This window comes from Symphalangus syndactylus, chromosome 5 (assembly GCF_028878055.3).
Source record: "Symphalangus syndactylus isolate Jambi chromosome 5, NHGRI_mSymSyn1-v2.1_pri, whole genome shotgun sequence".
Classification (NCBI taxonomy): Eukaryota; Metazoa; Chordata; class Mammalia; order Primates; family Hylobatidae; genus Symphalangus; species Symphalangus syndactylus.
The window spans coordinates 50,055,893-50,344,250 of record NC_072427.2 but is presented as its reverse complement, the minus strand read 5'-3'; the positions used below and the strand labels follow the sequence as shown (position 1 = coordinate 50,344,250).

The 288,358-nt window shown below is 39.8% G+C and overlaps 1 protein-coding gene and 1 long non-coding RNA gene across 5 annotated transcripts; both read right to left on the bottom strand.

The window, feature by feature from the left end:
* Nucleotides 1–89,069: 89,069 nt before the first annotated feature.
* LOC129482508 (uncharacterized) lies at nucleotides 89,070–275,667 on the bottom strand. 4 transcript variants are annotated; one of them, XR_008657742.2, is made up of 5 exons: nucleotides 274,807–275,667; nucleotides 272,358–272,512; nucleotides 262,107–262,278; nucleotides 224,982–225,119; nucleotides 89,070–89,191 (listed from the first exon to the last, which is right to left on the bottom strand). It is a non-coding gene; the product is annotated as an uncharacterized lncRNA (long non-coding RNA). The 4 variants fall into 4 exon arrangements; XR_008657741.2 differs by lacking the exon at nucleotides 89,070–89,191 and adding an exon at nucleotides 94,748–94,992; XR_008657740.2 differs by lacking the exon at nucleotides 89,070–89,191 and adding an exon at nucleotides 153,092–155,266.
* Nucleotides 160,669–168,452, bottom strand: NPAP1 (nuclear pore associated protein 1). Its single transcript, XM_055278408.2, has one exon. It carries the CDS (start codon nucleotides 168,421–168,423, stop codon nucleotides 164,923–164,925), a length of 3,501 nt encoding a protein of 1,166 aa, XP_055134383.1. The 5' UTR covers nucleotides 168,424–168,452; the 3' UTR covers nucleotides 160,669–164,922.
* Nucleotides 275,668–288,358: the final 12,691 nt, after the last annotated feature.

Sequence of the window (288,358 nt, the reverse complement as noted above, 5' to 3'; positions counted from 1 at the left end):
TATCAGCCTCTCAGACTTTGGACACATAAGTTGCCTCAGGCAGCCACCAAATATACCTCTTTATTTTATTTTATTTTATTTTATTTTATTTTATTTTATTTTATTTTATTTTTTTGAGATGGAGTTTCACTTTTGTTGCCCAGGCTAGAGTGCAATGGTGCGATCTCGGCTCATTGCAACCTCTGCCTCCTGGGTTCAAGCAATTCTCCTGTCTCAGCCTCCGGAATAGCTGGGATTACAGGCGCATGCCACCATGTCCGGCTAATTTTTTAATTTTTAGTAGAGATGGGGTTTCATCACATTGGTCAGGCTGGTCTCGAACTCCTGACCTCAGGTGATCCACCCGCCTTGGCCTCTCAAACTGCTGGGATTACAGGCATGAGCCACTGTGCCCGGCCTATATCCCTCTTTTAAATGGCAATCCTTACTTGATATTGGGTACTGTTTTGGACTGGGCACCTCGTGGCCAGAATGCCAGATGAAACTCTACAACCTGAACTGCCATTTCTCTCTGGATGGCTCACAAGCTCAACCAATACAATTAGACAGGCTCAATAGACTTCAATTATCAAATGGAAGTGGTGCATTCAAGTCAGGCCCAGCTGGGACCACATGTGACCAGCAGGCTCCATGAACAAATGGCTAGCTAATTAGAAGACACTAAGAGAACCACTGGGTGTGCTTTGGCTCCTCCCATGGCTGCCTGGAGCCTAAGGCTCCAAGACAAGCCTGCTGATGGTGTGGCATGGTTTACTGATGGCTCAGTGAAACAACAGAGCAGAGGGGTCTGTTAGGCTGTGGTTGTCATCATCGTTTGTCAGAATAAACCTCGGCAATTTGCCCAGTGGACCAAACAACACGCATTTGTGATGACCATGCAGGCCACCCCTACCACCAGGTCTTCTTGCATTTCACCAATGTGTGGGCCTTTGCTAACAGCCTACATACCTCGTCAGGGAATGGCAATTGAGTGACTAGAATATTTAAAGAGCCTCTGTGTGGGGACAAAGACTATCAAAACAGCTTGCTACTTGGAAAGGACAAAAAGTATGCACTCTTGTGGATGCTGATACTACCATTGCTGTTATTGAGGAGAACTTATGTCATGAACACGCCAGAGGACCTCAGTCTCACCAAGAAGCATCCTTCACTACACGACCAGCAAAACAATGGCCATGCTCTCATGGAATATGATGGGTTTTGTGTGCACCCTGTCACCTGCAAGCCAGTGGAGCTACTGAACAATGGAACAGCCAAAGCAACTGAAGACAGGACATCAAGAAGGCCTGCTCATGAGGTGGTACTTCTATCTAGTAGTATGAACACTAAACACTACACTCCAACGCATGGGAAATGGGGCACTGCAGCACATATTGGGAAACACTGAGCTTGATGTGGATGGAGGTGGACCAGGCAGCTGGCTAATTAGGCTATTCCTGTGAAATTCCAACCTCAATGTTCCCTACCATTCTTTTTCCTTTTCTCTTCAAAGTGCATGTTCGTGGGGGTGGTTTGTGGTTCAGGCCACCATAAAACCCCAGAAAGGGCCCCCTAACTCTAATTTTATGGCAGTGTTAACCAAGGTGACCCCCACTTTCTATGGGATCTCACAGTGTTGGGGGACAGGATCAGGGAGGACCAGGGTGCTAGGAACCCTCTAGTGGTGCTGGAAACATCTGATACTTCCAGTGGGGTAGCTTATGTTATCAGGCACATCAAGTTTGTATAGGACATGACCTCCCTTGCTGGACTGGATGACTGAAATCAACTTGTTTAGGTCTATAACAAGTGCTTTGAGTGCCAGCAGAAGTAGTAACCTCAGTACAGGGACAGACAAACTGGCTACACCAGCTCAGCCCAATCCTTAGCTGATAGATAGGGAAGATCTGAGACCCAGGGAGGGGCAGTTGGGAACGAATCTCGTAATCCATTCTTTCTTTTTTTTTTGAGACGGAGTCTTGCTCTGTCGCCCAGGCTGGAGTGCAGTGAGTGGCGCAATCTCGGCTCACTGCAAGCTCCGCCTCCCGGGTTCACGCCATTCTCCTGCCTCAGCCTCTCCGAGTAGCTGGGACTACAGGCGCCCGCCACCACGCCTGGCTAATTTTATTTTGTATTTTTAGTAGAGATGGAGTTTCACCATGGTCTCGATTTCCTGACCTCGTGATCTGCCCACCTTGGCCTCCCAAAGTGCTGGGATTACAAGTGTGAGCCACCGCGCCCGGCTAGTAATCCATTCTTTCTACAGGGTCATGGCAGCAGAGGCCAGGAAGTCTAAAGCCTTTGTTAGGATCTCCCAAGCTGTGGCCACTGTGGGAAACCTTGATTATGGTGGTAATTTCATGACAGTATGTATTTGTTGAAACTCTATAAACTGTGTACTGGAAAAGGATGGATATCACCTCCAGAAACCCAATTTTAAAAATTAAAGAGTTGGGGCTGGGCGTGGTGACTCACGCCTGTAATCCCAGCACTTTGGGAGGCCGAGGCGGGTGGATCACGAGGTCAGGAGATCGAGACCATTCTGGCTAACATGGTGAAACCCCGCCTCTACTAAAAATACAAAAAACTTACCTGGGCGTGGTGGTGGGTGCCTGTAGTCCCAGCTACTCGGGAGGCTGAGGCTGGAGAATCACTTGAACCAGGGAGGTGGAGCTTGCAGCAAGCCGAGATTACACCACTATACTCCAGCCTAGGTGACAGAGCAAGACTCCATCTCAAAAAAAAAAAAAAAAAAAAAAAAAATCAAAGAGTTGGCCGGGCACAGTGGCTCATGCCTGTAATCTCAGCACTTTGGGAGGCCAAGGCAGGCAGATCTTCTGAGGTCAGGAGTTCAAGACAAGCCTGGCCAACATGGTGAAACCCCGTCTCTACTAAAAATACAAAAATTAGGCAGGCATTGTGGCGCATGCCTATAATCCCAGCTACTTGGAAGGCTGAGGCTGGAGAATCACTTGAACTAGGAGGCAGAGGTTGCAGTGAGCCAAGATCGTACCACTGCATTCTGGCCTGGGCGACAGAGTGAGACTCCATCTCAAAAAAAAAAAAAAATTAAAGAGTTATTGCATAAAAATCCTTTTAATCTTTCTTTCTTTAAATCAGTAGACCCCCCCAAACTGGGCATGGTGGCTCACGCCTGTAATCCCAGCACTTTGGGTGGCCGAGGCGGGCGGATAACAAAGTCAGGAGATCGAGACCATACTGGCTAACACGGTGAAACCCCATCTCTACCAAAAATACAAAAAATTAGCCAGGTGTGGTGGTGGGCGCCTATAGTCCCAGCTACTGGGGAAGCTGAGGCAGGAGAATGGCGTGAACATGGGAGGCGGAGCTTGCAGTGAGCCGAGATCGCAGCCACTGCACTCCAGCCTGGGCGACACAGCGAGACTCCGTCTCAAAAAAAAAAAAAAAATCTGTAGCCCCCCAAGTTGCAATATATGATTAGTGTTTTTCCACGGGATTTTTCCATTTACTCGTTCTGCATAAATATAAAATGGTTAAGAGTCCTGCCTATAGGTAGGTTCAGACTTATTGCTTGCCCGAACTCCCACTCACAGCTGTACAAGGAGTTCATTCTTTTCGCCAGAGTTACCTTTGGACATCTTTACCTCTCGGTAGTCCTTTGCTTCCTTCTATTGCTTGAAATCTCTATTCATGCTTGTTGTGGCTAAGATTTATACATTGAAGCTACTGGAGTACAGGAAATACTACCCCAATGTATGGCACCCTGGCACACTGAGGATTTTAAGCTGGAGGAGACAGAAAACTCCAGAGGGAGAAAGGTTTGAATGACCTGCTCCCACCTCTTCTCTCCTGAAGACCCTCATGTGACAGGTATTCTGCCCTATGCCCAAAGGGAAGGAATATCAAACTTGGAGGCCAAGAAGAACCTGAACAGTCAGGCCTTGGTAAGTTCCTCCCAGTTTATTACCATTAGATCATACCCTTTTGTCCTCCAGTCATACTTCTAAATGACTGTCCATAAAAATGCACAGTTCTCCCTAGATGTTTGAGTTTTCATTTCCGTAGTCTCCTGTGTCACATAAAACTTACATTAAATGCATTTGTGGCTGGGCATGGTGGATCATGCCTGTAATCCCAGCACTCTGGGAAGCCGAGGAGGGCGGATCACCTGAGATCAGGAGTTTGAGACCAGCCTGGCCAACATGGCAGGAGACCAAGGCAGGAGAATCGCTTGAACCCGGGACGCAGAGGTTGTGGTTAGCAGAGATCGCACCACTGTACTCCAGCCTGGGCAACAGAAGTGAGGCTCCGTCTCAAAAAAAAATTGCATTTGTATACTTTTCTTTTGTTAATCTGGATTTTATTATGAGGACTCAGCCATGAACCTTGCAACAGGTGAAGGAAAGGTATTATTTTTCTCCCCTGCAAAGCCCTAACCCCCAGTGTCTCAGAATGTGACTGTTTGGACATAGGGCCTTCAAGGAGGTGATTAAGGTAAATGAGGTCATTAAGGTGGGCCGAATCCAATCTGCCTGGTGTCCCTATAAGAATAGAATGCTTGGATGAGAGAACCAGGGATGTGCAAGCACAGGGGAAGGAAGAGGTGAGAGCACAGAGAGAAGGTGGCTATCTGCCAGCCACGTAGAGAGGTCACAAAGATTACAACCTTGCCAAACTTTCCCTTGAAGTTACAGCCTCCAGAATGCTAACTTCTGTTGCTTAAGCCACCCAGTCTCTGGCACTTTGTTATGGTAGCTGTAGCATATTAAGACAATGCTCAAGGAATCAACTCACTCATCTCACTTCAGAAACTGATCCCTTTGGGAGTCCGAAGAGGGAAGTTTGCTTGAGCCCAGGAGTTCGAGACAAGTCTGGGCAAGACCCTGTCTCTCTTGAAAAAAAAAAAAAAAAAAAGAAAAAAAAGAAAAAAGAAATTGACTTCCTGACCACTCAGGTTGTTTTTAAATATACTTTCTCTCTGGATTAGTAACATACTCCGTGCTTAGGTTCTGGACCTTTCTTCCCTATGGTAAGTTTAAAAAGTTGTACATTTTGGTCAGTGGTTCTGCTCTCATTTCATAGTCTTCATTTTAAATGACCCAATAATTACCAAACAAACAGAAAGAATGTATGCATTCATTATGGGCATGAGAGGGAGAAACACAATAGACAACTCTGATGGGGAATGATCTGAATTTTAGTATTGCTAAACACATCAGGATGCTCCTCCTATGGAAGCAGGTTCCAGTGAATGGCAATACTGCCACAGGCAGGCCAGAAACAGCAGAAATGTGGGAAATAGCAGACTCATAAGTAAGTAAAACATCTAAAATGATAAGCTGTGATTTGCTTCTACAAAATTAAGGTAATTTTAAATTCTTAGGCATTTGATTAAAGTTTGGACAAAATTGGACAAAATGTGACAATGCACATTTGCTACATACTAAAGTAATGTAGTCACATATAAGAAGAAAAACAGCATGCCTATATATGTTACTTGTATTTTTTTAGAAAACTAAAACAAAATTTTATTTGATGCTTTGAATACAAATAACTTATTTTCATATATATCTCTATATGTTTTATATATAGTATATATATGCTATATATATTATATGCATTTCTTTCTTTTTTTTTTTTTTTTCAGATGGAGTCTCGCTCTGTCGCCCAGGCTGGAGTGCAGTGGCACTCTCGGCTCACTTCAACCTCCACCTACCAGATTCAAGCAATTCTCCTGCCTCAGCCTCCTGAGTAGCTGGGATTACAGGAGTTCAGCTCCAAGAGATTATCTGGAGGACTTAATTTGCATTAAACAACAACCTCTCTTCCTGTGTAGCTCTGCACCTCACCTTCCCCTAATGTCTGCTTCCTGCCTCCTGGGTCGGTTCATTCTCCTTGACGGTCTATTGCCTCTTAAAATAATAGTCTACGTTACACATTGCCTCCTTCCTCTATGAAAACAGATATATAAATGTATGTACCTCACTGGGTCATCATTCTTTTGTGGTTCCCTCCCTATGCAATTTAAAATAAAATTTTACATACCTTTTCTTCTATTAATCTTCCTTTTGCCAGTTGATTTTTCAGTGAACCTTCAGAGGACAAAGGGGAACTTTTTTCTTTGCCCTTATAGTTTAATCCGTGCATTAGTTTAACACCTACATATTCTCACCAGTGAGGTCAGAGGAATTATCTATCCTAGGCTCTGAAAACACAGAATTGAAAAATTTTCTGTCTGCAAAGGGCTTACATTTTAGTACTAGCATTCTAGGTGCTATAAGTAAAAATCAGGTAAACAATCTGTTCCATTCTAATCAAGTATCTACTGTTAGCAGGAGACATGGACATAAGCTTTCAAAAAGCTGCTCTGTGACCACCTAACACCATAGCAACCCAGGAACCAAGCTCCAGGCATCATTCTTATCATTTCCACTCTGTTTCCATCATCTTTTTTTTTTTTTTTTTTTTTTTTTTGAGACAGAGTCTCGCTCTGTCACCCAGCCTGGACTGCAGTGGCACAATCTTGGCTCACTGCAAGCTCCACCTCCTGGGTTCACGCCATTCTCCTGCCTCAGCCTCCCGAGTAGCTGGGACTTACAGGCACCTGCCACCACGCCTAGCTAATTTTTTTGTATTTTTAGTTAAGACGGTGTTTCACCGTGTTAGGCAGGATGGTCTCGATCTCCTGACCTCGTGATCTGCCCGCCTCGGCCTCCCAAAGTGCTGGGATTACAGGCATGAGCCACCGTGCCCGGCCTCCATCATCTTTTGAGTTGCTACATTCGTCATCTGTACAGCTGCAGCAAGTCTGCTTATATTTTTCATCTAACTGCCAGCTTGCTCCACCAAGTTGAACTGACCTTGGACTCTTAGTTCAAGATGGCATGGACCCAAAGAGCGACCAGTAGCAAGGCTTATTGTGAAGAGCAAAAAGACAAACCTTCCATGGCGTGGAAAGGGACCCCAGCGGGTTGCAGCTGCTGGGCGGGTGGCCAGTTTTAATTCCTTTATTGTCCCCACCCATGTTCCATTTCTGTCCTATCAGAGTGCCCTTTTTTCAATCCTTCCCTCATTTGGCTACTTTTAGAATCCTGCTGATTGGTGCATTTTACAGAGCGCTGATTAGTGCATTTTAAAATCCTCTGTAAGACAGGACAGTTCCCCAAGTCCCCACTAGACCCAGGAAGTCCAGCTGGCCTCACCTCTCACAACCATATCAGTAATCACTTTGAGTAGCAATGGTTGAAATGCACCAATTAAAGACACATTGTCAGAGTAGATCTGAAAACAAGACCCCATTATATATTGTATATTGGAAATCTGTATAAATATGAAGACATACATAGACAATTGCAAATTTAAATCAATGAGATATCATCTCACACTTGTTAGAATGGCTATTTTAAAAGACAAAAGTTAGTGTTGATAAAGATGGGGAGAAAAGGGAACACTTGCATACTGTCGGTGGGAATGTAAATTAGTACAATATAGTAATTATGGAAAAAAGTATGAAGGATCCTAAAAAAAAAACCAATAGAATTACCCTTTGATCGAGCAGTCTTATTACTGGGTATATATCTGAAGGTAATAAAATCTGCCTTGGGAGATTTCATGACTATCCAGTGTGTTGGATAGATATCTGCACTCCCACGTTCATTCCAGAATTAGTCACAATAGCCAAATATGGGATCAACCTAAGTGCCCATCAACAGATGAATGGAAAAAAGAATGCAGTGTATATGCAAAACAGGATATTATCAGCCTTAAAAAGGGAGAAATACTGTCATTGGAGGCAGAATGAATGTATCTGCATGACAATATGTTAAATGAAATAAGCCAGGAAGAGAAAGACAAATACCACATGAACCCATGTGTAAGCGGAATCTAAAAAAGCTCACTTATATAAATACAAAGTAGTATGGTGAGTACTAGGGCCTAAGGGTGGTTGGGGATGAGGTTGGGTAGATGATTGTGAATGGGTACAAAATTTCAGTTAGATAGGAAGAAAAACATCAAGAGATTGTACAACATGGTAACTATAGTTAACAATAAATTGCATTATGAAAAATGAAGAAGAGTGGATGTGAAGTGTTCTTGCCACAAAAAATAACTGTGTGAGGTAACACATATGTTCTTAGCAAAATTTATCACTTCATGATATATATTATTCTTTAAACATCATGTTTGAAGATGATGTGAAGATTTTACATAGTAAATACCCCAAATTTTGTCAATTAATAAAAGACATATAAAAGTAAATGAATGAAACAAAATGTACCTTGCTAACAGTAACCAGAAGAAAGCAGGCATAGCTTTACTAGCTTCAGAAAGAATGTAACATAAGTACAGGAAAATTATCAGGGATAAAGACCTTATGTGATAATAAAAGGATCAATTTTCCAAGAAAATATAATGATCCTTAATATGTATGCATGTAACAACAGAGCAACAAAGCATCAATCTACGTGAAGCAGAAACTGTTAAAACCACAATAAGAAATAGATGAATCCACTATTATTGTTGGAGACTTTCAACACTCCTCCATCAGAAATAGACAGATCCACCAAGCAGAAAAAATCAGTAAGGACATAGTTGAACTCAACAGTATCATCAATCAATTGGATATAATTGACATCTACAGACTACTTTATCCAACAACGGGCAGAATACATATTGAACTCAAGCCCACAGGACCACTCATCGAGATGCACCACATTCTCCTCCATAAAACACACCTGGAACCATTTAAAAGAATCAGAATAATACAATGTATGCACTCAAACCACAACAGAATTAAGCTAGAAATCAATTTTTAAAAACTGGTGAATTGCAAAATACATGGAGATTAAATAATTCATTTCCAAATAATACGTGGGTTAAAGAAATCTCAAGAGAAAATTTAAAAAAAAATTTGAACTAAATTGAAAGGAAAACACACCTCATCAAAATTTGTCAGCTACAACAGGGAAGCTTAGAGGAAAATTACAGCATTGAGTGTGTATATATTAGAAAAGTTGAAACCCAAAATTCAAACATCTAAATTTTTACTGTAAAAGGAAGCAGAGCAATTGAATCCAAAGTAAGTGGGAGAAAATATATCATATTGGAAACACGGCAAAAACAAAGTAAAAGGTAAAGCACCTGGAATTTTCAAGTGAATATCGATAGTTTCATATTTTCCAGGACATACAAGTCCAAAGTTAAGTAGGATAACATAACAGTCCCAACAGGACTGTTGCTTATGATCATGGAGAGGTGACCCCCACTGAATTCAGGCGAACAAATCTTCAGAAATGATCAACCAAAGGCATGTAAAGCAAGGTAATTTCATTTGGCTACTAAGTCAGGAAATGCATTAACCATGAATAATCCACCAAAAATAAACATTAAGTATTCCTAGGTATACAAGGCATGGTTACATGTGGTAGAAAGAATAAAGTCAAAATACATGCTATGCTCTGAAAAACATGAGAAAATTGTGGGGTTTGTACGCGAACATCAACATGTAAGCGGTCATGCACATACACTGACAAACGTGTGTATCCTCAGAGAATAATTTCATAAACACCCACTGCTACCACCTCTGAAGTCCCCTGCCCGCCTTGCCCATGTGGCTTGCCTGGGGTCCCTTCTCTGTGCAGCTGCAAACTCACCTCATTTGCAGTTTGCTGTTAGGATGCTCTCACCCTGTGGTGTATCTTTCGTCAGGTGGTGGTGAGCTGGCCACTGTGAATTTTCAGATCCACGGATCCCACTTACATCTGCAAAATGACAGATGGGAAAGAAAGTTCTTTGCACCTTTTCACTCTCTTTTGTCCTCAGCACCAACACCTCCTGGCAATGCTAATGGTCCTGCACAGTGGACCGGGGCCACCCTCACCTGTTCTGACTGGTTCCTGAATCAAAAGACCTCATGGATTGGGGATAACATTTCATAAAAGAACTGAGACATTCAAATCCCTCCCCACAGAATGCAGTCCTCAGAGAGCGGCCCCTGCATCACTTTCTGAGCTGCCCGGCACCCTCACCCCCACGCCCAGTCCCTCCATGGTCTGCCCTTCCTGCTCCTGCCTCCTCATGTATTACTCATCCCAGCGGTCCTTCCAATCCACTGCCCTCTTCTCATGCCCTGGCCTGTGCCACAGACACACTGTTTCCTCCTCCCTTTCCCTGCCCTGTTTGCTGGACTCACTGCTCCTCACTCTCCAGAATCTCCTCCAATGCTCCTCCTTCTGGAGGCCTCCCTCGCCCATCCCAGTCCAGGCCTGAAACTTGCCCTCTGGGCTCCCAAGGGCAGCTCTTCCACTTGCAGTTTAGTTTCTGTTGAGTTTTCTGAATCCCCATTGGCCTTTAACATCTGAGAATTCGGAAACTTTGTCTATGTTGCTTCCCTGTGAGCCCCACACATATAGTGAACAAAGAGCAACACAGAATATCTTCCTTTATGTTGAATTTCACAAAGAAATTAATGAATCTCTCAAACTCCTCACCTACCTTCTTGTCTGCTTCCCAAGAAACTAAAAACTTTCTTTCAATCTGAAGAGAGTTTGCGCTTGAAGATGAACATGTTTCTTTTTTTCCCTTTCTCATCTCAGGACAACATGTGACTCCCCTCAGCCTCTTCTCCAGCCTCCCCATCCTTAGTCCATTGCGTAGCCCCTCTTCTGGGCCACGCTGCTCTATCATCTGCACCTATTCTTTCTATCTGGACAGTTTTGCCCTTTTAAACCAACAATTTTTTTTCTTGATTTCCAAGATTCAGCTACATTAGTATGGCTTCCTTGCTAAATATTTTCAAACACTTATTTAGTTATTTACTTTTTTAGAGATGGAGCCTGGCTGTATTTCTCAGGCTGCAGTGCAATGGATATTCATAGTTGTGATCACAGAGCATAGCAGCCTCCAATTCCTGGGCTCAAGCAATAAAATGCTTATTACTTATTCTCTTTCTAAATTTTTAGTGTATGTTTATTTTTCTTTCTTTTTTCTTTCTTGTTTTTTTTGAGATGGAGTCTCACTCTGTTGCCCAGGCTGGAGTGCAGTGGTGTGATCTCGGCTCACTGCAAGCTCCGCCTCCTGGGTTCAAGCCACATATGTTTATTTTTCAAATTTTATCACAATAGCTGTTACCCTGGTGGCATCAATGACATGGTGTTATTGAGGGCACATGCGTGATCTTGTAATAAAATCTTCTGTTGTCACCTTCAGGTAAGATCACCTGCATTCAATACTTACAGAATGGATGTCAACGGGAAGGTGCAAATCACACTGACAATGATGCAGCCTCTTTTATTAAGAAATGTTTCATTGCCATTACTCTTTATGCCACAGAGGATTATGTGAAGACATCCATTTCTCTGGATTAAAATCTTGTTTAGAGCTATCATAATCAAAATTTTAAGATTTTTGTAATTTCATTTATGAATTAATCTCAATATTGTGTTAAATTTTATGTGAGTAAAACTTGTGATTTTATAATTCTAGAAGGGCTTTTTCCATAAATATAAAATATGCTGTTATGTGTATAGGGTCATGTACCACATAAAGGCCATTTTGGTCAACAACAGACAGTACGCATGTTGCTGGTCCCATAAGATTGCAATGGAGTTGAAAATTTATCTTATCTTGTGACATTGTAGCAATCATAATGTCATTATTACTTCAGGGTTTTTTTTTTTTTTTGAGATGGAGTCTCACTTTGTCACCCAGCCTGGAGTGCAGTGGTGCAGTCTTGGCTCACTGTAACTTCTGCCTCCTGGGTTCAAGTGATTCTCCTGCCTCAGCCTCCTGAGTAGCTGGGATTACAGGCACTGCTTACAGTTCAGTAAAGGTTTGTAGCCTAGAAGCAACATGCTTTACCATATAGCCTAGCCTACTCTCAACATTGTTCTCATGACAAAATTGCCTAAAAATGCACATCTTAGACTGTATCTGTCATTAATCAATGCATGACTGTAGTTTAATTGACAGAGATATTACCTTTTAGATCCACCTTAAATGTTTGATTCGTTGACATGCAGTGGCTGACACCCACTGAGACTCCTACTTATACTCATGCATAGACTAACTCTGACCTTCCCTTTGACCTTCCCTCTTCAATCATAGGTTTTTCTTTATGAGTTTCATTCACATTGTTCCTTTGTATTGCCAACTAGAAGCAAACAACCAGAGACACAGTAATCGTCAAGTAATTTCAGAAGGTATGAATCCAAATACTGTTGAAAAACTAACAGGGTTTGTACATGCCTTAACCAATGTAAAAACCAAGAATGGGTAAATTACATGGAACGATGGTTGGCAAGACACACACAGTACATCAGGCAATGAGCACAGTGATACCTGAGGGATGTGAGGCAGCCATGCAAGCCCACTATTTCCTCATGTTATTGCTTGAAGAGAGTTCTCTGTTGTGGAGTAGCAAGGACTTTTGGAGAGTTTTGTGTTGAGATGAAACTGAGGGTCTGAAAGAACAAGTTTGCCCAATTCCATCAAGACCTCCAAGTACAGTGTTAACAGTGGGAGAGAGTAATCATGACAGCTCCCAGTCAGAAAGGTTTGACTTATGCCAGCCATTTTCTACAGAGACATGGATCACAGAACTATAGTAGCAGTCCAGGAGAAAAAGGGAAAGACACATCGAGAAGACATTTGAATGAAGTTGGCCTTCAACGCTTTCATCTTATTCATGATGCTAAAAGACATGGCCCTTTACATGACACGGCCATCTTGCAACAATCCCAAGGATAAAGGCAGCCCAATAGAGAGGAAAGAAATATGTGTAAGTAGGTTGAACCACTCCCCCTTGACCCAAACCTGAATTTCCTATGATTTGTTGGTATATGTGTCTGATAAACCTGTATTGTGTAATAAAAGCACTCCCTGAGGTATGACTTCAGATTTCTCAACTTTATAATTGTGAGAAAGCAATACACATTGTACTTCGAGTACCCATACAACCATTCTGTTTTTCATTTTCATTGCAGTATTCAATAAGTTACATGAGATATTTAACACTTTATTATAAAATATGGTTTCTGTTAGATGATTTTGTACAAATGTAGGCAAATATAAGTGTTCTGAGCACTCAAGACAGGCTAGACTAAGGTATGATGTTCAGTAAGGTAGGAATGTTAAACACATTTTGACTGGTATTTTCAATTTATGATATTTCAATTTATGGTGATATTTTCAATTTACGAAACCATTTTCAATATGGTTTATTGGGAAGTAGCCCCAACTTAAGTTGAGGAGGATCTGTAATTTCAATGGAGCTTTCCATTTATCAGAACAGAACACAACTCAACAGAACAGAACACAACTCTCATCAATGAAGAATAAGCCAGTAAATCTTATCTCCTCTATTTGTTTCCCCAGAAAACTTCCAGTTTCTTTCAGATTTGGGAATCATCTTTCCCTTGTCCTTCATTACATAAATACCATTATCTATCTAGTTTGCAATGACTATTAGGTTCTTCTAAATTTGTGGTGAAATTTAAGGTTAATGGCATGAGGTCATAATACAATAAAAGAATGAAGATGAGGGTTACTTAAAAAAATTAACCAAGATCTACTCTTAAAATTTTCTGTATAGAGTATTGAAACCCCGATTGCCTGACTGCAGCATTGACTGGCAAACGAAGCTCTATCAATAATTTGGAATAAAAATATCCATAAACTATCAATGCTCTTGGTCCATTGCTTTTTCACATCTCATGTATCTTAAATAAGTGCCCCCCGGAATCGCTTTTAGACCATAAGATTGAGGATTTCATTACTTGTATAACAGCCATTTGCTATTGAATCTCATAGATCCACCCTGCAGGAATGTGTCCTTCATTAGAGAATGTGTTTCTCTCAATTCAATCCTGTTGGCATTTGCACAATTCATATTGCAGAACCTAAACAATTCCTAGCCTGCTTTTTGGACCCCTAAGTTGTTTCTTCAAGAGGAAGTCAATGTTTAACCTAGGGTGAGGAATCCTATCTTTACTTGCCATCTAGTCACATACAAACGATATATGAGGAGTGTCAAAGGTTCAGCCTAAAACAATGGACATTAATGGAGCATGTAAAACCTAAAAAGTAGGTAAACTATTGACGGAGTCAATAAAAATGAACATACAAAAATTTAAAAAGTAGTTTGCTCGTTGATATAGAAGAAATAAAGATTGTAATTCCCTTTCTACAAGATGATACTATTAAAATATATGCGCTTGAAGATGTATGACATTTCCTGAGTGGCATTTTTATTTCAGTGCAAACTAATCACTCATCAAGGAGTAAGAAAATAATACATCTCTATATTATGGATTTGCTGTAGGAAGGCAAGTCAAGCAGCCATTTACAAAACCAAAGTGAAAATACTCAAATATGCAAGCCAATGTCTATAACTTTTGGGTAAGGAGAAAAACAAACAATATGACGATACTCATTTGCACGATAGCAAAGTAGCTGTCTCTGCATTCAAAATGGGAGTCTCAGTGTTCTGTCTACACAAATTAATTCCTTGTGCACCTTCCACAATAAGAACAAACTAAGCCATGTAATTTAAACTATCATAGCTTCTTTAAGCCTGCGATTGTAAGTGAATTTTGTCCTGTGGCTCTCAGGAAAGTCTCTGTCCCTCTCCTTTTCAACCAGTAGTATTTCAAGGCAAATTTCTGGAAAACACTAAAACAGAGAATATGTAACATTTCTCTTTGCTAATAAAGTGCTATTTTCATTTAATTACTAAAGAAAGATGATTGAACAGATGAAAATAATTAAATATGCATTTCGAAAAATGATTATGATAGCATTTTAAAATACAGGAATGAAAGGCATTAATACACAATACAAAATATGAATTGGTTTTAAATGATGTTTATGTGTTAAAAAAAAAGACAACCGCATGCAAGTTTTAAAGATATCTGCACCCCACCTCCAAAAAAGCAATATGAAATGTTACCAGGAAGGTGTCATTGATCAGCGAACACAGTTATTGTAGAGAAAAGCCTTTCTTACGCAAAAGGGCCGCATTCCTCAAATAGCCCCAGAGGGAGGGCAGGGGGCAGCTGACCTTGCCCCTGCAAACCCCACAGAAGGCTCTGCGCTCAGCTACAGTGGCTGTGGCCAGCCCTTGGTGGGCGTGGTCTGCAGCAGGAGGACCGCATTCGAGGTCGGCAGCAGGAGGACAACTGCGCTTGCGCAGGAGGCACCCAGGGATGACTGACAGGTCTCTGCCACCTCTGGCTGTTGCTGGAGGAGTACAAAGTACCCCAGGTTCCAAAAACCAGGCAACCATAATGAGGAGCCTTGACATCTAATTTATTTCACTGGGACTGTACTAAACAAATAAAGCGGGGAGCAGTGTTCGGGGATTGTCTCAGATTCATGAGAACATTAGAGACATAAGCAACAACAGCAATGTTCTAAAGTTCTAAATCCTTTTATTTCAAGGTACAGCTGGGAATATTGGTGTAGGAGCAAAGTATCCAGGATTTACTCGCCTCTTTCTTCCTTTTAGAACACCACAGTAGATAAGCTAAAGGGCTGAGGATAGAAAATTCTTGTATTAAATGAAGACTCTTAGTAATTAAGACCATGTAATATTTGCACAGATAGAAAGGGGAACCAATGAAATAAAAGAAAGCTGAAAACAGACAAAAGAATATAAATGCAAATAATTAATAAGAGCAATTATTGGTAGAAAGATGGCTTTTACAATCAATGTTCTAGGAAATTAATATTCATTGGGGAAGTTAAATGTACCTTTAACTTCACATTACACTTAAAATTAATTGCAGGTGCATCATAGACCCAAATATAAATACCTTTTAATACAGTATTCACAACCTATGTTAGGAAAATATCTTCATGACTATAGGCTAGCATAAGATTTATTAAGTTAGACTTACAATGTATTCACAATTTAACAGAAAAACATTTTCTAACATAGTTTATGGGAGCAAGGACTATGGAGACAGATTGGAGCAGGTTCTATTCCTTTTTTTGCAGGGCTTTAGCTCAAATTCAGAACTTGTACTTAGGAGTGGTAATAGAACCCATCTTTGGATATTTTGGGAGAAATGAATGAACTAATGATACATAACGCCTGTAGATAAATATCAGGTCTATAGTAATCACAACATCAGTATGCTAATATTGACAGTGTTTTCCAAGTAATTTAAATGTATTTTTTGTATCAATTGTAAAATACAATTATTTTATGCCACAGTAAAGGAATAAAATCACTGACAAGATATGGTACAAATACGTCCTATGCCTTAAAATTTTTACCTCACAATTAGTGATAATAACTCTTTTCAATGTATATAAATGTGGATATTTGTTTTATATCACTCCTATTCAATGAAATGCAAATATAAGCAAATCACGTTAAAAAAAGGTATTGCTGCTCAGCGCAGTGGCTCACGCCTGTAATCCTAGCACTTTGGGAGGATCACTTGAGGTCAGGAGTTCGAGATCAGCCTGGCCAACATGGTGAAACCACATTTCTGCCATGCGCGGTGGCTCACACCTGTAATCCCAGCACTTTGGGAGGCTGAGGCAGGAGGATCACGAGGTCAGGAGATCGAGACCATACTGGCTAACACGGTGAAACCCTGTCTCTACTAAAAATACAAAAAATTAGCCAAGTGTGGTGGTAGGCACCTCTAGTCCCAGCTACTTGGGAGGCTGAGGCAAGAGAATGGCATGAACCTGGGAGGCGGAGCTTGCAGTGAGCCAAGATTGTGCCACTGCACTCCAGCCTCGGCAACAGAGTAAGAGTTCATCTCAAATAAAAAAAAAAAATCTCTACTAAAAATACAAAAATTAGCTGAGTGTGGTAGTGTGTGCCTGTAATCCCAGCTACTTGGGAGGCTGAGGCAGGAGAATTGCTTGAACCTGGGATATGGAAGTTGCAGTGGGCCGAGATTGTGCCACTGCACTCCAGCTTGGGTGACAGAGCAAGACTGTCTCAAAAAGAAAAATAAAGGTATTGATAAATTTCTCTCGTCCAGTTGTACCTCTTCTGAGTCACTATTCATCTTTCTTATGATTTTCTCCTCATTATCATCCTGTCTGTTAACCAGAAGCTTTGGTGATATTTCATTTCTTGTGAGATTCCTATGCAACACTCTGTGAGATTATCTTTCCAACCTGCTGACAGCTCCTCTGCAAGTTTAATGTTGATGATATTAAAAGAAGGTGTCAATGGAAGGTTTCTAGGACAGGTTCATGTGCATTCATATAAAGACAACCACAAAAAGTCTGCATTTTGACCAATAGTGTTTTGCACTATCAATTTTAAGAAGCATTTTGTCTTAGTTCATTTGTATCGCTAGGAAGGAATACTCGAGTCTGGATAATTTATAAAGAAAAGAAATTTAGCTCACAGTTCTATGGACTGTACAAGAAGCATGGCACCAACACTTTCTTCTGACTGGGGTCTCAAGCTGGTTCTACTCATGACAGAAAGAAAAGGGGAGCTTGTGTGTGCAGAGATCACATGGTGAGAGACGAAGCAAGAGAGGGGGCAAATGCTGGGCTCTTTTCAACAACCAGCTCTCCTCGAAATTAGCAGAGTAAGTACTCACTCATTGCCATGAGAACAACACCAAGCCATTCTTGAGGGATTTCCCCCAAAACTCAAGCACCTCCTATCAGACCCTACTTCCAACATTGGGGATCAAATTATAACAGGAGGTCTGGGGGGCAAAAGATCTAAACTATAGTACATATGTGTTTGAAAGATGTGAAAATATGTACTCTAGCAATAATGGAACACACTATATTTTTTCTGTGACTGCTCACTTCACAGTGTGATATCATAGTGCCTTGTCTGTTGAATTCTGGTCTATTATTATTTAAGAGATAGGGTCTTGCTGTATTACCTTGGCTGGAATGTAGTGGTGTGATCATATCTCACAGCAGCTTCCAATGCCTGGTCTCAAGGGATCCTTTTGCTTTAGCCTCGTGAGCAGCTGGGACTACAGGCATGTGCCACCATGCCCAGCCACTTTGAAAAAAAAAGTTTTTTTTGTAGAGTTGGGGTCTTGCTGTGTTGCCTAGGCTGGTCTTGAACTCCTGACAATCCTCCCACCTCAGCTTTCCAAATTCCTCCGATTATAGGCATGAGTCACCATGCCTAGCTAAGGAGATTTTTTTCTTTTTCTTTCTTTTTTTTTTTTTTTTTGAGATGAAATTTTGCTCTTGTTGCCCAGGCTGGAGTGCAATGACATGATCTTGGCTCAGGCTCACCGCAACCTCCACCTCCTGGGTTCAAGTGATTCTCCTGCCTCAGCCTCCCGAGTAGCTGGGATTATAGGCGCACACCACCACGCCTGGCTAATTTTTGTATTTTTAGGAGAGACGGGGTTTCACTGTTGGTCAGGCTGGTCTGATCTGCCTGCCTAGGCCTCCCAAAGTGCTGGGATTACAGGCATGAGCCACCGTGTCTGGCTCAAGAAGACTTTTTCAAACATAATTTTATATAAATTAGCCCACTTCAATTACCTTCTACCTAGCTATAATATATGAGATTATTAGAGTACTATTGTAATTTCTACTTTATATGATTTTAATTTTATAATGTTATAGTTTTATGTTGCCTCAGCATGTATTTTGAATTATGTTTATCTTGGTCACACCAGAAGCAGGACTTAACACATTTGACACATTTTCTGGTTCTCCAATCCCTCCCACTTTCTCTACGCAGTTGTTCTAGATGTCTACTTTAAACAACCACTCCTTATGAGCTAGCTAGATGAGGCATCTGACTTTGCCCCCTGACCATCCATACCTCATGTCAGCTGTGCGAATATGCCACAGTGACCACCTCTTTGTCACTGTGTGACTCTATAGGATTCATGCTTGCTTCCTGTAAACCCAGCAGTGAGAACCCCCTGTGAGAAGGTTGCTTGAATAACACACTGGACCCCAATAAAGGCCTCAACTATGGGCCCCTCCCTCAGCCGTGTGAGTGTGTGTCCAGAATGGCTCCCCCTTTGGCCATCTGAGGCATTCTGCTCTGCTGTCTCCGGGATCTGTAAGTAATACACTGAATCTGTTATTTCATGTGTTTTGTTGAGTTGACTCCTCTATGTCTCATCTGACTAATATACCTGAACTTTTTTTCAAGTCAGGACTTGAACTTTTTTTCTAGAGACTGGTTATTTTAGTAGAAGTAAACCAGATGCAGTTCAGAGCCACAGTTTGTTTTCCAGTATAAACACGTTTTCTGTGAGAGGAACCCCTGGTCATGGGTCACACACTTATGTATTTGGCTATCTAACAGAATAAACAGAGGCACATTTTAAACACCTGTGACTGAATTCTATCAATTCTCATTGGGCTAGGTTAGCATTACATTGTCCAGAGGAATACCTGAAGAGTAAACTAGAAATAAGAAAAATATAGCATATTAATACATTATCTTTGTATTAAACTACAGAGATAATTTTATAAGTGATGGTTCAGGAAATATATTAAGGGGGAAGGTAGAAATGGCAAAGAGGTAGTTCAATGTTTGTGCTGGAGTTGTAGTATTCTGTAGAGTTAGAAAAAAATGTAATTGAGAATTTCTGCCCTAATATTAGAAATAAGAGCAATTTTCCCTGTAATCTGCCTTATAAATCCAGTGCTTCAATCCAGAACAACTGTGTATCTAATTTTCTCTCATTCTACTTTCTAATTCTGTGGATGGTGATCATACAAACCCCTTTTGATAAGTCACTGCAGAGGAAGATGCTTCACGGTTTTCATAAAATGTTTTGTTCTGCTTACCTGTTACTGTGGTCAACCCTACTTGTGTGTACCTGAAAAATGGAGTGGGTTTTGGTTATTTTATTTTATTTTATTTATTTTTTGAGACAGAATTTCACTCTTGTTGCCCAGGCTGGAGGGCAATGATGTGATCTCGGCTCACTGCAATCTCTGCCTCCCGAGTTCAAGTCACTCTCTTGCCTCAGCCTCCTGAGTAGCTGGGATTACAGGCATGTGCCACCACGCCTGGCTAATTTTGTATTTTTAGTAGAGATGGGGTTTCTCCATGTTGGTCAGGCCGGCCTCAAACTCCCAACCTCAGGTGATCCGCCCGCTTGGCCTCCCAAACTGCTGGGATTACAGGCGTGAGACACTGTGCCCGGCCTGAGTTTTGGTATTCTTTGATGAATATGTTGAATAAAGAAGAACACATATAATTTAGAATTTAGAATGCTGTTTGTATTTGAAAATAGACTTTCAGTTTCCAGGAAGGCTCAATAAAATTAACACCAATTTCTGATGTAATATATGTTAGTCACGCATTCTTCGAATTCTAATTTCTTCTGTTCAGGCTTGAGTGTGGAGAAGGTGTTGGGTTCTGGCCTCACCATGTGCTCTGTATTTGGGATGTTTGCAATGGCATCTTTCTGAGAATTCTGGTAGAGTCCAACTTCAGTGAAACCTGGTTATAGGTTGCTTAGTAGGTTTTGGGAAACCATGTCTTCCATTCCATGAGAGAGTAGTGTTTGGGAACTCGGTGCTCAGCACAGTGTCCTCTGTGCCTGTGACATCATGTTAGCACAGTCCTATATGTATCACCAGTCTTCTCCTGCTCTGCGCACTTGGAGCTCATTGACCCTCTTGTCATGCGAGGTGGGTCCCTCTTGTCCATATGTACTTATGTCTCTTTGATGGCTTGCCATTCTCTTCCCCCAGCTTTTAGGAAGAATTTTGTGATCTATATGCTATTCCCAGTATAAATCATGATAGACTGTAATGTATGCATTGAAATGAAGATGAAAAGTGAATTTGGCCGGGCGCGGTGGCTCACGCTTGTAATCCCAGCACTTTGGGAGGCCGAGGCGGGCGGATCACGAGGTCAGGAGATCGAGACCAGGTGAAACCCCATCTCTACTAAAAATACAAAAAATTAGCCGGGCGTGGTGGCGGGCGCCTGTAGTCCCAGCTACTCAGGGAGGCTGAGGCAGGAGAATGGCGTGAACCTGGGAGGCGGAGCTTGCAGTGAGCCGAGATCCTGCCACTGCACTCCACCCTGGGCGACAGAGCAAGACTCCATCTCAAAAAAAAAAAAAAAAAAAAAGAAAAGTGAATTTGACAAGACATTTCTCTGGCCGGGCCCGGTGGCTCACGCTTGTAATCCCAGCACTTTGGGAGGCCAAGGTGGGTGGATCACAAGGTCAGGAGATCGAGACCACGGTGAAACCCCGTCTCTACTAAAAATAAAAAAAATTAGCCGGGCATGGTGGCGGGCGCCTGTAGTCCCAGCTACTCGGAGAGCCTGAGGCAGGAGAATGGCGTGAACCCGGGAGGTGGAGCTTGCAGTGAGCCGAAATTGCGCCACTGCACTCCAGCCTGGGCGACAGAGTGAGACTCCGTCTCAAAAAAAAAAGACATTTCTCTGTTAGCAGAACTCCCATTATAATAAAATAAATGGAAGAAAAATCCATGTTTTAAGATGACAAATTTAAATGAGCCTGCTTTTTTTATGCAATGAAGTAGAACTCAGAGAAGTGCAAAGTTTTCTTTTCTTTCTTTCTTTTTTTTTTTTTTTGAGACGGGGTCTTGCTCTGTCTCCAGGCTGGAGTTTGGTGGCACGATCTCGGCTCACTGCAACCTCTGACTCCCTGTTTCAGGCTATTCTCCAGCCTCAGCCTCCTGAGTAGCTGGGATTACAGGCACACGCCACCACACCCAGCTAATTTTTGTATATTTAGTAGAGACGGGGTTTCACCGTGTTGGCCAGGATTGTCTCTATCTCCTGACATTGTGATCCGCCCGCCTCGGCCTCCCAAAGTGCTGGGATTACAGGCGTGAGCCACCCCGCCCAGCCAAAGTTTTCTTAATTTGCAAGTGCACAAAATAACAGCCCTTAAATTAACTGTTCTTTTAATCTCAGAAGTGAGAAATGTGGTCAGATCAACTGTATCTCTCACTTCAGACCTCCAAACCTGCAGAAGCCAGTTTTCTCACTGAAGCTATGAATGTTGTGTGGAGGATGATAATGATCTGAAAAAGAAAAAAAATTCCGGACTTTGTGGATGTCTGTGTGAGTGCAGTATGCATTCTCATGTCACTGTAGGCTTTGTAGACATGGTTCTTGGACAAAACCCTTGTGCTACGGTCTGTGAATAGGGAGCTGTGTGGGGAATGAGTGGACAGTCCTGCCTGCTGTGGGGATTCTTTGTTTAGCCAGCAGATATGCAGAGTCACCATTCAGCCTGTGTCTATCTCGTGTATCACTGCAGGAATGTTGAAGATGTGTTGTATCGGGTTGTTGTACTGGGTTGTTGTCTTTTTTCTACTAGACTTTCTTCACCTGTGCACAACACATTCTGAATCAGTTACTAGCCTGCACCTGCCAAAAATCAAAAGGTTAATCTTAACCTTAAGCAGTTTGGTGTAAATAGGGAGTGGCTTTAACCAACAGGTTTATAAACATTTTTTTTTTACACAGCTCACCTATGACCATGACAATATCTATTCTGTGGCTTTTGGGCTTGCAATGGGCAATAAAATTCCACAGTGTGATTTTCAACAGAATACATGGTCAATTCCTGATGGAGTCTGTAGGGTCAGTAGAATGAAAAGAGCTTAATTATCACACGATGCCCTCAGAAACTTGAAGGTACAGTTGTCATTTGAAAACTTAAATGAGTAATTCCTGTATAAGGAAATGCTATCTGTATTAGGCCATTTGCATTGTTATAAAAAATACCTGAGGCTGGATAATTCATAAAGAAAAGAGGTTTAACTGGTTCCCCATTCTGTAGGGCTGTATAAGCATGGCACCAACATCTGCTTGGCTTCTGGGGAGGCGCAGGAAGCTTATACTCATGGGGGAAGGTGAAGCAGAAGCAGGTGTTTCTTATAGCAAAAGCAGAAGGAAGGAAGAGAAGAAGGGTAGGTCCAGGACTTTTAAGCAGCCAGATCTTGGGTGAACTAACTAACTCAGCGAAAACTCACTTATCATCAAGGGATGGTGCTAAAGAATCATGAGGGATCACCTCCCACCAGGCCCCACCTCCAACACTGGGAATCACATTTCAACTTGAGATTTGGAGAGGACAAACATCCAAACCATATCACTCTCCTAGATGAAGAAATATGGTTTATGTTCCCTGTCATTGATATTTCTCATTCTTGGTTTTGAGTGTCCACAGGTCATATCATCCAAAATGGCTTTAGTGGGATCCTACAGATAACACTGCCATAGGATGTTTGAATATGGGCTTTCTGTGATATGTGAGACACAGGAACCTATCTTTTAAGAAGTGGTTACTGACACTCAAAGTGGTGACTGAAGAAAAAGAGTACAAAAAGAGAAAAAGGGGAAGAAGGCAAAGGAGAAGGGTCCCTGGAGCTTGATGGTGTCTTTCTTAAGTAGGTGTCCAGGAGTTTAGAAACGTGAATAAATAAGGAAGCTGCTTTTTCACACACACCCATGTGTCCATTCATCACCTGAGCCAAAGGTCATTTGTTTTTGTCTGTGTTTGGATTGTTTCTTTTTTCTGTACCAAAATAATACTTTTTAAACAACACTTTAATTACAAAATAATTTAAGAATATATAAGAATCCCAGACTTCTCAATAACAGGACTACAAACAACAACATAAAAAATAAGCAAGGGGGCTGGGTACGGTGGCTCAAGTCTGTAATCCCAACACTTTGGAAGGCTGAGGCAGGCAGATCATCTGAGGTCAGGAGTTCAAGACCAGCCTGGCCAACATGGAGAAACCCTGCCTCTAATAAAAATACAGCTGGACATGGTGGCACGTGCCTGTAGTCCCAGCTACTCAGGAAGCTGAGGCAGAAGAATCACTTGAACACGGAAGGCGGAGGTTGCAGTGAGCCGAGATTGCACCACTGCACTCCAGCCTAGGCAACAGAGCCAGACTCTGTCTCAAAAAGAAAAAAAAAACTGAGCAAAGGGCTAGGTGTAGTGATTCACCCTTATTATCCCAGCACTTTGAGAGGCTTGGGACGGTGGATCGCTTGAGCCCAAGAATTCAAGACCTGCCTGAGCAACATAGCAAGACCCCATCTCTACAACAAATACAAAAATTAGCTGGGCATAGTGGTACTCACCTGCAGTCCAGCTACTCAGGAGGCTGAGGTGAGACGATTGCTTGATCCCAGGAGGTTGAGGCTGGTGAACCATAATCGTGCCACGGCACTCCAGCCTGGACAACAGAACGAGACCCAGTATTAAAAAAAAATAGGCAAAGGACCTAAACAAACATTTCCCTAATGAAGGCATAAAAATGGCCAAACAATATATGAAAAACTGCTCAACATTTTTAATAACTGGATAAGTGCAAATTAAAATTACAATAAGTATCATTTCACACCTGATACATGGGCTATTGTCAGAAAGATGAAACATAACAAGTGTTGGCGAGGGTGTGGAGAAAGGCAACCATTTTGCTCTGTTGGTGATATTGCAAAATAGTGCAGCTGTTTTGGAAGAAAACATGGAGGTTCCTGAAAACACTAAAAATAGTATTATCATACGATGAAGCAATTCAATGTCTTGGTATGTGCCAAAATGAATTGAAATCAGTGTGTTGAAGAGTCCTTTCCACTTCCCTGTCTATTCCAGCATTAGTGACTGTTGCCAGCTTATGGAAACTCCTAAAGTGACTATCAATGGGATGAATGTTTTTAAAAATGTGGCATATATACACAATGGAATACTATTTGGTTTACAAAAACAAACAAAAATCTGTCATTTGCAACAACAAGGATGAACCTAGAGAACATTATGCTGAGGAAACAAGCCAAGAACAGAGTGACAAATACTATATGATCTCACTTATATGTGGAATCTGAACAGTCCTCTACTCTTGACTAGGGACAGCACATGTGGCTTGCTTTGAAACAGCAGATACTGCAAAGGTAATGGGTTGTCACTTGGCTGACTGTAAGACATGCTTGTGATTTCTGTTTTACTAGCAAATTTTATCCCTTGATGGCTTTGATGCAGTGTTTGGCCATGTGGGGAAATGCCAACATGGGAAGGAATTGAATGTAGGCTGGATCCAATGACCAGAAAGGATCTAAGGCTCTTGATTCAATAACCATTCCTAGAATTTGCAATATTATTTACAACTAACCCAAGCCTCTTTCAAATAACACTGTATTGCTATACAGGGAGTGTGAGTACTGTATAATAACAAAAGAATACTAATTTATCCCTCCCAGATCTTACATTATTTCTAACAAAAGAATACTAATTTATCCCTCCCAGATCTTGTGTTACTGCTATCATTGTAACACTTTATACTCTGAGACACATGAAAAAATTATCCGGTTTGCAGTGAAATATCAAGGAACAGGTAAGAGGATGTGCAGAAATAGAAGTATGAACCTGTGTATGTCCTGGGGAAAACATCCACTGAACCAAGGCCTAGTCCCTCTGTGGCCTGCTCTTCCTGCTCCAGGACTTTTCACATATTATTATTTCTAGTGGACCTTTAAATCCCCTGCTCTCTTTTCATGTCTTTGTCTGTGCCACAGACACACTGTTTCCTCTTTCCTTTCCCTCCCCTGTTTGCTGGACTCACTGCTCCTCATCCTCCAGAATCTCCTCCAATGACCCTCCTGCTGGAAGCCTCTCTTGCCCATCCCATTCCAGGTCTGATGCCTGCCTTCTCAGTTCCCAATGGCAACTCTTCCACCTGCAATTTAGTTTCCGTTGAGTTCTCTGAATCTCCACTGAACTGATATATCAAAGAAGAGGAAATCTTTGTCTATGTTGTTTCCCCGTGAGCCCCACACATGTAATGGACAAAGAGCAACATAAAAGATTTTCCTTTATGTTGATTTTCCCAAAGAAATTAATGAATCTCTCAAACTCTTCACCTATATTCTTGTCTGCTTCCCAAGAAACTTTCTTTCAATCTGAAGAGAGTTTGAGCTTGAAAATGAACCTGTTTCTTGTGCTCTTCTCTGTTCTCAGGACAGGATGTGAGCCCTGACTCCCCTCAGCCTCTTCTCCAGCCTCCTCATCCTCAATCCACTGTAGAGTCCCTCCCATGGGCCATGCTGTTTCTATCCTATCTGCCCCTTTCTGTCCTTCTGAATTGCATTGCCCTCTTGGACCAGTGAAAATCTTGTTATTTTCCAAATTTCAGCTCTATTAATAGGGCTCCCTTGATAAATATTTCAAAATCTCTATTGGTTACACTATTTCATCAATTTGATTTTTTTTCAAGTTTTACCACAATTGCATTAATCTGGTAGAAGCCATGACATGCTTTTCATTTTCCATACATGGATGAACTAGTCCTGAAATCTGCTGTCACCTTCAGGTAGGATCACCTGCACCAACACTTGTAGAATGTGTATGAACAGGAAAGATGGAAATTACACAGGGAATAGTACAGCCTCTTTTATGAAGAAATGTTTTATTGCCATCAGTCTTCATGACACAGAGGGGATATAAAGATTTCCATGACTCTGGGTCAGTATTTGATTTAGAATATATAGACTCAGATGATCAAGATATTTGTGAATTATTTATATATTACTTCCAATATTGCTTTCATTTTATGTGAATAAATCTTGTGCCTGCATAATTATATGAGAGCTTTGTTGTAATCATAAAATAAGGCCAAGAAGTGTATAATAGATTCATTGTCAGAGATATTATCCTTTCTTTTAGATCCTCAAGTCTTTGAGTTATTGACATAGAGTGGAGACTTTGGCAGACACTGTGTGGGTAGACCATTTCTTCCCTTCTCTTTACAGTTCCAAATACCTGTTTACTTTTCTGTCTTTCTCTGTGAGTTTGAATTACATTGTTACTTACTCACTTTAATATTACAACTTGAAGGTACAGTAATAATTTAGCAATTGCAGGAGGAATGAATCAAGATATGGAAACACTAATAGAAATTTGATATGCCTCACCACATGCAAAAAGAAAAAAAAATCAACACAATATATTAAACAATGATTTGGAAGACATTGTACATGAAAGGATGAAGAGCAGTGATAGCTGAGAGATGTTGAACCCTCATATTGCTCCAGCTTTGTGCTTCCAGGGGATTTTCAGTCTACGGGTGGCAATAACCTTGGCTGACTTTCTGAGTTAAGAAGATGGAACGGCGATTCTGGAAGAACACTTTGACCCAATTTTATCAAGCTATTCTCCACATCCAGTGCTAAGTATGGGGAGAGAGTAAACATGCCCACTTCCATGCATTTAGGTTTGCCACGTGCCACCCTTATTCTATGGAGACATGGTCACAGAACTATGGGAACAGTTCGGAAGAAAAACCCAGTACCATATATACCCAAAGGACTATAAATCATGCTGCTATAAAGACACATGCACACGTATGTTTATTGCAGCACTATTCACAATAGCAAAGACTTGGAACCAACCCAAATGTCCAACAACGATAGACTGGATTAAGAAAATGTGGCACATATACACCATGGAATACTATGTAGCCATAAAAAATGATGAGTTCATGTCGTTTGTAGGGACATGGATGAAACTGGAAAACATCATTCTCAGTAAACTATCGCAAGGACAAAAAACCAAACACCGCATGTTCTCACTCATAGGTGGGAATTGAACAATGAGACCTCATGGACACAGGAAGGAGAACATCACACTCCGGGGACTGTTGTGGGGTGGGGGGAGGGGAGAGGGACAGCATTAGGCGATACACCTAATGCTAAATGACGAGTTAATGGGTGCAGCAAACCAACATGGCACATGGATACATATGTAACAAACCTGCACATTGTGCACATGTACCCTAAAACCTAAAGTAATAAAATAAAAAAAAAAGAAAATCAACTTTATTCTGATATTTTCTAAACTCAGGAATTAAATAAAGCCTAAGCTCATTGTAGAAAAAAAATCCCAGTACCAGGAGAAGCCATTTAGTGAACCTGGCCTTCAATCCTTTCGATTTATCCCTGTCTGCAAAACAAACAAACAAACAAACTCCAAAACAAAAACAGAGGCCTGTATATGATAAGGCCATTTTGCAAGAAGTCCAGGGATGAATGCACTCTTTGTTTCTGAGCCAAAGTCTAGCTCTGTTGCCCAGGCTAGAGTGCAGTGGTGCAATCTCGGCTCACTGCAACCACTACCTCCTTGGTTCAAGCGATTTTTCTACCTCAGTCTCTTGAGGGCTGGGATTACAGGCATGTGCCAACATGCCCAGCTAATTTTTGTATTTTTAGTAGAGACAGGGTTTCATCATATTGGCCAGGCTGGTCTTGAACTCCTGACCTTGTGATCTGCCCTCCTCAGCCTTGCAAAGTGCTGGGATTACAGGCGTGAGCCACCACATCTGGCAAATTTTTTATATTTTTGGTAGAGATGGGGTTTCACCATGTTGACTAGACTGGTTTTGAACTCCTGACCTCAAGTGATTGGCCACCTCAGCCTCACAAAATGCTAGGATTACAGGCATGAGCCACTATGCCCCGTTCAAACGGACACTTTTTAGAGATGAATAAAATTATGCACATAAGTAGGCTTAACTGCCACATGTGGAACTACCCCTTTTTCCTATGGTATTTTGTATGTGTGAGTGATAGATTTACAGCATTGTAGAATAATTCAAGTAGAAGCTTTTACTTATAGTGCAAATAACAATTATCATCAAGAGGAGAAATCAGTAAGGCTAATCACCTCTATTTCTTTCTCCAGAACACCTCCTTTAAATCAGGAGAATCCTGATTTAAATTTGGGAATCATCTTCTCTTTACATTTCACAACATAATTCCACAGTCTATGTTGTTTGCATGGAGTATACAGTTGCTCTTCATGTACAGTGAAATTATGAATAATGGTGTCAACCATTTTCTAATGGTTCTAATACAAAATAGAGTGAAGATGAATGCTTGGCTTTTTATTTAGGTTTTCTTTTTAACCAAAATCTGGCCTTGACATTATCTTGAAACATACAGCATTGACTCCCAGAGCTCCTGACTGTAGACTTACCTGGTGAAACAAATGTGCATCTATTAATCTGAACTAAAACTACCTATGAAGTGTCAATGTTCTTGGTCTGTTGGTTGCTAACATTTCAGGAATCTTTAACAAATCCCCTCCCCAATAGTTTCTAGACCATTAGATTGAGGATTTTTAAAAATCTGTATTTTAATTTTAAGGGTACATGTATAGGTTTGTTATATTGGTAAACTGCATGTCACAGGTGTTCTGTGTACAGACTATTTTGTCACTCAGGTAAGAAACATGCTACACGATTGGTAGTTTTTTGATCATCACCATCCTCCTACCCTCCACGCTCAGGTAAGAACTCATGTCTGTTGTTTCTTTCTTTGTGTCCATCTTCACTCAATATTTGGCTCCCACTTGTAAGTGAGAACATGCAGTATTTGTTTCTCTGTTTCTGTGTCACTCTGCTTGGGATAATGGCCTCTGGCCCCATCCATGTTGCTGCAAAGGACACGATCTCATTCTTTTTTTATGGCTGCATAGTATTCCATGGTATATATGTAGCACATTTTCTTCATCCAGTCTACTGTTGATGGGCATTTAGGTTGATTCCATGTCTTTGCTACTGTGAATAGTGCTGTGATAAACATATGCGTGCATGTGTCTTTATGGCAGAAACATTTGTGTTCCTTTGGGTAGATAACAAATAATGGGATTGCTGAGTTGAATGGCAATTCTGTTTTAAGTTCTTTGAGAAATCACCAAACTGCTTCCCATGCTGGCTGAAGTAATTTACATTCCCACCAGCTGTGCCAGAGAGGTTTATGTGTTCCTGGACCACTAGCCACAATACTTCAATAGGTGGTGCCAGCCAAAGGGCTTTTCGGGATGGTGGCAGTGGAATGTGTTCATTTGCACATGCCAGCAGCAGTGGCAGTGTGGTGGGGTGCATTCATGTTGGCTGGGGTGCAGTATCATCAGAGTGCTGCTTCAGTGTTCTTGCTCACACTCATGCCAGTAGAAGTGGGGCACCATGTCGCACTGCTGGCAGGCACAGGGCTGCCAGCTTCTGAGTGTGTGTTTGCAGTGGTGGCGGTTTTTGGCATCTGTACATGTGTTCGTGCTAGTGGTGGCACAGAGAGAGGCACCAGGCCCTGGTGTTCATATGTGTGTTCACAATGGTGGCAATGTTGGCACAGGGGGGATGGGGTTGCTGGTCTCCATGTGCTCATTTGTGTCTGCAATGGCAGTGTGGTGGGAGGGATGGTGGATTGGGCTCCACTTACACTGGCAGCATTTGCACAGTGGGTTGCACCTGCACACGCATACTGGATGGGTAGGGGAGGTGAGGTCTGTGTGCACATGCCCACAAAGCAGTAGGGTTATGGCCATGGGCAATTGAGTCCTGTCAAAGTGGCACGAGGGAGGCTGCAGTAGAGGGAGAGTGCTGGTGACTGGCATGCATTGGTGGGGGCCGCTCTGCTGGAGCTCTCTAATAGGCATAGTCTGCTGATGAAGGAGTAGGCCCCCCAGGAAGCACCCCAGTTGGGCATCTGAGGCTGCACTGCAAGTGGGCATGGCCAGCCTGGGGACCTGGGGGAGGCCAGCAGACAGACAGGGAGCCCAGATCAGACTGGCCCTGCCTCATGAGCAAGACCACCCTGCTCCATCCAGGTCCAACAGTCTCCTTAAGGCTAAAGTCTCCTAGAGCAGCATGGTGAGGCTTCTGGGATTGGCATCCCTGGCCATGCTCCACTGCAGATATTCCCTTATCAAAGCCTCTGGGCTCCACACAGGCTGGAGTCCTGCCCCTCCGACCTCTCTAAGACACTTTCTCTGCTAGCTCCAGTGTTCATGGGGGTCGTGGGGTCTCCAGCTGCCAGGATTCCAGAGGCCCATGGTGAAAGTGCCTTGCTCCTTGCCTGTTCAACTCACCCCTTCCCCAAGAGTTGAGTTATTGGGAGTCAGAAACGAGTCCCAGGGCATGGCAGCCCTGTGTGAGATTCCCAGCTTCCTTTCCCTTCAGCCCAGCAACTGTTTTCTCCCTCTGTTCACTCTCAATGCCTTCTCTCTGAAGATCTGCTCAGAGTGTGCCAGTATTCCTGATGTCCTTATCTCTCAGAGGCAGAAGTTTCTCCTGGCGCGTCTAGTCAGCCATCTTGAATTCAACTACGGAATTTCTTTACTTGCATAGTAAATAGATGCTACTACTGAGTCTGAGACCCACCTTGTGGGAATGGTCCTTTCACTAGTGAATGTTTTCCTTTCCACATAATTTGCTGTCATTAGTGCCCTCCATGTTGTAAACTTTAAATTAAGGAAACCTACTCTTAATTGTTAAGAGTCCTGAACTGTTTCTGTCCTCTTCTTACTTTTGTGTTTCTTATTGGTTACCGGTGGGAAAATTCCTATTTAATGCATGTCAAGGAATCCCATCTTCACTATCCAGGACATTCAGCAAATCTATTCACATACAAATTATGTCAGAAGAGTGTCAAAAGTTTAGCCTAAAATAATAAACATCAACAGACCAGTTAAATAATCGAAGGATGGGAAAATTATTGACTGAGCCAATGCAAACAAAAATCTAAAAAGCTCATAAGCATGAAAACCTTTAAAAATGTTTTGCTAGGAGATAACCAAAAAATAAGTAAAGACGGCAATTCCCTTTCTACAAGACTTTGTGCTTCCTGGAGATGTATGTACAGATTTCTTGAGTTACATTTATTATTTTACTGAAAACTGTAAACAGTTTTAGTAGTAACTCATGGAATTGCAAGAAAACTATAGATATTTATATTATGGTCCATGTGTACAAGGAAATTACATGTATATATTTACAACAAGTTAGAAGGAATCAAAGACTTCAGCTACATCTATAGCTTTTGGATAAAGAGTAACAGTATGATATTTATGCTTGCTCAGTGACAAAGTGGCTGTTCTCTGCATTCGGAATGGAAGATTCAGTATTCTGCCTGTATAAACTAATGCCTTGTGCATCTTCCGCAATTAGAACAAACTAAGCCATATAATGAAAACAATCATAGCTCCTTTTTCAGCATTTAATTCTGAACAAATTTTGTCTTGTGGCTGTGAGAAAAGTCTCTGTTCTCCTTTTCAACCAGAGGTACTTCAGTGGAAATTCCTGGAAAACACGAAAAAAGGGTGTGTAGCATCCGCTTTTCCTAATAAGTCATATTCCTATTCTATTTAGGAAAATTTTATGACTGAAAAGATGAAAATAATTGAAAAGGTTTTATGAAAAATGGGTATAAGTGCATTATTAAACACAATAATGAGATTAATACACAAGACACAAATATGAATTTGGTTGCAGAAATTATGTGACCAAAACAAATAAAAGTTAATACAAAGTGTTGAAAACTGTGTGCCAAAGCAAAAGCAAGAACAAACATTATCAGACAAGGTCTGAAGGGTAATTATCCTTGGTCAGCAAGCTCAGTCATTGTTGAACAAACTCATTCTTTATTAAAAACGAATGAATACCCAAAGAGATCACTTAGGGAGTGTTGGGAGCAGCTGGTTTTGCCCATGCAGGCCTCACAGAGAGCCCTCAGCTCAGCTTTGCCTGCCACAGCCAGGACTTTGATGGGTCATGGTCCAGAGGAGTAAGACCAAGTCCACTGAGGCTCATCCGCATGAGTGGGATGCACTCAGGGATGACTCTCCAAGTTCCTGCCAATGTTTCTAAGGATAGAGAAAGCCCAGAGTGGTGGAAGAGAAGGCACAAAATCACATAAAATTCACTGATTTTGTACTAAAAAATAAAGTGGTAGTGAAGTTGGTTGGGGTTGTCTGAGAGTCACAAAGACATTAGAGACATTAGTGTCAACAGTAATGTTCTGAAGTCTTAAACTCTATTGAAAAAAAGGAAAAACAAACTACACCTGGTATTTTTGGTTAGGGTGCAAGGAATGCAGGATTCTACTCTTTCATTTTTTCATTCTAGAACAGCGCAGTGATGAAGAGAATGGGGTCCGGAGGGAAAATTCTTGTGTAAAATGAAGTCTCTCAGTAACTGAGTTACTTTGGTATTTGCAGAAAAATAGAGAAATAAACAAATGAAAAAAGCAAGCTCAAAAAAGGACAAAAGAATACGTAAGAAAATAGTGTAAAGAAAGATAAATAGGGAATATTGATTTTTCAATATATGTTCCAAAAAAGTAAATATCCATAGGATAAAATAAAATAGACATTTGATCTCACATTTCAAAATTAATCAATTCCAGATGGATCACTGACCTAGATATATATAGTTTTTGAGACAGTCTCGCTCTGTCACCCAAACTGACATGCAGTGGTATAATCTCAGCTCACTGCAACCTCTGCCTCCCGGGATCAAATGATTCTCCTGCCTCAGCCTCTTGAGTATCTGGTATTACAGGTGCACGCCACCATGCCCGACTAATTTTTGTATTTTTAGTAGAGATGGGTTTCACCATGTTGGTCAGGCTGGTCTCAAACTCCTGACCTTCTGATTTGCCCACCTTGGCCTCCCAAGGTGCTGGAATTATAGGCGTGAGCCACCGTGCCTGGCTGGACCTAGATTTTTTTTTTTTGAAAAATTAATACAGTATTTAGGACCTAATTTAGGAGAATAGCTTCATGACCATGGGGTATATAAGATTTCTGCAACTAGATCTAGAAGGTACTTATCACAAAATATAACATAGCTAATGTGAGCAAGGACTCTGGAGACAGACCCAGTCAAGCTCCAGCATCTCCTATTTTTTTCCTGAAGTGCTTTAGCTAAGATTCAGAACTGGAGCGTGGAAGTGATAATATTGCCTACCTCTTGGGATGCTGTGAGGTTTAAAGGAACTAGTAATACATAGAGCACATAGACTAATGCAGGTCTATACTAACAACTAAATTAGAATTTGCTAATACTGATAGCTTTTCCTAAGTAATTACAAGATGCATCATTGGTAAAATGCACCATTATTTTTTTGCCACAAAAAATAAAACCACTGAAAAACTGTGACACAAATATTTATTATCACTTAGAATTTTATATTATTATTGATTACAATTTTATTGAACTTAAATAAATGTGGAAAAGGGCATCCCTGTGGGTGGGAATGCAAATTAGTGCAGCCATTGTGGAAAAAAATGTAAGTTTCAAAAAACTAAAAATAGAACTACCATATTATCCAGCTATTCCACTTCTGGGAATATATACACAGGAAGTGAATTCAACATGTTATTTGTCTTATATCACTCCTATGAGTACATGAGATGAAAAATTAAAACAAGATACATTAACAAAGATAATCCTAAAATAGCTCTCATGAGATCAAACTCTTCTGAATCACTTCTCAACTCACCTTTTTCATGACTTTCCTCAAATTATCATCACCTGTGCTTATCATAAGTTTTGGCTTTGCCTCATATCTTTAGAGAGTTCTATATTATTCTCTGTGAGATTATATTTGTAACCTACTGACAGCTACTCTGAAAGTTTTGATGATAATGATATTACCAGAGGGTGGCAATAATAGGTTTCTAGACCAACTTCATGCCTGTGCACAAGATGGCAACCATATCGTGCTGTCTGGCCAGTCTTTTTCTTACAATATCCATATTAAAACACAACCCTTTGAAAAATGTGGAAATGTGCACTTTAACATTAATGGAATACACCTTTTCCCACTGTGACCATCCATTTATCAGTGTTAAATCAGGGTGACTCTTCAGCTATATTCTGATTGGTTATTGATGAAATAAGCTTAAGCATATTTTCACGTAAGTTGACCAACTCCATTTTTCTTCTACCTACCTATTACAGATATTAGACTTACTAGTGGACTACTGGAATTCTTATTTTAAGTGTGAAGAGGTAATTTTGTAAACTGTAGCTTAAGAAACCCATCGAGGAACTGGCTGGGTGCAGTGGCATACATCTGTGGTCCCAACTACTTGGGAGGCTGAGGCGTAAGGTCACCTGAGCTCGGGAAGTCAAGGCTGCAGTGAACCGTAATTGTGCCACTGAATTCCAGCCTGGGTGACAGAGTGAGACCCTGACTCAAAAAAGACAAGAAAAGAAAAGAAAAATCAATTGAGAAGGAAATATAAATTCAAAATTTACTTGAAGTTTGCGCTGCAGCAGTAGCACTCTACAGACTTGGAAAAAGGTGTGTCTTGAGAATTTCTGCCATAGAAATATGAGCAATACTCCCTGTAAGCTACATTCCACCCTCAATTCTTTAATCCTTAATCTTTGTATATCTATCTCCTTCTTTCCCATTGATCTTTTTAATCATGTGGATGGTGATTATACAAATCACTTCATGATAAGTCACTGCAGAAGTAGATTCGTTACGTTTTTCATAAAATATTTTGCTCTGCTTCCTTGCTACTCTGGTCAACTCTGTTTTTGGATACTGATATTGAAATGGGTTTTGGTGTCCCCTCTTGTATATATTGGGTGAGGGAAAAACACATACAATTTTTGATTAAGGATGTTGAATGAATTTACAGCTAGCCTTTCTGTCTCCAGGAAGGCACAATTAAATGGTCAAGAAGCCCTGATCTCAATGTATGAGCCATCCATCCACTGGAATTTGTCTTCTGTTTAAGCTACAGTGTGAAGACAGGGTGGTGGATTCTTGCCTAATGTGGTTCAAGACTTTGGAACATTAGCAATGTTATCTTTCAAGACTTCTGATGGCAAGACCAAGTGTTTGTGAAATCTGATGGTTTATTAAATTGCAGAAAATAATATCTTCCATGCTATTAGAGAGCAACGTTTAGGGACTCGGTGCTCAGCACTGTGTCCTCTGTGCCTGTGACATCGCGTTAGCACAGTCCTCTATGTATCAACAGTCCTCTCCTACATTGAGCACTTGGAGCTCATTGACTCTCTTGTCATTTGAGATGGCTCCCTCCTTGTCCTCATCTATGGCTTATTACAATTACTCTTCCCTTTACTATTATTTTTCCGGAAGATGAGGAATTTAAAAGAGTTTGTTTTTCCTCAAGGAGTGAAATGTGAGCTTGGGGAAGTGAGAAGCTTTCTTGCCTTACAAAAGCCAAAATAAAAAGTACCCAAGAATATGCTACTCTGATGACAGAAGTGAGAAACATGGTCCAGGTCAGCTGTATCTGTCACCCCAGGTCTCAAGATCCCAGGAGCTGTTCTCTCACATAAGCTTTAAACCAGGTAGACAGAATATACTCCAAGATTACAGACCATAAAAGAAGAGTCTTTGCTGTGTGGATGTCTATGAGAGAGCAGTTTGCAGCTCCACAGCTTTGTAGGTGCTGTAGGCATGGCTCCTGGAACCTCTGCTGCTGCTCAGCAGAGTGTTGTGGTTGTGATATGGAAATCTCTCTCTCTGTGTTTCTGTAGTAACTGGCAAGCTGTTCTTAAATTTAAATAAAAATCCATGAGATCCAGAACAGCCAAAATAATCTTGAAAAAAAAAAGTTGGATTATCAGATTTCAATACCTAATGCAAAGTGACAAACTAGTAATAATCAAAGGATTTTGGTACTAGTATATGTGATGGCAGTGGCTGCCACTGTGGGGAAGCCAGCTGCCGGTGGGGAGGTGCCACTGGGGCTGTATGCTCCACGGAGCTGGCAGAAACCCCGCACCCTACCAAGTTGGCAGGGTGAGAACCCTGTGCTCCCAGGCGCAGCTGCAGCCACCCAGCTGCAGCTCTGAACTTTTTGACAAAAAGTCAAATATCCAAATTAAAAATGGGTATATCGTTTGGATAAGCATTTCTCTAAATATGGGCATCCCTGTGCTCTCAAGCGTCTGTAAAGCTCTCCTGAAGTGCCTGCTCCTGCTCTTCCCCACTCCTGGTGCCAGCTCTGATTTTGGAAGAAAATTGAAGCCAAGCCCAGGAGTTATCACTGCCATGTGAAGCCAGCTAGACTTCTAGGTCTGGTGGCGACTTGGAGAACTTTTCTGTCTTACGAGAGGATTGTAAAATGCACCAATCAGCACTCCGTAGCTAGCTAGAGGTTTGTAAAATGTACCAATCAGCATTCTGTAAAATGGACCAATCAGTGCTCTGTAAAATGGACCAATCAGCACTCTGTAAAATGGACCAATCAGCACTCTGTAAAATGGACCAATCAGCAGGATGTGGGTGGGGACTACTAAGGGAATAAAAGCTGGCCACCCCATCCGTCGCAGCCTATAGTAGCGATTGGTTTGGGCTGGTGTCCTGGAAGCTTTGTTCTTGTGCTGTTCACTTTTAGGGTGTGTGCCATCTCTAAGAGCTGTAACAGTTACTGCAAAGGTCCCTGGCTTCTTGAAGTTAGGAAGACCACGGACGTAGTGGAAGGAATCAACTGCAGACACGTCACCACGTGATTGGGTGTATGTGCGTGTTTGAGGTGACTTTGCCACACCGTCACCTTTTGTTGCTTTGGCTCCGTTTGAAACTTTGGGCACCAAGCAGCTGAGGGAGGGAAGAGGGGGATTGCTGAAGGGAGTTTGGCATGAACCACAGCGGTGGTGTGGAGGGTGGATGCGGGGGGGGGGGGAGGAGGAAGACGGGTTGCTGGAGGGAAAAGGGTGGGTTGCTGTTTACACTTCACTTTAAAGCGAGGGGCTGACCTGGGTTTTATATGAAACTGCACTTTGAAGCCCTGGATGATCTGAAGGGTCGGGTACAGCTTGCCCGTGGTGGGCAGATTTTGCAGCCAGGTGCGAGAACTTACGTTTGTGTGAGCTTGCCAATGAAACACAGCCGAGCAATCAGCATGTACTTTCACTCCTTGAGGACCATAAAGACACGGCACTTAGCGAGACTGTAAGAGATGTGGGGATGACCTGCCTACGGAAAGGCGCTGTCCTTGCTGTACATCTGCTTGGAACAGCTCTGCTGTTCAATTACCCTCTTCTTTTCTTGGCTTATCTGCTAGGAACAGCTCTGCTGCTCAGTTACGCTGTTCTTCACCTGGCTCACTCTCCCATGGTTTGTGTACCTCATTCATTCCTAGTGTCTCAAGTTTCCAGAGGCGATAACTTTTCACTAATCCAGATGCAGCTGCTCACAGCAGAAGGCACGTGTTGTACCTTGCGTCTAGCCGCAGCTTTGCACAGAGCTGGCGCCCGCGCTGGTACCTGGAGCTGCCTGTCCCTCTGCAGCAGCCGCCATGTTTGGCTGTGCACAATGGCCAGACTGCACTTGCTCACGCACACACTTCTCTCCATTCTGTGCCTGGCTGACCCTTGCCAGGTTTGGGATCTGGGCTGGTAGCATGAGCTAAGCTCAGCCTGTACAGCTAAGTGGGAGGAATTAGTCCAGCAGGAGCAAGCAATACTCAAGAAGAAGGTGCTGCTGGCCATAGAGGTTTCTGGCTGGTGAAATGACACCACAAGAATCCTGTGGCATAAGGAATGTCATACAAATCAATGAAATAGAATAGAAATGTCCAAAAATTAACCCTGACGTTTATCGTTACAAGTTGCCAAGGCAACTAATTGGTGGAAACTATTTTTTCAACAAATTTTGCAGGGACAAGCTAATATCCACATTTAAATTGGACTGCTCCCTCATGCCGTATACATGACTTACTGAAAATACACATCTAAACGCAGGCTCTAAAACTACAAAACCTGTAGAAGATAACATGGAAATATATTTTTATGACCAAGGTTAAACAGTGGTTTCTAAGATACCATTTTTGATGTTACCATCAAAAGATAAAAGTGACAGAAAAAACAGATAAGTTGGTTTTCATCACAGTTAAGAGTTGTGATTCTACAAACACTATCAAAAAGTTAAAAGACAAAGAATGGGAAAAAATATTTGCAAGTTATATAGCTGATCAGTGTCGGTTGTACAGAATATAGAAATGATTCTCACAATTCCAAACAAAGGTCAAATATCCAAATTAAAAATGGGTATACTGTTTGGATAAGCATTTCTCTAAGCAATACACATGCCCAATGAACACATGAAAAGTTGATTAATGCCATTAGTTCTTAGGGAAAAAGTCAACATAAGATACACTTTATGGCCAGGCATGATGGCTCACGCCTGTAATCCCAGCACTTTGGAGGGCGAGGTGGGCGGATCATCTAAGGTCAGAAGTTCAAGAACAGCCTGGCCCACACAGTGAGACCCTGTCTCCACAAAAATTCAAAAATTACCCGGGCATGATGGTGGGTGCCTGTAATCCCAGCTACTCGGGAGGCTGAGGCGGGAGAATCGCTTGAATCCGGGAGGTGGAGGTTGTAGTGAGGTGAGATCACACCACTGCACTCCAGCCTGGGCAACAGAGTGAGACTGTGTCTCACACACAAAAAAAAGCGCTTTACAAAATTAAAGCATATTTTAAAGTGAAGAAAGCCACTTTGAAAAGACTGCAGAGTATGTAACTCCATAATATGATACTCTGGAAAAGAGAAAACAATGGAGATAGTAAATGGATTAGTGCTTACTAGGAGCTTTCTAAGCAGGAAGAAGGCTCAATATGTGAAGTACATGGAATATTTTTAGAGCAGTGAAGACATTCTGCATGATCCTGTAACGCTGCATGCATCATACTGTTTTTGAAACCCTACAGAATTTTATAAGTCAAAGAGTGGACCTATATATATGAAAATTTAAAAAAACATTATTTTTAGGTTGGGGGAATCCCATGAGGAAATGCAGGCAAAATAAGAAAAATGCATTACAAATGTATGAAAATAATCCCATTGACGGCATGAGGGAAAAAGGAGCTGATCTAAACAACTTAGGAAATAAATGGAGATTCTGAGTCTAATGGCCAAAGGAGTTGTCTCTCAGCAGTGTGTTTTAATTGGTAATGTTGTTTCCTATGGGAGTATAGATTAACAATTCTGAAGCCACCGTGCATGTATTATGGGACTTGATTGTTACATAAAGGAGGCCAACTTTCTCTAGAGTAGGAGATTACACATAAGTGGTGGGAATGGGTAGAGAGATTCATGTGTTGCAGGATGAAATCGTGGTGCTAGAGCTATCAGTAGGAATTCATGTTTAACTTTATGTAGATATATGTATGGGAAAATGTAGAAATATTTACACAGATGTTTATATAGGCAGGTTTGTGTACACATGTACATTTCTTTTTTGTGTCAGCTGACAAGGCTTTGAATCTACAGACACTCCAGTAGCAATGAGTACACTTGGTGGGCAGATCATTTCTAATTCCACTTTCCAATGAAATAAACTAGGATGCTTTGAAGAAATGGTGGATACTAGGCTTTGTCAGGGAGTGATCAAAATTTTGCCTGGAGTACCTTCTACTGCCTGAAAGTACGAAAACGTGAAACTGCAGCACAATCAACCAAACAAACTAAAACCAAAATGATGTTGGCAATTTTAAATGATACAGTAGCCAACGGAAAGACCTTCTGATGGTCAAGAATGGATCAATTTGAGCAATAATACACATGAGTATAAGTAAAGTATAAAATAAATATTCATAATTTCATATAATATTCCCTATGGTATGGATACATTATTGAATTAATATGTGATAAATAGTGAAGAATCGACAAATTGTACATGGTGAAGAATTCCCAACAATTTTTTAAGATACTCCGTTCATAAGGAAGTGGAACATGAATCCTAGTTGTTACTATGTGCTACGTATAGTGATTTATTTTCAAAAATGTAAAAATAAAGGGGGAAAATAATTTTACAGTGGGAAAATCTGACTACAACTGCTTGCCAAGGGGAACAAAATTACTACCAACAGTGATAAAGCATGTTGATAGTGTGTACCCTCGACATGATATGATGAGAATGACATTTACCTTCCGTGTTCTTCCTCCCTTAAACCCAGAAATCCAGTAAAATCATGAGGAAAACATCAGAGAAATCCCTAATTAGGGATGCCAGTGTCCTCAACAACAAGGAAAGTAGGGGAAAGTCACAGGCATAGGAGCCCAAGGAGTCACATGACATCTCAATGTGATGTGGGGTCCTGGATGGGATTCTGAAATGGAACATGGACATTAAGTGAAAGCTAAGGCATCTAAATAAAATGTGCATGTGGGCTGGGTGCAGTGGCTCATGCCTGTAATCCCAACATTTTGGGAGGCCAAGGCAGGTGGATCACCTGAGGTCAGTAGTTCGAGACCAGCCTGGCCAACGTGGTGAAACCACATTTCTACTAAAAATACAAAAATTAGCAGGGCATGGTGGTACACGCCTGTAGTCTCAGCTACTTGGGAGGCTGAGGCAGGAGAATCGCTTGAACCCAGAGGGGCAGAGGTTGCAGTGAACCAAGACTGCACCACTGCTTTCCAGGCTGGGTAACAGGGTGAGACTCTGCCTCAATAAATAAATAAATAAATAAATAAATAAATAAATAAATAAATAAATAAATAAAATATGTATGTTAGATAAGGATAATGTATAATATTTGTTCATTAATTACTACTATTGTCCCACACTAATAATAAAAATAGTTAACTAAGAGTTTAATAAGGGAAATTGTACTACATTGGCAAGTGTTGTGTGAATATAAATTATTCTAAAAAAGTTTACTTTTTTCTTAAGTCTTTGCCCAACTTAATGAACAAAATATCAATATTGTTGATGCCTCATTGATATAGGAACAGCACTGGGTTGTGGCAAGAGGATGAAAAACCAAAATAACAGCTAAAACATGAACGAGGAGAATAAACCAGAGGGAAACCCCAAAATAAGGGAGAGAAAATGGCCAAAATCCTTGTCAGGGTGACATATCCATGACCCTTCCCAGCAAACTCAAGTAAGCAATAAATGGTACAGTAAATGGGGATCCCTGAAATCCCCTCCCTTTCCAGAATACCTAATGATTAGTTCACCCCCTAGTTAAAGAAACAGGCATAAAATAGGAGGGCTGAGTGGTTATATGAAAAAGAAGAAAATATCAAGCAGTAATTTCACATAACTTCAAGAAAGGAGCTTTAAAATGAGCTACAAGGACAAGGACAAGCTTGAGCTGATAAGACTTTAATGGGCTAAGTTCGCTGAGACTGGCTGGGTCCAACGTGCTATTGGGTTTGACCCATGCCCTACCCCAGACCTAATGAGACATACTAAATCAAACACCCACCAGTGTCATGACATTTCACTTGTATATAAGCATTCATATGTACACACACACACACACACACACACACGACATGTACCTAGTAATACATCATCAAATACATTGTTGCTGTCATTTCTTTCATCAAACTGTTATGTTAGATTTTACTAGGAATATAAAAGTTTTTCTTCCCTAGGGCAACCACTAAAAAAGTAAAAAAAAATGTTAAAGAAGACAAAATGGAATCATATACAATTCTCAATTTAAACCACAAAAGGCAGAAAATGGGTGGAAGACAAAAATAGTACCAAAGAACAAGGGCAACAAATGGAAAACAGTAACAAATATGGTAGATACCAATCCAACTATATCAGTAATCACTTTGAGTACCAATGGTAAAAATAAAACAATTAAAATACACAGATTGTCAGCCAGGAGCAGTCGCTCATGTCTATGATCCCAGCATTCTGGGAGGCCAAAGTACTGTCACCTGAGGTCGGGAGTTTGAGACCAGCCTGGCCAGCATGGTGAAACCCTGTCTCTCCTAAAAATATGAAAATTAGCCAGAAGTGGTGGTGCACACTTGTAATCCCAGTGAATTGGGAGGCTAAGATGTGAGACTTGCTTGAACCCAGGAAGCAGAGACTGCAGTGAACTGAGATCCTATCATTCCACTCCACCCTGTGTGATAGAGTGAGACTGTCTCAAAAATAAAATAAAATAAAATAAAATAAAATAAAATAAAATAAAATAAAATAAAATACACAGATTGTCAAAGTGAATAAAAAAAGACCCAGCCGTATGTTTTATATAGGAAACCCATTTAAATAAAACCCATTACAAATAAAAGAAAATTCAAATTAAAGCCATAGTGAGCTATCACCTCACATCTCTGAGATAATAGGTGAGGTAATGCACATAGTAACTAGCTAGAATTATCCCACGACATATATAATACTTCAGACATAATGTTGTATACAGTAAATACATACAATTATATCTGTCAATTAAAAAATGTGAAGACACACCTAAATTAAAAGTATATGAATGACACAAAATATGCCATGCTAACAGTCGTTTGAGACCAGCCTGGCCAACATGGTGAATTCCTATCTTTACTAAAAATACAAAAATTTGCTGGGCATGGTGGTACATGCCTGTAGTCCCAGCTACTTGGGAGGCTGAGGCAGGAGAATCACTTGAACCCAGAGGGGCGGAGAAAGCATGAATAAAAAGAAAGCATGAATAGCTATATTAATTTCTGAAAGGGTGGACTATTAGGCCAGGAAAATTATCAGGAATAAAGAAGAACATTACATAATGATAAAGAGGTCAATTATTCAACAAGGTATAACCATCCCTAACAAATATATAAGTCACAAAAGAGCATCAATCTATGTAGGGAAGAAACTATTAAAACTACAAGAAGAAATAGACAAATCCACCATTACTGTTGGAAACTTCAGCACTCCTCTATCAGAAATAGGTCCAGCAGGCCGGGCGAGGTGGCTCATGCTTGTAATCCCAGCACTTTGGGAGGCCGAGGCGGGCGGATCACGAGGTCAGGAGATCGAGACCACGGTGAAACCCCGTCTCTACTAAAAATACAAAAAAATTAGCCGGGCGTGGTGGCGGGCGCCTGTAGTCCCAGCTACTTGGAGAGGCTGAGGCAGGAGAATGGCGTGAACCCAGGAGGCGGAGCTTGCAGTGAGCCGAGATTGCACCACTGCACTCCAGCCTGGGCGACAGAGTGAGACTCCGTCTCAAAAAAAAAAAAAAGAAATAGGTCCAGCAGGCAGAATCAGTAGGATTTGGCTGAATTCAGCAGCACCATCAACAGACTGGGGTACAGTTGACATCTACAGACTACTTTACCCAACGATGGGTGTATTAGTTCATTTTCATGCTGCTGATGAAGACATACTCGAGACAGGGAAGAAAAAGGGGTTTAATTGGACTTATGGTTTCACATGGCTGAAGAGGCCTCAGAATCATGGTGGGAGGCAAAAGGCACATCTTACATGGTGGCAGTAAGAGAAAATGAGGAAGAAGCAAAAGCGGAAACCCATGATAAACCCATCAGATTTCGTGAGACTTATTCATTATCATGAGAATAGCACAGGAAAGACTGGCCCCCATGATTCAGTTACCTCTCCCTGGGTCCCTTCCACAACACATGGGGATTCTGGGAGATGCAATTCAAGTTGAGATTTGGGTGGGGACACAGCCAAACCATATCAATGGCAGAACACACAATCTTCTCAAGCCCACATGAACCACTCATCAAAAGAGAGACCACATTCTCCTCCATAAAACACACCTTAACAAATGTAAAAGAATAGGAATCATATAATGTATAAACTCAGGTCAAAATAGAATTAAAATTGAAGTTAATAAAGGGATGATAACTGGTAAAATACATAGATATTCAATAACACAGTTCTAACTATCACATGGGTCAAAGAAGGAATCTCAAGAGAAATTTAAAAATATATTTTGAACTAAATTTAAAGGAAAACACAACTTATCAAAATCCATGGGGTGCAATCAGGGAGCTTGGAGGGATATTACAGCCTCAAATATATATATTAGAAAAGAAGAAATCTGGCCAGACACGGTGGCTCACACCTGTAATCCCAGCACTTTGGGAGGCCGAGGCCGGTGGATCACAAGGTCAGGAGTTTGAGACCAGCCTGACCAGCATGGTGAAACCCCATCTGTACTAAAAATACAAAAATTAGCCGGGCATGGTGGCGTGCGCCTGTAATCCCAGCTACTCAGGAGGCTGAGGTGGGAGAATCGCTTGACCCTGGGAGTTGGAGTTTGCAGTGAGCTGAGATCGCAACACTGCACTCCAGCCTGGGCTGCAGAATGAGACTCCGTCTCAAAAAAAAAAAAAAAAAAAAAAAAAAAAAAAAAAATATATATATATATATATATATATATATATATATATATAAATTAGTCATCAAAATTTTCACCTTAGAAAGCTTTAAAGAAAAGTGTACCAAGTTAAATCCAAAGTAAACGGAAGAAAAATATAATATGCCAATATAGAGAAAACGAAAGTAAAGATAAAGCCCACTGGAATTTTTAAATGACTAGTGACGGTTTAATAGTTTATGGAGAATAAACGTGTCGAATGTTACCTAAGAAAATGCAATACCCCAAACTGAACACTTGCTTAGGGTCATGCAGAGGTGATCCACTCTGAAATTAGGAGACACGAATCTATGATCAACCTAAGCATGCAAAGCGGGGCAAATTAATTTGGTTCCAAAGTTGGGAAATACATTAATTACGAATAACCCACCAAAAATAAGTTGAAGTGAGTATTGCTATGTATACAAAGTAAAGGGTGTGAAAAGAGAGTCAAAATACATGTGACACTCCAAGAAACATGAAAAAATCATGAGATTTTGTAGGAAAATATTGAAGAACATGTGAGGGGACATGCAGGCACCGATCGATGGGTGAACATGTGCATGTCCTTGGAGAAAGTCCCATAAAGGCCTGCCCACCCCACCCACCTTCTCTGCATTTCCCCTCCTGCAGTGCCTGTGTTCCTTGCATTGGGTTTCTTCTGGGGCCGGGTGTGGACCCCCTTATTTCCAGCTGCCTGTGATGTACTTTCATACTCACTGACTGACCCAGAGGAACATCCAGTCTTGCAAACTTCGTTCATGATAAGTGCCCTATACAGGTGTACAATTTAAAAAATATATAGTTTTTCTTTTTTTTGAGACGGAGTTTTGCTCTTGTTGCCCAGGCTGGAGTGCAATGGCGCGATCTCTGCTCACCGCAACCTCCGCCTCCCAGGTTCAAGTGATTCTCCTGCCTCATCCTCCCGAGTAGCTGGGATTACAGGCATGCGTCACCATGCCCAGCTAATTTTGTATTTTTAGGGGAGATGGGGTTTCTCCATGTTGGTCAGGCTGGTCTTGAACTCCTGACCTCAGGTGATCCCCCCGGCCTTGGCCTCCCAAAGTGCTGGAATTACAGGCATGAGCCACTGCGCCTGGCCCTAAAAATGATTTTGTATTGTATTTTTTGCTGTGACTTTTCTAACATCTAGGTAGGTTTAGATATACAAATACTTATTTTGTTCGCGCTGCATACAGTATTAAGTATAGCAACATGTTACATACGTTTGTAGTCTGTGAGCAATAGGCTATACCATATAGCCTAAGTGTGTAGTAGATGGCGCAACCTACTACAATTTGCGTAAGTACACTGTGATAGTCCCAGAATGACAAAACTGCCTAACAAACATTTATAAGAATGTATAATGTATCCTCTTTATCAAGTGAAACATGACTGTAGTTTAATCGACAGGGACATTACCCTTTCTTTTAGATGCATCTTAAATATTTCATTCATTGACACACAGTGGCTGACACCCATTGAGACTCTTGCTGATACTGTGCAAGACCAGTCTGACCTCCTCTCCCTTTAGTGTCACAAATGCCAGTTCAATTATCTTTATCTGAGCATTTCACTTTCATTATCTTTTCATCTTGGCAACTTGAAGCAAATAGTCAGGGATACAGTAATCACTGAGTAATTGCAGAAGGCAGGAATCTTTTTTTTTTTTTTTTGAGACAGAGTCTCACTCTGTCGCTAGGCTGGAGTGCAGTGGCACAATCTTGGCTCACTGCAATCTCCGCCACCTGGGCTCAAGCAATTCTCCTACCTCAGCCTCCTTAGTAGCTGTGATTACAAGCGCGTGCCACCATGCCCAGCTAATTTTTGTATTTTTAGTAGAGATGGGGTTTCACCATGTTGGCCAGGATGGTCTCGATATCCTGACCTCGTCATCTGCCTGCCTTGGCCTCCAAAAGTGCTGGGATTATAGGTGTGAGCCACCGAGCCAGGCCTGGAATCAAAATAGTATAGTAAAATTCATAGGGTTTAATACGCCTTAACAAATGCAAAAAAAGTGGACAAATTATGTGAACAATGGTTTGTGAGACACTGTGCATGAAACAACGAAGGACAGTGATACCTGTGGGATATGAAATAGTGACATGAGACCTACTATTGCCTCAAGGTACTTCTTCAAGATAATTTCCTGCTGTAATGTGGCAAGGATGTTTGGAGACTTTTTGTGTTGATACGATTAAACTGAGGGTCTGGAAAAACAAGTTTGCCTAATTTCACTGTGGTAGCAGCCCACAAGAAAAAAACAAAGACACTTGAAAATACATTTGAATACACCTGGTCTTCCACCTGTTCATCTTATTAATGTCTGCAGAAAGAGGCATTCACATGACACAACCATCTTGCAACAAGCCCATATGAAAAGTGAAACATTAGAATTGAAGGAAATGTGTATAAATAGGTTGAACCAACACATCTGGACCCAAATCTACATTTCTTACCATATGTTGTCATTTGTGGCTGACAAAGTTTACATTTTTTAAAATGAATGCTCTCTGGCTTGCAATGGTTCGATTTAAGATATTTTGACTGTAGGACGGCAGAAAACCAATACACCTTCTATGGAAACCGTATTTCAATTACCCACGTAACCATTCTGTTTTTCACAGATTTATTCACTAAATTACATGAACTATTTAACGCTTTCTTATATAATTGGTTTCATATAAGACAATTTTGACCAACTATAGGCTAATGTAAGTGTTCTGAATACGTTAAGGTAGGCTAGGCTAAGCTATGATGTTAGGTTAGTGAGGTGATTTAAATGCATTTTCGACTTATGATATTTTCAACTTTTGATGGGTTTATGCATATGTCATCCCAAAGCAAGTTCAGAGAGCATCTAAAATTTAAAGGGAGTTTTCTTTTTTGTGGGGAATAGGGGTCTCACTCTGTCACCCAGGCTGGAGTGCTGTGGCGCAATCATAGCTCACTGTAGCCTTGAAATCATGGGCTCAAGTCATCCTCCTTCCTCACCCTCCCGAGTAGCCAGGACTATATGTTTGTGCCACGATGCCTAGCTAATTTTTAATTTTTTTCTGTAGGGATAAGGTCTCACTATATTGCCCAAGCTGGTCTTGGACTTCTGGCCTCCAGTGATCTACCTGCCTCGGTCTCCCAAACTGCTAGGATTAGACGGGAGAGCCATTGTGCTTGGCCGAGTTTTCTATTTATAAGAACAGAACAAATTTCTCATGCAAACAAGGAAAAACTGTTATGTCTTATCTCCTCTATTTGTTTCCCTAGAAAACTTCCAGTTTCTTTCCAATTTAAGAATCATCTTGTGCCTGTCCTTCACTGCATAAATACCACAGTCTATACAATTTGCATGGAGCACTGGGTTACTCTTCATTTGCAAGGAAATTAAGGTTAGGGGTGTCAGGTTATCAAATAGAGTAAAGGTGAAGGGTACTGTAGATAAAACTAAAGTCTTCCCTTAAAATTCTCTGTATAGAAGACTGAAACTATAGTCCCTGCAACATTGCCTGGCAAATAAATGTCTGTCTATTAATTCAGAATACAAATATCCATAGTGTATCAATACTCTTAGTCTCTTGGTTTCTGACATCTCATAAATCTCAAACAATTGCCCACCCTAATCATTTTAAGATCATTAGATTGAGTCTTTCTTTACTTGTATAGCAGCCATTTGCTACTGAGTCTTGGAGACTCACCCTGCAGGAATGCATCCTTCACTAGAAAATGTGTTCCTCTCAATACAATCCTGTTGGTATTTGCACAGTCCACATTTCAGGTGCTAAAGAAATCCCAGATTGCTTTCTGGAGCCCTGAATTGTTTCTTCAGATGGAAATCCCTGTTTAATCTAGGTTGAGGAATCCCATATTCACTACCCAGGACACTCAGCCATTGATTCACTCAGAGGAGTATCAAAGGTTCAGCTTAAAACAATAAACAACAACATAGAAGTGAAATAGAAAGGTGGGTAAAATATTGATTGAATCAAGGAAAATAAAAATGTAAAAACCTTAAAGCATGAAAACCTTTTAAAAATATTTTGCTAGTTGATAACAGAAAATCAATAAAGTTTGTAATTCTCTTCCTGCAAGACCATAGTATTAAACTATATGCAGGCTGGAGATGGATGACAGCACCACCTGAGTGGTATTTTTATTTCAAGGCAAACCAGAAACATTTTTTGGTAATCTCTCATCAAAGAGTAGGAAGAGGATACATATCTATATTATGGGTTATCTGTACAAAGACACGTATTCACAAAAACAAGTTGGAAGGCATCAAAGAAAGACTTAGCCAATGTCTATAGCATTTGTGTAAGACAAAAAGCAAACAATATGAGGACATTCTAACTTTCAGAGCAGCAAAGTGGCTTACACTGCATTCAGAATAATAATCTCAGTGTTCTGTATACACAAATTAATTCCTTGTGTACCTTTCATAATTAGAACTAAGCCATATAATGAAAACAATCACAGCTCTTTTTAAGCATGTGATTCTGAGCAAATTTTGACTTGTGATTTTCAGAAAAGTCTCTAGCCCTCTCCTTTTCAACCAGAGGTATTTCAGAGCAAATTTCTGTGGAACACTAAAATAAATAACGTGTAACATTTGTCTTTCCTATTAAAAGTGATATTTCCATTCAATTGGTAAAATGATACTTGAAAAGATGAAAATAATTAAAAGTATATAAAAAAGTTATGAATACATTTTTAAATAAAGGAAAGGTATGAATAGAGAATGCAAAAATGTTAACTTGCTTTTAGATGATGTTTATGTGAGATTAAAAAAAGAAAACTGCAAACAAATGTTAAAGGTATTTTTATGCCAAAACAAACAAACCCAAAACAAAAACAAGACTAAATATTACCAGGAAAGCTTGAAGTTGTAAAACGTGTCCTTCATCAGCAAGCTGAATGAATGTCTGGACTCTAGAGACAAACACAATCAACCTCAAGGTACTTCTTTTCCTGTAGGGCTTTAGCTCAGATTCAGTATCATGGGAGGGGTAATAGGCCTAACTCTTAAGATGTTGTGAGAATTGAATGAACTAATGATACATAACACTTGTAGACTAATGGCTGGTCAATATGCCAACCACAAAGTCAGTATTGCTAATACTGACAGTGTTTTCTATGTAAGTGAAAGTTGTATCATTTGCATCAATTGTGAAATGCACCATTATTTTTTGTCACAATGAAAGAATAAAACCATTGACAAACTGTGACACAAATACTTCTTATGGCTTAGAATATTTACCTCATAATTATTGATGATATCTCTTTTCAACTTATACTAATGTGGATATTTGTGTTATATCACTATTATTCAGGGAGATGAAAAATTATGCAAAATACATTAAGAAAAGTATTATTAACTTTCTTCCATTTGGATCAAACTCTTCTGAGTCACTTTTAATCTCATCTTGCCTGACTTTCCGTCCTTATTTTCTGTGCTAATCAGAAGCATCTGGTGATGCTGCATTCCTTGTGAGGTTCCTATGATACTCTTTGTGAGATTATCTTTCTAATCTACTGCTACTCTGCAAGTTTTGATGTTGATGATATTATTGGAAGCTGTCAAGGAAGCTTTTTAGACCAGATTCAGGTGACACATAAAAAGACAATCACATAAAGTTTGTGTCCTGGCCAGCAGTGTTGTGATACTATGAACTTTTAGATGGATCTCTATTTGTAAGGTGTGAAAATGTGCATTTTAGCATTAATGGATATACTATTTCTCTCTGTGACTGCTCATTTCTCAGTGGAATATTGTGGTTGTTGATCTGCTGTAGTTTGTTCTTTTATTGAGGAAACATGCTCAAATATATTTTCATATAAATTAACCAAGTCCTTTTACCTTCTGCATGGCTCTTAGGGAGTTAATAGTGGATTACTGGAATTCCTATTTTATATGTTGCAAATTCTGATAATTTTACTTTGCCTCAGCATCTATTTTGTATAACACTTAACTTGCATATACCAGAAGCAGGACTCAGTCTCCTTGACACAGTTTCAAGTTCCTCAATTCCTCCCAGTTCCTGAAAGTTGTTGATACAGTTACATTGACTTGTCCCACAGAGTACACCTACTCCACGTGAACTGAGCAGACATGCTGCAGTAGCTCCCTGTCAGTCATAGTGTGACTCTGTGGAACTCATGCTTGTTTCCTGCAAACCCAGAAATTAGAACTTCCCATGAGAAACCTGCACGTGTAATGCAGTGAATCCCAATAAAGCCTTCAGCAACTGAGCTTCCCTCTGACTCTCTCTCTTTGCTCCCTGCTGGCTTGTTGTGAGTGTGTGTCCAGGAAGGCTCCTCCCTTCTCATTGGTCACGTGAGGCATGCTGACCTCTTCTCTCTGGGATGTGTAAGGAATGCACTGCTCGTGCTATTTCATGTGTTTTGCTGAGTTGCCTCCTCTATGTCTTACCTGACGAACACACTTGAACCTAAGTGTTTTCCCAGCCAAAGCTCCCTGACAGTATGGCAGCTTTGGCATGGGTAAACCATACACAGATCACACAAGAACCACGAGGGAATCTTCCAATATAATCAAGTTCCTGTGATAGGGACACCTGGTCACAGGTCAGATACTTATGCATTTGGCCATCTATGAGGATAAAGGAGTATCCTGTGAAAAGTACATAGTAGACATCCATGACCAAATTGTATTAAGTCTCCTTTGGGCAGGGCTGGAGTTTATAGACACTGTCCAGAGGAATACCTTAAGATCAAACTAGAAATAACAAAAATACAAAATATGTGGAGAAATAATTTTATAAGATACAATTCAGAAAAACTATTGAGAAGGAAGACAGGTATGGCATAGAGGTAGCTGAATGTTTGCACTAGACTGGCTGCTTTCTACAGACTTAGAAAAAGCTGTACTTGAGAATTTCTCCCCTTATCTTACAAATATGAACAACAGTCTCTGTAGGCTGCATTCCACATCCAGTTCTTTAATCCAGAACAATTGAGTATTCATTTTTTTCCTCCACTCCTCTTTCTAATCTCATGGATAGTGATCATGGAAATCACTCTTGATCAGTCACTGCAGAAGTAGATGTTTTGTGGCTTTCATAAAATGTGTTCTTTGGATTACTTGTTACTCTGGTCAACTCTGCTGTTAGCTACTTAAAAAAATGGAATGGGTTTTTGTGTTTCTTCATGAATATATTAAGTGAAGAAGAAATGTATTTTATAATTTTGGATGTTGACTGTGTTTGCAACCAGACTTTCAGGTTGTAGAGGTTCATTTAAGTTAATAGCATGTTCGGATGTCATACATATAAGCTATGTATTCATTGCACTGTAACTTCTATTCAGACTATTGTGTGGAAACAGGGTGTTGGGTTCTTGCCTCATAACGTGCTCTTATTTGGGAAGTTTAAATGTTTTCATTGACATCTTTCTGAGAAATCTGCTGGGCAGTCTAATCTCAGTGAAACCAGCTTACAAGTTGTTTAGGAAGTGATGCTTTCATAGTAATATTTGGGGTTTTGCTGCTCAGCACTGTGTCCTCTGTGCCTGTAATATCATGTTAGCACCATTTTGAGTCTCTCACCATGAGGCGTTAGTGCTCATCAATGTGCTTGCCATTTTTCAGTGGGTCACTCCTTGTGCACATCTGTTGTGTATCCTTAATGGACTGCCATTCTGACTTTTTTTGGTCAGTGTCAGCAGAGATTGACTCAATCTATCAGGTATAGAAAGTTATTTTTTTTTTTCACAGCCCACCTATGACCATGAAGATATCTATTCTGTGGCTGTTGGAATTGTTATCCGGCACTATAATGTGATACTCTAACTTGTATTAACCTGAATCACTCCCTCTTAGTTGAGAAAGTGGAGGGACTCCTTTTGGCTCCTTCATTTGCAAGACAACAAGGGCTCCTTACCCACCCACTTCCTCAAGGACTTAACTTCTGCAAGCTGACTTCCAGCACATCAAAGAATGCAAATAACTGATAAGATTCTATGGCAAGCTAGGTCCGCAGTTCCCTGGAATTTGTCCAGATGATAGCACCCTAAGCCCCCGTGTTCCTGTCTGGTTGGTAGCCCAGTGTCTATCACCTTGTGATGGATTTAAAGCCCCTGCACCTGGAACTGTTTGCTTTTCTGTAACCATTTGTCTTTTCAACATTTTTGCCCGTTTTACTTCTGTAAGATTGTTACAGTTAAGCTCCCCACTCTCCTTTCTAAATCAAAGTATAAAAGAAAATCAAGCCCCTTCTTCGGGGCCGAGAGAATTTCAAGCATTAGCTGTCTCTCGGTCGCTGGCTAATAAAGGACTGTTGAATTCATCTCAAAGTGTGGCATTTCTCTCTAACTCGCTCGGTTACAACAATAATTCTACAACGAAATCCCAGCAGAACACATGCTCCCAATAAATTCATGATGGAGTCTATAGAATAAAATAACTTCATTATCACAGGGTTCTCTCAAAGTCTTGAAAGTATAGTTGTCATGTGAAAATTTAAAGAAGGATTCCTTGCACATGGAAACGCTCTCCTAAATGCAGAAATATGACTTATGTTCCTTGTCATTGGTATCTCTCAATCTTTCCTTCTAATGTCCTGAATCCCTGCCTTCCAAAAAGGCTTTAGTGGGATCTTGTAGATAAACTATCTGACAACTTCTAAAAATGGGGTTTTCTGTGATATGTGAGACACAGGGACCTTTCTTTGAAGAAGTGATTACTGACACTCAAAGTGGTGACTACGTAATGGGAAGCCAGTGGGAAAAAAGAAAGAGGAGAAAAGTTCCTGGAGCTTGATGGTGTCTTTCTGAAGCAGATGCACCTGAATTTAGAATTGTGAATAGATAAGGAAGCTGCTTTCCTGTTCTCTCCCTATGTATATGACCATCACCCAATGAATCATCATCACCTGATGGAGGTTCTTTGTTTATGTCTGTGTAGTTTTTTTTGGTACCAAAATAACACTTTTAAAATAAGATTTTAATTGTGAAATATTTAAAAAATATACAAGACTCAAACTACTCTGTTGGGAACAGGCCCCCAAATCTGGCCATAAACTGGTCCCAAAACTGGCCATAAACAAAATCTCTGCAGCACTGTGACATGTTTGTGATGGCCATGATGCCCACGCTGAAGGTTGTGGGTTTACCAGGATGAGGGCAAGGAACACCTGGTCCGCCCAGGGCGGAAAACCACTTAAAGGTGTTCCTAAACCACAAACAATGGCATGAGTGATCTGTGCCTTAAGGACATGTTCCTGCTGCAGATAACTAGCCAGACCCATCCCTTCATTTTGGCCCATCCCTTTGTTTCCCATAAGGAATACTTTTAGTAAATCTATAATCTATAGAAACAATGCTTATCACTGTCTTTCTGTCAATAAATATGTGGGTAAATCTCTGTTCAGGCTCTCAGCTCTGAAGGCTGTGAGACCCCTGATTTCCCACTCCACACCCTATACTTCTCTGTGTGTGTCTTTAATTCCTCTAGCGCTGCAGGGTTATGGTCTCCATGACCGAGCTGGTCTCAGCACTACTTAATTACAACAGTATAAGTAACAACATAAAAAATGGGCAAAGGACTTCAGAATAAGACATACAAATGTCCAACAGACATATGAAAAAATTCTTCAACATCTGTAATCATCAGAGAAGTGTAAATTAAAATCCTAATGAGATATTGGCTCACACCTGCTACTTCGGCTATTGTCAGGATGATGAAATATAACAAATGTTGGTGAGGAAATGAAAAAAGACAACCTTTGTACATTGTAGGTGGGAATGTCAATTAGTACAGATATTTTAGAAAACACTATGGAAGTGTCACAAGAAATTAAAAATAGAATTACTGTATGATAGTGCAATCTCTCTCCAAGGTATATGCCAAAAAAAATTGGAATCACTATGTTGAAGAGATGTCTGTACTCTCATGTTCATTTCAGCATTATTTACATTAGCCAAGATTTGGAAACAATTTAAGAGCTCATTAATGGATAAATGGATTAACAAAAATGTGGTACATATACACAATGTGATACCATTCAGCCTTAAAAATATAGGAAATTCTGTCATTTGCAACAACTTGGATGAACCTACAGTACATTATGCTAGGTAAAATAGGCTAGGCACAGAGGGACGAATACCATATGATCTCAATTATATGTGGAATCTTAGAAGTCAAACTCATAGAAGTGGAGAATGATATGGTGGTTACCAGAGGTTTTTATGAAGGGGTGGTTGGGGAAGGAGAGACTTTGGTTAAAGGGTATGAAGTTTCTATTAGACAGGAGGAATAATGTCTGGTGATTTATTTCATAGCATGGTGAGTATAGATAATAAGAATATGTTGTATATTTCCCAAAATAGCTAAAGGAGATGATTTTAAATGTTCCCACCACAAAGAAATAATAAATATTTGAGGTAATGGATATGATGATCAGCCTAATTTGACCATTCCACAATGTATACATATAACAAAACACCACAATTAACCCCATGAATAAGAGTACATACAGTTATTATCTGACAATTAAAAACAATAAATAATTTTAGATTTACTGAAGGGTATAAGGAGAATATAAAGAGTTTTATATACCATTCAGCTTCTTGCAATCTTAACATCTTAAATAGCCATAACATATTTGTGAAAACAAATAAAATTGAATGTGGTAAAAACCATTAACTGAAATACAGACTGTCTTTATACTTTACCTGATTTTACATTAATGTCACTTTTTCTGTCAATGATTCAATCCAGATGCCACACTACATTAACTGTCAGGTTTATTGCTGTATAACTCATTTATACGGCAAAGTGCCTCAAAACCACACACATACACTGCTCACTGTTTCTTTGGGGCATGAATCCTGGTGTAGATGATATCTAGGCTGAAGTCTCAGCTGAAGGTTCAGCTGGGGAGGAATCATCTTCCAAGCTCACAGATTGTTGTTAGGATTCAATTACATGCCCAGGGTGAGATTACTTCATTAGTAAATTATACCAAAACTTTAAAGAATTTATAACAATCCTTCACTAACTCCTCTTCCAAGAGAAGAAGAAAACAAACAAAGGAACGAAAACCAAAAAGGAAAAAGAGAGCACTTCCCAATGCATTTTATGAAGTCAGTTAACCTGATACTACAACTGGAAAAAGACACTGTAAGAAAGGAAAATTAGAGACCAACATGCCTTATAAATACGAGAATCCTCAAGGAAAACTATCAGAACACAAGAGCACCATAGACAAAGGAAATACGCTATGACCAAGGGTATTTATTCCAGCATTGCAAGTTTGGATAAATATATAAAAACAATTAGTAAAATATACTATCTAAATAGTATAAAGAGTAAAAACACATGATCATCTCTTAAGAGGAAGAATAAGCATTTGACTAATTAAAATCCCATTTATGATTTGAGCATTTATGAAAACATTGAGCAAATGAAGCATAGAAGGGAACTTTGCCTAAAAAGAGCATCAATTAAAAATTCACATAGCAACATACAATGTCATGAGAGCCTCAGTAATTTCTCCAGGATTAGAAATAAGACACTGAGGTTCACTCTTGCCACTTCTGTTCAACAGAGTATTGGAGGATGTAGCCAGGACAATTAGGCTACAAAAAATGTGAGACATCCACAATAGAAAGGAAGAAGTTAAACCATCTTTGTTTGCAAATAACATAATCCTGTGTATAGAAAATCCTAATGAATTCAGTAAAGTAAGATTAGAATCTAAAAACAAGTTCAGTAACTTTGCAGTATACAAAGATGGCTCAGGCCTGTAATCCCAGCACTTTGGGAGGCCGAGGCAGGTGGATCGCCTGAGGTCAGGAGTTTCAAGACCAGCCTGGCCAACATGGTGAAACCCTGTCTCTACTAAAAATAGAAAAATTAGCTGGGCATGGTAGTGGGCACCTGTAATCCCAGCTACTCAGGAGGCTGAGGCAAGTGAATCACTTGAACCTAGGAGGTGGAGGTTGCAGTGAGCCAAGATCATGCCATTGCACTCCAGCCTGAGTGACAGAGTGACATACCATCTGAAAAAAAAAAAAAAAAATCAATGCTATTTCTGGCCGGGCATGATGGCTCACACCTGTAGTTCTGGTACTTTGGGAGGCTAAGGCAGGAGGATTGATTGAGGCCAGGAATTCAAGATAAGCCTGGGCAACCTCATGAGACCTTGTCTCTATAAAAAAATTCAAAAAATTAGCTGGGCTTGGTGGCATGCACCTGTAGCCCCACCTACTCAGGAGGCTGAGGCAGGGGAATCACTTGAGCCCGAGAGCAGGAGCCTGCAGTGAGCTGTGACCAGCAATTCTATTTCTATATACTAAAAATTAATCTAAAAATGAAAGTCAGAGACCGGTCAGGGTGGCTCACACCTGTAATCACAGCACTTTGGGAGGCCAAGTCGGGCAGATTGCCTGAGGTCAGGAGTTCGATACCAGCCTGGCCAATATGGTGAAAACTTGTTTCTACTAAAAATACAAAACTTAGCTGGGCATGGTGGCAGGTGCCTATAATCCCAGCTACTCGGGAAGCCGAGGCAAGAAAATCACTTGAAACTGGGAGACATTGGGAGGTTGCAGTGAGCCAAGATTGTGCCATTGTACTCCAGCCTGGGTGACAAGAGCGAGACTTCATCCCAGAAAAAAAAAAATGAAAGTCAGAAAACTATTCCTATGTAAAAAGCTTCAAGGTGGAGATATACTTAGGAATAATTTAATGAAATCTGTGTAACATATGTACATGGAAACTACAAATGTATTGAAAGATACTGAAGATGTCCTAAAAAATGTAAAAACAAAAATCCCATGATCAATGATTAGAAAACAATATTGTAAAGACGGCAATACTTTCCAAATGGATTTATGGATTTAATACAATCCATAGTAAAATACTGCTTCTTTAAAATAGGCAGTTATTGACAAGCTACTTCTAAATTTCATATGAAAATGCAATTGCTCCAGAATAGCCAAAACTAACCCAAGAGAATACAGTTGGAGTACTTGACTCATATTTCTTGACTTCGAAACTTATTACATACTGATGGTAATCAAGACATTGTGGTACTGGTATAAGTTTAGCCACATGTGTTATTGGATAGAATTGAGGTTTCACAAAATTACCTTTATATTTATGGTTTAATTGATTTTAAAGATTGTTAAAGCATATCAATATGGAAAAATATTTCTTCCAATAAATGTTGCTGGCAGAAGCGGATATCCACTTGCAGGCTGGATTCCTCCCTCACATCATATAAACAATTGGCTTAAAGTGGATCATAGGCCTAAATGTAAGAGTTAAAATGACAAAATCTATGAAAGTGAATGTATGAATTAGTTTTCACAGCCTTAGGTTAAACAATAGAGTCTAAGATATTTCATCAAAATACAAGAAACAGAAGCAAAAAAAAAAAAACCCCATACATTGAACGTCAACAAAACTTAAAACTTTTCTTATTCAAGGTACACAATCAGGATAACCCAAACAATGGGAAAAAATGTTTGCAAATCATATACTTGATAGGGGTCTATTAGCCACAATATGTAAAATGCTCTTACAACTAAAAAATAAAAAGAAAAATACCCTAATAAGCGGCAAAATTTTTGTGTGACTAGACATTTTCCCAAAGAAGTTATACAAATGTACAATGCTCAACAAATTTAGTCCTTAATAAAACGCAGATCAAACTCATTGTGAGATACTTCACTGCTTCACTAATCTTAAAGGCATATTTATAAGAAAATGAAGGTAGTTTGAGTCACTATGTACTGTTCAATATAATTTATATGACATTGCGGAAAGTTGAAATTATACTACAATGATTAGAGGCTACTAGGAGCTTGTGAGAGGAAGGTTGGAAAGGAAAATTACAGATTTCGTTCCAGCAGTGAAATTATTCTGTGTGCTACTAAAATAGTCAGTTAATGCTACTATTTGTAAAATTCTACAGAACTTTATATCACAAAGAGTGAATAAAAATGTATACAAATTATAACATTATTGAAAGGGGCCATTCCATTGAAAAATGCAGGTAAAATAATATAATTGCACATTTTAATTTATAAGGTTCCTTCCTATGGGAGTATAAATGACCAACTCTGATACTAGTCTGCATATATTTTGGGACTCAACGTTTTCATAAAGGGGGCCAATTTTCTCATCGTTAGAATGAGAGGTTACATGCAAGTAGTAAAAATAAGTAGATTCATTCATGTGGTACATGATTAGAATACATAATGCTGGAGACATTAGTGGGAATACAGGTTTAAATTTATATAGATATACATAGACAAATGTAGATATATTTTTACATATGTGTTTTTGTGGAGTTAATATGCAGATATATTCCTGTCAGCTGGCAAAGCCCAGAATCAACAGATCACCTAGTAGCAATGAGTGCACCCGCTGCCCAGATCATTGTTTCTAATACTAGACACCAATAAAAAGAAAAATTCCTTGAAGAAATTACAAACATTAGGCTTGGGTAGGGAATCAACACAATTAACCTTGAGCACTTTATAGTGCCAGAAGGTAATAAAATGCTAAACAATACACAACCAACAAAGCAGTCAAACAAACAAACAAACAAAAACAAAATCAAACTGCAACAACGTAGGTATATCAAAATGGTATAGGAATCATCTGAAAGACCTTACATGGCAAACTCTAGAACAATTTGAGGAACAAAATCAATAAACTCGTAATTATAGTGTGAAGTAAATATTTGTGATTTCATATATTTTATATGATATATTAAATGATGAATATAAATAATGCATGGAGCAGAATAGAGAAATTGTCCATTGTAAAGAAATACAAATGGCATTGTAGAAGCTCTGCCTAGCAGGAGGTGGAGCATGTTTTTCCAATTCTTAAATATGTGCTGGGCACAGTGACTTCTTTTTAAAAAGGTCAACATGGAAAGGGGAACAAAAATTACCTTACTATTCACCAATATAAAGAACTAAGATTTTTTGAAGAAATGGAGATCCCTGACCTAAATTATCTCATGGAAATTATCAAGTTAATGTCAACAGTAATAAGCATGTTGATAGTGTGTACCCTTGATATGATGTGATGAGAATGGCATATTCCGTCTGTAATCTTCTTCCCTGAAACCGACAACTCCAGTCAAAACATCAGAAAAATATCAGTGAAATCCCACATGAGGGATGTCAATGACTTCAAAAGCAAGAAAGATCTAAGAAACTGTCAAAGCAAAAGGAGTCTACGAATACATGATATCCTGGATGAAATCCTAGAACATAAAATGGACAATAAAAGAAAACTAAGAAATCTGAACAAAAGTGTGATGTTATTGAATTATATAACACTGGTTTAATTTTGAGAAATATGCAACACTAATTTAAGAGATTAATAAGCAAACTGTGTTTGGGGTATATATAAATCACCTGCACTGTCTCTGAAAGTGCTCTGTAAATATAAAAGCATTTAAAAATATGTAATAGAAAAAATAATATTTTTTAAAAGTCACTTCCTAGTTTAATAAACAGAACATTACCTATATTGCCCCATGTGTGCAATTCTCCAGTTCAATCCACTTCCTAACCCCATGAAGTTTACCAGTATTCTGAGTTTACTAATTGACATTTCCCTTTTTTGCTTATTTTTCTAAGTTTGCATTTCTTTTTTCTTTTTTGAGATACCATCTCTCAGCCTGGCCAACATGGTGAAACCCCATCTCCACTAAAAATACAAAAATTAGCCGGGCAGTAGTGGCACATTCCTGTAATCACAGCTACTTGGGAGGCTGAGGCAGGAGAATCACTTGAAACCAGGAGGCGGAGGTTGTGGTGAGCCAAGATCACGCCACTGCACTCCAGTCTGGGTGACAGAGTGAGACCCTGTTCCCCCACCTCCCCAAAATGAGAGAGATGATCTCATTCTGTTTTCCAGGCTGTAGTGCAAAGGCATGAAGACGGTTCACCACAGCCTTGACTTCCTAGGCTCAAGCAATCCTCCTGCCTCAGCCTCCTGGGTAGCTGGGACTACAGGCAAGTGCCATGAACCCTGGCTAATTTTAAAAATTTATTGTAGAGATGGGGGTCTCACCATGTTGCCCAGCCTGATCTTGAACTCCTGGGCTTAAGCAATTCTCCTGCCTCAGCCTGCCAAAGGATTGGGATTACAGGCATGAACCACTGTGCCTAGCCTTACCTTACTTAATAGTATATTGTACAGTTTTTCTTGTCATCAAATTTAGACATGTTTAATTTACCCATGTCCTCAGTCTAATCATAAGAAGACATGAGACAAATCCATATTGTGGGACACCCCACAAAATTCCTGATCAAAAGGGTCAAAGTCATGCAAAATAGACTGAGAAACTACTGCAGATTGGAAAAGACTCGACGTGACAGGTAGACCATAAGATGGTGCTCAATGAACCCTACCTGTTGTTTTACAAAACCCTGTAGTATAATCTGCCACACCTGACAGTGGATAGGATATGGGACGTGCTTGAAACACAGACTATTACAAAGGTGATGGGACGTTACTTGAGTGAAATAATACAAATTTCTTCCTCCCAGCCCTTGCATATTTTTCTGGAATTGTAACGCATGTTATGCTCTGAGACACCAAAAACAATCATGAGGTTTGTAGGAGAATATCAAAGAAGATAAAGAGACATGTAGACTAGGCTCAGCTGTGTGAACAAGTATATGTTCATGGAGAAACATCTCCACTGGATTAACACCCAGTCCCACAGTGCTCTTTCCTTTTTACTCCTATAATTTACAAACAGTAGCTCCCAGAATTCCTTGAAATCCACTGCCCCATTCCCATGCCCTGGCCTGTGCCATGGACACACTTTTTCCTCTTCTAATTCCCCTCCTCTGTTTGGTCAAAAACCTTTCCTCAATCTTCAGAATCTCCTCCAATGTTCCTCATCCTAGAGGCCTTCCTTGTCCATCCCATTACAGGTCTCATGCCTGTCCTCTCAGTTCCCAAGGGCACGCTCCCACTTATAGTTTGGATTTTGTTAAGTTTTCTGAATTCCCACTGGACTGAAATTAGAGGACATAAATTTTAAAAATATTTTCCCCTGTGAGCCCACACATGTAGTGGCCAAAAAGCAACACAGATTATTTTAATATTGAATTTTATATATGAGTGAATCTCTCAAACTCTTTACTGTGTTGTCTTTTCCCCAATTAACTCTACCTTTCAATCTGAAGAGGATTTGAACTTGAAAATGAACATTTCTTTTTGCTCCTTTCTGTTCTCAGAACAGGTGAAAACCCTGCCATCCCCCTGACTCTTCTTGTCTCCCCATTCTCAAGCCATTGTAGAGACCCTCTTATGGATCACGCTACTTCTACCTCATATGCTCCTTTCCTCTCCTGGAAGTTTTGCCCCTTTGATCAAGGAAGATGTTCTTGTTCTGTAAGATGCAGCTCTACTAATATGGCTCCCTTAATAAATATTTCCATATCATTCCTATCATATTTCACTTTTTTGTATTATTTTCTGTCAAATGTTATAATTCCATTAGCCTTCTTGCAGCCATGACATAGTTTTCATTGTCTGCACATGGATGAACTTGTTTTGAAACCTTCTGCTATTTCCTTCTGTAATGTCACCCGCAGCAAAACATGCAGAAGGGTGTCAGCAGGACAGGTTGAAATCAGAGTACTGCAGCCTCATTTGCTAAGGAATGCCTCATTGCCATCTCTCTTCATGGCACAGACGGTGGAAGACATCCACGACTCTGATTCAAAATCCAATTCAGATCAGAATTAGAGTTTCAAAATATTGTGAGTTCATTTATGAATTACTTTCATTTTTACTTTCAAGTTCATATGTACAAAATCAGACTATTATACGTATAGCAGTTTGAGAAATATGTATTTCCATTTAGATCCACCTTAAATCTTTGTTTCATTGACTTCCAGTAGGTAGCCCTCATTTAGACTCCTACAGGTACTGTACAGGCCAATTCTAACCTCTGGTTCTGAGAACTCACAACTATATCCAGGTCCTGGTACCAGAATGGCGATCAACTCTGCAGTAACGGGAGATGAAGGGGAGCTGGAAACGGGTGTCTACAGTGTGCCGTTCATGGGATACTTCTTTTACGTGGCCAATGCCCTAAGCCATAACTGTCTGACCCATAACCAAGTGTCTGACTAACAGGAAATGTGTTTATAACGGCAGACACCCTTGTGGCTCTTGTGTGACCTATGACCTGTTTCTTCCTAGGTGACCATCTCTCTGGCACTGGGAACCAGATCTTGTGTTCTCCCAGTGTCCTAGGAAAAATCAGGCCTTGGGTAACCCCCGGTTCTTTAAATGGAAGGCACAAATTTAATAAACTGATTAGTAAAAGAATTTTGGGATTGAATGATCAGTTGTAAAGTGATGGATAGAGTGATGAAGTAAGGGAAGTCAGGATACAGAGAAAAGCATATAGCTGAAAAACTTCTTTCAATCTTGTACAACTTTTCGTTAAAATAAAAAATGGTATTTTATAATGGATACAGAGGCATTGGGGGAAAGTTTGACCTTGAAGCCCCCACAATACCTCTCATATAACAGGTGCTTAGTTGGAAAAGATAAAAGAGTCAATCGAGAATCTTAGGGAAAATACAAACATGATTAAAGAAGTATCCCTTAAAAATGACAGTAATTTCAGGATTATTGAAAAATAATTCAAAAAGATGGGACAATAAATTTCAGCCATTGAGACAAAAAAAAGAAAAATAATTCAATTTTTCAGACGAATGCAAAAAAAGAGAAATGAAAATTACTAATATTTAAAAGGGTATGAAATCATGGTCTGTGCAACGTTTATGAAAAGACAGTGTTGCATAAACCCTAAGATATTTTTCTGCGAAAAAGAAACAAAACTCAGGTTAAAACAAAGTTAATACGGCCGGGCGCGGTGGCTCACGCCTGTAATCCCAGCACTTCGGGAAGCCGAGGCCAGCGGATCGCGAGGTCAGCAGATCTAGCCCATCCTGGCTAACATGGTGAAACCCCGTCTCTATTAAAAATAAAAAAATTAGCCGGGCGTGATGTCGGGCGCCTGCAGTCCCAGCTACTAGGGAGACAGGCAGAAGAATGGCGTGAACCTGGGAGGCAGAGCTTGCAGTGAGCCGAGATCGCACCACTGCACTCCAGCCTGGGAGACAGAGCGAGACTCCGTCTTGAAAAAAAAAAAAAAAGAAAAGAAAAAACCAAAAACGAACAAAGTTTATACAGGAGCAAGAACCAAAACAATGATAGGAAGCCTAAAAAGGAAAATGTTTACGGGTAAAACGCAGGTTAAAGTTTTTCTGCGGCGCAAAAGGCGGATAGGAAACTCCGGGCAGACGCCATAAGCTGAAAAGACTCGCCCGGAAACGGAAACAGAAACGGTGAGGGGAGACCAGCGTCGTCCACGGCGCTCAGTGGATCGGCTCCTGCCGGCCACCGTCTTCCCCCTCTGTCACGTGACCTTCCCACAGCGCACTGCGGGCTGTTTCGCTGCGCCGGACAATGGCGCATTTCCTGCCGGCATCCTTGTGAGGTCGGAGTAGCTAGGCTCTGCGGCACCGCTCGCTCCGGCGAAGGGTCGGGACGCCGGCCCCGCCACGTATACTTGAGCGAATATGTCCGACATCTATGTCACATTAGAAAACGTTGAAAGAATAACCCGTTAAGGCTGTAGTCTAAGAAATTACATTCATCTTATGAACTGTAGTGCTACCAAAGAGGAGCGTGATGTATATGGAAACACACGGTTCCAGGTTTAATGTGACACTGCCAAATCAGCTGAACTCGTTTTACAGTCACATCCGAAGTATGATTCCGTGCATAGTAACACACTCCTATACATCCATGTTTGTAAATGAAATCAATTAGCGTAATGGGATTCACTTCGACCTTTTAAACCTTGCGTTAAATGACAGGAAAAGTGGTCTTGGGCCAGGATTCCCTGAGTCTTTACTGGGAATGGTTACCAACTGCATTTCACCCCTAACCCCTGCAGCAATTATGAATTATGTTTCAGTTTTTAAACGAATATAAGAAAAATCCTACTCAAATGAACACAGCAGTTCCTCAATGCTGGACCGCCATCTGTTTTGTGGTTTTTTTCCCTCTCCTGAATTTATTAAGGCTGCCATCCAACCCCCCTTTCTATTGCCATCAGCCCCCCTTTCTGTTGATGCTAGATGGCGCTGTGAGCACAGGGGTCCCTCATGCCCCAAAACTGTAGTATAGTAGGTACTTCAGCAATGCAAGTAAGGCGTGAATGCAACCTATGCTTGGTACTAAAATTCGTTTTCTAGGTGGAAAGTTCCTTTTCTGATTTCGTATTTTTCACGGGGAGGTCCAACTCAGTCAAGAGAAGCTTCTACCTTGAGAATACTAAAATTTTGTGTGGACTCTTTTCCTGGACTTTAGGTTGTCTATTTTCATCACCTGTAACTTTTTCTTTGCCAGTGCAGGGGCTGAGCCTCAACCCCACATAATTTCTTAAAAATCTAGCCCTGACATAGGTTTGTAACTTCCTTCATGTGTACTGAAATTGCTATTCTCCTTGTGATGCCTCAAAGATTTTGACTTGTATACATGTCGTGGTTTCTACATGAATAATCATTCTTTTGTCTTTCCCAGCTTAAATTTGCATCGTTTTTCAGCTACTTATTCATGTTTTCAATCTTAAATTACTTCCTGCAGGATACCTGCAGTGATCATTTAAATTAGGGTTGTATGCACATGCATTTTATGGATTTCCACATAACTATGCAGCCTCTCTAATCTGATTTTTATTGCCTATATATTCGAATATCAGCTTGACTGATGTCTCAAACATAGGAGAAATGTATGTTTGTTGTTCATTTGTCCATGCCTCACATGTAGCAATATATATACCACATGTATCACTAGATTTTCTTAGTTTGCAAAAATGCATAGGTGAAAAGCAACTGTCTTCCCTTACAGCGATAATGAAAAATTGAGCATTGAAGTTAAATGTATTTACAGCAGTATAAAAATGATATTCTTAGAGATAAATCTGGCGAAATTTGTACTCTGGGAATTAGGAAACACTGATGAGATTAGTTTTAAAAGATCTAAATAAATACAGCGATACACTAATTTCATGAATTGGAAGGTCAATATTAAGAGAGCGATTCTTACGTTTTAATCTATGCATTCACTAAATCCTCAGTCAACATCCCATTATGATTTTTTTTGTAGAAATTCACAAATAGATTCTAAAATTTGTATTAGAAAGTAAAAGTAGAATAGCCAAACACATTAAGAAAAGGAGGAACAATGTTGGGGTACTCACATTACCTATTTCAAAATTTAATATAATGCAGTATTAGTACAGATAGTGTGCTTTGGTGTAAGGATATATATTTAGATAAATGAAACAGCTTAGCACCCAGAAATAGACCTACACATATGTGGTTGGTAGATTTTTGACGCATGTTCCAAAGAAATTTAATGGAGAAAGGACAGAGTTTGCAACAAATGATTCTTGAACAATTGAATATTCATATACCAAAAATCAAAATCAAAATGTTCACCCTTATTTTTTAGTATATATTAAAATTATTCAAAATTTATCACAGATTAAAATGTAAAACCTTAAGATAGAAAATTTCTAAAAAACAGCCAGGCACAGTGGGTCATGCCTGTAATCCTAGCACCTGGGAGGCCCAATGGGGTGGATAACTCGAGCCCAGGAGTTTGGGAGCAGCCTGGACAAGATGGTGAGATCTTGGCTGTATGAAAACACAAAAAAATTAGCCAGGCATGGTGGTGGCTGTAGTCTCAGCTACTTGAGAGTCTGAGATGGGAGGATCACTTGAGCCTGGAAGGTGGAAGTTGCAGTAAGCCAAGATAGTGCCACTAGACTCCAGCTTGGGTGACAGAGTGAGACCTTGTCTCAACCACACACACACACACACACACACACACGCACGCGTGTGTGAAAACATAGAGGTTAATCTTTGTGATCTTAGGTTAAGAAATAATTTGTATACAGGAAATAAATATTATAAAGCAGAAAAGGTAATGTGTTCAATTAAAAATTATTATAATTGTTGTCTTTGAATGTCACTTAAGAAAATGACAAGAGATGCCAGAGGCTCAGCATGAAATATTATTTTCAGTGTATAACTGTGATCAATCTTGTATAGAGAATTATACATGTAAGATTAAAGAATAAATTAATAAACATTATAAAATAAAATGGTAACCATTAATCAACAGATATGAATGGCAAATAAGTCCAAATTATGCTCAATACCAAAGTCATTAGAAAGATGTGAATTGAAATCACAATGACCATTTAGACTGTTTCTTCAAATATCCATGAAGTTATCCATATTGATAACATTTTATATCCATAAAAATAATGTGCAAATTGTGGTATTTTCATTCAAGAAAGAATAGGAAAGAGTACAAGTCAACATAAAAGAAAAACTACGGATACATGAAACAATATGATAAATCTCAAAAGTGTTATTCTGAGAAAAACCATACCTAAATTATTACATACAGAATGATTTCATTTATATGACATTCTAGAAAAGGCAAATCTATTGAGATCAAGATGATCAATAATTGCCAAGGCTATGTGTGGGAGGAGGATTACTACAATGGGGGACAATATAACTTTTTGAGGTTAAAATGTAATGCAGTTCTCTGGTTATCAGAGGGTAAATCAAATGGATTCTCCCCCTTTCTCACTTGCAATTCTCAAGAATAACTGTAGAATCAGCCCAGAATGTGATATCCTGAGATAGGGAGAGACAGTCCTGACCAACCTGGGCTTTGTTCCTGCCCCTTCTAGTGAATGTGACATCTTGAGTTGAGAAGGAACCTCCGGGTCAACACAGTTTGTTTATCATCTCACTTTAGAAACTGACCCCCTACCACTTAAGTTGTTCTTAAATACTTTTCCTCTGCATTAATAACGTACACTGAGCTTAGATTCCCCATTATAATTTTCGTTTGTACATCTTGCTGAGTGGTTCTTCTACAATTTAATAGTTTTCATTTTAAGGGTCAGTGATTTGCAAATAAAAAGAATGAATGTAAGCATTCATTGCAGAGATCACACAAATTTTGGGGGAAGAAACAACAGATAACAGACGGGGAGTGACTTGTATTTTTAGTATTCCTAAAAACCTATGAATGCTCCTCTTATGGGGACAGTTTTAGTGGATGGCAATACTGCCACAGGAAGGCCAGAAATAACAGTAACGGGGTAAATAGTAAACTCATAAGTAAAACATCTAGAATAATAAGCTGAATTTTGCTGCTTTGGAAATGAGATAATTTTAAACTCATTTATTTGATTAGACATTTGGGCAAAATATGACAATGCACATTTGCTAGAGTTAATAATTATATTCTGGCAAGCCTAAATTCATATGTCCACATATAAAATGAAATACAGAATTTTTATTTGATGCTTTGAATATAAATGACATATTTTGTTTCTTTTCTTTTTTTTCTTTCTTTTTTTTTTTTGACGGAGTCTAGCTCTGTCGCCCAGGCTGGAGTGCAGTGGTGCAGTCTCGGCTCACTGAAAGATCCGCCTCCCAGGTTCACGCCATTCTCCTGCCTCAGCCTCCTGAGTAGCTGGGACTACAGGCGCCCGCCACCATGCTCGGCTAAGTTTTTGTATTTTTAGTAGAGACGGGGTTTCACTGTGTTAGCCAGGATGGTCTCCATCTCCTGACCTCATGATCCACCTGCCTCAGCCTCCCAAAGTGCTGGGATTACAGGCGTGAGCCATAAATGACATATTTTCATACTGTACATGTGGTAAGCCACATCAAGTTGAAAATTCCGTTATTAAGGACAGATTTTCTGTCTGAGCTGTAAGCTCCATTTTTCATACACAAATCAGTGTATTTTGCTAGGGCTCAGAGAGTGATACCCCAAAGACTTCTGCTTTGACATGCTGAGAGGCCTTAGAAGCTGCCTCAGAATCAAGGTCCCTGTAATCCTGCCGTCTTCCTATCTCCAATCTGAAATTTCCTTATTTGACCAAGAAAGTTTCTTTTGGAAAGAAATGTAATTGTATTAAAACCCCTCCCTGGGGATCTCATCCAAGAACTAGGAAAGATCATTCAGCATAGAAAAGACAGGGAGTCCTAACCATGCCTAGACAGACTTATCATCTATTCTTTTGAGGGCAGCTCCAAGAGATTACCAGGAAGACATTATCTGCATAATAAAACAACCTTTGTTCCTGTGCAGCTCTGCCCCTCACCTTCCCCTAATGTCTACCTCCCACCTCCTGGGTCCATTTATCTTCTCTAATGACTGAATGCCCCTCAAAGTCTTGACTACATTCCCCATCTCCCTTCCCTTAAGAAAAGGGTATGTAAGTTTCTATAGTACACTGTGTAACACACTGGGTTACTGAGTAATCAGTCTGAGATTCACTGTGCTATTCATGTTAAAATAGAATTTTGTATGCCTTTTCTCCTATTAATCTGCCTTTTGCCAGCTGATTTTTCAGTGAACCTTCAGAGAGCAAAGGGAAAATTTTATCTTCTCTCCTATAGCTGCTCTGTCAAGAAACAAGCTGCAAAGTCAAGAAATGAGCTCCAGGCCCCACCCCAATAATTTCTGCACTCTGTTTTTAAATCATCTTTTGAGTTGTTCCTGAACCTAGACTCATAGTTTTGTTAATTTTATTATTATTATTATTATTATTATTGAGACAGCGTCTTGCTCTGTCGCCCAGGCTGGAGTACAGTGGCACCGTCTTGGCTCACTGTAACCTCTGCCTCCCAGGTTCATGCAATTCGCCTACCTAAGCTTCCCAAGTAGCTGTGATTGGAGGTGCACACTAGCATGTCCAGCTAATTTTTGTAATTTTAGTAGAGATGGGGTTTCACCATGTTGGCCAGGCTGGTCTAAAACTCCTGACCTCAAGTGATCCACCTGCCTCGGCCTCCCAAAATGCTGGGATTACAGGTGTGAGCCACCATGTCTGGTCAACTTTACATATATAAATAATACACACACACACACACACACACACACACACACACACACCTTAGTAGCAATTGAATATATATATGTATATTTGCTGTATGTACAATTTTTAAAATTTAAAAATGTTTTAAAAATGCAGTATATGTCTTAGGTAGCAATTTTGCATTTTTAAACATTTAAAAATTAAAAACATCACTTGTAAAATACATACAACATAACATCTATCATTTTCCTTTTTAAGATGGAGTCTCACTCTGTTGCCCAGGATGGAGTGCAGTGGTAGGATCATAGCTCAATGTAGCCCTGAACCCCCAGGCTCAAATGTGTTCTCTGGCCTCAGCTTCCAGAGTACCTGGGATTATAGGTCCAAGTGATTGTGCCTGGCTATTTTACAAATGTTTAAGTGTACAGTTCTATAGTATTAAGTACATTCAGACTTTTGTGTGATTAATTCCCAAATTCTTTTCATCTTGCAAAATTGACACTCTATACTCACTAGAGTAACTCCCCATTCCTCCCTCCTGTGCTCTGGGCAACCACCATATTACTTTCTGTCTCTATGAATTTGACTACTCTAGGTAGTTTGTATAAGTGGAATCATACAGAATTTGTCTTTTTGTGACTGGTTTAATTCACTTACCATAATATCCTCAAGGTTTATTCATTGAGCATTATCTATCAGAATGTCCTTCCTTATATGCCTGAATAGTAGTCCATTGTATGTAGACAGGTTAAGTACCCTAATCCAAAAAAGCAAAATTTGAAATGCTCAAAAATTTGATATTTTTTGAGTGCCAGCGTGATGCTCTAAGAAAATGCTCATCGGAGCATTTTGAATTTTCGATATTTAGGGATTAGGGATGTTCATCCTCTACATGTGATGCAAATATTCCAAAATCCAAAATCTAAAATATTCCTAGTCTCAAGCATTTTGGATACAGGATACTTAACTTGTACCACATTTTGTTAATCTATTCCTCTGTCAGTGGATACATGAATTGCTTCCACTTTTTGGCTAATGTGAATAATGCTGCTATAAACATGAGTGCACAAATATCTCTTCAAGACTCTGCTTTCAATTCTTTGAGGTATATGCCCAGAAATTAAATTTCTGGATTGTATGGTAATACAATTTTTAACTTATTAAGGAACTACCAAATGGCTTTCTCTAGAGGGTATACCATTTTGTCTTCCCACCGACAGTGTACAGGGATTCCAATTTCTCCACATCCTCACCAACAGTTTTTGTTTTCTGGATTTCACTGTTTTTTTTTTTTTGTATAGTAATCATCCAAATTGGTTTGAGGTGATATCTCACTGTGCATTTGATTTGCATTACCCTAATAACAATGATATTCAGCATCCTTCCACGTGCTTATTGGCCATGTATGTATCTTCTTTGGAGAAATGTCTATTAAAGTCCTTTTCCCATATTTTAAAATCAGTTTTTTTAATGTTGAGTTGTAGTTGTTTACATGTTCTGAATATGAACTCCTCATCAGATATAGGATTTGCAAATATTTTCTCCCATTCTGTAGATTGCCTTTTTAGTGTATGGACTGTGTTCTCTGATACACAGAAGGTTTTAATTTTGATGCACTTCAATTTATAAATTTTTACTTTTGTTTCCTATGCTTTTGGTGGCATATCCAGTAAATCACTGCTAAATCTGATATTATTAAACTTTTCACCTATGTTTTCTTCAAAGAGTTTTAGACTTTTAGCTCTTATATTTAGGTTTCCATCCATTTTGAATTTTTAAAATATACAGTATAAGGTAAGGCTCCAAATTCATTCTTTTGCATGGGGACATCCAATTTTCCCAACATTATTTGTTGAAAAAACGATCTTTCCTCAGTTGAATGGCCTTGACATCTTTACAAGAAATCCTTTGACTACATATGTGAAGGCTTATTTCTGGGCTCTCTGTTCTATTAGTCTATATACCTGTCTTTATGCCAGCACCTCACCATTTTGATTTCTGTAGCTTTGTAATAAGTTTTGAAATCAAGAAGTATGAGACCTTCAATATTGTTCTTTTTAAAGATTACTTTGATTATTCAGAGTCCATTGAGATTCTGTATGAATTTTAGGATCCAATGTAATCTTTGATAGTGACAGAGATTCACTTCTTGGTCAAACTCTAGCTAGGCTCTTCTGAGCCCTCTTCTGGACTAGACTTTAACTGTGACCTACAAATAAGAACTGCAGACTCCCAGTATAAATTATTTCATTCAACCTAACTGTGACCTACAAATAAGAACTGCAGACTCCCAGTATAAATTATTTCAGTCAACCCCTCTCCTACCACATTAAAAGACTTAGCCAAACACTAAAACAGTTTCTACTAGCACAAGGTCATTAACCGCAGTATGAGTCAAGGCTGCCAAAAAAATTTACTTTTTGTTCTAGTCAACACCTGAGAATAGGCCCCTGGCCACACTTTCTTAGAGCAATTATTAAAAAGCTTACCATTTTGAATCCTTCTTCTGTCCCTTTGAGATATATATGTTTCTCTTTCAACTCAAGAGAGCCTTTCTCAAAGACCTGAAAGTCATTGCTTTGAAATGTTATCATTGGGAAGGATAGGGCTTCTGTCTCCTATTCTCTGTGGAAAGATAGAATCCTAACCTCAATAACTGCCAGCTAGCAGACACAGCTGGCCTAAGCACAGTTATTCTTAACCAGCCTTTGTGGTTTTTCACTTTCCTGACTCTGTAACCACCTGAAGGGTTCTTGTGCCCGGTGAATAAAGATGGACCAAGGCATTGTAGTAGAGAAAGAGTTTAATAGACACAGGGCTGGCCACACCACATGGGAGGTAGGGTTAATACCCAAATCATCTCACCTGAATTGCATAGATTAGGGTTTTTTAAAGGCAGTTTGGGGGAAGGGGTGGGGGTGGTAGGTAACATGTGCTTGCTGCTGATTGGTTGGGGTGGAGATGAAATCAGTGGGGGTCGAGGCTGTTCTCCTGAGGGCCAAATCGCTTCTGGTGGGGCCTTAGGAGTGGGTGGGACTGGCAGTCCAGGTGGAACCATCAGGTTTAGGTGGAGCCATGGGTGTCAGACTTGTAAAAAACCTGGAAAGATATCTCAAAAGGCCAATCTACAATAGTGGTGTTATTTGCAGGAGTAATTGGGGAAGTTGCATGTCTTATAACCTCCGGATAACGTCTGCACCTTAGCAGGACCCAGATGCCTCTCCTCCCCACATCCTGATAAGCCCCCCATTAGCTTTACAAAAGCAGTTGAGTTTTAGGCAAGGCCTATTATCTTTTACACTGTAGCCTAAGTTTCTTACAAAGTTGGCTCAGCCCAACAGCCCAGAAATAATTAAGGGAAAGGCAAGATAGGGGGTGGGTTAGTTTAGCTTACTGTTACATTTTTTCTCACTGACATATTTGCAAAGGCAGTTTCAACTCTAGTAAGGCCCTGCTCATCCCTCTCCCCTACCCCACTCCCTCATTCTTCCTTTAAAAAGCCCACTTTCCATTGTGCAATTCAAAGTTGAGTTCAGTTTACTCTGGATCCTCCCTGCTATTACAATAGTCATTACGAATTAAAATCTGTCCTTACCACTTTAGTGTCTGGTTTTGTTTTCTTTAACAATACCACAGAACCTAAGTGTTCATCAATAGATGAATGGAAAAAGAAAATGTGGTACATATATACAATGGACTACTATTCAGCTATAAAAAATAATGAGATCCCATTATTTGCAACAACATGGATGGAGCTAAAGATAGTTATGTTAAGTGGAATAAGCCAGGCACAGAAAGGCAAACTTCGTATGTTCTTATTTGTAGAAGCTAAAAGCAAAACAACTGAACTTATGGACATAGAAAGTAGATGACTGGTTAGTTACCAGAGGCTGGGAAGGGCAGTGGGGGGCTAGAAAGGAGGTGGGATAATTAATAGGCACAGGAAATAGAAAGAATGAATAAGATCTAGTATTTGATAGCACAAAAGAATGAAAAAGGTCCAGTATTTGATAGCACAATAGGTGACTATAGTCAATAACAACTTAATTGTGCATGTAAAAATTACTAAAAGAATGTAATTGAATTATTTGTAATGCAAAGGATAAATGCTTGAGGGGATGGAAACCCCATTCTCCATGATGTGATTATTACACATTGCATGCCTGTACCAAAACATCTCATGTACCCCATAAATATATAAACCTACTATATACCCACAAAATTTAAAAATAAAAAAATTAAAAATCGGTAAATTGTGACATTTCTCCAAAGAAGCAATACAAACTCCAGTAATCATATGAAATGATTTTCAACACCATTTGTTCTTAAGGAAGTGCACATATAAATCACCATATACTTCAAAAAAATTAAAGGCATATTTTGAAATGATCAAGGCCAGTTTGGAAAGACTACAGACTATATAATTCCATTGATATGACACTTTGGAAAAGGTAAAACAACAGAGATATTAAACCGGTTAATGGTTGCTAGGTGCTTTTGAAGGAGGAAGGCTGAATATATAAAGTACATGGAACTTCTCTAGGGCAGTGAGACTCATCTGAAGGACACTGTAATGGTGGGTATATTGTACTGTTTCTGAAGCCCTATAGAACTTTATAACTCAAAGAGTGAACATAAATGTTTGAAAATTAAAAACCTAGTTAATATGTTGGAGGAGAAATGCAGACAAAATAAGATAAATGAATAACAAATGTATAAAATAAACTCACTGAAGGGAGATTATAAAGGTGGGGAAAGATGCTGACCTAAGTAACTTAGGAAATAAGTGGAAATTCTGAGCCTAAAAGCCAAAGGAGTGTCCATGAGCACTGTACTGTAGTTGGTAATGCTGTTCCACTAGGGGTATAGATTAACTATTCTGAAGCCACTGCACATGTAATTTGGAACTCAATTATTAAGTAAAGGAGGCCAAATTTCTCACTGTTAGAGTAAGAGATTACGAAGAAGTAGAGGGAATGGGGAGATTGACTCACGTGGTGCTGGATTAGACGCCGGTGGTGTTAGAGACATTAGGGGAATTCATATTTAACTTAATAAAGATACACATGAACACATGAGGAAATATTTATAGATACCTTTATATGTGTGTGTTAGTATACACAGATATATTTCTTTACTGTGTCAGCTAACAAGGCCCCCAATCAACAGATGCCCCTGTAGCGACTCTTTGAAGAAATGGTGGATACTTGGCTTGGGCATGAAATAAACACAATTTGCCTGGATCATCTGTAGTGCTTGAAAGTAAGAAAGTGTGAAATAACACACACAGCCAATGAAATAAACTAAATCAAGCCACAATGATGTGGGTATTTCAAAATGATACAGGAGCCAACTGAGAGACCTCTAGTGGCCAACACTGAAACAATTTGAGCAATAGAATAAATAAAGAATTATAAAACAGCGTAAATTAAATAGCCATAATTTCATACAATATTTTCCAGGATACAAATAAATAATTGGATAAATATGAAATAAATTATGGAAAACAGCCAAATTGCCCCGTTGAAGAAGCTTCAACGACATTTTCAGATACTCTTTTCATAAGAAGTTGAAGCATGAATACCCTCTATGTATAGTGCTATGTATAGTGACATATTTTTTTTTACTTTGATTTTAGGTTCAGGGATACATGTGCAGATGTGCTTTACCTGTAGATAAAATTTACCGATAGGTAAATTGCATGTCACCGGGGTTTGGTGTACAGATTATTTTGTCACTCAGGTAATAAACACATATCGTGATAGGTGGTTTTTTGATCCTCATCCGCCTCCCACCCTCTACCCTCAGGTAGACTCCAGTGTCTGTTGTCCCCTTCTTTGTGTCCATGTGGACTCAAAGTTTAGATGCTGATTATAAGTGAGAACATACTATATTTGCCCTCTCTCACCACTTGTATTCAACATAGTATTGAAAGTCCCAGCCAAAGCAATCAGGCAAAAGAAATAAAAGGCATCAAAAGAGGAAGAGAGGAAATCAAAGTGTCCTTGCTTGCAGACGATATGATTCTATACCTAGCAAACCCCGTAGTCTCTGCCCCAAATCTCCTTGATCTGATAAACAACTTCAGCAAAATTTCAGGATACAAAATCAAAGTACAAAATCAGTAGCATTTTTATACACCAACATCATTCAAGCTGAGAGCCAAATCAAGAATGCAATCCGACTCACAATAGCCACAAAAAGAATAAGCTGTATTCCTAGCTAACCAAGGAGGTGGAAGATCTCTACAACGAGAATTATTAGGTGAGTTCAAAAGTAATTGAGGTTTTTGCATTGTTGGAATTTGCCATTTGATGCTGGAATACATTCTTAAATTAATGTAGATGTGTTATACATCAATTTAATTGTTTTTGCTAATGACTTACTACTTGCTGTTTACTTTGTTTATTTTAGACTATGGAAATAATGTTTTGAACTCTTATTCGAGAGCAAAATGGGTTGTAAAGTAGCAGAGACAAATTGTAACATCAACAATGCATTTGGCCCAGGAACTGCTAACGAACGTACAGAGCAGTGGTGGTTCAAGAAGTTTGGCAAAAGAGATGAAAGACTTGAAGATGAGGAGTGTAGTGACCAGCCATCGGAAGCTGACAAGGACCATTTGAGAGCAATCATTGAAGCTGATCCTCTTACAACTACACAAAGTTGCTGAAGGACTCAACGTCGACCATTCTATGGTCATTCGGCATTTAGAAGCAAATTGGAAAGGTGAAAAAGCTTGATAAGTGGGTGCCTTATGAGTTAAGCAAAAATTTAAAAAAATCATCGTTTTGAAGTGTCACCTTCTCTTATTCTAAGCAACAACAATGAATGAATCTCGATGGGATTTTGACGTGGGGCGAAAGTGGATTTTGTACGACAACTGATGACTACCAGCTCGGTGGTTGAACTGAGAAGAAGCTCCAAAGCACTTTCCAAAGCCAAACTTGCACCAAAAAAGACGTCACAGTCACTGTTTGTGGTCTGCTGCTGGTCTGATCCACTACAGCTTTCTGAATCCCAGTGAAACCATTACATCTGAGAAGTATGCTCAGCAAATTGATGAGATGCACTGAAAACTGCAATGCCTGAAGCTGCCATTGTTCAACAGAAAGAGCCCAATTCTTCTCTTTGACAATGCCCACCAGACCACACATTGCACAACTAATGCTTCAAAAGTTGAACGAATTGGGCTACCATGAAGTTTTGCCTCATCAGCCATATTCACCTGACCTCTCACCAACCAACTACCATTTCTTCAAGCACCTTGACAACTTTTTGCAGAGAAAACACTTCCACAACCAACAGGATACAGAGAATGCTTTCCAATAGTTCATCAAATCCTGAAGCATGGCTTTTTACACTACAGGAATAAACAAACTTATTTCTCATTCAACAAAAATGTGTTGGCAGGGCGCAGTGGCTCACACCTGTAATCCCAGCACTTTGGGAGGCCAAGGAGGGGGCATCACCTGAGGTCAGGAGTTCAAGACCAGCCTGTCCAACATGGCGAAATCCCATCTCTACTAAAAATACAAAAATTAGCCGGGCATGGTGGCACACACCTGTGGTCCCAGCTACTCTGGAGTCTGAGGCAGGAGAATTGCTTGAACTCAGGAGGCGGAGGTTGCAGTGAGCCGAGATTGCACCACTGCACTCCAGCCTGGGTGAAAAAGCAAGACCTTGTCTCAAACAAACAAACAAAAAAAACGAGTGTTGATTGTAATGGTTCCTATTTTGATTAATAAAGATGTGCTTGAGCCTAGTTATAATGATTTACAATTCACAGTCTGAAACCACATTTACTTTGGCACCAACCTAATACAAAGCACTCCTCAAAGAAGTATAGTGACATGTTTTCAAAAAGGAAACTGGTGCAATGGGAAAAGAGAGTAATTTTACAGTGGAGTAATCTGACAAATCTCTCTTATCCAGGTGATAAAATTATTGTCAACACAGAAAAGGTGTGTTGATAATATCTACCTTTGATAAGATGTGATAAAAATGACAACTTCCTCCTCCCCCAAATCCATAATCCAGTAAAATCATGAGAAAAACATCAGAGAAATTCCAAATCAGGGACGTAATTATCATCAACATAAGGAAAATGAGCCTAATGAGACATGATATCTAAAAATGATGGGGTATCCTGGATGGGATCCTGGAACACAAAATATTTGTTAAGTAAAAGAGAAAATCTAAGTAAAATGTGGATGTTAATGAATGATAATGTCTATTATTGAATTATTAATTGTGACAAATATTCTCCACTGTCAGAGATAAAGAATGCAGTACATAATAATAAGGCATCAATTGTCCGAGAAGATGTAACAGTCCTGAACATGTGTGCATCTAACAACAAGGCATCAATCTATGTGAGGCAGAAACTTAAAACTACAAGGAGGAATAGATGAATTCACCTTGTAGTTGTAGACTTCACACTCCTCTTTCACAAATAGACAGATTCAGTAGGCAGAAAAAAAGCAGAATTCAGTTGAACACAGCAGCACAATCAATGAACTTCATATAATTGACGTCCACAGACTATCCAACAATGGCCAGAATGCAGAGTCTTCTGAAGCCCACGTGAATCACTCATTAAGACAGACAAAATTCTCCCCCATAAAACACACCTTAACAAATTTAAAAGAATGGGAATCCTTCAATGCATGCACTCAAACCACAACAGAATTAAGCTACAAATCAGTAAAAGAAAAATAAATGGTAAATTGCAAAATACATAGAGAGCAAAATAACGTACTTCTAAATAACACATGGGTCAAGGAAGAAATTTCAGGACAAATTTTAAAAACATTTTGAACTAAATTTAAAGGAAATAAAACCTATCAAATGCAATAGGGAATGCAATGTGGAAGGATAGAGAGAAATGGATAGCCTTAGTGTAATATGAGAAAAGAGGAATCTAAAAACTGATCATCTAAATTTCCACCTTAGGAATCAAAAGAAAAAAGTAGAGACAGTTAAGTCCAAAGCAAATAGAAGAAAAGATATCTTTTAAAGACCACAGGAAAAGAAGTAAAAGATAAAGCAACTGGAATTTTTAATTGAGTATTGATAGCCTAAAAGTTTCCAGAACATGTAAGTATCCAATGTTAACTAGGAAAATACAACACCCCAAACTTAACCCTTGCTTATAGGCATGCAGGGAGGACTCTGAAGACCTGAAGGGTGTATAAACCAGGGTAATTTCATTTGGTTACAAAGTTGGCACATTTTTTAACTATGAATAATTCACCAATAAGAAATTTAGGTATGTATACCTAGGTATACAAGGTATTGGGTACAAGGATAAAGACAAAATACATATTATGCTCTGAGAAACATGAGAAAATCATGAGGCTTCTAGGAGAATATCAAAGAACATGGAAGAGGTCATGCAGACACAGATCGGTGAACATGTGTTTATCCTTGGGGAAAAGCCCCTAAAAGGCCTACCCACTGCCACCCTCCACCATCTCTGCATGTTCCCAGTTTTCACAGTCTTTGGAGCTCTCATTGGGTCCCTTGTCTGTTCAGCTGCAGATCCCCCTATTCTACAGCTTCCTGTTAGAATATTTTCACCCATAATGTATTATGTATTGATAGCAGGTGGTGTTGAGTTGTACACTGCATTTTCTTTCTTTAAGTCTGAGTAGAAACATTTTAAAACCTAGGCAGGTGCAATGGCTTGTGCCTGTAATCCCAGCAATTTGGGAGGCCCAAGTGGGCAGATCACCTGAGGTCAGGAGTTCAAGACCAGCCTGGCCTACAAGGAGAAACCCTGTCTGTACTAAAAATACAAAAATTAAGTATCCTGGCGCATGCCTGTAATCTCAGCTACTCGAGAGGCTGAGGCAGGAGAATTGCTTGAACCCTGGAGGTGGAGGTTGCAGTGAGCCAAGATCGCACCACTGCACCCCAGCCTGGGCAATAGAGCGAGACTCTGTCTCTAAAACAAAAATAAACACAAAAACCTATTCTCTCAGAAGCCTGCTACCTGGAGGCTTCATCTGCATGATATCTCTGGTCTCCACAACCTCTTATCTTTTTTTTAATTTTTTTTATTTTTTTATTTTTTTATTTTATTTTTTTTTTATTATACTTTAGGGTTTTAGGGTACATGTGCACAATGTGCAGGTTTGTTACATATGTATCCATGTGCCATGTTGATTTCCTGCACCCATTAATTCGTCATTTAGCATTAGGTGTATCTCCTAATGCTGTCCCTCCCCCCTCCCCCCACCCCACAACAGTCCCCGGAGCGTGATGTTCCCCTTCCTGTGTCCATGAGTTCTCATTGTTCAATTCCCACCTATGAGTGAGAACATGCGGTGTTTGGTTTTTTGTCCTTGGGATAGTTTACTGAGAATGATGTTTTCCAGTTTCATCCATGTCCCTACAAAGGACATGAACTCATCATTTTTTATGGCTGCATAGTATTCCATGGTGTATATGTGCCACATTTTCTTAATCCAGTCTATCGTTGTTGGACAGTTGGGTTGGTTCCAACTCTTTGCTATTGTGAATAGTGCCGCAATAAACATACGTGTGCATGTGTCTTTATAGCAGCATGATTTATAGTCCTTTGGGTATATACCCAGTAATGGGATGGCTGGGTCAAATGGTATTTCTAGTTCTAGATCCCTGAGGAATCGCCACACTGACTTCCACAATGGTCCACAACCTCTTATCTTAACCGAGACATTCCTTTCTTTGATTCCAGGTCTTTAGACGAACTCAACCAATTGTCAATCAGAAAATGTTTAAGTTTACCTTCACCCCCCACCCCTCTTAGAATACCTGCCTTTCTGGACCAAACCAATATATTTCTTATATGTATTTGATATCTCATGCCTCCCTAAAATGTATAAAACCAAGCTGCACCCTAACTACCTTGGGTGCCTGTTCTCAGGACCTCCTGAGGGTTGTGTCCCAGGCCATATTTGGCCCAGAATAAATCTCTTCAAATATTTTACAGAGGTTGACTCTTTTCATTGACAATAAAACGATCAAATCGACAAATGACACATTTCTTAGAGCATATCCCCGTTCTAATGCTTGATTGTAGTAATTGACAGAGATATCCTTTCTTATAGTTCCATGTGAAGTATTTGATTCATTGACGTGCAGTGGCTGACTTCCATGGAGACTCCTACTGATACTGTGTATAGCCCAATTATGATCTTCCCTTTAATGTTACAAATGGAGTTTAATTATTGATTTTTCTCTGTGGGTTTCGCACACATTGTTCCTTTGTATTGCGAGCTAGAAGCAAACAGCTGGGAATGCAGTAATCACTGTGTAATTGTGGAAGGTATGAACCAAAACACTGTGGAAAAACAAATATGGTTTGGACATGCCTTAACAAATGTAAAAAAATGGACAGATTATATGGAACAATGGAAATTATATGGAACAATAAAAATTATATGGGGCAATGGTTTGCAAGACACTGTACATCAGTCAAGGATGGACAGTAATCCCTGAAAGACTTAAAACAATTTAGGAGCCCTAAGATTGTGTCAAGTTACAGCTTCAAGTTTCCTTCTGTAGTGTGGCAAGGACTTTTGAGACTTTTTGTGTTGAGAAGATGAAACTGAGGGTCTTGAAGAAGAGTTTTGCTCAGTTTCATCAAGCCATTATCCAAGCCCAGTGTTAAAAGTGGGAGAAAGGGATCATGCCAGCACCCATACAGAGAGGGTTGACTTGTGCTAGCATTTTATATATAGACATAGGTCACAGAACTATGGGAGCAGTCCGGGAGAAAAGGCACAGCCACTTGAAGAAGTCATTTTAATAAACTTGGCCTTCAATCCTTTCATCTTATCCCTAACTGTAAAAAGACAGAGGCTTTTACATGACACAGCCCATGTTGCAGCATTAGCCGATGATGAGCAGTGACCCATTAGAGATTAAAGAACTGCTTATGAGTAGGATGAACTACCACACCTAAACCAAAACCTGCATTTTCTACAATGTGTTGTTATGTGTGACTGATATACTGATTACATTTTGATGCTCTGTGACTTGGGATGTTTCACTTAAGATTTTTCAACTTTATGATAGTGGGAAAGTGACATGAATTCAGCAGAAAGTGTACTTCAAGTACCCATGAAACCATTGTGTTTTTCACTTTCAGTACAGTATTCAATAAATTGCATAAGCTATTCCACATTTTATTATAAAATAGGCTTTGTGTTAGATAACTTTGCCCAACTGGCTGCTACACAAGCAATGAAATCCTCAGTCTAGCGATCTAAAAAATATTTTTGGCAGGATTTCCAAAACATTTATGATCTGTGAGAATCCAAGATTCCAAGAGCATTGACACTTTATGGATATTTTTATTCCAAATGATAGATGAGTATTTGTTTGCGAGGTGATGCTGCAGTCAGGGGCTGTGGTCTTCTATACTCTATACAGAGAATTTCAAGGGCAGATATTCTTCAAAACAAAACAAAACAAAACAAAACAGTTCCCCTGATCTCCATCATCTTCGTTATTTTATTGTATTAGGATTTGGTACCACTAATCTTAATTTTCCTAAATATTGAAAGCCACCCAGTACTCCATGCAAACTATATAGCTGTGGTATGTATGTAGTGAAAGACAGTGGGGCAAAGTCCTTCCCAAATAAAAGAAATGAATATCCAGCTATGAAAAACTAGAAACATGCTGTTTGTGAAAACGCTTTGTGATGTGCAGTTTTATATCACAGAATGGAACCTGTGTTTTGATTCACCAGGTTCCAAACCTCTTTTTGTAGAATCTATGAAGTGACATTACTGAGGCCAAGGGACACAAATAAATGACCTAAAAATTATTGATTCTCCTTCTTTTGATGAGAAATGCATTATGCTCTTTTAAATAGAAACCTCCATTTAAATTACCGATGGTCCTCAATTTATGATGGGTTTACTTCCTGATAAACCCATCATAAGTTGAAAATAATTTAATTGGAAAATATATGTAATACACATAACTTACCAAACATAATAACTTAATCCAGCCTACCTTTAATATACTCAGAACTCAGAATTGTTTCTTGAGTCCTAAATTCCTGTTCAAATGTGCTTTAGGAATCCCACCCTCACTAGTTAGGACACTGAACCATCTATTCACATGCAAACTATGCCAGAGGAGTATAAAAGGTTTAGCCTAAAACAGTGGACGTTGACACAGCAGCTAGATAACTGAGGTGGGCATATTATTAACTGAGTCAAAAAAACATAAAATCTAAAAAAAACTCACACCTGTGATAACTTTTAAAAATATTTTGCTAGTTCACTGAAAACAGCAAATAAAGTTTTTAATTCTTTTTCTCCAAGGCCATATTATAAAAATATTTGCTGCCTGGAGATGTATGACATTTCCTGAATGACATTTTTATTTCAATGAAAACTAAAAACAATTTAATAATCACTCATCAAAGAGTAAAACAAAATACGTGTCTATATATTGGTTGTCTGGACAAAGACACATCATGCAGACATTTACAAAAAGAAGTTGGAAGGAATCAAAGATTCCAGACAATGTGTACAGCTTTTTGGTAAGAGTAAAAACAAACAATATGAGGACATTCTTACTTGCACAGTAACAAAGTGATTCTCTGCATTCACAATGGTATTTTCAGTGCTGCCTTTACACAAATTAACTCCTGTGACCTTTCACAATTAGAATAAACTAAGCCATATAGTGCAAACAATGAAAGATCATTTTAAGCATGTGATTCTCAGTAAATTTTGTCTTGTGGTCCTCACAAAAGCCTGTGTCCCTCTCCTTTTCAACGTGAGGTATTTCATAGCAAATTTCTAGAAAATACTAAAATGAAAATTGTGTAACATCTTTCTCAATAAAAGTGATATTTCTATTCAATTAGTAAAGAATGATGCGTGAAAAGATAACTGAAAATGTATTTTGAAAAGTGATTATGAATGCATTTTTATATACAGGAATGAAAAGCATTAATACACAATACAGAAATATGAATGGTCTTAGATGATGTTTATGTGGGGTAAAAAATGCATAAAAGTGTTAACTATATTTGCCAAAAAAAAGGCAAGAACAAATATTGCCAGGAAAGTCTGAAGCTGTTAAACGTCCTTGATTGGCAAGATGAAAGATGTAGAGAAATATCTTCATTATACAAACAAACTACATTCTTCAAACTAACCCAGGGGACAGCTGGCCTTGCCCCTGCAGACCCCACAGAAGGCTCTGAGCTCAGCTGCAGTGGCTGTGGCTCCACCCTTGGTGGGCGTGGTCTGCAGCAGGAGGACTGCATTCAAGGGGCAACTGTGCTTGCACAGGAGGCACACAGGGATGTCTGTAGGGGTTTCTGCCTCGTCTGGCTGTTGGGGGAGTAGAAAATCCCCAGGCTACAAAAGGTAGAGACCTGTAACAAAGCACATTGAGCTCTAATAAAATTCACCAAAAAAGTAGTAAGCAACTAATGTGGAGACTAATATTAGGAGGATTACCTAAGATTCACAAGGACATTGGAAGCTTAAGTATCATCAGTAATATTCCAATGTTCTAAACCCTCCTCTTTATTCAGAGTACAGCTGGGAATACAGGTATTTGTGCAAGGTATGCAGGTTTTTACCCTTCCCTTTCTTCCTTACAGAATAGACCAGTGAGTAAGATAACAGGCTATGGGTAATTTTTATGTTAAATGCATTCTCTTAGTAATTAAGAAAATGTGATATTTGCACAGAGATAAAGCAATGAAATAAGGAAAGTAGAGCTCAAAAACAGACAAAATCATACAAAAGAAAATAATTTATAAGCAAAATTAATGGGGTAAAGATGGCTTTTACAATCAATGATCCAGGAAATCAAATATTCATTGGGGAACATCAAATCCATCTTTAATTTTGTACTACATACAAAATCAGTTGCAGGTAGATAATAAACTCAAATATAAAAATAATTTACAGTATTTTTACCTGCTTTAGGAAAATAACTTTATGACTACGGGATAGGGTAAGATTCCTTAAATTAGTCATAGAAAGTATTTACCATGCACATTCTAACATAGAATGTGTATTTACCATGCACATTCTAACATAGAATGTGTATTTACCATGCACATTCTAACATAGAATGTGTATTTACCATGCACATTCTAACATAGAATGTGTATTTACCATGCACATTCTAACATAGCTGATGGGAGGAAGGACTGGATACGGACCAAGTCAAACTCAAGGTCCTCATTTTCCTTTCTTGTAGGACTTAGCTCAGATTCAGAAATTGAACATAGGAGTGAGAGTAGTGCCTACGATGTGAGACTTTGTGAGAACTGAATGATCAAATGATACATAACACCTATAGACTTATATCAACCACGAAGTGAGTATTTGTTAATATTGATATTGTTTTCTACAAAATAGAATATGGATCATTTCCATAATTGTAAAATGCATCATGATTTTATGTTACAATGAAGGAATAAAACCTTGACAAAGTATGACAAAATGCTTCTTATGACTTCAAATATTTAGCAAATATTGAAAATAATTCTTATTAATGTATATGTGTGTGGATGCTTGTCTTTTTTCGCTCCATTTATTTAATGAGATGAAATTATAAGCAAAATATATTAATAAAGGTACTGATAAATTTTTCCCACTCAGAACAAACTCTTCTGAATCCCTTTTAAACTCATCTCATCTATGATTTTTCCTTCATTATCATCATCTCTGCTAATCAGAAGCACTGGTGGTGCTGCATTTCTTGTGAGATTCCTTTGCTACACTCTGTGGGATTATCCTTCTAACCTACTGACAGCCGTCTGCCAGTTTCCATGTTGATGATATTAGTAGAAGGTGTCAATGAAAGGTTTTTTTTTTTTTTTTTTTTTTTTTTTGAGACAGAGACTTGCTCTGTTGCCCAGGCTGGAGTGCAGTGGTGCCATCTTGGCTCACTGCAAGCTCTGCCTCCCGAGTTCATGCCATTCTCCTGCCTCAGCCTCCTGAGTAGCTGGGACTACAGGCGCCTGCCACCACACCCAGCTAATTTTTTGTATTTTTTAGTAGAGACGGGGTTTCACCATGTTAGCCAGGATGGTCTTGATTTCTTGACCTCGTGATCTGCCCACCTCAGCCTCCCAAAGTGCTGGGATTACAGGCGTGAGCCACTGTGCCTGGCCAATGAAAGGTTTTTTAGACCCAGTTCATGTGTGTGCATATGAGGAGAACCACATATGACTATATTCTGGGCAACAGTGCTTTGACACTATCAATTTTTAGATGGAACTCTATTTGTAAGTTGTGAAAATACATCCTCTAGCATTAGTGGAATACATTATTTTTCTCTGTGGCTGCCTATTTCTCAGTGTTATATTGTGAAGTCTCATTGGCTGTATTCTGATTTGTTAGTGAGAAAACCTGTTGAAATATAGTTTCATATAAATTGGCAAACTTTATTTACCTTCTACCTAGTTATTATGTATATTAGATTATTTCAGTAATACTGTAATTTCTATTTTACATGTTGTTAATTTTTATAGTTATTTAATTCAAATTTCGGGGCTGGACTTTATAGACATTGTCCAGAGGAATACCTGAAGAGTAAACTAGAAATAACAAAAATTTAATTTATGTGTAAATGATATTCTAAATCTAAATTATTCATCCAGAAAAACTGAATATCCATTTTCCCCATTCCTCCTTTATGATCCCATGTATAGCGGTCATACAAATTGTTTTTGATCAGTTACTGCAGATGTAGCTGCTTTATGGTTTTCATAAAATCTTTTGACCTAAATGTAAGAGCTAATGTTACAGGATATTTGGGGTGTTGCTTTTCTGGCCAGGAACCTGTGGCTGGTGGCCAAAAACCTGTGGCTGGCATGAATGCTGGCTCTCTGTAAGGCTGTGGCTGGACCAGGTGCACCCCAAGCAGCTTCCAGCTGACACTGGGGAACGTGGTGGCACCTGGAAACTTGGAGATGTCAGGAATCACAGGGCCCCAAAGAGGGAGTCACAGCTCTGGTTCAAGGGGCTCTGAGGTCTGAGCTCCCTGAAGGGCTGCAGGTTTTTTCTCTTTCTCTTCACCAGCAATGTGGTGGGTAAGGGGCATGTTTCAGCCCTATTTGCCTTACAGCTGTTTTAGCTTTGCCATTTGGCAGGTCCTGAGTTCTAGTCCTGCAACAAGGAAGAATGAAATACACAGGGTGAGTGTGAGCAAGATGAAGAGGAGCATTATTGAGCAATAGAACAGCTCAGAGGAGCCCTACAGTGGGCAGCTCCTCTCTGTAGCCAGGGTGTCCCGATGAGTGTTCAGCTTCTAACAGAGAGGGTAACTCCTCCCTGCAAGCAGGTCGTTCCAGTAAATGTTCAGTTCTCAGGAGAGAGGGTAGCTCTCTGCAACTGGTCATCCCGTCCTCTGCTCTGCTCTGAGCCAGGGGCTTTTATGGGCCTCAGAGGGGAGGAAGTGCATGCTGATTGGTGCATGGGTGGCCATAGGTGGGCCTGGAAAAGGCAATACAAGTTCTAACCCTGGTCCATGGGTCTGGCATCAGCCTGGCCCCCAGCGTTCAGGCCCTCCCTGGCCTGAAAGTGGGGCCTCACTGGGGACCCGACCCCTTTCACCCAAGAGCCTGTCTGCCAGATGCCTCTGTCCATGGTGCCCAGGCTATTTGCACCAACGGGCACCTGCAGGCCAGTGCTGAGTCACCTTCAGTTCCCCCTCAGCTTCCCCCATGCTCTTTGGTGCCCAAAGTCTGGAGGGGGCTGAGGTGGAAAGGGGCTGATGTGTCAGCGCTGCCCCAGTGCCCCACACTGGCTGGGCTGTGGCAGTTCGTGGGCTTGGCCCCAACCTTTCTCAAAGACTGGAGTGGGCACCAAGAGTGGGGAGGGACCAGGCAGCAAGATCCGATACCCCTGAGCTTGCAGGGGTAAGGGGAGCCTGCCTGGGCCCCCAAGGGTGTAGACTGCAGAGATGCCCAGTCCTGTGCCTGGGAGGGCAGGGCTCCTGCCTGTTCTGTGGAGCATGCAGGATGCCCTGGCTGTGCCTCCTCAGAGCCTGGGGTGGGGGCCCCAGGTTCTCACTGGGACCCTCTTTGCATACCCTTTCATGCCTGACCGCGCTGCTCCCTGACCAGTGGGCAACTTGGCCCATCCCAATCATGGTGGCCCCCAGGGCTTCTCTGGGGACTCCTACTTGTTCCTGGCTCCTGCCAGCTCTGTGGAGCGCAGCGCCACCCCAGGCCCAGCTCTGCCTCCTCCTGTGCCCTCCCCACAGCATCCAGCATGATGACAGCAGCTGCTCCGGATGGCCCACTGCTGCCATCGCTAATACTATGAAACCCGTGATTGACAATATATGTATCAGCTTTTGTGGCCTTAGGTCAAATAATAGAGTCTAAGTTATTACACAAAATACAAGTGATAGAAGCAGAAAGAATAAATTGAACTTCAACAGAATTTAAAACTTTCACTATTCAAACTACACTATCAAGACCACCCAAACAATAGTGATAGCCACAGGAGGCAGACAAATTCCTAGGGAGACGGGGACGGGTTTTCTGGTGAAAACTGACCTTCAAGCCAAGGACAGTCTGAAGCCTGAAAACCAAACTATCAGTTCTGGAGAGAGTCCATGGACCAGAGTGAGAACTTCTATTCATGCTTGCCCACTCTTTCCTGATTGGTTTTTTGGAATAATGCCTTTTAACCAATCAAATGTTGCCTTTCCCAAGACTACCTACAGCCTGCACCTCCTCATTCCAAACCCATAAAAACTCCCGGACTTAGCCTCACAGTCAGCTACCCACTTTGGATCCTGTCTCGTTGTTGAGAGCTTTTCTGTTGTTCAATAAAATTATTCTCTGCCTTGTTCACTCTCCAGTGTCCACATTACTCATTCCTCCTGGTCATGGGACAAGAACCTGGAACTCACTGAATGGTGGGATTAAAATGAGCTGTAACACTTCCTTCTGCTCACCAAGCTGGAAATAACGGGAATAAAAGGGCTGGTAACATGCTCCTGCTGGTTGGACTATAGGAGAAAGAGAGCTGTAATATGCCGCAGCTCACTGAGCTATGAGCTACAGGAGTGAAGAGCTGCAACATTCCTGGGGGGCTCAGACCTCAGGGCTCCCCGAACAAGAGCTGTAACACCCCTTGGGGCTTTGCAACTGCTGTCACCTCCGTTTTCAGGTGCCACCGCATTCCCCTTGTCTGGATGCTGGCCCCCAACCAGAATTCACTTACAGCACTCCCAGTCCAGCTGCAGGCTGAGTGGGGAGCCACAGGGGGCGTGGGATCTTGGCTGGGGCGAGAGCAGAGCACAGCGTGCCGGGCTGAGTGGGCAGAACGAACCCAGTGGGTCTGAATGAGACCCGGGGCAGAGGTGGTGATGGCTGCAGAGATTCCCGGCTGCCAAAGCAGCACTGAAGGAATCCTGTAACAATAGGAGAAAATATTTACAAATCATGTAGCTGATAGGGTCTATTGTACGTAATCTGTAAAATATTCTTATAAGTCAAAGATATAAAGAAAAACATTCTAGTGAAAAGTGGACAAATTCTATGAATAGACATTTTTCCATAGAAGCTATAAAAATGTACAATGCAAAGATGCTCAGTATTAGTCCTTGATGAAATGCAAATCTAAACCGTCATGGTACCCATTTCACAAATCCTAATGGCATATTCATAAGAAAATGAAGGCAGTTTGTAAAACAGCATACAAAACAAGTGCCCATCTATTAATTTGGAGTAAAATTACCCATAAAGTGTCTCTGCTCTTTGTTGCTTCCTCACATGTCAGGAATCTTGAACAAATGACTGCCCCTTCCCCAGGATAGTTTTTGGACTGTTAGCTTGGCCATCTCAACACTTGCATAGCCAGCATGCACTGTTGTGTCTCATAGCCTCACCCTTTAGGAATGCTTGCTTCACAGGAGAATGCAGTCTTCAACATAATCAACCTAAGGTTCAACCTAGACTTCTACACTTCAGGCCTTAAAGAAAACCGACTCTATTTGTTGACCCTTGAATTAATTTCTGTCCTTTTCTGGCTTTTGTGTCTCTTGGTGGTTTCGGGTGAGAAAATCCTCGTTTAACTCAGGTTAAGTAACCCATGTTCATCAGCCAGAACACTCAGCCATCTATTTACATATAAAGTACATCCGAGGACGGTCAAAGTTTGAGCCTAAAACAATGGACATGAATGTACATTTAAACAATAGAAAATGGAGAAAATTATTGACTGAGTCAACAAAAATAAAATTCTAAAAACACAAGCATGAGAACTTTTAAAAATACTTTGCTAGGTGATAATAGAAGATAAATAAAGGTTTCAATTTTCTTTCCAAGAGACACTATTACAAAAATATATTTGGCCTGGATATGTATATACATGTTTCCTTAGTGGCATTTTTTATTTCATTGAAAGTAATCTTAGTAATCACTCATCAAATTACAAGAAAAGTATACATATCTATCTTATGGTTCACCTGTACAAAAATGTCATGTTTACATTTGCGAAGGTAAGGTGGAAGGAATTAAAGTCTCCTGCCAAAGTTTATAGCTTTTGGGTCAAGAAAAAAGCAAATAATGTGATGTTCATATTTGCACAGTAACATTGTGGCTGGACTTTGCTTAAAAAATGACAGTCTTAGTGTTTTATCTACACAAACCAATGCCTTTTTAAACTTTCACAATCACAACAGACTAAGTCATACAAACATTCACTGTTTTTATAAGCTTGAGGCTCTTAGCAAATTTTACCTTTTGGCTCTCAGAAAAGTCCAAGTAATTATCCTCTTCAACCATAGGTATTTTATAGAAAATTTCTGGAAAACACTATAACAGAGAGTATGTAACATCTGTCTTTCCTAATAAAAGTGATATTTTTCATTTTATTAGGAAATTGTGATGCTTGAAAAAATAATTAGTAAGATATTATGAAAAATGACTATGAATACTTTAGGGAATGTTAGGGAATGAAAGGCATTAAAATATAATATGAAAATATAAATTTTGTTTTAGATGATTTTTATATGACCAAAAAATAGAGAAATTTTATACCGAGTGTTAAAAATATTTGCCTGCAAAAGAAAAAGCAAGAACATATATTACCAGGCAAAGTGTGAAATGATAACAATGCTTGGTTAGCAATCTAAAGTGATCATTGAACCAACACGTTCTTTATAAGAAAGAATGTCTTTAGTCCCAGCTAAGTGGAAGTCTGTGGCAGGAATGCTGCTTGTGCCCAAGAGTTTGAGACCACCCTAGGCAACCTAACAAGATCCCTGTCTATTAAACAAATAAAAATGAATGTAATTTGCAAACTGACCACAGAAGGCTGGGAGCAGGAGGCATTCCCCATGCAGACTCCACAAAGAGCTGTCAGCTCGGCTGTGCCTGCTGCAGCCAAGCCATTGTTCGATGGAGTAGGACCAAGTCCACGGAGGCTTATCTGTGTGAATAGGATGCATCCAGGGATGCCTCTTCAAAAACCTGCCAAGGATGGCTTTTTCTGGGGCAGTAGAAAGTCCCTGAAGCTTCAGAAAGTAGGGATAAACAAAGAGGAGGCATAGCATCTAATAAAATTCACTAAAAATGTACTAATAAAGCAGGCGTGGCGTAGATTCACAAAGACGTTAGAGACATAAGCATCAAAAACAATGCTCTAAAGTTCTACACCCTCTTCTTTATTCAAAATACAGCTGGCAGTATTGGTAGGTGCAAGGCATGCGGGTTTTACTCTTCTCTTTATTACAGAATATTACAATGGTTAAGAGAATGGACCCTGGAGGAAAAATTCTTGTGTTATCTTAAGTCTCTTAGTAATTAAGTGTGGTTATTTGTACAGAGAAAGAAAAATAATCCAATGGAAGAAGAGCAGAGAGCACAGAAACAGACTAAAGCATATATGAGCAAGTAATTTATGAGAAAGACCAACAGGGAAAGTACACTTTTTCGATAAATGTTCTGGAAAATTTAACATCTATTGATGTTAAATAAAATGAGATGGAGAAATAAAGTAAGATGTTTGTTCTCATATTTCACAGAAAATCAATTTCAGTTTGATTATTGACATAAATACAATAAAAAATTAATACAAGATTTAGAACTTAACTTAGGAAAATAATGTCATGACCGTGGGGTAGGGTAAGTTCTTAAAATAGTTGTAGAAAGTATTTACCATTTAAGAGGAAAGATATTCTAACACAGTTGATGTGAGTGAGGACACTGGACCAGACTGAGTCAATCTCACAGTTCTTCTGTTCCTTTCATGGAGGGCATTAGCAGAAATTCAGAACTTGACCATGGGAGTGTTAATACACACCATGGAATACTATGCAGCCATAAAAAATGATGTGTTCATGTCCTTTGTAGGGACATGGATGAAGCTGGAAACCATCATTCTCAGCAAACTATCACAAGGACAAAAGACCAAACACTGCATGTTCTCACTCATAGGTGGGAATTGAACAATGGGAACACAAGGACACAGGAAGGGAAGTATCACACACCAGGGCCTGTTATGGGGTGGGGGGAGGGGGGAGGGATAGCATTAGGAGATATACCTAATGTTAAATGACAAGTTAATGGGTACAGCACACCAACATGGCACATGTATACACATGTTACAAACTTGCACGTTGTGCATATGTACCCTAAACGTATAATAAAAAAATTAAATAAAATAAAATGCACTTCACCCCCGCCAAAAAAAGCCTGCTTCTTGAGACACTGTGAGGGTTGAATGAACTAATAATACATACAGTGTGTAGAATAATAGCAGGTCTGCATTAACCACTAAGTCAGTATTCACTAATACTAACCAATTTTTTTAATGTAATTGCAACATGTATCATGTGCATCAATTGTAAAATGCACCATTACTTTATGTCACAATGAAATAAAACAATTGAGAAATGATCACATAGATATTTCTTAGCATTTAGAATATTTTTCTTATTATTTATGAAAAAGTTTCTTTCAACTTACATGAATGTGGAAAAGGTAACCATCGTACACTGTTGATGGAAATGTAAATTAGCACAGACATTATGGAAAATGGTATGGGAATTCCTCAAAAAACTAAAATATAACTACCATATGATCCCACTATCCTACTTCTGGGAATGTAGCAAAAGGCAAAGAATTCAGTATGCTGATATTTGCTTTATATCACTTCTATGATCACATGAGATGGAAAATGAAAGCAAATTACATTAACAAAAATGCTCCTAAAATGGCTCTCATCAGATGAAAGCCTTCTGAAACACTTTTTAACTCCTCTTTTCCTCGATTTTTCCCACGTTAGCATCTTTTGTGCTAATTGGAAACTTTGGTTGTGCCGCATTTCTTGGGAGAGTCCTATGCTACTCTCTGTGAGATTATCTTTCTTATCCAGTAACAGTCCCTCTGCAAGTTGTGTTGATGGTACTGCCAGAGGTGTTAATGGAAGGATTTCAGACCAAGTTTTTTTTTTTTTTGAAACAGAGTCTCGCTCTGTCACCCAGGCTGGAGTGCAGTGGCGCAATCTCGGCTCACTGCAAGCCCCGCCTCCCGGGTTCACGCCATTCTCCTGCCTCAGCCTTTCCGAGTAGCTGGGACTACAGGTGCCCGCCACCATGCCCGGCTAATGTTTTTGTATTTTTAGTAGAGACGGGGTTTCACCGTGGTCTCGATCTCCCGACCTCATGATCCGCCCGCCTCGTCCTCCCAAAGTGCTGAGATAACAAGCGTGAGCCACCGCGCCCGGCCTCAGACCAAGTTTTTGAATGTGTGCACAGTTTCAACCACATTATGGCTGCCTTCTGGTCAATAGTGTTTTTACAATATCAATATTAAGACATCTCTCTTTGAAAAAGTGAGAAAATGTGCACTGTAACATAAACAGAATACTCTATTTTTTTCTGTGACTGCCCATTTCTCAGTGGTAAATCATTGTCACGCATTTGCTGTATTATGGGCTATTACTGAGGAAATATGCTTCAATATGTTTTCATATAATTGAATAACTCCATTTATTTTTGGCATAGTTATTATAGATATTAGAGTTATTAGTGTACTACTGGAATTCTTATTCAAAGTTTGGAGAGGTAATTTTATAAACTGTGATTCAAGGAATCCATTGAGGTGGAAGAGAGAAATTGGAAAGGGTTACTTGAAAGTTTGTAGTGGAGCAGGAGTTTTCTAAAGACTTTTAGAAAAAGTAGTATCTTGAGGATTTCTGTCCTAAGCTTAAAAATATGGGCAATGTTTCTTGTAAGCTTCATTCCAAATTCAGTTCTTCAACCAATAATATTTTTAAATCTGTATTTTTCTTCTTTACCATTCATTCTTCTAATTGCATGGATGGTGATTTTACACATCCCTCTATGATTGGTCACTGCAGAAGTAGTTTCATTGTGATTTCCATAACATGTTTTCCAGCCGGGCGGGGTGGCTCACGCCTGCAATCCCAGCACTTTGGGAGGCCAAGGCGGGCAGATCACCTGAGGTCAGGAGTTCAAGACCAGCCTGGCCAACATGGCGAAACCGTGTCTCTACTAAAAATACAAAATTAGCCAGGTGTGGTGGCACACACCTGTAGTCCCAGCTACTCAAGAGGCTGAGGCAGGAGGATCATTTGAACCCAGGAGGCAAAGGTTGCAGTGAGCCGAGATTGCACCACTGCACTCCAGCCTGGATGACAGGGCAAGACTCTGTCTCAAAAAAAAAACAAAAACAAAACAAAAACAAAACAGGTTTTCCTTGCCCCCGCCGCCCCGACCCCTACAGTTTTGTATCTATCATCAGTCCTGTCTTAAGTCTGAGCACTTAGAGCTCTTTGACTCTCATTGTAATTGGCAAAACAGTCCAGCTGCTCGAAATAAGTCAAAATAATAATGAGTTATGACAAGAAAGAGTCATATTCCTTTATTATTGGTGCTGGCAAGGGGAAGAGCCGAGAGCCATTCCACTCTTCAATTTGTGGAGGGAATGCAGGGGTTTTAAAGAAAGGATTTGGAATGTAGGAGGTGCCATGGGGTGTCGATTTCTCTGGTTGTCCTCTTGAATTATTGTCCCATTTGGTGAAGGGGCTGGCACCATCGTGGATCCTGCCAGCTTATGAATTAGTTGTAGTCAATTTTGTAGTCACTCTTCAGCTGGGTGTGGGTTCTGTCTTTGAAGTAATCTTTTGTTGGAAAGAGAATTCTGAAGGTGCCTGGCCCCTCTCAGGATGTGACCCCTGAAGCTTCTAAGGAAATATACAACCAGATAAGAGAGCATGGCGTGTACTTAACAAGCATTTAGGTAAATAAGGTGCACAAGCATGGGAGTATAGTGTGGGGAAAATAGGGAGTGGAGGTTCACAGCACATTCTGAGGCTGTTTTCAAGACAAAAAACATATATGTAGTTTGTCTCAAAGTTATATATTAAGACTTGGAAGGGAAAGAGGAAGAGGAAAAGAAGAAAAAAAGTTTAAAAGCAGTTTGAGGCTCAGCTGTGAAGCTGCTTGGTTACATTATTTGTCAGTTTAAGATGGCTCCCTCCTTGTACATGTCTCCTGTGTCTCCTTCATGGCCTGCATCTCTGCCTTTTTATTTTCTTGAAGAGTTTGGAGAGGGATGGCATATAGGGTATACACCATAATGGACTATAAAATATGCACTGAAATAAAGAGCAAAATGGGATTTAACAAGTCAACTGTGCTCTTATAGGAACTTCTGTTATAATGAGCAGAATAACTGTCCATGAGGAATTTTAAGATGAGGAATTAAAATGATATGAGTAACTTAAATAATTATGTCTTTTCTCAAGGAGTGAACTATGAGGTTGGAGGAGTGGGAAAATATCTTGAATTGCAAATACTCAAATAACAGCACCTAAATAGCTGTTATCCAGGTCTCAGAAGTGAGAAATGTGGTCCAGGTCAGCTGTACCCTTATCAAAAGCCAAGTTGGCTTTTCAGTTGCTGTAATTCGCAAGCTAATGCTAAAATTAACATGGAAATGCAAGAGATATATAAAAGAGAAAGCAATCTTCAAAATGAAGAACAAAGTTGGTGTACTCAACTCCTCACTTCTTGATTTCGAGGCTTACTAAAATCTGATAGTAACCAAGACATTGTGGAGAGGGATGAAATACAGATTATACATCATAATGGACTATAAAATATGGTAAACTGATTTCATAAGGTTCCCAGGTCATTTCAATATGAAAAAAGTCTTTTTCAACCAGTGTTGCTGGCATTAGTGGATACTTAAATGAAAGTTGGACTCCTCTCTGAAGCCAGATGTCTGATTGATTCAATCTGGATCATATACCTAAATGTAAGTGATAAACAATGTTTTTAAGATTTGACACCAGAAGCACAAGGGAGAGAAGAAAAAATAGATATATTCATCCTAATTTTTTGTGATGAAAATTACACTATCAAAAGTAAAACAAAAACCACAAAAATGGAAGAAATTTTGTAATTCATTTAGCTGAGAAGGTTCTATTCTCCAGAATACATTAATAATCTCCAGAATACTTTAGGATGCCGAGGCAGGCAGATCTTTTGAGCCCAGGAGTTCAAGACCAGACTAGGCCACACAGCAAAACCCAGTCTCTACAAAAAAAAAAAAAAAAAAAATAGAAAAATTAGCCCGTGTGGTGGTGCGCACCTGTCCCAGCTATTCAGGAGGCTGAGGTGGGAGGATCACCTAAGCCAGGGGAGGTCGAGGCTGCAGTGAGCTGTGGTCATACCACTGCACTCCAGCCTGGGCAACATAGTAAGACCTTGTCTCAAAAAAAAATCAACTCAAGGAGGCAAACATACAAATTTAAAAAGGTCAAATTATTTGAATAACCATTTCTTATTGGATGAGCGTATGAAAGGTTGTTCAAAGCCTTTTGACATAAGGATTTCAAGAAATTTTGTAGGTAATCTGCCCAAAGAGGTGGAGGATGATTTTCTACTTTGTAGTTATGTGCTGTGAATAGTGACTTCTTTTTAAATGTACAGCATGTTAACTGTGAAATGAGAAACTTTACAGCAGAGAATATGATAAGAACTACGTCATCCAAGTGATCAAGGTAACATCAGCAGTGATAAACACTGTTGATAGTCCATCCCTTCAGGTGATGTGATGAGACTGACACTTTCCCACTGTGTTCTTGTTCTTCTTCCCCCAAACTCTTAAGTTCTATCTAATCAGGAGAAAAACATTAAAGAAATTCCAAATTAGGTGTGTCAATATTATTAAAAGTAAGGAAAGTCTGAGAAATTGTCACAGGCATAGGAGCCAAAGGAGACATGACATCTAATGTGAAAAGGTGCCCTGGGAGGCATCCTAGAATGGATAATAGACATTAAATGAAACCCAAGGACATCTGAATAAAGTGTGGATATTAGTGAGTGATAACATATAATATTTGTTTGTTAACTGTGACAAATATGCCCCACTAATATAAAAGGTTAATAATAAGGGAAATTGTTTGTGGGGCATATATACACTCTCTGTATGATCTTCACAACTGTTCTGTAAATCTAAAACTATTCTAGAGTAAAAGTTTATTCCTATGGTCACTGTGAAACTTCATAGAAACGTTATTAGCAATATTATTGATGTTCCCTGAGAGCATTCCCAAAATTTTATCCTCTTTCTTCCTTGCTGAAGGTAACTATTATTTTGAATTCTCTGTTTCTTTGGGAAGAAACCAAAAGTCTTTCTCTTTATTTCTCTAAGTTTGCATTTCAAATTAATATCTTGCTCAATTTTTTTGTCTTCAAACTTAGATCAATGCAAATGTTTAATGTAACCCTTATTTGCAGTCTAATCATGAGAAATCCTCAGACAAATCCATGTTTGAGGCAGCTTCAAAATGCCTGACTGGTATTTTTCTAAAGGGGTCAAGTTCATGAAAAATAAATGAAGACAGAAACGATTTCATATTGGAGAAGAACTGAGCTACAAGGTGGACTTTAGGATGCTTCCCAATGATCCCCACCTCTAGGTATACACACTATGTATGCTAACCTCCTCCCTGTGAGTGACGGTGGTCAGAAACTGTGATTGCTTTGAAACAACAGAATACTGTCAAGGTGGTGGCATATCACATTGGGCATCATGTTACATAAGATTGTGATGTTTATCTTGCTAGCAAACTCTTTCTTGATAAATTTAAAGAATCATTCTGCAATGTGGAAGAATTTTCCTGTGGGCAAGGCCGCTATGGGAAGAAACTAAAAGTCAACTTCTGGCCAATAGCCAGCAAGGAACTGAGGCTTTTGGTCCAACAGCCTGCCCTACAGTTTGCAGTTTACTTAAAAAGTAATCTGGAGGCCAGGTGTGGTGGCTCACAACTGTAATCCCAGCACTTTGGGAGGCTGAGGTTGGGAGATCACTTGAGGTCAGGAGTTCGAGACCAGCCTGGCCAACATGGTGAAACCCTGTCTCGACTAAAAATACAAAAAATAGCCGAGAGTGGTGGCGGGTGCCTGTAATCCCAGCTACTCGGGAGGCTGAGGCAGGAGAATCACTTGAACCCAGGAGGCGGAGGTTGCAGTGAGCTGAGATTGTGCCACTGTACTCCACCCTGGTCGACAGAGCAAGACTCTGTCTCAAGAAAAAAAAAAAAAGTAAACCAACCCCCTTTTAAAATAATACTAGAGATGTTCACAGGTAGTGTGAGTATCTTACTATAAAGAAAATTAATCTTATTTCTTCCCTTCTGTCCTTTATATTAATTCTGTCATTCATTTCACTTATATATACTCATATATGCATATATATAATATAAATAATTATAGATAATCTTGTATTATATATCTTGTATATGTTGTTGCTATTATTATTTTGATAAGCTATTATTGTGTTAGATCAATTAAGGATATGAAAAATAAAAGATTTTATTTACTAAAGCAACCACTAACAAAAGAAAAAAAAGAAGTAAGCATATATGCTAAGAAAGGAAAGAAAATAGATTATATAAAATGTTGAAATAAAATGATAAAAGGCAAAAAATAAGTGGAAGGCAAAAATAGGGACAAAGGCTAGGCTCTGAGGCTCATGCCTGTAATCCCAGTACTTTGCAAGGCTGAGGTGGGAGGATTACTTGAGGCCAGGCGTTCACAACTAGCCTGGAAAACATAGTAAGATCCCTTCTCTAAATATATACTTATATATGCGCCAGGTGTGGTGGCAGGCACCTATAGACCCAGGTACACACAAGAGGCTGAGGCAGGAGGATGGCTTGAGCCCAAGAGTTCCAGGCTGCAGGGAGCCATGATCTCACCACTGCACTCCAGCCTGGGTGACAGAGTGAGACCAAGTCTGTAATAACAACAACAACAATAATAATAATAATAAATGGGGACAAAAAACAAGAGCAACAAATAGAAAACAAATAACAAATATAGTAGATTTTGACTAAACTATATCACTAATTACTTTGAATGTCTAAATGCACCAATGAACAAGCAGATTGTCAGAGTGGATCAAAAAACAAGACCCAACCACTGTATATATTGCCTATAAGAAACTTACTTAAATATGAAGACAGGTATAAATTTTAAAAAAATGGCTGGAAATATATCATGCTAATACTAATTAAAGAAAGCAAGAGTAGCCAAATTAATTTTAGATAGAGAAGACATCAAAACAAGCAAAATTACCAGTAATAAAGAAGGGTATGCTATAAATATGAAGGGCTCAATTTTCCAAGATACAACAATCCTTAAGGTGTATGCACCTGACAACAAAGCCTCCAACTACGTGGGAGGAAACTGACAGAATTGCAGGAGAATGAGATGAGTCCACTATCATAATTGGACACCTCAACAGCTCTAGGAGAAATGTATGGATTCAATGGGCAGAAAATCAGTAAAACAAAGCTGATCTCAACAGCATTTTCAATCATTTGGGCATAATTTACATCTCTGGGCAACTTCATCCAACAATGGACAGAATACAAATTTTTTGCAAGCCCACATTGATGACTCAAGATAAACCACATTCTGGACTGTAAAACATATCTCAACAAATTTAAAAGACTAGAAATTATATCACATCTACCCTCAGACTACAATAGAATTAAGCTAGAAATAAATAACAAAATAATAACAAAACAATAACTGGAAAATCCCAAAATGCTTGGGGATGAAAGAATGTACTTCTAAATAAGATAGAGTTCAAAAAAATAATCTCAAGAGAGACAAAAAATGGAACCAAATGCAAATGAATACACAACTTATCAAAATATGTGGATTCAACGAAAACAGAGTTTGGAGGGAAATGCATAGTATTGAATGCATATATTAGAAGAGAAAAAATATAAATTCAATCACCTAAGTTTCCAGCTTAGGAAACTGGAAAAGGAAGAGCAAATTAAATCTAAAGTAAGCAGAAGGAAAGATATAATATTGCAAAGACAGTAGATGTGCCATAGAAAGAATGAAGTTAAAAAAAGTTACAGTCTGAGACAGAAAAGCATCTTAAGGTCTGTAGGAGAATAGTAAAACACATGGAGGAGGAACAGGCAGACCCAGATGGGGGAACATACGTAGGGCCTAGGAAAACATCCTGTAAAAGCGCCCCCACCAAGGCCCACCTTGCCTCACTGCCTCTTCAGCATGCCTTTTGCTTGCCACACTGCTCTCTCCCTTTGGGTCCCCTGTCTTGGGCAGCTGCAGATCCTGCTTATTTGCACTTCCTGGTAGGCAGCAATCAGCTTCAGATGTTTAGACACCACATGGCCATAAGCCTACTGCTTTGAGTTTTCTGATCCATGGATGCTACCTATATCTGCAAAATGACTACAGGGACAGTAACTGCACTAGGGGTGCAGTGGAAGGTTTGAGCAATGGACAAAATGACATAAACAGGATCATCCAAGGTCCCTGAGCCTGCTACTCCATGAGCATGGGGGTCCTCTCCACTCCTCTCCACCCTCGCTCCTCCTAAAACCTAATCCCACAGATGCCTTCCCAGTAGGCAGCGACCACTATCACTCCTGACTGTCCTCCTGCATGTAGATCTCATGGGCAGGGGTAACATTTAAACAAATAGGACCCAGACATTCAAATCCCTCCACGCAGAATGCATTCCTCAGGGAGCTGCCCCTGTATCACTTCCTGAGCGGCCTTCTCTCCCCTGCCCTGTACCACTGTGGTCTGCCTTTCCTGCTCCCACCTCCTCATATATCAGTGATCCCAGTGGTCCCTCCAATCCACTGCCTTCTCATGGCCTGACCTGTGCCACAGACATACTTTCTCCTCTTCTTTTCTCCCCTGTTTGCTAGACTCACTGCTCCTCACATCTCCTCCATGCTCCTCCTCCTGGAGGCCTCCCTTGTCCATCCCATCCCAGACCTAATGCCTGTCCCCTGAGTTCCCAGGGGCAGCTCTTCCATCTATGGTTTAGTTTTGGCTACATTATCTGAATCACTACTGGACCAAAATATGAGAGAAAATGGATATGTTGTCTATATTGTTCCCTTGAGAAATACACACATGTAGTGGACAAAGAGTAACACAGAAGATTTTTCTTTATGCTGAATTTCACAAATTAATGAGTTTTCCTTTATGTTGAATTTCACAAATTCTTCCTTTCATTTTCATGTGTATAAAACTTATGCCTTTATAATTCTAGAAAGCCTTTTCCAGCAAGTATAAAATAAGACTATTATAAGAGTTTAATTGAAAGATATATTTCCTTTTAGATCCATCTTAAATCTTTGATTCACTGACTTCCAGTGAATGACCTTCACCTAGACTCCTACAGACACTATGCATACACCATTTCTGACCTTCTATTCTGAGAGTCCCCAACTAAATTGGGGTTCCCATACCACAGCAGCTAACAACCCTGCCCTTACAGGAAATAAAGGGGATTTAGACATGGGCATTTACAATAAGCCTTTCACAGGATACTTCTTTACATGGCAGATGTCCTAATGCCTGTGCCTAATGCCTTGTTCGACCTGTGACCAGGTGTCCCTCCCATGGGAAACTTGCTTATTCCTGCAGACACCCTTGTGGCTCCTTCTGACTTGTGTCTAGTTTGTTCTTGCCTAAACAAGGTTCTGGTGCTGGCAGCCCAATCTTGTGTTCTCCTCAGCGTCCCAGAGAAAAATCTCCCTGAAATAGCCCCTGGTTCCTCCAAAGGAATGTGCAAATTCAATCCACTGACAAAATAGGAAACAAGTCCAAAGATTTTTACTTAAGAGATCTTGGGCAGGGAGGGCACCATGAGTCAGAAGGGCAGTCATCCATTCCAGGATGAAAGAGAGAGAGAGAGAGAGAGAGAGTATAAGAGAATGAGGAAGGAAGGGGGACAGAGAAAGCATGGTGACTAGCAGTCTATATAAGAGAATAGGGTGTGAGTCACTTTAAGTTCACAGGTAAATGCCTGAGAGATGCCTCTAAGTCCCTATCTCTGGCCATGGCTTAAGCCACTTAGGTGTGCTATTCTACTGCTAATGCCCAACTTTATGACCTTTTCTTTTTTTTTTATTATTATTATACTTTAGGTTTTAGGGTACATGTGCACAATGTGCAGGTTTGTTACATATGTATCCATGTGCCATGTTGATTTGCTGCACCCATTAACTCATCATTTAGCATTAGGTATGTCTCCTGATGCTGTCCCTCCCCCCTCCCCCCACCCCACCACAGTCCCTGGTGTGTGATGTTCCCCTTCCTGTGTCCATGTGTTCTCATTGTTCAATTCCCACCTATGAGTGAGAACATGTGGTGTTTGGTTTTTTGTCCTTGCGATACTTTACTGAGAATGATGTTTTCCAGTTTCATCCATGTCCCTACAAAGGACACGAACTCATCATTTTTTATGGCTGCATAGTATTCCATGGTGTATATGTGCCCCATTTTCTTAATCCAGTCTATCGTTGTTGGACATTTGGGTTGGTTCTTTGCTATTGTGAATACTGCTGCAATAAACATACGTGTGCATGTGTCTTTATAGCAGCATGATTTATAATCCTTTGGGTATATACCCAGTAATGGGATGGCTGGGTCAAATGGTATTTCTAGTTCTAGATCCCTAAGGAATCGCCACACTGACTTCCACAATGGTTGAACTAGTTTACAGTCCCACCAACAGTGTAAAAGTGTTCCTATTTCTCCACATCCTCTCCAGCACCTGTTGTTTCCTGACTTTTTAATGATGGCCATTCTAACTGGTGTGAGATGGTATCTCACTGTGGTTTTGATTTGCATTTCTCTGATGGCCAGTGATGATGAGCATTTTTTCATGTGTTTTTTGGCTGCATAAATGTCTTCTTTTGAGAAGTGTCTGTTCATGTCCTTCACTCACTTTTTGATGGGGTTGTTTTTTTCTTGTAAATTTGTTTGAGTTCACTTTATGAACTTTTCTGTGTGATTCTTGTTACCATTGACCACAGGATGCCTAGGTATTAGAGCTTGTGTATGCAGAGGTATTTTCTGAACAGTGGAAACATCAAAGGCCAACAGGGAAATCTGAGTCAGGCACTGAGTAAGGTATTTGATGAGCACGATGAAATGATAAGTGATATGAAAGCACGGCCCCAAATCCCATGCATAGCCATCCACTCCACTGTGTAGGGTGGAGCCATGTGAACAGATCAAACTCTTTACCCAGAGTCTTGGTGGGAATGTTGTTGTAAACCTGGGTAAAGTCATGAAATACCTACATCTGTTTAGTCATGGCTTTTAGATTAGCTGGTATTTGGCCAGGGTTATTTATGTACATGCAGTAGGTTATTCCCAAGATGGTACAGACTCCTCCCCTTAACCTATGGGCAGGAGGTGATCTATGATGAGGTGATTATTTGATACCATCTGGGACAGACTCCATTGATTCTTGCATCAAGGTGAGGCTGTGCAGTAACAGATGTGTGTGTTCTGCTAGTGCAGCTGACACATTTGTATTGGTCTGGATGATTTACTGTTGCATGGACAGATAAGTGGTGCTCACCACAGTCCCTGCTCGTGAAAGTAACAATCCCCTCCCCAAGAGTATGGGGGTAAAAACAGCTGCATTTGTCATAATGGGTGTGGCATGAACCAAGGTTGGAAGTATTGGCTAGTTAAGTGCACGGGAAGGCCCAGGATACTAAGACACATTTGAAATTACAGACTTGAGTCTGAGCTCCGTTGTCACCCTTGCATTGAGGAAAACGAAAGCAGGGCTGTGGGAATAAGTGGGTGTAATGAATTCCAAGTTCCACAGGATGAAAGTATATTTCTGTGGATGCATGAGGGAACCCTAAGATGTGTTTTATTACCCCTAGGCCTCAAGAGATGGTGGCTTCTGAGCCCCCAAGTGTCCTCAAGTTGCATTAAATCTGGGGCTGATATGTAAATATGTGAACTATGCTTGGGGATGTGGAGGGGCAAATAGCAACATGTGTGCTTTGGACATAGAGCAATTGGGCTGTAACTTGGGGTCATGTTTTAGGAGAGATGTCCATGGTGCCTATAGTTAAGCCACGTTGGGAAGAATAAGACTACATGCTAAGTAAGCCTGTAACTCAGGGAGGCGCTTTGGTGTGGTCTAATGGCAGGCCCAGCAATTCCATCTCCTGAGGTGTGTGGCCCCCACTTAGCCACCATGTGAAGATACAGGGACTATCAGGCTCCCAAGGAGAAGCAGAGGTAGAGGGGCCTGGGTAGTCTTCATCTCTGATGGTATGGATCACCAACATTTGGGGAGACCCCCTGGGATGTACTTAAGATTAATAGGGAAGGTGGTGAAGTAGGAGATGGAGAGGTTGGTGGGGCAGTGGGAGGAATAAATAACTGTTCCAAGAAAGGCACAATGGTTCCACCACAAGAACACACAGAACTCCGCTTAGTGGGGGAGTGTGGTTGCACAGGGGCTGGTTAGGTTAGTAGGGGATCCATGAGGCTGTGGGCAGGCACAGCTACCTTAGTCAGCCAAAGCTGGTTCACAGCAGTAAAGAGCAACCCAGCAGGTGTCAGGGAGCTGACTGGTAGAATCATAGTCAGTGATGTAAGCCAGGGGCCCTGAGGTAGGCAAAGCATTAGCTCAGCAAAATGCCACTCCAAGGGTCCTCACCAGGAAATTTAGGAAGGTAACTTTTGAGTTCTGTAGCCAAGTAGTAGGGGGATCTGTCAGTCGCCAGTTGTTTTGTCTTTCTGGAAACCTTTGTAGCTAAGTGTTATGCTGTACAGTGTCATCTCAGGCTGGAGTGATGTCATCTGGGATGTTGTTATCTCTGGTGGGGTGACCTGTAGTCCTCCCAGGTAGCAGCCCTATATGGGAAGGTGGGGACTTGGGGGTCTAGTGTGACCCAATATATTTGGAAAGCCCTGAGCAGGCTTTGCTCACCTTGTTGGGGTCAATGACTAGAATCACAGATTATAAGTAATTGCTGTGGGTCCTTAGGGTACATCGTGAAAGACTTGAGTGGCACTTCTTTTATGAAGTGTAGGCTGTTTCCATCCATGGCTAGTATAAATTGTAAGTGCATGCATGGTCTTGGGCAAAAGAGAGCATAGTGATTTGCTTTGGGCAGTTGAGTGTCTGACCTCAGGTGCGGATGGATAGTTCAGGGCTGCACAGCGTGACCATCCAGTTGGGGTTGAAGTGAGGTTATTAGCTGGGCATCATGCTGAGATGAGTCTCTAGGACTGTTTGCAGAGGTTGGGTCAGTGTTAAACACTGGTGCTTTTGGTTTCATTTAATTGGTTGTAATTGCCCGTCTGTATCCACTCCTAGTGGCACTGGAGATGCAGTACTTCTAGGACTGCCTTCCATCAAAGACTCTTTTCCCATCTTGCTGTAAAATTGCTCCCCAAGGCTGTTTGGTTCCAACGGCTCTCCACAGGGGCCTGACTGGAGTGTTCTTTTCAAATAGATACCCACTCAAGCTGATGTGAGCCTCAACATTTGTCATGTTTGGTTGAAACCATGGTTTACTGGAGGGTTTGGGCCTCTGGATTGTAAACCAATAAAAGCACCCAAGCCAGTAGTAATAAAACCAGCAATGAACAAAATAGTGTGCAGCTGCATCTTACAGGGTTGTGCTTTGGGTGGAAATTTAGGTTCATATGGGTCCCAAATCACATGAGCAGCTGCCTGGCCTATGGGATAATCTATATTTAGTGAGTCCCAGAAGGTTATGTATCCTCGATCTGGCTTCCAGCCTTTATGGAATGGGAATTAGATAAAAGTTATTATAAAGTAGATTAATGCCTGTGGCAAACTAGAGAATTCTAGGCATTTCTTTGTGGCATTGAAATTTGAAAAGGGCTTGTTTGATGACACCATTGTATTTCTCAATTAAATAAGTTATTTGGTAACTATAAGGGAACGAAAGTTCTATTGACAGCCTTTCTGAAGCGCCCAGCATGCTGTGTTCTAAGAATTGAAATGTGTGTTTTGGTTACTCTCAGTAACGTGACTCTGAAGGGAATAAGGAGTGTTTCAGAGTGGTCTCACATTGTGGCCTCAGTATATAGGTGGAGGTGTAATTTTGATTTATATTTTGGGTGTCTCTGAGGACACAGAGTCCTAGAGGTTTGTTTGTTTGTATTTTGCCTTCACAGGGACAACTTTCAGGCAATGACTACATAGTTTATAAAAATGTGAAGATGACATCATTGGTTGACGAGGGCATCCAGTGCTAAGATGGCTGCCTAAGCTCGGTCATGTACATCATTTCTTGGGTCCAGTTCTTTATCAGAGACATCCCAGATAAGAGATGGGCAGTATTCTAACAGCAAAACTTGGGTAAATTTTAATTGTTGGTGGTAGTAATGGTGGATGTTTGCCTGTTCACTTTCTTTAATTTGAAGGAGTAATTCTCCACTGAGCTCCACAGGATGGTCAGCGGTGCCATTCACATACTTTACCAACTCCCATTAATGTTCACTTAGGGAATCCCAGTGCACTTATCTGGTAGTCAAGGGGTCTGAGGGAGAGGTGACCACCTCTAGAGCCCTGGAATCTGGCAAGGGACTGAAGACAGGGGAAGCCACACCCTCCTGCAGGTGGCACTTATGGGAGGGCCCGGATTTGGCTTTCTCCTGTCTTAAAGAGGCCTCAGCAGCTGTGCTGAGCTTGAGCGGGTCTGTTTCTATCACCCAAAGCATAATGGGCAGTGGGTGTGGACTCCCAGGCCTGGGATCTGTGAGACCCTCTATTTCAGGAGAGCACAGCAGATGATGGGTCATGTTTTGTTTTAATGGGGTGTAGCACAAGGCCCAGCGGGGCAATTTCTTGCATCAGAAGCCTTGTAGCAACTAATGTTCTTTATGAGTGGTCCAAAGACTCCCGAAGGCATTTATAAAAGGTTGTCAAAGCCTCTATAGCAAGCTTGTTCGACCTGTGGCATGTGGGCCACATGTGGCCCAGGACGGCTTTGAATGTGGCTCAACATAAATTTGTAAACTTTCTTAAAGCATTATAACATTTTTTGCAATTTCTTTTCAGCTCATCAGCTATTGTTAGTGTTAGTGTATTTTATGTGTGGCCCAAGACAATTCTTCCAATGTGGCCTAGGGAAGCCAAAAGATTGGACACCCTGCTCTACGGTAAGTAATTTTTAAGAAATTTTGAGGGTACTAAAGATAATACATTTTATTACTTTTTCTTTTCCCCTATCCACCCATATCTAGGAGTTATAAATCCATAAAAGTAATCTAGGACTAGCATTATGTTTACTAAACTTGGAGTTTACTCACAAAGTTTCAAGTTCTGCCCTTTTTTTCTTGGACTTGTAGCCACCTAAAGGGGCAGTCTCTCTCTCTCTCTCTCTGCTAGGCCACCTGAGGCTAAGGTTCTCAGTTTCTACCTCTGTTTGATAAGAGGAAGAGGGAGGAGGAAAGGGGTCCAGTGCCTCTAGGCAGCAGCATCTCTCCTGGACAATCCCCACTGCAAAAAAAGCAGTCCTTTATCGATCTCTCTTTTTTTTCCTTTTGAGTAAAATCTTTGGAATGGCTTGTATTTCTATGTGACTAAAATGACTTTTTGTTCCTCTCTGTCTTCATATGTTTACCTGACAAGCTCCTGAGCACCTGGAAGTGTCAAGTAGCTTCTATTGTGAGCATGGGTCTCCCTTTTTGGTGCCCATTTCTTGGTCCTGCTGATTATCTTGGGTCATTTTGATTTGGTGGATAGTGACCAGGACACCTGGGGATGAGACTGCCTCCTCCCAGACTCATAAATGCTACCTCCCATTCCAGGGTGTCCCCACTGACCTCTGAGGGACCAGGGTCAACATGCAGCAGTGTGATCAATTAAAAAAAATCATTATTAGAGTTGGCTCCTGAGCTCCAGGCTGCAGCTCTAGAGCTTTGCACCTTGATTGGCAGCAGCATTGTATACAGCCCAGGCAGCTTCCTTGGGAGATTTGTATTTATCTAAGCCCTGTTTGACATCATCTACTGTCTATGGTGAGGCAAGGACTGGGTGAGCAGGGCATTTGTATTTGTCCATCAGAGCCTTAGGCACATTGTTCCAGGAATTTGACTCATGATACCCTATGGGATTGGGGTACGCGTGGCAACAGAAGCAAGGTGTGCGGCAACATAAGTGGGCTTGCCTGGCAGCATATCTCCCTGGTGATTCTGCCTCCTTCAGGACTCAGGGCTTGCTTTACCTACCCTTTTTGCTGTCACAGCTTCAGTCCTGACATTGACACAGTGGGCCCAGCAGCTGGCTTCTCTAACCAGCACTATCTAGGGGACTCTCCTAGGCTCCCAGGAGGTAGAGTCCATGCCTGGCTTTGTCCAAAGGGTGGAGGTGAGCACTACCACCCTCTTGAGTGCTCCTTGGCTGTGACTTTGTCTGTGTACTGTGCACCAGCCAATTAATAATGTTTAGACTTTCCCCCAGGGCGTCTCTATGAGAGACTATCAGGAAACACACCTGCCTTGCACTGGATACCACTGGTCAGACACCACAGACGAATCTGTTTCACAGTGTTGACAGTTTTGTGTGAGAACACAGCAACACTGGCAATAGCATTTATATACTACTGGCAAGCAGTGCTTGCTTCCCAAAGTGATAGGGCCACTGGGGAGAGGCAGTTACTGAGCCATTTGCAGCTCATAGGCATCATGGAGGTGTAGAACTGAGCCAACCATCCCATCCTCATTGACTATTGTTTTGATATGCCCCAGCTAAGCTGGGGTTCCAGTATCAGAGAGGCTAGCCACCCTGTCCTGACAGTACATAATGGGGAACTGGATGTGGGTGTTTATACTGTGTCTTTCACAGGCTACTTCTGTTACCTGGTAGACGTTCTAATGCCTAGCTGTAAGACCTGTGACCAGGTGTCCCTTACATGGAAAACATTGATACTGGCAGGCACCTTTGTGGCTCTTGTCTGACCTGTGTCCAGTTTATTCCTGCCTAACCATGGCTTTGACTTTGGGAGCTCGACCTGTGTTCTCCTTAGCGTCCTGGGGAAAACCTGGTCTAGGGTAGCCCCCAAAAGAAACAAGTTCAAAGATTTTTACTTACAGATCCTGCCAGGAAGGGCACAATAACTCAGGAGGGAAGTCCTCCATCCTAGGATCAGAGAGAGACAAATCGAGAAAGAAAGAAGAGAGAGGCAGCTGGGGTATATATTAGGAAATAATGTGTATGTTACTTTAAGTTCACGGGCAAATGCCTGAACGGCATGTTTAAAGAAAGCAGCAGGAAGGTGGGAACTCAGCCTGCTAGGTGACAGAGATGCCTCTAAGTTCTTATCTCTGGCCACTAGCTTTAGCCATTTGGGTGTGGTGTTCTACTTCTAATGCCCAGGCAGCAACCTTTGTTGTGTTTTTGCTATTACGCCTCCCTTTTAATGTTACATGGGTCAGTTAACTTGTCTCTTTCTGTGGGTTTGACTCACATCTTTTTTTACACATCTTAATATTGCCAAGTAGAAACATATAGTTGGGAGTATGCTTATGATGGATTAATTGCACAAATGAATCAAAATGTCATCGAAAAAGTAATAGGGACTGGATATTCCTTACACCATGTGAAAACAAAAAATTCACAGGTATAGGAATCCATGCAAATGCCTGAACATTAAAAAAAAAAAAAAGGACAGTTATCCCTGAGAGATGAGAAATAGTGATGTGAGTCCTACTGTAGCATTGGGTTATGGTTGAGTTTCCAGGCTGTGAGTGTGGCAAGGACCTTGGAAGACACTCGAGTTGAGAAGGTGGAACTGAGAGTCTGGAGAACAAGGTGGCTGAGTTTCATCAAGCCATTCTCCATGTCCAGTGCTAGGAAGGGGAAAGAGTATTCATGACAGCTCCCATGAGATAGAGTTGCTATGTGCCATCATCACTGATGTGGCACATGGATCAAAGAACTATGGAAACCATCCAGACACAAGAAGAAGCCATTTGAGTGAACTTAGCCTTCAACAATTTTGTCCTATTCTTGACTGCAAAAAGGGGACTTTATATGACACTGCCTTCTTGCATTTTCTTGCAAGCAGTATAATGAAGTTCATATCTGCACGGTGAAGAAGTGGCTGGTGTCTGCATTTCTTGCAAGCAGTACGATGAAGTTCATATTTGCACAGTAAAGAAGTGACTGGTGTCTGCATTTAGATGGTGTCTACATCTCAGTGTTCTGTCTATACAAATTAATGCCTTTGTGAATCTCTCAAAATTAGAACAAGCTAGGCCATACAATGAAAACATTCAGAGCTCTTTTAAAGCATCAGGCTGTGGATACATTTTGCCTTGTGACTGTTATACAAGTCTCTTCTCCTCTTCTTCACAACCAGAGATATTTCAGAGGATATTTATGGCAAATACAGAAAATGTTTACCATCTGTCTTCTCTAAAACAAGTGATATTCCCATTCAATTTAGGAAAGACTGGTGCTTGAAAAGATGAAAATAATTAAAAAGCAATTTTGAAAAGTTATTATGGTAGCATTATTAAATACATTTTATGGTAGCATTATTAAATACAAAAGGCATTAATATATGCCTTTTGGTATGGTAGCATTATTAAATACATTGATGGTAGCATTATTAAATACAGAAGGCATTAATATACAATACAAAAATAAAAAACTATTTGTAGATAAAGTTTATGTGGCCAAAAAAATTAATAAACAAATGTTAAAAATATTTTCAAATTAAAAAAAAAACAAAACAAGAACCAATATAATATTACAAGGTAAGGTGTGAAGCAGTAATGTGTCCTTGATCAGTAAGCAGAATGGTTTTGGAACAAACTTTTGCTTTATACCAAAGGGCTGACTTCCCCAACTGAACCCAAAGGGAGAGAAGGAAACAGCTGGACATGCAGACCCTACCTAGAGGGTCTGGGCTTAGCTGCACAGGCTGTGGCCCTGTCCTTGGCAGGCATTGTCTGGAGAAGGAAGATCTTGGCCATTGTGTTGTCTCTACTTGTCCAGGGGGATTCAAGGGTATCTTTCATGGTTCTTGCCATCCCTGGCTGTCACTGGGGAGCCTTTAGGAAATTCCCTAGGGCTCCAGAAAAGCAGAAAAGGAAAATGAAGACAGGTGAGGGTGACATCAAACAAAATTAACTGAGAATCTTCTAAAAAATAGGATGAGTGGTGTTGGAAGGATTGCCTAAGATTTACAAGGGCATTAGAGACATAAGTGTCAACAGCGATGTTCTAAAATCCTAAACCCTACTCTTTATTGGAGGCACAGCTGGGAATATTTGTGTAAGTACAAGACATGCAATTTTCACTCTTCTCTGTCTTCATTACAGAACAGCACAATGATTAAGAGATAGGGCTCTGGAGGGAAATACTTGTGTTAAGTGAAGTCTTTCATTAAGACAGCGGCATTTGCACAAAGAGAAATAAGTCAATGAAAAAGAGAAAAGAGAACTGAATAGAGGCATGTGCATATACAAACAAGTGAATTATATGTAAGACCAATTGGGGAAAATAACATTTTGAACAAATATTCTAGGAAATTAAATATCCATAGAGTGAAATTAAAATCTGACTTTTGATCTCACATTTCACAAAAATTCAATTCCAGGTGGATCGTTGACCTAAATGTAAAAGTAATTTGTTAAAGTTTTAGAGTTTAACTTAGAAAAGTAACTTCATGACCATGAGGTAGAGTAAGATTTCTGAAACTAGACCTAGAGAGTAATTACCATACAGGAGAAAAGATATTCTAACATAGTTGAAGTGAGCACCGACTCTGGAGATAGACTGAGTTAATCTCAAGCTTCTATTTCTTTCTTATAGAACTTTACCTCAGATTGGAACCGGACCATAGGAGTGGTAATAGTGCCTACCACTTGAGACTCAATGAAGCTTGAATGAACTAATAATATATAAAGCATGTAGACTAATAGCAGTTATATACTAACCATTAAGCCAATATTTGTTAATACTGAGTGTTGTCCAAGTAAATTGCAAGATATATCATTTGCATTAGTTGTAAGATGCACCATTACTTTATACATCACAATGAAAGAATAAAACCATTGAAAAAGTATAACACAAATATTCATCACTTATAATTTTGTCTTATTATTATTGAAAAAATTTATTTCAACTTTGTAAATGTGCAAAAGGCAACTTCCTTATACTGTTATAAGAAAGCAAATTCTTATAACAGCATGCAAATTAGTACAGCTATTATGAAAAACAGTATGAAGTTTCCTCCAAAAACTAAAAATGGAACTACTATAGGACCCAGCAGTCACATTTCTAGGTATGTATCCAAAGGAATTGAAATCAATAAGTGGATATTTGCCTTATGTCAGTTCTACAATTACAGGAGATGGAAAATATAAGCAAAGTACATTGACAAAAGTATTCCTAAAATTTTTCCCATTCAGATAAATGTCTTCTGAATCAACTTTGAAATCATCTTGGCCATGCTGTCTCCAACATTAACATCAGTTGTGCTAAGCTTGTTCTTGTAACAAACAAACAAACAAACAGAGAGGAGAACAATGCATTCTATGAGGCCAGTTTACTACCACTAGACACATATGTTACAAGAATAGAAAATCACAGGCAAGTAACTTTATGAATATTGTGGCATTAACCTAAAAAAATACTAGAAAACCAAACACAGCAACATAAAAACAGGATTATTCACTATAACCAAGTGTATTTATCCCAAGAATACAGTTTGGTTCCAAGCATAAAAAAAATTAAGGTAATGTGCTATATTATAGACTAAAGAACAAAAACCAGGTGATCAACTGAAAGGATGTGGAAGTAATAATTGACAATTTAAACCCATTAATGGAAAAAAAAAAAAACCTCAACAAATTTGAGATAGACATAAAATTTCTTAATTCAAATGGACATCCACAAAATACTCATATAACATATGCTATCATGAAAGCCTCAATATTTTCCACAAGATTAGAACAAAGATAAAGATTTCCTCTCTTGTCACTCCTATCCAACATTGTACTGGAGGATATATTCAGGGAAATTAGTCTAGAAAAAGAAATGGAAATTATCCAGATTGGAAAGAAATTCAATCTTTTTTTGCAAATGTTATGATCTTGTGTAGGAGAAAATCCTAAGGAAACTACTCAAATAAGACTAGAACCAGAAAACAAGTTCAGTAATGTTGCAGTATACAAGGTCAATAAAGAAATCAGTGGTACTTTTTTTTTTCATTATACTTTATTTTCTGGGATACATGTGCAGAATGTGCAGGTTTGTTACATAGGTATACACGTGCCATGGTGGTTTGCTGCACCCATCAACCTGTCATCTACATTAGGTATTTCTCCTAATGCTATCCCTCCCCTACCCCCCAAACCCCTGACAGGCCCCAGTGTGTGATGTTCCCCTCCCTGCATCCATGTGTTCTCAATATTCGACTCTCACTTATGAGTGAGAAAATGTGGTGTTTGGTTTTCCGTTCCTGTGTTAGTTCGCTGCAAATGATGGTTTCCAGCTTCATCCATGTCCCTGCAAAGCACATAAACTCATCCTTTTATATGGCTGTATAGTATTCCATGGTGTATATGTGCCACATTTTCTTCATCCAGTCTATCACTGATGGGCATTTGGGTTGTTTCCAAGTCTTTGCTATTACAGTGCTGCAATGAACATACGTGTGCAAGTGTCTTTATAGTGGAATGATTTATAATCTTTGAGTATATACCCAGTAATGGGATTGCTGGGTCAAATGGTATTTCTAGTTCTAGATCCTTGAGGAATCGCCACACTGTCTTCCACAATGGTTGAACTAATTTACACTCCCACAAAATGTGCAAAATCATTTCTGTTTCTCCACATCTTCTCCAGCATCGGTTGTTTCCTGACTTTTTAATGATCACTATTCTAACTGGCATGAGATGGTATCTCACTGTGGTTTTGATTTGCATTTCTGTAATGACCAGTGATCATGAGCTTTTTTTCATATGTTTATTGGCCACATAAATGTCTCCTTTAGATAAGTGTTTGTTCATATCCTTCGCCCGCTTTTTGATGTTTTTTTTTCTTGTAAATTTGTTTAAGTTCCTTGTAGATTTTGGATATTAGCCCTTTGTCAGATGGATAGATTGCAAAAATTTTCTCTCATTCTGTATGTTGCCTGTTCACTCTGATGATAGTTTCTTTTGCTGTGCAGAAGCTCTTTAGTTTAATCAGATCCCATTTGTCAATTTTTGCTTTTGTTGTCGTTGCTTTTGGTGTTTTAGTCATGAAGTCTTTGCCCATTCCTGTGTCCTGAATGGTATTGCCTAGGTTTTCCTCTAGGGTTTTATGGTTTTAGGTCTTACGATTAAGTCTTTATTCCATCTTGAGTTAAGTTTTGTATAAAGTGTAAGGAAGGGGTCCAGTTTCAGTTTTCTGCATATGGCTAGCCAGTTTTCCCAACACCACTTATTAAATAGGGAATCCTTTCCCTATTGCTTGTTTTTGTCAGGTTTGTCAAAGATCAGATGGTTGTAGATGTGTGGCATTCTTTCTGAGGCCTCAGTTTTGTTCCATTCGTTTATATATCTCTTTTGGTACCAGTAAATGGTATTTCTATATACTACAAATTAACAGTTTAGTAATGAAACTCAGAATAGAATTTCATTTAGAGTAGCATCAAAGAAGAATAAATTTAGGAATACATTTAACAAAATATGAGCAAGATATGTGCACTGGAAAGTACAAAGTATATTGAAAGAAATTAAAGAAATTTGTGTACATTAACCAATGTCTTTATCCCACACTCACACACTTCCTGGCCTCTTGTATCTATTATTTTATTCTCTACTTCCATGAGATCAACTTTTTTAGCTCCCAAATATGGATGAGAACATGTGATATTTGTCTTCTTGAAGTTCTAATGTTTGATAGCAGACTAGTGTGACTATAGTTAACTACAATATATTGTATATTTCAAAATAGCTAGAACAGAGGACTTGAAATGTTCCCAGGACATAGGAATGATAAATACTTGAGTTGATGGATACCCTAAATACCCTGACTGAATCATTACACATCTTATGCAGTAACAAAATATGACACGTACCAAATAAGTGCGTATTATGTATCAATAAAAAGTAATAAAAAAGTCCCAAATAAATTCCCAAAAATGTAAAAACAAATTCCCGAGATAATTGACCAGAAGACTCAATATTGTTAAGGTGACACTACTTTCCAAAGAAAGCTACAGATTCAATATATTTCCTGTAAAAATCCTAGCTTTTTCTTTTCATGATTTCAAGCAATTGGCAATGCAATTTTAAAATTCATATGGAGATGCAAGTGCTGCAAAACAGTCTTTAAAGAAAAAGTTGGATTACTCAACTCATATTTAATAATTTCAAAACTTCCTACAACCTTATATTAATCAGGACATTGCGGTACTGGTATAAGGATAAATATATAGGTCAGTGAAATAGAGTTTAGTGCCTAAAAATTAACCTTGGCATATATGGTCAATTGATTTTACAAGGTTGCCAATTCAACTCTATATGGAAAATATTTTTTCCAATAAATATTGCTGGGACAAGTGGATATTCACACCCAAGTTGGACTCCTCCCACACTATACACATGACTGACTCAAAATTGATCATAGACCTAAATATAACAGCTAAATTTACAAATCTCATGGAAGAGTATATAGGAATAAATCTTCATGGCCTTTGGTAAAAGAATGGTTTCTATGATATGACACCAAAATATAAATGAAAGAAGAAAAATATAAATGATAAATGAACTTCATCAAAATTATAATCTTTTGTGGCTCAAAGAACAGCATCAACATAAATGAAAGAATAGGAGACAATGTTTGCAAATCATATAGTTGATAGGGGCCTATTGCCCAGAATATGAAAAATATTCTTGCAACTCGAAAATATAAAAGGAAATGTTCTAATTAAAAGTGGGCAAATTGTGTGAACAGACATTTCTCCAAAAAAGCTATAGTTATGCCTAATAAGCACATGAAAAGATACTCAACACCTTTAGCCGTTAGTGAAATATAAATGCAAATCTCAGCCACCAAGAGCTATACTTCACAAATATTAAAGGCACATTCTTACGTGAAAAAAGGCACATTGTATAATTTCATTTATATGACACTGTGGAAAAGGTGAAATTACAGAAGAAAATAAAAAGATTAGTGGTAAGTAGGGGCTTGGGAGAGAGCAAGGTTGGAATAGATGAAATAGAAAACATTTATTTTGGGCAATGAAATTATTCTCTATGATACGGTAATGATATGTTGATACTTTTTTTAAATCATACTGAACTTTTCATTACAAATAGTAAATATAAATGCATGGAAACTAAACATCTATCTATCTATCTATCTATCTATCTATCTATCTATCTATTCAGAAGATGGGGATCCTAGAGAGGAATACAAAAAATTCCATAACTGTAAAATAAATGGATGGAATATCCTCACTGAGAAGAGTGGAGGAAAGGGAGAGTGAGGTACATGACTTAGAAAATAAGTGACTATATTAATTGTCAAAGGAGTTGTCCATAACTACTGTACTGTACTTGGTAAAGTTGTTTTCCATGGGGGTACAGATCAACTATTGTGAAACCACTATGCATGTATTTTGGTATTGGATAATTAAATAAATTAAGTCAAATTTCTCATTATTAGAGTGTGTGCTTATATACAAGTAGTTGAAATGGGGAAACTGATTCATGTTTTGCTGGATTAGATAATGTGGTACTGAGACATTAGTAGGGATTCAATTTAACTCTATATAGACATATATGGGCAAATGCAGTAACATGTATACATACGAGTATATGTGTGAGTTAGTATACACACATATTCCTTTGCTCTGTCAGCTGACATAGCCTAGAAACAACAGATTTCCAATACCAATGAGTGCACCTATTGCCCAGAACTTTGTTCCCTATACTATTAATTAATTAAAAGAATTAGGATTCCTTGAAGAAATTGCAACTATGAGGTTTGGGCAGAGAATCAACACAATTAACCCAGAGCATCTTGTAGTGCTAGAAAGAGAGAAGATGCTGGGCCAAGATGGCCAAGTAGAAACAGTTCTGGTCTGCAGCTTCCACTGAGACAAAGGCAAAAGGCAAGTGATTTCTGCATTTCCAACTGAGGTACCCAGATTTTCTCATTGTGACTGACTAGGCAGTTGGCATGATCCATGAAGAGCAAGGAAAAGCAGGGTGAGGTGATGATTCACCCAGGAGCCGGTTCACATGTGACCTCCTCTCCCAGCCAAGGGAGGCAGTGAAGGACAGTGCTGCCTGCCTGGGGTTCTACACTTTTCCCATGAATTTTTGCAATCTGTGGATCAGAAGATTCCCTTGTGTGCCTACATCACCAGGGCCTTGGGTCCCAAGCACAAAACTGGGCGGACCCATGGCAGCTGCACCATTCTGCAGCCACTGGGGCAGGCACTGAACTGCAGGAGTTTTTATATACTCTGTTGGCTCCTGGAACTCCAGCGTGGCCAGAGAGCCATCCATTCCCATGGAAAGGGGGCTGAAGCCAGGGAGCCAAGTGACCTCACTCAGTGGGTCCCACTCCTATGAAATCCTGCAAGATAAGACCCACTGGCTTGGAATCTCTGCTGGCCAGCACAACAGCCTGGGGTCTGCCTAAGATGGCTGAATTATGGGAAGGTGAGGGGCACCATTACTGTGGCTCTAGTCTGCAGTTTTCCCCCACCAGTGCTAGGGAGGCTGGGTGATTTGGACTGGGCAGTATTCCCCATGGCACAGCACAGGAGCTGTGGCCAATCGCGGCCAGACTGCTTCTGGTGGGACATGGATTCATCCCTCCTCACTGGGCCGGGCCTCCATGCAGGAATTCCAGCAATTCTAGCTAGGGGTTTACAGACAGAACTCTTACCTTCCTTGGACAGAGCACCTAGGGGGAGGGGTGGCCTCCATCTCAGGTTTAGTGGACTTAATCTTTCCTGCCTGCTCTCTCTGAAGATTCTAGGTGATCTTGAAGAGGGGGATGCCCCCAGCACAGAGCACCAGCTCTGCTGAGGGGCAGCCAAACTGCTCCCTAATCCCGTGCCTCCTGACTGGGTAGACCTCCCAACAGGGGTAGCCAGACACCACATACAGGAGAGTTCTGGCCGGCATCAGATCAGTGCCCTTCTGGTACAAAGCTTCTGAAGGAAGTAGCAGGCATTAATCTTTGTTGTTCTGTGGCCTCCACTGGTGAAACCCAGGTGAACAGGGTCTGAAATAGACCCCAAGCAAACTGCAGCAGACCCGCAGAAGAGGGATCAGACTGTTAGAAAGAAAAACAAACAAACAGAAAGCAACAACAACAACATCAACAAAAATGATCCCAGAAAAACCCCATCCAAAGGTCGACAGCCTCAAATATCAAAGATAGATAAATCCACTAAGATGAAGAAAAATCAATGCAAAGATGCTAAAGATTCCAAAATCCAGAGTGCCTCTTTTCCTCCAAATGATTGGAACACCTCTCCAGCAAGGGCATAGAACTGGGCTGAAGCTGAGATGGATGACTGACAGAAGGAGGCTCCAGAAAGTAAGCGATAACAAACTTTGCTGATCTAAAGGATTATGTTCTAACCCAATGCAAAGAAGGTAGCAACCTGAAAAACACAGCATGAGAACTTCATCAAGCAAACACAAGTATCAATAGCTGAATCGATCAAGTGGAAGAAAGTATATCAGAGCTTGAAGACTATGTTGCTGAAACAAGGCAGACAGACAAGATTAGAGAATAAAGAATTGAAAGGAATAAACAAAGGCTCCAAGAACTATGGGACTATATAAACAGACTGAATTTACAATTGATTAGAGTACCTGAAAGAGATGAAGAGAATAAAATCAAGTTGGAAAACACAATTCAGAATATCATCCAGAACTTCCACAACCTAGCAAGACAGGGTAACATTCAAATTCAGGAAATCCAGAGAACCCCAAGAAGATACTCCATGAGAAGACAAACCCCAAGACACGTAATCATCTGATTTTCTAAGGACAAAATGAAGGAAAAAATGTTAAGGGCAACCAGAGAGAAAGGCCAGGTCACCTCCAAAGGGAAACCCATCAGACTAACAGTAGACTTTTCATCAGAAACCTTACAAGCCAGAATAGATTGCGGCCAATATTCAACATTCTTAAAGACAAGAATTTCCAACCTAGAATTTCATATCTGGCCAAAATATGCTTCATAAGTGAAGGGGCAATAAAATCCTTTTCAGGCAAGCAAATGCTGATGAATTTCATTAACACCAGGCCTGCCTTGCAAAAGTTCCTGAAGGAAACACTAAACATGGAATGAAAAAGCCATTACAAGCCACTATGAAAACACTGATGTACACAGACCAATGACACTATGGAGCAACTACATTAACAAGTCTGCAAAATAACCAGCCAGTGTCAGGATGACAAGGTGAAATTCACACATAACAATAATAACCTTAAATGTAAATGGGCTAAATGCCACAATCAAAAAACACAGAATGGCAAGCTGGATAAAAAGACAAGACCCATTAGTGCACTGTATTCAAGAGACAGACACATCTCACCTGCAAAGAAAAACATTGGCTCAGAATAAAGGGATGGAGGAAAATTTACCAAGCAAATAGAAAGGAGAAAAAAAAGCAGGGGTTACAATCCTAGTTTCTGACAAAACAGACTTCAAACCAACAAAGGTCAAAAGAGACAAAGAAGTGCATTACATCATGGTAAAGTGTTCAACAAGAAGAGCTAACTATCCTAAATATATATGCACCAAATACAGGAGTATCCAGATTCATAAAACAAGTTCTTAGAGACCTACAAAAAGACTTAAGACTTCCACACAATAATAATGCCCTGCTGTCAGTATTAGATAGATCATTGAGTAAGAAAATCAACAAAAATATCTAGGACTTGAACTCAGCTCTAGACTAAGTGGATCTGAAAGATGTCTACAGAACTCTCCACCCCAAAATAGCATAATATACATTTTTCTCTGTGCCACCTGACAATTACTCTAAAATTGATCACATAATTGGAAGTAAAACACACTTCAGCAAATGCAACATAACTGAGGGCAGTCTCTCAGACTGCAGCACAATCCAATTAGAACTCAAGATTAAGAAACCTCCTCAAAACCACACAGCTACATGGAAATCAAACAACCTGCTTCTGAAAATGACTTCTGGGTAAATAACAAAATTAAGGTGAAATAAAAAAGTTCTTTAACATGAATGAGAACAAAGAGACAACATACCAGAATCTCTGGGATGCACCTAAAAGCAGTGTTAAGAAGGAAATTTATAATACAAAATGCCCACATCAAAAAGCTAGAAAGACCTCAAATTGACACCCTAACATAACAACTAAAATAATAAGAGAACCAAGAACAAATACACCCCAGAGCTAGCAGAAGACAGGAAATAACTAAGCTCAGAGAGGAACTAAAGTAGATGGAGTCATGAAAAACCCTTCAAAAAATCAATGAATCCAGGAGCTGTTTTTTGGGAAAAAATCAGCAAAACAGATAGACCACTAGCTAGACAAATAAAGAAGAAAAGAGAGAAAATTCAAATAAACACAATTAGAAATGATAAGGGGGATACCACCACTGACCCCACAGAAATACAAACCACCATCAGAGAACACTATAAACACCTCTGTGCAAATAAACTGCAAAATCTGGAAGAAATGGATAAATTCCTGGATGCATACAACCTCCCAAGGCTGAGCTAGGAAGAAGTTGAATCCCTGAATAGAATAATAACAAGTTCTGAAATTGAGGCTGTAATAAAATAAAATAAATAAAATAAAAACCAAAAAAAGCCCAGGGCCAGATGGTTTAACAACTGAAGACTACCAGAGGTACAAAGGAGAACTGGTACAATTCCTTCTAATATTATTCCAAAAAATTGACTCAGTATATGAGGCCAGCATCATCCTGATACGAAACCTGGCAGAGGCACAACAAAAAAAGAAAACTTTAGGCCAATATTCCTGATGAACATCAATGCAAAAAATTCAACATTCCTTCATGTTAAAAACTCTCAATGAACTAGGTATTGAAGGAACATATCTTAAAATAATAAGAGCCAGTTATGACAAACCCACAGTCAATATCATACTAAATGGGCAAAAGCTGGAAGCATTCCCCTTGAAAACTGGCACAAGAAAAGGAGGCCCTCTCTCACCACTCTTATTCAAGATAGTATTGGATGTTCTGGCCAAGGCAATCAGGCAATAGAAAGAAAGAAAGGATATTCAATTAGGAAGAGAGGAAGTCAAATTGTTTTTGTTTGCAGATGATGTGATTTATATCTAGAAAATCTCATCAACTCAGCCCAAAAGCTTCTCAAGCTGATAAGCAACTTCAGCAGTCTCAGGATATAAAATCAGTGTGCAGAAATAACAAGCATTCCTATACACCAACAACAGACAAGCAGAGAGCTAAATCATGAATGAACTCCTATTCACAATTACCACAGAGATAATAAAATACCTACAATACAGCTAACAATGGAGGTGAAGGACCTCTTCAAGGAGAACTACAAACTACTGCTCAAGGAAATCAGAGAGAATACAAACACATGGGCAAACATTCCATGCTCGTGGATAGGAAGAATCAATATTATAAAATGGCCATACGGCCTAAAGTAATTTATAGATTCAATTTTATTCCCACTAAACTACCGTTGACATTCTTCATAGAATTAGAAGAAACTCTTTTAGAGGAGGGTGGTTCCGAGATGGCTGAATAGGAACAGCTCCAGTCTACAGCTCCCAGCATGAGCGACGCAGAAGACGGGTGATTTCTGCATTTCCAACTGAGGTACCGGGTTCATCACATTGGGGCTTGTTGGACAGTGGGTGCAGGAGAGTGGGTGCAGCCCACTGAGCGTGAGTCAAAGCAGTGCAAGGCCTTACCTCACCTGGGAAGCACAAGGGGTCAGGGAATTCCCTTTCCTAGCCAAGGGAAGCTGTGACAGATGGCACCTGGAAAATCGGGTCACTCCCACCCTAATACTGTGCTTTTCCAGCGGTCTTAGCAAATGGCACACCAGGTGATCATATCCTGCGCCTGGCTCAGAGGGTCCCACGCCCATGGAGCCTCGCTCATTGCTAGCACAGCAGTCTGAGATCAAACTGCAGGTGGCAGCGAGGCTGGGGGAGGGGCGCCCACCATTGCTGAGGCTTGAGTAGGTAAACAAAGCAGCCAGGAAGCTCAAACTGGGTGGAGCCCACCACAGCTCAAGGAGGCATGCCTGCCTCTGTAGACTCCACCTCTGGGGACAGGGCATATTCAAAAAAAAAAAAAAGGCAGCAGAAACCTCTGCAGACTTAAATGTCCCTGTCTGACAGCTTTGAAGAGAGTAGTGGTTCTCCCAGCATGAAGTTTGAAATCTGCAAATGGACAGACTGCCTCCTCAAGTGGGTCCCTGACCCCCGAGTAGCCTAACTGGGAGGTACCCCCAGTAGGGGCAGACGGACACCTCACACAGCTGGGTACTCCTCTGAGATGAAGCTTCCAGAGGAATGATCAGGCAGCAACATTTGCTGTTCAGCAATGTTTGCTGTTCTGCAGCCTCTGCTGCTGATACCCAGGCAAACAGGGACTGGAGTGGACCTCCAGCAAACTCCAACAGACCTGCAGCTGAGGGTCCTGGCTGTTAGAAGGAAAACTAACAAACAGAAAGGACATCCACACCAAAACCCCATCAGTACGTCACCATCATCAAAGACCAAAGGTAGATAAAACCACAAAGATGGGGAAAACACAGAGCAGAAAAGCTGAAAATTCTAAAAATCAGAGCACCTCTCCCCCTTCAAAGGAACGTGGCTCCTCGCCAGCAACAGAACAAAGCTGGATGGTGAATGACTTTGACGAGTTGAGAGAAGAAGGCTTCAGATGATCAAACTTCTCCGAGCTAAAGGAGAAAGTTCGAACCCATCGCAAGGAAGCTAAAAACCTTGAAAAGAGATTAGACGAATGGCAAATTAGAATAACCAGTGTAGAGAAGTCCTTAAATGACCTGATGGAGCAGAAAACCATCGCACGAGAACTACATAACAAATGCACAAGCTTCAGTAGCTGATTCGATCAACTGGAAGAAAGGGTATCAGTGATTGAAGATCAACTGAATGAAATGAAGCGAGAAGAGAAGTTTAGAGAAAAAAGAGTAAAAAGAAATGAACAAAGCCTCCAAGAAACATGGGACTATGTGAAAAGACCAAATCTATGTCTGACTGGCATGCCTGAAAGTGACAGGGAGAATGGAACCAAGATGGAAAACACTCTTCAGGATATTATCCAGGAGAACTTCCCCAACTTAGCAAGGCAGGCCAACATTCAAATTCAGGAAATACAGAGAATGCCACAAAGGTATTCCTAGAGAAGAGCAACTCCAAGACACATAATTGTCAGATTCACCAAAGTTGAAATGAAGGAAAAAATGTTAAGGGCAGCCAGAGAGAAAGGTCGGGTTACCCACAAAGGGAAACCCATCAGACTAACAGTGGATCTCTCGGCAGAAACTCTACAAGCCAGAAGAGAGTGGGGGCCAATATTCAACATTCTTAAAGGAAAGAATTTTCAACCCAGAATTTCATATCCAGCCAAACTAAGCTTCATAAGTGAAGGAGAAATAAAATCCTTTACAGACAAGCAAATGCTGAGAGATTTTGTCACCACCAGGCCTGCCCTAAAAGAGCTCCTGAAGGAAGCACTAAACATGGAAAGGAACAACTGCTACCAGCCACTGCAAAAACATGCCAAATTGTAAAGACCATCGATGGTAGGAAGAAACTGCATCAACTAATGAGCAAAACAACCAGCTAACATCACAATGACAGGATCAAATTCACACATAACAATATTAACCTTAAATGTAAATGGGCTAAATGCTCCAATTAAAAGACACAGACTGGCAAATTGGATAGTCAAGACCCCTCAGTGTGCTGTATTCAGGAGACCCATCTCATGTGCAGAGACACACATAGGCTCAAAATAAAGGGATGGAGGAAGATCTACCAAGCAAATGGAAAACAAAAAAAGTCAGGGGTTGCAATCCTAGTCTCTGATAAAACAGACTTTAAATCAACCAAGATCAAAAGAGACAAAGAAGGCCATTATGTAATGGTAAACGGATCAATTCAACAAGAAGAGCTAACTATCCTAAATATATATGCACCCAATACAGGAGCACCCAGATTCATAAAGCAAGTCCTTAGAGACCTACAAAGAGAGTTAGACTCCCACACAATAGTAATGGGAGACTTCAACAGCCCGCTGTCAACATTAGACAGATCAACGAGACAGAAAATTAACAAGGATATCCAGGAATTGAACTCAGCTCTGCACCAAGGGGACCGAATAGACATCTACAGAAATCTTCACCCCACATCAACAGAATATACATTGTTCTCAGCACCACATCGCACTTATTCCAAAACTGACCACATCGTTGGAAGTAAAGCACTCCTCAGAAAATGTAAAAGAAAAGAAATTATAACAAACTGTCTCTCAGACCACAGTGCAATCAAACTAGAACTCAGGATTAAGAAACTCACTCAAAACCGCTCAACTACATGGAAACCGAACAACCTGCTCCTGAATGACTACTGGGTACATAACGAAATGAAGGCAGAAATAAAGATGTTCTTTGAATCCAATGAGAACAAAGACACAATATACCAGAATCTCTGGGACACATTTAAAGCAGTGTGTAGAGGGAAATTTATAACACTAAATGCCCACAAGAGAAAGCAGAAAATATTTAAAATTGACACCCTAATATCACAATTAAAAGAACTAGAGAAGCAAGAGCAAACACATTCAAAAGCTAGCAGAAGGAAGGAAATAACTAAGATCAGAGCAGAACTGAAGGAGATAGAGACACAAAAAAACCCTTCAAAAAACCAATGAATCCAGGAGCTGGTTTTTTGAAAAGATCAACAAAATTGATAGACTGCTAGCAAGACTACTAAAGAAGAAAAGAGAGAAGAATCAAATAGATGCAATAAAAAATGATAAAGGGGATATCACCACTGATCCCACAGAAATACAAACTACCATCAGAGAATACTACAAACACCTCTATGCAAATAAACTAGAAAATCTAGAAGAAATGGATAAATTCCTGGACACATACACTCTCCCAAGACCAAACTAGGAAGAAGTTGAATCCCTGAATAGACCAATAACAGGCTCTGAAATGGAGGCAATAATTAATAGCCTACCCACCAAAAAAAGTCCAGGACCAGAGGGATTCACAGCTGAATTCTACCAGAGGTACAAGGAAGAGCTGGTACCATTCCTTCAGAAACTATTCCAATCAATAGAAAAAGAGGGAATCCTCCCTAACTCATTTTATGAGGCCAGCATCAGCCTGATACCAAAGCCTGGCAGAGACACAACAAAAAAAGAGAATTTTAGAGCAATATCCCTGATGAACATCAATGCAAAAATCCTCAATAAAATACTGGCAAACCGAATCCAGCACATCAGAAAGCTTATCCACCATGACCAATGGGCTTCATCCCTGGGATGCAAGGCTGGTTCCACATACGCAAATCAATACATGTAATCCAGCATAGAAACAGAACCAAAGACAAAAACCACATGACTAGATCATCATCAATAAATGCAGAAAGGCCTTTGACAAAATTCAACAGCCCTTCATGCTAAAAACTCTCAATAAATTAGGTATCGATGGGATAAATAATAAGAGCTATTCATGACAAACCCACAGCCAATATCATACTGAATGGGCAAAAACTGGAAGCATTCCCTTTGAAAACTGGCACAAGACAGGGATGCCCTCTCTCACCACTCCTGTTCAACATAGTGTTGGAAGTTCTGACCAGGGCAATCAGGCAGTAGAAAGAAATAAAGGGTATTCAATTAGGAAAAGAGGAAGTCAAATTGTCCCTGTTTGCAGACGACATGATTATATATTTAGAAAACCCCATTGTCTTAGCCCAAAATCTCCTTAAGCTGATAAGCAACTTCAGCAAAGTCTCAGGATACAAAATCAGTGTGCAAAAATCACAAGCATTCTTATACACCAATAACAGAGAGCCAAAGCATGAGTGAACTCCCATTCACAATTGCTTCAAAGAGAATAAAATACCTAGGAATCCAACTTATAAGGGATGTGAAGGACCTCTTCAAGGAGAACTACAAACCACTGCTCAGTGAAATAAAAGAGGATACAAACAAATGGAAGAACATTCCATGGTCATGGATAGAAGAATCAATATCATGAAAATGGCCATACTGCCCAAGGTAATTTATAGATTCAATGCCATCCCCATCAAGCTACCAATGACTTTCTTCACAGAATTGGAAAAAACTACTTTAAAATCCATATGGAACCAAAAAAGAGCCTGCATTGCCAAGTCAATCCTAAGTGAAAAGAACAAAGCAGGAGGCATCACGCTACCTGGCTTCAAACTGTACTACAAGGCTACAGTAACCAAAACAGCATGGTACTGGTACCAAAACAGAGATATAGATCAATGGAACAGAACAGAGCCCTCAGAAATAATACCACACATCTACAACCATCTGATCTTTGACAAACCTGACAAAAACAAGCAATGGGGAAATGATTCCCTATTTAATAAATGATGCTGGGAAAACTGGCTAGCCATATGTAGAAAGCTGAAACTGGATCCCTTCCTTACACCTTATACAAAAATTAATTCAAGATGGATCAAAGACTTAAATGTTAGACCTAAAACCATAAAAACCCTAGAAGAAAACCTAGGCAATACCATTCAGGACATAGGCATGAGCAAGGACTTCATGTCTAAAACACCAAAATCAATGGCAACAAAAGCCAAAATTGACAAATGGGATCTAATTAAACTAAAGAGCTTCTGCACAGCAAAAGAAATTATCATCAGAGTGAACAGGCAACCTACAGAATTGGAGAAAATTTTTGCAATCTACTCATCTGACAAAGGGCTAATATCCAGAATCTACAATGAACTCAAATTTACAAGAAAAAAACAAACAACCCCGTCAAAAAGTGGGTGAAGGATATGAACAGACACTTCTCAAAAGGAGACATTTATGCAGCCAACAGACACAAGAAAAAATGCTCATCAACACTGGCCATCAGAGAAATGCAAATCAAAACCACAATGAGATACCATCTCCTGCCAGTTACAATGGCCATCATTAAAAAGTCAGGAAACAACAGGTGCTGGAGAGGATGTGGAGAAAGGGGAACACTTTTACACTGTTGGTGGGACTGTAAGCTAGTTCAACCATTGTGGAAGTCGGTGTGGCGATTCCTCAAGGATCTAGAACTAGAAATACCATTTGACCCAGCCATCCCATTACTGGGTATATACCCAAAGGATTATAAATCATGCTGCTATAAAGACACACGTTTATTATGGCACTATTCACAATAGCAAAGACTTGGAACCAACCCAAGTGTCCATCAATGATAGACTGGATTAAGAAAATGGGGCACATATACACCATGGAATACTATGCAGCCATAAAAAAGGATGAGTTTATGCCTTTTGTAGGGACATGGATGAAGCTGGAAACCATCATTCTCAGCAAACTATTGCAGGGATAAAAAATCAAACACTACATGTTCTCACTCATAGGTGGGAATTGAACAATGAGAACACTTGGACACAGAAAGGGGAACATTACACACTGGGGCCTGTCGTGGGGTGAGGGAAAGGGGGAGGGATAGCATTATGAGATATACCTAATGTAAATGACAAGTTAATGGGTGCAGCACACCAACATGGCACATGTATACATATGTAACAAACCTGCACGTTGTGCACATGTATCCTAGAACTTAAAGTATAATTAAAAAAAAAAGAATAAACTATTTTAAAATTCATATGGAACCAATGTAGCCACAGCAATCCAAAGCAAGGAAAACAAAGCTGGAAGCATCACACTACCTGGCTTCAAACTATACAACAAGTCTACAGTAACCAAAACAGCATAGTACTGGTACAAAAACAGTCACATAGACTAATGGAACAGAACCGAGAACTCGGAAATAAAACTGCACATCTACGACCGTCTGATCATTGACAAACCTCTGGTTCAAAAGTGGAAGAACAGAGACTTTTCTGAAAACCAACAAGACAAAACTGCTCAGAGTCTCATGCTTAAAATGAACTATGAATATTTCTATTGTAGATTAGTTTGTCCTAATTGTGAAAGGTTTAAAAAGACATTAATTTGTATAGACAGAACACCAACACTCTCACTCTGAATGCTGAGACTAACAACTACATTAATATGCAATAATGAATTTCAGCACATTGTCTGATTTTCCCTTACCCAAAGGTTATAGACATTGGCTGGAATCTACGATTCCTTCAACATAGTTTTGTAAATGTCTGCATGACATTTCCTTGCTCAAATGGTCCACGTTATACATCTATGTACATGTATTCTTGTCCTTGCCCCTGCAGAACCCTCAAGAGAGGCTCTGAGCTGAACAGGACCAGCTGTAGCCCCGCTCTTTGAGGTTGTGGTCTACAGAGGAAGGACGATGGCCACGGGGTCACCTGTGTTTGCCCAAGAGAAACCCAGATATGTCTGTACAGAGTTCTGGCACCGCTGAATGTTATGGATGGAGGGGAAGGTCCCTAAGTCTCCAGAAAACAGGGGAAAAAAAGAGGATGTGCGACATCGAATAAATTTCACTGAGAATGTATTTAAAAAATAAAGTGAGGGACATGTTGGGGATGCCTATGATTCACAAGGACTTTAGAGAAATAAGCAACAACAGTAATGTTTAAGGTTCTAAATCCCCTCTTTATTCAAGGTACAGCTGGGAATGTTGGTTGAGTGAAAGGCATGCAAGTTTTCCCACGTTCTTCATTATAGAACAGCATAGTGTTTAAGAGAATTGGCCCAGGCAGCCACAAAAAGTAAGGAGATTTTCCCAAGATCAAAGATCAAGAAACTTTGTATATTTTTCACTTCTCCCCCTTTCTTAGCCTTGCTACTTTCAAAACAACAATAACAATACAGCAAAACTCTCCCGTTTAACAATGGTCTCTCACCCATTTTTTCCCCATTTCTTGGTCATTTAGTCTGTGGCTCACTAAATATTTCTTGTCTCAATTTATCTTATTCTCTCTCTGATCCTCAAACATGGGCTTTCTTTCAGTGTCTTACTCTTACTAATCTTCTCCAATTTCTCAACAGGGCAAGCACTAATGTGGGATCTTTTGCACCAGTTTTCCAAACCCTGGCCACGTTAACTAGTTTGATTACTGGTTAACTAACATCTAGATAATATAAAAGAACCTGAAGTAATTTTAATTCTGGCTATTATCAGTAGCAACTCCACAAAATGGATGTTTAGCAGGGTATGGCATCCACAACCAATGAAACATTGTACTCTACTTCTTCATGTGGTGAGTTAATTAGGTGCAGATAAACCTCTGGAAGCTTAAGCACTGTCCTTTGCACGGGTAAAGTCACTAGAAGAGAAGTTTTCACTTTACATGGAAAACATACATAATGCTGAACTCTTTCTAGATGCCATACAAAGGCAATGTTGCAAACAATCCCTGTGGTTTGATCCACAGGTGTTATCCTCAAACCTCTCGTGAAGGTTTTATATGTTCCTGGCACTTACTCTTACGATACATGTACTTGACAAATCACCAGATGTTACAGCTGGGACAAAAACCAGCCCTGGGAAAACTGGAGTAGCTCAGCTGTCCCTCTAATTGAGCTGCCAAACACCAAATGTTACACACACACATATATAAATATACATATATATATACACATATACAAATACATATATATACATATACCTATACATATATATACACATATACATATACATATACATATACATATATATTCACATACACACACACCAAAAATCTGGGCTCATTGGTTGGCAGAAAATACTAAGCCTTACTGCTGCCAAAGCCAAACTGAAGGCCTCATATACTAGTTATTTTGTAAAGTGGTAAAGTGTTTTGCTCCTACAAACTGACCTGGATACATGAAAAATAGAGATGAGCAGATGCCAACATGACAGATGAGAAGATACAGTAAACCTTAACCAGGTGGGGTACGAGTTCTGCTCTGACATCATCCCTAAACAACACTGGTCTTTTTATATTAAGTGGTGACAAGATATGTAATGAGTTCCCATGTAGATGGTCAGGACCATATGGATGCTGATACCCGACACATTCTACAACCGGGCACTCTTAAGTGCCAGCAAAGTTACAAACTTGGGATCCTTTGTTCCTAAAGTAATGCCACAGAAACATGCTTGGCATGGCGTCATAGAAAATCCACTTGTAGCTTCACAATTCTAACTTCCTTTTTTCCTGCATTGTGAGCTGCCTTATTTTTATTAATTCATGTTTGATACACAATAATTGTAAACACCTATGGGGTAAAATGTGATGTTTAAATATATGTATAAATTGTGTAATGATCAATCTAGAGTAAGTATATCCATCACCTTAAACATGTATGTTTCTTTGTGATGAGAACATTCGAAAACTTCTCTTCTAGCTATTTCAAAATATATAATACATTTACATTTAACTGTAGTCATCCTACTATGCAACACACCACTGGAAATTATTCCTCCTATCTAACCAAAGCTTTGTACCCATTGACCAATTTCTTACCATCCTCAATTTCCTCTACCCTTTCCATCCTCTAGTAGCCACTATTCTACTCTCTACTTCTATGAGAATGATGTTTTAGAATTATCACATATGAAAGAGATCAGGCGATATTTTTCTTTCTGTGTCTAGCTTATTTCACTTTGCATAATGTCCTCCAACTTCATTCAAGTTGTTGTAAATGAAAAGATTTCATTCCTTTTTATGACTCAATAGTATTCAATTGTGTATATATAACACATTTTCTTTATCCATTCATCTGTTTGTAGACATTTAGGCTGATCCATCTCTTTGTTATTATGAATAAACACAGGAGTGTAATATTGCTTGGACATATTGGCTTTGCTTCCTTTGCATATAAATCATGTTGGATATCTACATGCAGAAGAATGAAATTAGACCCTTATCACTCACCATATACAAAAGCAATAAAAAAAGCCATAAAACAAATTGAAGACATAACAGTAAGACTCAAAACTATAGAAATACTTGGAGAAAACATGAATGGAAAACTTAATGACATTGGTAAGCTAATGTCATAGGTCATAAATAAGTTCTAAAAACCCTAGGCAAGAGTTTTTCAAACAAAACCTCAAATGCATGGGCAACAAAAGTGAATATAGACAAATGGGATTATATCACACTAAAAAGCCTCTGCACAGCAAAGGAAAAATCAACAGTGCAAAGAGACAATCTATAGAATGAGTGAATATTTTTGCTAACTATACATCTGATAAGGGGCTAATGTAAAAAATATATAAGGAACACAAACAGCTCAACAACAGCAAAAAATAAGCACATTTTAAAATGGACAAAATAACTTAATAGACATTTCTCAGAAGAAGACATACAAAAGGTCAACAGATATATAAAAAATTCTCAACTTCCCTAATTATCAGGGAAATACAAATTAAAACTACAATGAGATATCTCTTCCCTTCAGTCAGAATGGCAGCCATCAAAATATAAGAAAATTAGTCTGATGGGCTCCCTTTGTGGGTAACCCAACCTTTCTCTCCAGCTGCCCTTAACTTTTTTCCTTCATTTCAACCTTGGTGAATCTGACGATTATATGTCTTGGGGTTGCTCTTCTCGAGGAGTATCTTTGTGGTTTTCTCTGTATTTCCTGAATTTGAATGTTGCCCTGTCTTGCTAGGTAGGTGAAGTTCTCCTGGATAATATCCCGAAGAGTGTTTTCCAACTTTCATTCTCCCCGTTACTTTCAGGCACACCAAACGTAGGTTTGGTCTTTTCACATAGTCCCATATTTCTTGGCAGCTTTATTCATTCCTTTTAATTCTTTTTTCTCTAATCTTATCTTCACGCTTTATTTCATTAAGTTGATCTTCAATCTTTGATATCCTGTCTTCCGCTTGATCGATTTGGCTATTAATTCTTCTGTATGCTTCACGAAGTTCTTGTGCTGTGGTTTTCAGTTCCATCAGGTCATTTATGTTCTTCTCTAAACTGGTTATTCTAGTTAGCAATTCCTCTAACCTTTTTTTCAAGGTTCTTAGCTTCCTTGCATTGGGTTAGAACATGCTCCTTTAGCTTGGAAGAGTTCATTATTATCCACCTTCTGAAGCCTACTTCTGTCAATTCGTCAAACTCATTCTCCATCTAGTTTTGTTCCCTTGCTGGTGAGGAGTTGAGATCTTTTGGAGGAAAAGAAGGTTCTGGTTTTTGAAATTTCAGCCTTTTTGCACAGGTTTTTCCTCATCTTCATGGATTTATCTACCTTTGGTCTTTGATGTTGGTGACCTTCAGATGGGGTTTTTGTGTACGTCCTTTTTGTTGATGTTGATGCTATTCCTTTCTGTTTGTTAGTTTTCCTTCTAACAGTCAGGACCCTCTGCTGCAGGACTGCTGGAGTTTGCTGGAGGTCTACTCCAGACACTGTTTTGCTGGTCATCACCAGTGGAGCCTGCAGAACAGCAAAGATTGCTGCCAGTTCTCTCCTCGGAAGCTTTGTCCTAGAGGGGCATCTGCCAGATGCCAGTCAGAGCTTTCCTGTGTGAGGTTTCTGTTGACCGCTGCTGGGAGGTGTCTCCCATTCTGGAGGCACAGGGATCAGGGATCTACTTGAGGAGGCAGTCTGTCCCTTAGCAGAGCTCGAGAACTGTGCTGGGAGATCCACTGCTCTCTTCAGAGGCAGCAGGGGGGAACATTTAAGTCTGCTGAAGCTGTGACCACAGTGGCCCCTTCCCCCTGCAGCAACCCTACAAGCCAGAAGAGAGTGGGGGGCAATATTCAACATTCTTAAAGAATTTTCAACCCAGAATTTCATATCCAGCCAAATTAAGATTCATAAGTGAAGGAGAAAAAACATCCTTTACAGACAAGCAAATGCTGAGAGATTTTGTCACCACCAGGCCTGCCTTACAAGTGCCCCTGAAGGAAGCACTAAACATGGAAAGGAAACACTGGTACCAGCCAATGCAAAAACATGCCAAATTGTAAAGACCATCAATGCTATGAAGAAACTGCATCAATTAAGGGGAAAAAATAACAAGCTAACATCATAATGACAGGATGAAATTCACCTAACAATATTAACCTTAAATGTAAATGGGCTAAATGCCCCAATTAAAAGACACAGACTGGCAAATTGGATAAAGAGTCAAGACCCATCGCTGTGCTGTATTCAGAAGACCCATCTCACAAGCAAAGACACACATAGGCTCAAAATAAAGGGATGTAGGAAGATCTACCAAGCAAATGGAAAGCAAACAAAAGGAGGGGTTGCAATCATAGTCTCTGATAAAACAGACTTTAAACCAACAAAGATCAAAACAGACAAAGAAGGGCATTACATAATGGTGAAGGGATCAACTCAACAAGAAAAGCTAACCATCCTAAATATACATGCACCCAATACAGTAGCACCCAGATTCATAAAGCAAGTTCTTAGAGACCTATAAAGAGATCTAGACTCCCACACAATGATAGTGACAGACTTTAACATCCCACTGTCAATATTAGACAGATCAACAAGACAGAAGGTTAACAAGGATATTCAGGACTTGAATTCAGCTCTGGACCAGGCAGACCTAATAGACATCTACAGAACTCTCCACCCCAAATCAACAGAATCTACATTCCTCTTAGCACCACATCACACTTATTCTAAAATTGACCACATAATTGGAAGTAAAACACTCCTCAGCAAATGCAAAACAATAGAAATCACAACAGTCTCTCAGACCACAGTGCAATCAAATTAGAGCTCAGGATAAACTCACTCAAAACTGTACAACTATATGGAAACTGAACAACCTGCTCCTGAACGACTACTGGGTAAATAATGAAATCAAGGCAGAAATAAATAAGTTATTTGAAATCAATGAGAACAAAGACACAACATACCAGAATTTCTGGGACACAGCTAAAGCAGTGTTTAGAGGGAAATTTATAGTACTAAATTCCCACAGGAGAAAGTGAGAAAGATCTAAAATCGACACCCTAACATTACAATTAAAAGAACTAGAGAAGCAAGAGCAAACAAATTAAAAAGCTAGTAAAAGACAATAAATAACTAAGGTCAGAGCAGAATTGAAGGAGATAGAGACATGAAAAACCCTTAAAAAAATCAATGAATCCAGGAGGTAGTGTTTTGAAAAAATTAACAAAATAGATAGACCGCTAGCCAGACTAATAAAGAAGAAAAGAGAGAAGAATCAAACAGACACAATAAAAAATGATAAAGGGGATATCACCACTGATCCCACAGAAATACAAACTACCATCAGAGAATACTATAAACATCTCTACACAAATAAGCTAGAAAATCTAGAAGAAATGGATAAATTACTGGACACATACACCCCAACACCAAACCAGGAAGAAGTCAAATCCCTGAATAAACCAATAACAAGTTATAAAATTGAGGCAGTAATTAATAGCCTACCAACCAAAAAAAAGCCGCTGATCAGATGGATTCACAGCCAGTTCTACCAGAAGTACAAAGAGGAGCTGGTACCATTCCTTCTGAAACTATTCCAAACAACAGAAAAAGAGGCACTCCTCCCTAACTCATTTTATGAGGCCAGCATCATCCTGATACCAAAACCTGGCAGAGACACAACAAAAAAGAAAATTTCAGGCCAATATCATTGATGAACATTGATGCAAAAATCCTCCAAAAAATACTGACAAACCAAATCCAGCAGAATATCAAAAAGTTTATCCACCACAATCAAGTCTGCTTCATCCCTGGGACGCAAGGCTGGTTCAACATATACAAGTCAATAAATGTAATCCATCACATAAACTGAGCCAATGAAAAAAACATGATTATTTCAATAGATGCCGAAAAGGTCTTTGATGAAATTCAACAGCCCTTCATGCTTAAAACTCAATAAACTAGGGATTGATGGAACATATCTCAAAATAATAAGAGCTATTTATGACAAACCCACAGCCAATATCATACCGAATGGGCAAAAGCTAGAAGAATTCCCTTTGAAAACTGGCACAAGACAAGGATGCCCTCTCTCACTGCTACTATTCAACATAGTATTGGAAGTTCTGGCTAGGGCAATCAGACAAGAGAAAGTAATAAAGGGTATCAAAATAGGAAGAGAGGAAGTCAAATTGTCTCTGTTTGCAGGTGACATGACTGTATATTTAGAAAACCCCATCGTCTCAGCCCCAAATCTCCTTAAGCTGATAAGCAACTTCAGCAAAGTCTCAGGATACAAAATCAATGTGCAAAAACCACAAGAACTTTTATACACCAACAATAGACAGCCAAATCATGAGTGAACTCCCATTCACAATTGCTACAAAGAGAATAAAGTACTTACAAATACAATTTACAAGGGATGTGAAGGATCTCTTCAAGGAAAACTACAAACCACAGCTCAAGGAAATAAGAAATGACACAAATAAATGGAAAAACATTCCACGCTCATAGATAGGAAGAATCAATATCATGAAAATGGCTACACTGTCCAAAGTAATTTATACATCCAATGATATCCCCATCAAGCTACAATTGATTTTCTTCACAGAATTAGAAAAAACTACTTTAAATTTCATATGGAACTAAAAAAGAGCCCATAAAGCCCATAAAGCCTAAGCAAAAAGAACAAACCAGGAGGCATCACACTACCTGACTTCAAACTATACTACAAGGCTACAGTAACCAAAACAACATGGTACTGGTACCAAAACAGGTATCTAGATCAATGGAACAGAACAGAGGCCTCAGAAAGAATGCCACACATCTACAACCATCTGATCTTTGACAAACCTGACAAAAGCAAGCAATGGGGAAAAGATACCCTATTTAATAAATAGTGTTGGGAAAACTGGCTAGCCATATGCAGAAAGCTGAAACTGGATCCCTTCCTTACACCTTATACAAAAATTAATTCAAGATGGATTAAAGACTTAAATGTTAGACCTAAAACCATAAAAACCCTACAAGAAAACCTAGGCAATACCATTCAGGACATAGGCATGGGCAAAGACTTCATGAATAAAATGCCAAAAGCAATGGCAACAAAAGCCAAAATTGACAAATGGGATCCAATTAAACTAAAGACGTTCCTCACAGCAAAAGAAACTATCATCAGAGTGAACAAACAACATAAAGAATAGGAGAAAAATTTTGCAATCTATCCATCTGACGAAGAGCTAATATCCAGAATCTACAACGAACTTAAACAAATTTACAAGAAAAACACAAACAACCCCATCAAAAAGTGGGCGAAGGATATGAACAGACACTTCTCAAAAGAAGACATTTATGCGACCAAAAAACATATGAAAGAAAGCTCATCATCACTGGTCATTAGAGAAATGCAAATCACAACAACAATGAGATACCATCTCACACCAATTAGAATGGTGATCATTAAAAAGTCAGGAAACAACAGATGCTGGAGAGTACGTAGAGAAATAGGAATGATTTTACACTGTTGGTGGAAGTGTAAATCAGTTCAACCATTGTGGAAGACAATATGGCGATTCCTCAAGATCTAGAACCAGAAATCCCGTTTGACCCAGCAATCCCATTACTGGGTACACACCCAAAGGATTATAAAATATTCCACTATAAAGACACATGCACACGTATGTTTATTGCAGCACTGTTCACAATAGCAAAGACTTGGAACCAACCCAAATGCCCATCAATGACAGACTGGATAAAGAAAATGTGGCACATATACACCATGGAATACGATGCAACCATAAAAAAGGATGTGTTCATGTCCTTTGCAGGGACATGGATGAAGCTGGAAACCATCATTCTCAGCGAACTAACACAGGAACAGAAAACCAAACACCACATGTTCTCACTCATATGTGAGAATTGAACAATGCGAACACATGAACACAGGGAGGGGAACATCACACACCAGGGCCTGTCAGGGGGTGGACGGGGTAGGGGAGGGATAGCATTAGGAGAAATACCTAATGTAGATTACAGGTTGATGGGTGCAGCAAACCACCATGGCAAGTGTATGTCTATGTAACAAACCTGTACGTTCTGCACATGTATCCTAGAACTTAAAGTATAATAAAAAAGTTGAAAAAAAAATAGGTAATGCCATTAAAAAAATGTCTAGTGTGAAATAAATTTTCAATGAATGTACCCTATTATTTTTATTCTTTCCCATTTTTGTTTTCACTTTCTGGCATGTTGTTTCTCCCTCTTTGCAGTGTAAACTGCAATTCATCTTCAAGATCTAATCCATAACAAGTAGACACAATTGAATAAAAAAATAGAAACAGGCAAGGCACAGTGGCTCACGCCTGATATCCCAGTAGTTTGGGAGGCCGAGGCTGGTGGATCATGAGGTCAGGAGATCGAGACCATCCTGGCTAACACGGTGAAACCCCGTCTCTACTAAAAATACAAAAATTAGCTGGGCGTGGTGGCGGGCACCTGTAGCCCCAGCTACTGGGGAGGCTAAGGAAGGAGAATGGTGTGAACCCGGGAGGCGGAGCCTGCAGTGAGCCAAGATCGCACCACTGCACTCCAGCCTGGGTGACAGAGCGAGACTCCATCTCAAAAAAAAAAAAAATATATATATATATATAATATATTATATATAATATATAATATATTATATATAATATATATATTATATTTATATATACATATTATATATAATATATTATATATATACAATGTTTGAATAGACATTTTACCAAAGAAGATATATGAGGGGCTATACACTCATGAAAAGATACTCAACATCATTAGTCATTAGGGAAATGCAAATCAGAACCATGAGATACTACTTCATATCCACTAGGATGATTATAATCAGAGCCAGAATATAATAAATGTCTGGCTGAGGCATGAAGATCATTTGAGCACAGGAGTTCAAGGCCAGCCTAAGCAACATGATGAGATCCCCTCTACAAAATAAATAAATAAAATAAATATTTATTTAAAAAATAAGAAAATTACAAGTGTTGCCAATGATGTGAAGAAAAGGGAACCCTTACACACTACTGGTGGGAATGTAAATTAGTACAGCCATTATAGAAAGCAGTAAGGAAGTTCCCAAAAAAATTAAAAATAGAACTATTATATAATTCTAACTTCTCTTTAGTATTGAGATATCTTTTTCCTGGCTCTGTGACTTATAGGTTGGAAAATGCATTTATAAGTTTTTTCATAGTAATATAACAAGAATTTAATGTCACTATGCAATCATTGGAAGCACTCCAATCAGAAGTTAACAGTTTAGATTCACTCATACTTTAAAAAATTGTCACACTATGCACACTGAAGGCCCAACAAGGAGGAATTTGTGCAATCATTGGTGAAGAATGTTGCCTCTACCTAAAGCACATGAGACAAATAGTGTCTAATCTGCCCTTTTAAAAGACAAGATAATCTCTCTCCATCAGATAAATGAGCCTCAAAAATTTTATTTGACTGACTTATTTCCAAGGATGAGAGACTTGGTTAATGGGAAATGGTGCAATGTGCTTAGATTTGTTGGGTTTATTTATTTTTATTTTTGAGACAGAGTCTCGCTCTGTCACCCAGGCTGGAGTGTAGTGGTGTGGTCTCGGCTCACTGCAAGCTCCGCCTCCTGGGTTCATGCCATTCTCCTGCCTCAGCCTCCCAAGTAGCTGGGACTACAGGAGCCCGCCACCATGCCCGGCTAATTTTTTGTGTTTTTAGTAGAGACAGGGTTTCACCGTCTTAGCCAGGATGGTCTCGATCTCCTGACCTCGTGATCTGCCCGCCTCGGCCTCCCAAAGTGCTGAGATTACAAGCTTGAGCCACCACGCCTGGCCAGTTTTTTTTTTTTTCCTTGCTTATTTATTCTTATTTTAATCTATGTTATTTTCTACCTTCGTAAATCTCTTGCCACTCAGCTATTAACTTGGTTTTTCTCTCCAAAGCCACCAAATTAGGTATTTAATATGTGAAACTTCTAGAGAAGCTCCATATGGAAGACATGAAGGAGTTAAAAATATACCACTCAGGTATATTGACTATTTCGAATTATAGGCACTTGAAAAACAATAAGTACAAGAAGGTCATTCTGACCTATTATCTGTTTTTAAGAGCAAGAAATGTGAATGGTGCCCTCCCCACACTGGAAGAAAAGCAACAATCTTATCAAGATGAGAAGCCGAGACCAGAGGCCTCTGTATAGACCTTCTTAAAATAATTCTTATTACAATTCCTCCAGGTAAAGTATCCGGACACAGAGAATGTCTGAGGCTCAGGTCTCAACTAAGGTCCCAACTGAAGGCTTAACATGGGAAGGTTCCTTTTCCAAGATCATGTAATTGTTGGTAGGATTCAATTCCCTGCCTAGGTTGAGATGACTTTAGTGTTGAATTATTTTAAACCTTTAAAGATTACTACCAATCCTTTATTAACTTCTCAAAACAATCAAAACAGAAGCAAACAAATAAACAAAAAACAGAGAAGAGATCACTTTCAATGAATTCTCTGAGACCATTTTATCCAGATACCACAACTAGACAGACATTAGAAGAAAAGGAAATTACAGACAAATATACAAATATAGCTTATGAATATAGAAGCAAAATTCCTCAAGGAAGGACTTTCTTAGTGAACAAATCAGCAACATGTAGAAATGATTATACATTGTGATCAAGGGCATTTATCCCAAGAACTTTGGTTCAACATACAAAAATAATTAGTGTAATGCACTATATTAATAAAGAACAATAATCACACAGTCATCTCAAAAGATATGGAAAAAGCATTTGACAAATTTAAAACCCACTTATCATATAAACATTCAACAAATTAGAGATAGAAGGGAACTTTCTTTACCTAAAAAGGGCATCCACAAAAATTCTCATCACGTGTTATTATGAATAGTTCAGTAGTTTCCCCAAGATTGTAAACAAGACAATGATGTCTATTCTTGCCACTTATATTCAACATTATACTGGAGGTTGTAGTGAGGGCAATTAAGTCAGAAAAACACATGTAAAACACCCATATTGAAAAGAAAGAATTCAAATTATTTCTCTTCAAAAATAACATGGTCTTTTGTATATAATATCTAATGATATACTAAAACATTATTAGAATTAAAAAAATCAGCTTCAGCAAGGTTGCAGCATACAAGATCAATATACAAAAATTAATTGTATTTGTATACTGTAGCAATGAAGAATCTAAAGGTAAAACTCAAAAAACAATTCCATTTAAAATATCATCAAAATATACTTAGGAATAAATTTAACAAAATAACTGCAAGATATGTGCACTAAAAAAAGGCATTGAAAACATTTAAAGAAATTAAATAAGTGGAAAAATATTTGATGGTCATTGATCAGAAGGTTTAATAGTCTTAGGACAGCAATACATTCAAAATGGATCTACAGATTCAAGACAATCCCTATTGAAATCTTAGCTTTCTAGGCATCACATTACCCAACTTCAAACTATATTACAAGGCTACAGTAACCAAAATAGCATGGTACTGGTGCCAAAACAGACACATAGACCAATGGAACAGAATACAGAAACCATAAATAGAGCCACACACCTAAAGCCATCTGATCTTTGACAAAATTGATAAAAATAAGCAATGTGGGAAGGACTCCTTATTCAATAAATGGTGCTAGTAGTCATATGCAGAAGAATGAAATTGGACCCCTGTCTTTCACCATATTCAAAAAATGACTCAAGATGTATAAAATATTTAAATGGAAAACCTCAAACTACAAGAATCCTGGAAATCCAAAACAAAAACAAACAAATAAACAAAAGAACAGAGAAGCAATCCCTTCCAATGCATTTTCTGAGGCTGTTTTACCCAGATACCGCAACTAGACAGACATTAGAAGAAAATAAAATTACAGGCAAATATGACTAACGAATATAGAGGCAAAAGTCCTCAAGGAAACACTAGTAAACAAATCAGCAACATATATAAATGATTATACATTGTGATCAGGGTATTTATCCCAAGAAGTTTGGTTCTACATACAAAAGTAATTAGTGTAATGCATTAAGTTAATAAAAAACAACGACCACACCGTCAACCATCCAAAACCACCCTTTTGGACATCAGCCTTGAGAAAGAATTTATGACTAAGTCCTCAAAAGCAATTGCTACAAAAACAAAATTGACAAGTGAGACCTAATTAAACTAAAGAGCTTCTGCACAACAAAAAAACTATCAACAGAATAAATAGACAACCTACAGAATGGGAGACATATTCACAAAATATGTATCCAAAAAAGGCCTAATATTCAGAATGTATAAGGAACTTACACAATTCAACAAACAAAAAGAAAATAGCCCCATTAAGAAAGTGACCAAAAGACATTAGCAGACACATCTCACAAAAAAATATAAGCAGACAATAAACATATGAAAAAATGCTCAACATCACAAATCATCAGAGAAATGTAAATCAAACCCACAATGAAATACCATCTCACACCAGTCAGAATGGCTGTTAAAAAGTAAAAACAACAACAACAACAACAACAAAAACCCCAGATGATGGAAAGGCTGCAGAGAAAAGGGAACGCTTATCGGCTGTTGATGGAAATGTAAATTAGTTCAGCCACTTTGGAAAACAGTTTGGAATTTCCTAAAGAACTTAAGATGGAGCTACTATTTGACTCAGCAATCTCATTACTGAGTATATATCCAAAAGAAAATAAATTGTTCTACCAAAAAGACACCTGCCCTAGTATGTTCATTGCAACACAATTCACAATAGCAAAGATATGTAGTCAACCTAGGTGCCTACCAATGGTGGACTGAATTAAAAAAAAAAATTGGTCCATATATACCATGGACACAGCCATGAAAAAGAATAAAATCAAATCCTTTGCAGCAACATGATTGCAGCTGGAGGCCATTGTCCTAAATGAATTAACACAGGAACAGAAAACCAAATACTACATGTTGTCGCTTGTAAGCAGGAGCTAAACATTGACTACTTATTGAAATAAAATTGCCAACAATAGATACTGGTGTCTAGTAGAGTAAGGAGAGATGGGGATAGAGTTCACAAACTATCAGATACTGTGCTCACAATCAGAGTGATGGGATCATTTGTATCCCAAACCTCATCACACAATATTCCTATGTAACAAACCTGCATATGTACCCTCTGAATTTAAAATTAAAATTAAAATTATTAAAAAACTAAAGTATAATACCCACCAGGAAAAAAAAAAAGAAATCTTCCTTTGTAAAAATTTTTGGTAGTATTTGGCAAACCGTTTATAAAATTCCTATGGAAATGCAAGTGCTCCAGTACAGCCAACACAATCTTGAATAGGAGAACAAGTTTGGAGTCCTAGATTCATAATTCCTGATTTCAAAACTTACTACAAACTGATAGTAATCACAGCATTGTGTTACTGGCATAAGGATAGACTAATAGGTCAATGGAATAGAATTCAGTGTCCAACAATTAACCCATACATAAAAATATAAAATCAGTTGTAAGAGGTGAAAGTGCAAATCGCATAGAGGAGAACATAGAAATACATTTTGGTGCCTTAGGAAAACAATGGCTTGTAATACATCACACCAAAATACAAATGTCACATGTTAAAAAAGATAAAGTGAACTTCATCAGAATTAAATTTTGTGATTCGAATTCAAAGCATACCATCAAGAGTACACAAGCAATCAGAGGCAATGTTTGCAAAACATATAGCTGATAGAAGTCTATTGAATAGAAGATATAAAACATTCTTACAACTCAAAAATGAAAAATAAAATATCCTTTTTTTTTTTTTTCGAGGCAGAGTTTCACTCTTGTTGCCCAGGCTGGAGTGCAGTGGCGCAATCTTGGCTCACTGCAATCTCCGCCTCCCAGGTTCAAGTGATTCTCCTGCCTCAGCCTCTGGAGTAGCTAGCATTACAGGTGCCCCCACCATGCCTGGCTAATTTTTTGTATTTTTAGTAGAGACGGGGTTTCACCATGTTGGCCAGGCTGGTCTCCAACTCCTGACCTCAGGTGATCCACCCACCTTGGCCTCCCAAAGTGCTGGGATTACAGGCGTGAGCCACCACGCCTGGCTAAAAATAAAATATTATAATTAAAAGTGGGTAGACTGTGTGAACATATATTTTTACAAAACCTCTTTAGAAATGTCTAGTAAACACATAAAAATATGCTAATCATTTTTAGTCCTTAGTTAAATGCAAATCTACATCATCATGAGATACACTTCACAAATACTAAAGGCATATGCTTCAGTGGAACAAAGCTAGTTTGTAAAGACTACATAATGTATAAATCCATTTATATGACACTCTGGAAAGGTGGAATTATAGAGATAGATAACAGGTTCTTTCCTTTGCTCTTTCAGATGACAAAATCTAGAATTAATACACTTTTTTTGTAGCAATGAATACATCCACTGGCCAAATGGTTGCTTCTAATACAATTCATGAACAAGAGGAATTAGGACTTCATGCATAAATGGTATATACTAGGATTGGGCAGGAAACCAAGCAAATTAACCAGAAGTGCCTTGTAATGAAGAAAAATAAGAAAATGCTGAACAACATATCAAACCAATGAAACAGACAAACAACCAAACCATAATAATCTAGGTATTTCAAGATGGTACAGGAATCATATAAAAGACCTTCCAAGGACCAAAACTGGAATAATTTGAGCAAGAAAATGGGTAAATTAATGTAAGTATAGTTAAATCATGAGAAAAATATCAGAGAAATCCAAATTTAGGTATGTCAATTTCATAAAAAAGAGTCTCAGGATCTGTCAGCAAAATCCAACTTGTCCCAGCAACAGTTATATATATATATATATATATATATATATATATATAAATATTTCATCCTGAATCTTCTTGACAACCTTATAAAATTTGTTGACCATAACCTTTGGAGTCTAAGGGAGACATGATATCTAAATGTGATGTGGGAGCTTAGGTAGGATACTGAAACAGAAAAAGGACATTAAGTAAAAAGTAAGATAATCTGAATAAAGTTAGGAAGTTAATAAATAATAATGTGTACTAATGATTCATTAATTGTGATAAATATGCCACGTTAATGTATGAGGAAAATAATAAAGGAAATTGTATGTAGGGTATGTGTAAATACTGTGTACTATCTTTGCAACTGTTCTGTAAATCTAAAACTATTCTAAAATAGAAAAGTTTGCCTTTTTGTCAGTTACTGCCAAACTTAGTTAACAGAACATTATCAATATTGTTGATGCCCCATGTGTGCATATCCAAGTTGCATTTGTTTCCTCACCTGGTGAAGATTACTATTATTTTGAATTGTCTATTTGTCATTCCCTTATTTTTAATTATTTTTATCTTTTAGTTTATATTTCCAAATAGTATATTGCTTGGTATTTTGTCTTCAAACTTGGATAAATATAAGTGTCTAAATTAAGCCATAACCTTAGTCCAAGCATAATCTGATAGATCTGTATTGCTGGACATTCTACAAAATATCCAACCAGTTCTTTTCAAAAGCATCAACGTTATTTAAAATATGTGAAGTCTGAAAAAATGTTGCAGATTGGAGAAGACCTCATATGGCAGGCAGACTCTAGCATGGCACCCAATGATCCCAATTTATTGGTAAACACAACCTGTATTCTAATAGTCTCATCCTGAGTTTGGACAGACACTGTGAGTTGCTTGTGAACAGCAAAATATTGCAAAGGCGCTGGGATGTCACTTGGATTATTATATTACACAAGATTGTGATTTCTGTCTTGCTAGCAAACTCTCCTTTAGTGGCTTTGATGAGGCATTCTGCCATTGGGAGAAGCCAGCATGGGAAGGAACTGAATTCAGCCTCAGAACAATAGCCAGCAAGGAACTGAGGCTCCTGGACCAATAGCTTGACCAATACTTTGCAATATTACATTTAAAGCTATTCCAATTTCCCTTTCAAATAACAGTATATTGCTTCAGAGGTAGTGTCAACACTTTATGACAGAATACCCCAATTCTTTCCTTCCATTCTTGATATAATTTCTTTCATGAATTTCATTTAATATAAGCATACTTTTATAAATATTTATGTGTATGTGTTTATATATATAACATACATTAGTATACCTAATCAAATACATTGTTGCTATTGTTATTTTACCAAGCGTTATCTCTTAGAATAAACCTACTAAATAAAAAATAGTCCCTACGGTAATCACTAAAAACGTACAAAGAAGTATTACCGATATGCTAAGAAAAGAGAGATAATTGAATCATATAAAATGCTCAAATTAAACCATGAAAAGCAGAGAATGACTGGAAGAAAGACAAGGGCAATAACTAAAAGATGGTAGATATTAACCCAACTATATCAATAATGTCATTGAATGTCAGTTGTCAAAATACACCAATTAGGCTGGGCATGGTGACTCACGCCTATAATCCCAGCACTTTGCGAGGCCGAGATGGTCGGATCATGAGGTCAGGAGATTGAGACCATCCTGGCTAACACGGTGAAACCCTGTCTCTACTAAAAATACAAAAATTACCCAGGCGTGGTGGCAGGCGTCTGTAGTCCCAGCTACTCAGGAGGCTGAGAAAGGAGAACAGCCTGAACCCGGGAGGCGGAGCTTGCAGTGAGCAGATATCGCGCCACTGCACTCCAGCCTGGGTGACAGAGCAAGCCTCCATCTCAAAAAACAAAAACAAGGCCGGGTGTGGTGGCTCACGCCTGTAATCCCAGCACTTTGGGAGGCCGAGGTGGGCGGATCACCTGAGGTCGGGAGTTCGAGACCAGCCTGACCAACATGGAGAAACACCATCTCTACTAAAAATACAAAAAATTAGCCAGGCGTGGTGGCATATGCCTATAATCCCAGCTACTAGGGAGGCTGAGGCAGGAGAATCGCTTGAACCTGGGAGGCAGAGGTTGCGGTGAGCCGAGATCGTGCCATTGCACTCCAGCCTGGGCAACAAGAGTGAAACTCCTTCTCAAAAAAAAAAAAAAAAAAAAAAAAACCACCAATTAAAAGACACAGATTGTCAGAGTGGATTAAAAAAACACTAAAGTATAAGTTGTTTACAAGAAACTCAAAATATAAAGACATACAAATTAGAAGTAAAAGGATGAAACAAATATATCATGCTAGCATTAAAAGAAAGTACGTGTAACTGCATTAATTTTTGACAGCACAGACGTTGAAGCAAGTAAAATTATCAAGGATAAGCAAGGGCATTAGGTAATAATAAAAGGGTCAATTGTCCAAGAAGATTTAACAATCCTGAACACATATACAGGCGACAATAGAGTGTCAAGATATGTGAGGCAAAAAGTGAGAGAACTGTAAGAAGAAATAGATGAATTCATTATTGTTGTTGGAGAATTCAACACCTCTCTATCAGAAACAGAAACATTCAGCAGACACAAAATCAGTAAGGACATATTTGAACTCAACACTGTCACTCATTTGGATATAACTTATATCTATAGACCACTTAATTCAACAACAGGCAGAATATACATTCTCCTCTAGCCCACACAGAATCTTCCCCAAAATAAACATATTCTAGAACACAAAGCTCATCTTAAAATATTTAAGAGAATCAAAATTGTACAATATCTACTCTGACAACAATGAAATTAAACTAGATATCAATAACAGAAAGATAACTGGAAAATCCCAAAATACATGGAGCTTAAACATTATACTCTTAAACACAATGTGACCCAAAGAAGAAATCTCAAGAGAAATAAATACTTTTATAAAATAAATAAAAGTGAAAATACAGCTTACCAAAATTTGTGAGATGCAACGAAAGCAGAACTTAGAAGGGAATATATTTATTGTAAAGAAAGTAAAAACAAGATGAAAGATAAAGCAATTGGAATTTTGGAATAAATATTGATAGCTTAATAGTCTGCAGAACATAAAAGTATCCAAAATTAAGAAGGAAAACACAATATCCCAAACAAAACCCTCGCTTAAGAGCTGTAAGGAACATGGCTGTGCTTTGGTCAAGGATAGGCTGGCTGCGCAGCCGTGTGTGGGGGCCGCAGCACTAAGCAGATGAGACAGGCTGGACAGTGTGAGAAAGCTGTTAATGAGAGCTGCTACTGAATAAAATCATCTTTCACCTGCCTATGGCCCCCCGTGTTCTTTCTGCTCATCCACCCACTCCCTTAGGACCTCAGCATGGGCTGGAACCTGACCCCTGGCGTGACAATTGCCATAGTCATGAACCTGACAAGAGCAGACAGAGGTGACTCCCCCATGAAATGAGGAGATACTTCTTGTCAGAAATGATCAACCAAAAGCATACTAAAGTGGTGTGAAAGGAAAATAAATATTGGGACCCTAGAATCACTAAGCCAAGGGAAAAGTCAAGCAGGGAACGATGTCAGGCAAACTCGCCTCTCATTTTATTCCTAAATAAGATAGCTACAAAGCTAAAGCTACACATCCGCCTCACAATTTGCCCACAAGAACATTCCTTGTGGGCCTAAAGATTTTTACCCTAAAACAGTTCCGTTGAATTTCACCCTGGCAATGTAAACTGACAGCTTATCTTCACAGGTGTGGGACAGAAAGTCATCCTTCTGCTCACCTAAGACAAATGCATATCTGATTGCTTCCTCTGCCGTATTGTTTATGTAAAAATGCAGATTCACTGAGCCAGACTAAATTGTGTATTCAGTGAAAGGCTGATCGAGGACTCAAAAAAATGTAATCTTTTGTCTCTTATCTGCCTATGGTCTGGCTTCCAGACCTCTTACTTCGAGTTGTTCTGCCTTTCCTGACCCAACCAATGTACATCTTACACATATTAATTGATGCCTCATGACTCCCTAAAATGGATAAAAGCAAGCTGTGCCCCAAACATTTTGGGCACATGTTGTCAGGACCCCGAGGCTGTGTCACAAGCACATCCTTAACCTTGGCAAAATAATCTTTCTAAATTGGTTGAGATCTATCTCAGATATTTTGGGTTCACAGAGGGATGTTTGTTTGTTTACTAAGTGGGCAAATACCGTACATATAAATAATTCACCAAAGAAATTTAGGTCGGTAGCAATTGCTATGTATATAATTTAAAAGAGGCCCTATGATGGAAATAGTAAAGTCATATATGTTTTGCTGAGACACACGAGAATATCATGAGGTTTGCATGAGAATATCAAAGAACATGTAAGAGAAGATGGAGACATAGATGTGTGAACATGTGTATGTTAATGAAGAAACATATCCATTGTATCTATCCCCAGTCCCTCCATGGTCTGCCCTTCCTGCGCCTGTCCTCATATATTACCGATCCAAGTAGTCCTTCCAATCCACTGCCCCTTCTTATGGCTTGGCCTGTGCCACAGACACACTTTCTCCTCTTCTCTTTCCCTCCTGTTTGCTGGACTCACTGATCCTCACTTTCCAGAATCTCCTCCAATGTTCCTCCTCCTACAGGTCTCCTTTGTTCATCCCATTCCAGGTCTGATGCCTTTTCCCTGAGTTCTCAAGGGCAGCTCTTTCACCTATAGTGCATATTTCAGTTAAGTTTTTTCAATACCCACTGAACTGAAATACCAGAGAATATGAATACTTTGTCGATGTGGCTCACTTATGAACTCCACACAGGTAGTGGACAAAGAACAACAGAAAATTATCCTTTATACTGGATTTCACTAATGAATGAATCTCTCAAATTCCTGACCTATATTTTTCCCAATAAACTCCAACATTCTTTCAAACTGAAGGGGTTTTGAACTTGAACTTTTTTTTTTTTTTTTTTTTTACTTTCTTCTGTTCTGAGGACAGGATGTGAGCCCTGACTTTTCCCTCAGCCAGTCTCTTCTCCAGCTGCACCATTCTCAAACCACCATAGAGACCTGCTATGGACCATGCTAATTCTCAACAATTTGTACTTCTTATCCTTTTGGACAGGTTTGTCCTTGGAGATCAAGGAAAGTCTTCTTGTGCTCTAAGATTCAGTTTATCAATATGCTCTCTTGATAGGTATTTTTGTGTCTTTATCAGTTACCACATTTCACCTTAACTTTTAGTACTTTTTTCACATTTTATCATAATTATTATTACTCTGGTGGCAGCCATGGCATAGTTTTCAGTGTCTGCACATGGAACAATTTCCCCTGACATCTTAGGCTGTCATCTTCTAGAAAGTTCAGCTGCATAAATAAAGTTCACCTGCATTATAACTTGAAGAATGTGTGTTAATAGGAAAGGCAGAAATCACACAGGTAATGGTGCAGCCTCCTTTATAAAGTAATGTTTCATTGCTATAATTCTTCATACCAGTGGGTAATGTTATACCACCTATAACTCTGGATGAAAATATGATTCATAACAATCAGAATCTGAATACATTTATGGATTCATTTATGAGTTATTTAAATTTTGCTTTTTTATGTTAATAAAACTTTATAATTCTATAAAGGATTTTATTGTAATTATAAAATAATGCTATTGTATGTGTAATTGATTGGCAAAGATATTATCCTTTTCTTTAGATTTTTCTTAAAACATTCATTCATTGACATACAGTAGACAACCCCATGGAGAGTCTTAAGACTCAGTGCATTGGTTAATTCTGACCTTCCCTTTGGCAATACAATGGTAGTGCAGTTATCTCTCTTTATAAACTTCATTCACATTCTTCTTTTTTATTATACTTTAAGTTTTTGGGTACATGTGCACAATGTGCAGGTTAGTTACATATGTATACATGTGCCATGTTGGTGTGCTGCACCCATTAACTCGTCATTTAGCATTAGGTATATCTCCTAATGCTATCCCTCCCCCCTCCCCCCACCACATGACAGGCCCCGGTTTGTGATGTTCCCCTTCCTGTGTCCGTGCATTCTCCTTGTTCAATTCCCACTTATGAGTGAGAACATGCGGTGTTGGTTTTTTGTCCTTTCTATAGTTTGCTGAGAATGATGGTTTCCAGCTTCATCCATGTCCCTACAAAGGACATGAACTCATCCTTTTTATGGCTGCATAGTATTCCATGGTGTATATGTGCCACATTTTCTTAATCCAGTCTATCATTGTTGGACATTTGTATTGGTTCCAAGTCTTTGCTATTGTGAATAGTGCTGCAATAAACATACATGTGCATGTGTCTTTATAGCAGCATGATTTATAGTCCTTTGGGTATATACCCAGTAATGGGATGGCTGGGTCAAATGGTATTTCTAGTTATAGATCCCTCAGGAATCACCACACTGACTTCCACAATGGTTGAACTAGTTTACAGTCCCACCAACAGTGTAAAAGTGTTCCTACTTCTCCATATCCTCTCCAGAACCTGTTGTTTCCTGACTTTTTAATGATGGCCATTCTAACTGGTGTGAGATGGTATCTCATTGTGGTTTTGCTTTGCATTTCTCTGATAGCCAGTGATGATGAGCATTTTTTCACGTCTTTTGGTTGCATAAATGTCTTCTTTTGAGAAGTGTCTGTTCATATCCTTTGCCCACTTTTTGATGGGGTTGTTTCTTTTTTTCTTGTAAATTTGTTTGAGTTCATTGTAGATTCTGGATATTAGCCTTTTGTCAGAGGAGTAGATTGCAAAAATTTTCTCCCATTCTGTAGGTTGCCTGTTCACTCTGATGGTAGTTTCTTTTGCTATGCAGAAGCTCTTTAGTTTAATTTGATCCCATTTGTCAATTTTGGCTTTTGTTGCCATTGCTTTTGGTGTTTTAGACATGAAACCATATGATTATCTCAATAGATACAGAAAAGGCGTTTGATAAAATTCAACAACGCTTCACGCTAAAAACTCTCAATAAATTAGATATTGATGGGACGTATCTCAAAATAATAAGAGCTATCTATGACAAACCCACAGCCAATATCATACTGAATGGGCAAAAACTAGAAGCATTCCCTTTGAAAACTGGCACAAGACAGGGATGCCCTCTCTCACCACTCCTATTCAACATAGTGTAGGAAGTTCTGGCCAGGGCAATCAGGCAGGAGAAGGAAATAAAGGGTATTCAAGCAGGAAAAGAGGAAGTCAAATTGTCCCTGTTTGGAGATGACATGATTGTATATCTAGAAAACCCCAACGTCTCAGCCCAAAATCTCCTTAAGCTGATAGGCAACTTCAGCAAAGTCTCAGGATACAAAATGAGTGTGCAAAAGTCACAAGCATTCTTATACACCAATAACAGACTAACAGAGAGCCAAATCATGAGTGAACTCCCATTCACAATTGCTTCAAAGAGAATAAAATACCTAGGAATCCAACTTACAAGGGACATGAAGGACCTCTTCAAAGAGAATTACAAACCACTGCTCAATGAAATAAAAGAGGATGCAAACAAATGGAAGAACATTCCATGCTCATGGGTATGAAGAATTAATATCGTGAAAATGGCCATACTGCCCAAGGTAATTTATAGATTCAATGCCATCCCCATCAAGCTACCAATGACTTTCTTCACAGAATTGGAAAAAGCTACTTTAAAGTTCATATGCAACCAGAAAAGAACCCACATTGCCAAGTCAATCCTAAGCCAAAAGAACAAAGCTGGAGGCATCACGCTACCTGACTTCAAACTATACTACAAGGCTACAGTAACCAAAACAGCATGGTACTGGTACCAAAACAGAGATATAGACCAATGGAACAGAACAGAGCCCTCAGAAATAATGCCACATATCTACAACCATCTGATCTTTGACAAACCTGACAAAAACAAGAAATGGGGAAATGATTCCCTATTTAATAAATGGTGCTGGGAAAACTGGCTACCCATATGTAGAAAGCTGAAACTGGATCCCTTCCTTACACCTTATACAAAAATTAATTCAAGATGGATTAAGGACTTAAATGTTAGACCTGAAACCATAAAAACCCTAGAAGAAAACCTAGGTAATACCATTCAGGACATAGGCATGGGCACATTCTTCTTTATTAACCTTAATATTGCCAGCTAGAAGCAGATAGCCAAGCCAGAGGTACAGTAATGATTGAGTAATTGTTTAAGGAAGAAACCAAGGTGTTGTGAATAAAGCTATAGCATTGGGACATACCTTATCTCATGTAAACACATGCAAAAATGGAAAGATGATATGAGACAATGGTTTGCAGAAAACTGTACACAAGACAATGAAGGATAGAATGATACCTGAGTGATGTGAAACAATGATTGAGACCTAGTAAGGCTTCAGGTTACTGCTTTCAGAGAGTCCCAGGCTGTACTGTGGCAAGCACCTGGGAAAGCAGGAGAATGGAGAAGATGGACCCAGTATTCTGGAGAACAATTTGTCCCAATTTCATCAAGCCAATCTTCATATCCAGTGGTAAGAAGGAGACAGGGTTATCATGGCAGCATCCATGCAGGCAGAGATGCTATGTTCTGTCATTACTCTGTGGGATCATGGAACTACAGGAATAATACAGGAGAAAAGTGTGAATACACAAGGAGAAGTCATTGTTATAAGCCTGGCCTTCAACCCTTTCATCTAATTCCTGACTGCAAGAAAAACAGATGCTTTTGCATGACACAACTATCTTGCAACAGCCCAAGGATGAAGAGGTACTCTTTGTAGGTGATGTGAATTACCTTTATAAGTAAGTTGAACCACCCTATGTGGACCCTGAGCTTTCTTTTCTATTATTTCTTGTTACATGTGGCTAATAAACTAATTACATTATCAACTAATTAATGTAGACCTTTCTTTATGAAATAGCAGAACACAATTAACATCAGAAGAAGGAGAAACAAGTAACACTTATTGTCAGGCCTCTGAGCCTAAGCTAAGCCATCACATCCCGTGACCTGCACGTATGCTTCCAGATGGCCGGTTCCTGCCTTAACTGATGACATTCCACCACAAAAGAAGTGAAAATGGCCTGTTCCTGCCTTAACTGATGACATTCCACCACAAAAGAAGTGAAAATGGCCTGTTCCTGCCTTAACTGATGACATTACCTTGTGAAATTCCTTCTCCTGGCTCATCCTGGCTCGAAAACTCTCCCGCTGAGCACCTTGTGACCCCCACCCATGCCCACCAGAGAACAACCCCCCTTTTTCCTTTACCTACCCAAATCTTATAAAAGGGCCTCACCCCTATCTCCCTTTGCTGACTCTCTTTTCAGACTCGGCCCGCCTGCACCCAGGTGAAATAAACAGTCTTGTTGCTCACAGAGAGCCTGTTTGGTGGTCTCTTCGCACAGACGCGAGTGAAATTGGTGCTGTGACTTGGATCGGGGGACCTCCCTTGGGAGATCAATCCCCTGTCCTCCTGCTCTTTGTTCCGTGAGAAAGATCCACCTACAACCTCTGGTCCTCAGACCAACCAGCCCAAGGAACATCTCCCCATTTTTAAATCTGGTAAACAGCCTTTTTTACTCTCTTCTCCAACCTCTGTCACTATCCCTCAACCTCTTTCACCTTTGAATCTTGGCACCATACTTCAATCTCTCCCTTCTCTTAATTTCAGTTCCTTTCCTTTTCTGGTAGAGACGAAGGAGACGTGTTTTATCCGTGGACCCAAAACTCCGGTGCTGGTCACGGACTTGGGAAGACAGTCTTCCCTTGGTGTTTAATCATGTGGGGACACCTGTCTGATTATTCACCCACGTTTCAGAGGTGTCTGACCATATGGGGATGCCTGCCTTGGTCCTGTCACCCTTAGTGGCAAGTACTGCTTTTCTGGGGGGAAACAAACCCCCAACCTCTTCTCTCCATGTCTCTACCCCTTCTCCAGTTTCCTGGGGGTCAAGCACCCCCCATCCCTTCTCTCCATGTCTCTACCCTCTCTTTTCTCTGGACTTGCCTCCTTCACTATAGGCAACCTTCCACCCTCCATTCGTCCTTCTCCCTTAGCCTGTGTTCTCAAAGACTTAATACCTCTTCAACTCACACCTGACCTAAAATCTAAACACCTTTTCTTCTGCAATGCCGCTTGACCCCAATACAAACTCGACAGTGGTTCCAAATAGCCAGAAAATGGCACTTTCAATTTTTCCATCCTACAAGATCTAAATAATTCTTGTTGTAAAATAGGCAAACAGTCTGAGGTGCCTGACGTCCAGGCATTCTTTTACACATTGTTCCCTCCCCAGTCTGTTTCCAATGTGACTCATCCCAAATCCTCCTTCTTTTCCTCTCACCTGTCCCCTCAGTCCCAACCCCAAGCATTGCTGGGTCTTTCTAAACTTCCTTTTCTACAGACCCATCTGACCTCTCCCCTGCTCCCCAGGCTGCTCCTTGCTAGGCTGAGCTAGGTCCCAATTCTTCCTCAGCCTCCTCTCTTCCACCCTATAATCCTTTTATTACCTCCCCTCCTCACACCTGGTTCTGCTTACAATTTTGTTCTGTGACTAGCCCTCCCCCACCTGCCCAAGAAATTCCTCTTAAAAAGGTGGCTGGAGCTAAAGGCATAGTCAAGGTTAATGCTCCTTTTTCTTTATCAGACCTCTCCCAAATCAATTAGCGTTTAGGCTCTTTTTCATCAAATACGAAAAACCCAGCCCAGTTCATGGCTCATTTGGCAGCAACCCTGAGACACTTTACAGCCCTAGACCCTAAAAAGTCAAAAGGCCATCTTATTCTCAATATACATTACCCAATCTGCTCCCGACTTTAAATAAAGCTCCAAAAATTAAATTCCGGCCCTCAAACCCCACAACAGGACTTAATTAACCTCCCCTTCAAGGTGTACAACAATAGAAAAAAGTTGCAATTCCTTGCCTCCACTGTGAAACAAACCCCAGCCACATCTCAAGCACACAAGAACTTCCAAACGCCTCAACCACAGTGGCCAGACGTTCCTCCAGAACCTCGTCCCCCAGGAGCTTGCTACAAGTGCCAGAAATCTGGCCACTGAGCCAAGGAATGCCCACCACCCAGGATTCCTCCTAAGCCATGTCCCATCTATGCGGGACCCCACTGAAAATCGGACTGTTTAACTCACCTGGCAGCCACTCTCAGAGCCCCTGGAACTGTGGCCCAACGCTCTCCTGACTGACTCCTTCCCAGATCTTCTCAATTTAGCGGCTGAAGACTGATGCTGCCCGATCGCCTCGGAAGCCCCCTAGACAATCACGGACACCGAGCTTCAGGTAACTCTCACAGTGGAAGGTAAGTCCGTCTCCTTCTTAATCAATATGGAGGCTACCCACTACACATTACCTTCTTTTCAAGGGCCTGTTTCCCTTGCCTCCATAACTGTTGTGGGTATTGATGGCCAGGCTTCTAAACCTCTTAAAACTCCCCAACTCTGGTGCCAACTTAGACAATACTCTTTTAAGCACTCCTTTTAGTTATCCCCACCTGCCCAGTTCCCTTATTAGGCTGAGACATTTTAACTAAATTATCTGCTTCCCTGACTATTCCTAGGCTACAGCCACACCTCATTGCCAACTTTTCCCCCAGTTCAAAGCCTCCTTCTCATCCTCTTCTCATATCCCCGCACCTTAACACACAAGTATAGGATACCTCTACTCCCTCCTTGGCGACCGATCATGCACCCCTTACCATCTCATTAAAACCTAATCACCCTTACCCCGCTCAATGCCAATATCCCATCCCACAGCACGCTTTAAAAGGATTAAAGCCTGTTATCACTCCCTGTTACAGCATGGCCTTTTAAAGCCTACAAACTCTCCTTACAATTCCCCTATTTTACCTGTCCTAGAACCAGACAAGCCTTACAGGTTAGTTCAGGATCTGCGCCTTATCAACCAAATTGTTTTGCCTATCCACCCTGTGGTGCCAAACCCATATACTCTCCTATCCTTAATACCTCCCTCCACAACCCATTATTCTGTTCTGGATCTCAAACATGCTTTCTTTACTATCCCTTTGCACCCTTCATCCCAGCCTCTCTTCGCTTTCACTTAGACTGACCCTGACACCCATCAGGCTCAGCAAATTATCTGGGCTGTACTGCCACAAGGCTTCACAGATAGCCCTCATTACTTCAGTCAAACCCAAATATCATCCTCATCTGTTACCTATCTCGGCATAATTCTCACAAAAGCACACGTGCTCTCCCTGCTGATCGTGTCCAACTAATCTCCCAAACCTCAATCCCTTCTACAAAACAACAACTCCTTTCCTTCCTAGGCATGGTTAGTGCAGTCAGAATTCATACACAAGAGCCGGGACCACACCCAGTAGCCTTTCTGTCCAAACAACTTGACCTTACTGTTTTAGCCTAGCCCTCATGTCTGTGTGCAGTGGCTACCACTGCCTTAATACTTTTAGAGGCCTTCAGAATCACAAACTATGCTCAACTCACTCTCTACAGTTCTCATAACTTCCAAAATCTATTTTCTTCCTCACACCTGATGCGTATACTTTCTGCTGCCCTCCACTACCTCTCAGCAAGCCGAACTCGCTGCCTTAACTTGAGCCCTCCCTCTTGCAAAAGGACTACGCGTCAATATTTGTAGTGACTCTAAATATGCCTTCTATATCTTGCACCACCATGCTGTTATATGGGCTGAAAGAGATTTCCTCACTACGCAAGTGTCCTCCATCATTAATGCCTCTTTGATAAAAATGCTTCTCAAAGCCACTTTACTTCCAAAGGAAGCTGGAGTCATTCACTGCAAAGGCTATCAAAAGGCATCAGATCCCATTGCTCAGGACAATGCTTATGCTGATAAGAGAGCTAAAAAGCAGCTAGCGTTCCAACTTACATCCCTCACTTTCAGTTTTTCTCCTTCTCATCTGGCCACTCCCACCTACTCCCCTGCTGAAACTTCCACCTATCAATCTCTTCCCACACAAGGCAAATGGTTCTTAGACCAAGGAAAATAACTCCTTCCAGCCTCACAGGCCCATTCTCTTCTGTCATCATTTCATAACCTCGTCCATGTAGGTTACAAGCTGCTAGCCTGCCTCTTAGAACCTCTCATTTCCTTTGCATCATAGAAATCTATCCTCAAGGAAATCACTTCTCAGTGTTCCTTCTGCTATTCTACTACTCCTCAGGAATTTCTCAGGTCCCCTCCCTTCCCTATATATCAAGCTTGGGGATTTGCTCCTGCCCAGGACTGACAAATTGACTTTACTCACAGGCCTCGAGTCAGGAAACTAAAATACTTCTTGGTCTGGGTAGATACTTTCACTGGATAGGTAGAGGCCTTTCCTACAGGGTCTGAGAAGGCCACCATGGTCATTTCTTCCCTTCTGTCAGACATAATTCCTCAGTTTGGCCTTCCCACCTCTATATAGTCTGATAGCGGACCGGCCTTTATTAGTCAAATCACCCAACCAGTTTTTTAGGCTCTTGGTATTCAGTGAAACCTTTATATCCCTTACCATCCTCAATCTTCAGGAAAGGTAGAATGGACTAATGGTCTTTTAAAAACACACCTCACCAAGCTCAGCCACCAACTTAAAAATGACTGGACAATACTTTTACCACTTGTCATTCTCAGAATTCAGGCCTGTCCTCAGAATGCTACAGGGTACAGCCCATTTGAGCTCCTGTATAGACGTTCCTTTTTATTAGGTCCCGGTCTCATTGCAGACACCAGACCAACTTGGACTGTGCCCCAAAAAACTTGTCATCCCTACTATCTTCTGTCTAGTCATACTCCTATTCACTGTTCTCAACTATTCCTAAATGCCCCGGTCTTGTTTACACTGCCGGTAAACTGTTTCTGCAAGCCATCACAGCTGGTATTTCCTGGTGCTATCCCCAAACCGCCACTCTTAACTTTCTCTTAAAGTAAATAAATAATCTTTGCTGGCAGGGCTATGCTGAACCTCCTTAGGCACTCTCTAATTGGATGTCCTATAACCTCCCAATTCTTAGTCCTTTAATACCTGTTTTTCTCCTTGTCTTATTCCATTTAGTTTTTCAATTCATACAAAACCATATCCAGGCCGTCATCAATAATTCTATACTACAAATGTTTCTTCTAACAACCCCACAATATCACCCCTTACCACAAAATCTTCCTTCAGCTTAATCTCTCCCACTCTAGGTTCCCACGCCACCCCTAATCCCGCTCGAAGCTGCCCTGAGAAACATTGCCCATTATCTCTCCATACCCCCCAAAATTTTCGCCACCCCAACACTTTACCACTTTTTCATTTTATTTTTCTTATTAATACAAGAAGACAGGAATGTCAGGCCTCTAAGCCCAAGCTAAGCCATCATATCCCCCCTGACCTGCATGTACACATCCAGATGGCTGCTTCCTGCCTTAACTGATGACATTCCACCACAAAAGAAGTGAAAATGGCCTGTTCCTGCCTTAACTGATGACATTACCTTGTAAAATTCCTTCTCCTGGCTCATAAGCTGCCTTGCTGAGCACCTTGTGACCCCCACCCGTCCCTGCCAGAGAACAATCCCCCTTTTTCCTTTACCTACCCAAATCTTATAAAACGGCCCCACCCCTATCTCCATTCGCTGACCCTCTTTTCAGACTCAGCCCGCTGCACACAGGTGAAATAAAACAGCCTTGTTGCTCACACAAAGCCTGTTTGTTGGTCTCTTCACATGGACGCAAGTGAAACTTATCTCCTCTATTTTTTCCCCAGAATTCCTCCAGTTTCCTTTTATTTTGAGAATCGTCTTGCCTTTCTCTTTACAAAGCAAATGCTAGTCTATGTAGTTTGCATGAAGTATAGAGTTGCTCTCTATATGCAGTAAAATTATGGTTAATGGTGCCAGGATGTAATATAATAAAGTAAGGATGACAATTTTTTTTTTTTTTTTTGAGATGGAGTCTTGTTCTGTTGCCCTGGCTGGAGTGCAGTGGCTTGATTTTGGCTCACTGCAACCTCCACCTCCCAGGTTCAAGTGATTCTCATGCCTCAGCCTCTGGAGTAGCTGGGATTACAGGTGCATGCCACCACGGCCAGCTAATTTCTGTATTTTTAGTAGGGACAGGGTTTCGCCATGTTGGCCAGGCTGGTTTTGAACACCTGACCTCAGGTGATCTGCCCGCTTCGGCCTCCCAAAGTGCTGGGATTACAGGCATGAGACACTGTGCCCAGCCTGATAATCATTTTTAAACAACCAATGTCTGGTGTTAATATTCTCTGCATATAGTATTGAAGCCCAGAACCCTTGTAGCTTTAAGATGGCAAAACATGGCCATTTAGTAATTTGGAGTTGACACCCATAAAGTATCAATGTTTTTGGTCTGTTGATTGCTTACATCTCACATGTCTTGAACTAATGCCTCCCCTCACCAGAATATTTTTTAAACCATTAGATTAACAATGTAATTACCTGCATAGCAGACATATGCTAGGAAGTCTCAGAGACTCTCCCTGTAAGAATGCTTCATTCCCAAGAGAATGGGCTCCTCTCAACATTGTCATGTTCCCATTAGGGCCCTCCACATTGCATGCCCTATCTGCCTGTTGGAGTCCTGATTTATTCCTGTCTTCTCCTTGCTTTCATATCCTGGTGGTTTCAGTTAAGGAAACCTCTGTTTAACCCAGCCTGAGGAAACTCATTTTCACTAGCCAGTTAAAAAGTTGACCTAGTTTGCTTTTGGAACCACTTACTTCAATGCACCACCCAACTGACCCTTCTTTCTTTGCCCATAAACTTTCATTTGTCCTCCATCCTGTGAAACCTACTTCCAAGAAGTTCTCTGCTATCAGTCATTCACAGCTTAGTATGCATTTAAAGCAAAGGTACTATTTACCGAAGACAATTTTTTAGCAGAGATTTTGTTTGGCTTCTTTTTTTCTGGTCCCTCCCAAGCCCCATTTCATGCATTGGATAAATCCAGGATCTAGATCATGGCTGTAAAACTTAGCAAATGTTTTATTTTGTGAGCCTCAATTTTCCTATCTGGAAGGCACATCTGATGATGATACTCCTGTCCTGGGATTTCTGAGAGAGCCATTCCCAGCTCTGCCTCAGGTAAAGAATGAACTGTTTGGGAAGCCCTCACTGCATCACATAACCCTGAGATCACAGCAATGACTGGTTCAGGGAGGGCCTGGACAGGGTTCTCACAGTTGGGGGCAGTTTCTAGACCTCTAACGTGAAGATATTTAGAGCAAGAAAGACATGCATCTATGAGTTGGAAATTCTCAAATTTTCCACAGGCCATTTTCTAGTTCATGAGACATAGATGTAAGGAAAATACTCTGCTTATTACTAATTAGGGCTTTGCAACCACATCCTATACAATTTTTTTTTTATCTTATGAGATGAATGAGGACTTTGGTGAGCTCTCATGTAAGGCCTGAAGCAGTGTTTGGAAGAATAGGAAACATGGACTGTCTGCATCATACCTCCCTAGAGTGCTGCCTGAAATCCAGATTCCTGGCTCTACCATAGATTCAGGAAATTAGGATGATGCAGCCAGAATTAGACATTTTTAAAAAATTATTGATTAGTGAGCATTTCTGGGCTAAACTAATAGCAGTTTGGGTGGCCCCTTTAGGCCTCTTTCTTCTGAGACCATGTCCTTATGTTTGAAATGCTTGTTCCTCGGTGTCGTAAAGAAATAGCACTTGAACATAAATTTATTTAGTAAGGCCATTTTTACTTCCTGCAGAAAGGGTACACTCGCCAGCAGTTTTGCCACAAGAGTACACCAAACAAAGGAGACAGGGTCATTTATAACCTGACGCGTCCACCCTACTGCTGTGTCCGGTTTCCATTGGCTGGAACAGGACCTCACATTCTGTATTTGTCCCGATCGGCTAGCAACTTAGAACTTTTAAGAGGCAAAGGTAGAGGAGAACAAAGGAAGGAGGAAGTAACTTGTGGAATGCTGAGAAAGGTAAAAACACTTTTAAATGAGGAAGAGGAATAGGCTATGACCTAATGCTTGGACCAGTATAAGCATGCCAGGGCAAATATTTAGGCTAAATTGTGGGAGCTAAGAACATAAAGTACATTGATTTCTTTATTACAACTAGCAGATATTTAAGAATGTTAGCACAGGTCTGTGAATATATTTTGCTTCTAAAAGAAGTTACTATTTATTTCTAATTAGATGGGGAGGAAAGTCTTTGAAGAGGAACCTCTACTTTACTTTTTACACTTACTTTGGTCTTTCCACTCCCAAACCAGTGGAAGAGGCTCAAGTTTTCTGGAAAAGGAAGGGATTCAGTCAAGTAAACAATACTATTTGAAAATTTTAGAAAACCAAAAACACTTTTTTTTATGGGAAAAGAGAGTTCAAGGAGAAAAAAAGGAAGGCACTTCAAGTTTTAGGAAAAACAATGACATCTGTAAGATAACATAATAGTTGAAGTAAAAAGCAAACTCAGAACTATGGGAGTAACAGCAAAGTAGCTAAGAACTATTTCTGGAGGAGGGAACTGTGGTAGGAAGGTTGAATTTCAGTATTATTCAAATTGATATTATGTTCGCTTTTTATTTTAATAAAAAATAAAAGAATATTTATTTAGAAATAGTTTCAGTTGTGTAAGTATATCAAAACATGAAAACAAAAATTATCTTTATATCTCTCACACATTTATTCGAAGTTTGTCTTACCAGGATCATAATATTTAGCTTGAAGCCTTCTAAAAAATGTCAAGAAGTATGAATTTTAAAAATTTGTCCCTGGTAATACTGCAAGGGTATAGGGCTATTAGAAGAAAACTGGATTTCCACTCTGCTTCTGAAAGGCAGTTCTGATTACAAAATTTAGGTGATTATCTGGCCAGGATACAGGAGCTTTGATCCTCTGGAACTGTACTAAACAACTTAGAGTAAATGAATCAGGCCCCAGGGTGCCAAGAGGAATTCAGTAATTTCTCTGTGATTATTTTCTTTCAGTCCTAATCTCATAAATGTTTTAGTCTCTGTTATCATATTTTTACATGTGTTTGCTTCATAAAAGTGCTTTTATGCTAATAAAAAGGGGGTCTTCTGAGAGGCGGATCATGCAGTGAGCCAAGATCGCGCCACTGCACTCCAGCCTGGGCGACAGAGCAAGACTCCATCTCAAAAAAAAAGGGGTTCTTTTATTCTTCTATTTGAATTGCCTAATAAAGGCAATCAGGGCACCATTGCCTAAGGAACTCAGTCATTGACCACACATATATATGTATATTCTCTCTCTATCATCTATCTATCTATCTATCTATCTATCTATCTATCTATCTATCTATCATCTATCTATCTATCTATATCTATCTATATCTATCTATATCTATCTCTATCATCTATCTATGTATCTATCTATCTATCGTCTATCTTTATTAGTCAGTTCTGATTGCTTCAAAAAATGCCACAGACTGGTAGCTTAGACAACATACAATTATTTTCTACAATTCTAAAGGTTGGGAAGTCCAAGAAAAAGGCAAATTCTGTTTCTTGTGAGGACTCTTTTCCTGGCTTACAGACAGTTACCTTCTTGGTATACCTTCATATGGCAATTACAGAAAGCACTGGTATTTCTTCTTCTCATAAAGGCACAAATCCCATCATGGGGGTTTCATCTTCATGACTTCATCTAAACCTAATCACCTCCCCAAAGCCCCACCTCTTAATATCATCACATTGGGAGTTAGGCTTCAAAATATGAATTTTTGGGGGGACACAAACATTCAGTCCATAAGTCTATCATCTGTCTGTCTATCTATCTATCATCTATCTATCTATCATCTGTCTATCTATCTATCTATCATCTATCTATCAATCATCTATCTATCTAATCTATCTTCTATCTAATCTATCTTCTATCTAATCTATCTTCTATCTTATCTATCTATCATCTATCATCTAATCCATCCGTCTATCCATCCCTATGTATAGAATGAATTATAACAAAAGCTTGTAAGTCATTTCTCCATATTATTTCATCCTTTCAAAAATCTTGTGAGATAAACAGGCCATAGTAAAAGTACTGATTTCACCGACACTCTTGAAGTTTGAGTCAACTGTTATTACACAACTAGTAAAAAGTGGAGGAAGGAATTCCACTCATGTCTCCTCTGTCCTCCTTTTCTCTATCCCTCCCTCCCACTTGCTGACTCCATTCCAGCCACATTTCGTTACTAACTGCTCCGTGAGGACACCAGGGATCCTTCCTTTGAGCCTTTGCAATGACCACTCCTATTATCTGGAATGGTCTTTACTCACATATCTGGCTCAACTGCTTCTCTCTAGGCTTCGTTTAAATTTACCTTCCCAGTGAGGCTTGTCCACAGTGTAAACTGGAACCCCTGCTTCTCTCTATCTACAATCTCAATCCTCCATGTACTTCTTTATTTTTCATAGCATTTGTTACTGGCTAATTTACCAGATAATTTCCATGTTTGTTGCTTCTTTTCTCCCCTTCAACTAGAATGTAGGGTCCACAAAGTCGGGAATTTTGCCTTTCTGTCCGTGACTAGAGAGAACTGGCCAAGAGGTAGGGTCAGCCAAGTTAACAGTCGAGCCAGAGAGGGTACAGCTGATGATATATACAGGTTTCCTCTACCCTCCACAGTGTAGAAGACCACTAAAATACAGTGCGGTTCAGACTGGGCTCATCTGCTCCACACTCACCAATAAACACACACACACACACACACACACTCTCTCTCTCTCTCTCTGTCTCTCTCTCTCTCTCTCTGTGGTTTTGGGCCTCCAGCTTCTGTAGGAAGAGAGCAGGTTAAGTTTAACTTGAGGGAACTGAGCCTGTTCCTCCTGGAACAATGTCAATTTATGAGAACTGTACGTGGAGGGAGAGTGCTTATTTCTTAAGACCATTAATAGGAGTAAGAAATGAGTTGGTGGCTCCTATGAAGGCCTTGGCAGGTACAAGTGTCACTAGTGGCTGCTTTCCATCACAGACACAGTTGCTCTGACCAGGACCATCCAAACACAAGTATTTAACTAACAATGCTGGCTCCTTTAGGCTGGGCACGGTGGCTCACACCTGTAATCCTAGCACTCTGGGAGACCGAGGTGGGTGGATCATCTGAGGTCAGGAGTTTGAGACCAGCCTGGCCAATAAGGTGGAACCCTGTCTCTGCTAAAATTATAAAAAATAGTGGTGGCATGTGCCTGTAGTCCCAGCTACTCAGGAGGCTGAGACAGGAGAATTGCTTGAACCCAGGAGGCGGAGGTTGCAGTGAGCTGAGATTGTGCTACTGCACTCCAGCCTGGGCTAAGGCTCCGTCTCAAAAACAAACAAACAAACCAAAACAAAAACAATGCTGGTTCCTCTAAAGTCAAAAGGAGCACCTTGGTTGGGCAGGTCCATAGTATTTTTACTGAAAGAGAGACTAGAGGTTTCTCCCTACAAATGTCTGGGGCTATCTCCTATTGTACCACCTGCATTTAGCCAGGTGGGCCTCAGGTGCTTTGTGTGAATGGGGGACCAAAAGTACAACCAGTCACAGTCGTTGTGTTGCTGTCCCTCACTGCATGGTTTGTGCTTTGTCCAGGTGGGCCCCAGGTGCTTTGCTGATACATGGGCACATGAGGGCCTCCTATCAAATGAATGTTGACACTCCTGGAAGAGGTACCATCTGTGTTTTGTCCAGGTGGGCCCTAGGTACTTTGTTGGTAGGTGGATACACAAGGGCCTCTAATTAAAGGTATGTTGGCATTCACTGCAGATGCACCACCTGTGTTTTGTCCAGGTGGGCCCCATGTGTACTGATGGAGAAAGGGAGCACAAGGGCTTCCAACCACAGGGATGTTGTTGTCCCCTCTTGGTGTACAACCTGAGTTCTGGAGAGGTACATGGCAGGTGCTTGGCATGAAGATGAAACTAGAAGCATGACCATACAAAGGGATAATGCTGGTATTTACAACCCCAACTGATGTGGTGTGGTCAGGTGAACCACAGGTGCTCTTATGGAAGTTGGAAAGACACATCTCCTAACATATGTTTCTTGTCCATAGTGGTGGGTGCTTGAAGTGTAGAATTTTCTCTCTGTCCATGTGTGCTGCAGGATGCACTGTTGAAAAGCAGGAACACAAGGGCCTCCAACTATGGATTTGGTGCCATCCCCTCCCATACCACTGCATGAATTCTGGGTAGGTGGGTCTAAACCAGGAATGTAGGTGGCAGCAGAAGTATATCCAAATACAGGAATGTTGCTAGCCCCTTGTGGTGGAGCAGCCATGCTGTGGCCAGTTGGGTCCCAGGCTACCCGACCAAATGGGAAAACAGAAGTGGTGCTGGGTATCCCACTCTGTCCTTGTCCAATGTTGAGTTCTCCTGATGTGGAACTGGGGCCTGGGGCAGACATGCTGAACCCAATGCTCCCACCATCCATAGGGGTTCCAGGTCCCATAATCACTTGTGGGCCTGGAACAGTATTTCCAATCAGTAAGGTACTGTCTCCAGTGCCAGGCATCCCAGTGGCAATTCTAAATCCAGAAGTCTTTGCTGTGCCATTGGGGAAAGCACTTGCATTGTGACCCTCGGCTGGCTCAGCATTAACAGGTGTGCCCAATGCAGAATATGGTGATGTTAACTCCGCAAAACCTGATGGAATTATGCTGCCACTCAGTGGCTGGACTGAAGGAGATGATAAGCCTATAACTGGTGCTGGGGTTGCTGGATTCCCCAGAATAAAAGAACTGTCAGATTTCTGCTGCCCATCAGTGGCCCCAAGTGTGGAATGAGAGATGGATCCTGTATTTAAAGGATGGCTGGAAGTTGTGGTTGGTCTCCTGTCTGCCTGTGCAGGAAAACTGGTGGAGACTTGGGCTGAGGCAATGCTGTCACTGTGTAGTGTGTTCCCAGAACCAGGAAGCCCCATATAAAATCGGATGTACTCCTTCCTGGAGACAAAGGTAGACTGCAAGATGACAGGTTTGGAAGGAGGGGTGGTATTCATGTCAGTGGTGTCAATGGCAGGCTTGGATAATGATTCTGCAGAGGCACTGCTCACTAAAGTGGAGGTGTCTGGAGGAACCATGACAGGAAGGCTCAGAAAATCATGGGCATTGGGGAGAGAGGTTTTCTGCTGTGGCCCATCAGGGGCCCCAAATTTGGGCTGAGGGGTGGCTCCTGGATTTAAACGATGGTTGGAAGTTGTAGTTGGTACCCTGACTGACTGTGCAGGCAAACTGGTGGAGCCTTGGACTGAGGCAATGTTGCCGCTGGGTTGTGTGTTCCCAGAACCAGGAAGCCCCAGGTAAAATGGGAGGTACTTCTTGGAGACAGAGGCAGACTGCAAGATGACAGCCTTGGAAGGAGGAGTGGTATTCATAGCATTGGTTTCAATGGGAGGTTTGGATGATGATGCTGTAGAGGCTCTGTTCACTAAAGTGGAGGTGTCTGGAGGAGCAATGATGGGAAGGCTCAGGAAAACACAGGCACTGGGGAGAGAAGCTTTCTGCTGCTGCCCATCAGGAGCCTCAAATTTGGGCTGAGGGGTGGCTTCTTTTCCAAAGAGTTGGTTAAAACTTGGGGTGGTAAATGGAAGTGGGGATGTGTAGACTGATGTCTTTCCCGGGTGCCTCTGCTCTGCACTGCAATGTATTTGGGAATTTGGGAGAGAGCTCACCCTGGAGCTTAGGGAAGATGTGAAAATAACAACCTGAGATGGGGCAGTAGTATCCATGTTAACTACTTCAGGGTCTACCACAGTCTGTGAGGTTAGGTGGGCAGATGCGTTTGTTGTGATAGTGGAAATGACTGATGTGGAATTCATAGGCTTGCTGGTGATAACTGAGGTCCTGGTGGAAGGGACTGGAAGAAGAGTCAGAAAGGAAAGAGGAGGAGGGGAATCCATAGATATTGGGGACTCCCTTGTGACAGGAGGCTTGAAGAAGGGTGTGGGGCTAGGAGGTGTTGGGGGGTCAGAAGTGAGAGGCGCTGCTCCTACGACTGAATGACAAGAGCCTCCTTTCCCATTAGATTGATCACCCAAAATGGGAACAAGGTCAGCAGGAAGAGCCAGACGAGAGTTACGGGTTGTGAATGCTATTTTCTCATCCATTTTTGGTGTGGTGGAAAGTGGAGGGACAGGCAGGATGAGGGGTTCAGTAGCCAGGTCAGCCAAGTCAGGGATGGGCAAAGGAGCTTGGACCTGGGAAGTGTAAGTGTAAGTGGTCAGGGGCAGGGAGTCTGTAGTCTCCACAGGTGGGGAGAAAGAAGGGGCAGGCTGGGTGATGCTGCTGTTTGTCATGGTCTCTGTTTTATCCTTCAAGATTCTGCTATTCCTTTTATACTCAGGGCTCTTCTCCAAGGTGTGTAGGTTTCCCTCAACAGACAGGCAGGGGAGCTTAGCAGGTGGGGGAAGCTCACCTCGATCCCACAGCAATGGCAGTGAAGGGGGCAGCGGCAGCAGCAGTGGAATCGACATTTTCCTTTTGCAGGGCCTGTTGCAGGCAGCTCTGGGAGGAGCAGCGCTCGTTGGAGGAATACCGAAAGGCTTCTCATCAGGCATCCTCTTTACGGACATCAGCGGAATCGGCAAGCCTAGAGAGCTGGGTGGTGGCTCTTCATTCAGCACGTCCGCAGCCAACTTCTGCGGCAGCAGGGAGCAGCCAACTGCTGGCTCAGGGGGCGCTGTTGCATCCGGATCAGGCTTTCCAAGATGCCGGGCACATCCGGCCTGGCTGTGTGTGCTGGGCATGGCAGGGCCTTCCAAGCAGGAGCTCGCTGGAGACGCCTGGGCCTTCTCACTCGTGCTGTTTTCTGAGAACTTGTGGTGGACATTTCCCTCCAGAGGCCTAGGGCTGCATCTGAAGGAGGCCACGTCTCCCTGGGTGCCCTGGGACCTGGATGTGGACGATGCTTCTCCGCTGCTAAGGGGCGTCCTTTTCTCGTCATCCTCCCCTTCGATCTGCACAGAATCCTCATCCTTCTTCACTCTTCCGGGCCCTTCTTGGGCCTGTACCTCGGTCTCCTCCGGGAGAGTGGCTGGGATGGGCTTCCTGGCCTTGACCGCTGGCTCATGTGGTGAAGGCAGCAGGAGGGTGAACGCGCGGCTGGGAGGAGGGATCCTTACGGAACTGGGGTGTCCAAACCTCGGGGGGTTCCGAGCAGGCAGCATGGGTGTTTTCCTCGTGGCCAGCCCCCAGCCCACAGCCGGCAGGACCCCCAGAGGGGCGGCCGCAGCCTGAGGGAGAGGACACGGCCTCTTAGGGGCGACGAAGATGCCGGCTGGTGAAGGCCTGCGACGGGCGTTCCGGCGGAACAGGCCGCGGAAAGGGCGCGGGGTGGGTGCGGAGTCAGCCCGGCCGGGCGGGGAGGCGTCCCGGGCCAGGGGAGTGGGGGCGCCACGCCTTGGTCCTGGCCGGGGCCGGCGGCGGCACCCGAGTCTAAATTTACTAAGTAAATTGCCCATTTAGAGCTAGCCGTGCCTCCTACCGTAAAACAGGGTCAGCAGTGGACTCAACTCTCCTCATCCACCGCCTCCTCTGGCGACCAAGCACAAACTGACTGGTTGGACGCCTGCGACGCCTCTGCGAGGTTCCTCACAGAACCAGGGCGCGCCAGAGGGGGCGCAAAAGGCAGGGGTCAGAGGGCAAAGGGCGACACCCTGTCGGCCCCAGCTGCCCCAGGACTCCCGGAAGCCCTGCTGCTGGTGGCAGGTGTTGCACCGTGTGGCCTTTATGAGGGAACTGCTGGGGCCTGCGGGCCCATCGCCAGAGCTCTTGTCACCTGGGCGCTGGCTCTGCCTGTTCCTCAGCCCCGGCCCGGCGCTGTCGCGCGCAGCAGTGGCCCTGTGTCGGCTGTCCCCATTCCCCGGTTCACAGAGGGCACATCTGCTTCAAGTTAAGCACAGGACAACCTATATCCTGCCAGCCTCCTCCAGGACCTTGGCAGTGCCTCTGTGCTGCCTGGAGCCAGGCATGCCTTTTCCGTGGCGCCAGGGTCACCAGCCAGGCCGTGAGGGTTTCCGAGGAGGGGACGTGGTACCTTGTCCTGACTAGATGCTACCTCCTACCACATCTCTTCCTGGCGGGCAGGGCCTCTTCCCTTCTTTTCTTTTCACAAATTTGTTTTAAACAACATTTAAGGCTGGGCGCGGTGGCTCATGCCTTTAATCCCAGCACTTTGGGAGGCCAAGGCAGGTGGATCACCTGAAGTCAGGAGTTCGAGACCAGCCTGACCAACATGGTGAAATCCCATCTCTACTAAAAATACAAAAATTAACTGAGCGTGGTGGCACGCACTTGTAATCCCAGATACTAGGGAGGCTGAGGCAGGAGAATCTCTTGAAAGCGGGAGGCGGAGGTTGCAGTGAGCTGAGATCACCTCACTGCACTCCCGCCTGGGGGACAGAGCAAAACTCTTGTCTCAAAACAAAACAAAAACACAACAAACAACAGCAACATTTAAGCCTTAGGCTGCTTGCTCCTCGGGTCATTGATATGACAGTGGCCTAGCCAGGCTTCACACCTGGGCTGTGTGATTCCAAAGCTCGTGCTCTGGCCTGTGTGCCTCCTTGTTATGGACACATCATGTATTCTCATTATTTCCTATAGTCCTTAGGGTACCTAGCATACAGCACATCTGTATTAAGCACATGCATTCCTAGGGGGAAGCCCTTACTTCACCTCATAAGTTGGTCATGGCAGGCACTGGGCTCCAGTCTCCTCTGAAGACATGGGGCAGCGACCCCCAATAGTCAGCAAAGCAGCATCCCACACTGTTCTTCTAATTGAGCCTTGCAGCCCAGATTTCCTTTTTGGTCTAAAGAATCTAAATATGTAAAGATTATAGTCCAGATCCATTTTGGCCTATGCTGAAAGAAATTCACCAGTGGATTAATCCAAATGGATAAGCCAGTTCTCTGGCCTTCTTGGAATATGTTAGAAAGCAAATTCATCATGTATTTGCAAGTTAGTAGTGGAGCAATGTATTCGATTAAAATATGATCAATACAATTTGGTCATTGTCAGCATGCCAGCAAGGCCCACTCTTTACTACACATTACTGTCACCTAAGTATAACTATCCATATTCTTATGCCCAAGGAAGGAGACTTAATATTAGTTGTTAGGACAAAGGAAAGATGTGTTACTGTCTTAAGAGCTGGAAGTTTTAGCATAAGAAAGATTTGGAAAATCCTACACATGACCTTATCTAGTTTTAATCTTGTTTCTTTGGTTTATTTAACTGGACTGCTTTGCTCTCTTTGGGCTAATGTTGTGTGCCAGACATAGGACATGTGGAAGGTTCAGAACCAAGAATCAGAGATCAATAAAAATTTAACGTATTTTTTAGTTTAAAAATCGATTTAAAATATCAAACCTAGTTAACATACTACAAAATACATTTTATCCCTCTGCTCATATATTTTATAGTATGTCAGAGTAAATGTGGGCTTTGATACCCAACAAAGCTTATGTTTCTAGGACACAGAGTTTTGCTCAGACCCAAATTCTGTTTAAAAAGAGGAGACATATTATAAGTTCTTCCTAACCTCTCAGGGAATAGACAAATTGTTTAAAATTATGACATTTAACTGTAATCTCTTGATATCATTTGAGGAGAGTTCAATACAAAATAATCTCTTGATTTTATTTGTTTGAACAAAAAGAACAATCTGGTACAAATTTTGGACAAAGATTTCCTACAAGAACTCTGAAACAAGATCAAATGTCAGGCTTATTTGAAAACAATAAATTACAGCCATTTTCCCCCCAAAACGAAAAATGCATTAAACAAATAATGAATATTGGGGCTTCAGGACAATAAAAGGAAATTTGGACAAGGGTATTCCAGAAAAATCCACCTCTTTATTTTTCTTGTCAAATGGGAATAGATGCTTTTTTTGAATATAAAATCTTCCTTGTGTTTGTGAGGCAAAATAACATTAGATGGCAAATGATTATTCTGAGATCATTTGACTTGGCAGAAGCAAACATGTTCAGATGAAATTTGTCAAGGCAAAATATTTTTCAAAAATTTAATTTAATAATTATATAAATATTGTGATAGTAGCAACAATTTATAATTGCCAGGTGAGATTACTTGTAATTTAATAATTTTTAAAAGCACCAATCTCCAGTCATATCAAATGAATCTCTGGGTGGCCAGCTTTGTATAGAATTGTGGTACTGACAGTAAACCATACCTAGCACCCTGTGGTTGAACACTCTCACCAACAATCCACTGTAAGTCATACAGAGTTAATGTGAGGACACACTGAATCCTTTGGGCTTTAATGACTCATGAACCTCATTAAATGAACTTTTTCCCTAAAATAATTCTGGTCTCCTCTCTCGTGAAGAAAAGTTATCTGAAAAAAGAATGTAGAGGAAAGAGACTTTATTCCAGTAAACTGTTTGCAAACTGCATCCTCTGGTGCAAAACAAAAGTGCATTCCAGAAAACAAAGGGAAGACGGGTTTTATAGCAAAAGTTCGCTGTCCAGGTTCCCACATAAGTTTCTTTAGGCAAACGAAGGTTTGAAACTGGCTTAGTTCTGGCCCAGTGCGGTGGCTCACATCTGTAATCTCAGCAGTTTGGGAAGCCCAGGTGAATGGATCACTTGAGATCAGGAGTTTGAGATCAGCCGGGGCAACACGGTGAAACCCTGTCTCTACTAAAACTACAAAAAAAAAAAAAAAAATTAGCTGGGTATGGTGGCACACACCTGTAATCCCAGCTACTTCGCTGGGTGAGGCGGCAGAGGTTGCGTGAGCCAGGATCGTGCCACTGCACTCCAGCCTGGGTGACAGAGTGAGACTCTGTCTCAAAAAAAAAAAAAAAAAAAAAAAAAAAAAAAAAACAGAGAGAAAGAAAGACATTGGCTTAGTTCCAATTGGCCAGTGCAGGTATAAACTCTAGTCAGCAAATGGCTGCTTGGCTCTATTTTAAATTTAGGCCCAGTTAGCCACGCAGGATTCATTTAGAAGAATTGGCTCTTTCAGATTCACATTTGTCCACACTCTTCTGCCCTTTACTGTAACCAGGGCTCAGCAAGGACAGACTGACTTTGTGCTGCTCCTTCTTAGAGTAGCCTTTCCTTGGTTGTTTCATCTATTTCCCCTCCAGTTAACTTTTTGCTTTTCAGAAATGTATCGAAAAGAGCCCGCATCGCCAAGTCAATCCTAAGCCAAAAGAACAAAGCTGGAGGCATCACGCTACCTGACTTTAAACTATACTACAAGGCTACAGTAACCAAAACAGCATGGTACTGGTACCACAACAGAGACATAGATCAATGGAACAGAACAGAGCCCTCAGAAATGATGCCGCATAGCTACAACTATCTGATCTTTGACAAACCTGACAAAAACAAGAAATGGGGAAAGGATTCCCTATTTAATAAATGGTGCTGGGAAAACTGGCTAGCCATATGTAGAAAGCTGAAACTGGATCCCTTCCTTACACCTTATACAAAAATTAATTCAAGATGGATTAAAGACTTATATGTTAGACCTAAAACCATTAAAATCCTACAAGAAAACCTAGGCAATACCATTCAGGACATAGGCGTGGGCAATGACTTCATGTCTAAAACACCAAAAGCAATGGCAACAAAAGCCAAAATCGACAAATGGGATCTCATTAAACTAAAGAGCTTCTGCACAGCAAAAGAAACTACCATCAGAGTGAACAGGCAACCTACACAATGGGAGAAAATTTTTGCAACCTACTCATCTGACAAAGGGCTAATATCCAGAATCTACAATGAACTCAAACAAATTTACAAGAAAAAAACAAACAACCCCATCAAAAAGTGGGCAGAGGACATGAACAGACACTTCTCAAAAGAAGACATTTATGCAGCCAAAAAACACATGAAGAAATGCTCCTCATCACTGGCCATCAGAGAAATGCAAATCAAAACCACAGTGAGATACCATCTCACACCAGTTAGAATGGCCATCATTAAAAAATCAGGAAACAACAGGTGCTGGAGAGGATGTGGAGAAATAGGAACACTTTTACACTGTTGGTGGGACTGTAAACTAGTTCAACCATTGTGGAAGTCAGTGTGGTGATTCCTCAGGGATCTAGAACTAGAAATACCATTTGACCCAGCCATCCCATTACTGGGTATATACCCAAAGGACTATAAATCATGCTGCTATAAAGACACATGCACACGTATGTTTATTGCGGCACTATTCACAATAGCAAAGAGTTGGAACCAACCCAAATGCCCAACAACGATAGACTGGATTAAGAAAATGTGGCACATATACACCATGGAATACTATGCAGCCATAAAAAATGATGAGTTCGTGTCCTTTGTAGGGACATGGATGAAACTGGAAAACATCATTCTCAGTAAACTATCGCAAGGACAAAAAACCAAACACCGCATGTTCTCACTCATAGGTGGGAATTGAACAATGAGAACTCATGGACACAGGAAGGGGAACATCACGCTCCGGGGACTGTTGTGGGGTGGGGGGAGGGGGGAGGGACAGCATTAGGAGATACACCTAATGCTAAATGACGAGTTAATGGGTGCAGGAAATCAACATGGCACATGGATACATATGTAACAAACCTGCACATTGTGCACATGTACCCTAAAACCCTAAAGTATAATAAAAAAAAAAAAAAAAAAAAAAAAAAGAAATGTATCAACACCTTTCTGTGGTTGATGACTTCCACAATCTCTTGGCTTTCGTTGGTCTACTACATTTTGGTATTTGTATACTTTTATTTAAGTACAATTTCAGAAGGAACACAAAGTAAATATGTGTTCCTGGTCTGTCACCTTGAACTGAAAGTTCCTGTTAATTCTAGAGGCCAACCTTCCCATAGGAGAAAACTACCCTTAGTATTAAGAGATGTGACATTCAAAACTTTAACTTTTCTTGAGGAATCAATCACTAAGGATTTAGGATATGGTAATTTCTGTATGGGGAAATAGTACCTATCCCATGGAGTTGATTGGAAGATTAACTTACATAATATAGAAATGCTTTGTAAAATTTTAATTTCTGTGAAAATGCTTTTTTTGTTGCTATATAAATTTTATTTATGATTTTTTTATGTAAGACAGTGTTTTTTGGTTAACTGTTTTGAAAACCAAACTGCATTTTTCATTAGCTCAATGGAAATGAACGGCATTGTTTTTGAGGGTGGGGATGAAGCCATAGATGTTTCTTGATATCTATTACTTCACAATATTTTCAGCAACTAATTTACTCATGTATTCCTCTTTCCAATTTTATTGAGGACCTACTTCCTCAAGAAAAGTCAGATGCTTTATTTCAGGTTTTGGCAAACATTTTCTAGGTTTTAAATATTTAAGGCTTTGTGGGCCAAATGCAGTTTCTGTAGCTCCTCTTTCTCCTCCTGTTTTACCTCCTCCCTTTTATTCTTCAGGAACCCTTTTAAAATGTAATCATCATTATTTGCTCACAGGACATACAAAATGATCTGTGAGTCATTTTTTGCTAACCCCTGATCTATGTCTTTACTGAGTAGAAGGCACATCTTTGAGTAAATCACTTGTTTGAATCAACCAATCTTTTTTCTTTTTTTTTTTTTTTGAGATGGAGTCTTGCTCTGTCACCCAGGCTAGAGTGCAGTGGCGTGATCTCGGCTTACTACAACCTTCGCCTCCTGGGTTCAAGTGATTCTCCTGCCTCTGCCTCCCGAGTAGCTGGGATTACAGGCACCCGCCACCATGCCTGGCTAATTTTTGTATTTTTAGTAGAGACGGGGTTTCACCATCTTGGACAGGCTGGTTCCAACTCCTGACCTCATGATCCACCCACCTTGGCCTCCCAAAGTGCTGGGATTACAGGTGTGAGCCAACACGCCCAGCCTGGTCTCCCCAATCTTGTCCTTAATTTCCTACAGTCTCTAATCAAAATGATATCCAAGAGAGATCCTGTTGAAACATAAGTCAGATAATATCACCCAAGCCTCCCAGCCTCTTCAATGACTTACTCAAAGCAAAAGCCAAAGTCCTCAAAATGCCTCCAAAACCCTAGCAATCTGAGCTCTCCATTTCCTTTCTGACTTCATTTCCTTTTCTCCACTCTGATCCCTCTCTCCCCTATACAGTGACATCATCCTTTCTGTTATCTGAATACGCTATGAACACTTGTGCCCATGGCTGTCCCATCTGACTGTTTTCTTTACCATTTCTTTTCTAACACTCATTTTCCAGACATACACATTGTTGTTTCCTAGGATCCCATTATGTTTCTTCTTAAATTTCACCTTCCACATAATTTCACATTGCAACCCCCTCACCAACTGACACTCTTCATCTCCTTTCCCTGCATTATATTTCTTTCTAGGACATACCTGATATACTATTTATTTAAATTTAATTTACATGTGTATACTTATGTTTATGTATTTGCTTATTCATTTGTTTATTCCCCCCCACCAAAATAGAAGGTAGGAATATTTACCTTTTCTTTTGCTGCTAATATTCCTTGAATATACCTGTAAACCAGGACTTGACATTTGGTAGGGTATCAGTAATTTTCTTGAATGAATAAAGGTGTGGGTGGATTAGTGAATTAATCCTCAGGGTTTCTGAATTGAAGATTTGTGTGAAGAGGAAGGTAGCATGGTTGCGACAGGGTACTGTGAGAAGCAGTATTTGGAGTTCTCTGATGTGCATCTTAATATATAGATTTTTGTTCATTTAAATAATTTTAACAGGGTAGTTGTGAGCTAGTTTAGGGAGACACATCACAAAATTTTTGTAGTGGATTCTGTAGGGTTCTTTTAAAGTATGTATAAGTATTAAAATATATGCATGTGTATATACCTCTATTAATTTATTGAATGCTTTACAAAAGCCCTTTGAAGTAGCAAGTATCAGTATTCTTCATTTACAGATGAGCTTAACTTGCTCAAGGTTGTATCATAATTTAGTTATAAATGTAAAACTAAACTGTGAGTTTTTGAGCAGATCCTCCCTGGAAAGCTGTGATTTATTAATAAGATCCTGGTAACCCACAGAGATTTATTCAGCTTCCAATAATGTGCAAACTACAGACTCCGTTATGGGTCATTCATTTTAATAAAGGGAAAAAGATTTATCCAGCACAAAACATAGGGAATATTAAATGTTATTCTCTATTAAGTAATGGGAATAGTAGGCTCCAGTCTTTCTAAAATAGCTTGAGACCATCATATCTGCGTTATGGCCATGGGGATGTTCAGCCAGGCTGCCCTTCTCTGTCACTCAGAAGAATTCCCATATTATATAATTATACTTATTGAAACAGATAAGGACATTGGGCAATTAAGAATTCTTCAGCTTGATTTTTCCAGAAGGCTTGCCTGTAAAATGAAGATAGTTGGTCTGAACACATTCAGGTATGTAGAGGTTGTTAGGATCTTAATTTTGGCAGTGAATAAAGTGAGCTTATTTATCTCTGCAGCTTCCCGTATACCTATGTCCAACCTCTGTTTTGTGTTTGGAAATAACCAAGTATAAATTAAAAATCAAGGTAACAAAAACAAATTATTTATTGATGTATATAAGCATGCAGAACTAAATGTGATCTAGTTCAAATATTTATTTAGTGTTGTATGTTTGGGAGGAGCCTTCAAGGTATCAGAAAATGAAATTTAACTCTCCTGTTGTAAACCACAGTACACACACACATTGAATTACCAGTTCTGCTCACCTATAGAATCATCTTCAGGTACTACACATTCCTATGTACCTGGTATGTATCATTTAGCTTTCACAATTTTTCAGATACTTCTTAATACTCAGTATTCCAATTTCAATCTTGCCAGGACCTGCACCAGTTATGTAGAAGATAAGAATTTTATTTTCTGTTTATTTATCTGTGTTCAGAACCCAATGAAAGAACAATAAAGTGGGATTGAGGATATCTAGGTTCTTGTTCCAGATCTATCAAAAAATAATTGTGTCCCCTTGAGAAAGTCATAGTCATTTTGGGGTTCCTTTACTTCTCTTTGTTTTGACAGAGTCCTACTTGACTCAAAAAATACTTGATTCTTCGTAGTAGTTGTTTATATGTCATTGGTATTCTAAAACAAATAAAGACAATTACATATGAAGCTGTGCAGCATCTCTTTAACTATGTCTTTAGAGCTTCCTCTATTTTATAGAAGATAAAATGACAGAGATAGATCAGAAGTGGATGGTTTGACTGGGGGTCCAAAATAGATGGAACTAAAACATATTTCCTTCATTTCTTGAGCTCACTTAGCTAACACATAGCCTGTTGTATATTAAATTGCATTTTAAAGGTGGGCTATTCTTATAGGTCTTCCAACAAATAGCAGAACATATTGAAATTCTTAAAAGATCACCTAACCTTGTGAGATTTACAGTTGTATTTTCACGTAAAGCAAGTTGTATAAATGCCAAGTAATCACCTGAACTTCTGGATACTTCTCAGAACTAAAGTTCTGAACCTCTTGAGATTTGCTTCTTGCTATCTGAAGTTTATACCAGATAGCAAGGAACAAACCAAAGAGGAAATAGAAAAGTGGTTAACTGGATTTTAATACCAAATAATCATTTATATATTTACCTATGATACATGAATTTATTGTACCTATTAATCACATTATCTGTGGGAAATGCAAAACTATTTGATATATAGGCTGCTGGATTTATCTATTTTCCCAAAAAGACTGTGACTTTCTGAGGAGGAATTATATTTCACTATCATCTATAACCAGAACCTAACACAACGTCTAGCAAACAGTCAGTAAATATACAATAGATTAATTAGCAGATAGACACGACTTTTCTTTCAGAGACTTTTCATTCTTAAGGAAGTGCCAAGACATGAACAAATAGAAAAAAATTATTTCTAGTTACAAAGTGGCAACTGACACATAAATGATACAAACAAGAAATACTATACTAATTCAAAGGAGGCATAAAAGCTCTTATGGGATTTTCATAAGCCATTTGAATAAGGGAGAGATGGCTTGTGAGTTAATCAGGGGAGAAGTCACAGAAAACATAGCTTTTGGCCTAAGCTTGAGTTTAAATCAAAATCGTAATGTGATTATATTACAGGTGAAGGTGATGGGACAAACTCACTACACTAAGACTTGCAGAGCTTAAGATGGTTGTCCAAGATCCAAAAATGAATACATTGTGGACCGGAATTCCAATCAAGTCCTAATGAACTCTAAACTCCAAGATTTTTCTGTGTTATTATGTTGCCTTTAACAATAATTTTTTGGTGGTATGGTAGAAATTGGCTTTAGAATGTGGGTGAAAAATAATGGCATTGAAGAATGAATGGTCTTTGTCCTATTATCAATGAATGTGAATAATACATTAAAAGTTTCAATGAAAAGGCTAATCAACAAGAGTGACATTAACAAAATGTCAGACTAGGAAGCTCCAAGCTCTGGAAACACCAAAAACACCAAAGAAAGAAACAGAAACTGGCTCTACTAACCTTATAGAAACTCTGGAAAATAGTCAGAGTTTTTAGCAAACAAACACATTCTGAATCAGGAAAAAGCCACCTTCAAATGGTAAGAAATGTTGTGTTACTTTCACCTGGCTTTCCCAAATTCCCATCTCCCTTCTCGTCTATCATGGTCTTGGCCTGGGAGAGATGACAGCCCAGTTACCAGTCCCCTCACCCCAACCTGCAGAAGAGAATATTTTATTTGCAATGTTCTAACCTCTCTGGGTGCTGCTTGAAGGACTGATTTCTATTTCTCCTAACTCAGATTTCAGGTGGAAAAAGTGTCAGCTTTCTGCTTGTCAAAGCTACAGGGAGACTACAGACCTAATGCTTGGGATAAAGATTACAGGTGGAAATATACAATAGACCATCTAAGACCCAGAAGGAAATCAAGGGTGAGACTTTTTGGAAAATTAAGACATTCAATGGAAGCCATGTATATGGGAGAGTTGAGAAGGTCACTTTCAGGCCCAGGAAAGATGCATACTCAGAAAAGACCTAAGAAGACCTTAAATTTTCACGTGTGGATGTCCCTAGGCTCAGAGAAAGTCCAGCTAATGGGTGAAGGACTGCCTGCACACAGCCAGTCTGCAAAAATAGGAGATGTGGCTATTTTTCAAATGTCCAGTTTTCTTTTTCTTCTTTTTTTTTTTTTTTTTTTTGAGACAGACTCTCAGTCTGTCTCCCAGGCTGGAGTGCAGTGGTATGATCTCGGCTCACTGCAACCTCTGCCTCCTGGGTTTAAGCAATTCTCCAACTCAGCCTCCAAGTAGCTGGGACTGCAGGCACCCGCCACCAAGCCCGACTAATTCTTTTTGTATTTTTTAGTAGAGACAGAGTTTCACCATGTTGGCCAGGCTGGTCTTGAACTCCTGACCTCAGGTGATCCGCCCACCTCGGCCTACCAAAGTGCTGGGATTATAGGCATGAGCCACCATGCCCAGCCAAATGTCCAATTTTCAACTACGACATATCACAAGGCACATAAACAGAAAAACATGACCTAATTAAAGGAACAAAACTAACTGACTGAAACCATTCCTGAGGAGTCCAGAAAAAAAGGATGAAGAAAGTGAACAGAGCTTAAGGTAAATGTGGGACACCATCACAGGGACCTATATGCATTATGAGAGTTCAGAAAGGCAAAGAAAAAGAACAAAGGCCAAAGGGAATATTTAAAGAAATAATGCCTAAAAACATCCAAATTTGATGAAAGATGTGAATCTATAAATCCAGCAAGCTCAATGAACTCCAAGACACATCCAATGACACTTACACACAAACACATGATTACCAAACTGTTGAAAGACGAAAAACAAAGAGAGACTCTTGAAAGCAGCAACAAAGAAGCAATTCCTCATACATAGGTCATTGTCAGTAAGATTATCAACCAGCTTATCAGACAGCAACTTTGGAATCCAGAGTTGGTAGGATGATATATTTAAAGTGTTGAAAAAAAAAACTGTGAACTGAGAATTCTATACCTACCACAAATGTCCACCATGATGAGGAGAAAACTAAGACATTTTCAGACAAGAAAAAGCTAAAGGATTCATTATCACTAGATCTTCTTTAGAAGAAATGGTAAAGGCAGTCTTTCAGATTGAAATGGAAGGATGCTATACAGTAACTCAAAGCCAGCCTTTCTCAGACTCTTCTAAAAAGTTGAAGAGGGAGGAAATAACTTTCTAGCTTATCCTGTGAGGCCAGCATTACCCTGATGCGGAAGCCAGACAAATATAATATGGGAAAAAGAAAAATACAGATCAATATCTCTTATGAAGATTGATGTACAAATAAAAAAACTTCAACAAAATATGAACAAAGTGAATTCAGCCACATATTAGAAGGAATGTGCACTATGACCAAGTGTCATATTTCTGTGGCTGGCTGCATTTTAGGATGGCAAATAGAATAGAAGGGTGATTTTCATCATTGGATTTGATTGAATTAATGCATTTTCTCATCCATTTCAGAGAGTTCAGGGACTTAAATCTAGGTTGCTCACCAGCAGTCCAAGGAGGCTACCCAAATGAGTAGCCACATGAAATGAGAGCAGTGATATCCTGGTAAACTTCTGATCCTTTTTTTCTGAAGGAGATAGCGTATTTCATTGGCTACAGGCTTAAAGGCATAGTTCAATTAATTAAAAGAGTCAAAAGCAGGGAATTGTTAGTTTTAAAAAAAAGTTTTATTTTCATTTTTAATGTTGCTTCCATGTAAAGGGAATTTGACTAGTATACTTTTTGACCTCTAATCCTGGGTAGATGAAATGGCCTGACTAGAAAGTTGGAATGAACAATTGGCCATGCTTTGTTCTGCTCTTATTTTCTTCATCTTGGGAGTAAGCCTTCCTATAGAGACAAAAGTCTCTGCTCCTCCATGCTACATAGGCATGTGTCTTTTATGGGCATGCCTCTCTCCCATGGGCCTGTCTAGAAGCAACTGGCTGCAACAGAGTGGGCAAGTCTGTATAATTCTGGAGTTCAGCTAGCAGACTCATTTGTCTGTCTAATTAAACCATATTTTCCAACATGGGCTCTATCAATGACAAGGTGACAATCAGGGCTGGCTAGAACGGGTAAAGCCTAGGGAAAATGAAAAGTCAGGGTGCCTTGTTCAAAATATAAGGAAAAAATGCTGTTAAAGGCATTTTCACGGAGTTGAATAGCATTTCTGCAAATTAATGTTCACCTGGAATGTGTGAATGTAACCTTATCTGGAAATAGAGTATTTTTTCCAGATACCATCAAGTTAAGATGAAGTTGTACTGCGTTAGGGTGCAAGAACTAACAACTGCTATTCTTAAAAGGAGAAAGAGATTTGGAAACACACATACAAAGAGAGGGAAGATAGCCATGTGATGATGGAGGCAGAGATTGAAGTGATGCAGATGTGCTGTCAAAGAATGCCGAGGGTTGTTGACAACCATCAGAAACTAAAAGAAGCAAGGAATGATGCTTCCTCAGAGCTTTTGGAGAGAACAAGACCCTGCCAACATATTGATTTTCAGACTTTTATCCTCCAGAATCGTGAAAGAATAAATTTATGTTGGTTATGGCATACAGTTTGTGATACAGTTGGTCCTTCATATCTACAGGTTCCACATCCATGCATTCAACCAACTGGAAGTCTAAAATAACAATACAATAAAAAATAATACAAATGAAAAAATACAGTATAACTTCTACTTACAATGCATTTGTATTGTATTTGGTATTACAAGTAATCTAAAGTTGATTTTAAGTATACAGGAGAACGTATGTGGGTTATATGTAAATACTAAGCCATTTTATATAAAGGACTTTAGCATTTGTGGACTTTAGTATTCACAGGGGTTCTGGAACCAACTCCCATCAGATACCGAGGGACTGCTATATTTTATTATGGAAGCCCTAAGAAAGTAGTACGGTACTAACAAATGAAGAGCCAGATGTGGTGGCATACACTTGGAGTCCCAGCTACTTGGGAGGCTGAGGTGGTGGGAGGATTGCCTGAACCTAGGAGCTTGAGGCTGCACTAAGCCATGATTGTGCCACTGCACTCCAACCTGACAACAGAGAGAGACTCTGTCTCTAAAAAATAACTAAGTAAATAAATAAATAAAACATGAAGCTTTTTCTTTTGTTCTGTAGTCTCTCTACTTTCATAGTTTTAAAAAAATTTGCTATTTAATATTTTTAAGTAAATAAAAATTATAATGTAAAGTTATTAGCATTAATTTTAACATTCCTTTTTATATCGAATGCTAGTTTTACATGTAAATGTAAGAGCATTTATCTGATATGCAAAATTTCCAAAAAGTCACAATTTCTGTTTTGTAGCTTGTATATGCACGTGTTTTTTTTTCTTTTGTTTAAACATCGCAGTAGAAATGCTGTACAAAAATAATTCAACTGTTTTTATGTCACTTATTTATTTATTTATTTTTTTGAGACGGAGTCTCGCTCTGTCGCCCAGGCTGGAGTGGTCACTTCTTAATATGCACACATTCTACCCAAACTCTATCTTCAGCTGACTGATGAGTAGGAAAGGACTAAAAGGAAGTGGGTTTCTCACTTTTTCCCTTTTTTATGTCATCAATTTCGCGTAAGTGGTGGCTAATACTGGAAAATAACACAAATAAGAAAGAATGTAACGGAGAGTGGCCTCTTGGAGCTGTCAACACCTTCACTTACTCACTCATAGATGACTAGTTGACGATTAGCACCCCTGAGAATTTCTTTTTTTAATTTTTTTTATTATTGTACTTTAAGTTTTAGGGTACATGTGCACAATGTGCAGGTTTGTTACATATGTATCCATGTGCCATGTTGGTGTGCTGAAAATTTCTTATAGTTAACTTTAAGTCTTATATTCATTGCAGTTAAGGATTTTAGGCACTGCAATTAAGGATTCTAATAGAAGAAAAGTAGACTCATCTGTTTTGGAAACAAAGTTTATCAGTTTGACCTTTGGACCACCTGCATCAGTCTTATTCTCTTTAGACATTGAATGCCCTTTCCCCAACTAAGTTGTACACTTCTTAAAGTCAGGACTAAGTTTTATAGCTCTTGTTTTCCCCTCAATATCTAACTAGAAGATGCCTTCTATCAACATGTGTAGACTTATTTTAAGTAACCTAAGTACATGTGTGTTCCCATTTCTCTCTGGGAAATGAGGCTAAATTCCACAACATTCAAATATCAAGCCCTTAAATTTCTTTGAACCTAATGATTTACAAATGGGTAGCATATCTTCCCTCCTGCTTCACCACACTTTAAGATGGTTCTTTCTAAATATGGTCATTAATTATTAAGTTCAAAGAATTCATGAGCAAAAAAAGAGAAAGAAATTGCTTACCAAAAGAACTTTCGTATCTTTCACTTTCACTTTATTGCATACCATATTTAAAAAGCCCACTCAAAATGGATAAAAACTTAAACAAAATACATGGAACTGTAAAGCTAATAGAATAAAACATAGGGGAAAATCTTCATCACATTGGTTTGGCAATTAGTTTCTGCATATGAGCTCAATAACATGGGTAATAATAGCAAAAATAGACAAATGGAACTGCATCAAACTAAAGACTCTGCACAGCACAGGAAAAAATTAACAGTGAAGAGACAACGTACAGACTGAGACAAAAACAACTCAGTAACAAAGAAGACAAACCAACAAAAAAATATTCCAATGATCTGAAAAGACATTTCTCAAAAGAAAACATACAAATGGTGGAAATGAATATTAAAAATTCTCAACAACTCTGATCATCAGGAAAATGCAAATTAAAACCACAATGAGATATCATTTCACACCAGTTATAATGGCTATTTTCAAAAAGACAAATGCTAACCAGTGTTGGCAAGGATGTGGAGAAAAGGGAACACTTGTACACTGTTGCTGGGGAAGTAAATGGTATTTGGAAAAATGGTATAGGAGTTCCTCAAAAACTAAATAGTAAAACTACCATATGATCCAACAATCTTACTTCTGGGTATATATCCAAAAGATTTGAAATTGGTATGTGGGAGAGATATCTGCATTTCGGCATTATTCTTAACAGTGAAGACATGGGAGCACCTAAATGTCCATCAATTGAATAAAGAAAATAAAAACTAAATAAAATTTAATAAAGAAATACTATTTTGCCTCTTAAATGAAGGACATTTAGTCATTCATGTCAAGGATGGAATTGAAGGATGTTATACTAAGCGAAATATGTCAGGTCCAGGAAAACAAATAATGTGTGATGTCATTTATTTGTAGAATCCAATAAAAGCTAATCTCATAGGAACAGAGAGTATAAATAAAGGTGATTACCAGAGGCTGGGGAGTCTGGCAAGGGACAAAAAATGGGGAGATGTTGATCAGAGTGGAATGTTTCAGTTAGACTGGAGAAATAAGTTTTGATGATCTATTGCGCTACATGGTAACCACTATTGATGAAAGCGTATTGTATATTCCAAAACTGCTAAAAGCATAGGTTTTTCAATGTTCTCATTGTACTAAAAAATCAGTTGGTGAGGTGATTGAAATGTTATTTAGCTTGTTAAATCTTTCTGCAGTTGTGCATAGATCAGAGCATCACACTGCACTTTATAAATATACATAATTATTTGTCAGTAGAAAAAAAGAAAATGGTGCATACTAGGCATGGGAAGGAAATCTACACAGTTAGCCAGGAGCATCATGTAGTGCCAGAAAGTAAGAAAATGTTAATCAACAACACAACCAACCAAACAAAAAAAATCTAATTGCAATGGTGTGGATGTTTCAGAATGAAACAGGAGTCTGCTGAAACTCTTTCCAGTGGTCAAACTGGAACAATTCGAGGATGAAAATAAACAAAATAGTGTAACTTTAAAATAAATACTCATAATGCAGTGATATAAATAAATGAGTGAATGAATATACAATAAATAGAGGCAGACAACCTGTCCATGCTGCAGGATTCCCAGTAATTTTTATAGATTCTCTGCCTGTGAGGACGTAGATGATGACTCCCCACTTATTAACTATGTGCTACCCAGTGACTTCATTTCAAAAAATGTAACATGGAAAGGGCAAACAGAATAATTTTATAGTGGAGAAGTCTAACAAAGGGATCAAATTAACAGCATCAACAGCAACATGTTCACAGTGTGTGCCCTTACGTGATGTGATGAGAATGCCACTTTCTCTCTGTGATTTTCCTCCCCAGAACCCTTAACTCCAGTCTAATCATGAGGAAAATATTAAATAAACTTCAAATGAGATATGCTAATATTATGAAAAACAAGGGAAGTCTGAGAAACTGTTACAGCCAAAGGAGCCTAAGCAGACATGACATCTAAATGTGATCTTGTATATTGGATGGGAACCCACAACAAAAAAGGAAAAAAAGTGAAAACTAAGAAAATTCGAATGTAGATGTTTGTAAATGATAATGTGTAACATTGGTTTGCTAATTGTGGTAAATGAGACACACTAATGAAAGAAGTTCATATTAAGGGAAATTGGTGTCAAGTATATGGAAATTCTCTGTACTATCTCTGCTACTGAGAGGTGACAGCGTGCTGGCAGTCCTCACAGCCCTCGCTCGCTCTCGGGGCCTCCTCTGTCTGGGCTCCCACTTTGGCGGCACTTGAGGAGCCCTTCAGCCCACCACTGCACTGTGGGAGCCCCTTTCTGGGCTGGCCAAGGCCAGAGCCGGCTCCCTCAGCTTGCAGGGAGGTGTGGAGGGAGAGGCGCGAGTGGGAACCGGGGCTGCCCGCGGCACTTGTGGGCCAGCTGGAGTTCCAGGTGGGCGTGGGCTTGGCTGGCCCTGCACTCGGAGTCCGGCGCTGCCGGCCCCGGGCAATGAGGGACTTAGCACCCGGGCCAGTGGCTGCAGAGGGTGTACTGGGTCCCCCAGCAGTGCCAGCCCACTGGCGCTGTGCTAGATTTCTCACTGGACCCTAGCTGCCTTCCCGCGGGGCAGAGCTTGGGACCTGCAGCCCACCATGCCTGAGCCTCCCACCCCCTCCATGGGCTCCTGTGCGGCCTGAGCCTCCCTGACGAGCACCATCCCCTGCTCCACGCGCCCAGTCCCATCGACCACCCAAGGGCCGAGGAGTGTGAGTGCACAGCGCGGGACTGGCCGGCAGCTCCACCTGCAGCCCCAGTGCGGGATCCACTGGGTGAAGCCAGCTGGGCTCCTGAGTCTGGTGGAGATGTGGAGAACCTCTAAGTCTAGCTCAAGGATTGTAAATGCACCAATCGGCATTCTGTATCTAGCTCAAGGTTTGTAAACACACCAATCAGCACCCTGTGTCTAGCTCAGGGTTTGTGAGTGCACCAGTCGACACTCTGTGTCTAGCTGCTCTGGTGGGGCCTTGCAGAACCTTTATGTCTAGCTCAAGGATTGTAAATACACCAGTCGGCGTTCTGTGTCTAGCTCAAGGTTTGTAAACACACCAATCAGCACCCTGTGTCTAGCTCAGGGTCTGTGAATGCACCAATTGACACTCCGTATCTAGCTGCTCTGGTGGGGCCTTGGAGAACCTTTGTGTGGATACTCTGTATCTAACTGATCTGATGGGGACATGGAGAACCTTTATGTCTAGCTCAGGGATTGTAAATGCACCAATCAGCGCCCTGTCAAAACAGACCACTCAGCTCTACCAATCAGCAGGACGTGGGTGGGGCCAGATAAGAGAATAAAAGCAGGCTGCCCAAGCCAGCAGTGGCAACCCTGTCGGGTCCTCTTCACACTGTGGAAGCTTTGTTCTTTCGCTCTTTGCAATAAATCTTGCTACTGCTCACTCTTCGGGTCCACACTGCGTTTATGAGCTGTAACACTCAACGCGAAGGTCTGCAGCTTCACTCCTGAAGCCAGCGAGACCACGAGCCCACCAGGAGGAACAAACAACTCCAGACGCGCCTCCTTAAGAGCTGTAACACTCACCGCGAAGGTCTGCAGCTTCACTCTTGAGCCAGCAAGACCACGAACCCACCAGAAGGAAGAAACTCCGAATACATCCGAACATCAGAAAGAACAAACTCCAGACACTCCACCTGAAGAGCTGTAACACTCACCACGAGGGTCCGCGGCTTCGTTCTTGAAGTCAGTGAGACCAAGAACCCACCAATTCTGGACACCCTACTATTCTTTAAATCCCAAACCACTCTAAAATAAAAGTTTCTTTTTGTTAAAATCACAGCTGAGATTAATAGATCATTAGCAATGCTGTTTACACTCCATGAATGCATCTCCCTAATTCCATCCTCTTTATACTCTGATGGGAACTACTGTTTTGAATTCCCTACTTATCATTCCCTTATTTTTCATTATCTTTCCTATGAGTCTGTATTTCTAAATAATATATCATGTTGGTTTTCTTATTTTCCATCTTAGATAAACATAAGTGTCTAATCCATGTCTCTAATCATGAGAAATCATCAAACAAACTTATATTGTGAGAAATCATACAAAATGCCTGACTGGTACTTTTCAAAAAGGCCAAGATCTTGAAAAACAAGTGAAGACTGAAAAACTGTTGCAGATTGGAGAAGACCTGATGTGTCGGTAGACCCTAGGATGGAGCCTGATTATCCCCACCTCTTCATGTACACAACCTTGTGTTGTAATCCCCTCCCAGTGACTATGGTCAGGTAATGTGGCTTGGTTATAAAGAGTAGAATACTACAATGTGATGGGATATCACTTAGGTGATTATGTCACATAGATCGTGGTTTCTATCTTGCTAGTAAACTCTCTCTCTCCCTTAACGGCATTGATGAAGCATGCTGCCATGTGAGAGAAGCTGATGGGGAAGGATTGTGCGCAGTCTCTGGCCAATAGCAAGCAAGGAACTGAGGCCTTTGGTGGAACAGCCTGCCCTAGACTTTGCAATATGCATTTACAATGAATCTAAGCCCCCTTTTAAATAACAGTATATAATTTCACAGATAATGTGATTATAAGAAAATAATCTTATTTCCTTCCTCCAGTCCATTTTGTTATTGCTGTAAAAAACAAGGGCAACAAATAGAAAGGAGGAAAATAAGGTAGATGTTAATCTAACTATTTCAATGAGCATTCTAAATGCCAATGGTGTAACTGCAAAATTTAAAATAGAAACTTCCAGAGCAGAAGAAAAAAACCCCCTTATATGTTGTATACGATACAAACATATTAAATGTAATGACCTATAAATTAAAAGTAAATAGATCTAAAAAACCCTAACAAAACTGTTAATGCTAACAGTAATTAAAAGAAAGCAGGAGTAGCCATATGAATTTCACAACGAGCAGACTTCAAAGCACACCAAGTTATCACAGATGAAGAAGGGCATTACATAAACAGATTAATTCTCCAACACGATACAACAAGCCTTAAAATCTAAATGCCTAAAAACAGAGTGTCAAACTATGTGAGGCAGAAACTGATAGAACTGGATGGAAAAATAGATGAAAAATTATTATTGAAGACTTTGACACTCTTTGTCAGAAATGGCCAAATCCCAAAGGCAGATTTTTAGTAAAGATCTAGTGAAACTGGACAGCACCATCAATCAAGTGGAAATAATTGACATCTATAAACTACATCATCTGACAGTGTACAGTGTACACATTCTTCTCAAGCCATTAGGGGACATTCAGCAAGATAGACCACATTCTCTTAGATAAAACATACCCTAACAACTTAAAAAGAACAGGAATTGTGCAACATCTGCTCTCAGACAACAAAGTAATTAAACTATTAATCAGTAACAGAAAGGTAACAGAAAAATACTAATATGCAGGGAGCTTAAATAATAAACTTTGGAGTAACCTATGGTCAAAGAAGAAACCTTAGCAAAAATTAAATATATTTTGAACAAACTTTAAATGAAAACAAAACTTATCAAAATGTATGAAACACAAGAGAATTTAGTGGAAAATTTATGGCATTGAGAGTTAGTTATATATTAAAAATAAAGCCAGGCATGGTGGCTCACACCTGCACTCCCAGCACTTTGGGAGGCCAAGGCAGGAGGATCACTTGAAGTCAGGGGTTCAAGACCAGCCTGACCAACATGGCAAAGTCCTGTCTTTACTAAACATACAAAAAATAGCCCGGCATGGTGGCAGGACCTGTAATTCCAGCTACATGGGAGGCTGAGGAAGGAGAATCATTTGAACCTGGGAGCGGGAGGTTGCAGTGAGCCAAGACTGCACCACTGCACTCCAGCTTGGGAGAAAGAGTGACACCCCGTCTCAAAGACAAAATAAAGTAAGTAAAAACAAAGAAATATAAAAATCAATTATCTAAACATCTTACTTACAAACCTGAAAAAGTACAAATTAAATACAAGGTAAGCAGAACAAAAGATATGATAGTTTACAGGTAAAGAACAAAGTAAAAGGTAATGGGACTGAATTTTTCAAATGAATATGTTGCTTAGTTTCCAAAACATAGAAGTTTCCAAAATTAACAGGAAAAACAGAACCCCAAATAAAATCCCTGCTTAAGGACATGAAGTGGTGACTCTCTCCTAAAATGAGGGGATACTTATCTTAAGAAATGATTAACCAAAGACATACAAAGGGGGTAATTTCATTTGCTTAATAAGCTAGCAAATACTTCAACTATGAATAATTCACCAGTAAAAAATGTAGGCAAGTAGGCTCTGTGCCATGGCTCATGCCTATAATCCTAGCGCTTTGGGAGTCCAAGGCAGGTGGATGGCTTGAGCCTACGAGTTCGAGACCAGCCTGAGCAACATGGTGAAACCCTGTATCTACAAAACAACAACAACAACAACAAATTAGTTGAGTGTAGTCACAGCTATTTGGGAACCTGAGGTGGGAGAACCACCTGAGCTTGGAAAGTCAAGGCTTCAGTGAGCAGTGATGGCGCCACTGCACTCTAACCTGGGCGACAAGAGTGAGACCCTATCTCAAATAAAAAAATGAAAAAACAAAGAAGAAATTTAGAAAAGTAACTATTACTATATGCAAAATGCAAAAGGGTAGAAAGAATAAAATCAAAATACATGTTACACTCTGAGAAACACGAAAATCATGACGTTTGTATGAGTATGAAAGAAAATGTAAGAAGACACACAGACACAGATGTGTGAACAACATGTGTGTTCCTTGAAAATGTCTCCCCTGCATTATCACCCAGTCCCTCCATGGTCTGTCCTTTCTGCTCAGGCCTTCTCACATATGACTTATCCCAGCAGTCCTTCCAATCCACCGCCCTCTTCTCATGCCCTGGCCAGTGCATTGATACACCTTTTCCTCTTCCCTTTCCCTCCCCTGTCTGCTGGACTCGCTGCTCCTCACTCTCCAGAATTTCCTCCAGTGCTTCTCCTTCTAGAGGTCTCCCTTGTCCATCCCATTCCAGGCCTGAAACCTGTCCTTTTTGTTCCCAAGCACAGTTCTTCCACCTATAGTTTAGATTTCTGTTAAGTTTTCTGAATCCCCACCAGACCAGAATATCAAAGAAAATTGAAACTTTGTCTGTGTTGTTCCCTGTGAGCCCAAAATGTATGGTGAACAAAGATCAACAGAGAACTTTTACCTTTATTTGAAATTTCGCAAATGCATTCATGAATCTCTGAAACTCCTCACCCATATTCTTGTCTACTTTCCAATAAATTCCAAGTCTCTTCCTATCTGAAAAAAATTTGAACTTGAAGATGAGCCTGTTTCTTTTACTCCCTTCTGTTCTCAGGAAAGGATATGAATGCTGACCTCCCCCGACCCACCTCTTCTTCAGCCTCCCCATCCTTGATCCATTGTAGAGACCCTCTCATGGGCCCTGCTGCTTCTACCTCATCTGAACCTCTTTTTTTCTTCTGAACAGTTTTGTCCCCTTGACAAATGACATGTTCTTCGAGAGTCAGGTATATTAACGTGGCTCAATTGATAAACATTTCCAAATATATTTTAGTCACATACTCACATTTTACCAACTTTGTATGTAATCTTTAAATTTTTAATCACAATTACTGTTAGTCTGGTGGCAACCAAAACATAGTTTACATTGCACACAGAAGAACTAGTCCTGAAATCTTCTGTTGTCACTTTATGTTAAATAAGATTACCAGTATAAAAACATGCAGAATGTGTGTCAACAGGAAAGGCGGAAATCACACAGACAATAATGCAGCCTTTCAAAAAACTTTAAGTTCAGGGGTACAAGTGCAGGTTAGTTAGTTACACAGGTAAACTTGTGGTCGTGAATATTTTTTGTACAGATTATTTCATCACCCAGGTATTCAGCCTAGTACCTATTAGATATTTTTTCTGATCCTCTCCCTCCTCCTACCTTCCACCCTCGCATACGCCTCAGTGTGTGTTGTTCTCCTCTATATGTCCATGTGTTCTCATCACTTAGCCCCTACTCATAAGTGAGAGCATGCGGTATTTGTTTTTCTGTTCCTGCGTTATTTTGCGAAGGATAATGGCCTCCAACTCCATACATATTCCCGAAAAAGACATGATCTCATTGTTTGTTACGACCTTATAGTATTCCATGGTGTATATATACCACATTTTCTTCATCCAGTCGATTATTGATGGGCATTTAGATTGACTCCATGTCTTTGCTATTGTGAATAGTGCTGCAATGAACATGCACGGTCGCGGCCTTTTTTTATGAAGAAATGTTTTATTGCCATGAGTCTTCTTGCCTCATAAGGTAATATCTTAAGATACTCATATCTCTGTGCCAAAATCTAATTAAAAACAACTACAATCAGAATGTCAAGATATTTGTGAATTCATTTAGGGATATTTTCAATGTTGCTTTCATCTTTATGTGAATAAAAATTATGCCTTTATAATTCTAGGAAGGTTTTTCAGTAAGTATAAAATGAAGCTCTTATGTGTATAATAGTCTAATTGACAGTCATATCTTCTTTTCCTTTAGATACATCTAAATTTTTGATTCAATGATATGTAGAGACATCCTCCATCAAGACTCTTACAGGCACTGTGCATAGACTGATTCTAACTTTACCTTTAGGGTTACAAATGTGAGTTTACTGATTTATCTTTTTCTGTGGGTTCTATTCATAATGTTTCATATTCACCTTAATACTGTCAGCTGGAAGCATACAGCCAGGGTATATCAAGCCATTTTCCACATTCAGTGGTAAGATTGAGAGAGAGTAATCATGCCAGCTCTCATACAGGTGGGGTTGCAATTACTCCACCAACACATAGTTTACAGAACTTTGGAAATACTCCAGAAACAAAAGGCAAAGACCTCAGGAGAACCTATTTGAGTAAACTTGACCTTGAACCCTTCATCTTATTCCTGTCTGCAAAAAGACAGATACTTTTACATAGCATGGCTGTCTTGCAACAAGTCCAAGGATGAGTGGCCATTTATTAGGGTTGTCAGAAATGACATGTATATATAGACTGAACCACCTCATATGACCCTCTCCTGGGTTTTCTATGTTATTTTGTTATATGTGGCCAATAAACTGAATATGAAATAATGCGAGTGAGCTTTTTATTTATAAGAGAAGAACACAATTCTTATCAAAAGAAGAAGAAAATGTTAATGTATATCTACTCTGTTTGCTTCCCTGGTAAACATCCAGTTTGCTTTAATTCAAGAATCATCTTGCCTCTGTCTTTCACTATGTATATTCCACAGGCTGTTTTATTTGCATGGAGTATATTGCTCTTCATATTCGGTAAAATTTTGGTTAATGGTGCCTGGTTCTAATGCAATCAGAATGTATAGGCGAAACATGCATTCTTGACCAAGATCTGGCCTTGAAATTATCTTGATACAGTGTTAAATCACAGAGCTCATTATAGCCGTATCAGGCAAAACAAAAGCTATTCTATTAATTTGGAGTAAAAACGCCCATAAACTATCAGTTGTCTTGCTGTATTGGTTGCTAACATCTCATAAATCATGAGCAAATGCAGCCACTCGAGTAGAATTTTTAGGCTGTTTGATTGAAGATTTTATTAATTGTATAGCAAATATATGCTATTGAGTCTTAGAGACCCCCTCTGTAGAAATGCTTCATTCAAAAGAAAATATGTGCTTCTCAACACTGTCCTGTTGGCATTAGGGCCCTCCACACTGCGGGCAAATTCTCATCTGCTGTGGAGTCCTGAATTATGTCTACCCTCTTCTTGCTGTAGTGTCTTGGTGGTTTCAGGTGAGGAAAACACTGTTCAACTTAGGGTGAGGAATGCCATCTTCACTAGCCAGGACACTCAGCTGTCTATTCACTGTGTCAGACAAATGTCAAAGGTCCAGCCTAAGACAATGAACATCAACAGATTTGCTAAAATAATAGGAAGGTGGGTAAATTATTGACTTAGTAAAGGTAAATAAAAAGCTAAAAAAGCACAAAAAGTCACAAATTTTAAAATATTATGCCAGTTTATAAGAAAAAATAAGATTGCAATTCCCTTTCTACAAGACCACATGACAAAAATATTGGCTCTCTGGAAATGTAAGCACACATTTCCTGAGTGGCATTTATTATTTCAGTGAAAGCCAAAAACAGTTTTATTAATCTCTAATAAAAAAGTAGGAAAATAATACATATGTATATGTTAACTGTACAAGTAAATGTTATATAGATTTTTTTAAAAAAATAAGGTATATAGAATCATGGACTTCAGCCAATATCTACAGCTCTTCAGGAAGAAATCAAACAATATGGTAAAGTTCATACTGCATATTAACAAAATGGCCGGTCTCTGAATTCAGGATGTTTTAGTTTTTCTGTAGCCTTTCTCATAATTTTAATTGATTGATTTTGGGTTTTTTTCCTAACATTTGGTTTTTGGTTCAGGGGTACATATGCAGGTTGGTTACACGGGTAAATTGCATGTCATTGGGTTTGTTGAGAAAGTGCTTTCATCACCCAGGTAGTGAGCATAGTACTTGATAGTTTTTTTGATTCTCACCCTCCTCCCATCCTCCAACCTCAACTAAGCTCCAGTGTCTTAGTTATTCCCTCTTTGTGTCAATGTGTAGTCCACGTTTAGCTCCCAATTATAAGTGAGAACATGTGGTATTTGGTTTTGTTTCTGCATTAGTTTGCTTAGGATAATGGCCTCAAGGTGCATCCATGTTGCTGCAAAGGATATGATCTCCTTCATTTTATGGCTGCATAGTATTCCGTGATGTATATGTACCACACTTTCTTTAACAAGTCCAAAATAGCTGGGCACCTAGGTTGACTCCATGTCACTGCTATTGTAAATAGTGCTGCAATGAATATAAGCATGCATGTGTCTTTACGGTAGAACTATTTATATTCCTGTGGGTATACAGCCAGTAATGGGATTGTTGGCTCAAATGGTAGTTCTAAGTTCTTTGTGAAATCTGCGAACTGTTTTTCACAGTGGTTAAAATAACTTATATTCCCAGCAGCAGTGTATAAGTGTTTCTTATCCTCCATAGCCTCACCAGCATCTGCAATTTTTGACTTGAATAATAGCCATTCTGACTTGTGTGAGATAATATTTCATCGTGGTTCTCATTTGCATTTCTCTAACAATTAGTGATGTTGAGCATTTTTCATATGCACACTTTTCCCTCTTCTTTTTCCCCTCCCTGTTTGCTTGATTCATTCTTAAAAATCTCCTCCAATGTTCCTTTTCCTGGAGGCTTTCCTTGTCCCTTTCATCCCAGGTCTGATGCCTGTCCTCTCAGCTCCCAAGGTAAGCTCTTCCACCTATAGTTTAGCTTTCAGTTACATTTTCTGAACCCTCACCAGACTGAAATATCAGAGAATATGAAAATGTTGTGTGTGTTGTCCCCCTGTAGTGGACAAATAGCAACACAGAAGATTCACCTTTATATTGAATTTCACTGATGAATTAATAAATCTCTCAAACTCCTCAACTATATACGAGCCTACTTCCCAATAAACTCTCTATTTCTTTCAATCTGAAGAGGGTTTTAACTTGAAGGTGAACATGTTTCTTTTCTTCCTTTCTGTTGTCAGGGTAGGATGTGAGCCCTGTCTTCCCCTCAGCCTCTTCTCCAGCCTCTTAGCCCTCTCATGGGCCAGGCTACTTCTACATCTGCACTTGTACTATCCCTATAGACAGCATTACCCTCTTTGACAAAATAAAGTATTTTTGCATTCCACGTTTCAGTTCTATCAATTAGTCTCTCTGAATAAATATTTTCAAATCTTTATTATTTATTGTATTTTACCTATTTTATCATGTTTTGTTTTCAAGTTTTACAATTGCTGTTAGCCTGGTAGTAGCCTTGACAGTTTTTAATGTCTACACGTGGATGAACTTCACCTGAAATCTGCTTTCATCTTCTGGCAAGATGACCTACATCAAAACTGGCAGAATGAGTGTCAACAGGGAAAGTGGAAATCACACACACAATGGTATAGCCTCCTTTACTGAGAAATGTTTTATTGCCATCAGTCTTCATGCCACAGAGGATGATAAGATATCTATGGCTCTGTGAAAAATCTGACCTAGAACAATAAGAATCAGAATTTCAGGATACTGTGAAGTCGTTTATGATTTAATTACAATATTGTTTTCATCTGTGTGTGAATAAACTTGTTCCTTTATAATTCTAAAAGGGTTTTTTCAACAAGTGTAAAATAAGTCTATTGTGTGCATAATAGCATAATTGACAGAGATATTATTCTTTCCATATTAGAGGAACATAAAGGTTATGGAAAGGATTCCATACCCTTTCCATATTAAAGGTACATATTTATGGGGTACATGTGAATATTTGGTATATTTGCATAATCAAATCAGTGTAATTAGGATATTCATCACCTTAAATGTTTTAGATTCTTTTAAAGTTCTTAACTCATTGACATACACTGTATGTCCCCACAGTGAGACTCCTACAGACATTGTGCATTGGTCAGTTCCGACCTTCTCTTTAGTATAACACATGACAGTTCCCTTATCTGTCTTTCTCTGTGAGTTTTACCCACAATACTCCTTATTCACCATAATAATGTGAACTAAAAGTATACAGCCAGGGGTAGAGAAATGATTGAATAGTTGCAGGCAGAATGAATCAAGATGTTGTGGAGGAACTGGTAGGGATTAGATATCCCTCACCACATGTGAAAACAAAAAAAAGATATAGAGACACCTGAGAACTGTCAAACAATGACATGAGCTCTTCTATTGCCTCCAGTTACTACTTCAAGGGAGTTTCCAGGCTGTGGTGTGGCATGGATTTGGAAGACACAATGATATGAGAAGCTGGATCTGAGAGTCTGGAGAAGATTTCTGATGTGATCAAGCCATTCTCCATATCCAGTGAACTAATGGGAAAAGCGTTTTTGCCAGCTTCCATCTGCCATCATTACTGAGACATGGATCATAGAAATATGGGAATAGACTAGAAGAAAAAGGCAAAGACACAGAAGGAAGCCATTTGGATGTACTTGCTTTTCAACGCTTTCATTTTGTACCAGACTTCAAAAAGACAGAGGCCTTTATATGATACAGCAATCTTGCAACCAGCCTGAGGATAAGTGAATATTCCTTAGAAATTAGATGAATGAAGTGTGTAAGTAGATTGAACCACCCCATGTGACACGAACCTATCTTTGCTATGTGGTCTTGAGTATGGTGAATAAACTCACTACATTGTGAAATAACGCAAGTAGAGCTTCTATAAGAGTAGAACACAATTATTTCCAACAAGGGGAAACTGGTAAGGCTTATCTCCTCTATTTGTTGCCTAGAAAACCTTGCTTCTTTTAAATTTGGGAACAATCTTGTCTTTGCTCCTCACTACATAAATGTTACAGTCTATAGATTTTGCAGAGTGTAGGCCTGCTCTTTCATATGCAGTGAAATAAAATTAAATGGTGCCAGGCTCTAATATAATTTTCTTTTTTTTTTCAGTATTTGCCCTTAAAATTTTCTGTGTACAGTATTGAAGCCCACAGACAGACTGCTGACATACTTGGGAAAACAAATGCCCATCTATTAATGTGCAGTAAAAGCATTATTGTGAAGTATCAATGTCCTGCTCTGTTGGTTGCTCATGTTTCATAAACCTCAAATATCTTTCTAGATATCCCCATTTTCCAGAATGAGAAAATTGCATTACTCGCACAGGAATCATATTCTACTGAATCTCAGAGAATCACCCAGGGAATGCTTCCTTCACAGGAGAATGTGTTCCTCTGAAGTTAATCATGCTGTCATTAAGATCCCCCCAATTGTAAGCCCTAGTTAAATCATAGTCTGTTTGTTGGAGTTCTGTTTTTTCTGATCTCTTCTTACTTTGGTGGTTTAAGGTGAGACAAGCCCTGTTCAACCCAGTCTGAGGAGTCCTATCTTCACTAGCTGGGACACTCAGCCATCTATTCACATATAAACCAAGTCAGAGGAGTGTCAAAATTTCAGCCTAAAACAATGGACATCAGTGGATCAGTTAAATAATAGGAAGAAGGATAAATTATAGACTATGTCAACAAAATGAAAATCTAAAAAGTCAGGAGCATGAAAATATTTTAAAAGTATTATGCTAGCTGAAAAAAATAAAATATTGCAATTCCCCTTTTACAAGCCAATATTATAAAAATGTATGCTGACTACAGCACAGGTATGTACACATTTTTAAGGCAGCACTATTTTACATCATTAAGAACTGGAAACAATTTTAGTAATCACTCATTAAAGAGTAAGAAGAGAAAGCATGTCTACACTATGGGTGATGAGTACAAAGAAATATCATGTACACAATTATGAAAGTGATGTGGAAGGAATCATGGACTCCAGCCAGTGTCTATAGCTATTGGGAAAGGAGCAAATTAAAAAATAAAACATGAGTGGGCCAGGCGCAGTGCCTCACGCCTGTAATCCCAGCACTTTGGGAGGCCCAGGCAGGTGGATCACGAGGTCAAGAGATCAAGACCATCCTGGCCAACATGGTGAAACCCTGTCTCTACTAAAAATACAAAAATTAGCCAGGCATGGTGGTGTGCAACTGTAGTCCCAGCTACTTGCGAGGCTGAGGCAGGAGAATTGCAGAGGCTGTAGTGAGCCAAGATCATGCCACTGCACTCCAGCCTGGGCAACAGAACAAGACTCTGTCTCAAAAAAAAAAAAAAAAAAAAGATAGAGTTTTAGCACCATCCCCTTGATGCTGTCCTCACCATAGTGAATGACTTCTTGAGATATTTGGCTGTTAAAAAGAGTGTGGCTCCTGGCTCTCTCTCTCTTGCTCCTACTTTCACCATGTGACAAGCCTGCTCCCTCTTCATCTTCCACTGTGACTGGAAGCTTCCTGAGGCCTCCCTAGGAGCCGAGCAGATGTCAGCACCATGTTTACTGTACAGTCTGCAGTTCCGTGAGCCAATTAAACCCCTTTTATTTCCATAAATTACCCAGTCTCTGGTATTTCTTTATAGCAATGCAAGAATGCAAGAATGGCCTAATATGAATATAAAAGTGAGAGAAGAAAAAATAGGTAAATTTCATTTTATCAGAACTAAAACTTTTGTGATTCAAAGTACGGAATCCAGACAACCCAAAGAACAGGAGAAATGTGTGCAAATCATATGAGTGACAGGAGACTATTGTTTGAAGACATAGAACACTTACAGTTTAAAAATAAAAAGGGAAATTTCCTAATTAAAAGTTGTGTATAGTTTCTCCAAAGAAACTATACAAATGTGTAATAAGAACATAAAAATATTTTCAACACCTTTAGTCCTTAGTCAAATGCAAATCTAAACCACCAAGAGATATACTTCTGAAATCTTAAGCATATTCTTAAGAAATAGAAGCCAGTTAGAAAAGAGTATATACTGTGTAATTCCATTCATATGATACTATTGAAAAGATGAAGTTATAGAGATATTTAAAAAATAGTAGTTAGTAGGGTCTTGAGGGAGGAAGGTTAAAGAGGTGAAATACAGATTTTATTTTTAAGCATTAAAATTATTTTCTATGATGCTATAATAGTGTGGTAATGATACTATTTTTCATATCCTGAAGAACTTTACATCAGAAAGAGTGAAACTTTACAAAAACAATAAGCATTATTTAATAACTTGGAGGATCCCAGGGAACAATGCAGACAAAATAATATAATTGTGTAATAAATTTATAAAGATGCCTTATAAAGAGCATGGGGGCAAACGGGACTAACCCAAGAAACCTAGAATATAACCTTTCCTAAGTCTAAAGGTCAAAGGATTTGCACATAAGTACTCTAGTTGGTAATGTTCTTTCCCATGAGGGTGTGAATTACCAATTCTGAAACCACATTGCATGTATTTTGGGACTCACTGATTACATAAAGTTGGCCAACTGTCTCACTGTTAGAGTGAGAGGTCACATAGCAAGTAGTGGCAATTGGTAGAAAGATTGATGTTTACTAGATTATATTCATGTAGTGCTGAAGACATTTGTAGAAATTCATGCTTAATTCTAGCCAGATATAAATGGACAAATGTAGAAATATATGCATATATTCCATATCCTATGAATCAACCTATCTATTCATTTACTTGTGTGTAGCCTAAAACTCTAATGGTAACCACGTTGGTTCTATTAACTTAATCATACTACCTTTTTGGAATCTTAGTGGTATTTTTGGTGAATGGTGTTAGAAATAATATCATGTATACATATATATCATACACACACACACAAACATATATGTATGTGTGAGAGAGAGTTACTATATACACATATACATTTCTTTGCTCTCTCAGATGACAAATCATAGAATCAATCCATTCCTAGCAGTATTGAGTATACCCACTGCCCCAAACTTTGTTTCTAATATCATTCACCACTTTGGGAACCTTAACAGAATCAACTTGGTCACTGTTAGAGTTTTAGACTACATACAAATAAGTGAATAGGTAGATTGATTCATAAGGTAATGAATTAGATCATGTGCTGGAAGCAATATAAACGTATGTTTAATTTCATATAGATATGTATAGACATATGCTGAAATATTTATGCATATGTGTATATTTATGAGTAAACACAGATATATTTCTTTCCTTTGTCAGCTGACAGGGCCTTAAATCAATAGACACCCAACAAGATATAACAATGTTTATGGCATATGCACCTAATAACACAGTGTAAACTATAGGAGGCAGAAATTTATAAAACTGCAAGAAGAAAGAGAAGAATGTCCGGAGCAATGAGTATACCCGGTGTCGAGATCTTAGTTTGTGATTTCATTTTCCACTCAAAGAAACTAGGGTTTCTGAAAAAAAGTGAATACTAGGCTTGGGTAGGGAATAAACACAATGAGCCTGGAGCATCTAGTAGTGCCACAACTAAAGAAAATGTCAAACCACAACACAAATATCCAAGTAACCAACAGTAAATTAAACCCTAATCATGAGGGTATTTCAAAATGAGAGAATCTAACCAAAAGACATTCCAATGGCCATCAATGAACAATGAGAGCAATAAAATAAATGCATTAGCATAGGTAAAATAAAAAATGAATATCCAGGTTTTCATATTAATATGAATAAATGATTGAATATTTAATAAGCAAAGGAGAATAGACACATGCTTATGGTGAGGGTTCTAAATAACTTTTGTAGACACACTGCTCATAAGGAGCGAAGTACAATCCCCCACTTCTTAAGTATGTGTTGCATATAGTCACTTTTTTAAACATTAAGTATGGAAAGGGAAAGAAGGTGTTTTATTTTAGAGAAATTTGATTAAAAAAAAAAGCTACTCATCCAGATGATTAAATTAACATAAACCACAATATAGCATGTAGATGGCATGTTGCCTTTGATATAATGTGGGAGAAGGGCACTACCTCTGCGATTTTGCAATCATCAGAGATGATTCACAAATTCAGGGCAATGATCAGAGAAACATCAGAGAAATTCCAAAGTAGGAATGTCAATGTCATCACAAACAAGGAAATGGTGAGAGACTGTCACCATCTCTGTATCTAAGGAGACAGATACTAAATGTGATATGGTACCCTGGATGGAATCCTGGAACAGAAACTGGATATTAAGTGAAAATTGAGAACATCTGAATAAATTGTAAACTGTAGTTAAAGATCATATATTGTATTTTTAATTTAATTGTGAATACTGTCCTGCACAAATCTAAGAGTTTAATAATAAAAGGAAACTTCACTGAGTATAAGAAAAGTCTTTTTTACTATATTTGCAATTGTTCTGTAAACCCAAAAATATTATCAAATTTAAAAGTTTCTTTGCTTTAAAGTAATATTTAGCTTAAAATCATCACATCAGTAATATTGCTGATGTCCCTTGAATATATCTCCTTAATTTCATCATCTTTAACCACTGAATGTAACTATTATTGTGAATTCAGTCTTTGGCATTACCTAATTTTCTTTATTATTTTTATCTCTTTGTAATTTGAAATGCTATACTGTTTAGTTTTTCTTGATTTAAACTTAATGTGTTTAATTTACTACGCACCACTAGTCTAATCATAAGAAATTATCAGATGAATTTATATTGTGCGTCATTCTACAAAATGCCTGACCAGTACATTTCAGAAGAGCAAAGGTCATGAAAAATAAGACTAAGAAACTCTTGCAGAATGGAGAAGACCTAATGTTACATGCAGACACTAACATTTTTCCCAGTGGTCCTCACCTGTAAGTATACGTAACCTTGAACTGCAATTCACTGTCTGTGTGTGTGGTCAGAAAACGTGACTTCCCTGCTGTGAAAATCAATTTATTGATTTTCTGCCGGGAAAATTTGCAATGGTGATGGTATGTTACTTGAATGACTATGTTACATTAGATTATAATTTCTGTCCTGCTGGCTGACTCTCCCTTGATGGATTTTTGTTGTTGTTGTTTTGAGGTAGAGTTTTGCTCTTTCACCCAGGCTGCAGAGAAGTGGCCGTGATCTCAGCTCACTGCAGCCTCCGCCCCCCGGGTTCAAGTGATTCTCCTGCTTCAGCCTCCTGAGTAGCTGGGATTATAGGCACCTGGCACCATGCCTGGCTAATTTTTGTTTTTAGTGGAGATGGGGTTTTGCCATGTTGGCCAGGCTGGTCTCAAACTCCTGATCTCAGGCGATCCAACCACCTTGGCTTCCAAAAGTGCTAGGATTACAGGCGTGAGCAACCATGCCCAGCCTTATTGGATTTTATGAAGCATTCTTCCACTTGCAAGAAGCTCACTTGGGAAGGAATTTAGTCAGCCTATTGTCAATAGCCAGCAAGAAATTGGGGCTTTCTATGCCATAGAATTCCATATAGCTTGCAAAACTACATTTAAAATTGGTCTAAGCCCCTTTCCTGAAAAGATTATATTGCTTCACAGGTAGTGCGAATACAATAAAAAAAAATCCTAATTTCTTTCTCCCCTCCTTTGTTCAAGAAACTGTTATCTGTTAGAATAAACAAATGAAAAATCATTAAAACAACACAAAAGTGAAACTGATATATAATTGATTTGTATAGCCACCTCTGAATGCCGAATCTGGCTGTAGCAGAGAACAACACTGAGCCCACAATATGACACCATTCTCTGAGGTGATCAGTTAGACACCTGAGGGTAGGTTCATTACATTGGACTGATTCCGTCATGGAAGGGACAGAGTTTTGTTCTTACTGAAACAGACACTTACCCTGGACATAGATTTATGTTCCCTGTATGCAAAGTTTCTTCCAAAAATGTCATCCTTGGACTTACAGAATGCCTTATCCACTGCATAGTATTCCACACAGCATTCCTTCTGACTAAGGAACTTACTTCAAACTCAAACAAGTGTGACAATGGGCTTTTCCTCATGGAATTCACTGGCCTTACCATGCTACTCATAATCTTGATGCACCTGACTTGATTGATTGGTGGAATGGCCTTTTGTTTTGGGGAGTTTTTAAATTTTGTTTTTAATTTTTAATTTTTGTGGCCACATAGTAGGTGCATATATTCATGAGGTACATGAGATACTTTGATATTGGCATGCAATATATAATAATCACATCATGGTAAATAGGCTATCCATTCCCTTAAGCATTTATCTTTCGTGTTACAAACAACCCAGTTATATTTTTTTGGTCAGGTTATTTATTTCTTCTTTTTTGATTCAGGCAGTTATATCTATAAATTTCTCTTTTAGTACCATGTTTTCTGTATCCTGTAAGTTTTGGTATGTTGTGTTTTGATTATCACTTGTTTCAAGAAATTTTTCAGTTTCCTTCTTCATTTCTTCATTAACTCACTGGTTGTTCAGGAGCATGTAGTTTAATTTCCATATTTTTGTATAGTTTCCAAAATTCCTCATGTTTTTGATTTCAAGGTTTATTTCATTGTGTTCAGAGAAGATGCTTGATATTACTTCATTTATTTGAATATTTTAAGACTTGTATTGTGAACGTATGGTCTATCTATGCTGAGGAGAAGAATGTGTATTCTGTAGCCATTAAATAAAATGTTCTGCAAATATCTAGTGAGACCATTTGTTTTATGGTACAGATTAATTCTAATATTTCTTTGTTGATTTTATGTCTGGAAGATCTGCCCAATACTAAAAGTAGGGTATCAAAGCCTCTAGCTATTATTATATTGGGATCTGTCTCTCTCTTTAGCTCTAATAATATTTGCTTTATACATCTGTGTGCTCCAAAGTTGGAGATACAGCTATATTTATATTATCTATATATCTATATCATATAGATATATTTTTACAATTGTCATATCCTCTTGCTGAAGTGACCCCTTTATTATTATGTAATGTCCTTGTTTGTATCTTCCCATAGTTTTTTTTTCTTGAAATCTATTTGTCTGATTACACTAAGTTACTCCTGCTCTTTTTTGGTTTTGACTGGAATAACTTTTTTCCATCCCTTCATTTTTCAGTTTATAGATGAAGTGTGTTTCTTGTATGCAACAGATCACTGGGTCTTCCTTTTTTTATCCATTAAGCCACTCTTTGTCTTTTCATTGGAGAGTTAGTCAATCTACATTCAATATTATTGACAAATAAAGACTTACTCTTGCCATTTTGCTATTTGTTGTCCGGTTGTTTTGTGTTCTTCTCTTCCTTCTTTTCCTTCCTTCCTGTCTTCCTTTTAGTGAAGGTGATTTTCTCTGGTGGTATGCTTTAATTTCTTGCTTTTTTGTGTATATATCCATCATATGTTTTTCTCAATTTGAGGTTACCATAAGGTTTGTAAATACTATCTTATGACCCATTGTTTTTAAACTGATAACAGTGATTGCAAAAACAACCTAACAAGCAAAAAGGAAACTAATAAAAACTCTACATTTTAACTTCATACTACACTTTTTAACTTCTGTTATTTTTCTTTATGTCTTACATGTACAGTCTATGTCTTGAAAAACTGCCATAGTTTTTATTTTGATTGGTTCATCATTTGGTCTTTCTATTTATAAATAATTTATATACCAAAATTTACAGTGTTACACTATTCTGTTTTTTTCTGTGAGCTTACTATTACCAATAAGTTTTGTACTTTCAGATAATTTCTTACTGTTCATCAGCGGTGTGCTGGAAGCTCAGGTGAAGCCCTCAGGTTCTTTGTTTCTTCCCCAGACTGAGGAAAGCAAGGGCTGAGCCATTGCTGTGGCAGTGGCACAGGGGCTGTCAGTTGCCACTGGGAGTCCCTCCCCAGGGAAACACAGAGCCAATACCAGTGGGTATGCTCAACAAAGGGTGGGGCAGCTGCTCTGTGGTCCTGAGCCAGGGCCTTGACTGTTGAAGAGTTGGGGGTGGGAACTCGCAGGGAAGACAAACTGGGCTCCTCTCCATATGGTGGCTGCAGTGTGCTGGAGGTGCCAGTGCAGTGCCTAGGCCATTTGTTCCTTTCTGTGCCTGAGGGCGGTACCACTGCAGCTGCAATGGCAGAGGGGTTGTGGGCTGTCTCTGGGATTTTCTTCAAAGAGAAACGCAAAGCTGCCAGATGGAGTATTTTTTCTAAGATGGGGTCATTTATGTCAATGGTGTTCTACACAGGACAGGAACCTGCAGTTGGGGTGAAGTGGGGAATTGGAGTAATGGAGAAAGAGAAGTGAACAGGAACATCCAAGTCCATGATACTGTCAGTCAGCCTGCCTAGCGTCCTTTCTGCCTGTCTTCATCCTTGTCCTCCCCACACTCAAAGCCTCCTGATAGTGCTCATGTCTATCTCCAGAGGGCAGAGACCATCCTCAATTGTTCTGTCTTCCTGATGGGCAGATCACATGGGCTAAAGTAGCATTTCAAGAAACTAGATCTAGACATTTAAAGTTCCTCTACACAGAATGTATTCCTCTCTGAGTTGCTGCTGCATCACTGCCTGAGCTGCCCTCTCTCACTGGCTCAGTCCCTCCATGGTCTGCTCTTCCTGCTCCTGCAATCCTTACATGTCACTGAACCCAGCAGTCTGCTAATACCACTGCCCTCTTCTCACACCCTAGCCTGTGCTACAGACACACTTTTTTCTCTTCTCTTTCCTTTTTCCTGTTTGCTTGCCTCACTTCTCATTCTTCAGAATCTCTTCTATTGTTCCTCTTCCTATAGAATTTTGGTTCAGATTCAGAACCAGAACTTGAGAGAATTAATAGTGTCTGTCTGCCTCTTGAGATGATGTGAGGATTGAGTGAACTAATAATACATAAAATGTGTAGTCTAATCATTGTTAAATAGCGCACATTACATCAGCATTTGCTAATAGTGACTGCTTCTTCCAAGTACTTGCAGGAAGTCATGTGCATCACGTATAAATACATCATTATTTTATGTCACAAGCACAAAACCAGTGAAAAACTATAGCACTTATCACTTATAATTATGATTTATCACTTATAATTGCACAATTAGCTAATGAATAAAGTGACCACAATGCCAGAGATGAAGATTATGCATGTTCACACCAACAGGGACTTTCACTCACCAAGGCCAACCTGGCTATGGCTCCCTCTGATGGCTCCATCTGCCAGCATAATTATCTCATAATTATTGAAAATAACTTTTGAACTTTTATAAATGTGGCTATTTGTCTTAAAACACTCCTATGATCATATGTGATGGAATATAAAAGCAAAATACATTAATGGAAGTATTCCAAAATTTCTCTCAGTCAGGCCAAACTCTTCTGAATCACTTTTTAACTCATCTTGTCCACGAGTATTCCTCCATCATCATCATCTGTTAATTAGGACCTTTGATAATGCCACACTTATGGTGAGGGTCATATCAGACTTGGAAAACCAAGGAATACAATTATGTTAGTTGGTTGTTTCTAATGTTGCTAGGCAAAGTGATGAAGAAAAAACAAATTTTGAGATCCATCTCGACATAGGTAGGCTTAGAGGTTCTAAGTGTGCTCTAAGTGAAAATGTAACCAGCAAAAGGGTCCAGCTGCTCACCACTTACAGAAAAAAGCCAAAATAACAAGAGCAAGCTGTGATAGAAAGAGAGTGAGCTTTATTATATGTGCTAGCAAAGGGAAGAGTGGGTGGAATTCTTTCCAAAATTTTCCACTCTTCAATTTGTGGAGGGAATATGGAGTTTTTTGGAGAGAGGGGTTTGGAATGCATGAGAAACAAGGAACTAAGAGGTGACAGGTGATGTAACCCACTCCAGTGGCTTGTCTTGAATTATTGTTCCATCTAGCAAAAGGGCCAGCACCATGGTGGGCTCAATCAAGTTACAAATCAATGGCAGTCACTCTTATAGTTAATCTTTAGCCAGGAGTGGGTCCTGGCCTTGAAGTACAGAAAGGGAATTCCAGAGATGTCTGGTCTGTATCAGGATGCAGCCTCTGAAGCTCTTAAAAAAATATCAGATGAGAGAGCATGGTATGTGCTTAACAAGCATCTAGGTGAATAAATGTGCATAAGGCTTGGGAGCATAAGCCAAGAAAGGGAAAGGGAGCGGAGGCTCACAGCACATTCTGAGACTGTATGTCAAGACAAAAGAAGACATATTTTTAGTTTTTCTCAAATCCACATCTTGAGACTGGGAAGAAAGGAGGAACAAAATCATTCTGAGGCTGTGAAACACATCTGTAATTTGTCTCAAAGCTACATTTTGGGACTGGAGAGAAAGGAGGAAAGAAAAAAAAGTTTTAAAATGCAGTTTGAAGCTAAGTTGTTCTGTTACAAGAATAATCTCTCCTGTAGCCACAGGACCAAAATTGCTAAAATTCAAAGACAAGCCCAAATCACGCAATTGGCTAAATTACAATGAAAGTTGAACTCTTGGTCTAGCAAGGGACCTACTATCAATTGAGGGCATCAGTTGGGAAAGAATGGGACCTTGTAAATTGGAATGGAAACCTCTGAAAACACTGATGAGGCTGGAGATATTGAGCTCTGAAATTCTGATGAGTCTCCAAGAAGGCCAAATAGGAACAGCTCCAGTCTACAGCTCCCAGCGTGAGTGACGCAGAAGACAGGTGATTTCTGCATTTCCAACTGAGGTACCAGGTTCATCTCACTGGGGCTCATTGGACAGTGGGGGCAGGACAGTGGGTGCAGCCCACTGAGTGTGAGGCGAAGCAGGGCGAGGCATTGCCTCACCCGGGAAGTGCAAGGGGTCAGGGAATTACCTTTCCTAGCAAAGGGAAGGGGTGACAGACGGCACCTGGAAAATCGGGTCACTCCCATCCTAATACTGCACCTTTCCAATGGTCTTAGCAAATGGCACACCAGGAGATTATACCCCTCACCTGGCTCCGAGGGTCCTGTGCTCACAGAGCTTCACTCCTTGCTAGCACAGCAGTCTTCAGATCAAACTGCAAGGCAGCAGTGAGGCTGGAGGAGGGGCGCCCGCCATTGCTGAGGCTTGAGTAGGTAAGCAAAGCAGCTGGGAAGCTAGAACTGGATGGAGCCCACCGCAGCTCAAGGAGGCCTGCCTGCCTCTGTAGACTCCACATCTGGGGGCAGGGCATAGCCTAACAAAAGGCAGCAGAAACCTCTGCAGACTTAAATGTCCCTGTCTGCCTGTCTGACAACTTTGAAGAGAGTAATGGTTCTCCCAGCATGAAGTTTGAGATCTGAGAATGGACAGACTGCCTCCTCAAGTGGGTCCCTGACCCCCGAGTAGCCTAACTGGGAGGCACCCCCCAGTAGGGGCAGACTGACACCTCACACGGCTGGGTACCCCTCTGAGACGAAGCCTCCAGAGGAATGATCAGGCAGGAATATTTGCTGTTCAGCAATATTCGCTGTTCTGCAGCCTCTGCTGCTGATACCCAGGCAAACAGGGACTGGAATGGACCTCCAGTGACTCCAACAGACCTGCAACTGAGGGTGCTGACTGTTAGAAGGAAAACTAACAAACAGAAAGGACATCCACACCAAAACCCCATCTGTATGTCACCATCATCAAAGACCAAAGGTAGATAAAACCACAAAGATGGGGAAAAAACAGAGCAGAAAAGTTGAAAATTCTAAAAATCAGAGCACCTCTCACCCTTCAAAGGAATGCAGCTCCTCGCCAGCAAAACAAAAAAGCTGGATGAAGAATGACTTTGAAGCCTTCTTCTCTCAACTCGTCAGATGACCAAACTTTTCCAAGCTAAAGGAAGAAGCTTGAACCCATCGTAAAGAAGCTAAAAACCTTGAAAAAAGATTAGATGAATGGCTAACTAGAATAACCAGTGTAGAGAAGTACTTAAATGACCTGATGGAGCTGAAAACCATGGCAAGAGAACTACGTGATGAATGCACAAGATTCAGCAGCCAATTCAATCAACTGGGAGAAAGGGTATCAGTGATTGAAGATCAAAGGAATGAAAGGAAGCGAGAAGAGAAGTTTAGAGAAAAAAGGGTAAAAAGAAATGAACAAAGCCTCCAAGAAATATGGGATTATGTGAAAAGACCACATCTATGTCAGATTGGTGTACCTGAAAGTGATGGGGAGAATGGAACCAAGTTGGAAAACACTCTGCAGGATATTATACAGGAGAACTCCCCCAACCTAGCAAGGCAAGCCAACATTCAGATTCAGGAAATACAGAGAACGCCACAAAGGTATTCCTAGAGAAGAGCAACTCCAAGACACATAATTGTCAGATTCACCAAAGCTGAAATGAAGGAAAAAATGTTAAGGGCAGCCAGAGAGAAAAGTCGGGTTACCCACAAAGGGAAACCCATCAGACTAACAGTGGATCTCTCGGCAGAAACTCTACAAGCCAGAAGGGAGTGGGGGCCAATATTCAACATTCTTAAAGAAAAGAATTTTCAACCCAGAATTTCACATACAGCCAAACTAAGCTTCATAAGTGAAGGAGAAATAAAATCCTTTACAGACAAGCAAATGCTGAGAGATTTTATCACCACCAGGCCTGCCCTACAAGAGCTCCTGAAGGAAGCACTAACATGGAAAGGAACAACTGCTACCAGCCACTGCAAAAACATGCCAAATTGTAAAGACCATCGATGTTAGGAAGAAACTGCATCAACTAACAAGCAAAATAACCAGCTAACATCATAATGACAGGATCAAATTGACACATAGCAATATTAACCTTAAATGTAAATGGGCTAAATGCTCCAATTAAAAGACACAGACTGGCAAATTGGATAAAGAGTCAAGACCCATCAGTGTGCTGTACTCAGGAGACCCATCTCACGTGCAGAGACACACATAGGCTCAAAATAAAGGGATGGAGGAAGATCTACCAAGCAAATGGAAAACAAAAAAGGAAGGAGTTGCAATCCTAGTCTCTGATAAAACAGACTTTAAACCAACAAAGATCAAAAGAGACAAGGCCATTACATAATGGTAAAGGGATCAATTCAACAAGAAGAGCTAACTATCTTAAATATATATGCACCCAATACAGGAGCACCCAGATTCATAAAGCAAGTCCTTAGAGATCTACAAAGAGACTTAGACTCCCACACAATAATAATGGGAGACTTTAACACCCCACTGTCAACATTAGACATATCAATGAGATAGAAAGTTAACAAGGATATCCAGGAATTGAACTCAGCTCTGCACCAAGTGGACCTAATACACATCTACAGAACTCTCCACCCCAAATCAACAGAATATACATTCTTCTCAGCACCACATTGCACTTATTCCAAAATTGACCACGTAGTTGGAAGTAAAGCTCTCCTCAGAAAATGTAAAAGAACAGAAATTATAACAAATTGTCTCTCAGACCACAGTGCAGTCAAACTAGAACTCAGGATTAAGAAACTCCCTCAAAACCGCTCAACTACATGGAACATGAACAACCTGCTCCTGAATGACTACTAGGTAAATAATGAAATGAAGGAAGAAATAAAGATGTTCTTTGAAACCAATGAGAACAAAGACACAACATACCAGAATCTCTAGGACACATTTAAAGCAGTGTGTAGAGGGAAATTTATAGCACTAAATGCCCACAAGAGAAAGCAGGAAAGTTCTAAAACTGACACCCTAACATCACAATTAAAAGAACTAGAGAAGCAAGAGCAAACACATTCAAAAGCTAGCAGAAGGAAAGAAATAACTAAGATCAAAGCAGAACTGAAGGAGATAGAGACACAAAAAACCCTTCCAAAAAATCAATGAATCCAGGAGCTGGTTTTTTGAAAAGATCAACAAAATTGATAGACCGCTAGCAAGACTAATAAAGAAGAAAGGAGACAAGAATCAAATAGATGCAATAAAAAATGATAAAGGGGATATCACCACTGATCCACAGAAATAGAAACTACCATCAGAGAATACTATAAACACCTCTACTCAAATAAACTAGAAAATCTAGTAAGAAATGGATAAATTCCTGGACACATACACTCTCCCAAGACTAAACCAGGAAGAAGTTGAATCCCTGAATAGACCAATAACAGGCTGTGAAATGGAGGCAATAATTAATAGCCTACCAACCAAAAAAAGTCCAGGACCAGACGGATTCACAGCCAAATTCTACCAGAGATACAAGGCGTAGCTGGTACTATTCCTTCAGAAACTATTCCAATCAATAGAAAAACAGGGAATCCTCCCTAACTCATTTTTATGAGGCCAGCATCATCTTGATACCAAAGCCTGGCAGAGACACAACAAAAAAAGAGGATTTTAGACCAATATCCCTGATGAACATTGATGCAAAAATCCTCAGTAAAATACTGGCAAACTGAATCCAGCAGCACATCATAAAGCTTATCCACCATGATCAAGTGGGCTTCATCCCTGGGATGCAAGGCTGGTTCAGCATATGCAAATCAATAAACGTAATCCAGCAAATAAACAGAACCAAAGACAAAAACCACATGATTATCTCAATAGATGCAGAAAAGGCCTTTGACAAAATTCAACAACCCTTCATGCTAAAAACTCTCAATAAATTAGGTATTGATGGGACATATCTCAAAATAATAAGAGCTATTTATGACAAACCCACAACCAATATCATACTGAATGGGCAAAAACTGGAAGCATTCCCTTTGAAAACCGGCACAAGACAGGGATGCCCTCTCTCACCACTCCTATCCAACATAGTGTTGGAAGTTCTGGCCAGGGCTATCAGGCAGGAGAAGGAAATAAAGGGTATTCAATTAGGAAAAGAGGAAGTCAAATTGTCCCTGTTTGCAAGTGACATGATTGTATATCTAGAAAACCCCATCGTCTCAGCCCAAAATCTCCTTAAGCTGATAAGCAACATCAGCAGTCTCAGGATACAAAAATCAATGTGCAAAAATCACAACCATTCTTATACAACAATAACAGACAAACAGAGAGCCAAATCATGAGTGAACTCCCATTCATAATTGCTTCAAAGAGAATAAAATATCTAGGAATCCAACTTACAAGGGATGTGAAGGACCTCTTCAAGGAGAACTACAAACTACTACTCAACAAAATAAAAGAGGATACAAACAAATGGAAGAACATTCCATGCTCATGGGTAGGAAGAATCAATATCATGAAAATGGCCATACTGCCCAAGGTAATTTATAGATTCAATGCCATCCCCATCAAGCTACCAATGACTTTCTTCCCAAAATTGGGAAAAACTACTTTAAAATTCATATGGAACCAAAACAGAGCCTGCATTGCCAAGACAATCCTAAGCCAAAAGAACAAAGCTGGAGGCATCATGCTACCTGACTTCAAACTATACTACAAGGCTACAGAAACCAAAACAGCATGGTACTTGTACCAAAACAGAGATATAGATCAATGGAACAGAACAGAGCCCTCAAAAATAATACCACACATCTACAACCATCTGATCTTTGACATCCCTGACAAAAACAAGAAATGGCTAAAGGATTCCCTATTTAATAAATGGTGCTGGGAAAACTGGCTAGCCATATGTAGAAAGCTAAAACTGGATCCCTTCTTTACACCTTATACAAAAATTAATTCAAGATGGATTAAAGACTTAAATGTTAGACCTAAAACCATAAAAATGCTAGAAGAAAACCTAGGCAATACCATTCAGGAAATAGGCATGAGCAAGGACTTCATGTCTAAAACACCAAAAACAATGGCAACAAAAGCCAAAATTGACAAATGGGATCTAATTAAACTAAAGAGCTTCTGCACAGCAAAAGAAACCACCATCAGAGTGAACAGGCAACCTACAGAATGGGAGAAATGTTTTGCAATCTACTCATCTGGCAAAGGGCTAATATCCAGAATCCACAAAGAACTCAAACAAATTTACAAGAAAAAAACAAACGATCCCATCAAAAACTGGGTGAAGGATATGAACAGACACTTCTCAAAAGAAGACATTTATGCAGCCAACAGACACAAGAAAAAATGCTCATCATCACTGGCCATCAGAGAAATGCATATCAAAACCACAGTGAGATACCATCTCACACCATTTAGAATGGTGATCATTAAAAAGTCAGGAAACAACAGGTGCTGGAGAGGATGTGGAGAAATAGGAACATTTTACACTGTTGGTGGGACTGTAAACTAGTTCAACCATTGTGGAAGACAGTGTGGCAATTCCTCAAGGATCTAGAACTAGAAATACCATTTGACCCAGCCATCCAATTACTGGGTATATACCCAAAGGATTATAAATTATGCTGCTATTAAGACTCATGTTTATTGTGGCACTATTCACAATAGCAAAGACTTGGAACCAACCCAAATGTCCATCAATGATAGACTGGATTAAGAAAATGTGACACATATACACACACCATGGAATACTATGCAGCCATAAAAAAGGATGAGTTCATGTCCTTTGTAGGGACATGGATGAAGCTGGAAACCATCATTCTCAACAAACTATCGCAAGAACAAAAAGCCAAACACCGCATGTTCTCACTCATAGGTTGGAATTGAACAATGAGAACACTTGGTCACAGGAAGGGGAACATCACACACCGGGGCCTGTCGTGGGGTGGGGGTGGGGGGAGGGGGGAGGGAAACCATTAGGAGATATACCCAATGTAAAAGACGAGTTAATGGGTGCAGCACACCAACATGGCACATGTATACATATGTAACAAACCTGCACGTTGTGCACACGTACCCTAGAACTTAAAGTATAATAAAAATAAAAAAGAAAAAAGAAAGAAAGAAATTCTGATGAGTCTTGTTTGTCGGAGGAAGTGGCCTCCCGCACACATCCCATGGCAGTGGCCTTCCCCCCAACAGTGTATGTATAGGCCCTTTCACCTCTGTCTGGGGAAATTAACTCTGCATTGCATGAGGAAAAGGTAATGAGCTTCCCTGAAGCAGTTGCCAAAGAATACAATGTTGCTTCTCTTCAGGCCCTACTCCAGCCACATTTTTTGCTTCCAGACCTATAACTAGACTCAAGTCCTAGCAGGCCATAAAGGTAATATATGAAGCATGACCGAAGAGAAGGTGCACCACACTCAAACAAACTACTTGAGTTTTCTAATTGATATGAGCAGAATCTGGGAACATTTGTGGAAATGGATATTTAGGGTCAGTGTTGAATACAGTAAGAAATTCTTCTTCAAAAGTTTAGCCTGCTTAAATTTCCCTGTCCTTTTTTCCCAGCTTTCAAAGCCAGACTTCCTTACTCTCTGTGTTCCCCCTGCCCTGGTAAACAACTTTCCTGCTGGTCCTTATCTATAGAGCCCACATTCCACATCTGCTACCCACTCTGTGAATTACCCCTCCCATTGCAACAGCTACTCCCATTGCAACAGCCAAATCTGATCTTCCCACCTTCCTACTGGTATAACCGCATTCCTGCACTTTTCGAGTTAGCCATTTGGGTTTAGCTTAAATTGTGCGGTCCAACTCCAGCCAATGGAGGCAGGACACAGTAAACAGGGATGAGCTGCATTAGAGACAATAAAAACCTCTGCTTTCCTTTGTTCGTGTGTGCTCTCCTGGTGACCAGACCTACGAGGGGCACCCTCCTGCAGGAGTAAATTTGCCTTGTTGAGAGAGTTTATATGCGAGTGGTGCTATTTTCTTTTATTTTGCGGCACTGAAAAATCTGCTTCTAACAGTCAGGATAATGGTGGAAGGAACATAAAGTTGAGTGAGGACAAGTTTATTGATATGAGCCCACTAAGCAAATATTCTGCCTCAAATGTCACAACTTGGGGATTTAGGAATGGTGTTAGTAGTTTGTTGCAACATTTGGCTGAATTCTAGTTCTAAGAGTGGTTTACCATGAACAAGTTGGAGATGCTCTCTCTTTGTTTACCTTTGAGGAAAGAATTTAGAAACTTGGGGACAGTGAAATGCTAGAGTGGATTTGTCACTGACCCACACAGAGAAGGTCCAGAAGACATACTTTTTAATGACACTTTGAGAAACAGATTAGTGTGGGAAGCCCCAGTGTGTCTTAAGAACTCTGTGATCTCTCTTCCCTGTAGGCCAGATCTTATAATGGAAACCACAGACCATCACTTAAAATATTTAAGTGCAATGGAAATGTTGGATCTCAGGGGGCCTTGGGGCCAAGTGACAGCAATCAACCTTCAAAGGCTAGTGGGCATTATTATGTAAATGAGCAGCAAAGGCAAAGCAACAATCAGATTGTTCTGACTCCTATATATCTGTAATGTTTGCTAGTTAGCCATGGTGTTCTTACAAAGTAAATAGATAGAAAGCTTTCTAAAGGCTTACTTGGTCTGAAGAAGCAGAAAAAATTCAGCTCAAGTAAACAAAAGTCTAACTGGAATCATAAAAAAGTACAGAATCATAGCCCCACACTCAATTCTCACACCTCAGCCAGTTTACAATCCCAGAACTCCTTGTAAGAAACAACAGCCAGGTCTCCTCAAAGAAGGACACAGGTACACTACCAACATTTTATACTGTTAATCTTTCTCCTATCCTTCCTTGAAGAGATCTATTATACAAGTTTGTACCACAATCTATCCACAAAAAAAGTGAAGAGGCCAAAAAAGTGAAGACAGTTGTTTCCATGTGAATGTTCACCAATGTGTTGTCTCAGCAGAGGATGTCTGCAATAATCAAGTGGATGGGATAATGCATTCTGAGATACTTGTTATCCTCTTTCTCCAGCCACACCTGTCCTTGAACCACAGGCTGATGAACAAAGTGACCATGGTGTCAGGGATGAAGATCATGCATGCTCACACCAACAGGACTTTCACTCACCAAGGCCAACCTGGCTGTGGCTCCCTCTGAGTGGCCCATCTGCCAGCTGCAGGGACCAACACTGAGTCTCTGATATGACACTATTCCTCAGGGTGATCAGTTTTTGGATAATTATGTTGGGTATCTTTCATCAAGAAAGGGGCAGTGTTTTGCCCTTACTGGAATAGACATTTACTCTAGATGTGGATTTTACTTCCTTGTACACAAGATTTCTGCCAAAACGATAATTTGTGGACTAACAGTATGCTTTACTCATCATCATGGTATTCCACACAACATTGGCTCTAAGGAGCTCAAATCACAGCCAAAGGATTGCAGCAGTGGGCTTATGGTCATGAAGCTCACTGGTCTTACTGTGTTCCCCATAATCCTGAAGGAACTAGCTTGATAAATGGTGGAATAGCCTTTGGGACTCACAGTTGCAGCACCTTCTATGTAACAATACTTTTCAGGGATGGGACAAGGTTCTCTAGAATCCTGTATATGCCCTGAATCAGCAACCATTATATAATACTCTTTCTCCCCAAAGCAGAATTACAAATTTAGGAATCCAGGGACAAAAATGAGAATGGCACCACTCATATTACTCTTAATGTCTCCCTAGTGAAATATTTGCTTTCTGCTCCTGGAGCAATATGCTCTGCTGGCCTAGAGGTCTTAATTCTAGAGAGAGGAATGTTGCCACTAAAGACACACCAATTGGTTCATTGAACTGAATGTTAAGATTTCCATTCAGCCACATTGGGCTTCTCATGTTCCTGAAATAACAGGAGAAGACGTCAGTTGTAGTTTTTGTTGGGGTAACTGATCCAGACTACTAGGGGAAAATTGAACTAGTACTCCACAATGAAGGTGAGGAAAAATATGTCCAGAATACAGGAGATCTCTTGGCATCTGCTGTGGCTGGAATATTTGTCTTCCACCAGACTCATTTTAAAAGTTAATCCCCAATGTGGCAGTATCAAGTAGTGGGACCTTTAAGAGGTGATTGGATGGATAATGGGTGTTCTGCTTTCCTAAGTGGATCATCTGTTAGAATAGGCAGATAGACAAACATGAGCAGAAAAGGCGGCCCTGAAAAAAGTGCAGTCCTGGCAAAGGAAGCCCTGGAAACTTCACTCCACTAGCAACCAGTGCCCACTGTCAATCAGGAGAAAACAATAGCCACTTCTGGACTTGTGGTTAGGCTTATCTGGCCTTAAACTGGGACGTACCTGGACCTAATGGGAGGTAACTTCAGTAGGGACTTTCCCCAGTAGCAAGCATGTGCACTTCCCTCTTGGCTCACCCTAAAAGTGGCCTTTTGCTCATTATAATAGTAAAAAGTACACCCCTGACTGGAGATTTAAGATGCTAATATGACATGCCATGCATGTACGAGCATGTACGGCCACGAGGCATGTGCACCCAGGAGACCACCCAAAACATGCTTGCTAGTAACAGCCCTTTATACAACTTTCATGAATTATCATGTAAGACTCCCCATAAAGCAGCTTCTCCAGTGCTAATATTCAGTCTCCTTTTTCCAGCAGCCTGTCCTGACTCAGCTTTCAGAGTGTACTGCTGCTTTAAATACAGCTTGTTACTTTGTGTGTGTGTGTGTGTGTGTGTGTGTGTGTGTGTGTGTGTGTGTTTGATACAGAGTCTCGCTCTGTTACCCAGGCTGGAGTGCAGTGGCAGGATCTTGGCTCACTGCAACCTCCGCCTCCTGCTTTCAGACGATTTTCCTGCCTCAGCCTCCTGAGTAGCTGGGACTACAGGTGCACGCCACCACACCAGGCTGATTTTTGTATTTTTAGTAGAGACAGCGTTTCACCATGTTGGCCAGGATGGTCTCGATCTCCTGACCTCATGATCCACCTGCCTCAGCCTCCCAAAGTGTTGGTATTACAGGCATGAGCCACAGTGCCTGGCCAAATCTTGTTACTTCTTACCTCTCTTGCCTTAATTTTTTTTCTGTAAAAAGACAGGAAGTGAGGACCCCACACTTCCCAATAACACATCTATTTATGGATTAATATGTTAATGGATTAATGAGTTATCAGGTCAGGCTTTATAAGAGGAAAAGAGATCGGTCCTACCATGCTCAGCCCCGAGCCAGGTGACACCTGCAGGATACGACCTCAGGACTCTTTAGGGAGTCCTCACCAGCTAGAGACTCTCACCAAATGTGGCCCCACAACCTTGGACTCATTAGCCTTCATAACTGTAAGAAATACATTTCTTGTTTTCATAAATTACCCAGATTTTTTTTGTATTCTATTATATGCAACAGAAAAGAGACTAATACAGAAAATGGGTAATGGGCAGAGGCTGGAAGACTTTGGAGAAGCAGGCTAGATAAAGCCTACATTGTTGTAAGGGTTAGATACAAGAAGACTAGGAAAAGTTTGGGAGTCCTTATAAATTGGTCAAGTGGTTGTGACAAGACTGCTGTTGACGAAAAAAGTCAAACTCTGTAAAATATTTAGAGAGATTTATTCTGAGCAAAATATGAGTGACCACGGCCCATGAAACAGCCCTCAGGAGGTCCTGAGAACTTGTGCCCAAGGTGTTTGGGGTGCAGCTTGGTTTTATACATTTTAGGGAAGCATGAGACAGCAATCAAATATGTTTAAGGAATACATTGGTTTGTTCCAGAAAGGCGGGACAGCTTGAAGCAGGGTAGGGGGTGGGGGGTGGGGTTACAGGCTATAGATAAATTTAAGCATTTTCTGGTTGACAATTGGTTGGGTTTTTTCCAAGGACCTGGGATCAATAGAAAGGAAATGTTCAGGTTAAGACAAAAGACTTTGGAGACCGAGGTTCTTTTGAAGTCTCATAGCCATTGCACTTAGAGATAACAGATGACAAATGTTTCCTATTCAGACACCTTAAAAGTCGCTACACTCTTACCTAATCTATTCAGAATTGGAAGGGCCTGACAGACAAAGGTCTAGGTATGTTAATAGAGATTCTTTACAGACATGAATTTTCCTCCACAAAGGATGGCTTGCAGGACCATTTCAAAATGCAACAAAGAAACATGTTTTTGGAGTAAAATATTTTGATTTTCTTCCTTCTTTTGTAATGTTATGCCACAGTCAGGTTGGAAAGTAAGTCACGATATACAGGGTCAAATAAAACCCATCTGATGAGAATTTATCATTTGTAGGGCATGACTCCCCAGACCTTTTAGATAGGAATTTGGGCAAGATAAAAAAATCAGAGTTTAGTCCTCACTGCTGATAGAAATACTGACATAAGGGCCATTCTGACAAAATGTCAGATGGAACTAAGAAACAAGACATTAGTAACTGGAGTAAAGGCCATACCTGTTTTGATTGGGTAAAGAATAGCTGACCTGTATCCATGACCAAGGGCTTTGTGAGAGGCCTAACTACTTAATGATGAACTAGGGAATCTGAAAGAAGAAGTTTCTAAGCAGTAAAGTGTTCAGTCCATCGTGTGTTTACTTCCACATGCTTCATGTGAACTGATAGAGAAAAGAAAAAAGACAAGCAAATAATTAAAAAATGTTGTAGCCTGCCCATGTGGTAGAGAATAAAAGAGCATTTCCAGGAGAAAAACCCAAGTGTGTGGCACAGCCACAGCTTGCCAGAGATTAGCATGGCTAAACGGGAGCCAGGTGTTAATAGTCAAGACAATGGGAAGGAGGCCCCACAGCATTTCAGTGATTTTCAGGCTGCCCTCCCATCATAGGCCCAGGGGTTCTGGAGGACAGGATGGTTTCTGTGGACAAATGAAGTCACCACCCTGTGCCAAGTCAGGATGCTGCTCCCTGCATTCCAGATATTTTGGGTAAAGTAGCCTCAGGTGGGGCTTGTGCCCTAGCTCTTGGATGTACAAGTCCTAAACCTTGGAGATGTCCCTGTGGTGCTAATTCTGTGGGCTTACAGAAAGCAAGAGCTTTGAAGGCTTGGCAGCCTCCACAATTTCCTTTGGATTTCTTTGCAAGCCTGGGAACCGAGGCTGAGACTTGTCACAGGGCAGAGCCACTGCAGAAAGCCCCTAATAGAGTAATGCCAAGTGCCAATGTGGGCCTGGAGCTGCTACAAAGAGTTCCCATCAGGGAAATCCCCAGTGAAGCCATGGAAATGAGGTCACCACAGACGTTCCTAGGTTAATGATTAGTGGACTAGAGGAAGTAGTACCACTACCAGGACCCCAGAATTGTGAAGTCACCTACACTACGTAATGCCTGTCTGGGAAACCTTTAAGTACAACCAGTAAAAACAGCCAAATGAACTGCACCAAGAAAATCCAGGCCGGGCGCGGTGGCTCACGCTTGTAATCCCAGCACTTGGGGAGGCTGAGGCGGTCGGATCACGAGGTCAGGAGATCGAGACCACGGTGAAACCCCGCCTCTACTAAAAAAAATACAAAAAATTAGCCGGGCGTGGTGGCGGGCGCCTGTAGTCCCAGCTACTCGGAGAGGCTGAGGCAGGAGAATGGCGTGAACCCAGGAGGTGGAGCTTACAGTGAGCTGAGATTGTGCCACTGCACTCCAGCCTGGGCGACAGAGCAAGACTCCGTCTCAAAAAAAAAAAAAGAAAATCCATAAAGGTGATGCTGCCTGAGACATTGTGGGGTCCAACCTCCACCCCAGTATATTCAGGAGGTAGCACATTAAGTCACCCATTTGGAGATTAGTTTTCAGTTAAGGAAATGATATGGGTGCTGTATTAGTCTATTCTCATGCTGCTAATAAAGACATACCTGAGACTGGGTGATTTATGAAGGAAAGAGATTTAATTGACTCACAGTTCAGTGTGGCTGGGGAGGCCTCAGGAAACTTACAATCATGGAAGAAGGGGAAGCAAACACGTCCTTCCTCACATGGTGGCAGGAAAAAGAAGTACTGAGCAAAAGCGGGAAAAGCCCCTTCTAAAACCACCAAATCTCATGGGAACTCACTATCACAAGAAGAGCAGCATTGGGTTAAGTGCCATTATGATTCAATTACCTCCCACCAGGTCTCTCCCATGACAGTGGGGATTATGGGAACTACAATTCAAGATGACATTTGGGTGGGGACAAAGCCAAACCATATCTTTCCAGCCTTGGCCCCTCCCAAATTTCATGTCCTCATATTTCAAAACACAATCATGCCTTTTGAACAGTCCCCGAAAGTCTTAGCTCATTCCAGGATTAACCCAAAAGTCCAAGTCCAAAGTCTCATCTGAGACAAGGCAAGTCCCTTCCACCTATGAGCCTGTAAAATCAAAAGCAATTTAGTTACTTCCTAGATACAATGAGGGTACAGGCATTGGATAAATATACCTGTTCCAAGTGGGAGAAATTGGCCAAAATGAAGATGCTATTGGCCCCATCCAAGTTAAAATCCAAGAAGACAGTCATTGAACTTTAAAATTCCAAAATGATCTCCTTTGACTCCATGTCTCACATCCAGCTCATGCTGATGCAAGAGGTGGGCTCCCATGGCATTGGGCAGCCCTGCCCCTGTGGCTTTGCAGGGTACAGCCCCATCCCCCCTACCCCTGCCAGCTGCTTTCACAGCTGGCATTGAGTGTCTGTGGCTTTTCCAGGGACACGGTGCAAGTTGTCAGTGCATCTACCTTTCTAGGGTCTGGAGGATGTTGGCCCTCTTCTCACAGCTCCACTAGGCAGTGCCACAGTGGGTACTCTGTGTGGGGGCTCCACCCCCACATTTCCCTTCCTCAGTGCCTTAGGAGGGGTTCTCCATGAGGGCTCTGTCAAACTTCTACCTGGACACCCAGGCATTTCCATACATCCTCTGAAATCTAGGCAAAGGTTCCCAAACCTCAATTCTTGACTTCCGTGTGCCTGCAGGCCCAACACCATGTGTAAATCACCAAGGCCTGGGGCTTGCACCCTCTGAACCAATGGCCTGAGCTGTACCTTGGCCCCTTTTAGCTGGAGCAGCTGGAGCCAAAGCAGATGGGATGCATGGTACCATGTCCTGAGGCTGCACAGAGCAGGGGGGCCTGGGCCTAGTCCACAAAACATTTTTCCCTCTAGGCCTCCAGACCTGTGATGGGTGGGGCTGCCATAAAGTTCTCTAACATGCCCTAGAGACACTTCCCAATTGTCTTGGTGATTAACATTAGGCTCCTCATTACTGATGCAAATTTCTGCAGCTGGCTTGAATTTCTCCCAAGAAAATCAGCTTTTCTTTTATTTCCCATTGTCAGGCTGCAAATTTCCCAAACTTTTATGTTGTGTTTTCTCTTGAACGCTTTGCTGCTTGTAAATTTCTTCTGCCAGATAGCCTAAATCATCTCTCTCAAGTTCAAAGTTCCACAGATCTCTAGGGCAGGAGCAAAATGCCACCAGTCTCTTTGCATAGCAAGAGTGTCCTTTACTTCAGTAACCAACAAGTTCCTCATCTCCATCTGAGACCACCTCAGCCTGGACTTCATTGTTTGTATCACTAACATCATTTTGGTCAAAGGCGTTCAACAAGTCTCCAGAAAGCTCCAAACTTTCCCACATTTTCCTGTCATCTTCTAAGCCCTCCAAACTGTTTTAACCTCTGCCTGTTATCCAGTTGCAAAGTCGCTTCCATATTTAGGGGTATCTTTATAGCAGTATCCCATTCCTGGTACCAATTTACTGTATTAGTCCAATCTCACACTGCTAATAAAGACATACTTGAGACTGGGTAACTTATAACAGACAGCAGTTTAATTGACTTACTGTTCAGCAGTAAGAGAGAGGAGGCTGGGGAGGCCTCAGGAAACTTACAACCATGGGGGAAGAGAAAGCAAACATGTCTTTCTTCACGTGGTGGCAGGAAGGAGAAGTGCCGAGAAAATGGGGAGAAAGCCCCTTATAAAACCATCAGATCTCATGAGAAATCACTCCCTATCATAAGAACAGCAGCATGGAGGTAACTGCCTCCATTATTCAATTACCTCCCACTGGGGCCTTCCTGCAGCATGTGGGAATTATGGGAACTACAATTCAAGATGACTTGGGTGGCGACACAGCCAAGCAATATCAGGTGCCAAGTTGAAAAGTGATGGGCTTGGGATGGTTAATTTTATGTATCACATTGACTGAATTAATGAATACCAAGAGAACTGGTAAAACATTACTTCTGAGTCTGTGAGTGAGGAGTTTGGTGTGTGTGTCATTTGACTGAGGGGTAAAGATCCACCCCCAAGAAAAACAAGCACCATCCAATCTCCTTGAGGCTAAATACAATCAAAAAGGCAAAATTTTTTTCCTATCTCTCTCTCCTGGAGGAGGGATGTTTCTTTTCCTGTCTTTGGACAACAGAAGTAAAAGATGTCTGCTCTTGAAACTCAGGGCTTACTCAGATTTTTAGGCTTTTGGCCTTAAATTGAGAATTACCTCAAGGGCTTCCATGGTTCTGAAGATGTGATGTTGGACTGGGCCACATTACCAGCATCTCAGGGTCCTAAGCTTACAGATGACCTGCCTTGGGACTTCTCAGCCTCTATAATCACATGAGCCCACGCCTAATAAATTGCCTCTAATCTATCTATCTGTCTGTCTATCTATCTATCTATCTATCTATCTATCTATCTATCTATCTATCTAATCTATCTATCATCATGTATCTATATCTATCATCTGTTGGTTCTGTATCTCTGAAAATCACAGATTATACACCAATAAATGCTTCAGCCTGCTGGTCCATCATGCATTTTCTCTCTTTTTCCTCCCCTTGACCCCTGCTGCTTGGGAGTGTTTGTTTCAGAGAGTTCTCCCCTTCCCATTGGCCCTCCAAAGAATGCTGCCCTCTTCTCTCCAGGATCAGTCATAAACTGACGGATATTTCATGCCTTTTGTTGTGTTATCTCTTAGGTATCTCACTTGACCACCATACCTGGACCTCATTTTTGTCCCACTCAGTATTAAAGAGTGTTTACCTTGGTAGGGATAAACTGAACATGGGTCAGAAAGGAGCCATAAGGATGTATTCCAATATAAATGGGTATTCTGTGAGAGAGAAACCTGGTTACAGGTCAGACAATTAGACATTGGGCCATCCACCGGCATAAATAAGCATCCCATGAAAAGCATACTGTGAAAATTCAGTACTAAACCCTTGAGTCCTGTTGGGCAGGGCTATAGTTTATAGCCATGATCTAGAGAGAAACCTCAAAAGCAAACAAGAAATGACAGAAATAAAACAAATATGGTGAAATAATTAGTCTATAGTTCAAGTTATACATTGAGGAGGAAGATAGACACAGGACTGAGTTACATGAAAGTTTGTATTGCAGTGGTAGCTTTCTAAAAACAGAAAAATCTGTAGCATGAGAATTCCAGTCCTAATCAAATAAATATGAACAAAGATACCTAAAAATTACAGTCCAACTCAAATATTTATTTATTTGAGACAGGGTGATGCCATTTTGCCCAGGCTGCAGTGCAGTGGCTATTCACAGGTGCAACCATAGCAAACTATGACCTCAAACACCTGGTCTCAAGTGATCCTTCTGCCTCATGCTTCCTAGCAGCTGGGACCATGGACACATGCTACCACACCTGGCCAGATCCTATTCTTAAATCCAGAAAAGTTGCATAACTATAATTTTTTCTTTCTCAGTTGTCTTTATGATCATATAGATGATAATCATACAAATCACTTTATAAATAGTCAAGGCAAGTGTAGACGCATTATGGTATTCATAAAATATTCTGCTCTGGGCCAGGCGCAGTGGCTCACGCCTGTAATCCCAGCACCTTGGGAAGCCGAGACAGGCGGATCATGAGGTCAGGAGATTGAGACCAGCCTGGCTAACACGGTGAAACCCCATCTGTACTAAAAAATACAAAAGATTAGCCGGGCATGGTGTCAGGCGCCTGTAGTCCAGCTACTTGGGAGGCTGAGGCAGGATAATGGCGTGAACCCGGGAGGTGGAGCTTGCAGTGAGCCGAGACCGTGCCACTGCACTCTAGTCTGGGTGACAGAGTGAGACTCTGCCTCAAAAAAAAAAAAAAAAAAAAAATTCTGCTCCGCCCACTTGTTACTCTGGCCAACTCTAGTTTTGGATAATTGAGAAAATAAATGGGTTTTGGTACTCCTTAAATAATAGAGCAAATGAAAAATAAATTCATATAATTCATAATTTATAATGTTTACTATATTTGCATCCAGAGGTTAAGGTGCCAGGAAGAGTCAATTAAGTTCAGACCAAGTTATGATGTCAAATATTCGAATTATGTCTCTACTCTTTAATTTTGAAATAAATTTATATTTACATAAAGTTAAAAAATATTATATAGGATTTCGTCTACCCTACAACTTCCTTTAATGTTGACATCTTATATAACCATAGATAGAATATGTATGAAAACATGGAAATTGATAAAGTTATAAAACTACTAACTGAAGTACAGACTTTATTCATATTTTACCAGTTTTTCTACTGATGTCATTTTTAAGTTTTTGGATTCACTCCAGGATAACGCATTATACTTACTGTCAGATGCATTACTTACTTGTTGCACCATAGCCAATTACCACATAACTCAGAGGCTAAAAAAACCGCACACACACATTACTCACAGTTTCTCTGGGTCAGGAATCCAGATGTAGATGTTGCTGAGGACTCACCTGAAGGATCAGCTGGGGAGGGATCATCTTCCAAGCTTACAGTGGTTGTTAGGAGTCAATTGTTGCCCAGGTAGAGAAGACTTCTGTGGTAACTTTCTCTTGACTCATTAAAAACTTAATAATGATCCTTCATTAATTCTTCATAAAAGAAAATAAAAACAACAGAGGAGAGATTACTGCCTAATGCATTCTATGAGGCAGATTACTCTGATATTACAACTAGACAGAGATATTTTAAGAAAGGAAAATTGTAGGCTGGGCATGGTGGCTCACATCGGTAATCCCAATACTTTGGGAGGCTGACGTGGGTGGATCATCTGAGGTCAAGAATTTGGGACCAGCCTGGCCAATATGGTGAAACCCTATCTCTACTGAAAATACAAAAATTAGCTGAGTGTGGTGGCAGGTTCCTGTAATCCCAGCTACTCAGGAGGCTGAAGCGAAAGAACTGCTTGAATCCAGAAGGTGGAGTGTGCAGTGAGCCAAGACTGTGCCACTACACTCCATCCATCCTGGGCAACAGAGAGAGACTCTGTCTCAAAAATAAATAAATAAATAAATAAATAAGAAGAAGAAAAAAGGAAAATTGTAGACCAATATGTCTTATGAATACTGAGGCAATAATCCTCAAAGAAATAACCAAATAATTCAGGTTCCTAAAACACGTTTATACACTCTGACTAAGGGTACTTATGTCAGGATTGTAAGTTTGATAAAATATATAAAAACAATTAGTGTAATACATTTTATTAATAGATGGAAAAACAAAAGCCTCATGATGACCTCCAAGGATATGTAATAAGCATTTGAAAAATCCCAAACCTACTCACGGTAAAAACACGAAAAAATTATGCATGAAAGGGAATGTTCTTTACTTGAAAACAGACATCCATGAGAAGCTCACATAACAACACATGGTATCAAGAAAGTCTCAGTAATTTTTCCAAGATTAAAAACTTAAAAAGGTTATCCACTACCACCATTCTATTATAAATTGTAATTGAGGATATAGTCAATAAGTTACACTAAAAATATAAATATAACACTATCAGAATTAAAATAAATGAATCAGGCTGGGTAGGGTTGCTCACGCCTGTAATCCCAGCACTTTGGGAAGCCGAGAGAGGTGGATCACCTGAGGTCGGAAGTGCCAGACCAGACTGGCATGGTGAAATCCCATCTCTACTAAAAAAATACAAAAGTTAGCCAGGCATGGTAGCGGGTGCCTATAGCCCCAGCTACTCAGGAGGCTGAGGCAGGAAAATCACTTGAACCTAGGAGGTGGAGGTTGCAGTGAGCCAAGATCATGCCACTGCACTCCAGCCTGGGCAACAGAGCAAAACTCCATATCAAAAACTAAATAAAAGAAATCAAACTGTCTCTATGTACCAGTAAAATGATCTAGTATATACAAAATCCTAAGGAATCCACTAATATAAGATTAGAACATAAAATTCAGTAATGTTGTAGTACATAAGGTCAATAAAAAACAATTGCATTCTATTATACTGCAAATCAGCTGAAAAATGAAACTCAAAAAACAATTCCACTTAATATAGCTTGGAACCCTGTACAAGGCAACTGTACACTGGGCCTCATTTCTGGCCCCCAGTGATTTCTGAGGAAGGGGTGAATTGAACAGGCAAGGAGTGATCTACTCTTACCATGGCCACCTGGAATCCTGGCAGCACCCCATGACCACCAAGGACACTTGAGCTTGCAGGGAGAGCTGTTTAGAGAGGTAATAAGGGTAGGACTCCAGCCTGTGTAGAGCCCAGAGGGTTTGTTGCTGGAATGTCTGTAGTGGAGCACAAGCAGGGATGCCCATTACCCAAGGCTCACTGTGCTCCCCTAGGAGACTTCAGTCTTAGGTCAACTGTTGGACTTGAACACAGCAGGGTGATCTTGCCTGTGAGATGGGGTATTTCAATCTCAGTAACCCCTATCTGCTGGCTTCTCCTAGAGCCCCAGCTTGGCTGCACTCGCTTGTAGTGCAGCCTCACATGCCTAACTAAGCTGCCTCCCAGGGGCCCACATCATACCTGCTTCACTGCAGCCTGTGCTAGACTGTCAGGGAGCTCCAGCAAAGTGGTCCCTGTTGGCATACACCCAGTCCACCCACACCCAAACCTGACTACAGCCTCCCCCATGCCACTTTGCTGGCATGCACTTGCCCACAGTCACCTTGCTACCACTTTGCCAGCACACGTGTGCATGTGGGCAGACCTCACCTTCTCTCCTCCACCTGCCCGTGTGTGCACATGCACCTCTCTGGGCCACTGCTGCTGGCATGAGTGTACCCCCTGCCTCCCCCTGACTGTGTCGCCATTGCTGGTGTGAATGTACCCATGGGGGCCAGCAGTCCAGCAACCACCAGTGCCCTATCCCAGCTGAGGCATGTGCTCTTCAGTGTGCTGTCACTGCTGCTGACACGTGCAAATGAGCATGGATTCTGCCATCGCCACCCTGATAGAGTGCTTTAGCCAGCACCACCCATTGGAGTGTTCTGGCCAGTCGTTCATAAATATCTTGCCCTTCCAGTGCAGCAGGTTCCTAACTTTGACAGGACAGAGAACAAAGCTGGAGGCTGGATATCAGCCTCACAGAGTTAGAGCACACATCCCAGGAGTACTGAACTCAGCCTAAAATCTTCCAGAAATAAAGCCAATTGACTTAACCCACCATATACCACAATCAAATCCCCAGGGGCATCAAAGAAGATAAAAGCAAAATAACTCATCCAAAGGACAATAATTACAAAGACTGAAGGAACATCAGCCAACTTCCCAAATAATGGTTCTTAACCAGGTTGAAATGGCTGAAATGACAGAAATAGAATTCAGAACATGGATAGGAACAAAGATAATCAATATTCAGAAGAAAGTCAAAACCCAATCCAAGGTTTCTAAGGTATAAAATAAAATGATACAAAAGATAAAAGACAAAATTGGCATTTTAAGACATAACAAAACTCATCTGATAGAGCTGAAAAAATTCACTTCAAGAATTTCAGAATATAACGGCCACTATTAACAGGAGAATCAACCAAGCATAGAAAAGAACATCAGAGGCCGGGCGCGGTGGCTCACGCCTGTAATCCCAGCACTTTGGGAGGCCAAAGCGGGTGGATCACGAGGCCAGGAGATTGAGACCATCCTGACTAACACAGTGAAACCCTGTCTCTGCTAAAAATACAAAAAATTAGCCGGGCATGGTGGCGGGTGCCTGTAGTCCCAGCTACTTGGGAGGTTGAGGCAGGAGAATGGTGTGAACCTGGGAGGCAGAGCTTGCAGTGAGCTGAGATTGCATCACTGCCCTCCAGCCTGGGTGACACAGCAAAACTCCGTCTCAAAAAATAAAAATAAATAAAGAATCTCAGAGCTCAAAGACTGGTCTCTGAAATAGCTCAGATGAAAATTTTTAAAAAGGTGAAAGAATAATAGACAAAACCTCCAAGAAATATAAGATTATGTATAGAGACCAAATTATGGCGTATTGGTGTCCCTGAAAGAGGAGTGAAAGAAAGCCACTTGGAAAACATTCCAGGATATTATCCAAGAAACTTTTCCCAAACTCGTTAGAGAGACCAACATTTAAATTCAGGAAATTCAGAGAAATTTTGTCAGATACTACACAAGACAACCATCCCTAAGACACTTAGTCAACAGATTCTCCAAGGTTGAAATGAAAGAAACAATGTTAAAGGGAACTAGAGAGAAGGTGCAGGTTACCCACAAAAGGGAACATTATCACACAGTGGACCTTTCAGCAGAAACCTTACAAGCCTGAAGAGACTGCAGGAAGTGGGGGTGACGGGGTGGGGCAGGGTGTATATTTAGCACTCTTAAAGAAAAGAATTTCAACCAGGAATTTCACATGTAATCAAACTAAGCTTCATAAGTGAAGGAGAAATGAGATTATTTTCAGACAAGCAAATGCTAAGGTAATTCATTACCACCAGATCTGCCTTACATGAGACCCAATGGGAGTGCTAAACATGGCAAGGCCATTACCAGTCACTACAGAAACACACTTAAGTACATAAAGCATTAACACTATAAAGTAACCATACAAAAAAGTATTCATAATAGCCAGGTAACACAATCACAGGATTAAATCTATACATATCAATATTAATCTTGAATGTGAACAGGCTAAATTCCCTAATTAAAAAGTACAGAGTGGCAGGTTCAGTACAGAAGCACGACTCAACTGTATGCTGGCTTCAAGAGACCCACTTCATATGTACTGACACTCAGGCTCAAAGTAAAGGGATGAAGAAAAATCTACCAAGCAAATGGAAAATAGAAAAAAGCAGAGGTTACTATTCTAATTTCAGGCAAAAACAAAAAAAGACTAAAAAAAAAAAAGATAAAAAGACAAAGAAAGGGTAAAGGGTTCCATTTAACAAGAAGATCTAACTATGACAAATATATATGCACCTAACACTGAAGCAAGCAGATTCATAAAACGAGTTCTTAGAGACCTAGAAGACACTTCGATAATCACAAAATAATAGCTGCAGACTTCCAAACCCCACTGACAGTATTAGACAGACCATCAACTTGGAAAACTGATGAAGATATTTATGACCTGAAGTTGACACTTAACCAAATAGACCTAATGGACATCTAAGGAACACTTCACCCCAAAACAACAGAATATACATTCTTCTGAACACATGGCACATACGCTAAAATTGAACATACACTCAGCGATAAAACAATCCTCAGCAAATTAAAAAACCTGAAATTATACAAACCACATTCTCAGAATAGAAACCAATACCAAGAAAATCACTCAAAACCATACAGTTACAAGGAAATTAAGCAACCTTCTTCTGAATGATTTTTGGGTAAATAAAGAAATTAAGGCAGAAATCAAGAAATTCTTTGAAACTAATGACAGCAAATATGCAACATACCAGAATCTCTGGGACACAGATAAAGCAGCATTAAGGGATAAGTTTATAACATTAAACACCCACATCAAAAAGTTAGAAATATCTCAAATTAACAATCTAATATCACTCTTAGAGGGACTAGAGAAACAAGGACAACCAACCCCACAGCTAGGACAAGACAAAAAATAACCAAAATCAGAGCTGAACTGAAGGAAGTTGGGATGTGGAAAACTGTATGAAAAACCACACAAATTTAGAAGTTGTTTCATGGAAAGAATAAACAAGATTGTGATATAGTTTGGATCTGTAACCTCACAAAATGTCATGTTGAATTGTAATCCCCAATGCTGGAGATGGGGAATGGTTGGAGGTGATTAGATCATGGAGATGGTTTCTCATGAATGGTTTAGCATCATCCCGTTGGTGCTGTTCTTGTGATGCTGAGTTATCATGAGATATGGAGCATCTCCCCTTCTCTATCCCTTGCTCCTTCTCTGACCATGTATGATGCCTGTTCCTCCTTTGCCTTCTGCCATGATTGGAAGCGTCCTGAAGCCTCCCCAAAAGCAGAAGCCACAACTTGAACCATAAGCCAATTAAACCTCTCTTCTTTATAAATTACCCAGCCTCTTTATATTAATGTGAGAATGAACTAATATAAAAATTGTTACTGGGGAGTGGGACATTGCCATAAAAATACCTGAAAATATGGAAACAGCTTTGGAACTGGGTAATGGGCAAAGGTTGGAAGACTTTAGAGGACTCAGAAGAATACAGAAAAATAAGGGAAAATTGGAAACTTCTTAGAGACTTGAATGATTGTGACCCAAATGCTGATAGTCATATGAACAGAGATGGCCAGGCTAATGAGGTCTCAGGTGGAAATGAATAACTTACTGGGAACTGAAGCAAAAATCGCTTTTGTCATGCCTTAGCAAAGAACTTGGCCACACTGTGTCCTGGCCCTAGGGATTTGTGAAACTTTGAACTTAAGAATGATGATTTAGTGTATCTGGCGGAATGCATTTCTAAGTAGCAAAGCATTCACCATGAGGCCTGCCTGCTTCTAACAGCCTGTGCCTATGTGTGTGAGCAAAAAATGACCTAATGTTGGAACTTATATTTAAAGGGGAAGCAGAGTGTAAAAGTTTGGAAAATTTGCAGCCTACTCATATGGTAGAAAAGTAAAGCCCATTTTCAGGGGAGGAATTCAAGAAGGCTGCAGAAATTTACATAAGTAAAAAGGAGCTATATGCTAATAGCCAAGACAATTGCAAGAAGGCCTTGAACACATTTTAGAGACCTTTGTAGCAGCCCCTCTCATCACAGGCTTGGATGCCTAGGAGTATAGAATGGTTTCATGGGTGAGGTCCAAGGTCCTGCTGCCCATTGCAACCTCTTGTTACTGCTCCCTGCATCCCAGCTGTTTCAGCTCTAGCCATGGTTTAAATGGGTCTAGGTCCAGTTAAGGCCACTGCTTCAGAGGGTGTGAGCTATAAGTCTTGGTGGCTTCCACATGGTGCTAAGCTTGCAGGTACACAGAGTGCAAGAGCTGAGGCTTGGCAGCCTCCACCTAGGTTTCAGAGGATGTATGGAATGTATGGAAAAGTGTGTGTGTCCAGGCAGAAGATTACTGCAGCGGCAGAACCCTCATGGAGAACCACCACTAGGGTAGTGCAGACAGGATATGTTGGGTTGGAGTTCACATGCAGAGTCCCTGCCTAGTGGAATCGTGAGAAGGGGGCCCTTCTCCAGTCCTCCCTTCAGTCCTCCAGACTCTGAAATGGTAGGCCCACTGAAGCTTGCACGTTGTGCCTGGAAAAGCCACAGGCACTCAACACCAGTCCACGAGAGCAGCCACAGGGGTTAAACCTTGCAAAGCCATAGGGGCATGGCTGTGAAAGGCCTTGGGAGCCCATCCCTTGTATCAGTGTGCCTTGGATATGGGACCTGGAGTCAAAGGATATTATTTTGGAGCTTTAAGATTTAATGACTACCCTGCTGGGTTTCAGACTTTCATGGGGCCTATACCCTCTTTCTTTTGGCTGGTTTCTCCCTTTTGGAACAGGAATGTTTACCAAATGCCTATAGTTCCACTGTATCTTGGAAGTAACTAGCTAGGTTTTTTTGTTTGTTTTTTGACACAGTCTCACTCTGTCTGCCCAGGCTGGAGTGCAGTGGCGCGATCTTGGCTCACTGCAACCTCTGCTTCCTGGGTTCAAGCAACTCTCGTGTCTCAGCCTCCTGAGTAGCTGGGATTACAGGTGTGTGCCACCATGCCTGGCTAATTTTTTTTTTGGTAGAGACAGGGTTTCACTATGTTGACCAGGCTAGTCTCATAAAACCCGACCTCAAGTGATCTGCCCACCTTGGCCTCCCAAAGTGCTGGGATTAGAGGCATGAGCCACTATGCCCAGCCTAAATCGTTTTTGATTTTACAGGACCATAAGTGAAAGGGACTAGCCTTGTCCCAGAGGAGACTTTGAACTTTGGACTTTTGAGTTAATGCTGGAATAAGACTTTGAAGGAATGTTAGGAAGGCAAAATTGTATTTTGCAAAGTGAGAACATGAGACTGGGGGTCCAGGAGTGGAATGATATGGTTTTGATCTGTGTCAACAACAAATCTCATGTCAAATTATAATCCCCAATGTTGGAGGTGGGGCCTGCTAGGAGGTGATTGGATCATGGGGGCAACTTCTCATGAATGCTTTATCACCATCCTTTTGGTGCTGTTCTTGTAATTGTGATGTGAATGTATTAGCTTAGTGGCAAGTAAAATCAGATTAAATTGAATACAGTTTCAGTTATATTAATACCAATGACTAGAAAAAAGCATTGTAGTACCCATTTTGCAGAAAGTGTGGCAACAAATCTAGGTCTAGCGACAATTTGGAATAAGTTTGGCAATTGTGTATAATTGTAACTCTCCTCTTTTCCTGCAGTCCAATAAATATTTTGCATGTCCATTGGCCACCATGTCCTCATAGGAGACAGTGGTGTCATTAAGTCTAGTGCTCACTTTGTAAGGTATAATGTTTGTGTCATTTTCTTCCTTATCCTTTAAGAGGCTTAAAGTTATCTGATTAAATTAAGAGGGGAAGTTGCTCTTATTGACTTTCTTGTTGATTTAAATTAAAACATGTCAGGCTAACAGGTTGTTGAAATGCAATCATTTTATCCAAAGTTTTAAATTATTTTTATAGTAGTCAATTAAATCTCTATATATATCCTGCTGCTATGGGATTATAGAATAGGTGAAAAGTCCATTCTATATCCCATTTATCTGCCAATGCCTGTGTAATTCTTCATGCAAAATGAGTTCCCTTATCACTTTCAATTATTTTAGGATTCCATAGTGAGCTATCATATATTCTAAGGCTGAGATGGTATATTTGGCAGATGGATGGCTAACCACTATTATTAGGTTAATCTCTGCATATGTATCAACCATTGTTACTGCATATTTTTATGGCTGGGATAATTTAATTATTCTATAAAATCTATCTGGAAGCACAAGTTGAAGGTGCTAGGTTTGTACCTATCTATGGATGTAGAATAGCTCTACTTTAGATCAGCTTTACATTGCTCACAATTACTTTTGGCCTTTTGAATTTTGGTGCCATCTTGCTTTCAGTTTCTCATGGCCACCTGTACACTGAGCATGCGCCTAATCTCCTTTTTCCTTACGTAGTTACAGTTGTGTTTATGGGGTGTCAGCTGCTTTTGGTGTCTGTTTAACTTTAAAGTCATCTCCCTATTTAATTATAATTGTTTGGTACTTGTGGTATTTCCCATTCCTTGTCTCATTTTCTTTTGAGTTGAAGATGTAGTACTGAGTATCATGCGTTTTCTGATTTTTTGTGTAGCTTTAATTGGGGTATGTTTTGTGTGTTAATGGTTATGATTTCTGATAATGCATCTACGTGGTTATATGATTTTGTGGTTTCTGAATTATCTTTTTGCTGCACCAAGATAAGAATATCACAATTCTGTTTCACAATTCACATAGTTTCTCCCAATAAAATTTGGACGATATACTTTTAGAATTATTTTTTAAATTATTTTGTTTCCATGTTTGTAACCACCGGGTTATGCCATTTGGAACTGTCATGAGTCTGCGAAAATGTAAATTTTATTTTGATTTTCTGATACTGAGTGTCTGACTGCTAGAATACCTGCAATCAGTTCTGCATGCTGTGCAGAGAGTAACTGACCTGCCTCCTTCAGGATTGTGTGGTCCTGGGGTCTGAGCGCTGCTTTGTCCATTGGGTCTGGCCTTGGGTCACAGAGGCTGATCTGTCTGTAAACCAGGTGTTGGGCAAGACATTTAGACAAGACGAGGCCCCATTTTCCTAGATTGGCGTGGATTGTCCCTGTGCTTCGAATACATTCTGGCAAGCCTATTTCAGTCTTGACAGTCTCCTCCGTGAGGAGACCTGGTTGATCCTTACAGACAGTGTCTCCACCTTGGATTTACCATTTCCATGCAAGCAATGTTGAACAATTTTATCCAGTGAAGGAGAGGCATGTGACATCTAATTGTAATGTTGTTGCCAGTCAGAGGCTCCGTTTCTTAAGGCTTCATGCCTAAGCCATACATATTTTCCAAATAGGCTGAATTTGTTCTTAGAGTATGGGAATTTTATTGTCCAAAATCCCACTGGTAGAAAGGTTTTAGAACTTGATTTCTTTTTACACAGTGACCATGGACCGTGTTCTACATTCATCACTCATTAGAATTTCCAACCAAGTTGTGAATCAGAAGATGCATAATGCAGAGCTTGGGATGTGGTAATGTAGTCTTTGAGTGATTCAAGTGCTTATCCTTGTTCTTGTCTCTAGGGGAAATTTTGGGATTTTCTAGTTATCTTAGATATTGGTTTTAGGATGATGTTTCAAGAAGATATATGTTGTCTCCAGTTACCAAATAAAAACCTATTATTCTTTGTGCTTCCTGCTTATTGGTGCCTAAGGGCTTTTATCATTGTGGTCATTATTTTTCTCCCTTCTGACAACCATTGTACTCTTAAAAATTTACAATTAGTGTCCGGGCCTATGGTTTTCTCTATATTAATAGTCCATCTCAGTGATCTTAAGTGTGTTACTAATTGTCATGTTTCCTGTTTAAGATTCTGCTCGTCATTGTTTTAGCATTGTAATGTAATCTATGTATTATATTATTAGTGATCTGTATTTTAATTGGTTTATATGTAATGATAAAATGGAGTGAGCTATTTAAATATCCTTGCAGTGAGCTTTTAAATCGGTATTATTTGCCTTCGTAGGTGAAAGTGGTATATTCCTGGCTTTCCTTAACTATTGGCATGGCAAAGAGAATGTCTGAAATATCTATGGTTACATAGTAGTTTCCATTGTACTCAGTGATCTTATTAATGACTTCTTCAACATCTGATAATGTTCCTGTCATTTTAGTTGAGACTTTATTTAAATTTTTCTAGTCAACAGCTACTGTGATTTCAGAACGGGCCATAATGGAAAAGTAATTTGAAATACCCATTGTAATAATATGTTCTTTGAGGATTTCCAGAATTTTGCTGTTACTTTTTTATACCCTCCCTTTAATGGGTATTGTTTAGTGTATGTAGCCTGGTGGGTTGTAGACAGTGTTACAGGTTTCATTTTAATCTGTGATAGATTAGAGAATTTTCACTCCTTTAGTATTTTTTTTTTTTTTTTTTTGAGATGTAGTCTCACTCTGTTGCCCAGGCTGGAGTGCAGTGGCACGATCTCGGCTCACCGCCAGCTCTGCCTCCCAGGTTCACGCCATTCTCCTGCCTCAGCCTCCCGAGTAGCTGGGACTACAGGTGCTCACCACCACGCCTGGCTAATTTTTCCTCAAATTTTTCCTTTGTTTCCTCAAAGTACTTTATATGGACATTTGTGTCAGAGTGTGCTGCATTGTATCTAATAAGGCTTATTTGTAATTTGGTGTCTAAAAGAAACGTGTATATATATGCATATTTATTTGTATAGCTATTGTATATCTGTTCTGTTATCCTTAGGTTTGAGCGTTTTAGCCCATACTTGGAGGGGTTTCTAGTTGCTTAATTTTGTCTTTTGTTGTTTCTGTTTTTTAAATTTGTTGGTTCAGACTTGGACGATTTTTTTTTTTTTTTATGGCGTTTCACTCTTGTCCCCCAGGCTGAATTGCAATGGTGCCATTTCGGCTCACTGCAACCTCTGCCTCCCAGGTTCAAGTGGTTCTCCCACCTCAGCCTCCTGAGTAGCTGGGACTACAGGCGCCCACCACCACGCCTGGCTAATTTTTTGTATTTTTAGTAGAGACAGGGTTTGACTGTGCTAGCCAGGATGGTCTCGATCTCCCGACCTCGTGATCAGCCCGCCTCAGCCTCCCAAAGTGTTGGGATTACAGGTGTGAGCCACTGCGTCCAGCCTCCTTTAGTTTCTTAATAGGCCGCCATAGGTTAAAAAGTTTTGGAATCAGATGCATTCCCATTATGTTTTCTAATTTTGGTGAACAGTATAAAGTGCAAGCAATAAGTTTAGGTAATAGATTGTATAGAAGCAGAAATTTAGGAGCCTCCAGTTGTTTCCTCAAAGTACTTTATATGGACGTTTGTGTCAGAGTGTGCTGCATTGTATCTAATAAGGCTTATTTGTAATTTGGTGTCTAAAAGAAACGTGTATATATGTGCATATTTATTTGTATAGCTATTGTATATCTGTTCTGTTATCCTTAGGTTTGAGCGTTTTAGCCCGTACTTGGAGGGGTTTCTAGTTGTTTAATTTTGTCTTTTGTTGTTTCTGTTTTTTAAATTTGTTGATTCAGACTTGGACGATTGGAAGGTTTTTTTTGTTTTTGTTTTTTTTTGATGGCGTTTCACTCTTGTCCCCCAGGCTGAATTGCAATGGTGCCATTTCAGCTCACTGCAACCTCCGCCTACCAGGTTCAAGTGATTCTCCCACCTCAGCCTCCTGCGTAGCTGGGATTACAGGCACATGCCACCATGCCTAACTAATTTTTGTATTTTTAGTAGAGACGGGGCTTTGCCATGTTGGCCAGGCTGGTTTTGAACTCCTGACCTCAGATGATCTGCCTGCCTCAGCCTCCCAAAGTGTTGTGATTCCAGGCATGAGCCACCGCACCCGGCTAGATGTTTGGAAAATCTTTACTCATTATTTTGGCATCTGGGCTGGGCCTTAAATGGCCCTGTTTCCTTGTGTCCTTGGTTGCTAATTATTTTGTTTATGCTGTGAATTATTTTGTCTGGCTTGCAAATTTATCTGCCTTGGTTTATTTTGCAAGGGTAAGGTAGGCCAATTTTTAATGAATTTTGAGACTTTTGTATTGAATATAAAGAATTTCAGTCCCTTCCTGGGTTTATTTCTTGGTGCTTTTATTAAGTTTGCTATAAATATTACCTTAGGAGTTCCTGAAGAATCTGCCAAAATTTGAACATTTCTAGTCTATGTTTTATGGTTCTCAGTGCTGAGACTGTTAATTTAGGAGACTTTCAGGTTAGGTGGTACTCAGAAGTGATCTCTTCACTTGAAGCTACAATTTCAAATGGGTGGCATATTCATTGTATCTATCACATACCAATTGATGTGTATTGGTAGCCAAAAATGGCTAATTTTCTTGTATTTCTGTGTGCCTCATATCAAATCATTGCATTTAAGCCCATCTCCAAATATTGTGGGGTCTAAGTATGGTTGGATGGATCTCCAGGCTAATGTGATTCACTACCAGAGAGACAGGGCATGCCTTGGGTGATTTTTCATCTTTAGAGATGGGTTTTCTGCTAGTGTAGTGATCTGATGCATTTCTGTGCCTGACAGTACTATGGTGTTTGGTCCATTATCCCATAGATGGACTGGCCAGTCTGCATCTGTGGTTTGTCTTTGGCAAGAATCGGTTCTTATTTTTGGAATTCTTCTCTGGTGTATTCTTTGTTCTCACTGATATACTGTGGTCTGTGATTTCCATGGTTACAATCTGTGATTCTTTTTCTAGTTGTTATGGGCCTTGCCACATAATCTCACCAGGAACCATCATAATCTACTGAGTCCTCTGGATGTGGGTGCTTTGATCCCAGGGATTCATTATTAAATGTGATATATGAGAAGAATTTACTTTCCTTAAAATTATATGAGCTATCTCTTTGCCCTTCTGGTGATTCCTGTCAATACAAGAGATGTTTACATGAACAGTTCAGGAATTTCTTCCCTTGGGGTATTGCTAATCAAAAGTTTTACATTTTTAGGCTTTCTCATGACGGACCATAGATCCTCAGGGGTTTGTACAGTAAGAGTTTTCCTGGCTTCCAAAACTATTGGGCGCTTAGAGTCTTCAATGCTGAGAACTGTGTTTGGCCTATGAGTCCTCTGGCATGCCTGCTCGATTTCGGTCCTAGAGCCCATATTATGCAATATTATTTGCAAATTTATATAGTTTCTTAATAATAAATATTTTACTTTATCACCTTAACCAACCTCACACATGGAGGTTATGCAATAATTAACTTTCCTTTCTTTCAACCAAGTAAAAAATTTGTTTTGCCAGCCTTCTATTGATAAGTTAAGTTCCTGCTCAGTATGAGCCCTTGGGCTCCACCAGCTTCCTAGCTTCGCATCAGCCAAGACCTTGTCAGATTTTGTATTTGCATGACATGGGTAGGTTCCATCCTATTATCTATGGCTTTCCTTGGGGAGCCAGGCTTTCAAGACTAAGTGAGATTATATCTCTTTTTAGACAGTGTGGTAGTTTCTTTGGCCAACTGACTCGATTTCTAATTAAGGTTTTATGAGTGTCCTGGCTTTAGAAATCTCCTTAATGTGGCCAATCATAGGTATCTGATTATAAATGCCAGTTTATTTTAGTTTCGGGAATTTGTCTAACCATGGAAAACAGTTGCTATGTCAATTGTTGTGAGTGGCACAAGGTCAGACATAAGCTGGTCCATGAACATTTGTGTCTTTCCACAAGGTCAGATATTCATTGATGCTGTTCCAATTGTAAAAGCCACAAGCTACATGGAGTTCCTAAGGAGGCAAATCTCCTTACTATTATCTATTAATTCCATAGCCAGAGCCATGGAGTCTCAAGCCAATCCACAAGTCAGTCAATATTGCAACCCGTACATAGGAGTATACTAAATCAATAAATAGGTGTAACAGATCAAAAATCCCACATAAAATAACACTTAACATCAAAAGAAAAGAAGATAGAAAAAGAGGTTAACAAATCCATTCAAGAATAGTGACATGAACAAGAAGAGTGTCCTGCACTAATCCAGAAGGTCTTCAATGTCTTGAAAGTAAGAAGACTTGATGTGAGCAGAGGCTTTGGTGGCAGATGTTAGATGCTGATCATGAGTGGAAGCAAGATTGTGTGTATGGAAACAACCATGTCCAGATAATTAAGTCCTGCTTTTTAAAAATGGTCCTTGATTCCTCTTGTGTGGACCTATAGTAAAGGGTTGTGCCTTTATTTGGGTGGCTGTAGTCTCTATTGATTAGGTGAACATCTGGTTCTTTCTGGCATGATATGTCTTTTGAAATAAAAGATGGAGTCTTTTTCTAAGATGGAATCACATATGTCAATGGTCCTCTATACCTGACAGGAATCTGTACTTGGTGTGAAGTGGGGGGTTAGAATGACAGAGAAAGGGAGGCAAACAGAAGCATCCAAGTCCATGACACTGCAAGTCGGCCAGCCTAAAAGTCCCTGCCTATCTCCTCCCTTGTTCCTCTTGAGACAAACCAACCCTGGTAATTCTCAGGGACATCCCCAGAGGGCAGTGACCATCCTCAATTGTTCTGACTTTGATCCTAACAGAAAGACCAAGTGGGCTGGAGTAACATTTTAAGAAAATAGATCCAGACATTTAAAATTAGTCCACACAGAATGAATTCTTGGAGGAGCTGCTCCTGCCTCATTTATTGACCTTCCCTCCCTCCTGGCCCAGTCCTTCCATGGTCTGCCCTTCCTGCTCCTGCCTTCTCACACAACTCATCCCAGTAGTCTTTCAAACCCACTGCCCTCTTCTCATGCCCTGGCCTGTGCCATGGACACACTTATTCATACTTTCATGTTAACAAAATGGCTGGGCTTTGTGTTCCAGAAAGGAATCTCAGTGTACTGTCTACAGGAATCAATGCTCTCTGTGTCTTTCACAGTTAGAACAAACTACACCCATAACAGAGACATACAGAGCTCTGCAAGCATGAGATTCTGAGCAACTTTTGTCTCATCATTCCCAGAAAACTCCATTCCTCTCCTTTACAACTAGAGGCAGTTCAGAGAAAATTTCTGAAAAGACTAAAACAGAGAATGTGTAAAATCTTTCTTTACTAAAAGAGTAGTATTCTCATTCAATTTAGAAAAGCGTGCTGCATGAAAAGATGAAAATAGTTGAAAATATATTTCATAATATAATTATGAATGAATCATTAGACACAAGATTAAAGGCATTAATACACAATACAAAAGTAGAAATGTGGCTGTGGATAATGTTTCTGACCAAAAAAATTAATTTTTACAGAAATATTAAAGGTATTTGCATGCAAAACCTAAACTAAGAACAAATATTTCAAGGAATTGTCTGAAGTAGAAGCGTGTCATTGATCAGAAAGCAGAATGATTGTTAAATGGCCTCAATTTTTATACAAAAGAATGGAAATCCTTAAATAACCTTAGAAGGAAGGAAGAAAGCAGTTGGGCCTGCAGACCCACAGCAAGGCTATGGATTCAGCTCTGCCTTCTCCTCCACGACCCTTGGTGGGCATAGTCTGAAGGAGGAGGATCTCACCTAATAGGTCCTCTGCACTTGCGCAGGAGGCACACAGGGATATCCGTAGACTCCTGCCCTGTTCACTATTGCTGCTTACAAAGAAATTTTCCTAGACTCCGGAAAGCAGAGAAATAAAATCAGGAGGCATGAAGTTGAATGAAATTCATTTAGAATATACTAATAACACAGGGAATGGTGTGGGGGTTTTCTAAGATGCACAGGACCTTAGAGACATAAGCATGAACAGCATTATTTTAGAGTTCTGTTCCATGAAAGGGACATATATGCAAAGCAGCCCCCAAATGCTGAAGGAGCTGAGAAACCAATGGTTGAAGCAAACAATCCAGTTTGTCAATTTTGTACTTTTGCAAGGAAAGGCCTGCAACAATCATATAGAAGTATCTACACATATTTCTGTCCCAAGTGTACTGGGAGTGGTCCAATGTAGTCTATCTCCCAGTCCCTCACAGGAGTGACTGTCTAATGTAGATGTCCAGGTGTATGTGGGAGGTGGTGGGGGTGCAGGCAGGAGCAAACTAAGCCATTTGTTACCATTGCCACTAAATCTGTATAGCATAGGGGCAAGTCCCTTCCCTTGGCTATTTGCCAGCCCACTCATGCACTGTGATGTCTGTCCATCATGTTTATGTACCCAACCAGCTAGCTCAGAAGATTGAGATATAGTGTTCTGATTTTTGTTAGGATATCAGCTTTCACATTACCTGGGAATGAATCTGACTAGTTTACTAAAATATGATACACAATTAGGCTTGCAGTGGGTTCTTGTAACCTTTCTCAAATGTCTTTCCACATAGCAGCTCCCCACATGGGTTTTATTTTAAAGTCCATGCTATTCGCCCAGGGCCTATTCAGCAAGCGAAGTCATAAGACCCTTTAATACTGCCCAACTATCTGTACAGAGAACAGTCAGCCGTGGCTCATGAGTACAAGCCAACTGTGCAGCTCAGAGTTTTGCCCACTGACTGCTTTGCTGCATTCCCATTTCAAACCCAACAGTATTTGTCTGTAATTGCACAGTTACCACCATACATACACAATGGTTACCCCGGCTCCATCCATCTAAGTGCCAAGTATTTTCAGGAATAGGGGCTGTGCCTTTGTGTACCATTAGAGGCATCTCCAGTGGGGGCTCCACAACAGGGGCAGCACTGGTCTCATAGTATGCATTAGAGAGCCCTAAGAGAGCATGCATCTCCCAAGGGACCCATGGAGAGGACACTGCAGGTATGCATGCCACTTTTGTGAAGTGGTGCCTTGAGAGATAACTAATACAGGCTTGAAAAACAACCCTTCTATCCAGCCCTTAATAGAGAGATCTGTTCTCATTGTTACTGGCAAATGATCAGTTACAGGTTCAATGTGCTAGAAGGCTTTACATACTCCCAGGGCCTGTTGTTCAATTGGAGAACAGTGGATTTCAGCACACTCCCATAGGCTGTGACCAGAATCCTAGAAGAACTGCTTTGCTATGCTGAACATGCCAGAGGATCTCTCTTGTCCCCTCAGGATTTATGGTCACAACTAAAGATATTTGTATCCCAGTAAGAAGGAAACCTAAGGCTTGTGCCCAAGCCTCTAATATTTTAGCCTTCTCAAATGCTTCTTCTAGTTCTTTATCCCAGAACCAACTAGTTCCCCTCTTAACTAGTGAGTACAGGGGATGCAAACATTGAGCTAAATATGAGATGAAAGCCCACGAGTATCCCAAAAGATCCAGGAAACTTTGTATCTGTTTAACTGTTTTTGGCATGGAAAATTGTTGAATTTTCTCAATGACTAAGCCTGGAATAGGTGTGTCTTACTTGACCAAGTGACCCTGAGGAACTTTGCAGCCAGTTCTGGGCCTTGTATCTTTTGTGGGTTGATGGCCCATCCTCTGGATTGAAGAAGGGTGCACAAAACATCTCGGTGTTGCTGTAGCAATTACAAGTCTTCAGAAGTTAGAATATTATCGATATAATGCCTGTGAGTCAGGATGAAGGGGTGCTAAAGAAGGCAATAGCTAAATCTAACACAGCATGATAACTGCCTGTGTTTTGTATTATTTGCTCAATAACTTGAGGTATATTTGGCACAGCAGTCCAAACCCATAGGTAGAATCCCCCCACAGATGTTTGTAAAGTTCATCCTAAAAGGACATCCATACCCAAGATGTCTTCTGAAGTAAGTGAGATACAGACAAGAGAGTAAGCAAGGAGGGACTCCAGACAAAACTAAGGAGGAGAGGAGTTTGTTTCACTCAGATTTTTTACCCCACAACCATGTATAGCTCCCCACTTGCTAGGGTGTCTCTCTGGATTTCCATGAATTAAGATACAATCTGCACCTGTGCCCACTAAAGCTAAGGTTCTTTTTGTGCTTTTTTGGACTCCGATAGTCAGCTCCAAATGGGGCCTCTGGTTGCCCCCTATTGCTCTTACACAGAGGCAGCCTTGACCCCACCCATGATCTCCAGGCTGCAGAGGAGTCCACCCCTGAATGCAGAAATTGGTGTTCTTTTACCCAGAGTTTCTTCTTTTCATTCTCCCTCTTTTGGTAGGTAATAGGAAGGGGTCTAAACTGTTGTTTGGGAGTCAGGACTTTCCAAAGGCCACCAATATGGCATTGGGTTGCCCATGCATATTATCTTTGTCTACCCCAGCTGAACTCAGATCATACCACATTTGTTTCCTACTAATCCTAACAGCATTTTTGACCTCCCTTTTTCAGTCCAGCAGACTGTTTCTCCCTTTTTCTCTTTTCTTCAGTAACCAGTCAGAGCTCATCTCTTTCCTTACTAGTTTCTCCAAAATCAGAAATGGCTTTCCCCATATCTCGTCCCCCACAAAAGGGGACATGCTATTCCCAGGGGGGCACTTTGTCTCATTTTTTCAGCTTTACTCTCATTTAGGGAGATACCATTCACACCAGTGTCCCATAGTTGCACCATTCATGTACATATAGCTTTGTCCTGGCAGCTGCTTAAAAGTTTTTGCTGTGTCCAATAATCCTGCCCAGGCCTGTGTGTGTTGGAATTTTGCTTTCCACTGCATGAACAGTTTCACTCTTAAATGGGAAGAATAATGATCTTCCTATTTTTGAGTTAACCTCTATGTCATCATCTAGTTGGTTCCCAAGAATTCCAGGTATTTGCATCCCAGCCTGGTTTGACAAGGACAGCCCACACATTCAGCTGGCACAGCTTTCTCTCTCCCAGACATACAAAGTGGCAAGGTACGCTTTCCAACTGTGCCTCTTCAGTTTCAAGCTTATCCAGAAAACCAGACATTAATGAAGACGTGGAACTTCTCACATCCCTTTCTCACTGCAATTCTCTTCCCAGCTTCCCTAAACTCGCCTCAGCTGCACCTGTGCTTTCGTGACCACTCGCATAGAAAATAACAGTAGCAAACTCACTGCTGTCACTGTGCAGCAACCTTTGTTACCACAGTGAGTCACACTTTTTAACTAACATTTTACTAACAAGCTTTCTAGACCCTCCGGCATGTTAGGGATACTCCTGTTTTCACAGTAGTCCACAGGCATATAGCAAATGGGCAACACCACCCAACATGAATGAGCAAGGCCACCCCTGAAGTTTCCTCTGTGGCTGCTTCTTTTCCCTTGTGTGTACTTTGGTTTCTTGACTCCTCCTTGCTGACCATTTGTTCTGTGAAAGGGCTATATGTACAAAGTGAGTGTTAAATGTCAAAGGGGCCAAGAAACCAAACAAGGAGGCAGAAAATCCAGTTTGTCAGTACTGGTTAACTTACTGGGGAAACTTACAGACAGAAGCACAGCCTTGGGTGGCCACATTACAGGCAGATGTTCACACTGTTACTCTGCAGACCCAGGGCTAATACTCCACAGAGAAAAGGTATACATGCTCCAGCAGGACAATTAAAAGCAACCTTCCAGAACAGACAAGGATGCTACATGTGCCATAGCCTAAAATTCATACAATAACATCCAGGTTGACAAGATCTTACACTAAACAAATAAATGAGTAATCAGAAGGTATTTACGGGACTGGTATTAATCAGAAGTCAACATGGTGGATTAGTATCCAAGACGGGTCACTTTTGTCTCCATAAGTTCTATAACCTCCTCTTTTTTCAAAATACAACTGGGAATATTGGTGTAGGTGCAAGACGTGCAAGTTTTTACTCTTCTGTCTTCAATATCACAGTCATGAAGAGAACAGCCTCTGGAGGGAAAATTCTGGGCTCTGGAGAGTGTGAAAGGAACTCTTCAAAAAATAAAAGAGTATAATATTTGAAGACAGATGTAGAAATCAACTAAAGAAAACACAACAACAGAGCTGAAAAACTGACACATGCATATATAAACAAAATCAAAAGAAAAAGTAATGTAAAAAGATGAATTTTAAATATGCATTTCAGGATATTGAATATTCATCTGGATAAATAAAATTTACTTTTAAACTCATTCTATGCACAAAATCAATTTCAGGTGGATCATAGCCTATATATGAAAAAGAAGAATTCAGTAGAGTATTCAGAATTTAATTTAGGAAAATAGATTCATTACAATAGAGTAGGTAATCTTAAAAAGTACCTGGAAAGTATTTAGTCTATGAAGGAAATGTTATTCTAACATAGTTAATGTGAGCAAGGATACCATGTCAAGCTCAAGGTTGTTCTTTTCCTTTCCTGTAGGGATTTAGCTCAGATTCAGAGCTAGAACTTTCAGAAGGTAGTAGTGTCAACCTCTTGAGATGTTATATGCTATTAGTCTACACATTTTTGGTATTGTGTAAACTAATAGCACGTGTGAAAGGAAAATAAAATATAAAGACATCAAACTCACTATGCTCAAGAGAAAGTTAGGCTTGGGAACTGACTCATGCAAACAGACTTCCTTTTGTCCCCAAACAGATAGCTGTAATTATATATGTTGACTTAATCTTTTGCAAAATGTAGATCTACGGAACATGAGATGAATTCATAATTGATGTTCCCCCCCACTTCTCTATTTTGAAATGTAAAATGTGGATTCAATGGGTGCTAATTAATGCCTCACAAAAATGTAACCACTTGCCTCACTGCCTACTCGACTTTTTCCTTTTTTCCCTCCTTCCCCTACGTCTACTTTTTCCTCTTTAAATACTGAAGGCATCAGAACCCACTTGGAAAAAGCACAGGCCACAGACCCTGCCGTAACTTGTGTTTCTTTTTCGTGGGTGCATCCTCAACCTTGGCGAAATCAAACTCTAAATTGATTTAGACCTGTCTCAGTCACTATTTCCAGCTTCATCCATGTACCTGCAAAAGTCATGAAGTCATCAAGATATAAATTCTCTCTTACTTCACCTAAGAGTTGTCCCTTCACTGTTGGTGGGACTGTAAACTAATTCAACCATTGTGGAAGTCAGTGTGGCGATTCCTCAGGGATCTAGAACTAGAAATACCATTTGACCCAGCCATCCCATTACTGGGTATATACCCAAAGGACTATAAATCATGCTGCTATAAAGACACATGCACACGTATGTTTGTTGCGGCACTATTCACAATAGCAAAGACTTGGAACCAACCCAAATGTCCAACAACGATAGACTGGATTAAGAAAATGTGGCACATATACACCATGGAATACTATGCAGCCATAAAAAATGATGAGTTCATGTCCTTTGTAGGGACATGGATGAAACTGGAAAACATCATTCTCAGTAAACTATCGCAAGGATAAAAAACCAAACACCGCATGTTCTCACTCATAGGTGGGAATTGAACAATGAGAACTCATGGACACAGGAAGGGGAACATCACACTCCGGGGACTGTTGTGGGGTTGGGGAAGGGGGCTTAGGAGATATACCTAATGCTAAATGACGAGTTAATGGGTGCAGGAAATCAACATGGCACATGGATACATATGTAACAAACCTGCACATTGTGCACATGTACCCTAAAACCTAAAGTATAATAAAAAAAAAACTATGAAAAAAAAAAAAGAAATGCAAATTTAAGGTCACCTAGCCAACAACTGCATAGGGCAATGAAATAGGTAGTTGAAAAAGATTGCTCATCTAAAGGAGGTGAAAGAAACTTCAAATACAAACTCTTCATAAATCTCTATGATCTGCTTCTGCCTATGTGTATGTCTATGAATTTGTGTCATATAAATGTGATGATTCACTAGCAAAATATATAAAAGAGTTTGAATTAATTGGCATAAAAAGTGTTTAGCTCCAATATTTTATCAGAAAAATAAAAAATAACTCAAATGTCTTTTAGTTCAAATGACTTTAATAATCTTTAGTAAATAAAGCTGATTTAAAAATTATTGGCACAGAAAAAATTCTGCACACCTACAACCAGATGATCTTCAACAAAGTTGACAAAAACAAGCAAAGGACTCCCCATTCAATAAATAGTACTAAAGTAACTGGCTAGCCATATGTAGAAGATGGACACTAGACCCTTCTTTATACCATATGTTTAATATTAAAATCAATTCAAGATGGAAAAATGACTTAAATATAAAACCCAAAACCACAAAAACCCAGGAAGATAACCTAGGAAGATAAACTATTCTGAACACAGATCTTGGGAAAGATTTCATGATGATGACACCAAAAGCAATTACAAAAAAAAAAAAACAACACAAAAATTGATGAATGGAATGTAACTAAACTAAAAAAGCTCTGCACAGCAAAACAAACTATCAACAGAGTAGAATGAGAGAAAATATTTGCAAAGTATGCATCCATAAAAAGTGGGCAAAGGGTTGAGTGTGGTGGCTCTCACCTATAATGTCAACACTTTGAGAGGCCAAGGGAAGAGGATTGCTTGAGTCCAGAAGTTTGAGAGCAGCCTGAGCAACATAGTGAGACTCTGTCTCTACAGAAAGATAAAATTAGCCAGGTGTGGTGGTGCATAGCTATTCGGGAGGCTGAGGTAGGAGGATCACTTGGGCACATGGGTGGTTGAAGCTGCTGTGAGTCATGATTGCACCATTGTATTCCAGCCTAGGTGACAGAATGAGACTCTATCTCACGCACACACAAAAATTTTTAAAGGGCAGACGACATAAACAGACACTTTTCAAAAGAAGACATACCCATAGCCAACAAGCATAGGAAAAAATGTTCAACATCACTAATCATTAGGGAAATGCAAATCAAAAACCACAATAAGATACTATCTCACACCAGTCAAAATGACTACTATTAAGGAGTTAAAAAATAACAGGTGCAGGTGAGGTTGTGGAGAAAAGGGGATGCTTATACATCGTTGGTTGGAATGTTAACTAGTACCGCCACTATGGAAAGCAGTGTGGTGATTTATCAAAGAACTTAAAACAGAATTGGCATTCGACCCAGCAATCCCATTATTGGGTATATGCCTAAGGAATATAAATCATTCTACCATGAAAACACATGCAGGGTATGTTCAATGCAGCACTATTCACAACAGCAAAGACATGGAATCAACCTAAATACCCATCGATGGAAGACTGGATAAAGAAAATGTGGTACGCGTATACCATGGAATACAATGCAGCAATAAAAAGAATAGATCATGTCCTTTGCAGCAACATGGATGGAGCTGGAGGTCATTATCCTGATCAAACTAATACAGGAGCATAAAACCAAATACTGCATGTTCTCACATATTATAAATGAGAGCTAAACATTGAGATCACATGGACACAAAGAAGGGACCAAAAGACACTACAGCTTACCTGAGGGTAGAAAGTAAGAAGAGAGAGAAGACTGAAAAACTACCTTTTGGGTACCACACTTATTGCCAGGATAATGAAATAATCTGTGCATCACACCCCAATGACACACACTTTACCTATATAACAAACCTACACATGTACCCTGAACCTAAAAGGCAAAAAAAAATAAAATTATTGGTAAAAATAAAATTTAAATGTCTTTAGAATTATTTAAATATTTTGTCTGAATAGTCAAGTGGGTCAGATACTGTTTTAACTAGATGCTTTAAGGCTGTAAACTGCTCCTGTGATATTGGTAATAATTATTTGATTTGTCTTGCTTGTAGCCATAGCAAGTCCGGGGGATATGTGGAGTTCTTAGCCCAACTGTGCCCTCTGACTGTGCTGGGAAGGGTGAGACATTACCTGCATCTCTGCCTTTAGTCCTGGGCTTTGCATCTGATAATAAAAAAATGCTTACTTCTTAGTTTTTCACTAAAAATCAGAGTTGCTGACAGTTAAAATTACAATTAATATATGTAGTTAAATCTACTAGATACATGCAAAGTTTTAGGGAAAGTAAGATGTATTTTCAGAAAAAACAATTACAGGACAGCATGTGAAAATGTGTCTGTTTTTTGTTTTTTTTTCCACAGAGGGTGTGTTACAGTTGTCTTTAAGTTCTGCTGTCCACAGGTGGCCTAAGTGTTAATAGCTCAGTGGGCCCTCTGCCTTTTCACGTGAGGTGGCTGCCCTCCACCAGCGAGAGCAAAGGGCCAGTGTGACAGCCTTCTGTATACACACTTGAGGCTCCCTAGCTCTTGTGTGGCATCCAGGAAAAATGAGGTTGCACAAACAAATTGAAGGATGCTAAATATGGGGGATTTTATTGCTGATGAAATGGCTCTCATTGAGAAGGGGAGCTGAAGAGGGAATGGGGAGGTAGGTAATCTTCCCCTGAAGGCTGGCCATCTCCACCTGAATTCTTATCTGAAGTTATGCTATCAAGCTGTCCCTCTGAAGTCAAAGCTACTTTTCTCCTACAGCCATATTCCCTGATGTCCCGCTGCTTCTCCTCTCTGTTGGCTGAGTCTAGGCACAGGATGGGGTGGGGTGGGCCATGGGTGGTTTAGGAAAAGGTAACATACAAGCAGGAAAACAGGGATATAAGTTTGCACTTTGGACCACAGTCTCAGGCTTTTTGGCTTGAGGGTGGGGCTTTACTAGGGACCTCTGTCTGCCTAGAATTTCTTTGCCTATTGTTGCTGTCACAAGTACCTGTAAGTATCATTTGCATCAATTATAAAAATACAACATTATTTTATGACACAATAAAAACATAAAACCATTGAAAAACTGTAACACAAACACTTTTTATCACTTAGAAAATACATATATAATTGAAAATAATTATTTTGAACTTACATAAATGTGGGTAATGGTCTTATATCACTCCTACGATCACATAAGGTAAAAAATGAAAGCAAAATAGGTAACAAATGTTTTCTAAAATGTCACATATTTAGATCAAATTCTTCTGAATCACTTTTCAATTCACCTTGTTCATTTCTCCTGTTAGCATCATCTCTGCTGACTAGAAACTTTGTTGATGCCACACTTATTGTGAGAGTACCATAAAACTTTGTTAGATTATTTTTCTGATCTACCAACATCCCTCTGCAAGTTTTAATGTTTAACGATATCACCAGAATGTGAAAATGGAAGTGTTTTACACCAAGTTTATGTGTGTGCACAGAAAAGCAATCAAATTATGCCTGTCTTCTGACCAATCATGTTTTTACAACATTAATTTTATGATACATCTCTATTTGAAAGATGTACAAATATGCCCTTTAAAACAAATGGAACACACTATTTTTCTTTGTGACTGCCTCTTTCTCAGTATAAAATCATGGTGTCTCATCTTATGTATTCTGGTCTATTATTGAGGAAAAGTTGAATAACTTGATTTAACTTCTACCCCAGGATTAGAGATATCAGTGTTACTACTGAACTACTAGAATTTCTATTTTAAATATTGCTGTGAATTATTTTAATTGTATAATGCCTAGTTCTTCATTTTGGATATAGGTGTGACTTGCTAATACCAGAAACAAGGTTTAGAAATTCATGGCAGTTTCCATTTTGCACCCTCCTCTAATTCTTCAATGTAGTCATTCCAGATATCACCTTATAAAACCTCCTCCAGGTGACTACTGCATGGAGAACGGCTGAACACAACCCTTATCTCACCCACACTGACCCCTGTGGGAACTGCACAGATATTCTGCAGTAACCACCTCTCAGGCACAGCATGAGTCTTTGGAAATCATGCTTGCTTGACCTTAACTCACCAATTTGAACCCCTCATGAGAAACCTGCTTAGGTAACACTCCAAAATCCAATTGTGATATTTAGTTTTAGGAGTCAACTAACTGTATTAAGGAATACCTAGAATACTGGCAAAGAATTACTTCTGGGCCTGCGAGGGTTTTATCATAAAAGTCTGATATGTGAGTCAGTGGACAGAGTGGGGAAGATACTGTGATGGATCAGGGACTCCCTGTGAGGAGGCTTGGGTTCCCTAAGCAAGGAAATAAAGGAAAATCTCGAGTTCCTTCAAGGAAAATCCCAGGTACCTAGCTAGGACTAAGAAGTAAATGAGGGAAGTGATAAGCAAGAAGGTAATGGTAGCCCAAGGACTTTAGAGTCAGCAGATGTTTGTTTGGTTCCCTGTAGAACCCAAAGATAACATCTTAACATATATTCCTGAGTCATTTTTCATAAACCTAGGCCCCCATCAAATGGATCTGCTGATATGTAGACTTCAAATAAGGGGGACCTGAAGACTGAACTCTGACTGCCATTCTTTGTCCTCAATTTCTTCCTGAGCGGCCTAGAGGGTGACACATCCATGAGTCACAGCTAAATTTTTTTCTGCTGACCCCAAATTTTAAAACAAAGCTTCTCTTCTTTAATCAATTGCAAGCTAGAAAATCCTTGAATCTGCCTATGACCTATAAACCCGTTTGACCTCTGCTTCAAGATATTCCACCCTTTAAGGCCAAAACCAATGTGTAACTTCCATGTACTGATTTATAATTTTACCAGTAACTTCTACTTTACTGAAATTTACCCTGCTATTAAAAATCCTTATGTACAAGACATTGGGGAGTTAGAAATCTAAGCATTAGCTGCCTGATCCTCCTTGTTTGACACTCTTCAATTGAACACCTCTTTTTCTCCCACCCCAAGTGTCAGTGTAGATATCTGTGTGAGCAGACCTGAGTTGGGTTCTGTAACAATCCACCCTCTATGTGGGTAAGCACCATCCAGTGGGATGGGGCTCAGATGGAACAAAAAAAAAAAGAAATGAGAATAATTTTGCATTCCCTCTCCCCTGGAGCTGGTACATTCTCTACCTCCTGCCCTTGGACATCTTAACTACAGGCTCTCTGTCCTTGGGATTCCAGGACTTACTTCTGCATCCCTTCAAGTTCTCAGGCCTTTGACCTCAGACTGAGAATTACACTGTTAACTTTCCTCATTCTGAGACTTTCAGCCTTAGAATGAGCCACGCTACTACTCCACATCTGTCAATCTATATATTTATCCTATTGGTCTGTCTCTCTGGAGGACACTAACATAGATTTTTTTTTTAAACCATGAATGGCTGTAGAGAACCAGAATTGTAAGCATGTTTTATTTATTTGTTTTGGGGGTTTCTAAAATTGGATCTCTAACCTGATGATAAGTAAAAATGCTGAAGACTCTACTTCTAATAGTACGGAGACCACTGATAGGCCACATCATGAACTGCTTAAGTGACATGCAAACATCTGCCTTTGGCACTCCTAATCAACCACTGATAAGAGGCAACGCATTTAGTGACTCTTGATAGCACATTTTCAAACATCTATGGAAAACTAAGTACTCTGTTATTAGTGTTGCTGAGCAAAGGGAAAAATAAAAAAGATAAGCTAAAAGATTTAAACTCAGAATCCAGCTCCACATAAAAAACAGAGCTTCTATGTATGCTCTGAGGTGAGAATTGTATCTCCTGTAGTCACAGAGATGAAAATGCTGAAAATCAAATGCAATCCCACACCATGCAATTGGCTGAATTACAATGAAAGTTGCACTTTCAGCCTAGCACAGTATCTACTGTAAATTTAGAGCACTGTTTAGGAAAGAATGGGACCCTGTAAATTGGGTTGGGAACATTTGGGGAGACCATGTTGAGGCTGGAAACATTGGGCTCTGAAATTCTGATGTCTTCTTTGCCAACAGAAGTGGCCCCTTAAACCCACCCCCTTGGCAGTGGTCTCCCCATCTTCATTGGTATAAGCAGTTCTGTCTGAAGGGATTAACCCAGCCTTAACTGAGAAAAGGTAATGGACTTCTCGGAGGCAGTTGCCAAGTAATGCAATGATGATTCTCCTCAGGACCCACCTCTTTTTCCTTCTAGACCTATCATTAGTCCTGAGTTCCAGTAGGCCTTTAAAGGTGATACACCTTATGTGTGTGACCAATGGGAGGTTCATTATAGTCCAAGAAAATAATTTCAGTTTTCTAATTTGTATAACCAAATCTGGGGGACATGTGTGGAAAAGGATATTAAGTGTTGGGATAGTGGTGGAGGAAACATAAAGTTGGATCAAGCCAAATTTATTTATATTGGCCCATTATACAAAGATTCTGGTTTTAATGTTGCTGCATGAGTAGTTAGAAAGGGCTCTAACAGTTTGTTTGATTGGTTGGTTGAATCATGAATCAAAAGGTGGCCCTCCTTCGTCCAGCTGGATATGCCTGATTTCCCTTGACTTAATGTAGAGGAAGAGATTCAAAGGCTTAGAATGAATGGGACTCTAGAGTGCATTTGACATTTGAAATTCTACTCAGCCACACCTGGAGGGGCCAGAAGACACACCTTTCACCAATACTGTGAGAAATATATTTGTGAGTGGAGCCCCAGCAGCCCTGAAGAACCTCTTGATTGATCTTCTCTGTAGGCTGAATCTTATAATGAGAACCACAGTCACTCAACAGGAAAATTCAAATGCACTGGGAATAATTGGATCCCAGGGATCCTGGGTCTACTTGGTAGCTGTCAACCTTCAAAGTCAAGATTGGCATAGTTACCATCATAGTCATTAAAGGTAAGGGAATATTCAGGTTAGTCTGACTCAAGTAGATCTATGGCGTTGGCCACATAGTGTTCTTAGAAGTGAAAAGGGTAAGAAGCCTAAGACGTTCTTAATTGAACTGAAGAGACTGAAAACATTTAGGTTAAGTGAACAAAAGTCTAATTCAAATCATAAAAGTAGAGAAACACAATCCATACTCAAATCTCAGACTTGAGCCAGTTTACAGTCGAGAATGCCTTGAATGAATTGGAAACTAGGTCCCCTTGATGAAGGACCAAAGTATACCATGAAAACTTTATACTGTTAGTCTTTCTCCTATCCTTCCCCGAAGGAACCTATAACCTTTAACGAGGGTAAATGTGTTTTATGGATATGAATATAGTAAGAACTTTTGGGGACTACTAGACACTGGCTCTGAAGTTATATTGATTCCAGAAGACCCAAAACATCACTGTGGACCACCCAGTCAGAGTAAGTGATTATGAAGGTTAAGTGATTAATCAAGTTTTAAATCAAATCACAGTGGGGCCAGTGGGTCCCCAAACACTTACTCTGGTGATTTCCCCAGTTCCAGATGCACAGCTGTAATAGACAAACTTAGCTCCTGGCACATTTCCCACACTGGTTCCCTGACCTGTGGAGTGAGGGCTAGTATGGTGAGAAAGCCTAAATAGAAGGCACTAGAGCTGCCTCTACCTCCTAGGAAAATGGAAAATCACATTCATAACCATATACCTGGAAGGACTGCAGAGATTACCATCACCATCAAGGACCTGAAAGATGCAGGAGTTTTATCCTCCTGGATGAATCCATTCCTTCATAGATTTACATATTAATGGGTTATCATGTGAGAGCAACTGTTGGCTTTATAAGAGAAAAAGAGACCTTCACTAGCATGCTCAGCCCCTCAATCAGCTGATACCCTCCATGGCCTAAGGACTCTTCTGAGAGTCCCTACCAGCAAGAGGCCCTCACCAGAGGTGGCCCCTAAACCTTAGACTTACCAGCCTCTACAATTGTAAGAAATATATATATATATATATTTCTTTACAAGTTACCCAGTTTTTTTGTATTCGGTTACAAGCAACAGAAAAGGGACTAATATGGAAAACTGGTAACAATTAGTGGGGCATTGCTGAACATTAATACTTGAAAATGTGAAAGTGGCTTTGAAACTCAGTGATAGGCAGAGACTAGAAGAATCTGGAGAGGCAGAATATAAAAAGCCTGTGTTCTTGTGAGGATTTAGAAGACAAGAAGACTAGGAAAAATTTAGGAGACCTCAGAGATTGACAAAGTGGTTGTGACCAGACTGCTGATAAAAATATGGAGAGTAAAGGCTATTCTGACAAGGTTTCTGATGTAACTAAGAAAAAAGTATTAGAAACTGGAGTCAAGAACATCTCTGTTAAAAATTGGCAAATAACTTGGCTGAACTGTGTTCATGCCCAAGGGCTTTGTGAAAGGACTAACTTCAGAGTGATGAACTGAGGAATCTGGCAGAAGAAATTCTTAAGCTGCAAAGGGTTCAGGCTGTAGTGTGGTTACTTCTAACTGCTTAAGGTGAACTGGTAGAGAAAACTTAAGTACAAAAAAAATTGTGGAAAACTGCAGCCTGGTTATGTGGTAGAGAGAATGAAAGAGCATTTGCAGGAGAAAAATTTAAGGGTGTTACAGAACCATAACTTGCCAGATATTAGCGTGGCCAAAATGGAGCCAGTTGTTAATAGACAAGACAATGAGAGAGAGGCCACACAGCAGTTCAGTTTTCTTCCAGACGGCCCTTCCCATTACAGGCCCAGTGGCCTAGGAAGACAGAAGGACTTCTGGGGACAGACAGGCTGGGCCACTGTCCTGTACCACCTCAGGGTGCTAATTCCAGCTGCACTGGCTCAAATGCCCAAGGTGGTCTGGCTCTGAAAGGTATAAGGCCCAGACCTTAGAGATGACCATGTGGTGATAATTACATAAGCTTACAGAAATGAAGAACTGTGGAGTCTTGGCAGCCTCCACAAATTTCAAAGGATTTCTTCAAAAGCCTGGTAGTCTAGAGACTGGTCGTAAGGGCAGATCTACTGGAGAGAGCCCCCAGCAGAGGGATACCAAACACAAATGTGGAATTGGAACTGCTGCAAAGAGTTCACCAGGGCAATGTCAAGTGAAGCCATGGAAGTGAGGTCCCTGCAGAGAGTCCTCATATGAGTAATGCCTAGTGAAGCAGAGGAAGTGGTACCACTGCCAGGACCCCAGAAGTGTGGAGTCTGCATGCAATGCCTGCCTGGGAAAAACCTGAGGTAGCTGACTGCAGCCAGTACAGCACCCATGGGGACTCTACCAAGCAAAGTCATAGAATGACACTGCCTGATGTTTTGTGAGTCCAGCCCTCACCCCAGTGTGTTCAGGAGTCAGATACAGAGAATAAAATATATTCCAGCTTTAACACATAATGTTGACCCTGCTGGATTTTGAACTTGCTTGGGACCTGTTGCATTTTAAATTTTGCCTATTTCTCTCTTTTGAAACATGTACATTATGCTTATCCTGAAATCACCTTTAACAAAATTATGAGTGAGAAAATTATTACACTCAAAGAGATATGACCTGACTCCATCTTGTTTTTAACTTGCAAACTGCCCTTGTTCATTCCTAGGCAAAGGCCAAACTAACTTTGAGAGGAATTTAGTTTATAGCTTAACTTTGAAACAAAGATGATAAAAGCCCATCAATGAAATAAACCTGCTCATTGCCTGGGGACCAGATGGCCTTTGTAAAACCAACAAATTAACCACAAGAATAGAAAGTATGGCCCAGGAGTCATACAGTCAGAGGCCACAAGATTACTAACCTCCCAGATTGTTCCTGGAGATAACAATAATACTGTAAAACCTAAGATTGATGTTTGCAGTATTTTTCAGACCCAGCATTCTGATGAATCAGCTGGTGCTACCCAAATCAGTAACCTGGCTCATCTGGACTTGTGGCCCCCGACCCAGGAACTGACTCAATGCAAGAGGACAGCTGTTGCTCCCTGTGATTTCAACCCTGACCCAACCAGTAAAAATTCTCCATTCTCTAGCCCCCGGCCCACCAAACTATCTACATAAACACTGGCTTCTGAATTTTTGGGAAGGCTGTTTTGAGTAATAAAAACTGTGGCCTTCCATTAGTCACCTCTATGTGTATTAAACTCTTTCTCTATAGCAATTTCCCTGTCTTGATCAATTGGCTCTATCTGGGCAGCAGCCAAAATGAACCCATCAGGCCATTATGAATTCAGGAGCTCATCTGGGATAGCCCTTGTGGGTACCTGCTCATGGTTCTGCAGCCCCTCACCAGTGGCAGACTGGAGGCCAGCAAGTGTCTGCCTAGGTCTCTTGAACTAAAGACTGCCTCTGGCACACTCTCTACCAGTGAGCTACTGTTGACCATAGTGCATGGATCAAATTGCAATGGATAGTTCCTGAAAGACACCTTTTAACCTGGTTTGGTGAGTGTTCCCCTTCTCCTGATTTGTTGGTCCCTTTAGAGGCATTGCAGCTCCATCGTGGAAACTGTCCAACTCTTTCTAAGTTTGTAGAAAGAGTCTCTGTTGACCTTCAAGGCAAAGTAGCCAGGTCAAGGGGACTGTTTATCTCTCGCTAAATTGTAGGAAGAGTCTCGGTTTTGGACGACTTATCCCCCACTGGATGGAAACGGGAGACTTGTTGGAGGAATACTCTTCTGATTTGGCATCTAGTCAGAAATGTTGGTTTGGAAGGCCATCTATTTTTCTTTATTTCATCGTGTGTGTTTGTATATCGGGAGATCTTTGAAGGAACTGCTGATAGCAGGCTTGCCTAGTTTGATCACTCACATTCAGTGAGCCCTTAAGGAATTGTTAGCAGGAGCTGAACAGAGCTAACTCAGGGTGACCATCCATACTTTCATCTTGCCTGGAGACCACCCATTGAAACTCCTGGTCAGAAATCATCCCTCCCCACTTTGAGTGGACCACTGACGACAGGGGACAATGGGTACAAGTTTGAGCTTCACCATGTTTATACTTGGGTGCTAAGTGGGGTAACAAGTGTTTGTATTTTGTCATATGCATTTTGCTCCGGCCAAAATGGAAGATGTTAATTTGGTTCTCCTTGCAGCCCATTGGGTGGCATATTGCAAAATTGAGAGGCTTTTGCCTATGGTTTCATGAAATGAAAATGGATTTTCTTTTGTAACATAGCTTAGCCCCCACAGCTATGGTGCAGCAAACAGGCTCATCAAAAGCCTCTCCACTCTCCTGGAAGCTGCAGAGAAAGGGAACCTGGAAACCTGGCAAGGAGGCAAAAAGAGTAAGAATTACTAATTAGCCAGGCATCTGGCCACTCTGTGCAAACCAGTCAAATTAATGGTAAATATCACTGTTTATCTCCTCTGCAAGGTTTGCTTAATAGGGAAAAATATTTTTTTTTTTTTTAGTCTTTTGGTCTTTCTATGTCAATCTGTCATGGAGAGAAGTACCACAGGATAGAAAGTGGACCTAGGACTCCCATATGCCTGGTGTTCAAGCTGGCCCTGCAGACAGGTCAGTTACAAACTTTGCTGTGGGTCCCTGATAAAAAAGATGAGATTTCCCCTTGTCTTTGAGAACTTGACTTTGTAACCCTTTAAGGGTACTCTTCCTTGGTTCTTTCACATATGGAGGGTGGGAATTTTGGGGTTAATGTCAGGTAGTCCATCTGAAAGGACACACAGTTGTAATGTCATGGCTAGACTTAAAAATTCTCTTGAACAGTTAAAATCATTTGCAAGCTCAAAGCTGCCTCTTCTAGATTGTTTCTGGGAAAATGAACAGTATTGCCCCACACTGCAGCCAGTAACTACAGTTTTGCCCTTTTATTGCAGCAGCATGGGTCTGATTCTCAGGTTAAATAGTAAGTCATTTCTGGTGTGATATTTGGAGATTTCACCACTGATTGATTATCTTTCTCTGCATGGACATCTTCTGACTTTCTGTCTTGAATTTTCCTCACTCTGAGCTATCTTTGGGGGATATCCTAAATCTTTTAAAAACTGCTTGCCATCTCTTTGAGACACCTCACTCATCCATGGTTAAGTCACAATCTTAAGTGACTTATGGCTTTCACATGGGAAGTTACCTTTGGTAAAGTTCAGAGTCAGAAATACTGCCTGTTTGTTTCAGGTAGAATGTATTAATATAAGATTTATGACTTTTTGCTTGAAATGCTGATTATTTTTGCTTTGACTTTCACAGTAAAGAAAACATTTTTCTCTTGAGCTATTTACAGCTTTTAACAATTGAGTGAGGTAAACTCTTGTGAGCAAAATGTGGAGCATCTTTCTTTTTCTCAATCAGATTTCACCAAAATTTGAAAACTATTTGTGTATATTCTTAACATATGCAGATACAGTTATTTAGTTGTTTACATAAGTGCAATAAGAATCTGTTCATCTGTTTTCTTTAGTAACAGAACACAAGTGGAGACATCAGTTATTTTACCAAAGATATGGTTATATGTTATCAACAGAATGGCATACTTTCAGATATAAACAGAATGCCTTAAGGAATTAAAGTTGACATATAGAGATGACAAAAGCTCCTTGTGGAAACTGCCCTCATAACTTGTCTACACAGTCCTTGTATGGGGTTCCTGACTGGCGGTAAGTAAAAAATCACTTTTTTAAAATCCTCAATTTATCTTGGGGCCTTAAGAAAAAAGGAAGTCACTCAATCTATATAGCTATTTGCAGGCACAATATAAATCCATAGGTGGACAAGGCTTTTAATCAGCTGGGCGTGGTGGCTCACGCCTGCAATCCCAGCACTTTGGGAGGCCAAGGCGGGTGGATCACCTGAGGTCAGGAATTCAAGACCAGCCTGACCAACATGACCAAACCCCATCTCTACTAAAAATACAAAAATTAGCCAGGCATGGTTGTGGGAGCTTGTAATCCCAGCTACTCAGGAGGCTGAGGCAGGAGAATTGCTTGAACCTGGGAGATGGAGGTTGAGTGAGCCAAGATCATGCCATTGCACTCCAGCCTGGGCGACAAAGTGAGACTCTGTCTCAAAAAAAAAAAAAAAAAAAAAAAAAAAGGTCTAATCAGAGATTCCTTCTAGAACAAGGTTCTAGCAATGCCAAATTAGAAAAAGCCTATGTGGCAAATAATTATTCTGGTTGTATTTTATGCAAATAATCAGGCTAAGTATAGTAAGACTAAAACTTATTCTGATGATAATTGTGTCCTACTATAATTTGTCTTTAATAAAAATGGGGACTGGTTGGGCTGCAAATTTTCCAGCTTTATGCTCTGCTTCCCTTTTAAGTATGTTTCAGTTTCAAGTAATCTTTTTGTTCACGCACAGGAACATAGAATATTAGCAACAGCCAGGTCACATGTTGAACGCTGCTTAGAAATGTCTTCTGCCAGATACCCTAAATCATCTCTCTCAAATTCAAAGTTCCACAGATCTTTAGGGTGGGGCAAAATGCCACCAGTCGTATAGCAAGAGTGACGTTTTCTCTGGTTCCCAATAAGTTCCTCATCTCCATCTGAGTCCATTCAGCCTCTACTTCACTGTCCATATTACTATCAACATTTTGGTTGTGGCAGGAAAATAAATCTTGGCACCCCAAAATGACTAAGGTAAAGGGAAAAGTCATGCTGGGAACTGCTTAGGGCAAACCTGCCTCCCATTCTATTCAAAGTCATCCCTTTGAGGCTCACCTGAGACAAATGCATATCTGATTGCTTCTGTTTATGTAAAAATACAGCTTCATGGAGCCAGACTAAATTGTGTATTCAGTAGAAGGCTGATCAAAGACTAATAATGCAACCTTTTTGTCTCTTATCTACTTTTAACCTGGAAGTCCACACTTCGAGTTGTCCCACCTTACAGGACCAAACCAATGTACCTTACACATATTGATTGATGTCTCATATCTCCCTAAAATGTATAAAATGTAAAAGCAAGCTGTACTCCTGACCACCTTGGGCACATGTCTCAGGACTTCCTAAGGATGTGTCATGGGTGTGTCCTTAACCTTGGTGAAATAAACTTTCTAAATTGACTGAGACCTGTCTCAGATATTTGGGGTTCACATGGTCAAAACCATTCCACAAGTCTCATTGTTGTTCCAAACTTTCCCACATCTTCCTATCTTCTTCTGAGCCCTCCAAACTTCCAACCTCTGCCTGTTATCCAGTTCAAAAGTTGCTTCTATATTTTCAGTTATCTTCATAGCAGTACCCTACTCTCTCAGTAACAATTTTCTGTATCAGCCCATTTTCACACTGCTGTAAAGAACTACCTGAGACTGGGTAATTTATGAAGAGAAAAGGTGTAATTGACTTACATTTCTGCATGGCTGGGGAGGCCTCAGGAAACTTACAGTCATGATTGAAGGCAAAGGGGAAGTAAGGCACATCTTACATGGCAGCAGGAGAGAGAGGGGTGGAGTTGGGGGGGAAGTGCCACACTTCAAAACCATCCAATCTCATGAGAACTCATTCACTATCAAAAGAACAGCAAGGGGGAATTCTGCCCCCGTGATCCATTAACCTCCCACCAGGTTCCTCCTCCACACATGAGGATTACACTTTGAGATGAGATTTGGGTGAGGACACAGAGCGAAACCATATCATGGCAGCTCTCTGAAAATAGAAAAATCTAGATAATTTCAGCCCTAATCATAGAAATATAAACAACAATCTGAAACTTGTAGTATAAATCCAATTATTTATTTATTTATTTTAGAGATGGGGCCTTACTGTATTGTCCAGGCTGGAGTGCAGTGGCTATTCACAGGCACAATTTTTGTGTACTACAGCCTCAAACTCCTCGGGTCAAGAGATCATTCTACCCGCTCTCCCTAGTAGCTGGAATTATAGGTGTGTGCCACCACTCTTGCTCAGATACAGTTTCTAAATTCAGAAAGTTGCATTTCTACTTTTTTGTCTTTCACATGGGTATTCTAATTATGTGGATAATTATCCTGCAAGTCATTTTATGATTAGTTACTGCAAATGTAAATACATTATAGTTTCCATACAATCTTCTGTGCTGTTTACTTGTTACTAGACTCAATTCTACTTTTGGATACTACTTGAGAGAATAGATGGGCTTTGGTGTTCCCGGAAGAGTAGAGTGAATAAAATAGAAACTAATATTACTTATATTTTATAATAATACTGCATTTGCATCATGAGTTTCAGGTTCCACAAAAGCTCATTTAAGTTAACAGCAAGTCCTGATCTCAACTATATGAGCATGTCTACACTTCCTATTTATTCTAAAATAATTTCAGATTTATAGAGCAGTGCTAAGCTCTTACATAAAGTTTTATATATCCTTCAATTTCCTGTAATATTAATATCACTCATAACCACAGAATATCTATGAAAACTCAGAAATTGATAAAGGTACAAAACTATTAACTAAAGTATTGTCTGTCTTCATATTTTACCAGGTTTTCCACTAATTCCATTTTTCTGTTTTTGGATCTAATTCAGGATAAGATATTACATTTATCATCAAGTGTATTATTGCTTATTGCAGCATAGCCTATTGCCATGTAGCTTAGTGGCTCAAAAGCAGCACACATTACTCACAGTTTCTCTGGGTCAGGAATCCAGATGTAGATGACGGCCAAGGCTGACGTCTGACCTGAAGGATCAGCTGGAGAGGGATCATCTTCCAAGCTCACACGACTGCTCAGCTCAAGAAGACTTGAACAGTGGATTATTCCAAAACTTTAAAATATCAATAGCAATTCTTCACTAACTGTTCTCCACGAAAATATAAACCATAGAGAAGAGATCAGTGTGCAGTGCATTCTATGAAGCCGTTTCCTCTGATGCCACAACCAGAAAAAGACAGTTCAAAAAAGGAAAACTATAATATGCTTTATGAATACTCAGGCAATAATCCTAAATGAAATACTTTCAACATAAGTCAGGATCATGAAACAGGATTGTATACTAATACCAAGGGTATTTATTTACTGAGGATCACAAGTTTGGTAAAGCATATAAAAAGAATTAGTGTAATACACTATATTAAAAAAAAAAACACTATATGACAAAAGCCTCATCACGTCTAAAGATGCAGAATAAGCACTTGACAAATCCAAATCCAACACCCACTCACAGTAAAAATACTCATTAAGTTTTGCATAGAAGGGAATATTCTTTATCTAAAAAGGGCATCTATGAAACTCTCACATAACACCACAAGGTATAAAGTAAGTTTCAGTAATTTCCCCAAGATTAGAAACACAAAACGGTTATTGACTCCTGTGAATTCTATTAAACATTATGCTTGAGGATGTAATTGAGAAAATTAGGCTAGGAAAATAATATAAGTCTTCCAGATTGAAAAGGAAGAAGTCAAACTATCTCTATTGGCCAGTGACATAATCTAGTGTATGGAAAATCTTAAGGAATCCACTAAAATAAGGTTGAAAAAACAACAAAAACAAAAAGTTCAGTAATGCATTAGCATGCAAGATCAATGTAAAAAATTGTAGTCTTACACAATACAAATAAATCAAAATATAAAACTCAGAAAATGATTTCATTTAATATAGCACCAGAAAGGAAATACATTTGAAAATAAATTTAACGTAACAACTGCAAGATATATACACTGAAAATTTAAAAAGATATTGAAGTATTAAAGAAATCCTAAAAAAATAAATTTAACATTACAATTGCAAGATATACACACTGAAAATTTAAAGAGATATTGAAGTATTAAAGAAATCCTAAATAAAAAGATAAATTTAACATAACAACTGCAAGATATATACACTGAAAATTTAAAAAGATATTGAAGTATTAAAGAAAGAAATCCTAAATAAACGAAAAAACATTAGATTTTCATTGATCAGAATGCTATTAAGTATTAACCAAGATGCTAATACTTTCCAAATGTATCTGCAGATTCCATATAGTCCCTGCAGAAATTCTAGCTTGCACTTTTTCTTTATTTTTTGAAATAATTGGATCACTGATTTAAAAATGTATAGGAAAATGCAATTGATCCAGGACAGCCAAAAGAACATTAAAAATTGTTTAAGAAATACAAATGGTATTTGCAAGAGTTCTGCCCTTACAAAGATGGAGGATAATTCTCTACTTCTTAAGTATGTGCTTTTCATAGTGACTTTATTCAAACAAGTACATCATGAAGAGGGAGAAGAATCACTACTTTTGTAGTACAGAAAACCGAACTGAATTACTTCATTCAGATAATAAAACTAACATTAGCAGTGATAAAGTGGCCAGGTCACTGTAATCCCAGCAACTTGGGAGGCCAAGGTGAAAGAAATATTTGAAGCCAGGACTTGGAAACCAGGCTGGGAAATAGGGACATTATACCTCTACAAAAAAATAAAAATGTATTAGCCATGTGTGGTGGCACGTGCCTATAGTCCCAGCTACTTGGGAGGCTGAGGCAGGAGAATCGCTTGAACCCGGGAGGCGGAGGTTGCAGTGAGCCGAGATTGCACCACTGCACTCCAGCCTGGGCAACAGAGGGAGACTGTGTCAAAAGGAAGGAAGGAAAGAAGGAAGGAAGGAAGGAAGGAAGGAAGGAAGGAAGGAAGGAAGGAAGGAAGGAAGGAAGGAAGGGAGGGAAGGAGGGAGGGAGGGAAAGAAAGAGAAAGAGAGAGAGAGAAAGAGAGAGAGAGAGAAAGAGAGAGAGAAAGAAAGAGAGAAAGAAGGAAAGAAAGAAAGAAGGAAAGAAAAAGAAAGAAAGAAAGAAAAAGAAAGAAAGAAAGAAAGAAAGAAAGAAAGAAAGAAAGAGAGAGAGAAAGAAGTGATACTGCATGCCCATAATATATAACCTTGTTATAATTTCCTGAGAATAAAACTTTCCCTTAGTGGTCTTCCTCCACAAACCCCAGAACAGCCATCTAATCATGAGTGAAACATCAGATCAATCTCAAAGGAGGGATTTCAATGACATTAGAAACAAGAAAAAATCTGAGAAACTGGCACACCCAAAAGGAGCACACAATACCTAAATGTGTGGTGTCCTGAACACAATCCTGGAACAGAATATATACATTAAGTGAAAAAAGGACATCTGATTAATTGTGGATGTTAATGAATTACAATGTACAATATTGATTCATTAATTGTGACAAATGTTCCATACTAATGTAAGAATTAAATAAAAGAGAAACTGTGTGTTGGGTATAAATAAACTCACTGTATTTATTTCTAACCATTCTGAAAATCCAAAACTATTCTAAAATAGATTTTTTTTAAAGTACACGACTGAGTTTAATAAGTAGAAGATTATCAATATTGTTGTGTCCCATGTATGTATCTCCCATTTCCATCCTCTTCTTTTTTTTATCCTGGTGAAGGTTACTATTATTTTAATTTTTCATTTTGCCATCACAAATTGTTCTTTTTAAGCTTTTTTCTCTAATTTTGCATTTGAAAATAATATCTTGTTCAGTGTTTCTTGTTTCACAAGTAGATAATAATGTGTTTCTGTCTATACTGCTCATCAAAATTACGAGAAAACTTCAGAGAAATCCAGACTGTGATACATTGTACACAATATGTGACCTGTTCTCACAAAGGCTAAGGTCAGCAAAATAAGTGAAGATTGATTGCCTGTTACAGATTGGGCAGCACCTAATGTTGGAGGCAGGCTCTAAGATGGTGCACAATGATCCTCACGACTTGGTGTACACAACCCGGTATTCTAATCCTTTCTTTGTGAATTTAGGGAGAAACTGAGACTTGCTTTGAGTCAAACGAACACTACAATGTGATGGATGTCACGTGGATGATCATGTTACATAAGACTGTGATTTCTGTCTTGCTGCAAAACCTCTCCCTTGGTGGCTCTGATGGCACATTCTGCCATGAGGGAGAAGCCAGCATGGGAAGGAACTGAATGCAGCCTCAGGCCAACAGGCAGCAAGGAACTGATGCCCTTGCTTCAGTAGCTTTCCCTGGTGGTTGCAATTTACAGTTAGCACTAACCTAAGCCCCTGTCATTTAGGAGTATATCACTTCAGAATTAGAGTGACAACCTTGTATTAACAGAATAGTCCTAATTATTTCCTCCTTTTTCTTGTATTTTTTTCTTTTGTCCCTCTTATCTTTCCTGTCTTTCATTTCACTTACATGTAAAAAGACTTGTGCATATATGCATGTATATGTATATACATATGTGTATATATACCTTACACTTATGCATATATAATCATATACATATTTGGTATTTTTATTTTAAATAAGCTATTATGGCCAGGCGCAGTGGCTCACGCCCGTAATCAGATCCTAGCACTTTGGGAGGCTGAGGCGGGCAGATCACGAAGTCAAGAGATCCAGACCATCCTGGCTAACATGGTGAACTCCTGTCTCTACTAAAAATACAAAAAATTAGCCGGGCGTCATGGTGGGCGCCTGTAGTCCCAGCTACTCTGGAGGCTGAGGCAGGAGAATGGTGTGAAACCGGGAGGCGGAGGCTGCAGTGAGCCGAGATCGCACTGCTGCACTCCAGCCTGGGCGACAGAGTGAGACTATGTCTCAAAAAAACAAAAACAAAAAAAACGTGTTATATGTAAGATCAATTAAGAATATACAAAATAAAAGTTTTTATTACCTTGGGTAACCAATAAAATAGTATAAAAGAAATATGTCCTACATGCTAAGAAAGAAAAGAAGATGAAATCATATGAAATGCTGAATGAAAACCACAAAAGGAAGAAAATGACTGGATGACAAAAATAGAAACAAAGGCAGTGCAAGAACTAGAAGAGAGTAACAAATACAGTGGATATGATTCCAACTGTATCAATAATCACTTTGAATGTCAGGGTTCTTAAGGTACCAGTTAAAAAACACAGATAGAGTACATAAGAAACCCAATTTAAGTATAAAGACACACATGGATTAACAATGAAGAGATAGAATAAACATAACATATTCCATTAATCAAAGAAAACAAGTGTACATATATTAATTTCCAACAGAGCAGACTTTAAAGCAAATAAAATAATGAAGAAAAAAGCAGGTATAAGTTAAGGATAAAAGGGGTGCTTCTCTAAGAAAATATAACCGTTCTCAATAGCTATAAGCCTAAAACTGGTGTGTTAAATTAGGTGATGGCAGAATCTGAAGAAGAAAGAGATGAGTCCACTATTATCGTCAGAGACATCAACACTCTCTATCAAGAATCAACACATACAGCAGATAAAATATAAGCAAGGGCATATTATCATTCAACTATACAATTAGTAAACTCAACATAACTTATGTCTTTAAACTACTAACTCCAACAATGTGAATAATATACATACTTCCCTAGCCCATAAGGATCCCTCTGCAAGACTGGCAAGACTGACCACATTATAGGACTTAGAACACTACTTATTAAATTTAAAAGAATAGGAATCACACAATGATTGTTCTCAGACCAAGAGAAAATTAATCTAGAAGTAAGTAACAGAAAGGTAACTGAAATATCCCCAAATACATGGAGATTAAACAACACATTTCGATACACAACATGGCCCAAAGAAGATATCTCAAGATTAAAAATATTTTGACCCAAATAGCAATGAAAAAAAACTTAACAAAATTAATGGATGTAACAAGTAGAGTTTAAAGGAGATTCTATTAAATACATATGTTTGAAAGAAAGACTAAATTTCATCATCTATGTTTCCACCATAGTAAAGTAGAACAAGAGAAAATCAAATGTAAAATAAGCAGCAAAAAGACATACTATTGCAAGACAAGTAAAAACAAAGTAAAAGATAAAGCAACAAGATTGTTTAAAAGAATATTGATAGCTTAATAGTTTCCAGAACATAGAAGTATCCAAAATTAATAAAGAAAACACAATAGCCCTCACACAATGCTTGCTTGCAGATGTGACTCTCCCTTAAAACAAGCAGATACTTTGAAACATGATCAAATAAAGGCATACTAAGTGAAGTAATTTTATTTACTAAGTTTAAAAAATATAAATGTAAACAATCCACCACTAAATATTCAGGTTGATAACAATTACTATAAATATGAAAGGGGGCCGGGCACAGTGACTCACGCCTGTAATCCCAACAGTTTGGGAGGCCAAGGTGGGCAGATCACCTGAGGTCAAGAGTTTGAGACCAACCTGGCCAACATGGTGAAACCTCATCTCTACTAAAATTACAAAAATTAGCTGGGCATGGTGGCGGGCACCTGTCATCCCAGCTACTCAGGAGGCTGAGGTGGGAGAATCCTTTGAACCCGGAAGGTGGAGGTTGCAGTGAGCCGAGATTGCACCATTGCACTCCAGCCTGGGCAACAAGAGAGAAACTCCGTCTCAAAAAAAAAAAAAAAAAAAAAAAATCTACACATACACACACACATACATGCATATATTCCCATATATATATATATGAATAAATTCATATATATCACATGTTAGAATCTGACAGACATGAGGACATCATGAAGTTTGTATGAGAATATCAAAGAACACGTAAGAGAACATGCAGAGACAGGCATGTGAACATGTGTATGTCCAGGGGGAAAAGTTGCCCCTGGATCATTACCAGTCCCTCCGTGGTCTGCCCTTCCTGCTCCTGCCTCCTCAGGTATTACTGATCCCAGTGGTCCTTCCAATCCACCACCCTTTTCTCATGGCCTGGCTTATGCCACAAACACAGGTTTTCGTCTTCCCTTTCCCTCCCCTGTCTGCTGGATTCACTGCACCTCACTCTCAAGCATCTCCTCCAGTGATCCTTCTCCTGGAGGCCCCCCTTGTCCATCCCATCCCAGGCCTGATGCCTGTCCTCTGAGGTCCCAAAGGCAACTATTCCATTTGCAGTTTAGTTTCTGTTAAGTTTTCTGAATCCCTACTAGGTTTAAATATTGGAGATTTTGGAAACGTTGTCTATGTCATTCCCCTATGAGCCCCACACATGTAGTGGACAATGAGTAACACAGAAGATTCTCTTTCATATTGAATTTCACCAATGGATTAATGCCTCTCAAACACCTCTCACCTATAATCTTGTCTACTTCCCAAGAAACTCTATCTCTAAATTTGAAGTAGGTTTGAACATGAAGATGACCACGTTTCTTTTGCTTTCTTCTGTTCTCATGACAGAGTGTGAGCCCTGACTCCTCCCCCACTACCAAGCTTCTTCTCCAGCCTCCCCATCCTCAATCCACTTTAGAGACCCTCTCATGGGCCCTGCTCCTCCTGGCTTATCCATATTTCTTTGGTCCTTTTGGACAGTGTTGCCCTCTTAGTTTAAATATTCTTGTTCACCAAGATTTATCTCTATTTACATGGCTCCTTTGGTGAATATTTCAAAATCTTTATTAGTTACCATATTTCATCAGTTTTACTATGTGTTACTATGTCTGTGAGTTTTTTTGTTTTGTTTTGTTTTTTGCTTTTCATCACTGTCACTGCTAGGCTTGTGTGAGCCATGACATGATTCAACTTCTTAGCACATGGATGAATACATCCTGAAATTTTATATTGTCACCTTCTCATAAGTTCACCATCATCAAAACTACCAGAATGGGTATCAATAAGAAAGGTGCAAATCCCACAATGGTACAGCCTCTTTTTTATGAAAAAGTGTAGCTTTCCCATATCTCTTCATGTCCACAGAGTGTTGTTAAGGTTTCTATAGCTCTGGGTAAAAAGCTAATTCAGAATAATCATAATCAGAATACCAAAATATGTGTGACTTAATTTATAAATTAATTTCAATATTACTTTCATTTTTATATGAATAAACTCTGTAAATTCAAAATTCTAAAAGGACTTTTTCAGTAAGTATGTCTATTATGTGTATAGTAGTTTGACGGAGATATTATTCTTTTAGATCCTTTTACGTCTTTGATTCATTGACATACAGTGAATGTTCCCAACGAGACACTACAGACATTACATATTCACCAATCTGACCTTCCCTTTAGTGATACACAGGCCAGCTCACTTGTCCATCTTTCTCTGTGAGTGTGACGCACATTGTTCCTTACTCAGCTTCATATGGGCAATGAGATCCATACAGGTGGTGGTACAGTAATGATAGAGTAACTGCTGGAAGAATGAAACAAAACATTGTGGAAAAATTTATTGGGATTAGATATGGCTTATCACATGTAAAAATGGACAATTTTTCTGGAATGATAGACTGCAAGACAGTGCACATCAAACAATGACATCTGAGAGACGTGAAACAATGATATGAGGGTTACTATTGCCTCAGGTTACTTCTTGGGGAGAATTTCCAGGCTATGGTGTGGCACGGACTCTGGAAAACACCCTGAGTTAAGAAGATGGAACTGAGAGTCTGGGGAACAAAGCGGCTGAATTTCATGAAGCCATTCTCCACATGCAGTGGTAAGAACAGGAGAAAGCACTCATGCCAACACCCATGCAGGCTGGACTATGGTGCCATCATTACTCCACTGAGACATAGTTCACAGGAGTACAAGAGTGGTACAGAAACACAAAGCAAAGATACAAAGAGAAGTAATTTGAATGAACTTCACCTTCACCCTTTCATCTAATTTCCTACTGCAAAAAGACAATGCTTTTAATGATTCAGTGATCTTGCAACAAGTCCAAAGATGAAGGGATGGCTATTGCTTAGAAATGAAGCAAATGACGTATTAAGTAGATTCAATCACCCTATGTGGACACCAATCTGCCTTTCCTATGTTATCCTGTTAGTTGTTGCTCGTAAAATCACTGTATTATGAAATAATTAAAATATAGCTTTCTACTTACAAGAGTAGAGCATGTTCATCACTTGAAGGAGGAGAAACCAATAAAGCTTTCCACCTCTATTGGTTTTCCTTAAAAATCTCCAGTTTCTTTAACATTTGAAAAATATTTTTCTCTGCTTTTCACTATGTACATACCACAGGCTATGTAGTATAGGGTTACTCTCTATATGCAGTGAAATTAAGTTAAATTGTAACTGAGTACCCCATTTTTCTAAAAATTATCTTTGTCTTTTTTTTCCCCTCTATGTTCACCTCTTAGCTCCTTAGAAATGCAAATGTAACCTTTTTCCCTCCGTCTTTTCCACCAGGGAGATCACCAGCAAGCATTGCCAGCTTATCTAAGTATATGTTTGCTTAGAAATTACCAAATGTTGAACCAAAACAGGCATGCTTCAGAATTCTCCCCCACAGGGAGATTGTCTCAAGACATAAGTTAATCCACAATCCAACTCTGTCTGTAATGATGCTGGCCAGGCTAACAGATGACCCATGATTACAGGTAAGTCCTCTAGCAAGTCATGTAGACCCTGTACCTCCACGCCTCTTCTGCATGCCCTGTGTACCAAAATTTCTCCTTACAATCTTGCTTTCTGCCCAGAATACTGAAGTGGCTCCTTGAGATATGAATCTGGCACTTCCCCATTGCTAAAATCTGGAATAAAGTCACTTTCTTTTTCCCACCCTTCTGCTTATTATTTGATTTTAAAAGTGGCCACTGCCAAATCTACATTCTGTAGCAAAATGGTACCAGACTATAATATAACAGATGAGGGGCACTTCTTTTTATTTTTTTTAATGAGGATCTGTAAATGAAATTTTCTGTTTATGCTATTAAAGCCCACAGACCCTGACTGCAGCCATACCTAGCAGAACAAGTGCCCATCTGTTAATATAGAACAAAAGTCCCGAGAAAATATCAGTGTTTTTGCTCTGTTGATTGCTCATGTCTCACACATCTTGAACAAAGGTCTCCAATCTTTGCCTAAGTTTTGACTAAGACAACAAAAGTAAAATCTAAAAAACGCACAAGCATGAAAACTTTTTGAGACTATTAAGCTGGATAAAAATGATGGTAAATAAAAGATTGAAATTCCTTTTTTATAAGCTAATGGCACAAAAATATTTTCTGATTACAGCATATGATGTACATGTTTTCTAGCTGGTATTTTTTACACCACTGAGAACTAAAAACAAGTTTAATAATCACTCATCAAAAATAAAATAATTCATATCTAATAGAATGGGTGATCCGTACAAAGAACTGTCAGGTACACATACATGGAGGTGAGGTGGAAGGAATTATGTAGTCCAGTCAATGTCTAAATATTTTGTGCAAGGAGAAAATGAAACAACATCATGAAGTTCACAGCTGCACGGTTAAGAAGAGGTTGCTCCTTGCATTCAGATGTGAAGTCTGACTTTACTGCCACACAAATCAATACCTTGTTAACCTTTCACATGTACAGCAAACTAAGCCATAGAATACAAAGTTTGACAGAGCTTTTTAAGCATAAGAAGATCTTTTTAATGTGGGACAATTGTGCCTTGTGGCTTACAGAATAGTTTCTGTCCTTCTTTTTAGCCAGAGCTATTTAAGAGGAAATTTCTGGAAAATCATAAAACAGAATGTGTAACATCTGTTGTTTCTAATAAAAGTGATATTAACATTCAATTTATGAAAGAGAAATAGGAGTAAAGATGAAAATAATTGATATGGTTCATTGAAAAATAATTATGAATGCATTTTTAAAATAGAGAAATGAAGGCCTTAAATCTACAATACAAAAATAGATACTTGGTTTTAGATGATGTTTACATGACCAAAAAATAAAAGAGATTTTTTATACACAAGCGTAAGACACTTGCATAACAAATTAAATCAAAATCAAGGAGAAATATCACAATGTAAAATCTAAAGTCTTAAGGTGTCATTGGTAAGCAAGCAGAATCATTTTTGAACAAACTCAGCCTTTTTTAAAAGACTTGAATTCCCTACCTCAACCCACAACCAAGGCAGGGAGCTGCTGTTCTTGTGCATGCAGAGCCCCCAGAGAGGCTCTCAGCTCAGAGGCTCCCCTGTGAACCTACCTTTGTTGGGCGTGGTCTGGAGGTGGGGCTCTGTTCACAGGATCATCTACAGCAGGGCAGGAGACAGCCAGGGCTGCCTCTCCAGGTTTTCAACAACATTGGCTGTTGTCAAAGATACTAAATACATAAAGTGGGTAGTGGTGTTGGGCGACTGCCTAAGATTCACAAGGACAGAGATTTAAGAGTCAATAGCAATGTTCTAAAGTTACATATCCATAGCCTTATTCAAGGTACAGCTCAAAGGATTGGTGTAGGTGCAAGGCATGCAGGTCTGAACTTTTTTCACCTCATTATAGAGCAGCTCAGTGGTTAAAAGAACAGGCCCTGGGCCAGGCACAATGGATCACGCTTGCAATCCCTATGCTTTGGGAGACTAAGGAGGGTGGATTGCTTGAGGCCAGGAATTCTAGATCAACCTGGGCAACAAAGAGAGACCTCCTCTAATAACATCATTATATTATAATTATTGGAAAAAAAAGCTGTTTTCAAGACATAGATATGTGGATATTTGTCTTGTCTTTTGTCACTCCTATGATTACATGGGATGGAACATATAAGGAAAATACACCAACAAAGGTCTTCCTAAATTTTCTCCCATTCAGATCCAACTCTCCTGAATCACTCTTCAATTCATCTTGCTCATGATGTTCCCCATGTTATCATCATTTGTGCTAATCTGAAGCTTTGGTGATGCTGCATTTCCTGTGAGATTCCTACGTTGTTCCTGAGAGTTTATATTTTCAACCTTCTGAAACCTGCTATGCAAATTTGATGTTGATGTCAATGATATCACCCAAAAACGTCGAAAGGAGGTTTGCAGACCAAGCTCATATACAGGTAAATGAGGACAATCACATTATGACTGCCTTCTCGTCAATAGTGTTTTAACGCTTTCAAATTTAAGATGCATCTGTATTTGATAGATGTGAAAATGTGCACTCTACAATGAATGGAATACAGTTTTCTCTGTGACTGCTCGTTTCTCAGTGTTAAATTATGGTGGCTCATTGGCTATACTCTTGTTTGTTATTGAGGAAATATGCTTAAATCTTATCACATAAATTTATAAACTGCATTTATATTCTACATGGAAGCTTCACCACTGTCCTCCATTAGGGACGTCCAGTTTGTCCACTTCTCATTAAAGTGAGTGTCCAGAGAGGTGTTATAAACTGCATTTATAATTTTAGACACATTAGACTTATTAGTGGAGTACTAGAATTCTTATGTCACGTATGGAAATATAGTTCTATGAACCATGGTTTAAGAAATCCATTGAAGACAAAGATGAAAATTGTAAAGAGTTACTTGGAAAATTTACTGGCGTGGTAGCTCTCTAAAGATCTGGAAAAAGCTGTATTTTGAAACTTTAAACTGTAATCTTAGAAATATGAGCAACGCTTCCTGTAAACTTCATTACAGATTCCATTCTTCCCGCTGTAACATTTGTGTATCTTTTTCTTCATTCACATTTGTCCTTTCATTCACATGGCTGGTGATCATAGAAATCACCTTATGTTTAGTCACTGCAGAAGTGAATGCATAATGGTCTTTATAAGATATTTTGATCTGTCCCCTTGCTACTCTGGTCAACTCTACTTTGGGTACTTGGATATTGGAATTGGTTTCGGTGTCCCCTCATGAGTACACTGAGTGATGAAAAAACTCATACAGTCATAGTTAAGGGGGTTGACTGAAATTTCACCTAGAGTTTTAGACTCCAGGAAGGTTGAAATAAGTAAACACAAAGTCATGCCATTACATATATGAGACATTCCTTCCTTGAACTCAATCTTCTTATCAGGTTAGAGTGTGGAGACAGACCATTGGGTTTGCCTCAGGATGTGGTCTAAAAATTTGGTTTGTTTGCAATAGCATCTTTTGTAGACTTGTGGTTTCTAGACCAGCCTCTATAAAACTGTTGATTTAGGACACTATGCAAAATCATATCTTCTATGCAGTTAAAGTCTGTCTGGGGACTCAGTGCTCAGCACTTTGTCATCTGTGCCTGTGACATCATGCTATTCAAGATTTATGGATGTCAATGGGAGTTCAATATGTAGCTCCATGGCTTTGTAGGCCTTTTAGGCATGGTTCCTGAAAACAACTCTGCTGCTACTAAGAAGAGTGCAATGGCCTCTTAATAGGAAGCTGTGTGGAGAATTAGTGGGCAGCCAGTACACGTGCAGAATCATCAGGCAGCCTGTTTCTGTCTCTCAGATCACTGCATGGAGGGTTGGAGATATGCTATATACTGTTTTTTTTGTTTGTTTGTTTTGTTTTGTTTTGTTTTTTGCCTACTGAGATTTCTCTTCTTGTGCACAACATGTATATATCACTCAGTAGCATTCACCTGCAAAAACCCTGTTGGAAAGATTTATTCCCAGGCCTCTGGAAGCAGGGACTGTCCTAAACCAACTTATTAGAAATACTTTTGTCCTCTGTTTACCTGCTATCTTCATGGCTTTAGGGTTGGTCAAGGGCAATATAATTCCACCATGTGAGTATCAGCAGAGTGCACGGCCCTGAACAATTCCCGATGGAGCCTGTAGAATAAAGAGAACTAAATTAGAACAGGTTTTCTGAAAGGTTTGAAGGTAAAGTTGTCTTTGGATTACTTGAAGAAGAAATCCCTGTATCAAGAAAACATGATCCTGAATGCAGAAATATGATTTATGTTCCCTGTCACTGAAATTTCTTATTCTTGTGTTATATCGTCTGGAAGTCATGTCTTCCGAAAAGGTTAGTGGGGTCCTGAATATACTCTGCTAAATGGTGTCCTAAAATGGGGCTTTCTGGGACATGTGAAAAACAGGCATCTTCCTTTCAAAAAGTGGATGCTGACGCTCTAATGACTAGGTAGTGGGGAAGGAGAAAGAGGATAAGAGTCCTTGGAGCTTGATGGTACCTTCCTGAAGCAGTGGTGCCTGGGTTTTGAATGTTGCCTAGAAAAGAAAAGCTAGTTTACTATTCTCTCCCTACATGTCCACTTGTATCTGGAGGCAAAAGTTTTTTGCTGATGTCTTTACTTGCTTACTTTTTTTAAAAAAACAAAATAATAATATTAAAAAACATTTATTTTGAAATAACTGCAGATTTACAGAAATGCACATAGGTAAGTACAGACAGTTTCCTGTACCATTCAGCTAACTAGAATGTTAATATCTATTATAACCATAGCATATTCATGAAAACTAAGAATTTAACGGTTTTTCAAGACTATTAACTGATCTACAAACTTCCTTCATATTTTACCAGGTTTTCTAATAATGATATACTTATCTATTCCAGAAACTAATCCAGAATACCAACTTACAATTACTGTCAGGTTTATTACTTACTACTTGGTGCATAAAAAATTCCTACATATCTTAGTGGCTCAGAACCACACACATATTACTCACAGTTTCCCTGGGTCTTCGGTCTACATGTAGGTGATGGCTCAGGCTAAGGCTCAGCTGGGGAAGGTTCTCCTTCCAAACTCACATGATTATTCTTAGGATTCACTTCCTTGTCCTCATCAGGAACTCACTGATGTGTTATTAAAAATCACACAAAATTAATACCAATTTATCAAAAATATTTCAGAAAATAGAATAATAATAAAGAAATAGAAAATAAATCACTTCCCATTGTATACTATGAATTAGTTTACCCTGATTGAACAACTAGACAAAGACATTTCAAATAAGGAAAATGAAGATCAATATGCCTTATAAATACAGAGACAAAAGTCACCAGGGAAATATTATCAAATGAAATCAGCATCATGTAGAAAGTATTATACACTATGGCAAAGGGTATTTACCTCAGGAATGCAAATTTGGTTCAACATATGATACAATTAATGTCATACACTATATTAATAAAGAATAAAAACTACACAAGAATCTCAGAAGGTGTGCAACAAGCACTTGAAAATTCCCAGATTCAGTATTATAAAAACATGCAGCAAATTAGGCAGATAAGAGAACTTTCTTCATTTCCAAGGGCATCTATGAAAAGCTCACATATCATCATAAGTAATCTGAAAGGTTCACTAATTTCTCTGATATTAGAAACAAGTCAAATATTTCCCCTGTTGACACTTGTTTGCAACATTGTACTGGAGAATGTAGACAGGGCAATTCGTTTAGAAAAATAAATACAATGTTTCTAGTATGGAAAGGAAGTCAAACTCTGTTTGCAAATGACATGATCTCATGTGTAAAAAGTCCAAAGGACTCTAATCAAATATGTTTAGAATTTAAAGATGAGTTCAAAGAATTTTGAATTATATAAAATATATAAAATATTTTAAATTTCTCTATACTAGCAATTAACAATCTAAAAACAAAACTCAGAAAACCATTCCAATTGAGATCGCATCAAAAATACTTAGGAATAAGCTTATCAAATTAAGTATAAGATATGGACACTAGAAACTATAGAACACATATTGAACAAAATTAATAGAAAATCTTTGAATGCTCATTGTTTAGAAGGGTTATTGTTAGGTTGGCAATAATTTCCAAATGGATCTATAGAATTAATGCAACTTCTCTCAAAACCCCAGGTGGCATTACTTTCCCCTAAATTCAGAAGGTTATCCTAAAATTATACATAATATAGATCCTAAGCAGCCAAAACACTCTTGAGAAGGACAAAAAGGGTTTGCATAGTAGACATATGCTTCCTGATTTCAAAACTTACTACAAAGTAATAGTAATCAAGATTTGTGGTACTAGTACAGGGATATATATATTGATCAATGGAGTAGAATATAATACTCAAAAGTGAATCCTTACATTTATGGTGAAATGCTTTTATAATGTGGCCAAATGAATTAGGTATGAAGCAATATTTTCTTGTCAAATCTTTCTGGGTCAAGTGGATATCCACATGCAAGTTAGACTCTTGCCTCATACCAGAAACATAATTGACTCAAAATGATAATCCATCTACATATAACAGCTAAACAGGGCCGACCCATAAAAAGGAACACAGGAATACATCTTTATGGTCTTTGGTTAAACAATGTTTTAAGATATGACACTGAAAAGCACAAAGGAAAGAAGAAAATATAGAAATATTAAACTTCATTAGAATTAAAACCTTTTGCAATTTAAAGTCCACCAGCAAATACAAAGAGGCACCCAAAGAATAGCAGAAAATATTTGAAAATTGCAAATTTTATAGGTGATAATGGTCTATTATCCAGAATATGCAATGTCTTACAACTCAAAATTAAAAAGGCAAATATCCCAATCACAAATGGCAAAATCTTAAATAGCCAATTCTCAAAGGAAAGCCATAGTCATATCCAAAACCACATAAAAATATGCTCAATGTCTTTTGTCATTATGAGGTAGCAGACTGGAAGGACTTGTTTTCTGGTTTCACAACCTTGACGACCAGAATAAGATCTGCTCCAGACAGGATAAAGTGAAAAAACTGGCAGAAGCCTGTACATTGTGGCAAACGTGATCCCTGGCAGTCTTCATTTGTCACTCACATAAGACACTCCTACCAACCACATAACTGTTTACAAATTCCATGGCCACAACTCAGAAGTTATTGCCCCTTTCCATGGAGACAACCTAGAAGTCACTGCCCGTTTCCTGCCTCAATTTGCCTTGACCTGCCCCTCAATTTGCATATAATTAAAAGTGGGTTTGACTGTATATAAATACAGTTGTCACGAGGTCTATATGTTGCCAACTCTGAACACACTGCTTAAGAGTTAGCCCTGCTCTGCTAGGAGCAGTACCATTCAATAAAATATTGCCGTCTAACCTCACCCGCTTGCCCTTAAATTCTTTCCTGGACAAAGCTAATAACCCTCTCAGGATAAGCCCCAATTGTGTGACTCATCTGTCCTACAACAATTAGGTGAAGGCAAATCTAAAAACCATGAAGTGTACTTCAAAAATCTAAAAAGCATATTGCTAAAAAAGTAAGTTGGAAAAGGTAAAATACTGTGAAAAGGCAAACTTGTTACCTATTAAATAAGGTTTTTAATTTGCATAATTTAGCTACATCTTTTTGTTACAAAGTTCTTCAGGATTTGGAAAACATTATTATGTATCCACCATTACAGTATCAAAGAGAGTAATTTCACTGCCCAAAAGAAATCTTCAGTAGTTCACTGATTTCACCTTTCTTTCTCCCAAGCCCCTTGTTCCACCGAACTCTTTACTATCACTACACTTTTTCCTTTTCTAGAGAGTCATACAAATGGAATTACACAGTATTTTGACTTTTTCAACTTCTATTTTTTTACATAGCAATATATCTTGTTCAGGTAGTATGATTAACAACATCAACTTGCTCACAGGGAGTGCTAGATTACATACAAATGAGAATGAGTGGATCCATTTATATGGTGCTGGATTAGGTCATATGGTGTTGGAAACATTAGTAGAAATTATAAAATTACCAAATTAGCCTGGAGCACAATTAAATACACAGACTGGAGCATATAGTAGTGACTGAACAAAAGAAAATGCCAAACAACAACAAAACCAACCAACCACACAACATCAAAGTTTAATTATGGAATTATTTCAAAATGATACAAGAGACAACTTAAAAACCTTCCAATAGCCAACACTGGAACAATCTGTGCAATTAAAAAAAAAAATAGTGGCCGAAGCACGGTGGCTCATGCCTGTAATCCCAGCACTTTGGGAGGCCGAGGTGGGTGAATCATCTGAGGTATAGAGTTTGAGACCAACCTGGCCAACATGGTGAAACCGTGTCTCTACTAAAAATACAAAACTTAGCCAGGTGTAGTGTCTCATGCCTGTAATCCCAGCCACTTGGGAGGCTGAGGCACGAGAATCGCTTGAACCCAGGGGGCAGAGGTTGCAATGAGCTGAGATCACACCATTGCCCTCCAGCCTGGGCAACAGCGAAAGGCTCCGTCTCAAAAAAAAAAAAAAAAAAAAAACCGCATATATGCATTGTAAAATAAATATCCATATTTAGATAATGACATAAATAAAAGGTGCATGTATAAATGAATAAATTAATACATATGAAATAATTGGAAGAGAATAGGCACATGTTTATGGTGAAGATTTAAAGAAATTTGTAGACATTCTGCCAATAATGAATGTCTACTCTCATTGACAGTTTGTACTCTTGTTGACAGTTTGTAGTCTTGGTATATGATATGATGAGAATGGCACTTTTTGGCCAGGCACAGTGGCTCACGCCTGTAATCCCAGAATAGCCTAGCCACCACATTAAGACCCAACTGTATAACAAAATAAATATCTCTTGAGCCCAGGAGTTTGACCCCAGCCTGGGCAACATGGTGAAACCTTGCCTCTACCAAAAAAACTAACAAACAACAACAACAATAAATTAGTCCAGCATGGCGGCACATACCTGTAGTCTCAGCTACCCTGGAGGTTGAGAGGGAAGGATCCTTAAGCCCAGAAGATGGAGGCCGTAGTGAGCCAAGCTCAAGACACTGCACTCCAGCCTGGGCGAGAGTGCGTGACACTGTCTCAAAATTAAATAAATAAATAAAAATGACACTTTTCCTCATGATTTTCCTCCCCTAAGCCCACAAATCCAGTCTTATTATTAGAGAAACATCAGACGAATCCCACATTAGTAACATTAATGTCATCAAAAATAAGGAAACTCCGAGAAACTGTGACAGTCAGAGAATTCTAAGGAGACATGATATGTACCTGTGATAAGGTATCCTGGATGAGATCCTGGAATAGAAACAGGACATTAAGTAAAAACTAAAAAAAAAAATGAATAAAGTATGAAGAGTAGTTATAGTGTTATAAAACTGATTGGTTGTGACAAATGTCCTACATTAATGTAAGAATTTAATAAAAATGGAAACTTCGTGAGATATATGGAAATTCTATGTACTACATTTACAACTGTTCTGTAAACCTAAAACCATTCTTAAATTTATAAGGTTTCTTTATCTTTAAAGTCACTGCCGACCTTATAAAACAACATGAGCTATATGTCTGATGGCCCTTAGTGCATCTCCTTAGCTTCACCATCTTCCTTAAGCACTGAAAGTAGCTATTACTGTGAATTATTTGTTATCCTCTAATTTGTGTTTATTATATTTACCTCTATGTTTATATCTCTAATATCTGTAATGTTTATTTTTCTTGTCTTCAAACAGACATGCATGGTTTTAATGTCTTTATGTCCCTAGTTTAATCATGAGAAATCATGAGACAAATTCATATTGTGCAAAAACCTACAAAATATCTGACCTGCACATTTCGAAACAGTCAAGTTCACAAAAAATAAGTGAAGACTGAGAAATGTGTCAGGTAGACCCTACGATGGTGCCCAGTGAACCTCACCTGTAAGAAATACACTGCTTACATTATTTCATGTGCTCTATTGAGTGGCCTCCTCTGTGTCTCACATGACCAACACACCTGAACTTAACATTTTTCCAATTCAGAGTTTTCCTAGAAAGTGGTTGTCTTGATATGAATGTAGTGGTCAGAGGTCTGAAAAGTGCCATAAGGGCATCTGACAGTATTTAAAAGTTTACAGTAATCCAATCCCAATGCCCATCAATCAATGAACGGATAAGGAAACTGCGGTGTATATATAATGGACTACTACTCAACCATAAAAAGGAATGAGTTAATGGCTTTTGCAGCAACCTGGATGAGATTAGAGATTATTATTCTAAGTGAAGTAACTAAGGAATAGAACACCAAACATCGTAGGATCTCAATCATAAGTGGGAGCTAAGTTATGAGGATGCAAAGGCATAAGAATGACACAATGGACTCTGGGGACTCAGGAGAAAAGGGTGGGAAGGGGGTGAGGGATCAAAAACTACAAATAGGGTGCAGTGTATACTGCTCAGGTGTTGGGTGCACCAAAATCTCACAAGTCACCACTAAAGAACTTACTCATGTAACCCAAACCACCTGTTCCCTGATAACCAATGGAAATAAAAAAATAATACAGTAAGAAGGATGCCTGGTCAAGGATTGGACAATTAGGCATTGAGTCATCTGCCAGGATAAATAAGTATCCCATGAAAGGTGCACTGTAAACATCCAGGACCAATTTTCTGGAGTCCTGTTGGACAGCGTTATAATTTGAAGCCATTGTCCCAAGAGAGACCTCAAGAGAATATTAGATACTACAAAAATACAACATAGATGTAGAGGTAATTTTATAAATCATGCCTCAAAGATCCCATAGAGAAGGAAGATAGAAATGGTAAAGTGTTACTTGAAAGTTTATGGAGTTGCAGTGTGCAGCTCTCTGAAGACAGAAATACTTATCTTGAGACTGTTTGACTTAATCTCAGAAATATAAGCAGAGACTGTTCTAAGTTGCTTTCCAAATCCAGTTCTTCATTTAGATCAACTACCCATCTTCTCCCTCTCCTTTTATTCTTCCTATCCCATAAACGATGGTCATGTGAATCTCACTGTAAGCAGTCGCTGCTGACGCAGGCACATTATAGTTATCATGAAATGCTTTGCTCTGACCACTTGTTACTCTTGTCAACTATACTTGTTGATACCTGGAAAATGAAACAGGCCTTGGTGTTCCCTGAAGACTGTACTGCATGAAGAAGAAACTCATATAATTTATAATTTAGAATGTTGAGCATATTTGCACTGAGAGTTTCAGCTTCTACGAGGGGTCAGTTCAGTGAACAGAAAGCCCTAATTTAAAATATAGGAGTCATACACCTTTTAAGCTTTATTCTCTATTCAGGGTAGAGGGTGGAGACAGGGTTGGGTTCAGGCCTCATGATGTGGTCAGACAATGAGATGTTTTCAATAGCATCTTTCTGAGACTTCTGGTGGCCAGTCCAGCCTTAGTACAATGTGGTCACAGGTGGTTTACTGTACTGTGAGAAATCATAACTTCCATGCTATGGTGGTAGTGTTTGGGAGCTCGGTGCTCAGCACTGTGTTTGTTCTCTGTGCTGGGGATATCATGGTAGCACAGTTCTGAGTCTATCACCTTTCCTATCCACCCTGGGCATGCAGAACTCATTGACCCTCTTGCTACCTGGAGATGAATCTCTCCTTATACACATCTACTTCCATCTCCTTCATGGCCTGCCACTTGGTGATTTTTTTCCTGAATAGTTTCATCATGAATGATCTTCAAAGTACACCTCATAAGAAACCATATGTATGCATAGAAATGAATAGAAAAATGGGATATGACAAATCACTTACCTTATAGAAACTCCTCTTTTTTTTTTTTTTTTTGAGGCGGAGTCTCGCTCTGTCACCCAGGCTGGAGTGCAGTGGCGCAATCTCAGCTCACTGCAAGCTCCGCCTCCCGGGTTCACGCCATTCTCCTGCCTCAGCCTCTCCGAGTAGCTGGGACTACAGGCACCTGCCACCATGCCCGGCTAATTTTTTTGTATTTTTAGTAGAGACGGGGTTTCACCGTGGTCTCGATCTCCTGACCTCGTGATCCGCCCGCCTCGGCCTCCCAAAGTGCTGGGATTACAAGCGTGAGCCACCGCGCCCGGCCTGAAACTCCTCTTATAATGAAATGAAAAGATCAAACTTCCATGTACTAAGTTGTCAATTTTTTTTTTTTTGAGACAGAGTCTAGCTCTGTTGCCCAGGCTGCAGTGCAGTGGCAGGATCTCGGCTCACTGCAAACTCTGCCTCCCGGGTTCCTGCCATTCTCCTTTCTCAGCCACCTGAGTAGATGGGACTACAGGCACCTACCACCACACCTGGCTAATTTTTTGTATTTTATCAGAGACAGCGTTTCACAGTGTTAGCCAGGATGGTCTCAATCTCCTGACCTTGTGATCTGCCTGCCTCGGCCTCCCAAAGTGCTGGGATTACAGGCATGAGCCGCTGCGCCCAGCCTAAGATTATCAATTTAAATGAGGCTGTCCTTCCAATGGGGTGAATTGTAAGCTCAGAGGGGTAAAAAGGTTTATTGAATTATAAATGTCCCAAATAATAGCACCTGAATTACTGCTACAATTTTCTCCAAAGTAAGAAATATGGTCAAGGTCAGCTGTATCTCTTACTCCATGTCTCCTGGACGCAGGAATTTATTTTCTCACTGGATCTATGAAGTTGGTATGGAGAATGTAGCCCATGATCATGGTCTGAAAAAGCAAAGAGTCCTAATTTTGTGGATGTCCTTGGGAGTGTAGCATACAGTCCTATGGCTTAGTAAGCTTTGTGGGCATCGTTCCTGGAACAATCCTGGTGCTCTCCTGTAAAGTGGTGTGGCCTGTGAACGGGGAGCTGTGTGGGGGATGAGGGGACAGTCCTCCCTGCTGTGGGGATCTTTGTTTAACTACCACAGATGCAGAGTCAGCACTCAGCCCGTGTCCATCTCTTAGATCACTGCATGGTGGGCTGGGGGATGTTGTACTGTGCTGTTCTTTCATTTTTTCTATTAGGCTATTTCCACCTCCGCACAACACACTCTGTATCACCAACATGCCTCACTTTCATATGCCTGGTGTCTAAAGGTTCATTTCAGGTCTCTGTAAGCAGGAATTACCCTACAACCCCATGATTAGAAGCTTTTATTTTCATACCTAGTTAATCTTCTACACTATGATATTGTCTATGCTGCAGCTTTTCGGCCACTCACTGGACAAAAGAAATCCATGATGTTATAGCATCAGGGGACTGTGTGGTGCCATGAATTCATGATGGAGTGTGCATAATAAAGAGAACTTAATTATCATAGGGTATTCTCAAAGGCTTTAAAAAACTTTAAAACTTGAATAAAAGAATCTCTGAACTAAGAAAACACTCCTAATGTAGAAATATTATTTATGTTCCCCCTCACTGGTGTTTCTTCCAAAATGTCTTTAGTGAGATCCTACAAAGACACTACCACAAAGTGCCTGAAAATAGGGCCTTCTAACATATGTGGGGCAGGCACCTTTCTTTGACAAAGTGGTTACTGACGTATGAACTGGTGACTGGGTAATGGAGCATATGATGGGAAAGAAGAAACTGGATGACAGTCCCTGGAGCTTGATGAGCTGCCTGAAGCCTGAAGCAGGTGCCCTGTGTAGGAATGGGGATAATAAGGCAAGAACTTTGCCTTTCACTCCCTGCATCTCCAGTCATCCTCTGGTCCAAGGTTTCTTGTTGTTTGTGTCCAACTGTGTTGGTATTTTTTTTGTTCCTAAATAATATATTTTAAGAATATTTTTATTTGAAAATAATTTTAGTTTTACAGAAAGTTGCAAAGATAATGCAGTTTTACATAATCTACAGCTTCCTGAAATGTTACCAAGTTATATAACCAGAATGTATTTATGAAAACTCAGAAATTGACAGTGGTACAAAACTATTAGCTGAAATACAGTTAATAGTTTTGAAGCATTAACTGAAATACAGACTTTCTTAGTATTTTGCCAGGTTTTCCACTGATGTCATTTTCTGTTCTAGAATCCAATTACATTTACTGTCAGGTATATTACCTATAGGTTGCTGTATAACATATAACCGAACAGCTCAGATGTTCAAACCTACACATAAATTTTACTTAACACTTTTTCTGGGTCAGATGACCCAGGCTGAGGTTTCAAGCGAAGCCTCCCCTGGGGAAGGATCCCTTTCCCAGCTCATGTTAGTGTTGGTAGGATTCAATTTTTTTCGAGGTTGAGATGACTTCACTGGTGAATTATTCTAACCCCTTTGAGAATTAATAACAATGCTTTATTAACTAGTCTTTCAAGAAAAAATAAAAACAGAGGAGTAGAGAACACACTTCCCAATACACCGCATGAAGCCCGTTTTCCCTGATGGCACAACCAGACAAAGAGATTTCAAGAAAGGAAAATCACAGACAAATATGCCCCATGAAACAGAGGCAAAAATTGAGATCGAGACCATGGTGAAACCCCGTCTCTACTAAAAAATAAAAAAAATTAGCCGGGCGTGGTGGCGGGCGCCTGTAGTCCCAGCTACTCGGAGAGGCTGAGGCAGGAGAATGGCATGAACCCGGGAGGCGGAGCTTGCAGTGAGCCGAGATCGCGCCACTGCACTCCAGCCTGGGCGACAGAGCGAGACTCCGTCTCAAAAAAAAAAAAAAAAAAAAAAAAAGATACAGAATAAGCAGTTGAAAAATCCAAAACACATTCATGATAACAAGGCCGAGCAAATTAGGCACAGAAGGAAATTTTCTTAACTGAAAAAAGGCATCTATGAAAAACTCACACAACAAAACACCATATTATGAATGTTTCAGCAATTTCTTCAAAAAATTAGCCACAGGACAAGGATGTATGCTCTTGCTACTTTTATTCAGTATTGTATTGGAACATGTAGCCAGGGTAATTAGGCAAGAAACACAAATATAAGACTTCTAGAATGAAAAGGATGAAGTTAAGCTATCTCTATTCATAAATGACAATCCTGTGTATAGAAAATCCTAAGGAAATCACTAAAATAAGATTAGAACAAAAAGTGAGTTCAGTAACACTTTAGTATACTAGGGCAATAAAAGTCAATTGTATTTCTATATATTGTCAATTAATCTAAAATAGAACATAGAAAACAATTCCATTGAAAATATTGTTAAAAAGAAATAGACATTTGGGGGCAAAGAGGACCAACCTAAGAAATATAAAAATAAGGAGAGATTCTTGGCTTAAATGTCAAAGTATCTGTACATAAATTTTCTTCTTTAGTTAGAAACATTCCTTCCCATGGGGGTATGAGCTACCAATTCTAAAACTACTTGCATGTACATTGGACTCATTGATTATATAAAGGAGGCCAACTATCTCACTGTTAGTGTGGGAGGTGACATACAAGTAGTGGGAATGGGGAAATTGATTAATGTGGTCTTGAATTAGATCCTGGGTGCTGGAAACATTAATAAGAATTCATGCTGAACTTTACATAGCTATAAATGGAGAAATGTTGTAGAAATGCATATACATATGTGAGTGTGAGTTACAAACATACATATAATCCTTTGCTCTGTCAGATGACAAAGCATAGAATTAACAGACGCCTAGCAGAAATGAGAACACCATTGCTGACACCTTTGTTTGTAATGCCATTCACCAAAAAAGGAACTAGGAATTTTGGGGAAAATGGTTAATGGCACAGCTGGGAAGGGAATCAACACTATTAAGCTTAAGTATCTTGTAGAGCCAGAAAGTAAGAAAAAGTTAAACAACACAACCAACCAACACACTACACAAACCAAATCAAACAGCAATAATATGGGTATTTCAAAGTGGTAAAGCAGCTGACTGAGAGGCTAATGACCAGCTGAAGAGCAATTTGAACAATACAATAAACTAGTCTAATCACAGTGGAAATAAATATTTATTATTTGCCAATATGCCATATAATATAAATAATTGATTGAATAAATGTAAAATAAATGCTGGAGAACAGACACATTGCCTATGGTAATGAAATGCAAACGATACTATAGAAGTTCTGCCCTAAGGAGGTGAAGAATAATTCCCCACTTGTTAAGTATGTGCTGTGCATAGTGACTTTTTTTCAAAAAGTACGACATGGAAAGGGGGAAAATTAATTTTACAGTGGAGAAACTGGACCCACTGCCTCATCCAGGTGCTCAAATTAGTATCAATAGTGATAAAAAGCATTTTGATAATATATGCCCATGGTATAATGAGTATTACACTCACCCCTGTCTCTTCTTCTTCCACATCTACAACTTCAGTCTAATTGTTAGTAAAAACAATCACAGAAATCCTAAATGGAGGATGTCAATGCCACGAAAAACATGGAAATTCAGAGAAACTGCAGAGACAAAAAAAGCTTAAGGAGACATGATATCTAAATGTGTTATCCTGGAAGAGATCCTAGAACAGAAAACAAACAGTAAGTAGGAAAAAAAGAAATCTGATTAATATGTGGATATCAGTGAATGAGAATGCATAATGTTGGTATGTTAATTCTGACAAATACCCATGCTAATATAAGAGGTTAATAACAATGGAAACTCTGTGTGTGTTGCATATTAACTCTCCATGCTGACTATGCAACTGTTCTGTAAGTCCAAAGCTAAGGTAAAATAGAAAAGTTTTTTTCTTTTTTTAAAAATTCACTGCTGACCTTAACAAACTGAATATTGTCAATATCGTTGATGCCCCGAATGTGCATCTCCCCAATTTTATGGCATTTTTTTACCCCCATGAAGGTTACTATTATTTTCAGTATCCTCTTTGTATTTCCTTTTTATATTATTTTTATGTCTAGGTTTATATTTCTAAATAATATATTGGTCAGTTTTTATTGTCTTCAAATTAAGATAAAGGTGTTCAAAATAAGTCTATAATTCTATTCAAATAATGAGAAATCATCAGATGAATCCACATGGTGATGCTTCCTATAAAATACCTGATCAGTTCTTTTCATAAGGGCTAAGATTCTTCAAGAAAAACAAAGACTGGGAAACTGTTGCACATCAGACAGGACCTGATGTGGCTGGTAGACCCTAAGATGGTGCCCAGTGATCTCCACCTGCCAGGGTGCATGACCTTGTATTGTAATCCTCTCCCTGTGAGTATGGGCATGAAATGTGACTTGCTTTCATACAACACAATAATACAAGAATATTAGATGTCATACGACTGATCATGTCACGTAAAGTTGTGATTTTGTGTGTGTGTGTGTTGCTAGCAAGCTCTTTGCCTTGATGACTTTGATAGAGCATTCTGCCAAGTGGGAGAAATCAACATGGGAAGAAACTGAATGCAGCTTCTGGTCAACAGCCAGCAAGGAACTGAGGCTGCCCTACAGTTTGCAATTTAAATTTCTGACTAATCCAAGCCCCCTTTCAAGTAACAATGTATCACTTAAGATGTAGTGTGAACACCTTACAGTAACAGAATAACCCACATTCTTTCCTTCTATCACTTATTGCAGTTATTCATCTCACTTATATAAGCATAAATGCACATGTTTGTATGTATATATATATGCACACACAATGATATATATTTAACCATATCTAATAAAATATATTCATACTACTATTATTTTTAACAAGCT

Excerpts from the sequence above, each read along its gene's own strand:
- NPAP1 (XM_055278408.2), bottom strand. The coding sequence starts at position 168,423 with ATGGGCAATTTACTTAGTAAATTTAGACTCGGGTGCCGCCGCCGGCCC.